Source organism: Macaca fascicularis, chromosome 9 (assembly GCF_037993035.2).
Source record: "Macaca fascicularis isolate 582-1 chromosome 9, T2T-MFA8v1.1".
Classification (NCBI taxonomy): Eukaryota; Metazoa; Chordata; class Mammalia; order Primates; family Cercopithecidae; genus Macaca; species Macaca fascicularis.
The window spans coordinates 59,705,419-59,992,860 of record NC_088383.1 but is presented as its reverse complement, the minus strand read 5'-3'; the positions used below and the strand labels follow the sequence as shown (position 1 = coordinate 59,992,860).

Below are 287,442 nucleotides of genomic sequence, written 5' to 3'. Positions count from 1 at the left end.
AGTGCAGCATATGGAGTCCTTTTCAGAGGTGCTCTTATTTTACTGTATTTTAACATCTTTTTATTGAGACAAGATCTTGTTCCGTCACCCAGGCTGAGTGCAGTGGCATGATCACAATTCACTGTAGCCTCAACCTCTCGGCTACACCCAGACAATTTTCTGTAGAGATGGGGTCTCACTATGTTGCCCAGGTTGGTCTCAAACTCCTGCCCTCAAGTGATCTTCTCACCTCAGCCTCTGAAAGTGCTGGAATTGCAGGCGTGAGCCGCTGTACCCAACCCCAGGAGTGCTTTTTTTTTTTTTTTTAACTAGAGTCTTGCTCTGTTGCCCAGGCTGGGGTGCAATGGCACAATCTCAGCTCACTGCAACCTCTGCCTCCCAGGTTCCAGCGATTCTCCTGCCTCAGCCTCCCCGGTAGCTGGGATTATAGGTATGCGCTACCATGCCTGGCTAATTTTTGTATTTTTAGTAGAGACAGGGTTTTGCCATGTTGGCTAGGCTGGTTTTGCACTCCTGACCTTAGGTGATCTGCCCACCTTGTCCTCCCAAGTTGCTGAGATTACAAGACTGAGCCACTGGGCTGGGCCTAGGAGTGCTTTTAATGTGTAAGACAAAATACATAGGATTGCAAAGTAAGCCAGTGACGTTAAACTGTTGTTACCAAAATATTAAACAATAAACTTGTAATCAGGTAAACTATGTGCTTCTTCATTTAATGAACCAACCACAGAATCTGGTGGCAGGTCTATGCAGGACTGTGATTTTGAGGTAGTGATGAACAAAACCAATATGGCAAGTTATCTGCAACAACTCTGCTGTCATATAGAAGAAGTGATGATTCCCATTGGTCACAAAGTCCCAGGAAGACTACTGCAGAGGTTTTGCCCTTGTTCGTAATGGAGGGAAAACCTACATTTCAGCTAGAGGTTACTGCCCTGAATTCTACCCACAGACACCAGGCCTCCTGGCCCCTCCTACCTCATAGCTTCAGCTCCTGTGCCTGTCTGCCCTGGGCACCAGGTGCCTGGATCCTTCATCACCACTGCTTCTCCACACTCTTCAGAGGTTTAGGTCCTGGCAGAGGCCTGAATCCAGCTTGGGCCCCCAGGCTGCAGGTCATAGAAGAGGGGAGAGTTTGCTCCCTGGCCCAGTCAGAAAATAACAGCAACATCCAGAGCAGAGATGAAGCTGGGAGCCAGGGGAGCTGGAGCAAATGAGGTAGGGGAGAGGGAAACACATTAGATCCATGTAGGTATGTGGCTGAAGGCTGGCTGTGACTTTGTGTTACACAGCATTTAAAAAAATCCCAGTGTTTAGGCTATACCACAGGCCAACTAAATCGGAGTCTCTGGGGGTAGGCTATCATTAATAATCCAGGTGGCATAACATTTTAAATTCCCAGGTAATCATCTTGGGGATGTGCTGTACAAACATGGAAGCCCCACGGGCACCAAGATGTTGCCTCTCCTGCTTCAGCAGCCCCTGTAAGATTGGAGCCTGGATTCTGGGTGAGGCATAAGCTGAGTACTCTGCATGCCTTCTTATGAGGCCACTCGGAAGCCCTGAGAGGCAGGTGTTAGTATCTCCATTCTATGGGTGAGGAAACTGAATCTCAGAGCTGTGTGGTTCCTTGTCACTTCCCAGTTCCCTGTAGCAAATATTGGCAAGGCTGGGATGCCCGCCAAGGTTGACCTGATCGTGTTGGGCCTGATGGGAGATGGAATTTACACTGTTTTTACAGCTTGGGGAGTTTGCCTGCAATGCTGACATGTCTACAGTCACAAATTCGAATGCAGGATTTTCTTTATTTTCTTTCTTTCTTTCTTTCTTTCTTTCTTTCTTTCTTTCTTTCTTTCTTCTTCCTTTCTTTCTTCCTTTCTTTCTTCCTTTCTTTCCTTTCCTTTCTTTCCTTTCTTCCTTTCTTTCTTTTTCTTTCTCACTCTGTCACCCAGGCTGGAGTGCAGTGACTTGATCTTGGCTCACTGCAACCTCTGCCCAAGTTCAAGTGATTATCTGGCCTCGGCCTCCCAAGTAGCTGGGACTAGAGGTGCCCACTACCACACCCGGCTGATTTTTATATTTTTAGTAGAGACAGGGTTTTTCCATGTTGGTCAGGCTGGTCTCGAATTCCTGACCTCAGGCAATCCACTCGCCTCAGCCTCCCAAAGTGCTGGGATTACAGGTGTGAACCACCGCATCTGGCCCGAAGGCAGGGTTTTCATTCAGACTCTTGCAGTGCCACTCATGCACTGCTGAAATCAGCGAGGGGTTGCAGGGCAGTCACAGAACAGACCCAGAGACACATCTCTATGCCAGAATAGGTCTTCACTAAGAACATCTCTGATGTTTCCTGTAGATTTCCATCCTGCTTCATTTGTCTTTTACACCTCTCCTCTCTGCAAGGTCAGAAACTGCCCTGGGCTGTCATAAATCAAAGTGGGTGACTCTCTCCCTCAGACAAATGCCCCACTTTGTAGGGAATGACTCAGACACTTGATTGTGATCAGCTATAATATTTTGAGGAAGAAAAGTGCTGTTCCAACAAGTTACCAAAAGGACAGAAAGGTATATAATCCATGGGTCTCTGTTCCTCTCTCTGTGTACCCCAATTAGAGTGCTCCGTGTGCAAACAAGGAAATGTCAAAGGTGCTAAGGAATTTCTTTGGCGCGATCTCAGCTCACTGCAAGCTCTGCCTCCCAGGTTCATGCCATTCTCCTGCCTCAGCCTCCCGAGTAGCTGGGACTACAGGTGCCCGCCACCATACCCGGCTAATTTTTTGTATTTTTAGTAGAGACGGGGTTTCACCATGTGAGCCAGGATGGTCTTGATCTCCTGATCTCGTGATCTGCCCACCTCGGCCTCCCAAAGTGCTGGGATTACAGGCATGAGCCACCACGCCCAGCCGAGTTTCTGTGTTTCTAACTCCTCCCCTCAAGCCATAGGGAAGAAGGTCCCATCCTGAAAGGGTTTGCCAGCTTCCAGAGGAGGGAGGGAGGCCCCAGGTGAGCTGCTGGCCAGATGCCTACAGGACTGTGCTTGCTAAGACATTTAATATTCCCCTGGCAACAGCTCCTGCGTGTTTCCTAGTAGTCTCTGAATAACCAGATAGCCTCTTCCAGTCCCGGGATAAGGAAACCGATCCCCAGAAGTGGACAGGATGGGCATGGCATGGGAGGGGCATAGCAGTATTGCTTGCTGGGCTGGGCTGGGCTGGAGGGCAGGGAGCCCCGTCTCCTCTCTGGACAGCCGGTACTGTGGCCAGAAATACAGAAACGCAGGGGCCAGGAGCCTCCAGGGCTCCTAGCTTTTCTTTCAGCTCTTCTTGCAAGGGCTTTCAGAAAATATGTACGGGAGACAGGAATAATGGGGCCCATAAGCCCATAAGTAAAGTCAGTATCCATCAGGGGTTGTGGGCAGTGGCCAGGACGGCTGGTTCATTCCAGTCCCCCAGAGCGTGGTTATGCGTCTGCCGAGGGCCTGCTGCTGAGTCGTTTCTAAATAGCACACTTCCTGTTCCTGCTGCCCCGGCCTGGCCCTCGACCCTCTGTGCAGCCCCAGGGCAGCTCTCGGGCCTCCTGCTCTTGTGGCCCTGCTACTCCCCTGAGGATGAGGGGCTAGAAAGCTTTTCCCACCTCCAACCATGCCAGCGAGGTGTGAAGAGCAGGCAGCAGTCAGTGCGGAGCTGTGGGCCGGGGCTAAGTGTACTACTGCGCACGCTCTCAGTCCTCTGCATCTCCCTGGAGCGATGAGGGGCAGAGCAGAGGTGATGGGCCATAGACTCCTAGGCCAGGCTGAGCAGAAGGGTGGCTTAGGCTGATCCAGAGGCTGGCCAGGGAGCGAGCCACCAAATGCTGCCCACCCAAGAGCTCCTGTGGGTTACATGGGAGGGCTAACCTGCAGGCCATGGGTTGGGGACACACCATCTACTGGCTACGGCGGCGGGTGGGGGTGGGTGGAAGGAAGGACATCACGTCTGTAGTGACAGCTGTTGTGTGCTCCATCACCCTTGCCCTGCTCTGCTCTCTGTTGCAGGAACCACATCTCCCCAGTTTCCTTCCCAGGTTTGTGGGTAGGCCTGACCATGGCGGGGCTCCTGCGGAAGATGGGAGGCCAGAGTTGGCGGTGAGGGCCCCACACCCCTGCTCTGCTCACCACGCACCTCTCTAACAGCCAGCCGTGCCTCCTTGTGAGCGCCCTGCCTTGGTGGCACCCAGCTGGAGAGCCCCAGCCCCTGGAATCACAGCAGCCCCTTCCTCCTGTGGTCCTTCCAGCCTCGGCCACAGCAGTGCGCTCCACTGGCGCTCATCTCTGGGGTGCCTCAGTGTCCCTTCAGATCGGCTCTTCCACCACCTGTTACCAACCCCTGAAGTCCTCCCAAGCGTCTATACCAGCACCTCTCCCATTTAATGTGAGGCCATCCTCGTGCATCCACACCTGATCACAGGTCTGGGAAGTCTGCGCTTCTTTTTTTTTTTTTTTGAGACGGAGTCTCGCTCTGCCGCCCAGGCTGGAGTGCAATGGCCGGATCTCAGCTCACTGCAAGCTCCGCCTCCCGGGTTCACGCCATTCTCCTGCCTCAGCCTCCCAAGTAGCTGGGACTACAGGCACCCGCCACCATACCCGGCTAGTTTTTTGTATTTTTTAGTAGAGACGGGGTTTCACCGTGTTAGCCAGGATGGTCTCGATCTCCTGACCTCGTGATCCGCCCGTCTCGGCCTCCCAAAGTGCTGGGATTACAGGCTTGAGCCACCGCGCCCGGCCAAGTCTGCGCTTCTAACAAGCTGCAGGAGGGGTGCACATCAGCAGCCAGTCCTCCAGCCACACTTTGAGAAGCAAGGACCAGGGAGATTCTGGGTTTCCTGATACTATGTGTCAGGTGCTCTGCTAGGCAGTGGGTCTCAAAGATGAACAAAACCAACCTGTCTGCATTCCAAGGAGGGAGACAGACACGGTCAGACCACGATCACTGCAAATGACACTATCACCATCCGTGGATGCTCTGAGGGATGGACAGGAGGAGGTGAACAGCTGGGCCCTTGGCAGTCTTGGGGAGGTGGTATTTGAGCTGAGACCCAGAGTAGGGGACAGGGGAAGGTTTCAGGAGCAGTGTGTGAGCAGAGGCTGGGTGACCAGAGGAGCTGTGTGCCTTCAGTGATCTGAGAGGAGGCCAACCTGGTCTCCAGCCACGGAGCTAGGCAGGTTCAGTGGCTCCTCCTCTCTCAGCAAGAGAAGATTCACCTGAACTCAGCTTCCCAAGGGATCAGGCCTCCTCCTCCTGCAAGGCCTAATCCAGCTTTCAGCAAGGTCTCCAGGTGCTGGCAGTTGGAGCTCTCAGACACCTCCCCAATCAGCTGGCAGTCACACCCAGACTGCCCGGCACCTGAGCTCGGCTGCTCGTCCCGCAAACAAGGCTACTCTGGAGCATGCATGGAAAAGGGGCAAGAGCAAGGGCAGGTCCCTGGGGACACTGAGCCCCATGCAGTGACAGCAGCCTGGCCTATGCACGCACAGAGGAAATGACGTGCCTCTTGCTGCTGAGCCTTGGTGTTATGTGCTTCCCCCTAAAGCCCACTTCTTATCCCCACATACCAGGTGATGTAGTACCTCCCTCCACCCGCCTTGCCACATTTGGGCTCTGTCTCTGTCTTAAGAGCTATGGAAGCCACCAAAGGGTTAAGTGTAGGATTATCTGGAATTTGTGTTTCCACCTGCCTTTAAGGCTGCATCAGGAAGCAAGGGCTGGAAGGGAGGAACCAGAACAAAGGGGGCCACAGAAGGGGAAATGTCACTATCAGTGCAGGGGTCCCTGGGACCATCGGCAACCTTGGCACCAAGCACTGAGGTCAGCCTGCCCCTGGGAATGGCACCAGGGGAGGAGGAGATGCCCAGGATGGTCTCCAAGGGAGTGGGAGACCAGCCAGAGTGGGGACTGGGAAGACTCTGAGGACCCCTTCCACACCTGTTCCTGCGTTGAGATTCTTGGATGGCACAGGCCCCTGAGACCATCAATGATCCCAGGTCTCAAGAGGCTGGGCCCCACCCTGAGCCAAGCCTGCAGAGGAGGAGAAGTGCTGAGGGAAGGTGAGCACAGCCAGGCACCCAGGAAGACAGGAGCCACCTGGTCGGAGGGGGGTGATGGAAGGCCAGGGTTTCCACAGGTCAGACCACAGCTTCCAGCCAGGACAGCTTGGGCAGCAGTAGTCGTAGGAGACACCTGGAGGCTGAGGCTGCCCACACGGCCCTCCTGGCTCCATTGGATGGCAGGCTCCAGGCAGACGAGCTGCCAGGTTGGTGTGGGGTGCCAAGGTTGGGAGCATGAGAGCGATGGGGGGCCTCCCCAGTGGGACAGAAGCACAGGAGTGAGGGGATTGGGCCCTGAGGAGATCTCAGTGTCACCCGCAAGGGCTGCAGTGTGCAGGCCATGGAGAAAGGACATTGTCAGGTGAGATGTTGGCTTCCAAAGGCCCCAGGCGGGGGGCTCCGATTCCTCCGACCTTTCCCTGAGGTGCTCCTTTGAGGTCTGTGGCACCCTGGGTATGGCATGTGGATTCCCGCCTCTTGTGTCCACCTGACAAGCACTTCTCCCCTGGACTCCCGTGCCTGCTCCATCACTTGCACCTTGTCTTAATTAGCAGGTTAGAGAGTGGGGTCCATATTGAATGGGACGTTGTGTTGACTCAGAATTGCTCCCAGCTGCGAGGAATTGTTAAACCCCTACATTAAAATGCAAACAGCTGGCATTGAGCCTAGGGACAGAAAGCAAAGCCAGCCCTTCAGCCTCACAGGGTGGCCTCTGTGAGCCAAAGCCCTGAAGTGGAAGAGCCTCAGGAGGAGGGCAGTGTGAGCCATGGGCTGGCAGCTGCAGGAAGTGCAGCTCCGCTCCCAGTGAGGATGCTCCCACTTCTGCTTAAACCTGGGGCTCTGGGAGAACTATAAAGACTGGGGGAACTTCTGGAAGAGGAGTGGTATCTCTGTCCACTCCAGGGCTCCACCACTCCCAGCACTGTGCCAGGACATGGCCTCCGCATAGGATGACCGCTGCCTGGTCGGGCTCCCCTAAACACAGCCTCTGTGGCAGGCCTAGCCTGAGCGGCCCTCCCTGGCAGCCGTGTATTCAGCTTCCCTTCTCTCCAGCTCCTGCTGCCTCCTCTAAGACAGGGCAAGGGGCAGGCCCGGGGTCCCCTCCACTTCTGACATCCAGTCAACTTGAATCAGGCCTGCAGGCCTGGGTGAGTTCCTGGGACTCTTCCAAAAATTAAAAAATCTTTATACTTTAAAAATTTCTGCCGGGCCCGGTGGCTCACGCCTGTAATCCCAGCACTTTGGGAAGCCAAGGTGGGCAGATCACCTGAGGTCAGGAATTCGACCTGGCCAACATGGTGAAACCCTGTCTCTACTAAAAATACAAATATTAGCTGGGTGTGGTGGCAGGTGCCTGTAATCCCAGCTACTCGGGAAGCTGAAGCAGGATAATCGCTTGAACCTGGGAGGCGGAGGTTGCAGTGAGCCGAGATGGCACCATTGCCCTCCAGGCTGGGTGAGAGAGCAACACTCTGTCTCAATAAATAAATAAATCAAATTTAAAAATAAAACTTTCTTATCCAAAACAAGCAAAAGCCACCTCATGATCTGATCTCACCGTAATGCTACATCCTCTTACTGTCTCCATCTGTGAAGGGGTGACCAGCCTTGGTTCTGTGCAGGGTGGCTGTGAAAACGCCATGGCTCATGGGGGCCAAACATAGCGGTAGGGCCCACTGTGGAAAGGGTGAGGCTGAGCTGCACAGCCTCAGCTGCCCACAAACAGCTCTGGGGGCTCTTGGGGTAGCTGAGGCTGTTCTTGATGAGCTCAGGGAAGAAACACAACAGAGACTGGTGAAAGGAGAGGACAGAGCCTTCTGCCCAATGTCCAGGAGCCTGAGCCCAGGAATCTCCCTTGAAACACACTCTCACACACAGTCACACACCCTTACACACACACACACACATTCACGACACCATCCCAGAAATCTCCCTTGAAAAACACACACACACTCACATACACATTCACCGCATGATCCCAGAAGTCTCCTTTGAAACACACTCTTTCACACGCATACACACACACACAGTCATACCACCATCATCCAGAAATCTCCCTTGAAACACACTCACACTCACATTCACGCCACCATCATCCCAGAAGTCTCCCTTGAAACACGCGCACACACACACACACACATTCACACCACCATCATCAGACCTTCGTAGATAGACACCCAGGGACCTTGGTCGGAGTGAGCTGGAGGCATGGAGCGACTGAGCATGTGCAGCTCCCGCACCACTATATAAAGATGAGGATGAACTCTGTGGCTTTGAGTCACCATAACTGTGACACTCACTCCTTTGCGCTTCACCAGACACAGAGCAACCGCCAGCCCCAAGAGCAGCTCCAGGCTGGATCTGCGCCAGACACAGGAGAAAGCAGCGGGCAGGCTGAGCAGGGGTGCTGAGGATGGAGGAAAGCTGGGAGGCTGAGCACAGCTGAAGTCCTGAGCTCCCTGTGCCGTTGACTTCTCTGTGGGCTCGAGCAAGGACCATCCCAACTCAGGATGAACCCTCCTTCAGGACCAAGAGTCCCGCCGAGCCCAACCCAGGAGCCCAGCTGCATGGCCACCGCAGCCCCACCCAGCAGGTGGGACAGCTCCCAGAGCAGCATCTCCAGCCTGGGCCAGCTTCCGTCCGTCAGTCCCACGGTAAGCCTGGGCCAGCATGTGCATGCACAGAGACTTCCCTATCCCCTTCCTGGTCCCCTCCTGGCCACACGCAGGGGCTTTGAGCGGGAGATAGAAAAGGTCTGAACTCTGCTGTGGGGCCTTGAGCCATTACTGGACCTCCCTGAGCCCGCCCCCGATAAACAGGCTGATAGAGGAAGTGCAGGCAATGTCCTTCCTAATGGAGAGCATTCAAGGAATAGAAAGGCCAGCCCTGAGGACAAGGGGCTGGAATGGGCAGACCTGTCCTTGGCTGCACTCATTCCTTTTAGAGGTTGCTTGGATGCCCCATGGAGCCCTTCAGAGAGGAGGGCACACCCTGGGCCTCTGGATCTGCCCAGCCCACAGTGAAGCCTTGGGTACCTTCTGCCACCTCCATCATCCTAGCCCAGGCCCAGGGCCATATTCCATCAACACCACTGCTAGCTGGGGAGGGCTGAGGGCACCCTCAGGACCTGGGGATGCTGGCCCAGGTGCTGGACAGGATGGGAAGGTTCCGGTAGCTATAGGGGCCACTGGGGTAGGACAGAGACCAAGCTACCCTCTCTACCCCAGAAAGGGGTTAGGGTGGGAGGAGTGTTTAAATCCCTTTGTCCTGACTTGATATGGTCATGACCTCCCTTCAGTGACCCTGCAGGCCTAAGCTTTCTTTCTAAAGGGAATTCCCTTCATTCTCATGCCAGGCATCAAGGTCAGCTGTACCCAGTTACGCTAAGGGGCAATGCAACTTCTCCTCTAAGGCTCAGTAGGGGGACAGGACTCCTGAGAGGGGCTCCACCCAACTCACAACCCCAGCGTCTAGAGGCCTCAAACACTGTCTTGGGCCCTTGGGCTGAAGTCCATACTGCAGGCAGGGATGCACCCAGGAGTTGGCTCTGCCTTCTCCCTAAGGAAAGATAAGGTGACCCAGGCCATGTCCCTGCTTGCCAGGTACGTATCTGTCTGTCCTACCAGCCTCTAGCAGGTGATCTGAGCTCACTCCTAGAAGGCCCCTGTGCCATGGTCTAGGAGCTTGGGCTCGACTCTGGAAAGGACCTGCACTTCCATTCTTCTTGGCCACTTGCGAGCTATGTGTGCAAGTGGCTTTGCCACTCTGAGCCTATTTTCCTGCCCTGTTGAGAATCCTAACTCTTCCTTCTCAGGACTATTTGAAGGTGACAAGGGATAATGTGATTCTCTCGTTTCTCTGTCTCTCCGCAGGCAGCTGGGACTTGGGCTGCTGCCTGGGTCCCCTTCCCCACGGTTGATGTTCCAGACCATGCCCACTATACTCTGGGCACAGTGATCTTGCTGGTGGGACTCACGGGGATGCTGGGCAACCTGACGGTCATCTATACTTTCTGCAGGTGCCTGGTTGGTGGTGCTGGGCCCAGGGCACTGAGGGTGGCAGCCATGCAGACAGGAAGAACATGCGGGCAGGAATGTTGGCTCTAACTCTGGCCAGGGCAGTGTTGAGCCTAGGCAGGGAGGGCAAGGCCATGCCTTCGATGATCTCAGGACCAGACCTTCCTCAAGGTCACGGAAAGAGCCAAAAATGGTCCAGGGAGGCCTGACTGACTGGCACTAATTGAGACCCAGGTGCATCCTCTGTGGAGGGTGTGTGTGCCCAGAATATGTGGGTCTCTGACCATTCTGCCCTGCTCTCAGCACACCTCTGCCATCACCTGACCCAGAGAGCATCCTCCCCCTGCCTTGAAGAGCCACTCTAGGCCGGGTGTGGTGGCTCCCACCTATAATCCCAGCACTTTGGGAGGCCAAGGTGAGCAGATCACCTGAGGTCAGGAGTTCGAGACTAGCCTGGCCAATGTGGTAAAACCCCATCTCTACTAAAAATACAAAAATTAGCCAGGCATGGTGGTGTGGGCCTGTAATCCCAGCTGCTCAGGAGGTTGAGGCAGGAGAATCACTTAAACCCAGAAGGCAGAGGTTGCAGTGAACCGAGATCATGCCACTGCACTCCAGCCTGGGCAACAGAACAAGACTCCACCCCTACCCCCCAAAAAAGAGCATTCCTGGGGACCAGGATCCTCAAGTCCCTCAAACACCCCTGACACCCACCCCCAGGGTCCCTCTCCATCTGCCCCCTTGCTTGGCTCAGTGACTGAGACAGGCAGATGGAGAAGGAGACCCAGGCTCCAGGGCCACACAGCCCTCTGGCTCTCCCACCTGCTAGCTAAGGGACTGGGCACCTAATTTCTCCTCCTTGAGCCCACTTTTCTTACCTGCAAAACGGAGCTGTGCTTCATGGAGTCACTGTGATGATGCAGTAAGTTCCTGGATGTGCATTGCCCCACAAATGAGCCACTTACTAAGTGCTGTGCACCAGAGCAAGTCACTTCATGAGTGGGGGCATCTTGTCTGGAAAATGGGGACAATGAGGCCTCCCTCAGGGTGGATGCAAAGATGGATGATGACAGGAGCTGAGGCTGGTGAAAGTGCCTGGCCCGGCCGTGGTGCACAGCCATCAGCTCCTCTGCCCTTTGCCATCCCCAAGGGTGAGGACTACAGAGACAGTGTGCAGGGCAGGGCCCAGGCAGGATGTGACACTGGAGGGAGGGTGGAAGGGGGACCTGAGGAGGAGGGAGGCGTGAGAAGCCATGGGAAAGCACAGTCAGGGTACGCAGGAGGAGGAGCCTGGGGAGAAACCTCTAGGGAGATCTTGGCCTGGAGGGACTCAAGGAAACCAGTGAATTGGCCAAGGAGATGGTGTGAGTAGTGCAGAGGAATTTAGAGGGCGAGAAGAGGAAAGGGACATGACCCAAGAACCGGCCTGCACTGGGCCACGCTTCAGATTTTGGAGAGAAACTGCCCCCTGCTTCACTCTGAGGGAGCTGTCTTGGGGTCCTCACTCAGCCCACACTGCTGGGTTCAACAGCTGCTCGGCTGGTCCCTGCTAGACAGTGGGATAGCTCTGTGGCCTGGCAGCTCATGCCTGTCTGCATGCCCATGTGTGTGTGCATGTGTGAGTGTGTGGCACATGTGTGCACATGCGTACTTGAGGGGTACGGGAAGCTCCCCGTAGCTCTGGAGGTGTCAGGAAGTGCCTCCTAACAGCTTCTGATCCTTCCAGGAGCAGAGGCCTCCGGACACCTGCCAACATGTTCATTATCAACCTCGCCATCAGCGACTTCCTCATGTCCTTCACCCAGGCCCCTGTCTTCTTCGCCAGCAGCCTCTATAAGCACTGGCTCTTTGGGGAGACAGGTAGATACTGGGGCTCCCTTTTGCTCGAGGGAGGAGGAGGGTTTTGACCTGGGGATGCCCACAATGGTGGGTGGCCCAAAGGAGGTGATTTGCTGCGCCTGGGCAGAGAGTGGGTAGCTGCCCTCAGTCCTGTGAGTAAGCAAGAATGGAAGATGCAGTGTTGGTCCTGAGGCCTCTGCCAGCCTTAGCCAGATGTGGCAGGTGGAGGGGGTGGAGTGTGCTCAGGCCTGCTCTTCCTGTGAGGCGAGGGCCAGAGCAGAGTCCACCCCATCCCCAGACCCTCCTCCCCAGGACTCAGAGCAGGGGCTGTACCCACAGGCTGCGAGTTCTATGCCTTCTGTGGGGCTCTCTTTGGCATCTCCTCCATGATCACCCTGACGGCCATCGCCCTGGACCGCTACCTGGTAATCACACGCCCGCTGGCCACCATTGGTGTGGCGTCCAAGAGGCGCGCGGCATTTGTCCTGCTGGGCGTTTGGCTCTATGCCCTGGCCTGGAGTCTGCCACCCTTCTTTGGCTGGAGTAAGTGGGATGCTGGAACTGGAAGTGGGGCAGATGGGCTGGGAGGGGCACATTCAAGGGGAAGTAGGTGGACTTGGGTCAGCCAGCTGATGGGGGCAGGGGTGCCCAGGAACTACCTGAGCCTCAGGTCAGATGGACATTCAGGGGATGTGACCGGCAGCAAGGGAAACTGACACTGCCCCATCAGGGGCCAAAGGACCTCCTGGGCAGCTGATCCCAAAATACAGAGGCTTTCTGGGTGGGGCAAAGTGACAGGTACTTCTCATGCTGAGTCAGACTAGGCAGGGGGCTGGGGTGTGAGGCCTCTGCAGGTGGAAGGGTGGAGAGCAAGGTAGTAGCCCTCCTGGGGCAAGACTAGGCCTCTGGCTGAAGCCCTGGCAAGCACCATCTTGTAGTTATGGTGAGCTTTCTGCTCAAATCTAGCAGGAATGGAAGGCAGTGGGCTTTTCAGGCCATCCCAATTCCCTCCAGCTTCCTCACTGCACTGGACAGGGCCAGGTCAGGGGCCAGGGCTGTGTATGGGGACCCGAATGCCACATACAAAGCTCCTGCCAGATAAGGAGCCCTGGTCAGTGCCACCACAAAGCCTGAGCACCTGCCCTGGCTCCCAGGTGCCTATGTGCCCGAGGGGTTGCTGACATCCTGCTCCTGGGACTACATGAGCTTCACACCGGCTGTGCGTGCCTACACCATGCTTCTCTGCTGCTTCGTGTTCTTCCTCCCTCTGCTTATCATCATCTACTGCTACATCTTCATCTTCAGGGCCATCCGGGAGACAGGACAGTAAGAGCCGAGCATGGAGGGGGGCTACAGGAGGGGGGCCGGCCCCTCTGCCAGGTGGCCTCTGCCCCACCACTCACACCTGCACCAGCCTACCAGAGCATGCCCGGCGGCTGAAGGCAGGCTGAGCACGTGCTTACGGGGCAGCGATGTCTAGGGTGAGCCTCAGGAGACAAGGGCTTCCAGGGAGGGCTTTTAGGCATGGCCATGGGAGCAGAGAAGGCACACCGAATCAAGGGGGAGTGGGGGGCAGCTAAGACCCTCGTGTCACAGAAAACTTTCTGGAAGTCACAGCTGCCTGCACTGCTGGAAGGAATGACACTCTCCCAAGTGCCCTCCAAAGATAGTCCAGGGAGGCTCCCCCAGCAGCCGTGACCCTGGTGCTCGCTGCCACCCGACTAGGGTCAGACCTGGACTATGCGTCCTTCCTAGGGCTCTCCAGACCTTCGGGGCCTGCAAGGGCAGTGGCGAGTCCCTGTGGCAGCGGCAGCGGCTGCAGAGCGAGTGCAAGATGGCCAAGATCATGCTGCTGGTCATCCTCCTCTTCGTGCTCTCCTGGGCTCCCTATTCTGCTGTGGCCCTGGTGGCCTTTGCTGGGTAAGCAGTGGTAAAGAGTTGGGGAAGAGGCTGAAGGGGTAGGGGTGGGAGCAAGAAGCCTGGGCAGCTTCTTCCTCCCAGCCCAACCCCGGCCAGCCATCCTTGCACCCTAAGACCAGCCTCACAGCTTATTCTCTCCCTGGGTAAGGTGCCCAGCCCCGGGGTGGGTGGGAGGCCACCTAGTTCCTGGAAGCACCAGGGCACATGCAGAGGAGCTCTGCGCCCCACAAAGCTTTGGGCGGACGGCCTGCTAGCCCCCTTTGGAACACACAGTTCCTCTTGAGGTCTCCTCTCTCTCCGCTTGGGCTGTGGTCACATGACCAGAGGTGCTGCCCATCTCCAGGAATGGGTCCCTGAGAGCTGCCCTTCTAGCCCTTTGTGGCTAGAGTCTGGGGATTGTGACATCTGCAGCGGCACGGATGCAGGCTCACCTTCAGAAGTGTTTTTGAGAAGTGAGGGCTATTTAACCTTGGAAGTACTTAGATAGAAGACCTTCTTGTGGAGGAATGGCCTGGTCCCCCCAGGCCCTTACTGTGGGGTTTCTCTACAATAGCCAGGGCAAGAATGGGCATCACGGTTGGGGTTGGGTATGAGAAGAGCTAGGCAGAGGGTCCGAGGGCCAGAGTCAATGGGGGGAAGTGGGGCATCGCCAGCAGCACAGGCTCCAAGGGACAGTGGACCTGGGAACCTCCACCCCAAATTCGGCACATCTTCCTTCCAGAGCCACACACTCAACCACCCACTGCTCCCTCCTTCTCACTCAGATCAGAATTCTCCTGGCATAGGCTGAGCATTGTGGCTCATGCCTGTAATCCTAGCACTTTGGGAGGCCAAGGCAAGGGATTACCTGAGGTCAGGAGTTCGAGATTAGCCTGGCCAACATGGTGAAACCCCATCTCTACTAAAAATACAAAAATTATCCAGGTGTGATGATGGGAGCCTGTAGGCTCAGCTACTCAGGAGGCTGAGGCAAAAGAATTGCTTGAACTCAGGAAGCAGAGGTTGTAGTGAGCTGAGATCACGCCACTGCAACTCCAGCCTGGGCGATAGAGCAAAAAGAAAAAAAAGAAAAAATTATCCCGGCACTGCCAATTCCTCCCTGTGGGGCTGACTTAGTGGTGCTGGTTTGGGCCGGATTAGGATTTGGGCTTTGGCAGGGCCTGGCCCAGAAGAGAAGGTGCGTCAGGAGGGCCAGCTAGCTTGGGGACCACACCTTCTCTGTCCTAGGTACGCACATGTCCTGACACCCTACATGAGCTCGGTGCCAGCCGTCATCGCCAAGGCCTCTGCAATCCACAACCCCATCATTTACGCCATCACCCACCCCAAGTACAGGTGTGGCTCTTTTCCAGAACCCCAACCTTGGCCTCCGAGGGCCTGGCCGGCAGATGGGGGCAGAGGCCACCACCTTTCCTGTCTCTTGTATGTGTGTTGGATGGGGGCCACCAGCAGCTGGGAGCGGCTACTGACACTGAGTGGGGTCTGGAGTTGGTGTGCCTCCCTCCCCGACCCCAGCTTCCCAGGGGGCACGGTGTGGAGGGAGGTCAGGGCTCCCTGGGCAGTATCCGATCCTAACTATGGGACCTTTCAGACCTGGGGTGTAGGGCAGCCAGGACAGCCCTGTGAATTTAAGCCCCTCCCCCACTGCCCTCCCTGATAGTGTCATCCTGAAGAGACCACAGCAGGGAGAGCTCAGCTCTGCTCCCAGGGCCTGGCAGGGGCCTGGAGTGGCTCTGGGCCAGTATGCGTGCTGATAGCAACCCGGCAAGGCCGCTTCTCCCTCAGTGCTTCCTTTTGCCTGGTGGTGTCCGTCACTCACCGCCTTCCCAAGGCCAGTGGCAGGCCTGAACCCGTCCAGCACAGAGGCTGCTCAGGAGTGTCCCTGGTCTCCATTACCAAAGATGTGGCTTGAGCCAACCACTTGGGGGCTGGAATTGATATCCCCAGGCTCTCCCTGCATGCCTACCACCCAAAATCTCTCTGTTCCTCCCACCAGCCCTGTGAGCCTGTCAATCTCCCCATCCAGCATCTGTCTTTCTGTCCTCATCACCTGCCATAGTTTCCAGGGTTGGCCTCCCCATTTCCCCAGAGGCTCTCGGTCACCACACATTAGGCCTGTACCACCCTGTGCATCCATCCCCTCCCCTGCCTCTGTCTGCCCATCCCCTGGCCCTAATCAGATGTGCGGTCCCTGCAGGGTGGCAATTGCCCAGCACCTGCCCTGCCTGGGGGTGCTGCTGGGTGTATCACGCCGGCACAGTCACCCCTACCCCAGCTACCGCTCCACCCACCGCTCCACGCTGATCAGCCATACCTCCAACCTCAGCTGGATCTCTGGACGGAGGCGCCAGGAGTCCCTGGGCTCAGAGAGTGAGGTGGTAAGGACGCTGGGCCTTCGCCAGCTTGCACCTGGCCATCCCTTCCTTAGGCAGCCCTGGGGTTCTGGGGGAAACATGGGCCCTGGTGGGGCTACCTCTGAGACACAGGGACTCTCAGGACGCTGGCACCCTGATAGGAAGAGACCATCGCAACACCCCCATGGAGTTCATAATCCTCCCTGATAGGCGGGGGCACTAGGGCCAGAGAGGGGATGGTTTGGGGGTTCCCAAGAGCAGGGCCAGGATTGAACACAGGTCTTCCAACTCCAGGCCATCTCCTTTTCCACACTGACACTCTCCCTAGAGCCGCAGCCTGAAGAGATCAGCACATCTGGCCCTAGATAGGGCTCCGGAGAGTCAAGGCCGGAGTTAGCTTGGAGCTCCTTGCTCCTCAGCATTAAGCCCCCTCCTCCTGGGAGCCTTGAAGAGCTCACAGGATTGTCATGGGCCCTGGAGATGGGAGATGTGACTTTGAGCCTCAGCTTACCACGTGCTCACTGTGGGAGCCTGGGCAGGTCACTTACCCCCTCTGAGGCTCCACATCCTCCTCTGAAAGGGAAAACAGGCATCTCACATCAGCGCTGGCCAGGTGTGCCCAGGGTGGGTGTCAACCCTCCTCAGGGCCAGGTGTGCCCAGGGATGGGTGTCAGCCCTCCTTGGTGCCTGCAGTTCTGCTGCCCCTAGATGCCCCCAGGAAAGCTCTGTGCACCACCGGCTCCTATTCCAGCCACACTTGGGCTCCTCCTTAATTCTACCTACAGCGCCCTCTATGGGCCTCAGCAAGAGCTGCCGCCGACTGACCAGCCAGCGATCTCCTCCCACTGCCTGCATCTTCAGGTGTCTTGGTTAAGGGACTGAGAGAGGAGCTCTCAGGGGTCCCTCCTGTAAACCACTGTAGTCACCAAGGAGAAATCTAATCTGTTAATGGAGGCCTAGACCCTCGTGAAGACCACCCATGTATTCAAAAATATAAATAGCCACTTTCTTAGGGAGGTCTGCAGGTGTGCAGATGGGGAGCAAACCTGCACACACACACACACACACACACACACACACACACACACACACACACACCCTAGCATAGGCACGCACAATTTACGAGGTTTATTTAGTGACCAGCAACCATGCAAATGGTGTCAGGGGCCTCCTGCAATGAATACCTGTTGGGAGGATGGAGGAGGACCTGGTGGGGTAAGGGCAGGAGCAAAGCTACGGACTGTCCCTCTCACCTCACAGTCACTTTCTCACCTCCCCCAGGGCTGGACACACATGGAGGCAGCAGCTGTGTGGGGAGCCGCCCAGCAAGCGAATGGGCGGTCCCTCTACGGTCAGGGTCTGGAGGACTTGGAAGCCAAGGCGCCCCCCAGACCCCAGGGACAGGAAGCAGAGACTCCAGGGAAGGTGACTGGGCCCGGTACCTGCCAATCCGTAAAGGGGTGGGGATTAGGGGTCAATAGCCCAGGGAGAGGCCAAGAAAGGGAGACTTGTTCTCTTGGGCAGGGGCAATGCCCTCCAGGAATCACCTGCTCCCAGCACCTCTCAGCTTTTCCTTGTCTGCCTGGGGGTCTCTATGACTCTGAGATGCTCTGAGCAAGGCTTGCATGTGGTCTGCGTGTGTGTATGTGTGTGTGATCATGCAACTCTGACTCTGCACGGTGCTGTTGGTTGTGCTGTGCCATGATAAGTGTACATGTGTGTGTTGATAAGACTAGGAGGTCTGCAGCCGGCAGAACATAGCTCGAGCATGTGTGTGGCCATGTGCCCAGCACATGCTCTGTCACTGTAACACCCAGTGACACGTGACAGAGCATGCCCCAATGTGTCTGCTTTAAGCTGTGCATATGAGTGAGTGTGGGTGGTGTGTGCCTCTCTGTGTGACTGCAAGGTTGGACATACCTGCGGAGGAAGGGGCTGCAAGCTGTGGATGTGCTCACCATGAATGCCCTGAGATCAGGATGTCACCCAGAATACTTGTGGCTATTAAAAGAAGGCCAGCTGTCGGCCCCAAGTGCCTATGGAACGGAATGTCGATGGCGATTAGAGAAGGCCATATTCTAGAACACTGGAAATGTCGTGTGCACAGGCTCCCAAGCAGCCCTTCACCCCAGCTGACAGCTCCCCATCTGCCCCTCCTGTCACACCCACACAACACCCCCAGCTCGGCTCCTGGGCTCTCTGGCTTCCCTAGCTAGTCCAAGGCCAAAGGCACATTCCTGCCTTCCTTCCTTCCTGAGTGCTGTGTCCCTGTGCATCCAAGAACGAAAGTCCTGGGCTGTACCTGCAGTTGGGTAGCCTCAGCCTCTCTCAGCATTCCCCCTGGGGGCACCGCCCCCTGTCCTGGAGCCCAGGCACTGTGCATGCCATAAATGCCAGGACAAAGTCCTGGCAGTGACCCCCAGGCTGGCCAGGCACTGATGAAAGACACAGTGCCTGTCTTGGAGGGATAGGCTGGGGTGGGGTGCTGGGGAGCCATCAACAATCACCACACACATGTGATAAGCGCTGCCAACGAGGTGTGAGCACGCAGGGTACTGAAAGCAGAGGCAAGTCCCTGAGGCTCCCCAGGAAGGTAGAGGTGAAGCAGGGATCTGCAGGCAGCAGGGATGGGGAGTGGGGGTAGCACTGATCTGTCCAGGATGAGGATACAGCCTGTGTGACTGTGCAAACACAGGGGCACAGGGGAGGGAGCTCAGTATGTCCTGGAACAGGATGTCTCTCTGTGACCCTGAGAGCAGCCAGAGGGACCCTGGGGATTGGCAGTGGGGGACATAGGACAAGGGAAGACGGGCCGGAGGTGGTAGGAGCAGTGGGAAGGCAAGGCCCCATCAGGGACTGGCTTAGGTGTCTCCAGACCTGACCTAGGGACAGGAAGCCCTGGGAGGGGGTTGGTCAGCTTTGCAGGGTGAAGACTAGAGGAAGGAAGCACTGCAGGGCAGGCAACGAGTGACCCATTTAAGGGCAGCAGGAGCCGGGGTGATGCCAGAGTCTCCACATGTGGAGGAGAGGAGAGGAGAGGAGAGGATTGGGTAGTGGGGGTGAGGATGAGTTCAGTTGTGACCCCGGGAGTCAAGAGCCCAGGGAGCATCCCAGGAGATGCTCTGCAGGCAGTGTTAGGCGTTACTGGCTCCTACTCTGGGATGTGGACTCTGGGAAGGCCCATCCCTGACCCAGCACACAACCTGGCCCTTCCTTGCAACCTCCCCGCTGCTCGGTGACCCAGCATGTGGCGGGTCATCGGGAGACTGCTCCCAGTGAACTGCTCCTCAGCTAAACAGATGCGTGCTGTTTGTTTGCAGACCAAGGGGCTGCTCCCCTGCAAGGACTCCAGGATGTAGGACACCCACTGGCTCTCCCTTTCTTCTGGGACACATCCAGCACCCCTATGTCTCCCTCATGTACACAGACCCAGGATTACGCTGTGAGCCTGCAGGCTTTGGAAGTGGCCCTGTCACCCGTGCTGCACAGGATTCGCAGCCCTAGCCGCATGTCCCCTCTCCACACCTCAAAACTCCTGCCCCACAACGTCCTCCACACCCACTTTCCAGCTCAGCAGCCGCATCCCAGGCCCAGCCTGAGGGGTGTGTGCCCAGGCTCTCCCGCTTCCCGAGTTGTCTGCCTCTCCTCAAATGCTGTGTGCTGCAATTGTCCAGGCGATGACAATGGTGATGGCTCCAGAGAACACACCAGCTATTTATGAGCCTCTGTCCGCAGGCTGGGCCTGTCACTGGCATAGGAAGGCCAGCTCCGCATCTCCCACTGCCAACAGCTGAAGCTGAGCACAGACCTCCCTTTGCACACTGGAACGGTTACTCACCTCTGGCTTCTTCCCCCAGCGCACCGTTCCACTGTGGCCCACATTCTTGTGCACACGGGCATTTGCAGGCACGCTCTCGCATAGTTACCTATTTGAATGCACACCAAGCACATGCGTGCACACTCTGCATCTGTAATTCATTTCATGTAATGGAATGAATAATTTCATGTAAGCTCCTCCCAGGGCTGTGTGGATCTGACAGGGTACAGGAAAATAAAAAGTGGAGAAGGTGTCATCAGACAAAATATGGTCTCTACCTATTGGTGCTATTATGGGAGAGAACCAGGGCCTGGCCTCTGATGCCTCCAGCAACTTCACTTCCTCTCCTCCTTCTGTCCCCACTCTTGGGACTCTCACTCTGAGGCCCACCTCAAACTGCAGGGAGCACAGCAGAGAAGGGACAAAGGCCAGGCTGGCCTCCGTCCCCACTCACTCCCCAGTGAGCCACTGAGCTCCGCCCAGCCCATGGGTACCAGCTGCTCTCTGACTGGCTTCACATCTCCCGAGGGAGGCAGATGGAGGGAGGCCGGCCTTCGCCTTTAAGAGCACTCTCCTGCCACCCCTCCCTTTCCCCAGAGGCGAGCTTCATCAGGCAGGAGCCAGAGGCCAGAGAAAGAGCGTGCAGCTCCAGGTACAGCCTCCCCCAGCTCCCTGGCCCTGGGGGTGGGCGCCTTCCTTCTCCCACACTGGTTATGCCCTGCTGCTGGGTCCTCTCCAGCCTGGCAGGATGGACAGACACCCCTACGAAAGGGAATAAGGCTGGAGTTAGGGATGGATGACATGGGGCTTTGCAGAGAGGGACAGGGAATGGTACGGGGGAGGGACGCTGGCCATGGACTGCTGGCCTCCTGGGCTGGGCTGCGTGATATAGGATGAAGGAGGTGATTAAGCGGGGGAAAGGACAGTCTTCCCGGCTTCTTCCGCTTGATAGTTTTGTGACTTTGGGCAAGAACAAAACAACCCCGTAATATGGGTGATCGTACCTTGCACCTTGCATGTGCCAGGCCCCAGGAGTGAGGCTGGAAGCTGAGAAATGACTCATACCTAGGCCTCTACTGACTCCTCAGGGTCCAAGCCAGAGCTCTCCAAGAGGGCCAGCAAGCAGCCAACCCAGTTGCCTCCCCTGAGCCTCAGTTTCTCCAACCAAGGAGCCAGAGTGGGCCTTGATCTATCTCCAGACCACATAGGGGCCTGAGGTCTTTCTTGGGGAAGGGGTTGGCCCAAAGACCACACTGGCAGAAGTCCCAAGATGCTTGGGCCCCCCACCCAGAACACACTGTCTCTGGGGTACAGGCTGAACATGCCACACGTGCTTCCCCCTCCGTGCCCCTCCTGGCCCTGTGTCTAGCAGCTGAGCAAATGGCGTCTCCTCCCTTCTCCCTGCCCCCTGCCATTCCTGCGCAAAGGGCACGGGGCCTGGCGTGTGGCACTGGCAGCTGGAGCTTTCCATGCTGCCGTCAAGTTTTCCAGAGCACAAATAAGACAGGAGAGCCAGGAATAACTGGCTGGGCCCCCAGAGGGTCTGGAGGGGATGGGCCTACCTCAGACCTGCTTTCAGACCCTGTGCCAAGGGGTGCAGGCAGAGGGCCAGCTGCCCAGGACCAGGGCTTTGGGAGGCTTCTGTGGCCATTGGGAGCCCATTATCTGGCATGCATCCTGTAAGAATCAGCCCGGGCTCCAGTGTGGCCCGGGTCCACTCCTTGTGTGACCTTGGAGAAGTCATTTAACCTCCCTGAGCTTTGTCTCCTGTGGGTCCAGGTGGCAACTTCTCAGGATCCCAGGGAGTGAAGGGCGCATGCTGAGGCTGGCTATGCCCGGAGCTGCTGCTATTATGATCATTTTTATGGCTGGACAACCCTGGGCCAGTCACAGACCAGCTGCAGGCTCAGTTCAGGCCAAGCCACCTCCAGGACCCCACACTGGATAAAGCACAACCCCAGAATCCTGGGCAGGGACCACATGGCTGCAAAGCCCCTGCCCAAGGGAGCTCAACCCCTGGTCTTCTGAGCAAGAGGATGGGTACCACGGAGCAGGAAGAGCGAGTGTCTCCGCTCTCCAGAGGACACAGGAGCAAGGAGACCACAGCATTCTCACCAACCTGGCTAGTCCCCCTTCCTCCCCCTGGGGGGTGCTGGGTGCCGGACACCCCTCCCCAGGGGCTATATTAGCCGTGTGAGTCACGGTGGACCGGCTGGGAGGCCGCAGGCGGGCGGGACAGTGTAGGGTTACAGTCCATTTATGGGCGCAGCCGAGGGCAGATATCAGTGTCGATGGCATTCGCTCCCAGCTATTCTTAGGAGCCTCTCAAGAGCTCCACGCAGCCCAGCTGGGCAGCAAGGGACAGAGCAGGCAAGGCCGGGGGGCAGGGGCAGGGGCAGGGGCAGGGGCAGAGGTGTGGACCGGGCAGGCGGAGTGCCTGAGTGCCCTCTCACTCAACCCTCTCTACCCTTTGTCTGCAGAGGCGGCCGCTGACAGCACCAGCATGTCTTACAGTGTGACCCTGACTGGGCCTGGGCCCTGGGGCTTCCGTCTGCAGGGGGGCAAGGACTTCAACATGCCCCTCACTATTTCCCGGGTGAGTGCACCCTGCCACAGCCTGGCACCCGACGGGGCGGGCACGCTGTGTGTCTGTCTGTCTGTCCTTTCTGAGCCTCTCAGAAAGCAGAGCATGCCCCATCCCCTGGGACTGGCCTGGTCCTCTGGTCTCAGCCACAGCTATTTGCTCACAGGAGCCCGCCGGCCCGTTATGCATGTGAGACACCATGAGCAGGTGGTAGGTGTTTTTAGCAGAGAAGAAAATGCTGAGTTTTCAGGCAGGCAGGCAGGTAGCTGGACCGAGTACAGCGCCTTCCTGATCCCTTCACTGTTAGAGTGGGCTTAGGGTGCCCCCAAGCCTTTAGCATTTCCCTAGATGTGGGCAGCTGCTTTGGGAAGGGAGCATTCCCAGCATGGAGAGGGCAGGTGATGGGCAGTTGGATAGATGGACAAACAGGCTGCTGACCTTGGCTGTCCTGCTGTCAGAGCGTGGGGCTGGGCTGGACTGAGTACTGGGCACCCGCTCCATCCCAAACTTGAGACACCAGCACCCTGGCTCATGGGGCTGGGCGGTCCTCCCCATTCACCGTGGCTGCTTTGTCTGTCTCACGACTTGTTCCCCGCAAGCGCTGGGGCCTGGTGAGATGGCCCCCTGTCCTGCAGTGTCTGTGATGGGGAGCAGCATGGCCTAATGCAGATGACACAGAACATCGGGTTGTCTGAGTAACTCTACTGCCTGGCTGGAGACAGCAACACCAGAGAGGCAGAAAGCTAGCCATGCTCCCAAGGAAGCACTCCAGGAACAGGGACTGACGGGGGAACAGCATCTAGACCGTAGTAGGCGCTCCGTCAGTATTTGTCAAACAAAGAGACTCCCCGGCAAGGCACTGGTAGACCCAGGGCTGAAGACCCCAAGGCTCAGGATGAACTGTGAGGCATACAGGGCAAGGACAACCCTGCCTGGTGGCTGAGCCCCTGGCCGTGCTGTTCTGGTCACAAGGCAGGAGCGGGAGGCTCCCAGGCTGTCACCAGAGGGTAGTGGGTGGGCAGGGGTATCTGGGCTACTGCCCCACTAGGGGAACAAGGGGACAGTTTCTTCTCTGGGGCCTTTGAGACTTGCCTTGGGCCTGGGGGCTGGAGGAAGGGGTTGGAGGGGAAGCACTGAAGTGGGCAAGGCCTGAAGGTGCTTGGCAGAGGGACCAGGGAGCCTGGGCAGAGGGTCAGGAGCCAACGCCACCACTGGAGAAGTAGTCTCTGTTTTTGGTTCCATGGGTACTTGGGGGAACCCCAGAAGTAGAAGCCCCACCCAGGGATGCTGTGAGAGCCTTATAATAGCCATAGAGGCCACATGCTTCCAGGGTGGGTGCTGGCCTGGCTCTGGCACAGGGAACAGGCCCTGCCCTCCATCCTTCAGTTGGAGATGTGGCTTGTTCTAACCTGGAGACTCCACCCCTCCAGATCTACTGCCCTGGAGACCACAGGGTCCTGGAAACCCACAGCTTTGCACACTTTGCATGAGGTGGCGACCTGCGGGCATGTGAGCCCCAGTGGATTTCCCACTGCCCTGTACAGCTCCCCACCCCCATGCTTGCAGGACTCCTTCCTGTACAAGGTGGAGCCTCTGTGTGCTCTCTCATGGGCCCTGTGGCCTCCCCTGCCTGAGACTGAGCCCACATCTCCCCCAGCTCCACCATCTCCAGGCCTCCTGCTGGTGCTCCCTGCCCTATCCCTATGGGTGCAAATTGGCCACTGGGCTCACTGGCACTCAGGATAGCCAATGACTTCACCCAGGGTCTATGTGCCACCTGGCCCCAGCCAGCCAGGGGCTTAAATGGCAGCCCAGAGGCCTTAAGCTAGATAACAGGAGGAATGTCCTTACTCCGGGGAGGGGGTATGCAGGGATGTGCTGGATCCAATGACTGGGGGGACTTTTAAAAATAGAACCCGAAGCCCAGGCAGGGCACTGGGGGATGGGCACGATGGCCTCTCGGCTTCCTTTAGGGGCATACCCCAAATCACCTGAGCTATGGAGCAGGCTGGACTGGGAACTGGAGCCCTTCCCGGGGCTTGGAACCTCTTGAGAAATTTTGGTGGTGGGCTGCTGATAGCCTGGGCTTGTGTCCTGGTTCCGTGCCGCTGGCAGGGCAGGCCTTGTGGACACAGCCCTGCCATCCCACCAGGGCTGTAGGATTTACTGCTGGGGCTCGCAGGGCCCTTCTGCACCAGGGACATCCCCCTACGGGGGAGGCATGGCCAGAGCTCTCTGGAGGAACTCCACTCCCACCCCAGCCAGGACCTGAGCCTGTGCCATAGGGCACCATAGGCAAGAGTGTGTGACCCTGTGGGGTGGGCAGGCAAGCGAGGCTCGGATTGTTACCTCACTTCAGAGCCTGGCAAACTGAGGCTGGCGTTTGCTCACAGGACAGGGATGGCCATGGGTGGATCTCCTGTGTCCTCTCACCCCAACTCCCATGCTGGCCTGCTCACCCCTCTGACTGGGACTACTAGAGAGGCACTGGGGAGACCTGTCCCCTCTCAGCTGCAGGTATGTGCTGCAGCTCCTCCTGGAAGGACACAGGCCACCTACAGGCTGGGTGGTGGCTCCCGGGGGTCCATGGCAGCAACCTTGGGGCAGCAGCAGCCCCTCAAGGCCTCCCTTCAGAGGGTCTCCTCTTGCGGACTCACAGAGAAGGGGATTCAAGAGGGAGACTGGGAGCGGAGCGTGGCGGGGAAATGCCTTTATTTATCCTGGACAGGTGTGGCTGGGCCTGCAACATGAGCTGCCCTTTCACCCCACCCCAGCCAGTTCTCCAGGAAGTGGGGAGGGGGCAGAAGCGCAGAGAGGGAGCAGCTCCAGAGGCCCAGCCCGGACTCTGCCCTGGCAGCTGGCCAGAGGCTGGGACCATGGTCTGGGCTCTCGCCTCTTCACACCTCTCATGCCCCCGCCTTGGGGAAGACGAGTATGCTTTGCTAGGCTCTGCTGTTCTCAGCTGTGTTGCCTCAGAAGTCTACCTGCTCAGCCTCAGTTTTTCTCACCCTTAAAATGGGGATAGCAGGCCGAGTGTGGTGGCTCGTGTCTGTAGTCCTAGCACTTTGGGAGGCCAAGGGGCGGACCACTTGAGGTCAAGAGTTGGAGACCAGCCTGGCCAACATGGTGAAACCCTGTCTCTACTAAAAATACAAAAATTAGCCAGGTGTGGTGGCGCATGCCTGTAATCCCAGCTACTCAGGAGGCTGAGGCAGGAGGATAGCTTAAACCCAGGAGGCAGAGGTTGCAGTGAGCCGAGATCGTGTCACTGCACTCCAGTCTGAGGAGTCAGGAAAACTCCCAATCCGGGGAGGCACAGCCAGCTGGAGCCACCCAGGCAGGTAGGGAGAGGCTTTTTGAATGAGGAGACGCCCGTTTATTTATCGGCCAGGGTGGAGTTGGGGAGTGGGACCATGGGAAGACAGAAGGTTCCAGTGAGAGAGTGAGCATGAGCAGAACCACAGGGGAGGCCAGTCTCACAGAGTGAGACTCCATCTCAAAAATACATCAATCAATAAATAATGCCTTCCACACCTGTGGGAGCTCTTTCTAACAGGCACTTATGAAAACTTTCCACCTGGTGTCTACCAGGACAAGTTGTGAGACTGGTGGAGTTGGGGGGCTGAGCCTGGGCCCAGGAGGGGCCTGCCTCTCTACTGGAAGCCCTCTGTCCCTAGGGTCTCAGGCACCCCGCCTGCAGGCTCACCTGGAGCACCAGCCCAGAGGCCTCTCCTCCTCTGTGGGTTTCGGTTCCAGTTATTTATCAGACTCTCCCAGCTGTGGTGGGAACATGCTGAGGACAGAGGGTCTCTGGGGAGAGGAAGGGGGACAGGCTGAGACTATTCTGGAGTAGCTGTGCCAGCAATGCCTGGAATTTTGGGGCCGCTGGAGCACGCAGTGCTGTTTCTTGGGCAGCTCTTAGCAGTGCTGACAGGCCATGCTGTTTATAGCTGCACTGAAGGTCAGGCAAGCCTCCAAGGGCTTCTGTGGGGCTGGCAAGGGCCTCCCCGGCAACATCCATCTATCAGCAGGGGAAGATAAGCAGCCAGAGGCTCGGAGGCTCCCAGCTGGGGAATGTATTCTTAGAGGTCCCCCAGGCCAGGTCCTCCCTGCCGCTCGGAACTGTATCTAACTCTGTGAGGGATCCAAAAGGAGAGGACATGAGACTAGCTGGGTTCTGGGGAATGAATTGGACCCTTGGAGGCCTCCAGGCCAGGACACCGTGCAAGAGCAGCTGCATGAGCAGCCCCAGGGCTCCGGGGCTACAGGCATTGTGGGGTTGCCAGTGTCAGGACTTCAGGGCTATCTGAGAAAGACCAGGCCAGGCCCTGCTGGGGGATAGCTCCCCAATTCCCTGAGTCTCCTTCCCTTTCTACATCATCCCCTCTCATCCAGAGGCTGCCCCTGACTGCAAAGACCCTCCCCCACGCAGAGCTCTCCCGCCCTCAAATGCAGCTTTGTCACCCCTTTGGGACCAGGCTCCACCTCTGCCCAGGAACCATCCTTGGATGCAAGAACGGGCCTTGCTGGGGGCCCCTGAGAGCCAGCGCCCCTGAGGGCATTTTACTGGCCACACCCAAGCCACAAATGGAACTGTGGACCTGGACAGGAGGAAGAGAGGCAGGAGACACTCAAGAGACACTTGAGGAAAGCCAGGGGAGGTGTGGTCAGTTAGAGGGGGGCAGTGACCCCTGGCTTTGGACACAGAAGGTCATTGATCTGCGTGGAATAGTGGGGCCAAAGGCAGATGGCTGTGTGTGAGCAGGTGGGAGGCAGTGGCATTGGGGGCAGGATGTGTGGGTCACCTCCTGGAGGAGTCTGGAGGTGCAGAAAAGGGACATGACAGGAGCCAGTTGGAGTCACCCAGGCAGGCAGGGAGAGGTTTTTTGAGCATTGAGGAGACTCCTGCTTATTTATCAGCCAGGGTGGAGTTGGGGAGTGGGACCATGGGGAGACAGAAGGTTCCAGTGAGAGGGTGAGCATGAGCAAAACCCCAGGGAGGCCAGATGGGAAGGCAGCAGAGCAGGGCAAGACAGTAATTTAATCATACAATGAAAATGCACTTTGCCCCACCCACCCCAACCCAAGCAGGCAGCCTGGGAGTGTGGGGAGGGGGAGCTGCTGAACCCTTCCTGCTTATCTGCCGCCTGCCCCAGCCTCCACCCACCACATCTACGCTGGCAGATCTAGAAGGGGAGGAAGGCAGGGGCCTGCCTGGTTTGAACACTGGGAGTGAATGATGGCCAGAAACGTCTGCAGAGCCCAGCGCTCTCTCTGCTGCCAGAGAACTGGGGAAATAGGAGCCGATGGCATGGGTGCGTCTGAAGCCTCACTGGCGCCTTCTTTCCCCTGGACCCTGTACAGAACTTTCCTCCCCTCCCCCCGACACCCAGGCCCCTCTAGGGCCAGCAGGCTGGCTCAGAACTGGTCAGCCAGGGCTGGCCCCTCAAGCCCCACCCTCTGCCAGCTGTGGATCTTGTTTCCTGTGGAGCCCGGGGATACAGCCAGCCAGCCTCGCACCTTCTGGGGGTAGCGGATGGGGTCAGCATTGTGCCTCCCTGGATTGGGAGTTTTCCTGAAACTCTCTTAGCTCTGCACCCTCCTTACATAATCCCCTGTTTGACGACATAATCCTCACAAGAATCCCGAGAAAGGCATTGTCTCTCTTGACACTGGAGGGCTTGGAGGCTGGCACCGAAGCCAGGGGCTCGGCCCATACTGGCATCTGTGCTCCTCCTTTGTTGCCTCCCTGCCCCCAGCCCCCAGCACTCACAGGTGGCTCTGGCACCAGCCCTCCCTGGGCTGCCCTTGGGGGTGCCCTAAGACCTTGGCCCAGCAAGGCGGAAGGGCTCCTAGGGACAGGGGGCTGATCTTGGCCTCCAAACACCTGCAGCCTTTCTTGGGGGCTTTGGAGACAGGAGCTTGGTGCTCCACCCTGAGGCCACTCTAGGCTGTGCCCAGGGTTGGGTTTCCAGGGTTTAGAGGCGTCCATTGGCTGGAGAAGACTGAAATGTGAAGTGGGAATGAAACGCTCATTCAAGGGAGGCGTTTAAATGCTCAAAGGCGGATAGAAAGATCCAAAAGAAAAAACCCGCAGCTCCAAGGATTTGGGTGCTTTGGGCCCTTTCTGAAACACACAAAGGAAAGAGGAGGATGGAGTCAGACAAGAGTGATGCGGAAGCATCGTGAATGGAGTGCACTCTCCATGAGCCCTGGGCTCTGGGCAAGGGTCTGAGGGTGCCCCCCTCCAACCCACCCAGGCAGGCTGCTCCTGTGGTGGGGTGAAGGCATCTGATGGCTCTTGGTCATCCATAAAGTGCCTGCCTCCATCCTGCCTGGAGCACCTCCCTAGAGGAGGATATCAGCACCCCCAGCCCCCACCCTGAGGGATGTTGGACCCTACTCAGGGCAGCCAAAGGCCAGGCCAGCTGAGCCCTGACAAGCAGACACAGCTGCACGGGAGAGGCGCCAGGCAGGGGATCCAGCTCAGCCACTCCCCTCTGGTCAGAGGCTTGGCTACTGACCAGACCCCAGGAGGCTGAGCTCTCCCTTGCTAGCAAGCATCCCCCGAGCCCATACCTGACGATGAGGGAGAGCCAGGCAGGTCCAGGTGAGGGGAAGCGAGGAGACCTGGCGGGGAAGGCTGGTGCCAGCTGGCTCGCGCCTGTGGGAGTGGAGAAAGCTGTCTCTGAGGCACCTCCAGAGGGAGGACAGTCAGATGGCCCTGCAGAGGGCCCTGCTGATCTGGCCCCCGCCTCTCTTGGACGTCATTCTGGTGCCCTTGCTCATGCCGTCATCATGATCTTCTGGACACAACTCCCATCTTTCCTGTCAGTGTCTCCTCTGTGACCAAGGTCGTGGCCCTCCTGCGTGGGGTCTGCAGTGACCCAGCCCTGCAGGGGTACAACCCCTTCTCTGTAGGTGAGCATTTGGGGGAGCCCTGCCGTGAGACAGCCTTGCTGTGGGAGTGTCCTGCTGTGGGGGAGTCCCATGGGCGGTTCACTAGGACAGAACAGGCATTGCAAAATTCGCCCTGGACAGAAGTATGCTGGTGCCTGCAGCTTTCTTTGAAATGCCTGGCAAATGAGATGGACTGGTGGATGTGGAGGGATGGAGTGTGATAAAGCAAAGAGAGAGAGATGTTATGGTACAGCCATGGTGGCGGGTGTTCAGGTGTGCACTTTAGAACGTTTTCTACTTTTTCTGCCTAGAAATCTGTAAAAATGTCTATAATAAAATGTTGGGGATCATATAGAGGAGTAGGGAAAGTCGATTTTCTGCAGGACAGGCCTGGCTGGGCAGCTCAACTTGCCCCCAGGAGTCCCCTCTCAGTCTAGAAAACTGTTTTGCTTTCCCATGCTGATGTTGGTTTTTACCCTTTGTTCACCTCTACACTCAAGGCAGCAACACACTCCTATCATTAATAGAAGCTATGGCAATGAGTTTGGGGGTAAGGGCTAAGTGTATTTTAAGAAATCTCAAGTAGCTCTAAGATGCTCCCGTGGAGCCTGGAGGGCAGGCTGGACTTTGCAAAGCAGATGCTGTGGCTTCCTGGCAGTCCAGGCGTCTGTTTCTGTATTGTCCTTTCCTGTCTCTGCAGATTCCAGGGCTGGGGAAGGGGCGCTGTGAACACAAGGTGGCCAGTATTTTAAGAGGGCACCACAGGCTGGGTATGGTAGCTCATGTCTGTAATCCCAGCACTTTGGGAGGCTGAGGTGGGTGAATCACTTGAGGTCAGGAGTTGAAGACCAGCCTGGCAAACATGATAAAACCCCCTTTCTACTAAAAATACAAAAATTAGCCGGGTGTGGTGGCGTATGCTTGTGGTCCCAGCTACTCGGGAGACTGAGGCAGGAGAATTGCTTGAACCCGGGAGGCGGAAGTTGCAGTGAGCCGAGATCACGCCATTGCACTCCAGCCTGGGCAACAGAGAGAGACCCTGTCTCAAAAAAAAAAAGAAAAGAAAAGAAAAAGAAAAAAAAAAAAAGGGCACCATAGCCCCTAGGGCTGAAATGGCAGGTTCACAGCCATTGGAGAGGGCTGTCCTGGTCTTGCTGTTATCACCCATGTGGTGTAGGGCAGTGTTTCTGTGGCCCGTAATGTGGTCATGCAGAAACAACTCAGTTCCTGGGCTGCATCTGCAGAGCCCATCTGGGAATGGGCTGGACACTGGTGACTGGTGACTGCAGAGCATCCTGGTTTGGAAGGGGCTTCCCTGTGAGGGGACTGGCAGGAGCTTCCCTCCATGTCTGTAAGCCTAGGGCCTGGCGAGAGGCCCACCCAGGCTTGGCACCTGGGGCAAGGGACTGTCCCCAGAGCCTCTCTGGGCTCCTTCTAGGATGGTTCTCAGGCCTTGGCCTGAATCTAGCTTCTGCCAACACTAGGAGCTGGCTTGGTCCTTGGGTTATAGCCAGGAAGGTGACTGGGATGTGCCCAGAGAGGCCCAGAGGACTGGCTGGTGGGCATGTTTGGGAGGCAAAGCCAAGGAACACCTCCAGCCATAGCTTGTGGGGGGTGGGGTCCAGAGCCTCCTCTTTCCTGTGATGTCACTGAAGGCCAGGCCTGCATGGCACTCCTCGTGATGTCATGGGGGTTGGGGACTTCCAACATGGTGTGGTGGGAGTCAGGTCATAAAGTCATTCTATGTGATATTAGCAGGGGCCAGCACATTCCATATGATGTCACAGGGGGACAGCCAGAGTCTCTGGCATTCCATGAGGTATCTTTAGGGTTGGGGCTGCTAAGGTCACTAGGGGCCAGCCATCAAGCCATTTTAGGTGACATCATTAGACCCTCTGGAATTTTGCATCTCATGTGACATCACTGTGGGCAGGGCTGCCACAGCATTCAGTGTGCTATTACTGGAGGCCGGGCGTGCAGAATTTGGCATCGTGCATGATGTCACCACGAGTGCAGCCTGAGCCATCATGACATCCCAAGTAATGTCCCAGGAGGTGTGGCCTTCCTGAGATCCCATGGGGAATTCCCAGGGTGGAGTTGCAGTGGCATTCTGTGTGGTTACACTGAAGATGGGGCCTCCAGAATGTAACATTCTGTGATGTTATTGGGGCTCAGGGTTTGGGAACTGGCTCCCAAACCTGTACCCTGCCTTCTGGAGGTATGACGCCAACTACAGAACCCTAAGCGCTGCCCCATTTCCCAGCCAATTTTGCTCACCCAGGCAGGGTTGTCGGCTACCTCACCATCTCCACATCTGCCAGGTAGCACAAAGCACCGTGCACTAAGATGCTTTTGAGTGGGTGCATTTATCCTGCCTTTCAGCCTGGCAGTGTCTCTGGGATGCTGCTGTATCTTAGCTCCTGCATCTCTCTTTTCTCCTGGATTCTGAAAAGTGCTCCATAGCTTTGCAGGGTACAGGGGTTATAAGAGGCTAACCAAGGTTACAAATAGCCTGCATTTTTTTTTTTTTTTTTTTTAAGACAGAGTCTCACTCTGTCACCCAGGCTGGAGTACAGTGACATGATCTTAGCTCACTGCAACCTCTACCTCCTGGGTTCAATCAAGGGTTCAAGTGATTCTCCTGCCTCAGCCTCCTGAGTAGCTGGGACTACGGGCACACGCCAGCATGTCCAGCTAATTCTTTTGTATTTTTGGTACAGACAGGGTATCACCATGTTAGCCAGGCTGATCTTGAACTCCTGATCTCAGGTGATCTGCCTGCCTCCGCCTCCCAAAGTGCTGGGGTTATAGGCATAAGCCACCACACCTGGCTGCCTGCAAATTTTTTTTTTCTTTTTTTTTTTGAGACGAAGTCTTGCTTAGTCGCCCAGGCCGGAGTGTGGTGGCACGATCTCGGCTCACTGCAAGCTCCGCCTCCCGGGTTCAAGCGATTCTCCTGCCCCAGCCTCCCAAGTAGCTGGGACTACAGGCGCCTACCACCGTGCCTGGCTAATTTTTGTATTTTTAATAGGACGGGGTTTCACCATATTGGCCAGGCTGGTCTCGAACTCCTGACCTTGTGATCCGCCCACTTTGGCCTCCCAAAGTGCTGGGATTACAGGCGTGAGCCACCATGCCTGGCGGCCACCTGCAAATTTTTAAGAGACAGGGTCTCCCTCTGTCACCCACGCTGGAGTTCAGTGGTGAGTGACCATAGCTCGTTGTAACCTCAAACTCCTAGGCTGGAGTGACCCTCTCACCTGCCTCCTGAGTAGCTAGAACTACAGCCATGCACCACCACACGCTGCCAAATATTTTTATTTTTGTAGAAACAGGGTCTGGGCTGTTACCTGGGCTGGCCTCAAACTCCTGGCCTCAAGCAATTCTCCTACCTCAGCCTCCCAAAATGTTGGGATTACAGGCATGAGCCACCATGTCAGGCAGCCTCCAAACCTTAATGGCTCAGCACAACAAAAGTTTCTCATTCATGCAATGTCCAATACAGTGTTCCCTAATCATCTCTCCTCCTCGCCATGCCCTGCATTCAGTCAGTCAACAAGCAGAGAGTGTGCAGGATCACGAGGATGGTTGCTAGGGGCAGACCTGGAAGGGGCATACATTGCTTCCACCCTCATTCCAGTGGCCAGAGATAGTCCCAAGGCCGCAGTCAGACACAAAGCTCTAAGCAATGTGGTAGTCATGTGCCGGAAAGAGGAACTAGGCTTGGTGAGCAGCTGGTACTGGCCATAGCGAATGAAAAACAAAATGACGACTTCTGCTGAATATTCCCGGGTGACTCTTCCCCAAGGACTGGCCCTTCCTCAGGACCACCTTCCTTATGCTCACCCCCCACCTCTGCTATCCAATCAGATCACACCAGGCAGCAAGGCAGCCCAGTCCCAGCTCAGCCAGGGTGACCTTGTGGTGGCCATTGACGGCGTCAACACAGACACCATGACCCACCTGGAAGCCCAGAACAAGATCAAGTCTGCCAGCTACAACTTGAGCCTCACCCTGCAGAAGTAGGTGGGAGCTCTCCAGAGCAGGGGGCGGAGGCTTGGGTGTGGGCATGGGGCAGGGGCCAAAAGAGGTATAGTCCCATAGCAATTGAGTGGGCCTAGCCCTGGGCTACAGAACTGTGCCGGAAGATAAGGACAGCCTTGGGCCAGAGGAACAACCAGGCCCAAGTTGCTGTCAAGCACCTAGAGGCAGACATTACTGCCTCACTTTACAGATAAGGCTGAGAGGGTGGTCCTGGTGCTGCCCGTATGTGGGCCATTGGTCCTGGAAGGCAGGTCTTCCCTGCTTCCACTTTGCCCCGGCAGCCCCCAGTGACATAGCAGGGGCCCATGGATGCTGGCCAAAGTGCCCAGGGGCCATGACTTCTCCATCCTTGTCGGGCCCAGGGCCTTCTTGGGGAGATCCAGCCCGTGGGGTGGACAGTGGATCTGGAGCCCTCTGACTCAGCTGTCTCTCTGTCTCCTCACCAGCCCTGCCCAGGCAGGAGCTTCTGGCCCCAGGGGCAACTTCCTCACTTCGTCTCATTTCTGGTTTCTACAGATCGAAGCGTCCCATTCCCATCTCCACGACAGCACCCCCAGTCCAGACCCCTCTGCCAGTGATCCCCCACCAGAAGGTAGGTGCTGACTGCGGCGGCAGGGTCCACTCAGCCCTGGTTCCTGGAGTGCTGGCCCTGGCCAGCCTGCCTGGTCTTTGGCTGTCCCAACTGGGAAGAGGCCGTGGGATCAGCCCTGCCCCATCCCTGTCACTGCTGCAGCTGACCCTGGGGAAGTGAGGCAGCCCCTCGGGAGAGACTTTCAAGCCCCTCTTGAACACTGGATGTGGGAATGAATGCCTGCCTGGGTGCAAGTCACCTCCGCTATGCCTCCCGGCTGGGCCGATAGAAGCTAGCTTGGGCAGCAGTGCTCCCAGGAGAGGGGTCACCCTCCCGGCCAGGCAGGGGACGAGCGTCCAGGCTCTGATCCTCATTTGCCAAGGGGGCCGGGGCTGGGTGACTGCAGCTGAGGCTCAGCTTGAGGAGGACCTCCAGGTGTGGAGGGGCGTGCTGGCTACAGGCTTTCCCCTACCCAGATCTCTCCCTCTGGTTTCCACTTCCCCACCTGCCCCTCCCAAGTGCATGCCCCTGTAGCCCTTAGCATGTGCTGGTGATGGCAGGCACCTCGATGTGCCTCGAGGCAGGCACAGGGGAGAAGGGAGGCCAAGCCCTGGCTCCAGACCTCACCACTGCCTGGGCCCTTCCCAAGGCCCCACTAAGCAGCTCAATCCCCGAGGGCTCCCTGCTCAACTTCTCCCTCTGTGTGAGCTGATAGTGACCCCACCTGTCCAGTGGGGCAGATTGGGCAGGGGAGTAGGGAGAGGGGAGAAAAAGAGGCTGACAGGGGTGCGGTAGGTCACAGACTGGGAAAGTGGGTGGAGGGCTGCTTGGGAGATGCTTACAGAGGTGGACTGAGGGGCCCAAATGTCAGCTACCCACTTCCTCAGCTTCCCTCCTCACCTCCCCACCACCTGCCCACAGCCAGCCCAGGGACCCCATCTCACTGGCAGTGTGGGGTCAGTGGAGCAGGAGTCTGGGCTGTGCTCACTGAGTAGCCACTCTCAGGGGCAGGGGGAACAGACACAGAATGGGCCATCCCCTGACCCCTATACCCACTTCCTCGGGCCCTGAGGGTAGGAAGCTTGACTTGGCTTCCGTGCGGGGCTTGGCACTCTGCCCAGTTGGATGCCAGCTTCAGGCCAGGCCAGGAGCCATGTGCCTGCCTGCTCCTCCGCCAGCGTCCTCCCCTCCAGGTGCTGCACCCAGGTGCTCTGGGCTTCAGGCTGTGGGGCTCGCACTAATGTATCTGTTTCAGGTCCACGCAGGAGCGCTGGGACGCGTGTGGCCTCTAACTGCTCTCTTCTCTCTCCCCTGCATGGCCTGCCCTGTGCCAGGACCCCGCTCTGGATACGAACGGCAGCCTGGTGGCACCCAGCCCCAGCCCTGAGGCGAGGGCCAGCCCAGGCACCCCGGGCACCCCGGAGCTCAGGCCTACCTTTAGCCCTGCCTTCTCCCCGCCCTCTGCCTTCTCCTCACTCGCCGAGGCCTCTGCCCCTGGCCCTCCGCGGGTCAGACTGAGGGCCAAGACCAGCCCGGACGGGGCCCGGGACCTACTCGGCCCGAAAGCCCTGCCGGGCTCGAGCCAGCCGAGGCAATATAACAACCCCATTGGCCTGTACTCGGCAGAGACCCTGAGGGAGATGGCTCAGATGTACCAGATGAGCCTCCGAGGGAAGGCCTCGGGTGTCGGACTCCCAGGAGGGTAGGTAACGGGCGTGCAGCTCTCCACGGGTGGCCTGGGCCACCTGGGTCCTCGGTGCTCGGCAGAGACCTGGTCAGGTGGTCAGAGCGAGGCACTGGCCCCAATCCAGCCAACCCCGAGTCCATGAGGCCAGCAATGATCCTGTGGCGTTTGCCATGAGCCGGGCATGCCAGCGATTTATACGACCAACCACGCTGGGGTGACATGTCGGATTTTGCAGAGGAGGAAACTGAGGCTCAGAGAAGGTTAAGTCACAGTCCGTTTGTCCAGCTACCATGTGGCCGAGCGAGTCCTGAATGCAGGAGACTCTGACTTCCAAAACTTTTTCACTAAGCCGCCCCCCAGAACAGCACAGCATAGCCTGCTTCCTTCAAGAGCTATGCGCTGGTCCCCACCCCTCTGGGGGGAAGGAGGCAGGAGCAGCGGGGAGCTGAGAGGTGGAAAAGCGAGTTCTCTGGGACTAGGAATGGTCTGGGAAGCTGCCTGGAGGAGGGAGCCCCTGAGTTGTATATGGAGAGACTCTTTGGCAGTGGCATGCAGGGAACGGGTTTGCAGGAGTGACCTTGGCCAGGGTGGGGTGGCGAGGAAGCAGCACCCCAGGGAGAAAGGGGCTGTGTGGGAGAACAGCAGTCTCACCTCCAAGGTCTAGCTGGTGGGACTCTGGGAGCACAGCAGTTAAAAGCACATGGGACTGGGACACTGTGGAAGGGACCAAGGGATCAGAGTCCTCATACTGGGCCTGTGTTAGCTCCAAGCCCTTCACGCTTGTTCTCTCACCCTAACTTCTACTCCCGCCCTGTGCAATTAGCGTAGCCCTCTCCAGGCAGGGCAGGCTGAGTCAAGGCAGTAGAGCCTAGTGGTTCAGAGTTCCTCCTCCGAATCGTGGAGGAATCACACTGTCCATGTCTCAGGGTTATTGGGAGGATAAAGGACCTAACACTTGTAAAGCTCTGAGCTTTGTCTGTCACCCACTCACTGCATGACACCTGGTATCATCACTGCCTGGAGCCACCCAGAAGAGTCACAGTAGGAATCCGGTCAGTCTGGCCCAAGCCCACGCCCTTGCCTTTGCCCTTGCAGCAGAAGGTACCTGTGCCCCATCAGATCACTGCTCCCCGTGGCCCTCAGCTTCCCTAGCTCCCCAGCTGTTTCTGGAATCCTCAGTGAGGCTGACCTCTGGTACCGCATGGCTTGCTTCCCTTAGCCAAGGTGACAGAGTCATATATGCCCCCAAGGTTCCCCAGCGAAGGACTTTTGCCAGAAAACTCAGGGAATAGTAGAACAGATATGGCCTCCTTGTCCCGCCTTTGTTGGGCTGGTAGGTCTTCCTGGTCCTTTCCAGGGGCTGGCCTCAGGCAGGGAGGTCAGCCTCTGGTGGCCTGGGACTCCCAGGAGACCCACCTGCAATGATGATATTGTCTCCCCATAGTGACCCTGCACTCTGGCTATGGACCAGCTAACAGTCCACATGCCTTATCTCTCAGCAACTCTCTCTAACACAACTCTCTCTCTAACTCCAGAGGTGGGCATGATTTTCGTCATCTTATAGCTGGAAAATAGATGCTCAGAGAGAGCAAGTAATTTGGTCAAGGTCACACAGCTAGTAAGTGGCAGACAGAACTGGCACCCAGGTCTGCCTGACTCCACTTTGCATTGAGACAGGGACTTGTCTACCTGCTCAGGGAAGTGAGGGGCCAGGCCCACCTCTGCTTCCCATAGTGCCTAAGGTACTCTGCTGTTGGTGCAGGGGCTGCCCAGACCCTGATGAATGTGTAAATTATTACTTGGTGCTCAGAGCAGCAGAGTCTGACGTTTCCTCCAAGGGATGGTGGGCTAGGGGAGGGTGTGCAGTGGGTGCTTTATGCAAAGTAAAAGCTGATGCTGCTGTCCCGGGCAATGCCGGCAGGAAGGGCTGGAGCCTCTGACCTGCGCTGGCCTCTGACCTAGGGCAACCTCTGCTGGGCTGAGGCCACCACCTATGCTAAGTGGGTCAGCAACAGGGTCAGCAAAGGCTAATCCCTGTGCTTGTCCATGGCACACTTCTCCCATGCTAAGCACCTTAGACTCAGGACCTGCTCAGTCTGCACAACCCACTGGTGTGGTAGGCATTACCATCTCAAGAATTAGAATTAGGAAACAGGCTGGGACAGGTGGGTAATTTGCCTGGAGTCACAGTGCTAGGAAGAGGCAGGGTCACGACTTGAACTCTGTCCTGTCTGGCTCCAAAAGGAAGTCCCTTCTGCTGCTCTCTCCTCTGGGCGGCTTGGAGTGCAATTCCTTGGCAGCTCGTATCCTCTTGGAAGGAGGAGAGAGAAACAGATGTGGTGCAAGGGCAGATAGGCATGGGCATCCCAGCAGCCCCCTTCTTCTCCTCCCTTCTGGGGCTGGCACTGAAGAGCAGTGTCCCTGAGGCCATTCAGTGCAAGGGCCCCTGGGTAGGTCTTGCATCTTTGGCTCATCTTCCCCAAGACCCGGGCACTGTCTCCTCTCAGATGTGTCTGCTGCAGCCATCCCAGCCCCAGGTCCTGGGTGGGAGAAACTGAGCAGGAGGCAGAAATCACTGCCAAAGAAGGAGCAGGCTGCCGAGGCAGGGCAGAGGCAGCCCCCACCTTGCCAGGCAAACACTGCCCTCTGCAGGGGGCCCTGGGCTGGTCAGGGCAAGAAATGACCCTGCAGCTGTCAGCACTGGCCAAAAATGGAGAAGGAATGGGGTTCCTTGCTGGCCCTTTCCTAATATAGCTGCACTTGCAGCTATTTTAAGCCTGGGAGGACAGAGGGAATTTTATCAGTTCTGAGGCAGTGGCAGGCTTGGGGCAGAGCAGGGCCACTGTGCCACTCCCTGGGATGGGGGACTACTGACTTGAGCCTGGATCCCCAGGGTTTGGCTGCAAATGACCAGGGTCAGGCCGGCTGGGGCCCAGGCTCCCCCAGCTAGAGCCCACACTGGGCAGATTCAAGAAGATGGCAGAGTTTGAGGACAGAGCCCCCCACCTTCCACACTGTCTCCCTCACAGGCCCCAGACAGGGACACTGGCCACAGGGTCTGCCCCTGCAGGGAATCTCCATTTAAAGAAACAGGGGACAGACACTGCTTTCCCTACAGAGACCATGCTCTGGGAGGCTCACTCTCAGGTCAGAGTGAGAGGAAGGGCCTCTCACTATGCTGTCCGAGCTGGGCTGCCTCGGCTGGGCACTTTCCTTCAGAAAGCCTTGAGCTCGGCCAGGCGTGGTGGCTCACGCCTGTCATCCCAGCACTTTGGGGGGCCAAGGCAGGTGGATCATGAGGTCAGGAGATCGAGACCATCCTGGCTAACACAGTGAAATCCCGTCTCTACTAAAAATACAAAAAAAAAAAAAAAAAAAAAATTAGCCGGGCATGGTGGTGGGCACCTGTAGTCCCAGCTACTTGGGAGGCTGAGGCAGGAGAATGGTGTGAACCTGGGAGGCAGAGCTTGCAGTGAGCCGAGATGGAGCCACTGCACTCCAGCCTGGGTGAAAGAGCGAGACTCCTCTAAAAAAAAAAGTCTTGAGCTCACACTTCTCCCTGCGCTTCCTCGCTCCTCCATCCTGCCTCATTGCTGGCCCAAAGGGCCTTTAGGAGTGGCCCCTGGGGATTGTGCACCCCACTCCCCTATACCCCAAGAGGAGCAGCCAGAGCTGCCTGTGTCTCTTCTGGGAGGGAGAGGAGGTCCGGGTTTGGGGGGCATAGGTAACCCCGCGCACACCCTGCCCCCTCACCACCGCATTGCCTGCTCAGGACAGAATTCCAGAGCTGCCCCCACAAAACAGACTCTTAGTCCAGAGATGCGGACAGGCAAGGAGGCCCCTGGGCCTCAGCCTTTTCCATAGCAGCCACAGCTGGTCCTGTCTCCACCTGCAGCTTCCTCTCTGGGATCTATAGCCAGGTTTGTATGTGGGGGATTCACGTATGTGGTACGAGTGTCCCTGAAGATGGACAAGAAAACACTTCTTCTGGCAAAGCAGAGGGCACTGGGGAACGCCCAAGAGGGAAACACTGCTGTGTCAGTCTCTGAACCAAACCGAGGGTCCCAGTCACTGCGACTCCCAGCTCTCAGCTCTCCCTCCTCGCTCCTTGCTCTCCTCACCCAGTGTGGTTTGGGCTGCTTCTGCCTCCACAATGACCAGGCTGATGATGGCCCCGGCGCTCAAACTCCCCCTGGTGGAGCCTCCCTCTGACCACCCTGTCTTTTTTGCCCTTTTCCTCCCCAGGTGGTAGCCAACTCTCCAGCCAAGTTAGTATCAAAGGACAGCATGTGTGTGCGCTTGCGTGCCAGCCCCAGCATGTGTCTGTGTGTATCTGACGTGGATAGGGTGTGCCTGCTGGCATGTGTACATGTGTGTGCATATGTATGAGTGGGGTGCACCTGTGCCCCTGGGTGAGCCTGCATGTGTGTGAAGCTGGAGTAGAAGCATTTGGGGGTGGGAGTGGGGGCTCCATTCGATGGTTCTAATTTCATTCCCAATTTCCTGCTGCAGCAGCTGCTTAAGATGCGCCTGGGGTTGGTGACGGTGGTTGGGGGAAGGGGGCACGGGCTGTGCTGCTGCTGGGCCTGTGTGAGCCTGAAGACCTTTCTGTCCTGGCGACCCCTCGGAAGGGCTGCACTGGATCTTTTCTGCCCGGGGAGCACACCTATCCATTGGAGGGAAGAGCCTCCTGTGGGTAGAGGATGGCCAGCCACTCAGCAAACTGGACTTGAGGGGGCCTGGGCAGCCGGAGCCCTGCTCTGAGGAAGAAGCACATTCCCTGAAGCGCCTGGAAGAGCAGAGCCCTGGGCCACCAAGAGGGTGGCCTGCAGGAAGAGCCCCTTCATGGAGAAACCTTGCTCAGAATCCCTGTGGGTGCCACTGGAGCCGCTTTTCGCCTTTGGGGCGTTCTGGACTCAGCTTGGGCTGCTGCTCCCATCCCCTACCCCCAGCCCCACGCCCCGCTTCCCCTGCTGTGTGTGGTGGGAGATCTCTCTGTGCCTGGCAGCCCCTGCAGACCCTGGGAGTGAGCTCAGGCTTAGCCAGGCCCTGCAGGGGATCTGGGAACGCCAAGATGGGCAAGGAAACCCTTCTATGGCCAGGAGTGGTGGCTCATGCCTGTAATCCCAACACTGTGAGAGGCCAAGGCAGAAGGATCCACTTGAGGCCAGGAGTTCAAGACCAACCTGGGCAACATCGTGAGACTCTGTCTTTACAAAAAAAAACAAAAATAGTGGCATATGCTTGCGATCCTAGCTACCTCAGGAGGCTGAGATGAGAGGATCACTTGAGCCCACTTGAGAGGTTGAGACTGCAGTGAGTGGAGATCACACCACTGCACTCCACCCTGAACAACAAAGCAAGACCCTGTATCCAAAAAAAAAAAAAAGAAAGAAAGAAAGAAAGAAAAAAGAAAAAAGAAAACCTTCTGCACTGGGCTTTGGGGGAGGGTACCAAGGATTTTCCTGAATAGACCCAGACCACCCACCAATGGGAGACTTATGCAGCCTACAGGGGTTCAGGGCCTCGGCTCTGGGAGATCTCTCTCGACACCCACTGCACCCAGCCCTTGCCTTGGCCACCCATGTAACCACCACCTGTTGCCCTTTTCTCCTCCCCGTCCCTGCCTGTACTCCCCCACCCCTCCCCCAGCGCCGACTACCAGGAACGCTTCAACCCCAGTGCCCTGAAGGACTCGGCCCTGTCCACCCACAAGCCCATCGAGGTGAAGGGGCTGGGAGGCAAGGCCACCATCATCCATGCACAGTACAACACGCCCATCAGCATGTACTCCCAGGATGCCATCATGGACGCCATCGCTGGGCAGGCCCAGGCCCAGGGCAGTGACTTCAGTGGGTAAGCGCCTCCCTCCTCCTCCACCACTCAGCGCCTCCAGAGCCCGAGGGGTCTGGGCCACTGGGCGCCATCGGGACCAGCTTTCTTCCTTCACATTGGACCTCCTGGGGGCATGGCCCTTGGAGGGGAGCCAGCCTTCAGCGGGGTCTTCTGGAACGTGGGTATCCTCTCTTCAGACCCTCTCCATGGTCAGCTTTAGGAGAAGGGTGGAGAAGTGCAGAAAATGGTGGCTTCTCAAAGTGCTTTTCACAGCCTCTGCATTTTCGCAGGCTCCTTGAGGAGGCTGGCTTAAGAAGAGACTTCTACAGTCCTCTTAACAAGGGGACCATCCTGGAGGCCCCCAGGCCTCTCACAGCGAAGCTGTCCTTTAAGGAGGGGGACGTTGCCAGGTTCTTCCAGCGCTGAGAATTGATTCAAACACACTGGCTGGGTTTCTGGTTTTGGAAGGGGTCTGCGACCAGCTATCCACAGTACTGCTGGCGATCAGTCCCACTAATGGGAGCAATCCCCTCCTCTTTGCCCCAGGAAGCCCGGCCTCAGGGCAGTGGCATTTAAGACATCCTTGGTTCCTGGAGTTCGCCCATTAGCTATGGTTGGGGAATTCGAGGTTTGGTAAAGAAAGAGTTGGCTGAAAATCATTTGTGGATGAAAAATGCTAGCAGTGCAAACATTCATGCAGACAGACCTCTCTCTGTGTGTCTCCATGTCTCCCTCTCTGTGTCTCTGTGTCTCCCTTTCTCTGCGTGTCTCTGTATCTCCCTCTAGCTGTATGTCTCTTTCTGTCTTCCTCCTTGTTGCTCTCTTTTTCTCTCTCTCTCTCCCTTTCCCTCTCTTTCTTTCTCTCTCTCTCTCTCGTGTGTGTGTGTGTGTGTGTCTGTCTGTCTGTCTATCTGTTGTTTCTTTCTTACACACATACACACAGTTCCTCACTGTTTTCTACTTGGGAATACCACTGTATTGGCTGATTCTCAATCTGGGCAACATCTTATCCCTGGGTCAGGATAAGAATTGCAGGATCCCCAAGCAATTCAAGGCAAAAAGTCTTGAAATGACAGCGATGTTTTTTTTCCAAAGCCAGGAAAACAGATGTAATAAGAGGGATGGAGGGATTAAAAAGTCCCAGAGAACCCAGTTTCACTTGGCCATTCCAGACCCCAGCCCTTGTGGCCGTGATATGCATGCAGGTTATAAAGGGCAGGCTCCCCAGCCCCAAGGGTGGAACAGTGTAGGCTCCCTAGGCTCTGCTGGAACTGAGGAGCCTGGGACCCTCTTGGAGATGCAGTACTTCCTCTAGGCCACCAGGGGGCAGAGGTCACCTGTCCTAGAGCTTCAAGTCAAACTCCCAAGGCTCAGAGCTGCTGCTCTTGGCGTAATTCTGGGCAAGGTTGATTGAATTCCATCATTCAAAGCAGAAAATATGACCATGCAAGTTTAAAAACACAAGCATTAGCTCATGCGTACCCAGAAAAACAAGGTTGCCTAAGCCCAAGAGCTAACAGGGATTTCCTGTTAGCATTTCTTTGTCATGTGTGTCTTTGGTGTGCTCTTAAAAGTAGTAGCAATGACCAAAGGGAAGTTCAATGGAAAATAATGGAAGAACTGCTCTTCACTAACTTTCTGTTTCCTGCACGTTGGGAAAACTGCTATCATTTGATCTCACCACTAGGGCATCCATCAGTTTTGGAACTGATGCACTGTTGATTAATCGAGGCTTCTTGAAGGACCTTTCCCATCTCCCTCCTGTCCCCTCCCGTCCCCTCCCTGTTCTTCCCCTGGTATGCCTGGAGAGGGTCCTCTTCTCCTCTTCCTTTTAATGCAGCCACGCTGAGCTGACCATGCCGTGGTGCCAGTGAGTAACCCTCTTGGCCATAACGTGCTCCCGTTTCTGCTGTTAATTTCCATGGTTCCTTCCTCACTGACCGTGTTTTTTCTCTTTTTCTTCCTCCTTCACCCACCCCATTCCAATAACTCATTTCTGACCCTAACCCGGCTCTCTTGTGTGCGCTGCCCCTCTGCTATCCCATGATGGACGCGCACTCACGGCTGGGTTTTCCTCTGCTTGGCAGGGCGTCACCGCTGGCGTAAGTAGACTCCGCAGTGTCTGTCCCGTCATCCGTCTGTCTGATTGCGGGATGGTGTGTGGGTTTGGTGGGATGTGTCTGAGGACCAGTGGTCAGCCCACGTGCTCTGTCCACGCTCCTCCTCACACCCACCTGTCAGCCAAACGACATCCCTTGCAGCCTTTCCAGGCAAGTAGTTGTCTCTTGGGGTTTATCCAAATAATGTCACTGTGGTCACAGAAATCACAGAGTAATGACACTCACGCTGCAGGCCCAGGCTGGGGTACATACCTGTGTTCTTCTTGCCATGCTTTGGGGTGGCTCCCCCTGCCTTTCCTATCTGCACTGGGACAGTGTAGACCCGGACGTTAGAATCCACACTGGGCCATTATTCAGGGCTAGAAGGTGACAAGGTGACAAGGTAATCTCTTGGAGGCCACTCCCCAGAATCTGCATGGGAAGTGTATCTGCAGGAGCCAGTGCCTGCCATGACCACCCATGGGAGGGGAAGGATGAATCAGATTGGGGGATGCACACAGTGAAGTAAATGCAGCGGTGACCTGATGCTGCGGTGACTGTGGAGCGTTTTCTGTGGCAAGAAGAACAAGCTGAAAGTGGGTCCAGAGAGTGGACTCAGGCCAAGGGCCCAGGACTGCAGGACCTGTTCCATCTTCTCTGCGTATATTCTCCCTGAGCCTTGGTGTCATGAAAGGCACAGCAGTTTCCTCATCTGACTGCCAGTCTTGGTCACAGCAGCAACAAGAGTCCCTGGTCTTTGCATGGGGCGGTGGGAAATGAAGCCAGAAATGCTGAGTCCCAAGGGACTCACTCCCGGCAGCTTTCTTGAACCCTTGGAGCCAAGAAAGGCACAGGGGAGCTCATCCTGGGCACATTCCAGGAAAACAGCAGCAAACACCTTCCATCCACTTTCTGGATTGCAGAGCTCCGTAGAGAGGCTCAAGGGCCTTGCATCCACGCCTTCCCTCACCCACTGCACAGTTCACACTCCCTCCTTCCCTCCCCTCCCAGTGGGTGAGGAGCCAGTACCGGGGAGACCCGGTTGTGCCTTCCTGTTGCCCATCTCACCCAGACCTCAGGAACCCTTGGGACTCCTCCCTATACTAGAAATGGCCTGTCCCAGCAACAGGAAGATCCCACCCTCTCCTTTGCTCCCTGGGCAGCTGCAGGCTCCTCCCTGGCTGGACCCCAGAAGCCTCTGCTGGTCTTTCCCAGCTGATTCCAACCACAGGCTGCCAGTACCTATAGCTCTCTGGGCCAGGGCGGAGCCTTCAGGGAAGCCAGGGCAGCTCCACCCAAGCTCGATCACCTTTCCCCACCTCTGCTCTTGTAGCCCACCCTGAGCCAAACACAGGGACCACTCCTGGGAGACTAGATCAGTTCCCTGTCGCACTCCTTGCAGGGAGGGTATAAGACATGGACAATGGGGAGGTTCCTCTTCCAGCCAGCCAGCCCTCTGGGGGAAAGGGAGAGGCAGGCAGGAGAGTGCTGGACAGAGCATCTCTCCAGGCATAGGTCCAGGGCCTCCTACTGGGCAGAAGTAGCCTTCCTGAGCCCTATGACTACAGGGAGCCTAATGCAAAGGACACAGGGCTAGCAGCCAGGAAACCTAGGTTCTTGCCCCATGGGACCCCTATCTGCTGTAACCTGGAGCTAATTGGCTGGCCTTTCTGGACCTCAGCTTTAGCATCTGTAAGAGGAGAGGGCTGGGCCAGCAGTCTGTTACTGTTGTGGGCTTCACCTGAGCCCTCCCACGCCTCTGAGAAGGTGGGCTGGGTGGCTTGGTCCTCTGGCCCCCTGGCCAGGGCAAGTGGGCTGTAAGGCTTTTGAACATGGCCTGCACTGCAGTCTGATTCAGGCTGGGAGGCACTGGACCTGAGGGGCTCTAGGGTTCCTTCTGGCTCTGATCTAGGATTTGTTTCTTCAGCCAAGAGTTTTGTGCACCTATCATGTGCCAGACCCTGGGAGCCTAAGGGAAGGTCACGTGGTCCCCCACAGAGGGCTGCGCTTCTCTGGGACAGAGGACCAGTGGCTTCCGTGCAGCCCCACTTCCAACTTCCCCAGGCCAGAAATCCCCTGTCCCTGCAGGCCATGCCAGGGCCGTGCCTCGCTGCCTTGTTTCTTACCAGCTCCCAGCACAGTCAGCCTACTGGCACTGAGCCCAGGGCCCCAGTCCTTTTCCAGGGCAGTGACAGCATTGGCAGCTCCTTGTTTGGATCCAAAAGTGTGAGGAGGGCAGCAGATGGACCCTGAGGAAGCCTCTGGGTCCCCGAATGGCCTCTCCCCAGCCAGCCCCAAACTCATGGCCTGCTCAAGGAGGTCAAAGAAGACCTGTTCTGTTTCCTCCCTCTGTAAAGGGGATCTGGGGGTGGGGATGTCTCTGCTGATGTCTCTGATGGAAACTGTGGCTCCCCAGTTTCCATCGGCGGTAGCTGAAATAGTGCCTCCCTCCCACAAGCTGAGCCTCTCATCTCAGAGTCCTTCTGACTTTGGAAAGGCGTTCCAGGGCCCTGATCACCCAAAAGGTCAGATCCACACTGGGCAGCCACATTAGGGATAGGGGTGGGGGCAAGGCCTAGGCTTGGAGTTAGCACTGGGGAAGGGCAGACCTGAGGGATCTGAGCCTCCTGTCTCTCATGAGGGAGGGGAGTCACTGCTTCACTGTGACCAACCTGAGCACCGAGGACCCAGGTCATGCCCATATCTCAAGTTCTCAGACAGCAACGGGTAAAGGCAAAGTGGGGACAGAACAATAGGGGCCACCAATGGGCATGGAGCAGGGACCCAGCAGGGTGGGAACTGGGCTCCAGCCTAGCCCTCGCCCACGGCCTCTCTCTGCATTGCAGGAGCCTCCCTATTAAGGACCTTGCCGTAGACAGCGCCTCTCCTGTCTACCAGGCTGTGATTAAGAACCAGAACAAGCCGGAAGATGAGGCTGACGAGTGGGCACGCCGCTCCTCCAACCTGCAGTCTCGCTCCTTCCGCATCCTGGCCCAGATGACAGGGACAGAATTCAGTGAGTGCAGGCTCTCGGGGTGGGTGCAGAGGAGGGAGATGCTGAGGGGCCACCGGGGGCCTGGGCTCAGCACTGCAGAAGCCAGGGAGTCCCGCTACCTGCCCTTGAAGGTGGGCCAGCCTTGATGGTTTGTCCGCGGCTGGCAGGGCTCCTTCTGGGCCCCTCGGGCAGGCTGTCTGGTGACAGCAGCCTTCTGCTCCAATGTCAACTCCAACAGTGAGCAGCAGGCTTGGTGTGCAACTTCCGGGTGAGATGACTGCCCAGGGCTGGGATGAGGCCCTCTCAGGCCACCCCCTGACCCTTTCCCAATGTCCTCTGGGGCCTCTGCCCAGCATACAGTGGACAGGCAAAGGGGTAGTCACCATGTTGGGCCTGGCTGAATCCTGGGGACTCAGTGCCCACAGAGCCCCAGCAACTTTCCTTGCTGTGTCTCCTGTGAGTGCCCTGACCAGCTCCTTTCTACCCACAGTGCAAGACCCTGATGAAGAAGCTCTACGAAGGTCAAGGTAAGTGCCTGGACTCGGGCTCTGTGGCCTTGCCCTCTAGCCCCGTCCCTTCCCGGGCAGCCCCCAGGTCACATCACTTATGGAAGGAACCTCTCAAGTTCATGGATTTGGAAAGCCTGGCCTGCAAAGGGCTCCAGCTGACACTAGCTTGAGGCGGCATCCTGGGTCAGTGAGGCGGGCACCTGGACCCGAGTCTCTGTCCTCCAGGCCCAGGCTACAAGAGCGAAGGCTCTGGGCTCTCCCAACTTCATCCCTGGGCAGGGGCAGGGCTGCTTTGGCCTTTGCTGGGCTGTTGAGAATGAGGGCATCTTTCCCTGTGAGGACACCCGGCTGGCCACCTTGCCCACCCACTCATCTCAGGGCCTGTTCCCCTGTGATTCCAAAGGCTGGGCACTGGGAAACAGGCACTCAGGGGTCTGTGCTGGACACAAACGCCTGACCCCTGGACTCACCTGTCCAGACCCACGTTGAGGTACCAGTTCTGTAAATTGCTTAAAGCAAAATAGCTGCTGAAAAAAAGAACAAGCCCTGGACATGAGGACGGGTTTGTGCCAAGCTGGGGGTCTTAAAGCATGGTTTCCCCATCAGTTGCAGGTCTGAGGCCATAGCCACCAACCTACCATTGTGGCCCGTCAGGTGCTCATAGCATGAGGGGGCATGCCATCCTGGAACTCACTGGAACCCGCTAGGGCCTTCCACAGTGAGGAGCAGGGCTCATTGTGACTGTGTGGACACTTCCGGTAGCAAATATGTCATCCGCATGTTCTTCCTGGCACTGTCTGCCTTGGGCCAGTGCATCCTGTGGCAGCCTCTGTGCAAGGGGCTGGGGCTCAGGGCACCCTCCCACCCTGGGCCAAGCTTTCTGTACTTGCTAACCAGCAGGCCCAACACTCAGTGGCCATGTGACCCGCGCAGAGTAAGACTCGAGCCAGCTTAGACTTGTGGATTTTATTTTTGAACCAACACTTTTGCCAACTCAAGTTGCTCTCACTTTTTGGCCAGGCATCCAAGTCTAAGGTGGGGTCGTGCCAGTCCTGCTAAGGATGGCATGCAGTCCCAATAACAGTTCTTAACCCTTCAGTGCCTGCAGGGCATCTAAAGAGTCCGCGATGAAGGGATGCTTGATTTAGCACAGAAGTTAAGCTCCAGCTACTTTAAGTCCTAGAACTCTCAGCTCTCCCCTCGTGCTGTGCTCCGCTGCCCCTGCATGCTGCTCCCATGCTTGTCTTGCCCTCCTCTTAGAAGCCACCCATGTAGCTGCTTCAGTGAGCAATGCAGATGTTCCCAAACATTTGATAAAGGAGTCTTTAAATCACACACCCCAGAGCAAGCGGCTTCAAAATCCCCCCGGGTTCCTTCCAGCAAGAGGCCAGCAGGGGGCCTCTTTTCTCCCTCCCCTGGGACCCAGAGCCCCGCCCTCTCGGCTCCCTTCTGGTTCCTTAATGTTCTGCTTCCCTCTGGTATGCAAGGCAGTCACGCTCAGCTTGTGCCTCATTAGCCAGATGTCTTTAGAACGGGAAAGAGTACTGTGGAAGTGCATTGCAGCAAACTTTTGTCTTTTCTTTCCCCTGGAATGTTTGCAGGCTCTGCAAAATTATTGAGTGAGGAGAGCACAAAGGCAGTGTTGAAGGGGGTCCCCAGGCCTCATCCTTGGTCTTCCCCTTCCCTCCTTCAAGGAACATCTCTTGAAGTTTGTTCTGCCTGGTCTTGAGGGTAATTGAAGGGTGGGAGAGTAGTCCTTCTGCCAGCGGCCTAACCCCATGAAAGCTTGGTTCAGCCTCAGCAAAAGGCAGCCTTCGGAGCCTCTCCCCCAGCTACGGCAGGGTTTCATCCTAGGGAAATCTGGGAAGAGGGCCTGGGAAGTGGCTCCAGTTGACTTCCTCCCACCGTCCCAGGAAGCTTCCCTCACCCCATTAGCACCTGTCTCTGGGGTCTCAGGCCCTGCAGTGGAGGCTCTGAGGCATCCAGCCAGCCTCTGCCTAGGTCTGGAGGGGGCTCCTCTCCCTTCTTCTGACTTTAATTTCTGGAGAGTTGTCCTCATGGGCAGAGCCACCCATGTCACTGAATCCCAAACAACTATCCCATGGACCCAGAGGCGGGTGCAGTGGGTGTAGCAGTTTTAATCTGTCTGTGATTGAAGCCTAAAGCAGTGTCTGTGATCACTGGTCATGGCTGGGGCCCCAGGCTCACCCACGTCACCGTCTGAGCAGAAGGGAAATGCTTTGTCCCACCCTGGTCCAGGCCGGTCAGGAGTCTTGCTCCTCAGGGGCCTGAGCCGCACTTCTATCTGTCCCCACTCCCAAGTTCGAAGCTGCACCCCTAGACTCTCCTGACCCATCTTATTGGCTGAGAGCAGCCACATTCTCTTTCTCCTCCCAAATCCCAGTGGGGATTCTCAGGGTCTGTCTTGAAGGCTGAGTTTCCCCAGGGAGGCTTCACTGTAAACTGCTTCCAAGTGTCTCACTCCAGCAGAGCCTGAGTTTGCCAAGCCTTTGCATGGTGACACCGACACAGTCTTATATCCGTGCAAACGTGCTTTCTCCTTCCTGGCGCTGTGTGGTGAGAAAGTTAGCGGGAATGTTGAGTGAGTAGGCAGGGGCTCTGGGACCTCAAGGTCAGGTGTGAATCCACATGTGAAGAAGACCTTGCAAACTTTCCCTTCACCTCCGTCACTGCTCTGCCTCCAAGGTCCACCCCCAGAGTCCCATGACAGCTCACAGCCCTCTTCTCCTCTCAGGTCCTGGCTCCGAATGGTATCTCTGTCTGGTAGCATGTAGCTTCCATCTGAGGCTCCAGTGCCAACCTGCTGGCCAGCCCAAGATAGAGTATAATTTCCAGGGACTCTATCTTTACGGGTGAGGTGGGAGAGGCCTGAACAGCCCAGGCATCAGCTATGAATTTAGCTTCCCACTCTAGAAGGACCCAGGCACCTTAAGAAATTGTCCAGGCTGACTTGAACATCAGCCTCCTGCCTACTTCCACATGGGAGCTACTCTAGTAGTTATAGGTGATGCTGTGACTCCCCAGTTTCCATCGGAGGTAGCTGAAATAGTGCCTCCTTCCCACAAGCTGAGCCTCTAATCTCAGAGTCCTTCTGACTTTGGAAAGGCATTCCAGGGCCCTGATCACCCAAAAGGTCAGATCCACATTGGGCAGCCACATTAGGGATAGGGGTGGGGGCAAGGCAGGGCTTGGATCTGCAAGGCATCTGGATCCCACTGCTTGGGGGAACCATCCTGGATGTAGCCCAGCATGAAACCCAGACATCCCCCTGATCCCTTATAAGTGCAGCCTCTGCGTTTCCCTGATGCCCGCCTGGGTAAAGAGCTCTGCACCTCCCCATCCTTCCAAGCATTAGGAACAAAGCTGATCTTAGTGAAGAGTCCCTAGAGGAGCTGAAGGTGAGGGTTGCATCACACAGCCCTTTCCATCCCAGATCATGTAAAAATCCTTCCATGCCCCTTTTCCATCATGCAAACATTAAGCTTCTTCCAACAAAATGCCAGGGCTCACTGGCTCCGCTTCTTCCCTCCTGCAGCCTCAGACGCCCCCTTCCCTCCCTCCTCTGGGCAGTCTCTCAGTTTTGCCCCCACTGCAGCCACCTCGCTTACTTGCCGCACAGCACAGGGCCCTCCTGCCAATGGGTGCCCCCGCCAATGGGCCCCTTGTAAGAAAGCAATGAAAAAATTACCTCTCTTCTTTGGATTTTGAGTCCCTGGTGTTCTGCCACCCTAGCGAGTTTGAAAACCACAACTGGAGCACCAGGGATGTTGCCCCAGGTGCCACTGCCTAAGCAGCCCCTGGGGAGCTTTCTTTCTTGCTCTTGCTCTCCTGTCTCTTTTCCTCTTTCCTGTGCCTTCCTCTCCTGGCTCCTTTCCTTGGCTAGCTGAGGATTTTCAAACAGCTTCAAGTAGAGCATGCTCACTAGATCGGACTCTCCAGGGCTGTCCCTGTCCCTGTCCCTGTCACCAAGCACTGATGACAAACTATTACCCAGCCTCCACAGGCCTTGCTAGGACTTGACGATTTACAGGTTAACTGCCTGTGTCTGATCTTGTGCCCCTGTGTTCTGGGTAGTGTCTGTGGGATGGTCAGGACTGTTTGTAGTGCTGTCAGCAGGACTCAAGGAGCCCCGCCACACCACCTTTGCTCGTGCCATCTCCACCCCTTCACCCCAACCTCAGATAGGCAGGTATGTGGCAAGGGAAGAAGACGCCGGCACTTAGATTGTGATTCTGCCCCTGAGTTTCTGTGTGGCTTTAGGTCATTCATGTGACCTCTCTGGGCTTCAGCTTCCTCTTAGTATAAGGAAAGTTCAGACTAGACTGGTGGTTTTCAAATATGTTATATGTTAGCAGTGGGTCCCTTTTGTCAAACAGTCTTAGACAGAGACCCAGTATGCAGGATTCAAGGGGTAGAGAGAGAGAGACTGCTAGGTAAAGCACGTGCAGAACCGAGGACCTCTGTGAGTGTGCGGACGTGGGGGCCAGACCCGATGACTGTTACTGTGCAGAAATAGAAGGCCAGCACTGCCACATCTTCTTTTCAAAGACTTAAAGTTGCTCTTCCTGATTTTTATATGCTAGCAATTCACTTTTTTTTTTTTTTTTTTTTTTTTTTTTTTTTTTTGTTTTGAGATGGATTCTCACTCTGTCTCCAAGGCTGGAGGGCACTGGCGAAATCTCGGCTTACTACAACCTCCACCACCCAGGCTCAAGCGATTCTCCTGCCTCAGCCTCCTGAATAGCTGGGATTACAGGCGTGTGACACCATGCCTGGCTAATTCTGTATTGTTAGTAGAGACAGGGTTTCACCATATTGGCCAGGCTGGTCTTGAACTCCTGACCTCAAGTGATCCACCAGCCTCGGCCTCCCAAAGTCCTGGGATTATAGGCGTAAACCACCGTGCCTGGCCAACTTCTTTTTTTTCTTTTTCTTTTTCTTTTCTTTCTTTCTTTCTTTCCTTCTTTCTTTTTTTTTTTTTTTTTTTTTTTTTTTTTTGAGACAGAGTCTCACTCTGTCACCCACGCTGGAGTGCAGTGGTGCAATCTCAGCTCACTGCAACCTCCACCTCCCAGGTTCAAGTGATTCTCCTGCCTCAGCCTCCTGAGTAGCTGAGACTACAGGTGCATGCCATCACACCCGGCTAATTTTTGTATTTTTAGTAGAGACGGGGTTTTACCATATTGGCCAGGCTAGTCTCAAACTCCTGACCTTGTGATCTGCCTGCCTCGGCCTCCCAAAGTTCTGGTATTACAGGCATGAGCCACCACACCCGACTAACTTCTTAATTAAACTTTTTACTTTGAGATAATTGCAAATTCAGTGCAGTTATAAGAAATAATAGAGATCCCATGTTCCCTTTACCCAGCATCTCCCAATGGTAGCATCTTGCAAAATGAAAGCACAATAACACAACGAGGATGCTGACACTGATACAGGCAAAACACAGAACTTCCCATCACCCAGGATGCCCCACGCTGCCTTTTTATAGCCATACCCACTCCCCTCCAGCACCCACCCACCTCCTTAACCTCTGGCAACCACTCATCTGTGATCTGTCCTGCATCTCTATAATTTTGTCCTTTTCAAGAATGTTATATAAATGGAATCATACAGCATGGGACCATTTAAGATTGGCCGTTTTTAAATCAGCATAATTCCCAGGGGTCACCCAAGTGGTTGAGTGCTCCAATTGTTCATCTATTCCCTTTTATTGCTAAGAAGCATCTCATGGTATGGACTCAGAAATTAATTTTTACATTGAGTTGGAAGCACTGTACAGGTTAAACATACTGTGTTTGTGGCTGGATGTGGCCCTTTGGCCACCAGTGGACACCTCTGGTCTGGAGGATGTGACTGGACCTTCCAGCCTGGAAGGCCTGCATTCTGATGCCTGTGGCACTGGCCTTTCTCAGGTGTTCTCTTCCTCCATTCATTCCCACGTTTCTGGCTGCTGCTTGCCTGCTCTGTACTGTGCCCTCAGCTGAGCAGGTGTGGGTTGAGCCCCAAGAGGCCCCACTGGTGGGAAGTGGCCGGAAGTCCTGGCCCTCTGTCTGTGACAGTGACCTTGTGAGTATGTGTGGGTGTGCACGCATGTGCCCAGGCTGTGCTCAGGCCTGATGGGCAGGCGTGGGCAGGAGCTGTGTGCAAAGGCTTCTCTCTGGGGACAGTGAAGGCTTTTCGAGGCCAGGGCAGCACAGGGAGGGGGCAGGTCTGCCCACCAAGCCTGATCGCGAGGGATAGGCGCTCCTCCTTCTTGATGCCCAGCTAGGGGACAGAGATCATGCGAGGTGCACCTGTCTGTTTGGTTCAATCCTGAGAGCTCACAGCCAAAGCAGCCCTGCCTAGCCCTCACTACATTGACCAGGGAGGCCCCCTTTAGTCAGTCTGCCCTCAGGGCCATTAGCCAGGTTCCTTCTCCATGGCTCCCAACTCACTCAAGGCAGGAACTTCAGTCCCTCCATCCTGGTCCCCAAGACTCTGGGTCTTGCCCTAACCCAGGCCTGACCACTTACAATGTACCCCATGGATTGCATAGCTTCTCCAAGCCCATTCCCTCCCTCCCATGCCCTCTGCCCCACCTGTTAGACAGGGGAATGGTGAACACATCCCCTAACCCCTTTCATTCTTCCTCTCTTCTCTCTCTCCTTCTGTCTCTGTCTCTCTCTCTCTCTCTCTCTCTCTGTGCCACAGGGAAAGGTTTGAAACGGAACGTAACAGCCCACGTTTTGCCAAATTGCGCAACTGGCACCATGGCCTTTCAGCCCAAATCCTTAATGTTAAAAGCTAAAAGGCTGCCTGGAATCCCCCTACCCCGACAGGCTGGATCCCCTCCCTCCTTACCCCCACACAGATCTGGCATGTGAGCCCCACGGTGATGCTTGACAATGTGTAACTGTGCTGGGGGCACCTCTGATGGCCAACCGCAGCATTTCTGTCCTCTGCCCTCCCCAGAGCTGATGCTGGGGCCCAGCCCCCTGCAGCTCTGTACCCACCAAACCTCCCAATTCCTCTGTACCCACCAACCTGCCCCATTCGGGGCAACCCTCGCCACCCCCCAAATAGCCTGTAGCCCAAGCCCCTGCCCTCTGCACAGGGCCTTAGCTGTAGACCAGAGAGGGCATGAGGGGTTTGCTGGCATAACACCCCAGAACCAAGGGAAATGGATGGGCCACTACTCAGTATCCCACCATCCTCAGTTCCTGGCCTCATCCCCTCCTAGAATGAGTCACCCATAGATCAGGGTCTGGGGAAGAGGCTGATCCCTGGCCCTGCCCGGCTCCCTCGCTGTCCTCTGGAGCTCAGGGCAGCCCAGAATAGGGCTCTTTGAAGAGGAAGTGGAAGCCCCAGGGTAGATGAGACAGAGACCCCTCCTGGCAGTGGTGAGGTGGGGGCATGCACCCTCCTTTTTGTACCGTGTGTGCTGGCTCCATAGTTCTCTCTTCTGTACATATAAGCATGCTTGTTCTGAAATAAAGAAGATTTGAAGTGAACCACACCAAGCCCCAGTCATGCTGTGCCTGTGTGTGTCCCACCTGAGAGGGGCTGTGAGGCCACGATCTGGGACAGAGAGAGGAGAGGCACCACCAGAAGAGGGGCAGGGGCAGTGCCCACCAGTCCCAGGACCCAGCGCAGCTCTGGTCCTGCTGCTCTCCTACCCCACAGGTCCCGAGCCCAGCTGCAACCCAGGGTGGGAGGATGGCTGGTAGGAATCTGTGCTGAGGCCCGTTGGGCACCCTTAGTCACCCACAGGGCAGTGCGTATGGGAATACTTGAATGCCCCCTGCCTCTCCTCCCACACCCTGCTGCAACCAGCAGACTGAGCCATTGTCCTGCCCCGCCCCATCAGAAGGCACCCCGCAAGCTGTTTTCGCAAGAAGGAGCTACTTATGCTCGATCCTGGTCCAGAGGCAAGAGAAGGGTTCCAGTGGGCACACCTGGGCTGAGAAGCAGTTCACAAGGGAACTCAGGGGGCCAGGGCTGGGGCTCAGGGGAGAAGAGATGGAAGGCAGCCCTGGCAGATTATTGCTCAAGTGTCAGGAGGCAAGAGGGCTGGGAAGGCTTCCACCTGGGTCTTGCTCCCGGCTCCCACCCACCTGTGGCCTTGTCCTAGTCCTGAGCGTTTAGGAAGGGGTAGGAAGGGCAGCAGCAGTCAAAAAGATCCCAGCCAGGCCTCAGGCTCATGTCCTGCTGAGCTGTGACCCACTAGCTGGCACCCTACTCACCTGACCCTGGCCCGACCGCTTAGAAAGTACCCCATGATGGCAAGGCTTCTCCAGGCCAATTCCATGTCCCTGATTGTGTGAAATCACAGGCTGAGGACATGAGAGTGGTGGCACTTACATTAGAAGCAGATGCTGAGGCTCAGCCCTCAAGGCTGTCCTGCCTCCTCTGTGGCTGGGCTGGCCAGAGCCCTGCGCCCATTCCTGCTGCCTCGGCAGAGGCTTTCCCTCTGCCTCCAGGAACCTTAGCAATCCCACCAGGAGGGGGTGGTGTTTGAGGCCACTCTCTCCTGCCTATCCACTCTGAGATGCTCCCTAAAGCCCCCTGCCAACCTATTTTGGCTTCCCACCTCATCCTGCCTCCAGCAGTCTGATGCCTGGGCCAGGCAGGCTTCATCCTGCTGCCTTCATCTAGGCCTCGTGAAGCACACCCATATTTGGCTGATGTTTTATAGAGAACTTGCAAGGCCCAAGGATGGGTTGGTGGCAGGGGTCTGCCAGATACAGAGAGGTCCTGGGCAGTGGGTATCCTGAGGCTGGCAAAGGACCTCAGCCAACCACTAAGAGTTGGTGGGCTCTTGGACCCCTGCTCCCAGACCCCAGCCTGTAGGAGCCCTCTTGGAGCCACCTAGTTGAAGCCCTGCCTTCCCACCTACCCCAGACCCCTTCACATAGTGCCCTGGGGGGCCCCAGGCTGGGTTCCATGTAAACCCCTCGGTATAAGCAGGAAAGATGTCTTCATTCAGCATCCAGTGTCTGTGGGCATTTGTGGAGATGCTTGACTACTGTGAGTGCTGAAGGAATCAGAAAGGGCCAATATAACTGTGTTCCCAATGCAAGGATGATCATGTATGGTCCAGAGACAGGGAGCATCCCTCCAAGTGATGGATCAAAGAAGGCTTCCTGGAAGAAGAGGTCAGTGTATTTTATCTTCAGGAATGGTTAGAATTAGGGTGGAAGTAGATACAAAAGCCTAGACAGATACTCTAAGCAGAGCAAGCAGAGATGCTGATGGGAAGTGGTGTCCCAAAACCCCAAGTTAATCATTTTGGTTGGAATGGAGAGAATGCAGAGGATGTCATGGTTAGCAGTGGTCTGCATCTAGACTCCCAGGCCATGGGATTTTGAATGCATTCTGAAGGCAAAGTGGAACTAGCAAAGGCTGCAGGGCACCTTTCACACTATAGCTGATAAGGTGTTCTTCACCTAGACCACAATGGCAGCATGGGCCCTGGAGTTGCAGTGGAGCATTCCTGGGGCAAAGTGATGCAGCTCAGGGTTCCCCTGAGCCATAGTCACCAGGCAGCAAGGTAGAATGTAGACTAGGTGGGTGGCAGCATGAATAATTTCAAGATCAACCACCTGACTGGTATTCTATCATCAACCCAATCAACAGAGATTTTCATGCTTCACCATCTTATCCAACACAAGTAGCATCATCACCCCCATAGTGGCAACCACCCCTTTAGCACTGTCAATATCAATCACAAGGCCCCCACCATCACCAACAGTTCTGACCCAAGCCCAGTGACAACAACCCCAAGACCCAGCATCACCACCACCACCATCCCCATCCTTTCCAGACATAGTATCATAGTTATCAATAACAGCATCAACCAAACCCCACCATTCCCACCACCAAGAGCCACCATGGAAGAGCAGGGGCACACAGTCAACATGCTCCACCTTGATGCTCACCAGACTGAGGGAAGAGATAAGCTGAAAAGGGGACGATAGCCAGGCTGTGTTTCTCCTGGCCTCGCCATCCCCCCAAGGAGCCATGAGCATTTGGGTCTAGTTTGGTTTTTGCTTAGATGTTTAAACTGAATTATGACCAAGGCAGGAGGCAACTGTAGATCTTAGATCAGGCTGGGGTGATCTCACCAGCACTGTCTTTAGGAATGAAGCCAGGGCCAAGTAAGTTCTCCACAGTGCTTGCTCTATGATGCGCCCTTCAGGATGCTTCTGGGGGCTTGTGGAACTTCAGGCAGGAACTGACATGGAATAAGAGCCCAAGATCCTTCAAGATACCCTCTAATGCCTCCTCTGCCTTCCCTAGGCCCTGGCTTCTTGGTGTCTTTAGACAGTGGTGCCAGAGAGGATGCCACTCGGCAAGAACCCCAAGCAGCAGGCTCCCTTACGTGCATACCTAGGTATACCTGGTGGTGATCACTGTCCTGGTGCTGCGGTCAATGATGAATTTTCCTAGGGCCCACATCCAGCTCCAACTTCATGCCCTGGAATCCAGGGTTTATTTGGAGCTCTGGCTGGGGAGATTGGCAGGTAAGCTGGCCTAACAGTGAATTGGAGCCAAGGAGACAGGCAAAGCCAACTTCCTATTCATTCTGCAGAATACTGTCCCCAGCCTGGACACTGTCATTGCCCTGGTCCTGTGCAGTGTCCTCATTTCCCAGCAGCCTACTGGAAGTGTGGTGTAGGGCCATGGAGAGCAGATCAAGGAGATCAGTGTTCTGTGTCAGCCTGAGCCATCCCAGGCCATACCTGCCCACACTGACAGGAGGGTCTGAGCAGCCAGCTCAATGGTGTGGCTTCAGAGACTGCATCTACTTCTCTGAGGCAGTCACATCACCGGCATGGCTTCCAGAAGCAAGGTTCTTTCACAAGCGGGCTCATGGAAGGGCCAGAGCCAGGCACGACTGCAGGCCTGCAAGCTGGGCTGTCCGAGACTGCCTCCCTGAGCATTAAGTCAGGGAAGACCTGGGCAAGATGTAGCCACTGCTCTTGCCCATCCCAAAAGCTTCCCACGCAGTTATGGAGAAGGATGGCACTCTCTCTCCCATGGGGGCAGTTAACCTCAACCTTGCCACTTCTCCATCTCTATTCTTCCATGACCCTCTCACAATATTTCATGCTCTTTTTACCATACACCTCACCAGATGGAGGAAAGCAATTCAGTGATGCTTTTGCAAATAGCTCAGGGCCCGCTTGCATTCCTATCTAGGGCAGACCCCTTTAGTGCCAGCTACTCCAAGTGTGGCCCACAGGCCAGCAGCATCAGCATCACCTGGAAGCCTGTTAGAAAAGTGAACTCTCGGCTGGGTGCGGTGGCTCACGCCTATAATCCCAGCACTTTGGGAGGCCGAAGCAGGTGGATTACCTGAGGTCAGGAGTTCAAGACCAGTCTGGCCAACATGGTGAAACCCCATCTCTACCAAAAATACAAAAATTAGCCGGGCGTGGTGGTGCATGCCTGTAATCACAGCTACTTGGGAGACTGAGACAGGAGAATTATATGAAACTGGGAGGTGGAGGTTTCAGGGAGCCAAGATCGCGACATTGCACTCCAGCCTGGGCGAAAGAGTGGGACTCCGTCTCAGTTTAAAAAAAAAAGAAACAAAAAAGAAATGTGGACTGTCAGCTCTGCCCCAGACCTACTCAACTAGGAATTCGTTTTAAGAGGATCCCCAGGGGCTTCAAGCACACATGTAAGTTTGCAAAGTGTTATAGTGGTGAGGCCCCAAGCCCTTTTCTGCCACTTTGCAGCTTTGTGATGTTTTACTAGAGACACAATCTCTCTGGACCTCAGATTTCTCATCTACAAAATGAGGGTCACATTCCCAATGGCTCAGGGAGGTTGAAATGATAACATGGAGTAATAGGGTAAACTCTCTTTTTTTTTTTTTTTTTGAGTTGGAGTTTCACTCTTGTTGCCCAGGCTGGAGTGCAATGGCACAATCTCAGCTCACCGCAACCTCTGCCTCCTGGGTTCAAGGGTTCAGCCTTCCCAGTAGCTGGGATTACAGGCATGCGCCACCACACCTGGCTAATTTTTTTTTTTTTTTTTTTTTTTTTTTTTGAGACGGAGTCTCGCTCTGTTGCCCAGGCTGGATGCAGTGGTGTGATTTCGGCTCACTGCAAGCTCCGCCTCCCAGGTTCACGCTGTTCTCCCGCCTCAGCTTCCCGAGTAGCTGGGACTACAGGCACCACTTAGTAATGGAAAGTATTGTTATTCTAATTATTTCAAATAAGAATAGTGCCTTTTATTGGGGAAAGATTCTACTTGGCTGATCACAACACAACAAGAGGTTTATTTCTTCCTCCACGAGGTACCGGTTAAGGATTCAAATCACAACATCCCTCAATCAGATCCTGCTATTCTGACTGATAAGTTGTAGGACTCTGAGCAACTGAATTATCTTTGTTACCATTTGCTCATCTATTAAATAGAGTCCATGATAGCCACATCAGAGGGCTGCTGTGAGGAAGGAAAGACATCATCATGCCTGGCACATAGCATGAGGTCAATAAACAAGCGGCATAAAATGGGGGGAGTCATTCCCACTCGCAGGAGCTGCATTTATCCAGTTGCTGTTGTTGCAAATACAAATCAAAGAGTAAAGAATGTGCATTTCTTTGCTTTCCTATAATTTAATTTTTATTCTCTGCCCACCCCATTTTACAGTTAGCCACCCAGCTCTGACTGCTCTTGTCTTTCTAGAGTGGTTCTAGGGAAGAGATGCTTACAGAATGCCAAGGCACTCAGGGTGGGGGCGTGTGGGCATACCTGGTCCTCTGTCAGGTTCTGCCTGCACTGGCATCTGCTGAGACATCCCCAACCCATCTGGTCCATACTTGCAGAGTGATCGCCTTTCTCTTTCCCAGTTACAAGGTCTTTCAGATCTGCAGGTGCTCAGGCCCATGTTCTTGTCACTCTTGGGTGCATGGTAAATTCTCTATGGCACCCAGGCCACACAGAGGCATGGGAATCTTTGGGCTATTTCAGGTCTGTCTGGCCCCTCACCATGGGCATGGGGAACCCTGGGGTCCTGCCACTTCCCCAGGTTTGACCTTGAAAAGGAGCACAGGGGCTTCTATTCTTGAATCCCCTTGCCACAGTGCCCACTTTTGTCCAGGTAACCTTGCTCTGTCTGCCATGGTAGCTTTCAGCCATCTGTATTGTTGGTGCCGAGTCCTTCAGAGCCCAAAGCCTAGGTTCTCACAACTCCAGAGCCTAAGTCCTTGACACTCAAATATCTTCACTCTGCTTTTTTTGCTGTAACATTCCTTCCCAAGGTAGCACATGCCCTCGACTGAATGAGGAAGGGTGAAAACAGGATCAGGGAGGAACCTGGGTGGGTAATTCCATCGGCTTTTCTACCACACTGTTTTGCTGAAAAAGAAAAATTAGGAAGGACAGAAAAATTTGAGAGGTGGGGGTGGGAAATGCCTCCAGGATTGAAAAAGTTTTTGATGTTATTGGGACCCTTCTGTGGTCTGAGCCTCTGCTCCTGGGATCCTGGAGGAGCTCCTTCCCTGAGCTGGAAGACATACCCTCTGAGGATCCTACTCTGTTTGCAAGGCAGGTGGCGCTTTCTGCCCAGCCTGCCTCTGTTGCACCCACCTGCCCCCATGCAGAGGGGCCTCATGGGGTCTCCAGGCTCCCTTGACCTGTTGTCTTTTTGGTCCCACCTCATCAGCACCCCTATTGAGCATGCGCCAGTGTGCACCAGCCAGGCCACCACCCCGCTGCTGCCCGCTTCTGCCCAGCCGCCTGCTGCTGCCTCTCCCAGTGCAGCTTCGCCACCCCTGGCCACAGCTGCTGCCCACACTGCCATCACCTCTGCCGCCGCCACAGCCCCTGCTTCAAGTCCTGCCGACAGCCCAAGGTAACTGGCCCACAGGTGCCGGGCCTGACCCTGGGGAAGGGAGACAGGAAACGCCCCACTCTGGGTCCACCTATGGCCAGCTGTGTCCAAGGTAGTTAGGGCCCACAGGCCTGGAAGAAGCCAAGGCCACTGCTGCTTGGTGCAGAGTGTGAAGGGGAAACTGAGGGTGAATTTCAGGGGTGTGCACCACTGTAGCAGGGACTGTCACTCTGCCCCCCAGGGACACATACACCAGTGAGGGAGGTAACAGTCTCTCTCACAGACATATACACACACTCATACACACAGTGTTAGATAACAAAAGGGGACTGTGTGAAAAGTCTTTGTTCCTGGAACTCAGATTAGGTAGAATGAAAGTCATCCCTGTGGGCTGGAGAAATCAAGGAAGGCTCCATGGAGGAGGGAGCACTGGAGCTGGGCAGGGAAGGCAGGTCAGATTTCGTCAGAGAGAGTTTAGCCATGAACTTCCCACTTCCCCTCCCCTCTCTTCGGAGAAGCATGTTAACGCCAGAGGCACCCAGTATAGTGGGATTTATATCTGCTCCACAGTTTACTGTGTGTAACCTTGAAAAATTGACTGAAGCTCTCTGAACTGCAGTTTCCTCGTCTGTTAAGATGTTTACCAAACACCTATTATATAAGATTATGATAGAAAAAATGTCTGTAAAACACCTAATACATACAAAGGACACAAGTATTGTGAGTTCCTGCATCTGCCTTCCTAGACACCCAACAAGGCAGAGACCAAAGGCCAGGGGAGAAGAGGGGAGGCAGAGGGGCCAGGCTGACAGGTCACTCTGCAGTGGCCATGTGGCGCATCAGGCTGGATGGGGCCCGCTCTGTCTGGGCTTCCAAGAGTCGGCCAGTTAGTGTTTGCGGTCGGAGCCCAGGTGTCCCAGTCTCCCACCCTGGCCCCCAGGGTTTGCTGGGGAGGACATGCCTCTTGGATCAGAATGGGTAGGTCCATGGTGCAGCCTGAGGTGGGATTGATATGAGCAAACTGGCTCACAGGCCTGTCTGCTGCCCCCATCCCAGGCTTCACATTAACTGCATGGTGCCCAAGACCAGCCTTTCCCCAGCCCAACTGAAGCCTGAAGGAGGAGCCTGGCCCTCCAGGGATGGTTTCATCCCAGTTTTCTGGGGGATTTAGGACACTGCTTCCCCTCTTTATACCAGAATCTCTTCATATAAAGGCCTTGCTACCTGCACAAAGAAGAGATTTTGAGGAGGGCAAGAAATGTCTCTTGTAGAGTGGGAAGAAGCCTCCCAATTTGAATGGTGAGGGGCTATAGATGCTGGAGCCCTGCAGGCAGTCCAGCCTCATCCCTGGGGCCCCAACCCTGCTCCAAGGCAGGCACCAGCACCAGGCTCAGGTCTCAGTGTCCTGGGCGTGCCGACGGCTGAGCTCCTGGAGCCCTCGGGACGCCCCCAACAGGGGGAGTCCTCCCTTCCTTCCCTTTGCCTTGCCAGGAGAGCTGGGGCCTGGGTGGAGCTTGGAGAGCGGCACAGAGGGCTGCCCAGCGGGGAGTGGGGCTGGAGTAGAAGGGGTCACGGGGTTGTACTCTGAGCAAATCTACCTCCCCTCCTCACACATGGGCTGGGATGGAGCTGGAGCTGGGGGAGCCCATGGGAGGCAAATGGACCCCCCAGCCTTTCATGGGAGCATGGCTTCAGAATTTTCAATGGATGCCATAAGCCTCTGCTCCCTTTCCCAGAGCCAGTCCCTGACTCAGGACCTGTAGCTCCTGGGCTGCGGGCAAAGTGTCCTCCACTGATGGAGTCCGGCTAAGACCACTGCCCCTTGGCCCACCCCCATCCCTATGGAAGCCCGGCAACCCTTGGACACTGTCTCTTCCTCTTCCATGGAGACCCCTACTCTGCTGATCTCAGCACAGAAATCTATCCAGAGAAGGGCACATGGGCCTGGGGAGGGGAGACAATGGCTTCACTCAGCCAGAAACTAGGCAGCTTGACAGGGCAAGTGTGCACAGCCTCCAGGTCTGGGATGCTGGCTACCTGAGGCTCATTTTATCTCCACCTTGTCTGGACAGCCCCTCAGGCCTCTCTGGATCCACTCAGAAGCTTGGTGGTGGGTTCTCATCCCAGGGCGACCCCCTTCTCAGAGCCCCGGAGAGGAAGGCACTCCTCATCCTACAGCTCTGCCCAGCAGGGCCCGGGCCCTTGAGGAACAGACAGAAGGCAGGCAGGAAGCCATGGGGCGGTGGGTGGGGGTGGCAGGCAGGACTCACTTCTCCAGCACCTCCAGCAATAACCCATTTGCCCTGGGTGTGGGCATGTGGTCCCCTTTGAGATCTGAAAGACCAGGGATGTGTTTTGCAAGGTGTTCATTAGTTTTAAATGAAGAAAAGCGTTTTACAAACAAATACAACTGGGGAACGCTGATCAGAGAAGGCTCAACAGGCGGCTGGATTCCAGGAGTTCTCGGAGCCTTCAGCTCTCTGGGAGGAGAGGCCAAGCACATACTCTGCTGAGGGTAATGAACTAGGACACTTTTTAAAAAAATCTCTTTGACCCCATTGTCCCAGGGCCACACATGGGGAAAGGTGATTCTAGGCCCCTTGACAACTAACCCAGTTAGAGGAGGACAACAGGAACTCTATGCAGAAAAGGTGTGTGTTGCTGGGGGGGAGGGGGTCCTTGAGTGGCAGAGACGGGGTTGGGGGAGCGGCACGGGTGTCTCCTGACTTCCCCTGAGCTCTCCCTGGAGTATCTGTGCCCAGAAACCTGAGACTTTGCTGCTTCTTCCAGCAACAGTAGAAAAGAGTAGGCAGAAGAGGCCAGGTGGTCAGGGGCTGAGGTGCCCCACGAGGTCATGGGGGTAGGTAGTTCTGACCAGCGCCATCTCTCTCCTCTCCCCTACCTCTGCGCTCTTCCACAGTCCCACCTGGGCAGTCTCTCCCCACGACAGTGAAGGGTCTTCCCGGTGTCCTCCTGTCTGGCTGGTGGCTTTTCTCCCTCTCTCCAAAGGCAGTGGCACTAGCCACCCAAGGAACACCCTCCTCCCCTCTGAGACCCTTATGGTCCTTCCTTCACAGTTTCTGGCAGCTCCCAAGAAATGTCTCTGTCAGGTGTCCTCACAGAGGCTTCTGAAGACCTGGGAGTCAGCCTGCCTTGGCTGTATCCTTCTGGGTGTAACCCTTCCCCCCTTGGTTCCAGGCCCCAGGCCTCTTCCTACAGCCCAGCAACGGCCGCCTCTTCAGCACCTGCCACTCACACCAGCTACAGTGAGGGCCCCGCCGCCCCTGCACCCAAGCCCCGGGTTGTCACCACTGCCAGCATCCGGCCTTCTGTCTACCAGCCAGGTAAGAGGCAGAGCAGGAGGGGAGGCTGTCTAAAGCCATGGGTGGGTTCCAGGAGTTGCAAGAGCCAAGAGATGGCTCTGGGGTCACATCCCCAGAAGAATGGGAAGCGAGGTCTTGCTATTGAGGCTCCACCCTCCATCCTCCAGTTGTGGGTCAGAATCCTGTGGAGCCTGCATCTGGCCTGGGGGAGACAGGTGAGCAAGAAAGTAGTGGATGATTCTAAGGGAGAGCAAAGGAGAACAGAGAAGTCTTCTCTGGACCAGGCCTGGTGGCTTACACTTGGAATCCCAGCACTTTGGGAGGTCAGGGCAGACGGATCACCTGAGGTCGGGAGTTCAAGACCAGCCTGGCCAACATGGCAAAACCCCAACTCTACTAAAGATACAAAAATTAGCCGGGCGTGGTGGCACACACCTGCAATCCCACCTACACGGGAGGCCGAGGTTGCAGTGAGCCCCGACCGCACCATTGCACTCCAGCCTGGGCGACAGAATGAGACTCCCTCTTCTCCGTTTCATGCCAGTGTCTGAGAGTTGGCCGAAGCGATGGGGATACAGAACAGCACAGGTGGAGCCTGGACTCGGGAGCAGGTCCTATCCAGGCGCAGGGAGAGACCCCAGGGAAGTTATCTCTGCTGCTGGAGCCCAGGGAAATGAGACAGGCACTGAGTCAGGGTGGGCCTTGCTCCGGGGGTTTGGTTCATGAAGCTCGCTGACAGCAGGGTTGAGTGTGGGTGGTCGAAGCGGCTTTTGCCCCAGACAGAGGCCGGTGCCAGGGCCTGCTCTGCTGTCGAAGGCAAAGCGCCTCATCCCTCCAGGCTGTGATGTTCATGGACACCTCGTGTTCTGAAAATGGAATGAAGCACCCAGCACAGCGTCTGTCACACGGGAGGTGCCCTTCTCTGTCCCTAGAGAAGGAGCAAGGAGAGACGGTTCTGAGGTGAAAACCCCGCAGGGCGAGGTGGCGTTTTGAAAACTCCGCAGGGCGAGCGACAAGCCTTAGATAGAGCGGTGGGAAGCGGCTGCCCCTGCGGAGACTGAGGACACAGGGAGGGGAGGCTGGAGAGGAGTTTGGAGGAGAAGCGGCGGGTGGAGGCGAGGCCTTGCAGGGGCGCAAGGAGGACATTTCCGTCTCTTCCCGGGGAGGCGCTTCTGGCACCTTCCGGGGCGGCCGCCGGCTGTCTTCGCCCAGCCCGCCAGGCGGCGTCAGGGCTCCGGGGGCGCGCGGCCGGCCCGCCCTGCGTCTCCTTCCTCCTCCTCCCTGGGCTGAGGCCCAGGAGAGCGAGACGAGCCGGAGCCGCGGGCCCCCGCGCGGTTCCCAGGCCGCGCAGACATTAACTCATTCCTGCCTGCGGGGGGAAGGAGGCGGCCGGGCGGGCGCGCGCTGGAGCCGGCCTGGCCTCCACCTCCCTCTCCGGGAGGCCCCGCTGCCAAGTGGAGTCCGGGGGCGGCTGGCAGGCGCCCCGGACGAAGTGGGGCCTGTGGGCCCAAGCCGCTCTCCGCTCCACTGCCCTCCAGGCTCTTCGGACCCGGGCGTCGGAGAGGGCGGGGAGCCCGCGCGGGACCCGGAGCGCCCCGGACCGCCGCCGCAGCTCCCCCCGGGGCCTCCTCCGGGCCGAGGGCGGTGTTCGCAGGCCGGATCTTATCGCTGGCGCCCGAGGTGGGCGGCCGCTCCCCAGAACACCTGGGGCCCGGGAGGGGGCGGGCGGCGGCGTCGTCACGGGGACCCTGCGCGCGGGCCGGGGACGGCCACGTTGGCCCGCGGGCCGGGCGGCGGCCAGGCGCTCGCGGAGAGCCAGGCCCGGCCCGGAGTGAGTCAGAAATCACCTTGTTTAATTACACATCCCCGAGCCCGCCGAGTGCGATAGGGGCCTTTTGAACTTGCCAATTAGAGATGAAATATCACCTTCTAATTTAGACTGGCTTAATTCCGTCACGCAGAAATAGCAACAGCCCCGGGGCTGCGAGATGGGATATCAGGTCTTTCCTGGCATGACGGCGAGCCAGGCTGAAGGGTGCAGAAGCTGAGGGCGGCGAAGCGCCGCTGCCTGCTCGCCACCGGCCGGGAGTGGGGGTTGCGACTGGGGAACGGAGCTGCCGGGCCACCCAGGCCGGGGAGGTTCCTTCTCTGGGTGGGTGTAGCCCCCGGCGAGGAAGCCGTCAAATCGGGGTCCAGATTCTAGCCTGCCTCTGTGAGACCTCTGTGTTACCTCTGTGTTGTGGGGGCTTAGAAAAGGAGGTGGATCCGGGAGTCTGGAAGGCCTTCCAATAGAGGGAAGCGACTGCCAGGCAGGGGGAATAGGGTTAGTATTGCTGGAGGGAGGCAGGAAATGTGGGCCAGGGCCCGATTTACTTGAAAGGGGGCGTACTAAAGCCTGTTTTGCTGCCTGGGGAGCTTCTAAACGGGCATCTGCTGTTCAGTCTGGCAGCCTGAGCTCGTTTCAGCTAAGTAGTTCACCAGCTGGATGACTTGGAAGCAGCCATTTAAGCCCTCCAAGTCTCAATTCCTCATCTGTAAAATGGACTTGCAAATATTATCTGCCTCCTTGAATTGCAGCGAGTAATTACTTGAAATAATGCACGTAAAGGGCCTGGCACGTGGAAACAGTCATTTTGATGAGGACAGCACCACCCAATAGAAAGAAATTTCCTAGTAGCCACATTTTTAAAAAGTAAAAGAAAGCAAGTGAAATTCATTTTAATATATTTTCTTTGACTATATATATTTAAAACATCAGGCCGGACGTGGTGGCTCACGCCAGTAATCCCAGCACTTTGGGAGGCCGAGGCGGGCGGATCACGAGGTCAGGAGATCGAGACCATCCTGGCTAACACGGAGAAACCTCGTCTCTACTAAAAAAAATACAAAAAATTAGCCGGGCATGGTGGCGGGCGCCTGTAGTCCCAGCTACTCGGGAGGCTGAGGCAGGAGGATGGCGTGAACCCGGGAGGCGGAGCTTGCAGTGAGCCGAGATCACACCACTGTACTCCACCTGGGCGACAGAGCGAGACTCCATCTCAAAAAAAAAAAAAAAATTAGCCGAGTGTGGTGGCGGGTGCCTGTAATCCCAGCTACTTGGGAGGCAATGGCAGGAGAATCGCTTGAACCCAGGAGGCAGAGGCGGCTGTGAAGCCAAGATTGTGCCACTTCACTCCAACTTGGGCGACAGAGCAAGGCTCCATCTCAAAAAAAACAAAACAAAACAAAAAAACCCCATATATATATATAATTTCAACATATCAACATAAAATAATTATTAATGTGTCTTCAAAATCTGGTGTGTGTTACACTAACAGTACTTCTCGGTCGGACTAGCCACGTTTCAGCTGCTCATTGGCCATTTAGCACTATGTATTGGACAGCGCAGGATTAGGGCTTATGGTCTTAATCTTTTTTTTTTTTTTTGAGATGGAGTTTCGCTTTTGTAGCCCAGGCTGGAGTAAAATGGCGCAACCTCAGCTCACTGCAACCTCTGCCTCCTGGGTTCAAGAGATTCTCCTGCCTTAGCCTCCCAAGTAGCTGGATTTACAAAGCGCTCACCACCATGCCCGGCTAATTTTTTTGAATTTTTAGTAGAGATGGGGGGTTTCACCATGTTGGCCAGGCTGGTCTCGAACTCCTAACCTCAGGTGATACACCGGCCTCAGCCTTCCAAAGTGCTGGGATTACAGGAGTGAGCCACCGTGCCCAGCCAATCTTAATCTTTTTTAGCAGAGAATTGCACTTTAGAAAGAAAGGAAATGTTGCACAGAACCCCCTTACGTATAACAGAGGGATGAAGCTGCTCTGAAGTTGTGCTAGATCACCTCTCCCTGCTCTCTGTTCCTGGTGGCGTTCCTGGAATCACTTCTTCCCCCAGCATTTTGAGATTCTCTGCAAAGTTGTTAGGGAGGGTGACAATACCTCAAATTTGGGCTGTACACATTTATAAAATCCATGCACTATGTCACTCCAGCAGGTCCCCAGCATGCCCTGTGGGGCAGGCAGGGCGTCAGGCATTCCACCACCACTGAATAGACCTCAGTCTCGGGTTATCTGACTTCAAGATGTTCCATTTTCCTTCCCTCCTCTCCCACAACCCCCGGCCCTACCAGTCTAACGGGGCTAGGCTTCCCTAGGTGAGCAGCAGGTCATGAGACAGACTGACAGTACATGTGACCCTGACACCCATGTTGTCCCCATCCTTGCCATTCTCACTCACATTTGGTGACACACTATGCCAGGTACCAGGCTAAGCTCTTTTATATTTCTTACCTTCCCTTAATCCTCATAATAACCTTGTAAGATGGTAAGAATTAGTATTGCCAGTTTTAGATGAAGAAATTGAGGCCCAGAGAGGTTAAGGAACTTGCCCAAGGACACACAACCAGGAAGTAGTAGAGCTGGGTCCTGCAGCCAGGGCTCTTGGCTATGCTATCAAGACTCCACAGCATGAGGTCTCCTCCATGTTGAAAATGACTCCTCCCTGACATGTGGCACCAAGATTTTCTAGAAATTGGACTCATGATCTTTACAGAGGCAGCTTGGGATGGTATAATGAATGGTTTTGGAGATGTATTCCCACTTACTAGCTCTGTCTGAGCCTCAGTGACCTTGAGGGTAAAGGGGGAATAATGTGAAGAACGATTCAGATGACAGATGCTATGTGCCTCATTACCCCTAAAGGAGAGGAAGATTCCTTATGGAGAAGGTATTATCTCTCTCTTTTTTTTTTTTTTTTTTGGAGACAGAGTCTCGCTCTGTCGCCCAGGCTGGAGTGCAGTGGTACAATCTCGGCTCACTGCAAGCTCCGCCTCCTGGGTTCACACCATTCTCCTGCCTCAGCCTCCTGAGTAGCTGGGACTACAGGCGCTCGCCACAATGCCTGGCTAATTTTGTGTATTTTTAGTAGAGACGGAGTTTCATGGTGTTAGCCTGAACGGTCTTGATTTCCTGACCTTGTGATCCTCCTGCCTCAGCCTCCCAAAGTGCTGGGATTACAGGCGTGAGCCACCATGCCCGGCCGGTATTATCTTTTGAAGGCCTCACTGGCAGGATGGCTCCGGGGCAGGGCTGTGGAGGGTTTTATCTCTTCTTCCTTCAACAACATGGATGGATCCTATCTACCTGGTCCCTACTCACCCCCAGCACAGGGATTTTCAGGTCATCCAGCTCTGAAGGGTGGGTCACCTGGGAGTGGAAGGTGCAGAGTGGGAGCCACAGGCTGCCCCAGGTGGCCCAGGGGAACCAGGTGGGAAAGAGAGACTGGAGGTGGGGCCAGGGTCTTGGGCCCTGAGAAAAACCTTCCTCTCCAGGTTGAGGCTGGAGTGTGGGGTGGGAGGCAGAGGCAGGGTGTGGGTGTGGGGACTGCCTCAGTGCAGTCCATCCTGCCCAGGCTGAGCTCAGGAATGGGGAGGGAGGCTGTGCCAACATGCTTCCTAGGGTTGGGGGAATGAGGCCTCTTTCCCGAGGAGCAGACTGAAATGAGGTGAGGCTTCTGGAACCTCACTCACTGGAAGAGGAGGCCAGCTGGATCTTGCGTGCAGGGTACATTTGGGTCTGCCCTGGCTGGGTGTTGAGAGCCCAGGCTGAAGAGGGCTGTGGGTAAGCAGTTGCAATGCTTTTTCTGTGCTGTGAGCCCAAAACGGTTTTCTGCTCTCAGGGAGCTGGAGGAGGGTGTGGTAGAAGTGAGGCAGTGCATTCTCTTCCCTGTGCTCTGACTGCCTGGACAATCTTTAGACAGTCACTCAGACACACTCTCAGCTTCCACTAAAGCGATGTGGAGGTACAGGGGTCCCCAGGGCAGCCACAGGCCAAATGAGCAGCTACTTCTGGGCTGTGTCACCCTAGAGTCTCTGCCCAGCACCCTCTGAATGACTCCTTCAAGATCCCCCACCCTAATCAAACCAAGATGGAATTTCCCCCAGTACAAATCAAGCTGAGCTGTTTTTCAAGAAAGTAATTGTAGCTAAACCTGAAACGTGAACCTGAAAACCCAGGTCACCTGCTTTGTCCTGAGGGCTGACCTAGGTCCAGGTTCAGCAAACTCATGCTAAGGATGGTATTTCAGATGTCAAATCACTGGTCAGAGTGCAACTGAAAGCATCGTGCAGTCAAGGGCGAGCTGACCCACTCCCACCCCTTCCCGCCCAGGTACCCCCACCCCCACTCCCCGTCTTCTGCAGGCCTTGGGCAGTCAAGGCCTGGTGGAGCCCCACCCTGCACAGCTGCAGATATTTATAGCCATGTCCCTTTTCCAGCCCATGTCGAGGGCTCTGCTGTGCTTGCTCTCTAGCTCTCTGGAAGCCCTGCTGAGAATTCAAATCTGGGCCATCAAGAAGTTCAGGAACAAGTCTCCCCAAAAAACTGAAATTGTATGCTCTAATGTTAAAGCCGCCTTTTCCTTTTCTCTGGCTGGGAGTGAGGGGAACTGGGAAGAATGAATTCCTGACACACCTTTCTTGGGGTTTTTGTTTTGTTTTGTTTTGTTTTGTTTTTGGCTTTTGCAGTGCCTGCATCTACCTACAGCCCGTCCCCAGGGGCCAATTACAGTCCCACTCCCTACACTCCCTCGCCTACCCCTGCCTACACCCCCTCACCTGCCCCTGCCTATACCCCCTCGCCTGCCCCCACCTACACTCCATCCCCAGCACTAGCCTATACCCCTTCGCCTGCTCCCAACTATAACCCCACACCCTCGGCGGCCTATAGCGGGGGCCCTGCAGAGCCTGCTAGCCGTCCCCCCTGGGTGACAGATGACAGCTTCTCCCAGAAGTTTGCCCCGGGCAAGAGCACCACTTCCATCAGCAAGCAGACCCTGCCCCGGGGGGGCCCAGCCTACACCCCGGCGGGTCCCCAGGTGCCACCACTTGCCAGGGGGACCGTCCAGAGGGCTGAGCGCTTCCCAGCCAGCAGCCGGACTCCACTCTGCGGCCACTGCAACAACGTCATCCGGTATGGTCCAGCTGTGCCCCTGCATTGGGGCACTGGAAGGGTGTGTGTGCGGGGTTCTTGTCCACAGTCTGAGCCCTGGTAGGGAGAGATGGGGGTAGGAGGCAGGTGTAGGGAGAAAGGCTCGGGTCCTTCTGGCTTGCCCTCTGGTCTGACCTCTCTGAGCCTTAGCTGCCATACTTGTGTGACACCCACTCCCCCAGGGAGCTGGGAGGTTGGCATGAGGTATGTGGGTGAAGCTCCAGCAGGGTGCCTGGTGCCAGGAACTCCCCCTTGGGCTAAGGTTGAGTTCTGGGAATCACCAGACTTGTCAGTAGGTTTACGGGGCATGTTGTAAGACAGTGTGGGTTTTGACCCAGTTTTCCTTTAGGGTTGCTTCTGGGTCTTTCCACAGATAGGCCTGGGCTGCTCAGGGAGTTGGTGGGCATCTGCCAGACTAAAATGAAAACAAGTGATTTCACATTTAGAAGCCATGGACCATGGGTGCTGTTGTTTGAATACAGTATGTTTGTATGCATGTGTGGTGTGAGCTTATATGCATGAAAAATACACTTTTATTTAAAACTAAGGTAATACATATTCATTAGTGAAGAATTAGAAAACACAGAAAAATAAAAATTAGAATATAAAGAAATGTCCTTGTAGTCCCACTGTTCTGACTGCTAACCTGGAGCTAGACAATACAGGTTTGTATCCTGGGTCTACCACTTACTAGCCCTATGGCCTTAAACAAGTTGTTCAAACTCTGTGTGCCTCAGTTTCCCTATCTAAAAATGGGTATTATAATAGTACCTACTTCGTAGGATTGTTGTGAGAATTAAGCAAGTTAATAAATGCAAAAGTCTTCTTGAATAGAACCTGACACACAGTAATCACTTAATAAATGTTAGCCATCAGCATCATCATTATTGGATATCTTACTATCATTATCAGTGGTCAACTGAATTCTATGATATGTTTACCCAGTCCCCTATTGGTAGATGTTTGAGTTGCTTCCTGGTTTTCTTTATTGTAAGTGATGCAACAATGATCACCTTTCTGCATGGAGCTTTCTCTGAATTTCACATTACTTCATCAGAACAGTCACAAAAGTCAGAGTTATTGGGTAAAAGTATAAACAGTGTTGGGGTTCTTGAAATACCTAGTTCCAAGTTCTGGGGGCTGCCTTACTGGGTGCCATTCTCTGCTTCCCCAGGGGCCCATTTCTGGTAGCCATGGGCCGTTCTTGGCACCCTGAGGAGTTCAACTGTGCCTACTGCAAGAGTTCCCTGGCAGATGTGTGCTTTGTGGAAGAGCAGAACAACGTTTACTGTGAGCGATGTTATGAGCAATTCTTTGCCCCACTCTGTGCCAAGTGCAACACCAAAATTATGGGGGTAAGTGGACAGCCTCCCTTTCCTCTGACCCATGTCTCTTCCCCAGCCCTTCCCCAAGATCATGGGGTCCCATTAGGAAGCCAAGAAGTTGCTGGTAACAGAGAGAAAGCAACTCCATTTTTATCCTGAAAGGGAATTGGTTTGCCACCAATAAACTTGGGGATAAATGAACTTGATGCAAGAGATGATTGTGCGCCTGTACCACACAGCTTGAAGTGGTGGTGGAACTTCTGCAAAGCAAGTGGTTGCTTCATAACCTGACTTTACCATTCACCAGAATGTGGCCTTAACCCTCAATGCCTCTTTGGTAAATGACAGTAATAAGCAGTACCTCCTCCCAGGTTTAATGGGAGGATTAAGCATCACAGTTTATGTAAGAATGCACAAGACCTGGCACCCAGCTGGAGAGTGACAACCCCTTCTCTGCCGCCCCTGGGTCTTTCTTCAGAGTGACCAAGGCCTGCATCCTGAGCTCTCCTGCCCTATTCCCCAGTAGGATGCTCGGGCCGTGGCAGGAGCCTGTTGGGGTAGTCAAGCCCGCTCCCTTTCTGCTTTCTGTCCTGAGCTCAGGCTCTTTCCCCCAGGAAGTGATGCATGCCTTGAGACAGACATGGCACACCACCTGCTTCGTCTGTGCGGCCTGCAAGAAGCCTTTCGGAAACAGCCTCTTCCACATGGAAGATGGGGAGCCCTACTGCGAGAAAGGTAGGAACACTTTGATGGCATGCGGGGAGGCCCTGCAGACTGGGAGAAAGGGGCAGGCACAGGGAACTAACTCCTGCCTAATCCATTCACATCCAGCCACCCAGAGGCCTTTATTTCTGGAAGAAACCTTTGTTTTTGTTTTTAATGGCAGAATCATGCTAATATCACACAAAGGAAGTTAACTATCTCCCCTGCCCATATGGTTGTAGCTTTGGGGAGAGTGAGGTGCAGAGTCTATAGCTTATTTTATGCATCAAATATGTGGATCTGGTTGGGTAGGTGGCTCACACCTTAATCCCAGCACTTTGGGAGGCCGAGGCAGAAGAATTGCTTGAGCCCAGGAGTTTGAAACCAGCAACATAGCAAGACCCAGTCTCTGCAAAAAATATAAACATTAGCCAGGTGTAGTGGTGCGTGCTTGTAGTCCCAGCTACTCAGGAGGCTGAAGTGGGAGGATCATTTGAGTCCAGGAGTTCAAGTCTGCAGTAACCTGTGATAGCACCATTGTATTCAGCCTAGGCAACAGAGTAGGATCCTGTATCTCAAAAAAAAAAAAAAAAAAAAAAAAAAAATGTAGCTCACAAGTTGCCATCTTATGACCACTTGGGAAACCTTTCAGGTTATTTTGATTTGGAGACCACAAGGTCTATTCTGAAAAGGCCTTGGCTATGGACTTTGTCCTTCATTCTATTCCTGGTTCCACTTCGGGCTGCTTTGTAATCCTGAGCAAGTTAGTAACCTTCTCTGAGCCTTACTTTCCTAATCTGTAAACACCCGCCTTAGAGAACCGCGGTGAGGATTACACCAGAGAAGGCATGTAGAGCATCAAATATGCGAGACCCCTTCTTCTGCCCCTATGATATTTATCAGACTTTGATGTTCCTTCAGATTCCTGTAATCTCACTGAGTGAATTCAGAGTTTCTCTGTACCCCCAAAATGCTATATGTTATGTTAAAATGCCGAGTAAATTATTGTAAATTCAGGAGACAAAGCACGTCATTAGATAGGTGGGAGTCAGTCACTCATTTATTCAGAGACTTTCCCCTTCAGACCTTTCTGAAGCAGATTCCAGAAAAGGTAACACAGACATGAAGGCTAAGACAGGAGAACCAGAAAATCAGAGGTGGTAAAAGCAGGCATGCCGATTATGAAGAATAACAGAGCTGCAGGGACTAACCAGGTAACAAATTTGAGGGCAAAAAGAGAAACACAGTAAGTTAGTTTACTTTAAAACCAGAAAAGAGAAAACATTCAGTTCCTCAAGGGAAAAAGCAAAACAAAATGAAAACTTCTTTCCCCGACTGTGAATTAGAAAATAAAAGTCTTGGCCTGGCGCGGTGGCTCACGCCTGTAATCCCAGCACTTTGAGAGGCCAAGGCGGGCAAATCACCTGAGGTCAGGAGTTCAAGACCAGCCTGACCAACACGGTGAAACCCCATCTCTACAAAAATAGCCGGGCATGATGGCGGGTGTCTGTAATCCCAGCTACCTGGGAGGCCGAGATGGGAGAATCGTTTGAACCCGGGAGGCAGAGGTTGCAATGAGCTGAGATACTGCCATTTCACTCCAGCCTGGGCGACACAGTGAGACTCCATCTGAAAAAAAAAAAAGAAAGAAAGAAAGAAAAGAAACGTCTTGGGTTCTTGTACTAGTGAATGCCCTTCCCAGCTCTGAAGTTAACTGAATGACCTGAAACATGTCACTTAGTTACTCGGTGCCTCAGTTTCTATATCTGTAAAAGGGAGAAGATAACACCAGTCCTTTCGTTTCTTATGAGCATATGATATTGATTGGTAGTTAAAGAAAGTGCTGTTATGCTTATACAGATTGCTGGTATTCTTCTACTAAAAGCATTATAACAGCCGGGCGCGGTGGCTCAAGCCTGTAATCCCAGCACTTTGGGAGGCCGAGACGGTTGGATCACGAGGTCAGGAGATTGAGACCATCCTGGCTAACACGGTGAAACCCCATCTCTACTAAAAAAAATACAAAAAACTAGCCGGGCGAGGTGGCGGGCACCTGTAGTCCCAGCTACTCGGGAGGCTGAGGCAGGAGAATGGTGTAAACCCGGGAGGGGGAGCTTGCAGTGAGCTGAGATCCGGGCACTGCACTCCAGCCTGGGCGACAGAGCGAGACTCTGTCTCAAAAAAAAAAAAAAAAAAAAAAGCATTATAACTTCTATTATTTGAGATAAGCCTCAATTTGTGTCTGAGGCTTTTGAAAGAATGATAGATTTCCATTATCACTGCTGCCCCTTGTCATAGCAACTCCCCCAAAAAGATTGTCAAAAATGATGTTTTGAGTAAGAAGATCCAGGAAGAAGATGGTCTAGTGTTAAGAGAAGACAGTGAGGAAGTAGATTTACCTTCAGACCTAGGTACCTGGAGAGACCCAGACTCGAATCCCGCATGGGCCACTTCCAGGCTGAATGGCGATGGGCAAATTATTTACCCCTTCTGAGTCTCCATTTCCTCCTCGTTGTCCAGGCTGGAGTGCAGTGGCACAATCATGGCTTACTGCAACCTTGTCCTCCTGGGCTCAGTTGATCCTCCCACCTAATCCTGTAGCTGGGACTTCAGACATCCGCCACCATGCCTAGCCAATTTTCATAATTTTTTGTAGAGATGAGGTCTTGTTATGTTGCCCAGGCTGGTCTTGAAATCCAGGGCTCAAGCAATCCTCCTGCCTTGGCCTCCCAAAGTGCTGGGATTACAGGCATGAGCCACCGTGCCTATTTTTGATTTTGTTCTATTTTTGATTTTGTAAGGAACCTCTTACTGTTTTCCATAACGGCTGCACTGTGTTACAAACTCATTAACAGAGTACAAAGGTTCCAATTTCTCTGGTAGCCTTGCAAACACTTGTTATTTTCTGTTTTTTAAAAAATAGTAGTTATCCTAATGGGTATGAAGTGAAACTTCATTTTTATGTCTCGTCATTTTAATCAACAATTTGGAAGAAGACACAGAAGGGAGTCCTGTCAAATCTGCATATTGAGCCAGAATGATAGGGTCTAGGCTGAAAAATGCTTCAGCTGGCTGCAAAGATAAGCTGACAACTGCATATAAGGAAGAGAGGTAGGAGGGTCAGCCCTTCACAGATGAACCTGCACCTGAGCAGTTCCCAAACCTGGCATCACAGTCACCTAGGGAACTTAACAAACTAGAGAGAAAATAGATTTTTCAGACCTACCTCAGACCCACAGAAGCAGCATTTCATAGGGTGCCCCACCCTACCCAGGTGTTTCAGTTAGGTGTGGGAATCAGAAGTGTTTCTCGAAGTGTGGTCCCAGCACCAGCAGCAACATCACCTGAGAACTTGTTAGAAATGCAGATCTTCGGCCGGGCGCGGTGGCTCAAGCCTGTAATCCCAGCACTTTGGGAGGCCGAGACGGGCGGATCACCAGGTCAGGAGATCGAGACCATCCTGGCTAATATGGTGAAACCCCGTCTCTACTAAAAATACAAAAAAAAAAACTAGCCGGGCGAGGTGGTGGGCGCCTGTAGTCCCAGCTACTCGGGAGGCTGAGGCAGGAGAATGGCGTAAACCCGGGAGGCGGAGCTTGCAGTGAGCTGAGATCCGGCCACTGCACTCCAGCCTGGGCGACAAAGCGAGACTCTGTCTCAAAAAAAAAAAAAAAAAAAAAAAAAAAGAAATGCAGATCTTCAGGCCCCACCCCAGATCTGGTGAATTAGAAACTCTAGAGGGGAGCCTGGCACCCTGTGTTTCAACAAACCCTCCATGTGCTTCTGACGTTTGGGAATCATTGCTCTAGAAGAGTACTAAGCCCCTTTTCAACACAGAGCACCCGCAATTTGATGGATGCAAATCCTTTTACAATAGCAATAAAATCCATTAAATGCGAGGGTAGTAATTCAGCTTGGGACAAGAGAGAGTCAAAGAAAATTAGAAAGACTTAAAGAGAGAAATAAAGGAAGGAATAAATAAATGAGGAGCTAGATTATGCTCCTTGTGGAAAATGCCCATGCACAGACTTTGTTCGGTACCAGCAACGTTCTCCTTTTGTAGAAACAAGTGAAGAAAAATGCCAACTTAAAAATATATATATATTAGGATCAGACCCGTGCTACCAAATTTTAAAACAAAGTGACAATTCTCCAAATAATATGGAATAGAATTTAAAACAGAAAAATTAATCAGTGGGCAAGACAAGGCATTCCAGAAGTAAATTCGAGCCTTTTTTTTTTTTTTTTTTTGGAGACAGAGTCTCGCTGTGTTGCTCAGGTTGGAGTATAGTGGCGCGATCTTGACTCACTGCCACCTCCGCCTTCCGGGTTCAAGCAGTTCTCTGCCTCAGCCTCCCAAATAGCTGGCATTAGAGGTTCCTGCCACCAAGCCTGGCCAATTTTTGTATTATTAGTAGAGACAGGGTTTCACCATCTTGGCCAGGCTGGTCTTGACCGTGATCTACCCACCTCGGCCTCCCATAGTGCTGGGATTGCAGGCATGAGCCACCGCACCTGGCCAATTCAAGTCACTTTAATAGCTTAATCTGTGAAAAGCCAGTAAGAGAAGGAATCACTATTCCTTGTTGTTTGAACCATTTAATTTAATTTTTATATTTATTTAAATATGGAACACAGCCCGGCTTGGTGGCTCACGCCTGTAATCATAGTACTTTAGGAGGCCAAGGCAGGAGGACCCCTTGAGCCCAGGGGTTTAAGACCAGCTTGGACAATATAGGGAAACCCCGTTTCTGGAAGAAAAAAAAATTAAAGTAGCTGACCGTGGTGGTGCACACCTGTGGTCCCAGCTGCTCAGGAACCTGAGGTGGGAGCATAGTTTGAGCCCAGGAAGTTGAGGTTGCAGTGAACTGTGACCACATCATTGCATTCCATCCTGGGTGACGGAGCAAGACTTTATCTAAAAAAAAAAAAAAAAAAGGAGATGATGAATGAATGGATAGGATACATGGATAAATGGAGGAGGGAAGCCCAGAGAAAGCCTTCAGCAAGGCCATCTCATCACTCTTGGTTGGGGTAGGCAGGGGATGAAGACTTCCCTGAAGTACAGTCTAGCACAAAAGATTGCAGAGATTCTCTCAGGTACAGAAAGTGGGGATGGTTTTCTAAGCCCAGGGCCTGGTTTACACAGAGACATGGAGGTGTAAGAGAAAGTCCAGGGCACCATGAGACCACCTGGGAGTGATAAGAAAGAAGTCGTAAGTGGGGTGAAGGACTAGTTCTCAGGTGGAGATGAGTCAGCCCATACCACATAGTAGTAAGTTCCTGCAGAGCACAGAGTGAACTGCAACCTGTGCTGTTAACTTTCTAAAGGAAGCAGAACGATGTTTTCTTTTTTTTTTTTTTTGAGACGGAATCTTGCTCTGTCGCCCAGACTGGAGTGCAGTGGCTGGATCCCGGCTCACTGCAAGCTCCGCCTCCTGGGTTCACGCCATTCTCCTGCCTCAGCCTCCCAAGTAGCTGGGACTACAGGCGCCCACCACCACGCCCGGCTAATTTTTTGTATTTTTAGTAGAGACGGGGTTTCACCATGTTAGCCAGGATGGTCTCGATCTCCTGACCTCGTGATCCGCCCGCCTCAGCCTCCCAAAGTGCTGGGATTACAGGCGTGAGCCACCGTGCCCGGCCGTACGATGTTTTCTTAGCTCTGGCAAGGCAATGCATTTCTGCCTCCTAAAGAAATTAAGTGTTCCATCAGAGAGGATTGATGGACTGGGATACATAAGAGCATTTGCATGACAAGCTACAATTAGGCACAAAAGGGGAAGCTGTATATTGGAAAACATATGCAAGAGATAAGTGTAACTGATCAAAGCTCAATGGCAGGCCGATAAGTAGCTGGAGACAGCGTAAAACCATGGAAGTAGGATGAACATTGGAGTCCATCAGGACTGGGGCTGCTCCTTATGACTTATGTGATGGAACCTCTTCAGTCAGTTTCCTCCCCTTTAAAATGGGAATACTAGGCCAGGCGCAGTGGCTCATGCCTGTAATCCCAGCACTTTGGGAGGCCAAGGTGGGTGGATCACTTGAGGTCAGGAGTTCAAGACCAGCCTGGCCAATATGGTGAAACCCCGTCTCTATTGAAAATACAAAAATTAGCTAGGCGTGGTAGCACCTGCCTGTAATCCCAGCTACTTGGGAGGCTGAGGCAGGAGAATTGCTTGAACCTGGGAGGCAGAGGTTGCAGCAAGCTGAGATTGTGCCACCGTACTCCAGCCTAGGTGACAGAGTGAGAGTCTGCTTTCAAAAAATAAAGAAATAGGCTGGGCACAGTGGCTCACACCTGTAATCCCAGCACTTTGGTAGGCCAAGGCGGGCGGATCACAAGGTCAAGAGATCGAGACCATCCTGGCCATAATGGTGAAGCCCCGTTTCTACTAAAAATACAGAAAAAAATTAGCTGGGTGTGGTGGCACATGCCTGTCCTCCCAGCTACTCGGGAGGCTGAGGCAGGAGAATTGCTTGAACCCGGGTGGTGGAGGTTGCAATGAGCCAAGATCATGCCACTGCACTCCAACCTGGTGACAGAGCAAGACTCCATCACAAAAATAAATAAATAAATAAATAGAGAATATTATCTCTTCACAGAGATGTCATGAGGATTAAACAAGAGGCACAATGGCACTCAAATCATGGTTCCCTTCCCTCCTTGCTTCAGTTACGAAGACTTTCAAAATAAGAGCCAACATTTTTGAGTGCTTGTGCCAAATACTTCACTTACATTATCTTATTTAATCCACTCAAAACCCCAAGAGTTCAGTACAATAATTATTCCCATTATATAGATAAGTAAGTTGAGACCTTGAGAAGTTAGGTGACTTACCCCAGGTTTGAATGTTTCTTAGTAGAGTTGGGATTTGAACTTAGCTCTTCCTTTATTCAGAGTCCAATTTTGTAACCCCCATGGCACACTGGCACTCAGTAAGACGTGGTCTAAGACAATGAATGGACATACTGTCCACAAGAAGAACAGGAAATCACTTAAGAAGAAGCCAACTGTAGAAGAGTTGTGGAGGAATGCGTACACCTCTCAGGAGGGATGAAGGCTTTGTAAATGGGATGGAGCTTTTCTAGAATAATCTAGAGATGTTCTACAGCCAGTGTGGTAGAACTGTAGCCCCTTTGGGCCAGAGAGGACAGCTGCCCTGGTGAAGGAGCACAGAACCTGACCCACTGTGCCTCAGCTGTGGGATGCTGGCTGGGCCCTTCACCTCTTTGAGTCTCAATTTTCTCATACACAAAACAAAACAAAAAGATAATAATAGTTCAATCTCTGAGGGATTTTGTGATCAGACTCATTCACTGATTAACTGATTAATTGGTTAATGCGTTCATTCCCTATGTATGTTTTGGATATTGACTGTGTGTCAGTCATTGTGCTGGGAGTGCAAAGAAAGCTAAGATGTAGTCCCTGACATTGAGATACTTGTAAATAACATCATCCATGTGAAAATGCTTGGTAAATTGCAAAGCATCATATAAATAATACTTAATAGCATTATCTCCTTGGTTGGGGGTAGGGAAGGAGGAGGAGGACATGCCCCAATAAAATAGTTAAAATATTCTTTATAGTAGTAAAAACTTGTTGTCAACACAAATGCCCCATGACAGAAGAATGGCCAAGCAAAGAACATTCCATAACTCTTAAATACGTTGGACCCTCATTCTTCCAAAGTAAGCATAGCCGTTTGGAAACGTGGATTGTTTTCTCTTTGGGGCTTGATCTGTTTGGTCTATTAGAGGTGACAGAAGCAGAGGAGACAATCACCCTGCAGAATGTTAATGACAGTTCCAGAAAGTGTTTGCAAATCAAACTAGCATGAGATGGTGTCTAAGCCTGGGTCTGAACATCAGTGCAATGATTGGAAAATGGAAAACTATCAGTCATGTAACTGAGTATTTCATCTGTGAGATTACAAACAACCAATTAGATTTCACCCCCTGCCCCTGCCCACTGATTTGGGGGTTGTCTTGGCTTTGGGTCCCCACTGCCCTACTGGGTGCGTGGTCTTCACTCTGCTTTTCATTTCAGACTACATCAATCTGTTCAGCACCAAGTGTCACGGCTGCGATTTCCCCGTGGAGGCCGGCGACAAGTTCATTGAAGCCCTGGGCCACACCTGGCATGACACCTGCTTCATTTGCGCGGTATGTCTCTAGCTTGGGGCTCTGGCTTTCTGAGAAGAGGCAGGAGGGAGGAAGTGGGAACCAGATGACCACCCTCTACATCCCTTGCCATGCTAGCTTTCTGACATCCTGATCATTTTTAAAAGCTGGCAAACACCATGATGCCTCGATACATCACAGTCGAACAAAGTTTCATTCCTAATAATTATTTATAAGCCAGTGTGGCTTTGTTACTTTCCATTTCGTTAAAGACAACAGAGTGTCCCAGGGTTTGGCAAACCAGCGGCTTGTCTCACCAGCAGTGTTGTCAGTGGGCAAGAGCAGCAGATGATGCTTGGCTTTGAGAGGGGCAGTTGACTTCCCATGGTTATATGTCACTTCAGATATGATGGAGTGACTTGAGGGTTTTCCCCTCCAAATTGTTACCCCAAACACTAGATTGGAGCTGACTAATCCTATGAAAAGCTGAGACAGGGTTTCTCTTGGTAGAACCTTTGGAAAGCAAGACTGAGTATCATTTTATTTTCCTAAGTGGTCCTTTCTTGATATATAGCTGCCAGGAGATAAGCCCTGGATTAACTATTAATTGTGTGCTACTTATTTCTGCTGAACAGCTGCGTCACTTTTAGTATGAGACTGGCATTTTCCTTCTGAAGGTTTTGGGTTGGGGTGGGCACGTGATGGTGTGCCTACAGGCATTTAGACTCTGAGGGAGAGGTAGGAAACAGTCATCCCTGAGAAAGCCCCCTAATGTCAATCTGTCATTGACTAATCTTGATTTGATATATATATATTTTTTTTTTGCAATGGAGTTTCTGCTCCTGTTGCCCAGGCTGGAGTGCAGTAGAGCGATCTCGGCTCACTGCAACCTCTGCCTCCAGGTTCAAGCAATTCTTCTGCCTCAGCCTCCCGAGTAGCTGGGACTACAGGCACACACCACCATGCCTGGCTAATTTTGTGTATTTTTAGTAGAGAGGGGATTTCACCATGTTGGCCAGGCTGGTCTCAAACTCCTGACCTCAGGTGATCCACCCGCCTCAGCCTCCCAAAGTTGTGGGAATACAGGTGTGAGCCACCGCGCCTGGCTGATTTGGGAAAATTAAGACACCCCTACTATTTTTTTTAACCAGAGTTTCTCAAGGTAAATTTTGGAAATGTATGAAATACCTGTACAGTTTTTACTTGAATAATTTTTATAGACTTATGACATAGGATGACCCTAGTCATCAAGTTTATGGACATATGCTTTCGGTTCTACACTTTGCTTCCATACCCTGCCATCTGTGGGATGCACTGTATTCACTCTGTGTGTTGGTTTGCTAGGGCTGCCTTGACAAATTACTGCAAACTGATGGCTCAAACAACAGAAATGAACACTTTCACAGTTCAGGAGGCCAGAAGTCCTAAATCAAGGTGCTGACAGGAGGCCATACTCTCTCTCCGAGCTTCTAGTGGTTGCCAGCAATCCTTGGCATTTCTTGGCTTGCAGCTGTGTAACTCCAATCCCTGCCTCCATTATCACAAGGCTGTCTCCCCTCTGTGTGTGTGTCTTCACATGACATGACATTCTCCTCTGAGTGTGTCTGTCTCTGTGTGGTTCTGCTCTTTTTTTTTTATTTTTATTTTTTTGAGACGGAGTCTTGCTCTGTCGCCCAGGCTGGAGTGCAGTGGCGTGATCTCCACTCACTGCAAGCTCCGCTTTTTTTTTTTTTTGAGACGGAGTTTCACTGTTGTTGCCCAGGCTGGGGTACAATGGCACTATCTTGGCTCACTCCTAACTCTGCCTTCTGGCATGTGAATTTTGTGGAATACAGTTCAACCCCTTAACACTCTGATTTTCCAGCTCTTTGAACAGATTCTCTAGTTATCTTTTAGGGTGTTTTAAATACATCCCCTCCAAAAAGAGACAATGGTGTAAATATACTGGCTTTGGGGTTGTCCCCTGCAGAGTTATAGCTCCCCTGTGTCAGGCACAGCACAGGGCTCTCTGAACCTTACATTCAAGCCATGACTTGTCTAGTCCTGAGGCACTGCCTGCACATCTGGTTACCCAACTTCTGGAAGGATCCAATAGACCTGGGGAAGGTCCAGGAAGACAGTGGCACAGAAGGCCTGTTTTCCACGGGCGGGCTGATGAGAGGTCTGTGTCACATGCAGAGGGAATTGTGGCAAAGGTGAGTGTGGGTCTGCTCCTGCAAGCCTCGCAATTTCAGCTGAGTCACAACAGCAAAAGTCCAAGAGAGAGACCAGAAGAAGCCGTAAAGCTTGGGGTGGCTCAGGCTGATATTACAAATAAGTTCCAGAGAGTGAAGTCCAGCCTGTGAGAGACCCATAGCACTGCCCTTTGGAGGATCAGCATGGAGATCGTTAGGTCTCCCTCCAAACCAGCCTGCATGGTACTCACTGCCCTGTCAACATATAGTGAAGTGGAACATGGTTGTTTTTTGTGGTTTTTTTTTTTTTTGTGAGACAGAGTCTTGCTCTGTCGCTCAGGCTGGAGTGCAGTGGCACGATCTCAGCTCACTACTACCTCCACCTCCCAGGTTCAAGCAATTCTCTGCCTCAGCCTCCTGAGTAGCTGGGATTACAGGCGCCCGCCACCAGGCCTGACTAATTTTTGTATTTTTAGTAGAGATGGGGTTTCACCATCTTGGCCAGGCTGGTCTTATGAGCCACCCATCTCAGCCTCCCAAAGTGCTGGGATTACAGGTGTGAGCCACTGCACCCAGCTGGAACGTAGTTTTAACATTGGGAAGAAATCTTTTGATTGGAAAACTTTGAGGGACATGAGGGATTTTTTTTTTTTTTTTTTGGTCCTCTTTCTGTCACTTCATATTTCCAAATCACTTTTGATGAGCATGTATTTTCCTGTAACTTCCAAAAACTTAGTAAGAGAAAGATCTGGAGTAGCTCTCCCAGCTGATGTGCTGTTTTCTCACCAGTGAGATCTCAGATAGCACATTTTTAGACTAACTCAGTTTACCAAATATTCCTGGCATTTGGGGAATACAAGAGTGTCCCAGAACAAGTCTCTACCTTGACGGAATCTAGAATCTTGAAAGGCGAACAAAGCAACAGATGTGAGCAATTCAAAAGTAGAACAGGACAGTACCCCTCAAGTCCAAAGCATATAAAGTGAAGGCTGGGAGCCTGAGAAGTGCAGTGTGAGTCAGGGTGAAAGTTAAGCTTCTGTCTGGCACTGACACTTGAGTTCCAATGGAAAGGGTCTGACTTTTTTTTTTTTTTTTGAGATGGAGTCTCGCTCTGTTGCCCAGGCTGGAGTGCAGTGGCGCGATCTCAGCTCACTGCAAGCTCCGCCTCCCAGGTTCACGCCATTCTCCTGCCTCAGCCTCCCGAGTAGCTGGGACTACAGGTGCCCGCCACCTCGCCCGGCTAGTTTTTTGTACTTTTTTTTAGTAGAGGCAGGGTTTCACCGTGTTAGCCAGGATGGTCTTGATCTCCTGACCTCGTGATCCACCCGTCTCGGCCTCCCAAAGTGCTGGGATTACAGGCTTGAGCCACTGCGCCCGGCCGGGTCTGACCTTAGTGGAGGAAAAATGTCTTACCAATCCCTCTTTTGCTCTAAGTCTTGCCCTTCCCTACTGGTGTGGGTATCAGGAGCGGATGGGCAGTGGTATAACTTTTGTAGGCAGTCCTAGGGGCTGCTGCAGCTGGCCTAGTTTATTACCCTAACTCTGCTGGGACCTGCGGTCAGCACTGTTCATGGTCACCACCCCTTTATAGCTAGGCCCTGATGTCACCCAGCCACAGAGCCTGGGGGTTAGACCATCCCTGTTGTCCCCTATGCTGGGTGGGCAGAAGGCCTCCTCCACCATGAAGCACCTTGCATCAAGAAGACACTGGGCACAACTCCCTATGAGGGTTCCCACCCTCAGCCCCATCTCACCTATGAGCCATATTTGAGGTTCTGTCCCTTTCTCATTTATTGGTCTTCAGTCCCTGGACACCTTCTCTCCAGCCTGACTCATCCCGAAGTTCTCACAAGCAACCAGCATTGTCCCAGACCAGGTAGGGTCTCCCAGCCACAGCTGCAGTCATTGACAGGCTGACTCACTCCAGAGCTGCCTTTCTGTCTTCCTTAAAGCCCATTCTCACCAGTTAGATCTTGGGTGTCCATCTTTTTGCATTAGTCTTTAAATTGTCACCAGCAGCTTGAGGCCTCCACACGAGCCTGGTTATACTCAGCATCACTGCATCCACCTGGGATGTTTTCAAACACTTTTGCAGCTCATTAGCTCCCAGGACCCACTGGAAGCCCTGTGTGATCCTGGGTATAATGTCCCCAACTGGACCATCAGAGCCTTGCACATGGGGCCAGCGTGGTGCCCTTTTCCTTTCCAACTCTCTTGGACTGGATACATGCACATTGCCCCAAGCTCAACTCTGGAGGGTGATTTCTGTTTCCTGGGGGGATACCTGTATGTGTGGACTCCACCTGCACTCCTCCTGATGTCAGTGTCCTGGAGATGGCTCCCAATTCTGCCCCCCAGCAGGGATCTTCACTGCCCTCTCCTAGGCTGGGACCCATGCCAGCCAATGTGACTTCCTGGCAGACTCTGACATACTGGCATATTGCCAACCCAGGGCCTAGCTTACATACTAGTAGTCTGACAAACTCAGAGGGCTACCTCCATACAAACCCATGAACCCAGAACAATTTCAAGTAAACACAGCCCCTTTCTGTTATGGGGTAGGGGAAAAATTAGCATAGAACTGGAGTCTTATAGACCTGGATAGAGATTCCCAGCCCTACAACTTACTAGGTCTGCGACTTAAGCAAGACACAGGCGCCCTCTGAGCTCCAGTTTTTTCATTTGTGAAGTGGGAGAAAGGCATACCTACCTTGTAAGGTTTTCATGAGAATTAAATGAGCTGCTGTATATAGTGTTTGGCATCCTGCTTGATCCATGGTAGCCCCCACAAATATTAGTTCTTTTCCTCAGACTATACTCTATGTTGTCATCATGGGGATATAGAATTTCTTCTCTTGGGCTGGGCACGGTGGCTTACGCCTGTAATCCCAGCACTTCGGGAGGCCGAGGCAGGTGGATTGCTTGAGGTCAGGAGCTCGAGACCAGCCTGGCCAACATGGTGAAACCCTGTCTCTACTAAATTACAAAAAAAAAAAAAAATAGCTGGATGTGGTGGTGGGTGCCTGTAATCCCAGCTACTAGGGAGGCTGAGGCAGGAGAATTGCTTGAACCTGGGAGGTGGAGGTTGCAGTGAGCCGAGATCACACCATTGCACTCCAGCCTGGGTGACAGAGTAAGACTCCATCTCAAAAAAAAAAAAAAAAGAAAACAAAAAAGAATTTCATCTCTTTTGTTTTTTGTATATTTCTCTGCATACTTTTCCATATCTTTTTTTTTTTTTTTTTTTTTGAGACAGCGTCTCACTCTGTCATCCAGACTGGGGTACAGTGGTACAATCTTGGCTCACTGCAACCTCGGACTCCCAGGTTCAAGCGATTCTCCTGCCTCAGCCTCCTGAGTAGCTGGGATTACCGGCGCACACCACCACACCCGGCTAATTTTGTATTTTTAGTAGAGATGAGGTTTCACCATGTTGGTCATGCTGATCTCAAACTCCTGATCTTGTGGTCCTCCTGCCTTGGCCTCCCAAAGTGCCGGGATTACAGGCATGAGCCACCGTGCCTGGCCCATATCTATCTTTTTAAATGGTGGCATTCCATTAAAAAAATATACCTTGAAAATTTACTGAATCATCTCCCTATTGAGAGAAATATTTAGTAGTTTTCAGTTTCTAGTTGAGCACAGGTTGCTTTCTTGTTCTGCAGAGTTGGTTCTGCAGGATAAATTCTCTAGCGTGGCATTACTGGGTTATAGGGTAGGCACATCTCAGTGGTTCTTGTTCAACATGGCCAGATTCCCTATGGAACACTGAGCTCACTCATGTGTCTCCAGCAGTCCACCAGTAGGCCTTGTTCCTTTTTGGCATTGCTGATTTTTGATTGAATACTTTGTGGGGTTTTTTTTAAGCTTTTTGGCTAGAGGCATGTTAGGTTAAAGGTGACAAGCCATTGAGGTTTTCTTGTTTTATTTGTCTTGCTAGATTAATAGGTGTCTAGTGCTATCTCAGGGCAGTTTTTCTTATAATTTTTTTTTTAACTAATCTTTTTTTTTTTTTTGGTAGAGACAGAGGCTCACTATGTTGCCCAGGCTGGTCCCAAACACCTGGCCTCAAAAAATCCTCCTGCCTCAGCCTCCCAAAGCATAGGGATTATAGGCATGAGCTACTGCGCCTGGCATCAGGGCAGTTTTAATTTGCTTTTTCTTTAATTATTAGTGAGTACAATCTTCTCTGATGTGTTTGTTAGTTTACTATTTTCTTTAGATGTGAATCCTCTCTGTGGTATATTGACTTGTGAACTTGCATTGACTCTATACATTTTGGATAGCATGAACTGGTCAGCTTCATAGTGTGTATTTTCTCTATTCCATTAAATTTAATTAATTTCATTTGATTTTATTCTGTGTTCTTCAGGAATCTTAGTTTTTACATAGTCCAACCCATGTACTCTGCTTCTGTCGTTAAGAATTCATAATGGGAGAAATAGGCTGTTGCCTTTTCTCTGCAATGCATGGGGCAAGGCTTTTTCTTTCTTTCTTTCTTTCTTTGTTTTAGACAGAGTCTTACTCTGTTGCCCAGGCTGGAGTGCAGTGGCACAATCACAGCTCACTGCAACCTCTCTCTCCCAGGTTCAAGAGATTCTTCTGCCTCAACCTTCCCGAGTAGCTGGGATTACAGGCACATGCCAACGTGCCCCTGGCTAATTTTTATATTTTGTATTTAGTAGAGATGGAGTTTCGCCATGTTGGCCAGGCTGGTCTCGGACTCCTGACCTCAAGTGATCTGCCCGCCTTGGCCTCCCAAAGTGCTGGGATTACAGGACTGAGCCACCGCACCTGGCCAGGGCTTTTTCTTAAGAGAGCGATTGAAATCTGCTCATGTCCCCCGCCACATGGGTCTCACGCAGGTCTGTTCTCTGTTCCAGGTCTGCCATGTGAATCTGGAGGGGCAGCCGTTCTACTCCAAGAAGGACAGACCCCTGTGCAAGAAGCACGCACACACCATCAACTTGTAGGCGGCTGAGGCCGCCTGTGCTGATGAGGCCCAGAGCTGCTCCTGCTGCTGGCAACAAAGGATTCGGGAGGCTGATGTTTCTTCTGAGGGGAACAGGGAGAGAGAGGAAGCAACTGAGCCCTTTGGAAGTATAATTTTAGGTTTTTTCTTCTGTACACAAATCGTATATTTGCATAGTTCAGACTAGGAGCCAAATGAAGACTCAAAACCAAGCTAGTTATTAATCTAAGACTGGAATTGTGCTTCAGACATTTAGAGCAGAATTCCAAGAACTCAAAAGTGAAAAGCAACAAGCAGCTTTCCCAAAGCGATACACTTCCTGCGGTCACCAGAGGAGGACAGAGCTCAGAGCAGCTGTGGAGAATCTGAAGCATTCTGTGGAGTTCTTAAGCGCTCCCCTGGCAAACAAATTGAAGTGCCAAACAGCACTCGCTGCAGGGTATTTTTAGAGTCATAGCTGAGAGCTTGTTAGCTAAGACCCATTGGGCTTTCCTCACCAAAAAAGGAAGTGTTATTCCATTACTAGCGTCATGGAGCTACCTCTGCGCATCAGACTTCAGACCTTGAACAAACTTGAAACATTCTAATGGGAGCCCGGACGTCCAAAGAGATGTCTTCTGGGAGCCACTGGGCAATTGCCAGGGCTCCAGGAAGGGCTCTGGCTCAGGTTGCAGACAGCTGAGAAAAGATGGCCCTGTCAGCCACCCTCTCGCAGTCTGAAACATCCAATGTCCCCAGAAGGCTTAGCTCCTTTTTGAATTGTGATGGGAAAGTAGAATTGGGTTTTTCCAGTTTTGCTCTGTGGTGTGTGAGAGATTTTTTAAAGGCTCTGGGTTGTCTTTGGCCTTTGTTTAGCTTTAAGGGTTCGTTAGTATGAGTGTCCAGTCGTGTGCATGAATTTCACCCCAACCTGTGACTGCTCACTTACGATGTCTCCCCCAGTACCCTCCATCTCAAATAGGCTTGGTGGCCTGTGGAAAAGAAGAGAGACAGAGAGACAGTGTCTGAAACAGGATGGCAGAATAGGCTCACATGCCCAAACTCTGGGTGGGGAAGAGAAAACTTACTTTCTGCCACCCTCAGTAAGAACACACGAGGAGGCAGGACCTCCCACCTTCAGGTCTGCACCATCCATTTCAAATGTTCCTTAAAATGCAGCACACTGAGTTTGTACAACTGTGTTAGCTGCTGGAAGGAACAGATGCACTGATATATATGCATTTGCTGTTTTGGCCAATATTTTGAAAATGTATGAGCTGAGTTGATCTAGCTATTATTTAAGTATTTATTGAAGTAGAGGGGCCTTCAAACTACTTTATGATACTAGTGATAGTTTGAGTTAGGTAAGCATCTTAAAGCTGTTTGGTGATAAATAAGGCAGTTTAGATTCTGTGGTTGGAAATAGTGTAGTCACTTTCGTCTTTAGGAAGCCCTGATAATATGCTCATCGAAAACATGGCATTGATGCAGGCAGTTTGCATGAGTGTTTCTCACTTGAGCACGCTATTTAGGCTGTCTTCCAACTCACTCTATTCTGCTTTTACTCCTGTTTTGGATTTTTCTCTTTGCACGTTTGAAATATTTTATGGGAATGTATTAGAACTCTTTTCTTCTAAGGACTGAGACTTCCAGGGGACTGCCATCTTACCTGAGTGTCTCCTCTCCATTAGGGAGAAGGAAGCAGCTAGCTGTGTCCCTAGCTGCAGGAAGCCCCTATTTTTTTCCAAGTAGGAAGCCACCAATCTCCCCCAGGGAGCACCAGGGAGGGACATGGATGTGCTCCTGCCACAGGGCCCTTCCTACCTTTGGATCTGCGAGAAGGTGAATACACAGCAGCAGGCAGAGTAAAATCTGCTGGGACTGCCTGGAGATTTGTCAGGAGTTGCAGACAAATACCTTGGAGCATTCTATTATTTTTGGAAAGTTCAAATAGGCCAGGACAAGGAGGTTGCTGACTGTACTGACAGGCCCTAAGTCGTTTTCTCCGAAAACTATCTATTCAATTGTCAGGGACTGGTCTTGAGGAAAGAAAGAAAGAAAAAAAACGTTCCCTAGAATTCAGTTTCCAAAATCTCTTTTTAAAGGTTTTACACACACACGCACACACACACATACGATCATTAAAAAGCATATGATCATTAAGAAGAAAAGTGAAATATCTTAAAGGATAGTTTTACCACAGTCCTTTATTGAATCAATTTTTCTACATTTCAGAGCAAGTATAGATTCTGAGGGACTCTTATTTGCCAAAAAAAAAAAAAAAAAAAAACAAAACTAGCAAAAAATTTAAAAAAAAAAGAAAAAAAAAACCCAACACTTAAAATGTAGCAGGAAAAGAAGGTAGTTTTGAGTGTGGTTCACTCAGTGTCTGTGAGTCTGGTGTAGTGTCAGGAATAAGGCTGTGTCTAGCTCAAGTTTACATTGTGGATGTCCTACAACACCAAACAAAATTTTTCATAATCCATGGTGGGGAGCACACTTTGGAGCTACAGTTCTTGTCTCCTCATTGTTGACATTAATTTAACATTTATAGGCCAGGTGCCGTGGCTCACGCCTGTTATCCCAGCACTTTGGGAGGCTGAGGCAGGTGGATCACCTGAGGTCAGGTGTTTGAAACCAGCCTGGCCAATATGGTGAAACCCTATCTCTACTAAAGATACACAAAATTAGCCGGGTGTGGTGGCGGGTGCCTGTAGTCCCAGCTACTTGGGAGGCTGAGGCAGGAGAATCTCCTGAATCCTGGAGGTGGAGGTTGCAGTGAGCCGAGATCATGCCATTGCACTCCAGCCTGGGCAACAAGAGTGAAACTCCGTCTCAAAAAAAAAAAAAAAAAAAAGATAAACACAACTTTTTGCAATGGAGTGACATATCTGCAGCTTATATCTGCAGTGTTTGTGTTAGGAACCTAGCTTTTATAATGTTAACTTTTTAACTCAGTATTCTGGCTTTGGGACTTTTTGTTTTGTTTTGGGTAAGATTTCAGAAGTGGAATGTAGCCTGTTAAAAGTGTGCACAAAAATATTTTGCATGTTTTTTTTTCTCCTGTGTGAATTCTACTTTTTAGCAAAAATAAAAGCCCCCCAAAGGATGTGCAAATACAGATTTTTCTGTGTAAAGTTTTTCACGTCACATCAGAAGTAGCTTACTTCTATATGGGCACAAATAGAAGTTGGAGACAAAACAAAACATTCTGTGGGAAGAAACACAACTTACTTGCCCTGATGCTCAATAGCAGTGTAATCACCGTGTTTAAGCCGACAAGGATATGTGAATAACATGAATGTTCTGCATACAAAGGGAATTACCAGGCAAATAATAAACTGAAGACCTCGTCTCACATTATATTTTCATAAAGGTTTGTTTGCTTAGCTACTTGGTGGTCAAATATTTCCAATTAATTTATTTCTATTCTACTCTAAATGGCTTCATTTCTAGAAAAGTTGCCATATTTCCTCTTACATCATTTGTTTTCAAATAAGTTCAGAGTAAAATCCTCTCATAGAATTTTTTTTTCTTTTTAATAATGAAGACCCTTCTGAGGGTACTATGTTTAACAAAATCAAACTCATTCTTTTTCAAGGTATTCTGTTTCTAGGAATTACTGAAAAGTAAAGGGAAGTTGTACATACCGTATTTGATTTTTAGCACCTGAATCAGACTTTGAAAGAGCTGTGCAATTACAAACAGAAATCACATCTCATCATTTTAGTACTTCTTAAAGCTATAACAATTTTAAAAATAGATGATGGAGAAGAAAAGGCTGCTAGACTCATAGAATTTAAAGGAATCTAGGAGATCACCTAGGCATTTTTCCAGATGCAGGAACTGAGGCCCAGAAAGGGGAAGTGGCTTTCTCAGCCTACACAACCAGCGAGGGAGTCAGCCAGGTGCCATGGAATAAACATGGACTTTGGCATGATAAGACTAGGGTTTAGATGGAGGCTAACTTAATACTACTTGAGTGGTATTGGGAGAGTCTCTCTAAGCTTGTTTATCTATCTAAAAATGAAGGTAATGGCATCTGCTTCACAGGGATATTTTGAGAAGCAAATGTAGTAACTTTTGGAAGAAAATTGTAATACAAATGTCAGTTGTTATTATCACCAAGAGTGGGGACCCAAAGCCCTCATTCCTGCTCCCTTTTCTTAACTCTTTCCCCTTACCCATACAGGAAAAATCCACTGGAAAAACCAGCAGCAAGAATAAATAATATACAAATAGTGGCTAGGCACAGTGGCTCATGCCTGTAATCTCAGCACTTTAGGAGACCAAGGTGGGTGGATCACCTGTGGTCAGGAGTTCGAGACCAGCCTGGCCAACATGGTGAAACCCAGTCTTTACTAAAAATACAAAAAGAATAGCTGGGCATGGTGGCAGGCACCTGTAATCCCAGCTACTTGGGAGGCTGAGGCAGAATTGCTTGAACACAGGAGGCAGAGGCTGCTGTGAGCTGAGATCACACCACTACACTCCAGCCTGAGTGACAGAGCAAGCCTTTGTCTCAAAAAAAAAAAAAAAAAAAAAAAAAAAAAAAAAAAATTACTAACAGCCCAGAAATATGAAGCAAAAATCAGAATTTGGTATAATTAACTTGTATGTAATTTCTGCCCTCCTAAGGATTTGTGGACAGAATAAATATTGTTTGTTTATTTGCTCATTCATTCATTCTTTCAACAAATATTTATTGAGCATCTACTAGTGACACGAACAGGCACTGCTTTGGACACTGACAACATGACAGTGAGTACAGCAGACAAAAACTTCGGCTGTCATGGAGTTTACTTTTTTCTTTTGACTTTTTTTTTTTTTTTTTTTTTTTTGTGAGACAAAGTCTCACTGTCTTCCAGGCTGGAGTGCAGTGGTGCAATCTTGGCTCACTGCAACCTCCACCTCCCACATTCAAGCAATTTTTCTGCCTCAACTTCCTGAGTAGCTGGGACTACAGGTGCCTGCCACCACACCAGCTAATTTTTTTATTTTTAGCAGAGACAGGTTTCACCATGTTGGCCACGCTGGTCTCGACTCCTGACCAGAGTGCTGGGATTACAGGAGTGAGCCACTGCACCCGGCCGATATTCTTTTTTTTAGAAAAAAGTTATTTATTTTTAATTATTTTATTAAATTTTTTTTTTTTTTTTTTTTTTTTTTGAGACGGAGTCTTGCTCTGTCGCCCAGGCTGGAGTGCAGTGGCGCGATCTCGGCTCACTGCAAGCTCCGCCTCCCGGGTTCACGCCATTCTCCTGCCTCAGCCTCCCGAGTAGCTGGGACTACAGGCGCCCACAACCGCGCCCGGCTAATTTTCTGTATTTTTAGTAGAGACGGGGTTTCACCGTGGTCTCGATCTCCTGACCTTGTGATCCGCCCGCCTCGGCCTCCCAAAGTGCTGGGATTACAGGCGTGAGCCACCGCGCCCGGCCAAAAATTTTTTTTTGAAACAGAGTCTTACTCTGTCACCCAGGCTAGAGTGCAGTGGTGCAATCTCAGCTCACTGCAACTTCCGCCTTCCGGGTTCAAGTGATTCTCGTGCCTCAGCCTCCTGAGTATTTGGAATTACAGGTGTGCATCACCATGCCTGGCTAATTTTTGTATTTTTAGTAAAGACAGGATTTCGCCATGTTGGCCAGGCTGGTCTCAAACTCCTGACCTCAAATGATCTGCCCACCTCGGCCTCCCAAAGTGCCGGGATTATAGGCATGAGCCACTGTGCCTGGCCTACTTTCTTGTAAAAACAATTTATTTTATAACTATGAACTTCACTATCTGATTCTAGTTAAGCCTCTATTAACACACATATGAAGGGTTATCTGAGAATAAAGATCATGGGTTAATCTATCTACTGAGCTTGTGGAATAAATCCTGCCATTAACTTTGTCAAGGCAATCAGCAACTTTCTGAGCCATCAGACAGAATGTCTTCAGTTCAGTGCTGTCCTCTGAGCCTCAGGCTCATGTGTCCAGATTTTGCCTCACTGCCTCACGTGGATGTCCCACAGCCACCCAAGCCCACCTGCTTCACAGGTTGGATGAACGGCCATCTGTGTGTGCTTCTATCTTTTCTTCTGATACAGACCCTGCCCCTTTAGGTGCAGTGACTGGTTCAACAAGTGGGTTTGTGAACCAAGCCAGAGCAATCAGAATTCTTCTTCCCTGAGACTGTTAAAACCAGATCTTGGAGAGAGACTCTCTTCTCTTACTTGTGGTTGAGCTGGAAGAATGAGTCCAACAGGCCCTCTGTTCCCTCTCGTGTGAAGAAAGTCTGTTTACTCTAGGACAGAATGAAGCCAACTGGCACTGGGAAGCAAAGAATTGAAATGAGAGAGATGGCGTGTTCTGCCAGTGTGATGGCTCCTGGATCTTGTCATTCCCAAGGCTCCACACTTACCTTTTCCTTGGTTTGCTCGATTTCCCCTTTATTCTTTTTTTTTTTTTTCATTTTTGAGACAGAGTCTCACTCTGTCGCCCAGGCTGGAGTACAGTGGCGCCATCTCGGCTCAGTGCAACCTCCTCCACCTCCTGGGTTCAAGCAATACTCCTGCCTCAGCCTCCCAAGTAGCTGGGATTACAGCCATGCACCACCACACCTAGCTTATTTTTGTATTTTTAGTAGGGACGGGGTTTCACCATGTTGGCCAGGCTAATCTCGAACTCCTGACCTCAAGTGATCCACCCACCTCAGCTTCCCAAAGTGCTGGGATTACAGGCATGAGCCACTGCACCTGGCCTTCCCTTTATTCTTGACCTTGTTTAAATTGGGTTTCTGTCACTTGCAACCAAAAGAATCTCAACTAATATAACGTCCAGTGCCGAATTCATGATGTGACATTCTGTTATCCATGCTATAGCTTCAAGAAGTATCAAAACAATAAGATGTGGCTTCTATTTGTAATTGCACAGCTCTTTCAAGGTCTGATTCAGGTGCTAAAAATCAAACATGTTATGGAAAACTTCCTTTTACTTTTCAGTAATTCCTAGAAGCAGATTACCTCGAAAAAGAATGAGTTTGATTTTGTTAAACATAGTACCCTCAGAAGGGTCTTCATTATTAAAAAGAAAAAAAAATGCTATGAGAGGATTTTACCCTGAACTTATTTGAAAACAAATGATATAAAAGGAAATATAGCAACTTTCTAGAAATGAAGCCATTGAGAGTAGAACAGAAATAAACTGAAATATTTGACCACTAAGTAGCTAAGCAAACAAACCTTTATGAAAATGTAATGCGAGATGAGGTCTTCAGTTTATTATTTGCCTGGTAAATTCCCTTTGAATGCAAAACATTTATGTTATTCATATATCCTTGTCTGGTTAAACAAGGTGATTAAACTTCTATTGAGAAGGTCTTCAAATAATCTGCCATCCATGCCATCCTATCTGAGCATGCATGCTAAATAAATGCAGAATGCTTATAATTGGAACTATACTTTCAAGACAAATCCCGCATACTTTCTGACTGAATGCCTTCCATAGAGGAATTCCAGGGCTGCCACTGACTTAGTTCTCCATCCTCCTAGCCAACCTGCTTCTCCTCTTGTATTCTTTCTTTCAGTGAATTGTAGGCACCACCCAATCATTGAAACTAAATATCTGGGAGCATCCTAATGTCTTCTCCCATATTGCTCTGACAACCAATAATTACCACAGGCTGCCCATGTACTTCCTGAACCTGTCTTGACTCTGTTTTCTCCTCTCATCCTCAGGACTCCCGCCTTTAAAAAAACATCTCTCTTCTGCATCATCTCAGCAGCTTCCTAACTGATCTCCCAACTGATCTCCTTGTCTCCATGTTGCTCCCTATCCACCCCGATTCCGTTCCCATTCAGGATCTTTCCAAAAATAAATCTCTCCAAAAAATAAGTAAATGGTCCTGCACAACTTATAAATGTCTTCTCATTATCCCTCAACAGGGCCCAAACTAACCTGCATTTACAAGTCCTGTATGCCAGGCCGCTGTGTCTCTCCAACCTCACTTCTCAACCACAAGTGCTACCTTCTCGTGATGCACCATCGTCCTGGCCACAGCGGGCCAGTGTTCCCTCCTCGGTATTTCTAAAACACTCCTGTATTTTCACATTATTTAAAAATTGTCTGTTTACAAAGAAATAATCATTCAGGCTGGGTGCGGTGGCTCACGCCTGTAACCCCAGCACTTTGTGAGGCTGAGGAGGGCAGATCACCTGAGGTCGGGAGTTCAAGATTAGCCTGGCCAACATGGTGAAACCCCGTCTCTACTAAAAATACTAAATTAGCCAGGCGTGGTGGTGCATGCCTGTAATCCCAGCTACTTGGGAGGTTGAGGCAGGAGAATCGCTTGAACCCGGGAGCCAAGATCATGCCACTGCACTCCAGCCTGGGCAACACAAGCAAAACTCCATCTCAAAAAAAAAAAAAGAAACAGAATTGAAATAACCAAAGAATGCCATAATTGTTATTGCTTAGCTGAGAACAGGGTGCTATTTTTCACAAACAAATTCTATTCAAAACCCAAAATATTTTATTAAGTAAATTCTTACAGACTACCTTTCCATTTGCAAATCAGTTATTCCCTTTATCTAACTTTGGTTCAAAGTCTAGTTCTTGCCTTTTTCCTTCTGCTTGTTTAAATTGGGTTTTCACTTGCAAACAAAAGAATCTCAACTAATACAATGTCCAATGCTGAATTCAGGATGGGTATTATCCTGAATTCAGGATATCCTGAAAACAATTTCAAATAGAAGCACTAGGAATGTTGGAGGATCCCAGCATTTGTGGAAGAAGAATCACTGCAAGGCATCCTAGGCCAATGTGTGCCTAGGGTAGAAGGAACGTAAGTGGCGCTGGCAACTCTGTCTTGCATGTGGTCACCTCCACATCCCTGCGGAGCCCCTCTCGTCCTACTTGTGACTTTCTGGCGAGCTGCAGGAGAGGGAGGCATTGTAGAAAAGTAGATACAGATTGGAGAAGGGCCTGACTCAGCCTGGAATCCAGTGTTTTGTGGGGGCCATATTTGAGAAAAAGAATATATTTGGCAGGCTGAGGTGGGCGGATCACCTGAGGTCAGGGGCCCAAGACCAGCCTGACCAATATGGTGAAACCACGTCTTTATGAAAAATATAAAAATTAGTTAAGTATAGTGGTGTGCGCCTGTAATCCCAGCTACTCGGGAGGCTGAGATGGGAGAATTGCTTGAACCCGGGAGGTGGAGGTTGCAGTGAGCCAAAAAAAAAAAAAAAAAAAAAAAAGAAAAGAAAAAAGAAAAGAAAAAAAGAATATAAAATTAGCTGGGCATGGCGGCATGCACCTGTAGTCCCAGCTATTCTGCAGGCTAAGGTGGGAGGATCGCTTGAGCCTGGGAGATGGAAGCTGCAGTGAGCTGTGATCACACCACTGCACTCTAGCCTGGGTGACACAGCGAGACCTTGTTAAAAAAAAAAAAAGCTGGCAGGCCACGGTGGCTCACGCCTGTAATCCCAGCACTTTGGGAGGCCAAGGTGGGTGGATCACGAGGTCAGGAGTTTGAGACCAGCCTGATCAACATGGTGAAACCCCGTCTCTACTAAAAATACAAAAATTAGCCAGGCGTGGTAGCAAGTGTCTGTAATCACAGCTACAAGGGAGGCTGAGGCAGGAGAATCACTTGAACCCGGGAGGCGGAGGTAGCAGTGAGCCGAGGTCACACCACTGCACTTCAGCCTAAGCGACAGAGTGAGACTCTGTCTCAAAAAAAAGAAAAAGAAAAAAAGAAAAAAAGGGGTTACAGTAACTGCAAACACCAAATTGAGTATTCATTTAGAGTGATGACAAAATCACAACAAATGAGTGGAGTCCCAGAACTCTAGGTCACTTTCTTGTAAGACCTACTTAGGCAAGTTATCAGAAAAGCTTACATAACAATGTTCCCAGGGCCGGGCATGGTGGCTCACATCTGTAATCCCAGCACTTTGGGAGGCTAAGGCAGGTGGATCATCTGAGGTGCAGAGTTCAAGACCATCCTTGCCAACACGGTGAAACTCCGTCTCTACTAAGAATACAAAAATTAGCCGGGATGGCGGTGCATGCCTGTAATCCCAGCTACCTGGGAGGCTGAGGCAGGAGAATCGCTTGCACCCGGGAGGCAGAGGTTGCAGTAAGGCGAGATTGCACCATTGCACTTCAGCATGGGCAACAAGAGTGAAACTCCGTCTCAAAAAAAAAAAAAAAAAAAGTTCCCTGATTGCAAACTAGCTTTCCCTCTCAACCTAGAATATTGCAGCAACTCTTAGCACTCATGGGGGTCTTTGGAAGTGAGGGAGGGGCCTTGAGGTTTAAGCTGCATTAGTTTCCTGGTAAAGCTACTCTAGACTCAGGCAAATAGAATAAAGGACACAGCCATTTTGGGATCCTGATTCCCTGGTTCATGCTCTATGTTAGGAATTGGCAACATTTGTCCAGGACTGTTCCTGGAACCAGGGCCAAGACATGTCCTGGAATTGGGAGGGGAAATCAGATTACTGAGTGAGGTAAGGCTGGAAATGGCTCTGCTCCCTCCTCCTAAGAAGCGGTTACCTCTCTCCAGCTTCTAGTTGAATTATCCCTATCTTGTAAGCCCAGGTTTAATGGGAAGGTAACCCAAACAGTAAACAAGCTGTTGAATGGTACGGTAATATTAGGTTGGGAGTTTAAGAGGACAGATAGGGTGTTGCAGAAGCCCGAGGCAGTGGCTCAGACCTGAGCCATAGATACGAGGTCCTTTTTTAGTTGCTTGGAATGATTAAAATGACCAAGGTAATGTCATAGTTTGTAGGTTAATAACGAGAATGTGACTTTAGAGAAAAGGAAACAAGTTTTGTTATTGTGTGTGTGTGTGTGTGTGTGTGTGTGTGTACCTTCTATGCTTATGCACAGTGCTTGGCACTTTATGTATCTTTTCTCATTGAATCGTCACAACTCTACCAGGTAGGGAAGCCAAGGTTTAGACAGATAAAAATACAACTCCCCAAAATACCTCTCTCCACTAGGCACTTGATGTGAAGTCCTTTCCTTGATGGAAATACTATATTCATCAGAAGCAGGGAGGAAGACAGAGTTGAGTTTAGTTCCACATTCATTGAGCCTTTACTTTGAGCCAGGCCTCATGCTAAATAACTAAGCACTTTCTTGTGAATTCAGAGGCAAATGAGACACAATCCTTGCCTCACAGAACTCATAGTCTGGTTGAGGAGGTAATTAAGTTATGTATAATTTCACTCTCATAAGGCAATAAACGTTTCTTCAACTTTATATAAAGCAGACCTACAAGCAAAGGACAGTAAACACATGTCCCCTAGGAAGTTTCTGCAATTGTAAAATTTCTCTTACAATCTAATATTTTAGCTTTAAAAAATAATGCTCTGTTTTAAGTTATTATTATCCAAAAAAAAAAAAAAAAAGATGCCCTGGAGAAGATGCTCTATAACCTTTGTACTCCATATTCAGTGTTAGGTGCCTCAGTTTGCGAAGCAGGCGGCCAGGTAAGTGCTAAAGGACTGCTCAGCAGGCCACTAACCCAGCCTGGGAATGGGCAGCCAAGGTTTTCTAGAGAAGGAAATTCCAGAGCTAAGGCTGGAATGAAGAACTGGAGCCCAGCCCAAGCTGAAGCAGAACTCATATACTAATTACTGAACTGCACTGGGCTGTATTTGAAGTAAGGCTCACTTAGAGTTTTACAGTTTGTTTTCTCTCCCCTTCAACACAAACACTAATGGACCAATCACTTTCTAGAAGGAAAAGGAAAGTAACTAAAATTCACTGAGTGCTGACTCTATGCCAACCACTTTGCATATATCTCAGTTAATTCTGACATCTGTCCCATGAGATTGGTATTATTTATTCCCATTTTATAGATGAAGAAACTGGGATTCTGAGAGGCTGACAAACTTTGCCCAAGGTCAAAAACCGGCAAGTACAGCCAGGATTCTGATTGCAAAGTTTGTGTTCTTCTCACCACATCATGTGGCTAAGCCTGTTTCTCAAGAGTCTTTTTAGTGGATATGCAGAGGCAGTCAAGAAAATAGTGGGATTGGCTTCAAGTTTCAAGGAAGAAAAAACTCTTTGGCCATTTCTTTTGGTCAAAGAAAGTTCTGGAAAGGGGTTTCTGGGCTACTCCTCTGGCTGGCATTGCAGCGCCCTACCTCACCAACCCAGCTCTGCTGAATCTGGACTTGGGGAAGTGAGAGTTCACAGGACATCCTCTGGGAGTGTCCGCTGAGGTCTGCTTTATACAGTTTATACTTTGCTGTAAACAGCTCGCTGTTGCTAATTAAACCTGTACGATCATGTCTGAACTTTTAGGAAATGAGGACTTCTTTTTATGGTTCTCTTCTCAGTGGTAAAACCAGAGCCCTTGTCAGTCCACGAGCCTCCTTAACCTGTTGGGCCTTGACTCTGAGATTCCGGACTGTAGTCTAGAAATGCGTGGATCCTGGCACAATGCCCAGGGAATGCCTAAGTGAGAGGATTGCTCCAGGTCTGGAGCCATGTCTTCCAGAAGGATGTTCCCTGATTCTTCTTAGTAGGGTTCTAGGGTACCCCAAACACAGGTCTCTGATGCTATTCACGCTAGTTTAGGGAATACAGATCTCTCAACTAAAAAGTGCTGCCTGAAGTAATTTTTGAAGAAACAGTATTTCAAAATGACTACTCTCTCTCTTAGAGAAAGAGTTGGTTGAAACCACTTCAATTTGAAATTGGGGTAATAAAGAAATGAATGGGTTTAGCTCTCTTTAATGTTGTCTAATCAAGAAAGGAATATGTGCTTATTAAATAAAATCTGAAAAACACACATAGGCAGAAAGAAAAAAAAAAAGTGACCATAGTCCTACTACCGGGAGACAACCGCTACTTAGCATTTTGGCTAGTTTCTATCACTAAAAAATTGTGCTTTTTTTTTTCTTTTCGAGAGGGAGTCTCACTCTGTCACCCAGGCTGGAGTGCAGTGGTGCTGTCTTGGCTCACTGCAACCTCCGCCTCCTGGGTTCAAGCAATTCTCCTGCCTCAGTCTCCCGAGTAGCTGGATCACAGGTGCATGCCACCACACCCAGCTAATTTTTGCCTTTTTAGTAGGGAGGGGATTGCGCCATGTTGGCCAGAATGGTCTTGATCTCCTGACCTTGTGATCCACCTGCCTCGGCCTCCCAAAGTGCTGGGATTACAGGCGTGAGCCGCCGCGCCCAGACAAAAAATTTGTTTTTTTTTTTTTAAAGAATCGGCCGGATGCGGTGGCTCACGTCTGTAATCTCAGCACTTTGGGAGGTTGAGACAGGCGGATCACCTGCGATCAGGAGTTTGAGACCAGCCTGGCCAACATGGCGAAACTCCATCTCTACTAAAAATACAAAATTAGGCCGGGCGCGGTAGCTCAAGCCTGTAATCCCAGCACTTTGGGAGGCTGAGACGGGCGGATCACGAGGTCAGGAGATGGAGACCATCCTGGCTAACACAGTGAAACCCCGTCTCTACTAAAAAAACTAGCCGGGCGAGGTGGCAGGCGCCTGTAGTCCCAGCTACTAGGGAGGCTGAGGCAGGAGAATGGCATAAACCCGGGAGGCGGAGCTTGCAGTGAGCTGAGATCCGGCCACTGCACTCCAGCCTGGGTGACAGAGCGAGACTCTGCCTCAAAAAAAAAAATAAATAAATAAATAAATAAATAAAATAAAAATACAAAATTAGCTGGGTGTGGTGGTGTGTGCCTGTAATCCTTGCTACTTGGGAGGCTGAGGCAGGAGAATCGCTGAACCCGGGAGACGGAGGTTGCAGTGAGCCAAGATCGTGACATTGCACTCCAGCCTGGGTGACGGAGTGAGTCTCCATCTCAAAAAAACAAACAAAAAAATCGGTAGTAAGAACACTTAATATAAACGGAAACTTTATATCCATTGAATAGCAACCCCCATTTCTGGTACTCTGCATGTTTAGAGAAACTTCTCTAGTAGCAAACTACAGAAAAGATCCCTGAATGTGTGGTCTTTCTACCAGAGCCCTCAATTCAGCCAATGGTTTCAGAACCTGTTCTTTCTTTTTTTTTTTTTTCTCACTCCGTCATCCAGACTGGAGTGCAGTGGTGCCAACGTGGCTCACTGCAGCCTCGACCTCTCTGGCTCCAGCAATTCTCCCACCTCAGCCTCCTAAGTAGCTGGGATACAGGTGTGTGCCACCATGCCCAGCTAATTTTTGGTATTTTTTGTAGAGAAGGGGTCTCCCTATGTAGCCTGGGCTGGTCTCAAACTCCTGGGCTCAAGCAATCCGCCTGCCTTAGCTTCCCAAAATGCTGGGATTACAGGTGTGAGCTACCATGCCCAGCCCATTTTCTTTCTTTTTTAAGGTGGCATTTATTTGTTTTAATTTTTGTGGGTACATATATATATTATATATATCACAAAAAAACACAAAAAAAGTATAATATATATAAAATAATCACATCATGGAAGCTGGGATATCCATCCCCGCAGGCATTTATCCTTTGTGTTACAAACAATCCAATTCTACTCTTTTGGTTGTTTAGATGTTTCATTTTCTTTGTTCCTTTTTTTTGAGATAGTCTCGTTCTGTTGCCCAGGCTGGAGTGCAGTGGCGCAATCTCGGCTCACTGCAACCTCCGCCTCCTGGGTTCAAGAGATTCTCCTGCCTCAGCCTGTCAAGTAGCTGGGATTACAGGAATGCGTTGCCATGCCCAGCCAATTTTTATATTTTTAGTAGAGACAGGGTTTCACCATGTAGGCCAGGTTGGTCTCGAACTCCTGACCTCAAGTGATCTGTCCACCTTGGCCTCCCAAAGTGTTGGGATTACAGGCGTGAGCCACTGCACCCAGCTGAGATGCTGCATTTTCAATGCCAACCCTCAATCCCTGCCCATTGTATGCACTGAGACCATCAAGTGATTCTTTTATATATCCTTCATGTAGACCAGCACTGGCCAGTACATACAATAGCTGCTTGGTATGTGTGACTGTATAAATTCTAAATTAGTTAAATAAAACTAAAAATTCAGTTTCTCTGTCTAGCCATATCAAATGCTCAATAACCACATGAGATTAGGGGCTACCATGTTCGAACAGGGAAGATACAGGACATTTTCATTTTCACTGAAAGTTCTATTAGACAGTGCTGGTGTCGATTCTGACCTGCTCAGCTCAGGCCTTAAGAACAGTCTTGAGGCCAGGCATAGTGGCTCACGCTTGTAATCCCAGCATTTTGGGAGGCGGAGGTGGGAGGATCACTTAAACCCAGGAGTTCGAGATCAGACTGGGCAATACAGGGAGGCCCCGCTTCTACAAAAATACAAAAAATCAGCTGAATGTGGCAGTATGCACCTGTAGTTCCAGCTACCTGGCAGACTGAGGTGAGAGGATTGCTTGAGCCCAGGAGGTTGAGGCTGCAGTGAGCTGTGATCACACCACTGCACTGCAGCCTGGGTGAGAGCAAGACTGTCTTAAAAAAAAAAAAAAAAAAAAAAAAAGATAGCATTTTTTACCTCAAATAATGACAGAACCCAGAATATTTCTCAGCAATAAGAAAAGCCACCCCAAGAAGCAGCACAGAGATGGGTTCACAGTGTCTGAAAAGGAAGTCAGTCATTAGCCACCTTCTGACATCCTAGCAATTAGCTGGTCTCGGGAGAAGAGCAGGTATCTCCAGAGAGGTGCCAAATAAATAGGAGATAAGAGACTATAAAAATGAAAAGTCTTTTGCCCTTTCATCACAGGATAATCCAATGCATGTGAATTAATGGTGAAAGGCTCACTAATAGCCTTTGTGAGGAAATAGGAGCAGTGTAGCAGGATATCCTTTTTCCGCACTAAAGCACCCAATTCTTTCAATTTTATATACAGCGGAAGCAATTAATTGTACTAGAAAGAAATCCACAGCTGGCTTTTCCTGATGGCCTCATAAGCAACAACCACTATTGTTCAGTTTCCGGGACAGATGTAAAGTCATTCTACCACACTGCTGAGATTTTTCTGAATGTTTAGTTTGACTTCTCCAAAGATAATAACTTACGTGTTAACTTCTAAAATTTGGTTTGTCTTGTCATCACACATTTTCAGTATACACAACTGTCAAAAAGTTAATTTTTATTGTGCTATTGCACTCCAGCCTGGGCAACAAGAGTGAAACTCCCATCTGAAAAAAAAAAAAAAAAGAGTAAATTTTTGATTTGTAATATAATCCAGCACATGACTTGATGTTAGTGTTTTTTCCAAACGTTATGTGACTGAATCATAAGTTATTCACTTTTGTTTGCTTTACATGTTTACATGCAGTTGAACTGCACTGCCTCTGCTTTTGTGGTATCATCCACAGTGTGGCTATTCAGGAATCAGGCATAACAAGATTATACATCAAAAACTCAGAAATTTAACATTTCAAACGCTGGCCTGTATGGCATTGCTTCGCCTTCTAGATGCATTAAAATACGCCGTATTTCATTAATTCTCAGATGCACACTTTTTTTGACATTTGAAATTCTCTGGAATTGCGACATCTTAATGTGTCCGAGTTTAACTGGCAAGGTTTTTCTTCCTTAGTTGTACATAAAATAATGATGGATCTTTTTTTTTTTTTTTTTGAGACGGAGTCTTGGTCTGTGGCCCAGGCTGGCGTGCAGTGGCACAATCTCGGCTCACTGCAACCTCCACCTCCTGGGTTCACGCCATTCTCCTGCCTCAGCCTCCCGAGCAGCTGAGACTATAGGCGCTCGCCACTACGCCCGGCTAATTTTTTGTATTCTTTAGTAGAGACGGGGTTTCACTGTGTTAGCCAGGATGGTCTCGATGTCCTGACCTCGTGATCCACCCGCCTCGGCCTCCCAAAGTGCTGGGATTACAGGCGTGAGCCACCGCGCCCGGCCAATGATGGATCTTATAGTCAACAGTATCCATGCTGTTCTTTGGGTGGGAAAAAACCCAAAATGAAACAGTATCCTAGTTTTGATGACATATGGTATACATAGTTAAAATCTGTTGAGTATGATGTGTTATTGCAAGTATAACAATAGAACAACTCTTTATTTTTTCTGAGACATGGTCTCCCTCTGTTGCCCAGGCTTGAGTACAGTTGCGTGATCACAGCTCACTGCAACCTCTGCCTTCTGGGCTCAAGGGATCCTCCTGCCTCAGCCTCCTGAGTAGCTGGGATAACAGGCAAGTGCTACCATGTCTGGCTAATTTTTGTAATTTTTATAGAGATGGTGTTTTGCCATGTTGCCCTGGCTGGTCTGGAACTCCTGGACTCAAGTGATCTGCCTGCCTCAGCCTCCCAAAGTGCTAGGATTACAGGTGTGAGCCACTGCGCCTGGCCTAGAATAACTCTTTTCAGTAAAAAAATATTCACATCAATCAAATAAATAAAAACTTTACTTATTTATCTTATATGGGATTCTGACTTCATTCTGACAAATATACAACTTGTCACTTTCATTTTTCTCTATATTTTGTCAATCAACTAGTTCTTTTAAATAATACCTAATCTTTTTTTTTGGTGCTGAAACCCAGGGTCGAAAATATCTACTTTTCTGATTATAAAAGTAACATTGGGCCAGGTACGGTGGTTCACGCCTGTAATCGCAGCACTTTGAGAGGCCGAGGTGGGTGGATCACAAGTCAGGAGTTTGAGATCAGCCTGGCCAACATGGTGAAACCCCAACTCTACTAAAAAACAAAAATTAGCTGGGCGTACTGGCACATACCTGTAGTCCCAGCTATTCGGCAGGCTGAGGCAGAAGAATCACTTGAACCTGGGAGGCAAAGGTTTCAGTGAGCCAAGATTGCACCACTGCACTCCAGCCTGGGCGACAGAGCAAGATTCCGTCTCAAACAAAAAAAACAAACAAAAAAACAGTAACATTGCCATTGTGGGGGAGATAAAGCTTATGGAAGAAAATAATAACCATCCATTAGGCCACCACAGAATACTGCCAACATTTTCTCTTTATTTTGGGATAATCTTTTTTTTATAAACACACATATTTTATAATACAAAGTTAACAAATGCTTAAACATATCTTGTCAAATGTCCTGAAAAGTATATAATGTTACACAATAAAAAAGTGGGTTCTTTAAGCAAGCCAGGGATTAGCCCCCCCCCCACCATTGGAGTAGAACTTTCTGGTGTTTGGTAGGATCATGTGCAGATGTTGCAATGCATAATTCCATGGAGCACCATTCATATCAGGCAGGTTGTGAATGGCACCCCCTTAAAGTTGCGCAACCTAGCAACCCTGGTGCTCAGTACCGTGACCATAGCGACAGTGGTACCTATGTAGGGGAGATAGACAGCAGGGAGGATGCAACAGCACAGCAGATGCATCAAGGAGTTTGCAACTACCCGCCAACTTTGAAAACAATGGATTCGCAGAAGCAAGGATTCAACAACTGGTAAGCTCCAGTGGCCTGGGACTGCTTCTTTGATATCACATGTATTTTGGTATTCGCTAACCTGTCTCCCTCAGGCTGATAGGCCCCTATTTATGTTGAAGAACAAAGGTATGAAAACTTATTTGGGAGAAAGACATAGGAACAGCTAAGCTATGTGGAAAGTCAGTGATGTAGACTATTGAGAGAAAATCCTAAGGCATTGAGGATGGAGTAGTCGAAGATGACTTCTTGGAAGAGGTACTTCTCAGGCAGTATAGGGAGGAGAAGGGCATTAAATGGAGAATGAATATGGTCCATTCTTCAGAAAGTAGTGAGACCAGTCTAACAACAGAAATGTTGCCCTATAGCAGTGTTTTCAGATTTAATGGGACCGGTGTTTCACAATAGAAATCTAAACAACTGGGCAACATTAATTGAAAGAGGGAATGACCAATTAGGAGAGCTAGCAGCATTCAGGATCGGAGGAAGAGGGGCTTTAAGGTAGGTAGCAAACTAAATGGAAAATAATCTACATTTTAAAAAAACACTGACAAGTATTGGTTACTGGTTACATATATGACTATGTATCCTTTTGAAAAAATAAAGGAAGTTGTTTTAAAGTTTACTTATTGAGAAAAAGTTGTTAGACGATAGTCCTGTTATGATGTACAGGATTTGTTAGTAGACTCTCATTCCAACAAGGTAAAACAAGGTAAGTGCTTTATCATTAATCCTCAAAAATATGGAAAACCAAACCAAAACAAAACACCTAACCCTGCCTTGGTTAATAGAAATAAAAAGAAATGTGCCAGGGCAAACTACCAACAGAGAACAAAATTAAGTATCTCATTTATTTAATAAATACTTACTGACTACCTACTGGTGTGCCAAGCAGCACACTGGATACAATGGAGTGAGAATGAGACAGTTCCTGTTCTCTGAATTTCTGAGTCAAGCACAGGGTCAGGTACCTGCAACATATCCGATGGGTAAACTAGTATGCCCGGTCACACTGGTGATACACCACATCTAGGAATACATCCCAATAACCATGTAAGCCATGGACAGTAGGCACAGTATGGTGTTAATGAATCTGCACTCCTGATCTAGGTTTTGTCTCCCCATTTATCTCAGCTTTAATCTTTTATCATTGCACCTTCCCTTCCTTTTACTAGTCATTCCCAAGGTAATCATATACAGTTCCACATGCTGCGATTTCTGGACTACTGGCTCCAGAGGAATTCTTGAGTAGAATCAGTGTTTAGGGATAGGAAGAAGAATCAGACACGGGTCTTTTCATTTTTGAGTGTATGTATGGGGTGTCTGTATACATATATACACACACATATGTATGTACATATATAATACATATATATGTACACACAAACACCTACACACACACAATTTCAGAATACTAGAAATCTATTTGAATTATATTCAATAGATTATATATACACACACACCCCATTACACTTGGATTTTTAGCCAGAAAAAAAAACATATATAGATTTTTTTTTTTTGGAGACATAGAGTCTTGCTCTATCGCCCAGGATGGAGTGCAATGGTGAGATCTGGGCTCACTGCAACAAGTGATTCTCCCGCCTCAGCCTCAGAAGTAGCTGGGACTACAGGTGCCTGCTGCCACACCCAGCTAATTTTTGTATTTTTAGTAGACAGGGGGTTTCACCATGTTGGCCAGGCTGGTCTCGAACTCGTGACCTCAAATGATCTACCCACCTTGGCCTCCCAAAGTGCTGGGATTATCAGCATAAGCCACTGCGCCCAGCCAAAATTACATATAATACAGCTTTAATACGTACTTAGGGTATGTCCAGAGCATATATAATATATATAGTTTTTATCTGGTTAAAAAATAATCCAAGTGCAATAAACCAGGTGCTGTGAGGATAGGGAAAGGCAGGGCGGTGAGCTGCAGCAGGACAGGGAAGGCCAAGATCTACTGTGGGCTGCGTGGGAGTTGGGGTAGGGAGGCCTCAGCTCCCGGTGCTTGGTGGGAGGACCCTTAGTCCTCTAGGCAGTGCCTGATAGCCAGAGAGTAGTGAGCAAACAACAGGTGGTAGTTCAGGAGCGCAGTGGGGATCGAGACATCCAGCCTGAGGTAATGGGGGAAGGGAGGCCCAACAGATAGGTAGAATACAGACACAGGGAGTCTAGAAACAAAGAGCTGGAGGCAATTAAGTGATGCCACCAAGAATACCTACAACTGCCCAGCAGTCTGGGCGCAGGGATGCAGCTGAGTCCAAACAACAAGCAGATAAATTTGAGGTCCTGGCAAGCTAACAGGTCAGGGTTTCAGACACAAGAGAAGGGCTGTCAGTTCTTAGAAAGGGGTCAGGCAGTGGGAGGCTGAGTCTTGAGCTTGGGACCGAAGCTCTGATAATTCTTCCTGCCTCAAAGCCTAGGAAAGATCAGGTTGTATGGTAAAGGGTGTACGGATAGTACGTGAAGGAGAAATACAGAGGCCACGGACTAGGTAGGACCAAGTGAGGGCAGCAATATCCTCCATCATCTGTCTTTCAATCATAGTAGCCAGTGCTTTGAGGCAAAGATAAATTAAAATGGAGCTAAGGGAGAAGGAGCTAGTTGTTTGGAAGTAAACAAAAGAATAAGTAAAACACTGTACCACCACAATGAAAATGAATTCAGGTTTTTAAACTTCCTCTATTTTGTGCACTGAATTATGTACATCCATCTTATTCTTAACCACAGTTTCTGTTTCAGTTTAGTCCTTCTAAGCCATGATGGGGTGCTATTAACCAAAAAAAAAAAAATGATGTAGCAGTGTCAATGCTGAAAAATGAAGCTGCTGAAAAATGAAGCTGTTTATTCTCCCTAACCCCCACCCATTTAATATCGGGTTTGAAGTCAACCTAAAGGGTCACCCTACCAATGGCATTCCTTCACTTGTCCCTCCTTACTGGGCTCTAACTTATCATCAGACCCAGAGACTTCGTGCTGCCTTTTGCCTTATAAAATCTTTACAATATGAAAATGACTTTGAATGGTTAGCTTGGATTAATCTATTCAACTTGGATCCCTGAAAGGCAGAAGTCCCATTTCACTGAAGAGGATGTGATCCACAGCTTTCCCAGCCAACCTTCACTCTTTCCAAGATAGCCATGCCACCCTCTAACACTAAAAGGGTCTTGGGGACAAGGTTCAGAAATGCTTAGAGGACATGTGTGCTTATTTCTCTTCTTTCGTTTAACAAATACTCACTTGCCAGGCACTAGGCTCTAAAGAGAGAGTTGAGAACAGATTGACAAAGTCAAGCTGGCCTGTAGTCCCAGCTACTTGGGAGGCTGAGGTGGGAAGATCACGTAAGCCCAGGAGTTCCAGGTTACAGTGAACAATGACTACGCGACTGCACTCCAGCCTGGGTGACAAAGTAAGAACCTGTCTCTAAAAAAAAAGACTGACAAAGTCTTTTGCTCATGGAGTTTATATTCTAGTGGGGCAGAGGGGCTCAGACCACAAACAAATAACTAAATGCACAATGTAATTAATGAATGCTGCTTTGGGCATGTAACAACTACCTCTCTCGGGACCTACCTGGGCAGAGGAAAAGGCCATTTCCAGCCTATTCTGGTAACCCACTTAAAGGAATACCAACACATTACAGAATGTTAACTGTGGATCCCGAGGTGTTGTTTTTGAGTTTAGGGGCCAGACCACACGTGTCCAGATGTCTCCCTAGGCAGGCAGACTGGAGAAACGGGCTGGCATGCATAAACATGCCAGTAGCCAGGGAGAACAGCATGCCCCACTAGCTGCTGGTAGCTAGGGCATTGAAGCTGAGGATTGAAGCCTGGCTACTAGCTGGGCCTTATCAAAGGAGAGTGAAAAATTCCAGAAGATTTGAAAAGGAGAGCCTTTTGCAGAGAAGCAAAGATATCATGACTTAAAATTTGATGCTTCAATTTTGCTCTCATTTCTACAGTGGCAGATAACACAAGCCAGGCAACACTCATTTGTACATTTCAGAAACTTGATGTACTAAGGCTCCCACCTGAGATTGTTGTCTATTTTATAGACCAATTCATATGTCTAAAAATCCAACTAGGCTATAAAGAACATAATAACACGCTTGCCATGGTTTTCTCTGCCGACACATTGCTCAGCATACATCAATGAGAGCTTTGACCAACCAATCTGAATCTCCTTAAGCAAAAGGCCCATCTTTTCCTTTAAACTAAAGCCGGAGCTGGGCGCGGTGGCTCACGCCTGTAATCCCAGCACTTTGGGAGGCCGAGGTGGGAGGATCACGAGGTCAGGAGATCGAGACCATCCTGGCTAACACGGTGAAACCCCGTCTCTACATTTTTAGTAGAGTATTTTTATCAAAAAAATTAGTCGAGCATGGCGGCGGGCGCCTGTGGACCCAGCTACTTGGGAGGCTGAGGCAGGAGAATGGCGTGAACCTGGAAGGTGGAGCTTGCAGTGAGCCCAGACCGCACCACTGCACTCCAGCCTGGGCGACGGAGCGAGACTCTGTCCAAAAAAATAAAACAAACAAACAAAAAACTAAAGCTGGGTATTATGAAGGAAACTTGAGAAAGAAAAGTGACCAATTTTAGTTGATGCAGGTAATCTCACTTATCCTATTATTCCTGCATAGCAAGATACTATAACCCATGACTGTCAAACCTGAGACAGCTGAAGAGCCCAGAAACAAAAGGTAAGAGAAGAAAATAGAATTGAAAAATAATTCAGAATGACGGAGGCTATCTGCAGCATTAAGGGCAAAGGCAGGTGTAAGAAGAAAAGGGAGACAGAATAAAAGATAAACCAAAAAATTGAAACAAAAATACAAGGGAATTCAAACATTTACACCAGAATATAAGGGAATCTAAACATCTCTTCAGGTGAGAATGTGTGTCAATACAAGTGCTTGGCACATTGTTTTCTTTCCTCCTTTCTTTTTACTCAGTTTACCCAGTTTTAAAACTGATTTTTAAAAATACATCTTCAAAAGAACATCTTTTGTTAAGTGACTTAAACTCGAAACATTCCTTGGATTACTAAGGAGGTTAAGGACACATTTGGTGAAAAAGGGGCCTATCTCCTCTTTCTTCATATACAGGTCATCGAATACTTTTAAAAGCATTTTCCACCGTGAATGAGGGGAAATGGAAGAAAACAGGTGGCGACAATTAGTTGCATTTTCCAAATGGACAGAATGAGCCTCCGGAGGGTACACGAGGTCAACAGAGTGAGCCCGCGGTGGAACTGGAGGCGTATTTATAGCTGGCTGACCTCAGTCCTGTTGGGCCCTCGCCGCTCCTTATCTTATGCCGCTGGAATTCGCGGGCTCGCAGATCACAGGGGCCCGGGCGCGCCAGGCCTGGCGCTCCCGAATCGATGAGGAAAGCCGCTCTCCCCGGCAGATCTTCCCGGCCGGGGCGCCTCCATCACCCTGCCTGCGCCTCGGCACGCTGGCAAGGAGCCCGGGAAGAGACGCCGGGAGCGGTGGGTGGGCGAGGAACAAATGCAATGTGACTACATTTTTCTTTGTCGCAACTACCACGACCTGGCCATCCCCCACCTTGGTGACTTGGTGCCTTCCCAGCGACCTGCTTATTTCACGCCAGCTGACTGACGTTCACTGCAGTGTGAGTGTCGGCCGGAGGAGGGGTCCACGCGAAGGAGCCCACAAGAGCCGGGCTCTCGGGCCCCGAAGGCCGGAGCGGGCATCCCGGGCGCCGATGGCCGCAGGGCGCCGCAGCCGCGTCCGCACTCCCCTCCGCCCCGTTCCATCGCGTGCGCCCTACCGCGTCTGCGGGCGTGTGGTGAGGGGCCGGCGGGCCCTCTCGGAGGAGAAGACTCCACCCGCCCGCACCACCAGCAGCTCGGCGCCCCCTTGCCGGCGGCAGGCCCTACTCTCCGGCAGCGGGGCGCCGGGCTCCGCGACCCCTTCGGGCGCTTCCGCCGTGCGCTCGGCTCCTTTCGTGTCCAGGGCGGGGCGGGGCGGGGTGGGGCGGGGCCGGCGCCCGGGGTCGGGTGCGCGCGGCGCGGGCGGGCGCCCTCCCAGTGCGCGCGCGCCGTGCAAGGCCCGCGACGCCCGCCCCTCCCCCAGGCCCCCGCACCCGCGCCGCCCCCTCCCCTCCTGGCGAGAGTCGGCGGTGGCGGCTGCAGAGATTGGAATCCGCCTGCCGGGCTTGGCGAAGGAGGAGGGAGGAGGCAGGAGGCAGGAGCGAGGAGGGAGGAGGGCCAAGGGCGGGCAGGAAGGCTAGGGTTCGGCGCGTCCGTCCGCGCGCGGCGAAGATCGCACGGCCCAATCGAGGGGCGACCGGGTCGGGGCCGCTGCACGCCGAGGGCGGAGGCCGAGCCGGGCCCCGCTTCGCCCCGGCGGCTCGCCGCGCCCACCCGCTCCGCGCCGAGGGCTGGAGGATGAGTTCCTTGGAGTCCGGGTGAGTTGGGAGTGCGCGTGCGGGCCGGTAGGGGTTGGCCGCCGCGGGGAGGCCGGCGGGGCTCCGGCGAAGCTGCGGAGGCAGCAGGGCGCGCAGAGGCCGGAGCCAGGGGCTGCCCGGCCCGGCCCCGCCAGCTCCGCAGGCCTCGGCGCGCGCTGGGCCGTGACCGCCCTGCCAGAGACCCACAGCACCCCGCGCCGCGTACCCCCGCCGGCCCCTCTTTTGTCTCCCACCCGCGGGTTGCAGGCCGAGTTTGGGGAAGCGAAGTGGGCGAAAGCCGCTCCTGGGACGCTTCTGGAATCCTTAAATGGGAAAGGCGCTCCTCTCCCCGCCCCGGAGCTGCGAGGCTGATATTCGTGATTTGGCTCCCGACGCTATGGGGAGGAACAGGGGAGAACAAAGTGAGTTTCGGGCGAGGGTCGAGCGAGAGGAGCAGCCAGCCCGCCCCCAAGTCGCCGCGGGAAGGGGCCCGGGCCCCCGAGCTCTCGGAGCTGCTTCACCTGTTGTCCTGCGCGGCCTCCGCTCCGTGGCCTGGTGATTCCGCACTTCAGTTTTGGAAAACTTTCTGCTGGATTGCCTGGACCCTTTTTTCTCTTTCCAGACTCCTAGTGGAAAGATTTGGCAAGGAAAAAAAAAAAAATGAGCTTGCGTCAAGGAAGAAAAATAATGTGCTGTGTGTTAGGGTCCGGCGTCTGAGCGTGGTACACTTTCATGCTCTCATATGTTTTAATTTGGTCGAACTGCTGTAGGTTTTCTCTTTTAAGCGGTTAACAAACTGTTCAGAGTACATACTATGAACTTGGCACCTGTGTTGCGTCATTTAATCCTTATTAACGATTCTGGTTTATTGTATTCCTCATTATTTTAGAGGAAGAAACCGAGACGCAAAGAGGTTAACTTGTCTAGGGGACCTGGGATTTGAACCCAGGAACATCGCATTCTGGCAAACGAATTAGGAAAAAAAAAACTGTTTGCAAACACTTCTACGTTTAGGAACATTTTTCAGTTACTCTTACTTGAAATTATCGTTATTTTGTTGCTTGAGTTGAAACTATTGTATTTACTTGTGAGAGGAGTTAAGCTTTGAATTAGAGTGTAACTTAATGCGTCTCATTGTTTTCAGTTGTTGAAATAAAGAATGTGAATCAGACTTATTTAGATTTTTAAATTTGAAGCTAAAATATGGGCAATTCTCTGATCCAGGAATGGGGGGAGTGTATGAAAGGCCGATTGAAATGTAGAATGCGTTTTTAGTAGAACCAGTCTCGGTTCTTGTTTAATTTTTCCTCCATTTTCCATGGAGCCCAGTTTAAACTTCTACTTTCTTCACTTCTCCCCACCGTTTACAGAAGAGTTTGAGGCACCTAGCGGGAGCTCCTTCACTAAATTCCTTCTGTTACTGGCTTCTTAACCTTCCGTCAAAGAGGGATATATATATATATTTTTTGTCTTTCTTATTAACACCTTGGGTTTTTTTTTTTTTCCTTCTAACTTTCCTACTTAGTGGAGTGTGAGTTATTTTCTCTGTCGTATTTGGGTTCTTTAAAGTACAAATGTTCTTAAGATTTCTTCAATTTACAAAAACCTTAAGTCTGCTACTCCTTCAAGCTGTCTTGTTGCTACTTTTCCTTTTCAAATCTTACTAACATTTTAAAAAGCTTATTCGTAATAAAAGTAACACATGGTTGTTAAAGAACTGAGAACTAGCGCAACATTGAAATTAAAATTTAATCGTTCACAATCCATCTCTAGAGATTGCCAAGAGTAGTCTACTTTTCCTGACTTTGCCTGGTTGGTGGCTAGCCACTCATTTCTTAACCCCTTGTTATCTGGATTTCACCTTCACAAGGAACCTAATCAACACATTAACCAGCTTTTTCTAAGTCCTCTGCTTGAGCTTTCTGTAACATTTAACATCGACTTCACATTTTTCAGATGCCTTTCCTTGGCTTTCATTCATCTATACATTTCATTTAACAAATACGCGCTGTATTCTAACACAGGGTGCAAGGCAGTAAGATAAACAGATCCTTCCCTCATGGAGCTTAAAGTCTAGTGGGGAAATACATATTGAAAAATAAAGTCTCTAGTTAAATATAATTGTGATTTTAATTAAGGTGCAGAATATTATAAGAACTTCAAATGGAGACCTGACCTGGTGCTTGTGGTGGTGGGAGAATCTGGGAAAGATTCCTTAAAAATGCTTTGTTGGAACCCAGGCAGATTGTGAAGGATGAGCAAGAGTTAACTATTAACTAGATGAAGGGGGGCCTTCTGTGACATTATACTGACTTTGTTCCTCTCCGCCACTTTTCTGCCTAATCTGTTCCTCCTTTCCTCTTTAATATGCGTTCTCCAAGTTTCACTTTTTAGATCACTTTTCTCTATGTCTCTAGTCCCTTAGAATGATTGTTCAGACCTTTCTGTTGGAATAATTCTGAATTCTTTGTTCTTTATTTGTCTTCTGAATCTGGTTTTTTTTTTTTTTTTTTTTTTTTTTTTTTTGCAGTTGCTTTATGCATATCTGTACCTGATTGTTCTGAGCTTCTTTTCCTTAACTTGCTTCTTTGGTGTTCTTTATTTCTGTTGATGTCATACCAAACCCAAACCTTTTCCCATTTCATTATATCTTGTCTGTAGCCAACATCTGTTGATTCTGCTTTATGATATTATAACTCTTCTGCTCTCTATTCTTGCTAACTGTGGGACAGTTCTGAATTCATATTGGTGTCAAGGTAGTAGTCAAATCATAAAATGAGTTGGGCAACTTTCTTTCGTTTTCTCTTTTTCAGGATAATTTTAGACTGGGATTATCTGTTCCTTGAATGTTTAGAAGACCTCACCTATATGACCATTTAGGCCTAGATCTTTTTTTCTGGAGAGGACTTTGAATAACACTTCAATTTCTTTAATAGCTGTTGGTTTGTGTTGATTTTCTGTTTCTCCTATGAATTTTAATGTTTCACTTTTTTTCAGGAATTTATTTATTTTCAAATCTAGTGTTATTTGGCTTTCACATAGTTCTCCTCCCACCACCCTGCGACTCCACCCCCACCCCCACCCCCTAACTCTGAATCAAGTTCTCATCCCACCTGGACTAATGTTACGATTTTCTTGCCTTCACTTTTCTCCTTTGTCTAATCTTATGCATTTCTGCCTAAATTAATCTGTAAGCCCAGTTCTTACCACTTTGCCACTCAGAAGTTTCCAAGGTCTTCCATTAAACGAAATATTTTTTATGGTATTTGCTTGGTTTACCTGTTTTTTTTTTTTTTTTTTTTAAAAACAATCCTCCCTCCCTCAAGACGGAGTCTTGCACTGTCGCCTGGGCTGGAGTGCAATGGCGCGATCTCAGCTCACTGCAACCTCTGCCTCCTGAGATCAAGGGATTCTCCTGCCTCAGCCTTCCAGGTAGCTGGGACCACGCCTGGCTAATTTTTGTATTTTTGGTAGAGGTGGGGTTTTGCCATGTTGTTCAGGCTGGTCTTAAACTCCTGACCTCAGTTGATCCGCTTGCCTCAGCCTCCCAAAGTGCTAGGATTACACAGGTGAGGCACCATGCCTGAGCTTTATAACAATTTTTATACAAATATTTTTTTTGTCTAGCCTAGCAGTAGCTGTTGAACTGTCCTGATCTGACTGTTGGATCTTAGGAACAGCGAACCGTGGAGAGAAAGGAGAATGGGTTTCCTGTCACACTAAATTTTGAAATAGGAACCATTTCTTTCCCTTTTCTACTTTCCCACCTTTTACTAGTTTTTAGGCTTTAGGATGTCTTTTTAACATCACAAGGTTCATATTGACCAGGTTGGACCAACTTTTTAACACAGGATTAAATGTTGAGTTGCATTGAGTTATGTCCATTGTAAGATACACTGTAATTTTACAGACCACTTAAAATATGCTTCTAGTTGTAAGAAGCCATTGATTGTAAGGTGCACTCCAATTCCAGAGATGCTAAAATATGAAAAATGGATGCATCTTAGAATTGATGAATAGGGTTTCTCTCCCTAATCAAAGCTCTTGGATGTGCCTGGAAATGCCCAGTAGTGTTTTTTGAGAAGAACACTAGTTAGGCGCATAGGGAGATCAGATGATCAGTAGACTCTGTCTCAGAGTAGGCCCTGTGGTCCCTAAGCCAGTTCATATGGGCAGTTTAATATGTAACTAATGAGTAGACATTGAATAGATGAGTAAATTATCTTCGAGTATCTTTTATTTACGCTGTTGTTGTAGACTTTGTTGTTCTTTTATAGTTTTATATTTCTGATGAGCCTTCCTTATGGCACAGATTTGTTATACCGCTAAAATCTGGAACAGTGGAGCTTGGCTCTTGATCCAGCTGTTTATAGTTGGTTGTTGACTTATGAAGGAGGACAGGAGTATGCTAAGATATAGGGATAATATATTATAATCACTTTTGCAGTTAGGGAGATTAGTTACATGTTGGAAAATCATTTTGAAGAGAGGAAGACTGAAGATGTTCAAACTTGTGGGAAGGTCTTTCTGGCCTGGCCCAGATTAAACCTATTTATGCCTAGTGTTCCATTGTTGGAACGCTAAGCATGTGGGAGTTCTATTTATATCCTGCTCAAGGTCATCACCAAGGTCCGATTGCAAAAATTCAAAAAATTGCAACCTCAGGCATAAATGGGTTAAGATGGTGGCAGATAATTAGGGCCTGGAATGGACAGGAGGTGGTAACTAGCTATGGATGAGAGAAGGAATGGGATTGGCAAGAACAACTCCTGGATTTCTAGCTTGGAAAGCAGGGTAGATGTGGGTGACTGATATGAAAAATGGAGGGAGAGCTGGTTTGTGGAAGAAAATAGTATTGGTTGGATCACATGGAGTTTGAGGTATCTGAAACAGCCAAGTAGGGATTTCCACTTGGCAGTTGTCTATATGGGTCTGGGGTTTGACAGAGGTTTGCGCTGGAGGTAGGCATTTGGGAGTCATTGCTGTATAGATTTTAGATTTTATATTCCGACAGTGGGAATTGGGTGGCTCTCTCAAGTGACTCTTGCTTACAAGTGACAACCCTAACTCAGGTTAGCTTAAAGGAGGGAAAAGCTTCTCCCGACTAACCCCCATGATTTTGAAAGGTCGAGAAATAGACATGGCTAGACCTAAGTGCTCAAATGATATAATTAATTGAGGTTGTCTTCTCTGTTCTTCACTTTTGTGGTCTCATTTCAGGCAGGTGCATTTATCGGGCAGAGGAAGACATAGGTTATAGATTATAGAATTATAGATTGTAGGTTATAGACCTCGTATCAGGAGCTCCTTGTATGGTCTAGCGAAGAACCTAAAACAGCCTTGAGAATTTTTTTTTTTTTTTCTTTTTGAGACGGAGTCTTGCTCTGTTGCCCAGTGGAGTGCAGTGGTGTGATCTGGGCTCACTGCAACCTCTGCCTCTTGGGTTCAAGTTATTCTCCTGGCTCAGCCTCCTGAGTAGCTGGGATTACAGGTGCCTGCCACCACGCCTGGCTCCTTTTTGTATTTTTAGTAGAGACGGGGTTTTGCCACGTGGGCCAGGCTGGTCTCAACTCCTGACCTTAGGCGATCCACCTGCCTCGACCTCCCAAAGTGCTGAGATTACAGGCGTGAGCCACTGCACCTGGCCAGCCTTGAAAAATTTCAACTTAAGGCCTGGGTAGAGAAGATAGACATTAAATAATTATCTAGTTGTAGTTATGTTAAGATCTACAAAAAGGAAGTCCAGGGAATGTTAAAAGACTGATAAGGGAAGCTGGGCTGTCTGGGATGCGGGTACTTTGGAAGGCTTTCCTGAGAAGGTAGCCTGCAGAGTGAGACCTTAGGCAAGGAAGGACAAGGAGATTGTTTTTGGAAGTATTCAGTAGTATTTATTTATTTATTTGAGATGGAGTCTTGCTCTGTCGCCCAGGCCGGAGTGCAGTGGCACAATCTTGGCTTACTGCAACCTCCGCCTCCCGGGTTAAGCGATTCTCATGCCTCAGCCTCCCAAGTAGTTGGGATCACAAGCGTGTGCCACCAAGCCTGGCTAATTTTTGTATTTTTAGTAGAGACGGGGTTTCACCCTGTTGGTCAGGCTGATTTCGAACTCCTGACCTTGTGATCCGCCCACCTCGGCCTCTCAAAGTGCTGAGATTACAGGTGTGAGCCACTGCACCTGGCCAGAAGTATTCAGTAAAGCGAGCAGTTTTTGTAGCTTTTAAAAAATTATAAAGGCAATACATTTATTGTGGTTAATTTGGGAAATATAAAAAGCTATAAAGAAGCAGCAGAATGATTAAGTTTCAACTTCTAATTTTTTATAAATAATGTCTGATACTGGTTTTACTACTGAGTACCTGTGCAATCATGGATGCCACACTAACCCAATCTGGATATTCGTTCTTTATCTTAAAAAGTAAAAGGAACAATGTGAACTTTAAGATAACCTTTCTGCTTAAAAAAAAAAAAAGAAAGAAAATCTCATGACTTGCAGCACAGTTAGCTGCTGAAATTGAAGGTCGTATAATGCTTTTGGTCCTAATGACATCACTGGACTTCTGACGTTTGGCTGAAAAATCATGCCAGCCTTGGCAGTCCTTGCAAGTACCAAAGGGAATATGGCTTATGGCTTATGCCTGCGGTGCCCTTCCTGTATCCTGCTTTCTTACCTACTTTTTTGAGCATTAATTTTTTTTTTTCTTTAGCCTTTGGGTAAAGTATCAAAATGTTGAGAAGATAGACTCTCAATTTCGAAGGTGAGAAATCTGTAGGAGACTTGGATAGTTTCGATACTGTTTTATGTATATTAAGATTTGTAGGTAGTTTTTGTGTTAGTAATTAAAACGCCTTGTAGTGTATTTCAAGAGTATAGGGTCTTGAGTGTTTTAAATTTCTATGTAAGAATATTTTAGATTCCTGGCTAAAAGAAGCGCTTGTTAGAAAATGTTAAAGTAAAGGCTGTTAAATTTTGGTGAGGCTCTTAATGTCTGCATTTTTCAAGAAGTCATTTAAAAATGTCATGAACTAAAAATATTTCAGTGGTAACTGTTCAGAAGTATCTTAAATGTACACCAAATCAATGAAATACAATCACTGGGTGACAGATTATTCTTTCTTCATTTTATAATCTTTCACATAATAAAAATGTGGGGGAAAATTGCATGTTGAATTTGTAGGTGTGTAGCTTAGCAAAAACTATTAATCTTTCTGAAATACTACTCTGGTCATCATCCCTATTTGTTAAATATTTTTCCCTGTTTTCTTATTTGCTTACAATAGAAAATCCAAAATATCTCAGACTGGTCTCCTGCTCTGGCCAAGTCAGCCTTTTCTGCTTTGTTTACTTTCCTACTATTTTATCAGCCTAAGTCACCTAAATGTCAGATTCAGGTTTGGGTTCAGAATCCTTAGACCTATACTGTCTACTGCAATAGATAGCCACTACCACATGTGGCTGTTGAAGACTTGAATTGTGGCTAGCTTAAGTGTGAATTACGTACTAGATTTTGAAGATAGTACCAAAAAATGTAAAATATCTCATTTTGCTTTTTAAATATTGGTTATATAGTGAGATGATACTGTTAGGGATACACTGGATTAAAGAAATATATTAAAACTGATTTTGGCTGGGCATAGTGGCTCACGCCTGTAATCTCGGCACTGTGGGAGGATCGCTTGAGCCCAGCAGCTTGAGACCAGCTCGGGCAACGTGGTGAGACTTTGTCTCGATTAAAAAAACAAAACTGATTTCACCTGATTCTTTTTACTTTTTTAATGTGGCAACTAGAAAGTTTAAAATGACATTTCATATCGGACAGTACTGCCTTTGACTTTCCTTTCCCTGGTTCTTTGCCCATCAGAATGCTTTAAAATCTAGTATAAATCCTTGGCCAGATGGGGTGGCTCATGCCTGTAATCCTAACACTTTGGGAGGCTGAGGCAGGAGGATCATGAGGTCAGGAGCTCTAGACCAGCCTGACCAACATGGTGAAACCCTGTCTCTACTAAAAATACAAAAATTAGCCGGGTGTGGTGGTGCTCACCTGTAATCCCAGCTTCTCAGGAGGCTGAGGCAGGAGAATCGCTTGAACCTAACTGTTTGTTGTGCAAACAGCTCACTGCAGCCTCCAACTCCTGGGCTCAAGCAATCCTCCCATCTCAGCCTCCTGAATAGCTGGGACCACAGGTGCATGCCACCATGCCCAGCTAATTAAAAAAAATTTTTGTGTGTGTGGAGGTAGGGTCTCACCATGATGCCTAGGCTGGTCTTGAACTCCTGGGCTAAAGTGATCCTCCCAAAGTGCTGACATTACAGGTGTGAGCCATTGTGCCCAGCCTCTATCTTCTCATTCTTTATAGTAGTTAAGCAGTTATTCCATTTTCTGGTTATACCTTAATTTTATTTACCAGTTTCCTATTGAATAATTAGATTATTTCCATTTTTTTCTTTTGCATTACAAATACTGCTGTGGTGTTTGTACATATCCTTTGAGACTGTTTTTATTTCATGAAATGAAGTCTTAGAAATGAATTTACTGGCCGGGCGCGGTGGCTCAAGCCTGTAATCCCAACACTTTGGGAGGCCGAGATGGGCGGATCATGAGGTCAGGAGATTGAGACCATCTTGGCTAACATGGTGAAACCCCATCTCTACTAAAAAAAAAATACAAAAAACTAGCCGAGCGAGGTGGCGGGCGCCTGTAGTCCCACCTACTCCGGAGGCTGAGGCAGGAGAATGGCATAAACCCGGGAGGCAGAGCTTGCAGTGAGCTGAGATCTGGCCACTGCAGTCCAGCCTGGGCGGCAGAGTGAGACTCCGTCTAAAAAAAAAAAAAAAAGAAGAATGCATTTACTATTAGAGAAGCCATGCAGATTTGATGGAAAGTGCCAGGCCACCCCACAAAATCTTCATAACCATTCATATTCCAGCCAACAGTATTTGAGTATGTTCTCTCCTCCCAACGTAATTATATCAGTCTGTGTGTGTATATATATATATATATATATATATACACACACACACACACACACATTTTTTTTGTTGTTGTTTTTGGGAGACCGCGTCTTGCTCTGCTGCCAGACTGGAGTGCAGTGGTGCCATCTTGGTTCACTGCAGCCTCTGCCTCCCGGGTTCAAGTGATTCTCCTGCCTCAGCCTCCCGAGTAGCTTGGACAACAGGTGCATGCCACCATGCCCAGCTAATTTTTATATTTTTAGTAGAGACAGGGTTTCACCATGTTGACCAGGATGGTCTCGATCTCCTGACCTCGTGATCCACCTGCCTCGGCCTCCCAAAGTGCTGGGATTACAGGCGTGAGCCACTGCCCCCAGCCATATCAGTCTATTTTTATCTTTGCCAGTTTGCCAGCTGAAAAAACATTCATGATGTAAGGTTTCTTTGCTGTTGTATGAATAATAAAAAACAGCAAATTTAAATTTCATTTGTCTTATACTCTCAACTTGTTATAAGCTCCTTGGTCTCATTTTTGTGGTAAAATATTTTCTATTGCCAACAGTACACATGCATGCTTTGTACAAAATAAATGTTCAGATATTTGTATCTGTCCATGGCAGAGGCATCCAGAATATGCTACTACAACGTAAAAATTATTTGGGAATGTGGTGGCTCATGCTTGTAATCCCAGCACTTTGGGTGGCGGAGGCAGGAGGATCACTTGAGCCCAGAAGCTCGAGACCAGCCTGGGCAACATGTTGAGACCCTGTCTCTACAAACATTTAAAAATTAGTGAGATGTGGTATGCACCTGTAATCCCAGCAACTCAGGAAGCTGAAGTGGGGGGATCTCTTGAGCCCAGGAGTTGGAGACTGTAATGAGCCGTGATCTTACACTGCGCTCCAGCCTGAGTGACAGAGCAAGACCCTGTCTCAGACAAATAAAACATGTATTTTAATATGAAGACATTTGAGAATAGCTCTTTTTCCCCCTGAACTCCCTTGTCTGCCTAAAACTAGATCCTCCCCAAAGAACTCAATTGTCATAACCTCCAGTTGTCATAAATCCCTTCCTTGGGAGTTTTGCAAGCAGTGAAGATTGAATCTTGTCACTGGAGAGAATTTGGCACCTCACCTAAACATTGTTACAAACTATCCTATCTCCAGCTGTTCTCCTAAGGGTCTGTTTGTCTGTCCTACACGTTACTTGTTTTCCTGCAAGAGCCCATTGTTCTTTTCCAGTTTCCCTAGTGATACACATGCCCCAAATTCAGACAGCCCCTTTGGGTCACATTTTTCTGTGAATTCTTCTACATAGGTGAATCAAATCTGTCATTTCTCTTGTAGATGTGTTTTTTGTCTGTTTAATTTATCAGACCGCAATTACTAAACTTAACAGGGTGTAGGAAGTTTTCCCTAACAATGGTCAAATTGATGTTTTTCTGGCTGTAAGGGCAAGGGATAATAATAAGGTAAGGTTTTTCTAAAAATAAATGTAAGTATCTTAAATATATGCAAAGTTTCTTTACATTAAAAAAAATCTTATCCAAAATGAGACATTTGTTAAATGAAGTAGATTATACCATTAAAGATGTGCACCTCACCCTCCTGTGTTTGTTCCTATGGTAGTAACATTGATTGTTAATGGATGGCATAGTAACTTCAATTGTGTTCACAAGCCTTTTTTCTTAAAGTTAGGCACTCTTCCCTGTTTTTTCTTAGCATTTTATCAGTTTGCATAAAAGAGTAAATGGTTTGTAACAGGTTTCTCTGGTCACATCACTGAGGAGAGACAACAAAAGAAGTCATTCAACTGAGGTTAAATCTTTACACAAAGAAGGCATTAATGTCTTAAAAGAATAAAGAAATCCTGATATGGTTATTGTGACTTTCCATTTTTCTGGTTATGAAATAACTAAAAAGGTTAACTAAATGTTGGCTTATTTCTAGGTTTAGTTATGCATCAGTGTGTTTATTGCTTTCTGTGCCTTACTGCACTCTGCTTATTGGGTTTGTGACCTTGAGCCAAAGTTGTTAATTGCTCCTTTTCTCATATGTAAAATGAGGATGGTAATGGTCCTCTCTCTCAGGGTTACTGTGAGGACTAAATGAATGATAATTGCAGTTCAGTGCTTAATACTGTGCTTGCCACATAGTAGCTTAATGAATGTTAGTGAAGAATATTTCTGAGAGAGAAATAAGCTGGACATTTCATCTTAAAATGGCTTCACATATAGGGTGCTTGAAAATTAAATCTGATCTTGATACTTTCTAAAAGTATGTGTTATTTTAGCTTCCGTATTAATATTCACATTTGAATTTGCAAAATACTTCTGTGTATTATCAGTACTGGCAAATTGATACAGGAAATTTTGTTGCTTTTCCTGCTTTGTACATCAAGAATTGGAGGCTAATGAAGGTTAATTTTCCCACCAAACAAGTTGGTGTAAAAGAGTAAATAGAACTAGAGCTGAACTCTGTAATTCTACCTACTAGGGAGCCTGAGGTGGGAGGATCTCTTGAGGCCAGGAGTTTGAGGCTGAAATGCATTATGAGAATAGTGTGCTATGTGAATAGCAACCACACTTCAGCCTGGACTACATGGCGAGACCCTGTCTCTAAAAAGAGGTAAATAGAATCAGACTTTTCCTCATTCACTCAGAGTGGATGACTAGGACCTCAAAGTTACATATAAAGTAAAGTCAAAGACTCCACATACTAAAGAAAGCCCTAGGCTTTAGTGACCAGAATCCTTTCCAGGGCTTATTAAGAGGTGGCAGAATTAGGTCACAAGTTGGGGGGAGAAGGAATTGTGCCAGAGTAGTCACTGCAGCGATTAGTGCCTAGCGGGGAGCACTGTAGTTTTTGTTTCCTTCCCTTGGGGTGTCCTTCCCTTAGAAGCTTAATGTGGAGAGGTCTAGTAGAACCATTCCTGGAGGTTAAGAATACTAGCAGAAGATGGAATGGAACATCTGAGTACCTAGGCAATATTGTGCAGCAGGCTGGTTTTTCTGTACCTATTTGAGCAAAGGATAAGGAAAATTAGAAATCTCAGTTTGGATCGAGGGGTGGCAGTGACCTTCTTTTAGTTCAGGTGGGTAATGCAAATGTAACCAGGCACCAGCCTTCTTGCCAGGCAGGCTGTGCTAGACAGGAAAGCAAAAGCAGTTGGAAGAGGGTGAACTGAGGCTGGGTGAGGTGACGCAGACCTATAATCTCAGTACTTTGGGAGGCCGAGGTGGTAGGATCACTTGAGCTCAGGAGTTCGAGAACAGCCTGGGCAACATAGTGACACCATGTCTGCGCAAATAAATGAGCCAGGCCAGGTGTGGTGGCACATGCCTTTAATCCTACCACTTTGGGAGGCTGAGGTGGGTGGATCACTTGAGCTCAGGAGTTTGAGACCAGACTGGGCAATGTGGTGAAACCCCGTCTCTACAAAAAATATAAAAATTAGCCAGGCGTGGTGGTGGGCGCCTGTGGTCCCAGCTGCTCGGGAGGCTGAGGTGGCAGATTGGCTTGAGCCCAGGAGGTTGAGGCTATAGTGAGCTGAGATCATGCCACGGCACTTCAGCCTGGGTGACAGAGTGAGGCCTTGTCTCATATTTCCAGCTTCTTGGGTGACTGAGGCAGGAGGACTGCCTGAGCCCAGAAGGTTGAGGCTGCAGTGAGCTGTGATCATATCACTGCACTTCAGTCTGCCAGAGAGAGTAAGACCCTATCTCAAAACCGAACAAAACAATACAACAAATGGAGGGTGAGCTGGAGCAGATCTTTACGTGGGCTGACAGCCTCTAGTCTCCTTTGTCATGAAAGAACTCCACTTGTCCCCAGAAGAAAAGCTATCTGTTGTCTGCTTGTGATACAGACAGTGTAGTCAGTATTAGTCAGGGAAGTGGCAACTGAGATAGCTACTCTAGTCTCCCTCCTTCCTCCCCTAATCGATCAGACCACATCCCTTCCTTCAGGCTAGCTCTCTTGGACTGTGCACCCAATCTGAATTTGAAGAGAAAGGAGGTGATTTTAAGACCGAAGGTTAAAGTTTTAAACTGCAGTAAATTGGACTGCACTTTTTAATAACCGAAAGCTATGGGAGCTTTTCAAGATCTCTATAATAAATGGAAAAGGGAGATTTGACCAAGCACAATTAGGAATAGGGATAGAGAAACAATTGTTTCTTGTGTTTGTACCAATTTCAGACTCTTTGTTAAGAGTCTTAAGTTCCCATTATCTTAAGTTCCCATTAAGTTCCCATTAAGGCCTTTGGACACATTAAGTTCCCACCTTAAGTTCCCATTAAGGCCTTTGGACACCAAATCCCATTCTCTTTTTCTCTGTATGAGGCTGTCACAGTACTATAGATGACCATTTGATCTTCTCAGTGGCCTGTTTCCAAATGCATTCTGATTCTCAGTACTATTTTAGCATTAAGTGTATCATTTAATTTTATCTCAGATTTTTAAGCTGTTTATGATAACCCTTTTAATTGGAACATTAACTCAAATATCTAATTCCCTTTTATGGAATTGTTCGAGTTTATCAAACCTTGGAAGCATTAAATAACATAAAAAGCACTCAAAAGGAAACTCTAGTTCAATATTTTATTTTTACTTAGTGTATGAGATTTTGAGTTTTAGGAAGTTTTAAATTAATGTTCAGCCATTATTCACATATAAAAGGTAAATGGGTTTTAGTTTAAGGAATATTGAGCAATAAAATACAAGATTCAGATGGATTAAATGGCATCTGACATATTTCCTTACTCTGAATCCATTTAACCTTTACAAGTATTCTGTGATATAGTTACTGTTATCAGTTCCCTTTTACATGAGGAAACTAAGGCTGCAAAGGTTAAGTAACTTGTCAAGGGTTGCATAGTTCATAAGTGGCAGAGCTGGGATTCAAACCCAGGCAGTCTGATTTTAGAGTCCATGCTCTTAACTGGATTAAATATATATCCATTTTATTTGGTGCTTTGTACAGATGGCATCATGCATTGTGCACTGCAGCTTGCCTTTTTCACCTAACATTTTCTGTATTTTCTCCCACTGCTCTCCAACTCCTGAAACCTTCCATCATCTCTCTTTTTCTATTTACCTTCTTGTTCTTAAGGAATCTTAACTGCATAATTATATTGTCAAATGGAGGAGGAGAATTTTTTTTTTTTTTGAGACGGAGTCTCGCTCTGTCACCCAGGCTGGAGTGCAGTGGCCGGATCTCAGCTCACTGCAAGCTCCGCCTCCCGGGTTCACGCCATTCTCCTGCCTCAGCCTCCCGAGTAGCTGGGACTACAGGCGCCTGCCACCTCGCCTGGCTAAGTTTTTGTATTTTTAGTAGAGACGGGGTTTCACTGTGTTACCCAGGATGGTCTCGATCTCCTGACCTCATGATCCGCCCGTCTCGGCCTCCCAAAGTGCTGGGATTACAGGCTTGAGCCACTGCGCCCGGCCAGGAGGAGAATTTTAAGATGAGGATGTGTACTAGGCACAGAGTTGACTTTTAACAATTAACCTCTCTTTTAATATTTAAAATGTGGTAGAGATTTTCCACATTTAAATTTTCCACAGTTAATCTTTTGAGATTGGTTGATTGATTGATTGATTGAGGCAGGGTCTCGCTCATTCTGTTCCCCAGGCTGAAGTGCAGAGGTGTGAACATTGCTCATTGTAGCCTCGGCTACCTGGACTCAAGCTTAGATCATCCCGCCTTAACCTCCCAAAGTACTGGGATTACAGCTGTGAGCTACTGTGCCTGGCTCCCATGTATACTTTTTTTTTTTTTTTTTTTTTTTTTTGAGACGGAGTCTGGCTCTGTCGCCCAGGCTGGAGTGCAGTGGCTGGATCTCAGCTCACTGCAAGCTCCGCCTCCCGGGTTTACGCCATTCTCCTGCCTCAGCCTCCGGAGTAGGTGGGACTACAGGCGCCCGCCGCCTCGCCCGGCTAGCTTTTGTATTTTTTTAGTAGAGACGGGGTTTCATCGTGTTAGCCAGGATGGTCTCGATCTCCTGACCTCGTGATCCGCCTGTGTCGGCCTCCCAAAGTGCTGGGATTACAGACTTGAGCCACCGCGCCCGGCCTTATACTTTTTTACTTTACTGATTTTTTTTTCTTTGCATCTTAAACAGTATTAAAAGGCCAGTGGCATATAGTTGTTTAAAAAATACTTGTCCAAAATTCTTCCCACATACCTTTTTTAAAAATGAGGTTTTTTTTTCCTCTTCTCATTTCTGAGATGTATACATGTTTAATTGGTGATGGTCAGAGATCTTTTTTTTTTTTTTTTGAGACGGAGACTCGCTCTGTCGCCCAGGCTGGAGTGCAGTGGCGCGATCTCGGCTCACTGTAAGCTCCGCCTTCCGGGTTCACGCCATTCTCCTGCCTCAGCCTCCGTAGTAACTGGGACTACAGGCGCCCGCCACCACGCCCGGCTAAGTTTTTGTAGTTTTAGTAGAGACGGAGTTTCACTGTGTTAGCCAGGTTGGTCTTGATCTCCTGACCTCATGATCTGCCTGCTTTGGCCTCCCAAAGTGCTGGGATTACAGGTGTGAGCCACTGTGCCCAGCCAGAGATAGATCTTTTTTCACAGCTTTACCATGAGTATTACTCTTAAAATAATTGAACTTGGGTAGATGCTTGTATAACATAATTATTTGTGTCATTTCATAGAATAAATTTAAAACCTACCCTGTGAGAGAACAAGAAGAAAAGGAGATGCCAAATACTGCAACGTCAGTTGAAAATGAAAGTGAATAAGTCCATCTGTGGGGCAGTTTTTGGAGTTCAATAGATTGAGAAATGAAATCTGATTTTTACCTGTTAATGCTACTGAATAATAATATGGAATATTATTAAATTGCTTTTGTTCTCTTAACAGTCATTTAAATGTAATTGGTTATGGCATCATTACTGTATGTATCTTTCTAAGATTTTCTTTCCATTTACAAAAATATATATCCATTTTATTTGGTGCTTTGTACAGATGGCATCATGCATTGTGCACTGCAGCTTGCCTTTTTCACCTAACATTTTCTATATTTTCTCCCACTGCTCTCCAACTCCTGAAACCTTCCATCATCTCTCTTTTTCTATTTACCTTCTTGTTCTTAAGGAATCTTAAATATTTTGAGCAGCCTCTGTTCCCCTTCTTAGACTAGTGTTTTTTAATGGGTAAAATATGTACGACTTACGAAGGAGAACAATTATTTTGAAATATAGCTGTTAACATTTTTAGATACAGTAGACATCTAAAAATCATCCCCCCTTTTTTTTTTTGAGATGGAGTCTCGATCTGTCGCCCAGGCTGGAGTGCAATGGCTGGATCTCAGCTCACTGCAAGCTCCACCTCCCGGGTTTGCGCCATTCTCCTGCCTCAGCCTCCCGAGTAGCTGGGACTACAGGCGCCCGCCACCTTGCCCGGCTAGTTTTTTGTATTTTTTTTTTTAGTAGAGACGGGGTTTCACCGTGTTAGCCAGGATGGTCTGGATCTCCTGACCTCGTGATCCGCCCGTCTCGGCCTCCCAAAGTGCTGGGATTACAGGCTTGAGCCACAGCGCCCGGCCAATCATCCCATTTTTTAAAAGTTTCTTTTCAAAACAAGTCTTTTTTCCCCTCCTGATTGCAAAAATAATGCTAACAGAACAAATTGAAACACAGAGAAGTCCTGAGAAAAAAGTAAAAACCCCCATATTTATACTACTCAAAGATAACATATATAAACATTTTGGTATATATACTGTTAAGTTCAAAGAAATCCTACTACTTAATGTTTCTACTGTAGCTTAAGAATTTGTACAAATAAGGTGGGTAAAGCTAAGTTCATCCTGAGTGTCTGAACCTGGAATATAAGGAATTTGAAATTTGTAGGGGTGGGGATATCTAAATAGAAATAGAAAATTCTGAAAATTTGGCTGTCTTATTCTAGTTACCTGTTTTTTTGTTTTTGTTTGTTTTTCTGAATGTTCTTTTCCTTCTCAGCTTTTGCCACTTTTAAGGTTTTTTTTTTAAATCAGGATGTTTCACATTTGATATGTTCTTCTGTAATAATAGACTAAAATATAATAAGATGTAGAGAAACAGAACCTAAACTGAGGGAGGTTAAAAACCAGATGAAGGCCAGGTGCGGTGGCTCACGCCTGTAATCCCAGCACTTTGGGAGGCTGAGGCAGGTGGATAACCTGAGGTCAGGAGTTTGAGACCAGCCTGGCTAACATATAGTGCAACCCTGTCTCTACTAAAAAAATACAAAAATTAGCTGGACATGGTGGCGGGCACCTGTAATCCCAGCTACTTGGGAAGCTGAGGCAGGAGAATCACTTGAACCTGGGAGGTGGAGGTTGCCGTGAGTCGAGATTGCGCCACTGCACTCCAGCCTGGGCAACAGAGCAAGACTCTGTCTAAAAAAACAAAAAGCAAAAAACCAGATGGAAGTAGAAAATCTAAAACCTCTAGCAGAATGAAGCTAGAAAGAATGGAATCTAAACACTGAAATTATACATCTGTTAGGCAGCTGTGCGTTCTTTATAGGTTCTGTTGTGGAAATAGCTAAAGAAACTTTGATAGACAAATATATCTTAAATAGACTAAGCATATATTCTTATCACTAAGTATGATGCGCACTTTTTTTTTTTTTTTTTTTTTGAGATGGAGTCTTACTCTGTCGCCAGGCTGGAGTGCATTGGTGCGATCTCGGCTCACTGCAACCTCCACCTCTTGGGTTCAAGCAATTCTCCTGCTTCAGCCTCCCGAGTAGCTGGAATTACAGGTGCCTGCCACTATACCCGGCTAATTTTTGTATTTTTAGTAGAGACGGAGTTTCACCATAATGGCCAGACTGGTCTCAAACTCCAGACCTCAGGTGATCCACCCGCTTTGGCCTCCTAAAGTACTGGGATTACAAGTGTGAGCCGCGCCCAGCCTTTAATTAATCTTTAAATGAATTCTCCCCATTTTCTAGGAGTTATTAAAATTCTTTTCTAAAAATAACATAACTTTTTTGGATTAAATTTAGATATCCTATTTGTATCTTCAGCATTGAATCAATGTTTTATTAAATACACATTAAGGGAGCTTCAGTGATACTAAAAGAATGTGGTGCTGTTGTAAATTTGTCATTGCTTTCCTTTTTGCCAGTATTTGAGGATTGTCTTGGACCATGGGCAAGCCTGAATTGTAAGAAGGAATGGAAAAGCGTGGTAACCCATTAACGGGTAAAAAAATTAAAAAAAAAAAAGAAAAATTGTCAGAGACGTACTCTTTAAAGGGCCAGATTTTTTTATAAGACTGTAAAAATAATTGATGATTCTTATTTTACACAAAGATTTTTAGAGGAAAGAAAAAATACGCAAAAGAGAAGATGCTCTTTGGGGCTAGCCATAACCCTGCTAGCAAAGTCAGACAAGGATGGAACAGAAAAAGAGAACAATGTCTATTCTCACTTATCATGTATTTGTAAAATCCCAAGTAAAACACTAGCAAATTGAATCAAACAATATATTGATACTATAGGATAAAGCTAGCCCAAGATTCAAGGGTGATTTGACCTTAGGAAATATATTAGTGTCATTTACACTAAATAAATCTGAGGAGGAAAACAATAGGACCATCTCAGTTAATGGTAAAAAGTATATTAAATGAAATTAAGTAACTCTTTCTGAAAGACTAGTTTTAAGAGAAGAAAGAAACTTCCTCAACCTGATAACGGGTAGTTTTCCACCTGAAGCATGTAGCAAAGCCAACTGGTAAAATATTTCCCATGAAAGGAAGAACAATACTAAGCTTATTTTTAGTGTTCTTGTTAGTGCTGGAGACCCCAGCCAATGGAATAAGAGAAGCTGAAGCGATAAAGTTGTAAATATTTGAAGGGAAGGTCAGAATGCGTACCGTTTATGTTCTTTGCTAAGCATGTAATCTACCTAGAAAAGTCAAGAAAATCGATTGACAAACTGAGAAAACTAATAAATGAGTTCAGTAAGTTGGCTCTACATGTGGTAAACGAAGAAATCCACAGGTTCCTGTACACCAGCAATAGCCGTGTGAGAAGTACTGTCACTGTCTGTTACATCTGATAAGACCTGCCTATTAATCTTTGGTCTGCTTGTCAGTTTCTTTTCCCAGACACGCTTTGAGTCATGAGGAGAGCACTCCAGGAGATGAGACTTTCAGTTTCCTGCTTATCTCAACACGAAAGTCAAATGTTGTGAAGGGCGGACACAAGGCTGATGGTTTCATGACAGCCCCAGAGAGCAAAATGCATTCCCCCTGATGCCCATCTCACCCTGCTATAGAAAGTTTCATTTTCTCAGCATTTCCTGAGAGAATGTATCTCTGAGTTTTCTGGAGACCTGAGGTCTAATCGTTAGTATTCTGCAGAAATACCAAAGAATACACCAAGGAAAACAGAAAGGGCATTCCTCTAAAAAGAGCTAGTTTTTTTTTTTTTTTTTTTTTTAATGTAATAGCTTGCAGTAAACAATGGCAACAATACAGAAAAGTGCTTTCCTGCCTGCTTTCCTTGCTCTCCCTTCTGTGCTGTTTCATTTTCCTTGGTAACCACTGTTGTTACTATATGTAACTTCCTAAGATTTTCTTTCCATTTACAAAAATATATATCCATTTTTTTGGTGCTTTGTACAGATGGCATCATGCATTGTGTATTGCAGCTTGCCTTTTTCACCTAACATTTTCTCTATCACCCGCCTTTTCCTGGGGTTCATTTCCCCACAGCTCTGTCTGGGGTTCATTTCCCCACAGCTCTGTCTGTTCCCTTGGCAGAGTCTTTTCTCCCACTGCTCTCCAACTCCTGAAACCTTCCATCGTCTTTTTCTATTTACCTTCTTGTTCTTAAGGAATCTTAAATATTTTGAGCAGCCTCTGTTCCCCTTCTTAGACTAATGTTTTTAAATGGGTAAAATATGTACGACTTACGAAGGAGAACAATTATTTTGAAATATAGCTGTTAACATTTTTAGATATAGTAATATGTTTGTTCTTTTATTCACTCATTAAATAATCCAGGAGTGAGTTTAACAGCTGCCCTTTTAGATACTGATGAGCATAAATAATGCTTTGAGTTGCCTGCAACAAGTAGTTTGATGAGAATATCTGATTTGTTTTGGTTACAAAGTCGCAGGTATTGCTGATACTACTATGTGTCCTGCCTACGTCTCGTAAGTAAAGAAAAATTCAGAGCTCAGAGGTTAGTGAAAATAAAAATGTAATTTTTTTCACATCTAAGGTTATGAACCTCCTGAATTTTGTGAGGCCATGAGCTCCTGAGTAAGAACCTCTGCAACTGAAACTTCGTTTACACTGGAGGACACCGATTCTTTTTTGCAGTCTGCTCAAGCAGTGGAATTTTCTCTTGCAGACACCCGGGGTTTCCTTGGGCCTGGAGGGGTTATCCTTTACCTGCTTTGCTACTTCCAGATCACTCTCCCTCCCACCTTCCTTAACATCAAATAGAAAACAGGATATTCAATCTCATGATACATCCTTGCAGTTTTCCATGGAACCTTGACTGACTTCCTTCTCATTTAATGAAGATTTTGTCTTATATGGCTCATTTTCCCTAATACTTCTTTATTCTAATTCTTGATGATCTCAACATCCAGGTAGGTGACTCTTCCTCTACCTTCCTGGCCTCTTAATATCTTGACTTCCTGCAAAGTTTCCACCCCACCTCAGCTATCCTGGTCATACCCCCGGTCTGTTATACAATAATAACAAAAAATTATAACCCCCTCCATAATTTCAATTCTACCCTGATCATCAGTTCACACGTGACTGGCTCATGCATTCTAGTGCCAGCAATTCTTTTATCACACTGGGACTTAGAACCCATTTACTCTATTATCTTTGTACCATTCCTCACCATACTCTCTCCTTGTGTCCTTACCCTTCTCTTTATTCAGTTTAATTTCTGTTGTTGGTCATGATTGTTCAGTTGTAAATATTCTCAGTACACTTGCCCTCACTTGCCTCATTGCTTAATTGAGAAACCCTAGTGCTGGTTAAATCCAACTGTGCCTACTCTACACTTTTTAAAAATGTGGTTAAAAAAATGGATATCAACTGGGCATGGTGGCTCATTCCTGTAATCCCAGCACTTTGGGAAGGCCCAGACAGGAGGATTACTTGAACCCAGGAGTTTGAGATCAGAATGGACAACATAGTGAAACCCTGTCTCTGCAAAAAATTAAAAAATTATTTGGGCATGGTGCCATGTGCCTGTAGTTCCAGCTACTTGGGAGGCTAAAGTGGGAGGATCACTTGAGCCTGGTGAGCTTTAGGTTGCAGTGAGCTGTCATTGTACCACTGTACTCCAGTGGGTGACAGAGCCTGATCCGGTCACAAAAGAAAAAAAAAAAGAACATGTGTTTACCCTCTTAACAATTATTAAGTATACGTCACAGTATTACAGTATTGTTAATTATTTTGTGCAACAGATCTCTAGAACTTTTTTTTTGTTCTCTGCAATTACAAGCTTTAAAAATTTTTATTTTTAGGCCAGGTGCAATGGCTCACGCCTGTAATCCCAGCACTTTGGGAGGCTGAGACAGATGGATCACCTGAGGTCGGGAGTTCGAGACCAGCTTGACCAACATGGAGAAACCCCATCTCTACTAAAAATACAAAATTAGCCAGGCGCATGCCTGTAATCTCAGCTACTGGGGATGCCGAGGCAGGAGAATCACTTGAACCCGGGAGGCGGAGGTTGCAGTGAGTGGAGATGGCGCCATTGCACTCCAGTCTGGGCAACGAGCAAAACTCAAAAAAAAAAAAAAAAATTAAAAAAAAATTGACAAATGTACATATTTAGGGGGTACATAACGTTGACATAAATGTATATATGGGGTATGTAGTGATGTTTTGATACATACAATGCACTACAAGCTTGTCTAACTCATGGCCCGTGGGCTACAATGTAGCCCAGGATAGCTTTGAATACAGACCAACACAAATTCCTAAACTTTCTGAAAACATGAGATTTTTTTCCAGTTTTTTTTTGGTAGCTCATCAGCTATCATTAGTGGATTTTTTTTGTTGTTGTTTTATTTAATGTTTTTATTTAAAAAATACATAATTTTTAATAGAAATGGGGTCTCATGTTGTCTGGGCCATTCTCAAACTGCTGAGCTCAAGCAATCTGCTTGGCTTGGCCTCCCTAAGTGCTGGATTACAGGTGTGAGCTGCTGTGCCTGCCCTGTTGTTAGTGTATTTTATGTGTGGTCCAAGACAATTTTTCTTCTTCCAATGTGGCCCAGGGAAGCCAAAAGATGGGACACCCTCACTGATGTACAGTGATCAGATCAGGATAATTAGCATATCCATCATCTCAAACATTTATAATTTCTTTTTGTTCAGAACATTTGATATTCTCCTTCTAGCTATTTGAAACTGTATATTATTGTTCACTATAGCCCCCCAACGGTAGGATGAAGAGTAAAGTACTAGAATTTATTCCTCCTGTCTTGCTGTAATTTTATATCCTTGAACAAATTTCTCCCCGCCCCTCCCTTTCTCTACCCTTCCTATCCTCTGTTTTATGTTTTACTTCTAACTTTTAGTTTCCACATGAGTGAGAACATGTGGTGATTAACTTTCTGTTCCTGGCTCATTTCACTTAATATAATGTCTTCTGGTTCCATCCATATTGCTGCGAATGAGTGGATTTTATTTATGTATTTTCTTTTTTTTTAAAATAGAGATGGGGTTTCATCATGTTGGCCAGGCTAATCTCGAACTCCTGACCTCAAGTGATCCATCCATCTCAGCCTCCCAAAGTGCTTGGATTACAGGCATGAGTCACCATGCACGGCCTGGATTTTATTTTTTATGACTGAGTGGTATTTCACTGTGTATGTATACCATATTTGCTTTATCCATTCATCTGTTCTTAGATGTCTGGTTTGTCTAACTGATACCTAGGCTGTTTGAATAGCAGTAAACATGGGGATGCAGATGTGCCTTCAATAGAATGATTTCCTTTCCTTTGGATAAATTCCTAGTAGCGGAATGCTGGATCATATGGTAATTCTGTTTGTAGTTATTTGAGGAAACTCTATGCTGTCTCTGTTGTGGCTGTACTAGTTTATATTCCCACCAACAAAGTATAAGTGTTCCCTTTTCTCGTGTCCTTGTCAGCACTTGTTACTTTTTAAATTGAATTGTTTATCTTTTTGCCAGTTTGCCCATTTGCCCATTTTTAATTGGATTGTTTATCTTTTTCCTGTTGAGATCTTTGAGTTACTTGTATATTCTGGATATTAACCGTTCTTTTTGATAATAGCCATTCTAACTGGGGTTAGAATTGTGGTTTTGATTTGCATTTCCCTGATGATTAGTGCTGTTGAGCTTTATTTATTTATTTAGACAGAATCTTGCTCTGTTGCCCAGACTGGAATGCTGTGGCTTGATCACTGCCCACTCTAAGCTCAACCTCCTGGGCTTGAGTGATCGTCCTACCTCAGCTTCCTGAGTAACTGGGACTACAGGTGTGTGCCAATGGGCCTAGCTAATTTTTAAGAGTTTTTTGGATAGATTGGGTCTCACTGTGTTGCCCAGGCTTGTCTCAGATTCCTGGCCTTCAGCGATCTTTTGGCCTCAGCCTCCCGAAGTACTGGGATTACAGGTGTGAGCCACCATGCTCTGCCCTCCTTTTTTTTGGTTTTGTGAAACAGACAGGATCTCCTTGTCACCCAGGCTGGAGTGCAGTAGTGCAATCATAACTCATTATAACTTGGAACTCCTGGCCTCAAGGGATCCTCCCACCTTGGCCTCCCAAACGCTGGGATTACAGGCATGAGCCCCTGGTAATAGCACCTGGCCTATTTCATATGTTTTTTGGCCATTTTTCATCTTTTGAAAAATGTCTATTCAGATCATTTGCCCATTTTTTAATTGGATTTGTTTTGCTGTTGAGATGTTTGAGTTACTTGTATATTCTGGATATTAATGCCCTGTTGGATGAGTAGTTTGCAAATATTTTCTCATATTCTGTAGTTCATCTCTTCATGATGTTAATGGGTTCCTTTGCTGTGCAGTAGCTTTTTAGTTTAATTCCATTTGTTTATTTTTGCTTTTGATGCCTGTGTTTTTGAGGTTTTACCCATAAAATATTTTCCCAGACCAGTGTCCTGAAGTGTTTCCCCTATGTGTTCTTATGGTGGTTTTTATCATTTCAAATCTTGCTTTTTTTTTTTTTTTTTTTTTTGAGACGGAGTCTTGCTCTGTCACTCAGGCTGGAGTGCAGTGGCACAATCTCTGCTCACTGCAACCTCCGCTTCCTGGATTCAAGCAATTCTCCTGCCTCAGCCTCCTGGGTAGCTGGTATTACAGGCACGCGCCACTATGCCTGGCTAATTTTTGTATTCTTAGTAGAGACAGGGTTTCACCATGTTGGCCAAGCTGGTCTCGAACTCTTGACCTTGTGATCCGCGCGCCCTGGCCTCCCCAAGTACTGGGATTACAGGCGTGAGCCACTGTGCCCGGCCCTTGCTTCAAATCTTAAACTTAGGTATTTGATTTCTTTTGAGTTGATTTTTGTATAGGGTGAGAGTTGGGAGTCTACTTTTATTCTTCTGCATATGAATATCCATTTTTCCCAGCACCATTTGTTGAAGAGACTGTCCTATTCCCAGTGAGTATTCTTGGCACTTTTGTGAGAAATCTGCTAGCTGTAGATAGGTAGATTAATTTCTGGGTTCTCTGTTCTGTTCCATTAGTGTATGTATCTGTTTTTATGCTGCACCATGCTGTTTTGGTTACTACAGCCTTGTAGTGTATTTTGAGGTGTTGTATTGTGATACCTCCAGCTTTATTCTTTTTGCTCAGGGTCGCTTTGTTTATTCAGGGGCTTTTGTGGTTCTGTACAAATTTTAGGATTTGTTTTTCCATGAAGAATGTCATTGGTATTTTGATAGGGATTGCATTGAATCTGTAGATTGCTTTGTGTTAGTACTTCTGGCACTTTCTTATCTTGCCTGACTGAAACTCTGTACTTCTGAACAACTCCCTATTTCCCTCTCCCCTCAGCTCCTGACAGCTACCATTCTACCATTTTACTTTTTGTCTCTATGAGTTTGATTATTTAAGATACCTCATATAAGTGTAATTATGCAGTACTTGTCGTTTTGTGATTGGCATATTTCATTTAGCATAAAGTCCCCATGGTTCATCCATTTTGTAGCATATGACAGGATTTCTTTTTTTTTTTGAGACGGAGTCTCACTCTGTCACCCAGGCAGGCTGGAGTGCGGTCGTGTGAGCTGGGCTCACTGCAACCTCCGCCTCCCAGGTTCAAGCAGTTCTCCTGCCTCAGCCTCCCAAGTTGCTGGGATTACAGGCATGCGTCACCACACCCGGCTAATTTTTGTATTTTTAGTAGAGATGGGGTTCACTATGGTGGTCAGGCTGGTCTCGAACTCCTGACCTCAGGTGATCCTCCTGTCTCAGCCTCCCAAAGTGCTGGGATTACAGGTGTGAGCCACTGTGCCAGGCCCAGGATTTTTTTAGAACTGAGTAATCTCCCGTTGTGTATATATACCACATTTGTTTATCCTTTTATCTGTTGATAGACACAGGTTAATTATACGTTTTGGCTATTGTAGTGAATAGTGCTGCAGTGGACAAGAGTATGTAAATATCTCTTCGAGATCCTGTTTTCTTTTTTTTTGAGACAGAGTCTCGCTTAGTCGCCCAGGCTGGAGTGCAATGGTGCAATCTCGGCTCACTGCAAGCTCCGCCTCCCGGGTTCACGCCATTCTCCTGCCTCAGCCTCCCGAGTAGCTGGGACTACAGGCACCCGCTGCCTCGCCCGGCTAATTTTTTGCATTTTTAGTAGAGACGGGGTTTCACCGTGTTAGCCAGGATGGTCTCGATCTCCTGACCTCGTGATCCGCCTGCCTCGGCCTCCCAAAGTGCAGGGATTACAGGCGTGAGCCACCGCGCCCGGCCGAGATCCTGTTTTCAATTGTTTTAGATATATACCCAGAAGTGGGATTTCTGGATCATATGGTCCATTTTAAATTTTTTGAGGAACCTCCATGCTGTTTTTCATAGTGATTGTACTGTTTTATAGTCCCACCAACAATGCACAGGAGTTCTAATTTCTCCATATCCTTGCCAACACTTGGTTTTCTTTCTTTTTTTTTTTTTTGATGTAATTTTAACTGGTGTGAGGTGATACCTCAGTGTGATTTGATGTGAATTTTCCTGATGATTAGTGATGTTGAGTAGCTTTTCATATTTTTCTTGGCCATTTGTATATCTTCTTTGGAAAAATGTCTATTCACGTCCTTAGCTCATTTTAAAATTGTGTTATTTGTGGTTTTTGTTTTGTTACTGAGTTGCAGGAGTTTTTTTATTCTGGATATTAAACCCCTATCCGATATATGATTTGCAAATATTTTCTCTCATTCTATAGGTTGCCTTTTCACTCTTCCTTGGTTTCATTCTAGTCTTGGTTGATTGCTTGCCTTGCTGCACAGAAGTTTGTAAGTTACATATAATTCTGTGTCTATTTTTGCCTTTGTTGCCTGTGCCAAGAAATCATCACCAAATTCAGTGTCATGAAGCTTTTCCTCTATGTTTCCTTCTAGTTTTGTAGTTTCAGGTCTTATGTTTAGGTCTTTAATCAATTTTGAGTTATTTTTTATTTATGGTTTAAGATAAGGATTCATCTTCATTCTGTTGCATGTGGACATCCAGTTTTTCCAGCACTATTTGTTGAAGAGATTATTCTTTCCATGTTGCGTAGTCTTGGCTCATCATTTGAGCACATACACAAGGGTTTATATCTGGGATGTCTATTCTGTTGTTTTGGCTATTTGGGGTCCTTTGAGATTACTTACAGATTTTAGGATGGCTTTTTCTCATTTTGCAAAAAATGACACTGGAATTTGATAGAGATTGCATTGAATTAATGTAGATTGCTTTGGATAGTATGTTCATTTTAACAATATAAGGTCTTCCAGTCCTTGAACGTGAGATGTTTTTCCCATTTGTGTGTTTAATTTTTCCCTTAGTCTTTTGTCATTTTTAGGTACAAGTCTTTTGCCTCCTTGACGTTAATTTTTAAGTATTTTATTTTATTTTTACTTCATTTTTTTAGAAACGGGATCTTGCTCTGTCACCCAGGTTGGAGTGCAGTGGCGCGATCATGGCTCACTGCCACCTCCCACTCCAGGGCTCGGGAGATCCTCCTGCCTCAGCCTTTCGCGTAGCTGGGACTACAGGCATGCATCACCATGACCAGCTAACTTTAAAATTTTTGTAGAGATGGGGTCTTGCCATCTCGCCCAAGCTGGTCTCAAAGTGCTGGAGTTAACAAGTGTGAGCCACTGTTCTGGCCTTATTCTTAAGTATTATTCATTTTGATGCTATTATAAATGGAGTTATTTTCTTAATTTCCTTTTTGTGTTGTTTATTGTTAGTGTATAGAAATGCAACTTATTTTTGTGTGTTGACTTGGTATCTTCCTGCTTTGCTTAGTTTATTATAATAGTTCTAACAGTTTTTTTGTGAAACCCTTAGGGTTTTTCATGTATGAAATCATGTCATCTGTGAATGGAGATAATTTTACTTCTTCCTTTCCAATTTGAATGCCTTTTCTTTCTTGCCTGCTTTTTCTGATTGTACTGTGTTGAAAGAAGTGGTGAGAGTGGGCTTCCTAGTCTTGTTCCTGATCTTAGAGGGAAAGCTTTCAGTTTTTCACCATTGTGATGTTTGCTGTGGACTTTTTATGTATGGTCTTTATTATGTTGAGGTAATTTTCTTCTATTCCTTCCTAGTTTGTTGAGTGTTTTTATCATGAAAGGTGTTGAATTTTGTCAGATGCTTTTTCTGCACCAATTCAGATTGTTATGTGGTTTTTGTCCTTCATTCTATTAATGTGATGTATTGCATTTACTGATTTTCGTATGTTGAGCCATCCTTGCATCCTAGGAATGTCTCCCTTAGTCATCATGTATGATTTTAATATGCCTTTGAATTTGGTTTGGTAGTATTTTTTGAGAATACGTGCATCAAAGTTTAGAAGTGTTTCTTCAATTTTTTTTGGTGAGACTGAGGAGGATTGGTATTAATTTTTCTCTAAATGTTTGGTAGAATTCCCCAGTGAAGCTGTCTAGTCCTAGGTTTTTTTTATTGTTGGGAAGTTTTTAAAATTACTGATTCAATTTCCTTACTAGTTACAGGTTTGTTAAGATTTTCTGTTTCTTCATGATTCAGTCCTGGCAGGTCGTGTGTTTCTAATAATTTATCCATTTCTTCTAGGTTGTCTAAATTGTTGGCATGTAATTGTTCATAGTAGTCTCTTATCCTTTTCAGTTCTGTGGCATTTGTTGTAATGTCCCCTTTTTCATTTCTGATTTTAATTATTGGAGTCTTGGTTTTTTTCCTTAAATCTGGCTAAGGATTTGTCAATTTTATTGATCTTATTTAAGATCTCTTTTAATGTAGATATTTACTGCTATAAACTTCCTTCTTAGCACTGCTTTTGCTATATCCCTTAAGTTTTGGAATGTTTTGTTTTCTTTTTCATTTGTTTCAAGATGTTTTCCAAACTGCCTTGTGATTTCTTCTTTGAGTCATTAGTTTTTCAAAAGTGTGTTAATTTCTAAATATTTGTGAGTTTTCTAGTTTTCCTACTGCTTTTGATTTCCCATTGTGGTCAGAAAAGACAATTGGTATGATTTCAGTCTTCTTAAATTTGCTAAGACTTGTTCTGTGGCCTAACATGTGATCTATCTTGGAGAATGTTGCCTGTGTACTTGAGAAAATGTGTATTCAGCTAGTGTTGGGTGTAGTGTATTGTTTTTGAGACGGAGTTTCCGCTCTTGTTGCCCAGGCTGCAGTGCAGTGGTGCGAACTCAGCCCACCGCAATCTACACCTCCTGGGTTCAAGTGATTCTCCTGCCTCACCTTCCTGAGTAGCTGGGATTATAGGCATGCGCCACCATGTCTGGCTAATTTTGTATTTTTAGTAGAGACAGGGTTTCTCCAGTTTGGTCAGGCTGGGCCCGAACTCCTGACCTCAGGTGATCTGTCCACTTGGCCACCCAGAGTGTTGGGATTACAGGCGTGAGCCACTACGCCCGGCTGGGTGTAGTGTTCTTTATGTGTCTGTTAGTTCCAGTTACTCTCCAGTGTTCAAATTCTGTGTCTCCTTATTGATCCTCTCTCTGGTGGTTCTGTCCATTATTGAAAGTGGGGATATTGAAATCTCCTGCTATTACTGGGTTACTGTCTATTTTTTCTTTCAATTCTGTCAATGTTTGCCTTGTTTTATTTGGGTGCTCTGGTTCTGCACTTGTACCTTTATAGCTACGTTTGGCTGGGGAATTAACTTGGCTGATTGGCCTTACCACTGATTACCACTAACTTCAGGAGAGTCCTTAAAACTGCACAGCAATAGTTCCTAGGTCATTTATTCTCCCAGTTCCTCCTCAATCTTTCAACATCACTTTTACCATCTTTAGCACACAACTTTGCTTTTCATTTTGTTGAGAAAACAGATACCATAAGAAAAATATCTGCAAAGCTCCTGCCACTCCTGCCTGTGTCTGTGCTTCTTGTATTCTCACGTCCTTCAATTATGGAATGAACTGACCATGCTTCTAGCCAGGGCCAAAATCTGCACTGTGCTCACTCTGCCCTTGCCTCTACACTCTGCAGGATCATTCTCCACAGCAACATACTATTGTTTCTCTCATCTTAAGACACAACAAAACTTTTCCTTCTAACCATTGTTCCATTTCCCACCCCTACGCCTTTTTTCCCAAAAGAAGTATTTCCAATTTTTCTCCTCCAGGTATTTCAGGAGGCTTTCCCTCCCAGCACCCTGCTTCTTGCACTGCTCTTGTGAGGTCAGCTCTGTCTCTGCCTTTCTCATCCTTGAATTGTTTGACCTAGTAACAGTATTTGACACTGGTAATTACTTATTTCCTCCTCATTGAAATACTTCGTGCACTTGTCTTTCAGGACAGCATACAAAGAATTTCCCCATTTCAGTCTTTTGTCATGGAGTCCCTCCAGGGCTCAGTCCTTAGACCTCTGTTTTAACTATGCTCATTTCCTTGTTGATCTTATTTGACCCACTGGCTTTGAAACCATCTTTGTCTTAACGTTTGACGGCAGTCCAAATTTTAAATCTCCAGCCTGAGCCCCTCCTTTGAAATGCAGACTTATGTTCCACCTGGATGTCTACTAGGCAAATGAAATGCAGCTTTCTCTAAAGGGAACTTACTCTTCTTCCAGTAACTTAATGGGCCATGCTTAGAATGGCTCTGCTTGTCCAAGAAAATTCAAAACCAAAACCAAATCTACTTTAACATCAATCTACAGATTATTTTTGGTCTAAAGCATGAGATAGGGCTTTTTATTTATTTTTTATCAGGCGGCTAGCTAGTTTCTCTTAACACTATTGAATAATACATCTTTAATTGTTTGAATTGTCATCTTTATTGTTCTGAGAATAATATCAAGGATTTAAGTGAAATTGCCATTTAATGTTTGCATTATAGATTTCATGCCCCTTTAAAATGTGTTATCTCAATTCAGAGCACACTCTTATAAAGTAGAATCAATGATAATGGAGTTTTTAAAAAAGAACTAAATAAGTTGAATAAGAGCACAGAAACAGTCAAACTTTAAATTTAGCATTTAATAGACCATGAACAACACACCAGTAAAGACTGTTTGGATACTTGGATTTTAGTTTGAAAAATAAGTAAATTTTACATAGTAAAAAGCAATAAAGTAAATTTAACATAATATGAAATACATGACCAAACTAATGGGAGTTTCTGTCTAAAATAAAAGATCGATTTGTAGGGTAAGTAATTAGATTAGGAGTAAAAGAAATAGTAAAATCATTACATGCACAAATGCTGTCTGTATTTAATCCCAGTTAAAGACATGGGAAATAAGATAACCCTAAGGCTGTACTACTCACCTATTAAACAGAAGTATGTAATAGGAGGAAATAGCATGTCTTTGTTTGGTCAGTGTATTAGTCCATTCTCACATTGATATAAAGAAATACCAAAGGCTGGGTAGTTTATAGAGAAAAGAGAATTAATTGACCCACAGTAATGCAGGCTATACAGGAGGCATGGCTGGAGTCATGGCAGAAGGGGAAGGGGAAGCAGGCCTGTCTTCACGTGACAGCAGGAGAGACAGCAAAAGGGGGAGTGCTACACACTTCCAGATCTCATGAGAACTCACTGTCATGAGAACAGCAAGGGGAACATTTACCCCCATGATCCAATCACCTCCCAGCAGGCCCCACCCTTAATACTCAGAATCACAGTTCAACATGAGATTTGGGTGGGAACACAGAGCCAAGCCATGTCAGTCATTATCATAAATTGGTGCAACCACAGAGGAAGAGAATTTAACTAAATACATATTTTAGGGAAAAGGAAAGTGAAGTACTATGGGACGCAGCGGTTTGATCTTAAAATTTCTACGCAGTGATGGCATACTATATCCCTAATCTAACTAGGGTTTGTTTCAAGGGAATTAGGGATAAGGTGAGTAAACTAGTAAACCCAAGGCAGAATTTCTTAATGCTTTTTAAAATTTAAAAAAGAGGTCCATTCCGTTAGAGCATACATTGAATTAAATGTTTCACGTAAAACAGGATGGAAATGAATTTTCTATTTGGCTAAGTGGTATAGGCTGAAAAACCTGTAGGCTTTCTCTTTTCATCAACTTCATGCTGAATCCTGTCTCATTTTATTATTTACACAATTGAAATATAAAAAATTGTTCCCAAATAATGCCCCCCCATACCCTGAGTTTAGGAGGCAGTAGTGTAAAGTAGTGTCCAGACATTGGTCTCAGGGCTGGAGTGGAAACAGACTCCTGGAGGTGCCACAAGCATGTGGATAATTTTACCTGAATCAATTTCCAAATCCTAAACTTTAACATATCTGTTTTCTAAAGCATTTCTTCCTTTGAACTAGTGTTCAAGTGGTTCTTCCCTCTTCATTTTTTGATATGGAGTTTGACTCTTGTCACCCAGGTTGGAGTGCAATAGCGCGGTCTCGGCTCACTGCAACCTCCGCCTCCTGGGTTCAAGTGATTCTCCTGCCTCAGCCTCCCGAGTAGTTGGGATTACAGGTGTGTGCCACCATGCCTGGCTTATTTTTGTATATTTAGTAGAGACAGGGTTTCACCATATTGGCCAGGCTGGTCTTGAACTCCTGGCCTCAAGTGATCTGTCCACCTCAGCATCCCAAAGTGCTGGGATTACAGGCGTGAGCCATGGTGCCCAGCCAGTTATATGTTCTTTATGTATTCTAGACACAATATGCTTGTCAAATACATTTTACAATATTTTCTCCCATTCTGTGGGTTGTCTTCTCACTCAACAGTGTCCTTTGATGCACACAGGTTTTTAATTTTGATAAAGTTTAATTTACCTACTTTTTTCTGATTGCTTGTGCTTTGTTGTCATATTGGAGAAATCACTGCCTAATCCAAGGTCACAAAGATTTGTACCTATATTTTCTTCTAAGATTTTTATGGTTTTAGCTCTTACATTTAGGTCTCTGATTCATTTTGAGTTGATTTTTGCTTATGGTATGAGGTAAACGTCCAATTGCATTCTTTTGCAATTGAATATCTAATTGTTCCAGCACTATTCCATTGGTGTCTTAGAATTATCCTGACACCCTTTTCATCCCTGAGGTTTTCCCGCTACAAGGCAAGTGCATCATGGTAAGAGAAGGGTCGAGGGAAGAGTTATGCCATTTTTTTTTTATGTAATCCCAGCTGCTTGGGAGGCTGAAGCAGGAGAATCGCTTGAACCTGGAAGGCAGAGGTTGCAGTGAGCCGAGATCGTGCCACTGCACTCCAGCCTGGGTGACAGAGTGAAAACTCTGTCTCAAAAAAAAAAAAACAAAAAAAAAAAACCATGTAACTAACTTAAAAAACCAAAAATCTTATTTAAAAACAGGCAAAGGATTCAGATAGACATTTCTCCAAAGAAGATGTATAAATGGCTTCATAAGCTCATGAAAAGAATGTTGTTAGTCATTAGAAATGTAAATCAAAACCACAATGAGATTCTGCTTCTTACCCACTAGGATGTCTGTAATCGAAAAGATATCTAATAACAAATGCTGGTAAGGATATGGAAAAATGGGAACCTCCGTACACTATTTGTGGGAATGTGAAATTGTGCAGCTGGTTTGGAAACAGTAGTTCCTCAAATAGCTAAATGTTGAGTTTCCATATGATCCAGCGGTTCCACTCCTAGATATATATCCAAAAGAATTAAAAACATGTTCACACAAAAATTTGTGCATGAAAGCTTACAGCAGCAGTATTCATAATGGGAGGAAACAACCCAAATGTCCAACCAATAAATAGATAAACAAAATGTGGTCTGTCTAGGCAATGGAATATTATTCACCCATGAAGAGAAATGAAGTACTCATTTTACAACATAGATGAATTTTGAAAACATTATGTAGATTGAAAGAAGTCAGTCACAAAATATCACATACTGTATTATTCTATCTTTACGAAATGTCCAGAAAAGGCAAGTCCACAGAGAAAGTAGATTAGTGATAAAAATGTACTGGAATTAGTGTTGATGGTTGCACAACTTTGTGAATATGCTGATAGCTACTGAATTGCAGACTTTAAAAGAGGGAATTTTATGGTACGTCAGTTGTATCTCCAAAAAATGAAATAAAGCCTCAGGGGCCCCCAAAGTGGTGATTCCAAATATTGGTTTTAGTGTTAAGAAAATAAATGGCCATAGCCTTTGGAGAACAAATCCTTTCATGGTTTTCAGTTTTCCACTTCTAACAAAATTGAAGGATCAATTCCAATATTTACAAATAATAAATGTGTTAGCTACTAAATCATTTAAAATATTTCTGGTGGAAAACCGCTACATAATTTTCAACAGATAACTCAGAAGGAATTTTAAAAGTCTTGTGACTCAACTGACAAAATTCCTTTTATTCCCATCACCTGTTTATATGAATAAGACTTCTTAGTGCTTTCTTAAAACACACGCACAGAAAAGTAGAAATTCACTGAGTTGATGTTTCATTTTAGCAATAATTATTCAAAGAGATACATGAACTAATGAGGAAAAAAATAAGGCCCTGGCCATCTCTTTAAGAGAGGTACATTTCCAGTAATTTCTCCCTGCCTCCCTTCCTCCCTTCCTCCCTTTCTCCCTGCCTCCCTTCCTCCCTTCCTTTTTTTTGAGACACTTTAGCTCTGTTGCCCAGGCTGGAGTGCAGTGGTGCAGTATTTTGGCTCACTGCAACCACCACCCCTGAGTTCAAGCATTTCTCCTACCTCAGCCTTCCCGAGTAGCTGGGACTACAGGTGTGCACCACCGTGCCTGGCTTTTTAATTTAATTTTATTTTTTTGCTAGAGATGGGGTTTCACCGCGTTGGCCAGGCTGGTCTCGAACTCCTGACTTCAAGTGATCCACCCGCCTTGGCCTCCCAGAAGTGCTGGGATTATAGGTGTGAGCCTCTGTGCCCAGCCTCCAGTAAAATTTTTACCTTTAATGTTGTTAATTACTGTCAGATCTTTTTTTTTTTTTTTTTGAGATGGGGTCTCGCTCTGTCGCCAGGATGGAGTGCTGAGGTGTCATCTCGGCTCACAGCAACCTCCAACTCCCAACTCCCTGGTTCAAGCGATTCTCCCGCCTCAGCCTCCCAAGTAGCTGGGATTACAGGCACACGCCACCACGCCTGGCTAATTTTTGTATTTTTAGTAGAGACAGGTTTCACCATGTTGGCCAGGCTGTTCTCAATCTCCTGACATCGTGGTCTGCCTGCCTCAGCTTCCCAGAGTGCTGGGATTACAGGTGTGAACCACTGTGCCTGGCATACTGTCAGATCTTTAATGTTTGCCATATAAATCAATTGTATACTGCTAAAAATTGTAATTGAATTTAAAATTTTTTAAACACTTAGAAGCTTCTTTATGATCAGGAAATTTAAAATTTTTTTCATTTAAACATCAGACAGGCTGGGTGCAGTGGCTCAAGGCTGTAATCCCATCACTTTGGGAGGCCAAGACAGGAGGATTGCTTGAGGCCAAGACAGGAGGATTGCTTGAGCCCAGGAGTTTGAAACCAGCTGGGGCAACATAGGGAGACTCCGTCTCTATAATATGAACAAACAAACAGAACTTCAGACATGTATGACTGAGCGACTAATAAGACTTTCAAGCATTAGCAATTACTATATGCAGGGCAAATATATGGAAATACGAGTTCGAGGAGGAAAATATGCAGTGAAAATTTCATTTTAAAATGGATCATGGTGGGTATCAGATCACAATTGTATTTGGATTCTGTTGAAGAGATTTAAGGTTGATATTACAGTGACCTTGCTATAAATTATATTGCTGTTTTGTGCTCTGTTTCCCTATATATAAATGGGATAATAATAGCATATCAAGGAATAATTTATTATTATGTCTAGTGCAGTTTCTTGGCAAATACTCTTTGAACCCTGTTCAGTGTTTCACATTCTGTTTAATAGCCCACTGCTTTGTTTCTTTCTGGTAAGTCTTCTGCCTTAATGCAGTCTTCTTTAGCTACTGTGTGTCCTTTTTTCATCCACCTGATCTATACCCCGCCCCCCCCCACCCCCCCCCCCCACATGGTGGTGTGGACAAGGCAAAAGAAAGTTAGCTGGGTTTATATTTGGGAATTTCAAGGCTTTGTATTTACAGTTGATTTGTTAGGAGAAGAGGAAGAAGAGTTAAAAAGTATAGCATTGGGCCAGAGTATTATTAAGCAGTAAGATCACATTGAGTTGTATAGGGAAGGTTACCTGTATTTTTATTTCATCTGTATTGGAGACAGGATTTCTGATGACATGCTTGCTCACTGACAAGTTTGTTTTTTTTTTTTTTTTTTGAGAGAGAGTTTCACTGTTGTTGCCCAGACTGGCGTGCAATGGCGTGATCTCTGCAACCTCTGCCTCCTGGGTTCAAGCGATTCTCCTGTCACAGCCTCCTGAGTAGCTGGGATTATAGGCACATGCTACCATGCCCAGCTAATTTTTGTATTCTTAGTAGAGACAGGGTTTCATCATATTGAACAGGCTGGTCTCAGGTGATCTGCCTGCCTCGGCCTCCCAAAGTGCTGGGATTACAGGTGAGCCATCACATCTGACCTGACAGTTTTTTTTAGATAGTGTAAGACAGTGTCAATTATGTGGTGTAGTTGGTATATTTTCTGTTGTTACTGTAACAAATTACCATACCTTCAGTGGTTTATAGAGCACAAATTTGCTATCTTACGGTTCTGCAGGTCAGAAGTCCAACACAGGTCTCACCAGGCTAAGATACAGGTGTCTACAGGGGTGTGTTCCTTTCGGGAAGCTCTAAGGAAGTATGGATTCTGTGCCTTTTACAGCCTCTAGAGGCTGACTGCATTCCTGGATCAGGCTCCCCTTCCTGTTCACCTTCACAGTCAGCAAGGTCACATGGCTCTGACCTCCTGTCATCTCTTTCCCACTGTACTTGGGAGAAGTTCTCTGCTTTCAAGGACCATGTGAGTAGATTGGTCCCAACAAGCTCATCCAGGATAATAGCCCCATCTCAGGTTTTATACCCTTAGTCACACATCTGCAAAGTCCCTTGTCCATCTAAATAACATATTCATAGGTTACAGGGATTAGGATGTGAATGTCTGCAGGGGCCATTATCCTGCTACCACAGTTGGTTTTTAGTCAGCTACATAACTTTAAACTGTTACTTTTATCTGTTTTTTTTTGATGATGCTTGTGGTTAGAGGTGAGGCTTGGATTGGTCCTGGCCTGAATCTTGTTCTACTGTGTAGCAGCACTGTGATGTTAGGCAAGTTTCTTCTCTGGATTTATTTCTTCTTTGGTGAAATCAAGATAGTAATGCTTGTCTGTATGTACTGAAATAAAGTAATAGTTTAGAGTTCTAGACCGGAGGCAAGAGATTTCTACCAGTCTCTTTGTGTCTGTCTCAAATAAGCAAATATGTGATCACCTACTTCACAAGGTTGTTGTGAAGATCAAATTAAGTCATCAAGTTAGAGTGCCTTTTGAAATGTATAAAAAGTATATAAAATTTTATTGGTATTAATTTTAGAATGACTTTTCAGATTTTTGTCAAAGGTGAGAAAGTTCACTACATTCTTTGATGCCTGCCTAGCAAATATTTTTCGGTTTCTATTCCTTTCCAGATGTTCAGATTCACATATTTCCTTTATTAAATTAAGGTAAATGAAAAGATAATATGAGAATTAAAAGTAATGACTTCCATGATTCGTATAGTCACTAGGATTTAAAATTCAATTTTTAAAATATATATATATATATTTTATCTATTGATTGATTGAGACGGAGTTTCGCTCTTGTTGCCTGGGCTGGAGTGCAATGGCGCCATCTCGACTCACCACACACTCTGCCTCCTTGGTTCAAGCAATTCTCCTGCCTCAGCCTCCCAAGTAGCTGGGATTACAGGCATGCGCCACCACGCCTAACTAATTTTGTATTTTTAGTAGAGATGGGGTTTCACTGTGTTGGTCAGGCTGGTCTCGAACTCCTGACCTCAGGTGATCTGCCTGCTTCTGCCTCCCTAAGTGCTGGGATTATAGGGGTGAGCCACTGATCCTGGTCTATCTAGACAATTTTTAATCTTCATTTTTATTTTCTGTAGACTTCTTTGGAGCTATACTATATTTGTTGTAGAAGCAAAATAAATACTAAGTCCACCTTGCATTAGTAATTACGACTGATTTTTCTTAAATCCTGAACTACATTTAAAATCTTGGTTAGTAGACATTTTACTCAGATGGTAATTCATTTAATTGGCTTGTCTAAGTACTCAGTGTTTGACAAAAATATCACTATGTTAAGCAAACACCATATTTAAAAAGTGATTTGATTTTTATTTTCTTATGCTGTGATAGTGAATAGATCTTTTTCCCCTAAGCAGCACAAAGATGCCATTTTGGGAGGTTAAATTACTTTCTAAAAGTTGCTGTGAAGGAGAGAAGGAAAAGAGATCAGGTTACACATTCTTTGTTCCTGAGCCTACCACTGCACAGTTCAGAGAAGCAATAGTGAGGCTAGAGTATGCATTTGCAACTATGTCTTCAACCCTTCCTCAGAGTAGGGAGGGAGGGAATTAGGAAGTTTTCTTAACAGGCCCCCAAAGAGTACCATTTTAACTTAAATACTCTTAAAAGTTGCTACTTATTTTTTTTGTAAGGCTTTCTTTACTTTTTTATAATTTAGCATTTCAAGTAATCCAAATAATTATTTCTTTGTATATTCAGAGGTATTTAAAAATATTTTCTTTGAGAGCTTAAAGGTTATAGTTTAATAATGCAATTAAACATCAATTTATCTCAAATTGATACTGAGTTAAATTTAAAGAGTATTTTACATTATATTTTGAGGGAAAAAAATAACTTTCTTGGCACAAAATGGCCGTGAATTAGATTGTGTGTTTCAGAAAGGTAGTGGTAAAAAGTCCCCAAAGCAGTTACAATATTTCTTTTGTTCTGTTTCCTTGCTTCTCTTAGATAAATGAAGAGTTTAAAAAGAATTTTCACATAAAAACGGTCATAAAATCCCATTGCCATATTCTGGATGTTAATTTGACTGTTTTATGTTGTACTTTTTTTCCAGTTGGTTTTAGTTAGAATATAAGCTTTTTTTTTTTTTTTTTTTTTAGCCTTTAAGGAATCATTTAAACAATTATGGTTATTAAAGTTTAAATGTATTTCATAAATATGTGTTCATAAATATGTGACTGGTCCCTTTTCTGAGGGGTTAGGAAGTTTAAGCATTATTTATAAGCTATTTGTAAATCCCTGTCAAACATTATTCATCCGTTAAGAAATACTATTTTTGTCCTCACTTTTAGGTCATTTTAAGTATTAATAATGTTCATCAATTTGCTTACTACCCTTCTTAAGAATGTCACTATAATTAGTAATCAGAATTATATCACATAAATTTAGGCACATTTATATCTTTTTTCTTTTTTTTTTTTTTTTTAGAATTTTGAGAGTAGGTGCTGTATTTTCTTTTCTTTCCTTGTTTTTTCTATTTTGTTTTTTGAGACAGAATCTCTCTCTGTTGCCCAGGCTGGAGTACAGTGGTGTGAGCTCAGCTCACTGCAACCTCCACCTCTTAGGCTCTAGCAGTGCTCCCACCTCAGCCTCCGAAGTAGCTGGGACCAGCTCACGCCACCACTCCTGGCTAATTTTTGTATTTTTTTGTAGAGACAGGGTTTTGCCATGTCACCGAGACTGAGTTACTCTGTTTTCTTAGCAGAATATTGTCCCAGTGCGCTTTTTCCAAAAGAGAAAAGGTACAGCCAATCATAGTTTGTGGTTGGGTATTGGGAGTTGGTGTTCTGTTTTGTCCTGTTCATAAAGGTTTTATTCTCTGTAGCTCTCATACTTTAGTTCTAATTTATTTACAGATTTTTGCTCAGTAACTTGATTTTATAGTTGGCTTTCTATATTGTGGCTCCAGTTTTTCTTCCCAGTTTATATTCTTACTTTAACTTTTTTTTGAGACAGTCTCACTCTGTCACCCAGGCTGGAGTGCAGTGGCACGATCTCTGCTCACTGCAACCTCTGCCTCCCAAGTTCAAGTTCAAGCGATTCTCCTGCCTCAGCCTCCAGAGTAGCTGGGATTACAGGAACCCACCACCATGCCTGGCTAATTTTTTCTTTCTTTCTTTTTTTTTTTTTTTGGAGACAGTGTCTCGCTCTGTCGTCCGGGCTGGAGTGCAGTGGCACAATCTCGGCTCACTGCAACCTCCACCTCCTGGGTTCAAGTGATTCTCCTGCCTCAGCCTCCTGAGTAGCTGGGATGACAGGCGCCCATCACTACGTCCAGCTAATTTTTTGTATTTTTAGTAAAGAGGGGGTTTTGCCATGTTGGTCGGGCTGGTCTTGAACTCCTCATCTCAAGTGATCCTCCCGCCTCAGCCTCCCAAAGTGCTGGGATTACAGGCGTGAGCCACTGCGCCCAGCCAATTTTTGTATTTTTAGTAGAGATGAGGTTTCACCATGTTGGCCAGGCTGGTCTTGAACTCCTCATCTCAAGTGATCCGCCCGCCTCAGCCTCCCAAAGTGCTGGGATTACAGGCGTGAGCCACTGCACCCGGTCAGAATTTGAACTTTAATTCTTCAAATTGTAAGGCATTTTCAGGTACCATCGAGGGCTTTTCTTCTGTACTTCTATGTGTTCAAATATGGACCTTGTTCCAAAAAGATAGTGTTGTGGTTCCCTGTAATGTCAAGAAATCTGTTAATGCACGAGACACGGAAGATGTTTGAAAGTGACTAGTGAGAATTGAGTTGGTTGCTGTAGGATATTGTCATTTAAATTATTAAGTGAATATATTTATATATTTAAAAATTAGATGTAGGTAAACCTCAGAAATGGGAAAATGGAGATAAATCTTAGGAGAGATTTTTGAATCTTTTACTTAAGACTGTGTTCAAAACTATCTATTTGCTATTCATTATTATTTTGATATATTAATTGCTAGTGAGATTAAGATTTTTTGACACATCCTCTTCATTTAAGGTCATGGATGTTTTATATCATTCTTATATAAGCATATTTGTAAGATACTATATGTATTCCTTTTTTAGTCCAGTTTTTTTTACTAGGGGATTATGACTCATTTTGGCACTTTGCTTTTGTAGCTTACTACCATATGACATTTTATATCTTTGCAAAACCCAAGTAATTAGACCATCACAATTTCCATACTTAAAAAATTAATATTAAGTTTTTACATGTTAACAGTAAAAGTAGCGTTTTAACAATTATCCTTTCCACATTATTTGATACATGCTATTGGTTTTGTCTGTTATTTTTATAAATATATAATTTGCTTTAATTATTTAAATGCTCCTTGAGCCTTAGAAACTTAAATCCTGATAAGGGTTTTACTTTTTAAAATACTTAAGTTTGTTATTTGTGTGTGTCTTACAGAAAAATAAGTGGCCTTTAAAAGATAAAAATTAAAGACATGGAATCTCTACGACATATAAAATATGAGTAGAACTGTGTATTTATAAGATACTAATGTAAGCCTTCAGGCCTTGTAAGATCTTAAAGGAACTACTTCACTGTAAGGGAGCAGTTTGTCTTTCTACCTTTCCAATTATATTGAGATTTTGCCCAGTATGTCTTTTTACTTAAACACCTTGGTGAAAGCTATCCAACATCCTGTTTTAAATCTGCTTTGTGGCACTTCACCATGATTACTTTCAGATCTGCTTCCATTCTCAGAAACTGAAACTGAAAGCTCAAGTGAGTGGGGAATCTGAATTGTTTTATTGCACGTGAGCCGAGCACTGTGCCTTGCCACTGTACCTTGCCTACCACATCGTGTCAGTAGTCAGTGGTGTTCCTTTAGTCCTTGTTATGTTAATAAAAAAGCTTTGGTTTTTGCAAGGCTTTGTTTTTAGAGGTTCTGGAAAGGAACATATTAACCAAAAAGAAGAGCTGACTTCAGTTTTACTTGTTTTGAAAATAACTGACTACTAAAGGGAGATCAGGGAACATTAGTGAAATTGGAGAACTTAAGGAGTTAAAGTTTTAGCTATTTTTTTCAAAGGATCTTGTCCTTCAAAATCTTTACCTTGCATTTTTGTTACTGTGATTTAAGATGGTTGTAATTATCGTTGATTGATGATACCTATCAAAAGGCAACTCTAACCAACCATTTCTGCTGGATTCTGAATGCCGAGAAAGAAAAACTGAGAACTTTGTGAACTATTAGAAGTTGTCTGTAAAATGAGATAATAATACCAACTTTACAAGGTAATGTAGGCTTTTGTGAAAACCAGAGTGTGAAAATGCTTAGTAATGTGCTGGGCATATTGCAGGTGCTCTACAAATGTCAATTATTGTACTTCTCTGGATATAAGATAACAACTTTTTTTCACGAGTAATTGTAAATTTTCTTTTCTTTTTTTTTATTTTGAGACAAGATCTTGCTCTGTTGCGCAGGCTGGAGTAAAGTGGTGTGATCTTGGATCACTGCAACCGCTGCCTCTTGGGCTCAGGTGATCCTCCCACCTCATCCTCCTGAGTAGCTGGGACTACAGGTGCACATCGTCACACCCAGATAATTTTTGTGTTTTTGTAGAGATGGGGCTTTACCTGATTGCCCAGGCTGCCTTGAATTCTTGGCCTCAAGCAATCCACCCACTTCGGCCTCCCAAAGTGCTAGGATTACAAGAGTAGTTGTAAATTTAAAATGACTTTCTTTCCCATCCCAAACCAGTATCAAAATGCAAATATAGTAAATTACTTTTAAAAAGAGAGATGTTTAATGATAGTTGTTGTTGGTAGTCTTTTAACTTTACTTTGAGTCTTTAAGTGGGTATATTATAGAAAAACAACGTATCTGCTTGGAGGGAAGATTTAACTAAAAACAAGAAAAAGAATAGTAGATGAACCATGATTCTTTACCATACAGGTTGCAAACTAGTGATCTGTCAGTTGGATTTGGCCTGTAGGTGTATATTTGGCTTATAATGTAATTTTTAAAAAATTAGTGGCCAACAATTAAGAATTGGGAGAGTTTTCAAAAGAAAATGCAGATTTCTGACTCATCTTGAAAAATGGTAAGATGAGCAGCACAGGGCCTGTATTCCCAATTGCAGCCCTCAGTGGAGCTAAGTAGGCTGTCCTCCCTGCCATCTCCTCAGCTCTCAGTTGCCATCACTCACTGCATTTGGACTCTTTTTCATATAGTGAGCCAGTGGGGCAGTAACAGTTCTCATGTCCCTATCAAAAGAGGGAAACCTAGAATAAGGCCATTTGTATGGTTTTTTTTGTTGTTTTTTGTTTTTTGTGAGACGGAGTTTCACTCTTGTTGCCCAGGCTGTGCAAATGTGATCTCGGGTCACCTGCAACCTCCACCTCCCAGGTTCAAGCAATTCTCCTGCCTCAGTCTCGCAAGTAGCTGGGATTACAGGCGCCACCCATCACGCCTAGCTAATTTTTGTATTTTTTAGTAGAGACAGGGTTTCACCATGTTGGCCATGTTGGTTTTGAACTCCTGACATCGAGTTATCCGCCCGCCTTGGCCTCCCAAAGTGCTGGCATTACAGGCATGAGCCACTACACCTGGCCAGGCCATTTGTGTTTTAAGAGAAACAGGAAAGCATGTAATTCTTTGTGAAAATAATGAACATTTCTATTTATATCTGTCAAAAGTCCTGTTTCTTAGAAGTTAAGCCATAATTCATAGCAATTAATATATGTGGAGAAGATACATAATGAAAAACTAGAAGAGGAATTCAGACATTGAAAGGGATTATTTTAAAATGAGAATAAAATTAGTAATGCTGCTGTGAGGAAAAGAACCTTCATGTACGTGTGTATGATGAGAAACTTCCTAAGTGTCTAGAGATGGCAAGAAAATTTGTATGTTTTGCATGGCAGTAATTGCAAATATGAGCTTATCTGGAAGTATTGTTTGCATGAATGTTAAAAATCTGGGCAGAACAATGTATACCAAAATGCTAAATAATTTCTAGTGAGGCTGACATAAGCTTATTTTAAAAATTCTTTAATTTTTGTTTTTGTATATTTTTTGAGACAGGGTCTCATTCTATCACCCAGGCTGGAGTGCAGTGGTGCTGTCATGGCTCACTGGAGCCTTGACCTCTCCATGCTTAGGTGATCTCCCACCTCAGCCTTCTGAGTAGTTGGTGGCGTGCACCACCATGCCTGACTGATAGTTTGTATTTTTTGTAAAGATGAGGTTTTGCCATGTTGCTCGGGCTGGTCTTGAACTCCTGGGCTCAAGCCATCCACCCACCTTGGCCTCCCAAAGTTCTGGGATTAGGGGTGTGAGCCACTGTGCCCAGCCCGATAGAAGCTTAGAGATTAATATCACCTAGTTAGCTCTGTTTGTATATGGTATCCATGTGAATTTTGACTGTTTCTCCCCTCTCTTCAGTCATCACCCCCTTTTTTGGTTCATTCTATCAGCAAACAATCTCTGGTAGAGACTCGGTAAGAAAACCCAACCATTACCTTAAGAAAAGTCAGCCTCCGCCGGGCGCGGTGGCTCAAGCCTGTAATCCCAGCACTTTGGGAGGCCAAGACAGGCGGATCACGAGGTCAGGAGATTGAGACCATCCTGGCTAACACAGTGAAACCTCGTCTCTACTAAAAAATAAAAAACTAGCTGGGCGAGGTGGCGGGCGCCTGTAGTCCCAGCTACTCGGGAGGCTGAGGCAGGAGAATGGCCTAAACCCAGGAGGTGGAGCTTGCAGTGAGCTGAGATCTGGCCACTGCACTCCAGCCTGGGCGACAGAGCGAGACTCCGTCTCAAAAAAAAAAAAAAAAAAAAAAGCCTCCACCCGCTTCCTTAGCCAGATGCTTCAGGGATGGTCTGCTTGCAACACCTCCTCTCCTTCACCTTTTTTCAACTGTTTAACCTGCCTGATTCTGTTTTTTTTTGTGAGACGGAGTCTCTCTCTGTCGCCCAGGCTGGAGTGCAGTGGCGCATCTCGGCTCACTGCAAGCTCCGCCTCCCGGGTTCACACCATCCTCCTGCCTCAGACTCCCGAGTAGCTGGGACTACAGGTGCCTGCCAACACACCCGGCTAATTTTTTGTATGTTTTTAGTAAAGATAGGGTTTAACCGTGTTAGCCAGGATGGTCTCGCTCTCCTGACCTTGTGATCCGCCGGCCTCGGCCTCCCAAAGTGTGGGGATTACAGGCGTGAGCCACCGTGCCCAGCCCTTGCCTGATTCTTATTCTCCTGTCCACCACAGTTTGCATTCCTCAGGCCATTTTTGTCTGCGTCGTTGAGGGCCTCCATGGTCCAGCCCCATCTCTCAGTAGCATTTGACACAGCTGGCTCTTCTGTGCCAAACTCCTAGCCGCTGTGACACAACTCTGCATATAGCCTTCCACATCTTTCAGCACAGTCCGGATGGTGGTGAGGGATGCTCCAGATCAGGGCTGAGGGTGGTGTCTTGTTGGCTTATGCCCTTACCCTGAATCCCTTACGCCCTGTGTTCCGTGAGTATCATAATTCCAGCCTTATATACTATGCCCTACATTTTGGGCTAATTTATGAAAGGATAAAAAATAGGACTTGGAAAGTAAAAATAACCCATGTTAAAGAATCTGAATTACATTAGGTGTACTTTTTGCCTCTATATTGCAGATACAAATGCTTGAATGACTGTGAGATAAAGGAAAGGGAAAGGAAAGTAAGAATTTGACGGGGGATGTCACATTCAAATAGGCAGTTTTTTTCCCCTTTAGACATTTGCTTATAACGTAGGTCATTTAACCAGTTGAGGTTCAAGTAGCTCTGAGATCAGCTGGTACAAGCTTGAGGGAGAGAAAAAAAAAACATCCTTACAGATACTTCTCATTCATCAACCCAGAATATTAGCTTTAATCAGTTTAGGAATTTGTATGCATTTTAATAACTCAATACCAACTTGTCAGAAGTCAGCTGAATTTTAGATAATTTCTTTCATTCCAGCCAAAGATGATAATCACAGACATGTTAAAAAAAAAAAGGGAGGGGGGCGTTAATTGGGAGGCTGAGGCAGGAGGCTTGCTTGAGCCCAGGAGTTGGAGACCTGTGTGGACAACATAGTGAGACTCCATGTCTCCAAAAAAGGATAATATTAGCCAGGCATTGTGGTACATGGCTGAGGCCCTATCTAGGGATCTGCACTTTAGCCTGGGCGACAGAGCAAGACCTGGTCTCAAAAAAAAAGGACTTACTGCATAACTTCCTAACCATTCTAGGAAAAGTCAGTTGTCAAATCAAAGTGAAAAATTGTTTTCTTTAAAGTAAAGTCGGATGGGTAGAATAAAATATACTGATGTTACTGCCATAGTCACAATTCTAAAGCACAACATAATTGTAATAATGTCACAAGCTTACTAAAGTTGCCACATGAAACAGAAGAAAATTAAATTTGGTGTTACTTATTTTTTTAAAGAGCATCTTGCTTGATTGCCCAGGGTGATCTCAAACTCCTGGCTTCAAGCAGTCCTTGGCTTCCACAGTGTTGGGATTCCAGGCATGAGCCACCCTGAGTGGCCATTATTATCTTTAATAACAATTTTACATCAGCCACATTTTTCTTTATGGTTTTTACTTTTGATGTTAAACTTAGACATTTCTTTCCCCATTACAGTAGTGTTTCCCAGTTCTTTTTTAGTTTTATGTTTTATAGTTGAACGTTTTATTTATCTGAAATTAGTTTTGTGGCATGAGGTAAGGATCCGACTTAATTTTTTCCCAAATGGTTAGCAAATTCTTTTATCACCTTTTATTGATTTGAGATGTTACTTTTACTGTATTCTCATATATATTTGGATCTACTTTTGGTCTCTTCTGACCTGTCTCTTGACAGTGGAATCACACTGTTTATATCAGTATAGCTTTGGGTACATTTTAATACTTGGTAAAACAAATTTTTGTGACTTTTTCAAAAGTTGAGGATATTTGTTTATTTTTCCAATTGTCTTTAGAAGGTTTTGGTCTGATTTTACTTAAAAGCCTGCTAATATTGACTGATGGATTGATTTGATTTGGACAGGATTACCATCTTTGCAGTATATAGTTTACTAATTCATAAAATCGCGGGTCATCTTTCCCAAGTCTTTTTTGACTTTCAGTAAAGTTTTGTAGCTTTTCTCATGTGTTATATTTTTGGGTGCTATTGTGAATGATACTATTTTTCCACTACATTTTCTAACCAGTTTTGTTAATACATAGACAGCTTACTAATTTTTATTAAATCATTCACCATGTTTAACTTTCTTTTTCTAGTAACTTTCCAGTTTATTCTCATAGGGGATTTAAAATATTTTTAAATAATAATAACTTTACTAAATCAGTTTTAATATATTCACAATTGGGACTTAGTAATGTATGGGTTTGGTTAGTGGTTTTATATCACATAGTTTCCTTTTTTTTTTTGAGACAATCTTGCTCTGTCACCCAGGCTGGAGTGCAGTGGCATGATCCTGGCTCATTGCAACCCCACCTCATGGGTTCAAGTGATTCTCCTGCCTCAGTCTCCCCAGTAGCTGGGACTACAGGCACCCACCACCACACCTGGCTGATTTTTATATTTTTAGCAGAGATGGGGTTTCACCATTGTTTGCCAGGCTGGTCTCGAACTCCTGACCTCAGGTGATCCACCTGCATAGTCCTCCCAGAGTGCTGGGATTACAGGTATGAGTGACTGTGCCCAGCCACACGATTTTCTGTATAGACCCTATTTACAAACTTATGATCTGAGGTACTGGGGATTAGAACTTTAATATATGAATTTAATTCGTGTATTAAATGCAAGGTTGGTGCAAGGTTGGTGTTTGATGATTTCCTCAGTCTTTATTTTGTGACCACCAGTGAATAACCCATGTATTTGTGTTTTTAAACACCTTTATTTGATCAAGTGTGTCTCATATCTATGAAAAGTTTTGAATTTATTTTAACTTAATGTTTGTAGGGTTTTTTTTTGTTTTTTTTTTTCTATTCTAGTTATTTTATTTGTTTGTTTGGGTTTAGAATAGCAGAAATGTATTGGCTCCCAATTCTAGAGGCTAAACTTCCAAAATCAAGGGGTCCAAAATAGGAGTGTCTGCAGAGCCATGCTTCCTCTAAAGGTACCAGGGAATGATCTGCTTCTGGCCTCCTTCCTAACTCCTGGTAACCTCAGGCGTTCTTGGGTTTCAGATAGCAGTTTTATCCCTGTCTCTCCACACATGTCTGTGGTGTCATATCCAGATGTCTCCTTTTTATAAGGATGCTATAGTTGTAATGGATTAGGCCCCACCCTGATAACCTCATTTTAATTCGATTACCTCTGTAAAGACCCTATTTACAAATTTATGGTCTGAAGTACTGGGGGTTAGAATTTTAATATATGAATTTAATTCATTTTTATTTTTATTATTTTGAAATCATTTCATACTTAGAAAAGATGCAGGAATACCTTTGTGAATGCCCATACTCTTCATACCCACATTCACCAGTTTTTAACATTTTCCCCATATTTGCATTATAATTCTCTGCTTCTGTCTCTTCCCTCCTACCTGTACACACACACACACACACACACACACACTCACTTAAGAGTGAAATTATATATATTATGCCCCTTTACCGTTACTATTTCAGTTTCTATTTTCTTTTTGAGACAGAGTCTCGCTTGCTTGCCCATGCTGGAACGCAGTGGCAGGATCTTGGGTCACTGCAACCTCTGCCTCCCAGGTTCAAGTGATTCTCCTGCCTCAGCCTCCCGAGTAGCTAGGACTACAGGCGTGTGCCACCATGCCTGGCTAGTTTTTTTGTAGTTTTAGTAGAGATGGGGCTTTGCCATGTTAGCCAGAAGGGTCTTGGTCTCCTGACCTCGTGATCCACCCGCCTTTGCCTCCCAAAGTGCTGGGATTACAGGCTTGAGCCACCGTGCTCGGCCCTCAGTTTCCATTTTCTAAGGACATGGATATTCTGTGTAATCATTCTTCAGTTATCAAATTCAGGGAGTTTAACATTGAGGCGGCACTTTGATCTGCAGTCTATATTCCAGTTTTGTCAGTTGGCCCAACTGAGGTTTTTTTTTTTTTTTTCTTGTTTGTTTGTTTTTGTTTTTGCTTTTAGCATTTTTCCCCTCCAGTGGAGGATTCAGTCTGGAGTCACATATTGCATTTAGTTGTCCTCCCTCTTTAATCTCCTTCTCTCTGAAGCAGTTCCTTAGCCATCTGTTGTGTTTCATGATGTCAACATTTTTGACGAACACCAGGCCAGTTATTTTATAGAATATTCTTCGCTTTGGGCTTGGTGTTTTCTCATTATTAGATTCAGGTGATGCATCTCTGGCCAGAAGTCTACATAAATGACGGATGTGTCTTTCTCAGGATATCAGACTCAGAAGCATACTATGTCTGTCCTACCTGTCATTGGTCATGTTAATTTTGATCACCTGGTCAAGGTATTTTCCAGTTTTTCCTCTCTATAATTACTGTTTTCCCCCTTGTAACTAGTAAGCAGTCTGTGGGGAGAAACTTCAACACCACACAGATTTCTTATTCCTCGTAAAAGTCACTACTCCCCTGCAGATTTAATTGGCCTTTACTATTTATAGTTGTAGAATGGTGATTTTTCCACTTTCATCACTAGTTCTACATTTATCATTCTGAATTGTATAAGAACCCTTCTGACTCCCTTATGTATTTAATTGATTTATCTATTTAGTTGTCATCGCTGTGGACTGATAGAGTCCATTTCGTTCAATGAGTTATAGCCCTTATGGATTTTTTTCATCAGGGGTCTCACTCCTGTTGCCCAGGCTGGAGCGCAGTGGTGCGATCACGGCTGTCTACAGCCTTGACCTCCCAGACTCAGTTGATCCTCCCATCTCAGCCTCCCAAGTAGCTGGGACTACAGGTGCACATCACCAAACCTGACGGATTTTTTTTTTTTTAAGTATAAATGGGGGTTTCACCGTGTTGCCCAGGCTTGATACTCCTGGGCTCAAAGGATCTTCCTGCCTCGGCCTCCCAAAGTGCTGGGATTACAGGCATGAGCCACTGTACCTGACCAGCCCTTATGTTTTCTGAGGTTAATGTTGTCCCAGATTTTGATAGTGAGAGTCTCTTCATTCTGGCTCTCTTGTCCTTTGGATATGGCCCTGTCATTTTTTCTTCTTTTTTTAAAAAAATAAAGAGCACTTCTTTATGCCATAGTGATGTTCCAGACTTCTTTAGAACTGTCTTTGCCCCATCCCCAGAATCAGTCATGTCTCTAAGGAACCCTGGGTTCTCTTAGTGGGATTCAATATCTAGAAACCAAGATCTGGGTCTTAGGTGTTCTCATTGATACTGGGGTGTCATTGGTTCTAGCCTCTTTCAACAAATGTATCTAGGAATATAGACTATTATTTTTTAACATATTATCTTTAAAATCATTTTTAGTTTATAGTAATACTTCTAAACCAATGCCTCAGGATTTTTTTGGCCTTTCCCCAGTCCATTTCATTCTAATTTCATTTCCAATTTATTTTTAATTTAAAAAATCGAAGTATAATTTATAGATCTGTGTATTTAGTGAAATGCATAGTTCTTTTTTGACTTACTTGTTTATCTGACACAGGCTCTGTTTCTGTCATCCAGGCTAGAGTGCAGTGACATGATCATAGCTCAATGTAACCTTGAACTTCTAGACTCAAGGGGTCCTCCTGCCTCAGCCTCCTGAGTAGTTGGGGTTACAGATGTATGCCACCATGCCTGGCAGATTTTTAAATTGTGTAGAGACAGAGTCTTGCTATGTTGGCTAGGCTGGTCTTGAATTTCTGGCCTCAAGCAGTCCTCTCACCTCAGTCTCCTAAAGTGCTGGGATTACAGGCGTGTACCACCATGCCCAGTCCCTATCGTTCTCATGTATTCCATTTAATCGGTTTTGACAGTGCATACACTTCTGTAAACTCTATCAAGGTACTGTTCTAGAGTTGTTGTTCTTTTCCTTTTGAGATGGAGTCACACTCTGTTGCCCAGGCTGGAGTGCAGTGGCACAATCTTGGCTCACTGCAACCTCTGCCTCCGGGTTCAAGCAGTTTTCCTGCCTTAGCCTCCCTAGAAGCTGGGTTTACAGGCGCACACCACCACGCCTGGCTAATTTTTGTATTTTTAGTAGAGATGGGGTTTTCACTATGTTGGTCAGGCTGGTCTTGAATTCTTAACCTCAGGCAATCCATCCACCTTGGCAGAACTCATTTGGGCCTGTTGCTTTCTGTTTTGGAAGGTTACTGCTTACTGATCCAATATCTTTAATAGATATAGGCCTATTTGGATTATCTGTATCTTCTTGTGTAAGTTTTGGCATATTGTGTCTTTTAATGAATTGGTCCATGTCATCTAAATTATCAAATTTGTGATCATAGGTTTGTTCATAGTATTCCTTTATTATCCTTTTAATGTACCTTTAAAGGGGCTTTGTAGTGATCTTTTTTTTTCATTTCCGATGTTAGCTATTTGTGTCTTTTTTTTTTTTTTTTTTTTTGAGACGGGATCTCACTGTCTCCCAGGCTGGAGTGCAGTGGCATGATCTTGGCTTACCGCAAGCTCCGCCTCCCGGGTTCATGCCATTCTCCTGCCTCAGCTTCCTGAGTAGCTGGGACTACAGGCGCCCACCACCATGCCCGGCTAATTTTTTTGTATTTTTAGTAGAGACTGGGTTTCACCATATTAGCCAGGATGGTCTCGATCTCCTGACCTCGTGATCCGCCCGCCTCAGCCTCCCAAAGTGCTGGGATTACAGGCGTGAGCCACCGGCCTGTGTCATCTTTTTTTAATTAGTTAGCTTAGCTAAAGGCTTATCAATTTTATGATCTTTTGAAAGAACCAGCTTTTAGTTTTTTCTTATTGATTTCCTATTTTCAGTATCAGTCAGTATCATTGATACTATTATATTTTGTTTCTTTTATTCCACTTACTTTGGATTTAATTTGCTCTTCGTTTTCTAGTTTCCAAAGGTGGAACTGTGAGCTTTGGTCCATTCAACTTATTTCATGTAACATCAATTCACTGAAGGAGTTTAGAGATTTGAAGCAGTGGCCTGAGTTTGAATCCTAGTTCTCCACTCAATTGACAAACCCTTGTCCTGTCTGAACCCTATCTCCCACAAAATGGAAGAAGAATATTACTTATGAGGTTGCTGTGAAATTCAGTTAGAATGTGGGTGAAAATTGATTTAAAACTGTAAAGTGCTACAGTTTTGATATTATCACTTCCCTTAAATGTACAAAAATTATTCCTTTACAATCACCATTGAAATTTTGCCTCAGTTTATGGTCAACTTTGTCTGGTTTTCAGTTTCCAGAATTCCCATCTTGCCCTCTCTATCCAAATCAGAACATTATATGCCCATCTTCTATAGTCTTTCGTTTCTCTGATACAGGTTTCCTTAGGGATCTGGTTATCTTCCCTGAATGTTTCTCAATATTTGAATTGTAAATTATAATCCTGTCTTGGAACAACAGAAATTGAACTCATATTGAGTCCTGTGCTCACCTGTCTGTTTTGATCTTCTCTTATTATGAGTCGTTCATTCATTGTGAAAAATCTCATTTCAGTGACAGGGAAGGCAAAAAAAATAGTCTCCTGACTTTTTCCCCCTGCTGTTTTATTACAATTGTAAAATATGCATAACATAAAATTTACCATTTTAAAGTATATAATTCCAGTTGCATTAAGTATATTTACAGTGTCATGCAATTATCACTACTATGTATTTTCAGAACTTTTTCATCATCCCAAACAGGACCCTCCCCCCACCTTTTTTTTTTTGAGACAGCGTCTCACTCTGTCACCCAGGCTGGAGTGCAGTGGCATGATAATAGCTCACTGCAACTTCCACTTCCCAGGCTCAAGTGATTCTCAAGTAGCTGGGACTACAGGTGTGTGCCGTCACACCTGGCTAATTTTTGTATTTTTATTTTGCAGAGATGGGGTTTTGCCATTTTGCCCAGTCTGGTCTTGAATTCCTGGGCTCAAGTGATCCTCCTGCCTCAGCCTCCCAAAGTCCTGGGATTACAGGATTGAGCCACCACACCTGGCTGCTTTTTTTTTTTTTAAGAGACAGGGTCTTGTTTTGTCATCTAGGTCTCAACTCCTGGCCTCAAATGAGCCTCTCCCCTCAGCCTCCCTAAGTATTGGAATTACAGGTGTGAGCCAGGACACCCACCCCCAAACGGAAACTCTTTATCCATTAAACAATAACTCTGTGGTATTCCTTCCTTCCTGCCCCTGGTAACCAGTGTAGTACTTTCTGTCTAATATGAATTTGCCTGTTCTAGGTACCTCATGTAGGTGGAATTTCATATTTGTGCCTGGCATATTTCATTTAGCACATTTTTTCAAGGCTTATCCATGTAGCATGTATCAGTACTTCATTTCTTTTAGTTGCTGAATATTACTATTATTATTATTTTTGAGACAGAGTCTCACTGTCCCTCTGGCTGGAGTGCAGTGGCATGATCTCAGCTCACTGCGGCCTCCTGCAACCTCCGCCTCCCGGGTTCAAATGATTCTTGTGCCTCAGCCTCCCAAGTAGGTGGGATTACAGGCGCCCACCCCCACGTCCGATTTATTTATTTATTTATTTATTTATTTTTAGTAGGGACAGGGTTTCACCATGTTGGCCAGGCTGGTCTTGAACTACTGACTTAAGGTGATCCACCCGCCTCAGCCTCCCAAAGTGCTGGGATTACAGGAGTGAACCAACACGCCCAGCTGCTGAATATTATTTTATTGTATAGAGTAATTTATTCATTCATTGGTTGATAGACATTTGGGTTATTTTCACCTTTTGGCTATTGTTCCAGATAATGCTGCTATGAACATATTTGTACAAGTTTTTGTGTGGAAATATGTTTTTGTTTCTCTTAGGTATATAGGAGAAGAATTACAGAATCAACTCTGTGCTTAACCATTTGAAGAACTGGTTTTCTTTTCCAAAATGGCTGCACCATTTACAGCTGTGCCAGCAGGTTTTAAAAGTTCCAGTTTCTCTGCATCCTTGGCAACATTTGTTATTTTTTTTTATTGCCACTCAAGTGAGTCTAAAGTATTTTGTTGTGTTTTTTATTTGTGTTTCCTTGATTACTGATATCGTTCAGCATATTTCCATTTGCTTATTGCTCATTTGCATACGTTTTTTGGATAAGTGAGACTCTGCTCATTTGTTTTTTTTTTGAGACGGAGTCTCACTGTGTCGCCCAGGCTAGAGTGCAGTGGCGTGATCTCCGCTCACTGCAAGCTCCGCCTCCCGGGTTCATGCCATCCTCCTGCCTCAGACTGCCAAGTAGCTGAGACTACAGGTGCATGCTGCCACGCCTGGGTAAATTTTTGTATTTTTAGTAGAGACGGGGTTTCACTGTGTTAGCCAGGGTGGTCTTAATCTTCTTACCTTGTGATCCGCCTGCCTTGGCCTCCCAGAGTGCTGGGATTATAGGCGTGAGCCACCACGCCCGGCAATTGTTTGCTCATTTTTAATTGGGTTGTCTTTTTACTGTTGAATTTTAATGGTTCTTTATATATTCCAGATACAAGTCCTTATCAGTTACATGATTTACAAAAATTTTCTACCATTCCCATTCCATGAGTTGTCTTTTCACTTTCTTGATGGTGCCCTTTGAAGCACAACATTTGTGTGTGTGTGTGTGTGTGTGTGTGTGTGTGTGTGTGTGTGTATTTTTAGTAGAGATGGGGTTTCAACATGTTGGCCAGGCTGGTCTTGAACTCCTGATCTCAGGTGATCCACGCGCCTTGCCGGTGAGCCACCACCGCATCCGGCCCGTTTATTTATTTATTTAGCCAGAGTCTTGCTCTGTCGCATAGGCTGGAGTGCCGTGGTGCCATCTTGGCTCACGGCAACCTCTGGCTCCCGGGTTCAAGTGATTCTTCTGCCTCCGCCTCCCAAGTAACTGGGATTACAAGTGCACGCCACCACACCCTGCTAATTTTTGTATTTTTAGTAGAAGCAGGGTTTTGCTATGTTCCTGAGGCTGGTCTGGAACTCCTGACCTCAAGTGATCCACCCGCCTCGGCCTCCCAAAGTGCTGGGATTACAGGCGTGAGCCACCACTCGCGGCCAGAAGCACAACAATTTTTAATTTTTATGATGTTCAGTTTATATTTGTTTTTTCCTTTGTTGCTTGTATTTTTTTTTTGGTCTTAATATGTCTTTTAAGTCTATTATAATTGATGGATTCTCCCCTTCCTCCCTCTCGTTTATCTGTTGAAGAATTTTCCCATTTGACCTGTAGAGTTTCCTGTGATAGTCTGGATTTTTGGATGCTCTGGATTTTTCTAATTATGTTCCCATGGTACAGTTCAGCTTCTGTCTATTTCCTACAAATTGGCAGGTGCATCAAGAGATGTAATCAGATTCTGTTCAAGGGCTTTTGTCTATCTTGTAGGCAGTCAGTATGTTGTTATATTAGGAGACACACAATGTGTGGTTGTGTCTCTGTTGTATTATTGTAGTAGCTTTGATGCTGAATGCTGATTAGGTCTTCATTGGGGTTTGCAAATGTATGATAGTCTAATTCTGTTATCATTTGTTAGCTCACATACTTTGTTTAAATTTTATTTTAAAAATTAATATAAGCAGGGACAGGAGGATCGCTTGAGCCCAGGAGTTGAAGACCACCCTGGTCAACATAGTAAGACATCATCTCTACAAAAAATTAGAAAAATTAGCCAGGCATGGTGGTGTCAACCTGTAGTCCTCACTGTTCGGGAGGCTGAGATGAGAGGATTGTTTGAGCCCAGGAATTTGAGGTTATGGTAAGCTCTGAGCATGCCACTGCTCTCCAGTGCAAAAAAGAAATAAAAAAACCCTAAAAATAGAGCTTTTGGGGATATACAATTCTATGAATTTTAACACATCTATAGATACAACAAACTACAATAGTCATTATACAGAGCAGTTCAGCCACCGGAAAATCTCCCTCCTGCTGTCCCTTTGCAGTCACACCTTACTTCACCCCTAACTCTGGAAACCACCAACCTGTTTTCTGTCACTCTAGTTTTGTCTTTTTGAAGTACCCTCTTGAGACTGTATTGTTTAGCATTATGCCTTTTGAGGGTCATCCAGGTTGTTGCATGTATCAAGAGTGTTGTCCCTCTCTGTGGTTGATTATCATTCCATTGGTGGATGTGCCAGTTTTTTATTTGTTCACTTTTAGAAGGACTTTTGTGTTATGTCCAGTTTTTAGCGATGATGAATAGAGCTGCTCTATACATTCATGTATATATTTCTTGCTTGCACATAGGTTATATTTCACCAGCTAAGTACCTAGAAATGGGATTACCAGCATATTCCTACAGAGCTGTATTCCTTTTTAGTTTTCCAGGGAATAGGAAAGACAAGATACATGCTTATTCTGTCCTTTTACTTAGCAGTAAAACTTTTAGCAGTTTTTAAAAGTAGACTGTTTCTTAGAACAGTTTCAGGTTCACAGCAAAATTGAAGAAGTACGAAGAGTTCCTATATCTCCCCGATCCACACGTACATAGCCTGCTCCACTGTCAACATCCCCCACTAGAGTGGCAGATTTTTTCCTATTGATGAACCTATGTTGACATGTCCTTATTACCCAAAGTCTGTAGGTTTCATTAGGGTTCACTCCTGGTGGTGTACATTATATGGGTTATATATTAAATGCAGAGTGATGTCTATTCACCATTATGGTATCATACAGAATAGTTTCACTGCCCTGTAAATCCTCTGTGCTTTCTGCCTATTTATCTCTCCTTCCTCTCAACCCCTGGCATTGATCTTTTTACTGTCTTCATAGTTTTGCTGTTTCCAGAAACGTCATATAGTTGGAATTGTAACGATTTTAAAAATAATGAATTGGTTCCCTATCTTCTCTGAAGGTGATTTTCTTTCCTTTTTGTTTTTTGAATTGTTACAAACTCATTTGTTGGGGTTCAGTCCATTGTAATTCTTATACCTGTTAAAGCTCAAATTGTTCGTTTTTGACCAAAGGGAGCCTCTTCTGGTAGGTTCCTGAGTCCTTCTAAAGTGACTCATGGTCTGTGATTAGTCTCCTCACTACCTTATAAAATGAAACATTCCAGGAATATCTTTTGCAATTTCTGCCTCACACCTGGAATATCTCCAAGAAGCCTTGAGTTTTTTTCAGTGGGAAATGGTATTTCAAAACCACCACCAGGACTTTTGGGGTGTTCTAATGCTCATTGCTACAAGTTAGTCTTCGTTTCTAATTCTTTTCAGTGGATAGTGCTGGGAGGTACTACCCTCGGAATCCTGGTTTTCAAGGACATAGGTGTGGTAGAATATTTGATAATTACTCATTTATTTTGTCACATATGTCTCTGACAGTTACAAAACAACAATACTAATATATTCACCACGGGTTGAAACCAGTTAAAACCATTCTTTGCATGTGCTCTCCATTTCCCCCCATTCCCTGTGCAGTTGTCGTCCATGTATCACCAGGTCGTGTCGCCATTAGAGCGCACACCCATTATGTGCCCTTGTAGTCTGTTCGTCTTTGTCTCTGTGTAGTCGACAGGTAACTATTTAGTGCTCACCTCTATTCCTATGTCAGTATCCCTTTACCTACATTGGTTCTCTTAAACTCATTTTCTAGTGGATATCTCTAGAAAGGCTTATGGGAACAATATTCCCTGAGTTTTTGTATTTTGATAATATGTGAATGTTTGTACTTGAAAGTTAGTTCTACTGGCCATAAAATTCTTGGCTTTCGTTTTCCTTCCTTGAGTATTTTATTTTTTGGTATAATATGTTACTTTTGGAAAGTTTGTTGTTAATGTAGTTTTTTTCCCTTATAAGTTACTTGATGTTTTTGCCTAGATGCTCAAATTTATTTTTTCCTTAAAAATCCTGCAATTTTACTATATCTTGGTATCGGTTATTTTGGCCCAGTATTCTCCAGTATGCAATGTGTGCCTTAAATATGTAGTTTCTAATTTTTTTCTGGTGTCCTGGCGTGTTGTCCAGGCTGGCCTGTAATTCCTGGACTCAAGTGATCCTCTCGCCTCAGCTTCCCCAACGCTGAGAGTACAGGCCCCATTCGCTCTTTTGTCTTAATTTTGGCAAAAATTTCTTGGATTACAGTTTTTAATATTGCTTGTTCCCCTGCTTTTGCTTTTTCCAGGGATTCCTAATATGTAAAACATGGCACAATTTTTGTTACTTTCTTTAGAATCCTAGTATTTCATCATTTCTTTTTTGGTTTTTAGAATTATCTTCCTTCTCACTTTCAAATTCTTGAAGGCATTATCTGTAATATTCATTCTTGTGTTCCTTGGGTTTTATTCTTCATTTCTCAAATACATTTTTAAATTTATAGTTATTTACTGAGTCGTGTTCTCACATTTCTGAGTTTCTTCTGTTCTAATGTTGTTTCTCATACTTTATATAATTTTCTTAATGTTTTTAGCTCATTTTGAAATACTAATAGTGGTTTTAATTTTAATCTCTTATGTTTCTGGCCTTCTAGCATGATGTATTTGTCTGTAAGGAGGATGTTGTTTTGCTCCCTATTCCTTCCCTGTTTTTGTTTTGTTTTGTTTTTTCTTTCGAGACGGAGTCTTACTTTGTCACCCAGGCTGGAGCGCAGTGGCACAATCTTGGCTCTGTACAACCTCTGCCTCCTGGGTTCAGGCAATTCTTCTGCCTCAGCCTCCCGAGTAGCTGGTACTGTAGGCACGCACCACCATGCCCGGCTAATTTTTTTGTATTTTTAGTAGAGACAGGGTTTCTCCATGTTGGCCAGGCTGGTCTCGAGCTCCTGACCTCATGATCCACCCTCCTTGGCTCCCAAAGTGCTGGGATTACAGGCGGGAGCCACCGTGTCTGGCCAGCTAATAATTTTAGGGAGCAGATGAAGAGGTCTTCAGATTGCTTTTAGCTCAGGTTTTTTTGTTTTAAAATTTATTAAGTGGATGGAAAGAAACATGTTAACTGAAGATTGAAGTTTGCTGAAGTATGAATAGTTTTTTGGTTAATAATTTTAGGGAGCAGATGAAGAGGCTTTCAGATTGCTTTTGTCCCAGGATTTTTTGCTTTAAAATTTATAAAGTAGATGGAAAGAAACATGTTAACTGAGGATTGGTGCTAGTTTTTATTGACAGGTCATTTCCTATAGGGAGAGCAGTAGTAAAAGCAAAACAACAAAATATTCAAAATTCTCAAATAAGTACTGTTTATTATTGAAAAACTCAGATAAATGTAGAAGTTATTTTTTCCCTCTATTGAGCAGCAGTTAACGTATGCTAGAATCATAGTTTGAATGATTCAGACTGTGTACCTGTGATCTGACATACCTGAATTGGAGTTCCATCTCTGCCACCCACTTTATTTGACTCCATAGAGAAATTACTCAAGCCCCTTAAGACAGACACTGAAATAGGATACAGTTTCCAAGAAGGCAAGTTTTTGGATTTTTTTTTGTTGTTGTTCATTACTTTATACTGAGGTTTAGATTAGTTTCTGGGACACAGAACTAGCACTCAGTAAATATGTTGAATGAAAACGAAGAATTCCTGCCTCCGAATTGTTTTGTGGATGGAATGCGGTAATGCATGTAAAGCATTGGGCCTGCAAGTGAAGCCAACCACATATTAAATAGTACTCAGCTCTTACCTCCATATCTTATGTTCTTATTTCCCTGACTGTATCCTCACACATGAAGAAATGGCTACTTATTATTATTGCTACTTATTTTTTAAAGCCACTTACATCTCTGGAGATCTCTGTATGTGTATTAAAAATACCATGTTTTGTAACAATTGGCCTGAGAAAACTTTTCAATTATACAGAATTTGAGATCTTTACAACTTGAATTTTCTTTTTTTTTTCATTTTGAGTCTCACTCTGTCTCCCAGGCTGGAGTGCAGTGGCGCGATCTCAGGTCCCTGCAGTCTGCCTCCTGGGCTCACGTGATTCTCCTGCCTCAGCCTCTGAAGTAGCTGGGATTACGGGCATGCACTGCCACGTCCAGCTAATTTTTGTATTTTTAGTAGAGACGGGGTTTCATCATTTTGGCCAGGATGGTCTCGATCTCCTGATCTCGTGATCCACCCACCTCGGCCTCCCCAAGTGCTGGGATTACAGGTGTGAGCCTCTGCGCCCAGCCACAACTTGAATTTTCATAGCAAACTTTTTTTTTTTTTTTGTCAAATTAGAAATTTATGCTTGAAACCTAGTGCTTCTTTTGCCTATGCATCTCATCTCCTAAAAGTAATGGCACTTATCATGTCAGCCTCACGGATTATGGTAGTGGTTGTTATCCTCGAAATTACCAATAGGGTAACAGTCTCCAGGCATGCTATGGGTTCTTCAGTTACGAGTGGCATAGCTTATGTACATGTTAACTGAAGAATAAATGGTTTTTCCAACTTCCTGCAATACTCTCATTTATGCCTGTAATGTGAATTGTCCAGAGGAGAATTTATGGTCAATTGATGATTAGACTGATGGTTTCTGCTAGCTCTGGCAAAAGGTGAACCTAGTTGCTTTCTAGCACTTTTCCTACTAACCCTGCTTCTCACCTTGTACCTAATACCACATTTTTAGTTTAGTTTCTGTTTTGTTTTGTTTTGTTTTGTTTGAGACAGAGTCTAACTTTCTGACACCCAGACTGGAGTGCAGTGGTGTGATCATAGCTTGTCTGCAGCCTCGACCTCCCAGGCTCAAGTGGTCCTCTCACCTCAGCCTCCTGAGTAGCTGGGACTACAGGATTATGCCCCCATGCCCGGCTAACTTTTTAAAAATTTTTGGGTAGAGATGGGGTTTTGCCACGTTGCCATGGCTGGTCTCAAACTACTGGGTTTAAGCAATCCTCTTGCCTTGGCCTCCCAAAGTGTTGGGATTATAGGCATGAGCCACTGCACCCAAAATCACCTTTTTAGTTTGGAAGATGACTTTTTTTTTTTTTTTTTTTCCTCTTAGAGAAGCTTGAGGGTACCAAATTAAGTTCTGTCAGTTTCTTCTGTCTCTACCTCAAAGATCACTGTATGACTTCTTTTCTTCCTTCTTAGCTGTTTCAGACGAAGTTTTCCCTTTTTCTAAGGCTCAGTCCTTATCATCTGAGTCCTCCCTCTCATTATCCATCTCTCCATCCTTGGCTGTTTCTAGTTCGATTGTAATGCTGACCAAATCTCCTTCAAGTTCAAAACTAAACCAGTAAAACCTTCCCTTGATACTGCCATTATCTCAGAGCTATGTACCGTACTCCTTGCCCTCCCCGCTGGACTTCTCGGGATGCTAGTTGATGCCTTTGTAGCACTGTTTCATATACTTCTTCCTGGCCACTGCCTGGTTGGCATCTACCATTTCTCTGGAATCAGCAACCCCAATAGCAGATTTAACTGCTGATTCCATGGTTTTTGTTACTTGTCCTTTTTTGCAGTGTTTTAAATTATAATCATCTTTTCACTTATTTTTTTAAAGAAGGTAATTTTAAAAAAGCATCCAGCAGTAGAAAATTTGGAAAATACGGAAAGTATAAAGACGACAATTATCAACTGTAATACCAGCAGTACCTATTGTTAAGCTCTAGGGCATGTCGTTTCCATCGCTCTCTTTTTAAATGCATTAAACAGAGAAGGATCACAAGGTTATTTTGTGATCTGATTTTTTCTGTCTTAATATGTTGTGAGTATATTTCCAAGTACTTATTTTCGTGTGGCATAACGTTTGTAGTTACACAAAGTGGCGGTGTTGAGACTGCCCTGGTTCAAATCCTGGCTTCAGTTACTGCTGCAGTGTGACCTGAAGAAAGTTACTGCTTTGAGTTTTAGTTTCCTCATCTTGAAAATAGTGATAACATTCTTAACTAACTTCTGGGGTTGCTGTAAGTATTAAGTGAGCTAACACATAGAAATAATTCTTGGCACTTAATAAACATCAGCTGTTGTTACAATATTGTCTGACTGTACTATAGTTTACATTATTTTTGTTTTTGCTTGTTCTGCCATCATTAAGCGTGTTGTAAGACCATATGTGTCACTAAATCTGGGTGTACAACATGATTTTTTTTTTTTTTTGAGACAGAGTCTCGCTTTGTCGCCCAGGCTGGAGTGCAGTGGCGCGATCTCGGCTCACTGCCAGCTCCACCTCCCGGGTTCACGCCATTCTCCTGCCTCAGCCTCCAAATGGCTAGGACTACAGGCGCGTACCACCACGCCTGGCTAATTTTTTGTATTTTTAGTAGAGACGGGGTTTCACCGTGTTAGCCAGGATGGTCTTGATCTCCTGACCTTGTGATCCTCTCGCTTCGGCCTCCCAAAGTGCTGGGATTACAGGCGTGAGCCACCACGCCCGGCAAGATGATTTTTTTTAAATGTGCATTTTTATTAGTAGGATTGCTGGGCTAGTGGATACATCATGCACATTGCTAAGTTGCTGTCTAGAGAGGCTGCATTTATACCTCCCAAGGCTGTACAGGAGACCATTAACTTCATTACATTTTTCCAAGAAACTTTATGCTATTGCCCACATTTTATGCTGCTCCCTTGCTAAAAGTGAATAACAATATGATCATGTTGTTACCTCTCTCTTGCCAAAATACTGGACTTGATGGTAAGGGGATCATAGTGACATCATCATTGCCCACAGATGTTTCTTTTTTCTCCCCCCTCCTCCCCTCCTCCTTCCTCCCTCCTTTTGTTTCTTGAGAGGGGTTCTTGGCTCTGTCCAGGCTGGAGTGCAGTGACACAATCATGACTCACTGCAGTCTGGACCTCCCACACTCAAGTGGTCCTCCCACTTCAGCCTCCTGAGTAGCTGGGACAGCAGGCACGGACCACCACATCCAGCTAATTTTTGTATTTTTTGTAGGGAGGGGTTTTTACCATGTTCCTAGGCTGGTCTCAAACTGCATGTTCCCAGGCTGGTCTCAAACTCGTGGGCTCAAGCGATCCACCCACCTCGGCTTCCCAAAGTGCTGGGATTACAGACCTGAGCCAGCATAGCATGCCTGCTCTCACATTTATTTCTTGATCTACATTTTATTCATTATTTAGGTTCAACTTCAGCATGTGTCATGTATTTATATACAGGTTCTAAATCTTTCCATTTGAAAAATACTCATTTTTCTATCCAAAATGAATTCAATTTTTCTTTTTATTCTAGTCCCAGTCTGTGTATGAGTAAAACCCCAAGGACCCTATATCCTGATTTTAGTATTTTTTGTTCATGGTTTGAAACAGCTTTATTAAGATATAATTCACATACCATACAATTATTTAAAGGGCACACTTCAGTGGTTTTTAGTATACTCACGGATCTGTACAACCAGTATCACAGTCATGCAATTGGTTCAGGATTTGGGAAGAAAATGTATGGCATTAGGATTAAAAGTACAGTGTTTAGAGTCTGGGTTTGAATCCCAAATCTACCATATATTAATTGTGTGACTTTGAGAAGGTTACTTAATCACTATGAGCTTCAGTTTTCTTTTTTCCCCCCTCCTTTTTTTTTTTTTTTTTTTTAAGGCAGAGTCTCACTGTGTCACCCAGGCTGAAGTGCAGTGGTGCAATCTCAGCTCACTGCAACCTCTACCTCCTGGGTTCAAGCGATTCTTTGTCTCAGCCTCCCAAGTAACTGGGATTACAGGCCAGCATGCCTGGCTAATTTTTGTATTTTTAGTAGAGATGGAGTTTCACCGTATTGGCCAGGCTGGTCTCAAACTCCTGACCTCAGGTGATCTGCCCGCCTCAGCCTCCCAGAGTGCTGGGATTATAGGTGTGAGCCACCGTGCCCAGCCTGGGCTTCAGTTTTCTTATCTGTAATATGGGATTACTAGTGGTATCTGCCCCATAGTCTTATTTTAAGGATTAAGCCAGATAATAAATGTATAGAATTTAGCACAGTAACTGGCACATAGTAAATATTTGATAAATGGAACTCAGTAAATATTGTTGCCATAATTTTGTTCTTAACCAGCAAGTGTTTGATGCTATTAGGCATTGTTACTAAATACTGGAAGGTGTTTCTACCAGTGATTCAGAGGGTTTTCTGTATCCAGCAAGCTTTTAATACAGCTTCTTGTATTATTCTCCCATATAAACTTGTAATTACTCTCTGAAAATACAGTTGATTTCTTATTGATGGAGAACAATAATAGTAGCTTACACTTAGTGCTTACTGTCTGCCTGGCACTGTTCTAAGTGCCATACCTATATTAACTCCTTTGATCCTCATTTTACAGATTGGGTACGGAGGAGGTTAAACAACTTGGTCAAAGGATTACAACAGGTAAGTGGTGGAGCCAGGATTCTAACCTTGGTACTCAGTCTGGCTACAGAGCCCATGCTCTTTCTTAATCTTTGTGTTCTTCTCTTTACTTCCTAAAGAATGGTAGATGCATTTCAAACATCCTGACATCTTGGCTGCTGAGGATTCTGTATGGAAAAGCACCATGAGGTCTTTAATGCTTGGTTGGAAGGAGAACTAAAATAAACAGTTGTGTGTGCTATAGGCATGGGCCTTACGGCAGCTGTATATTTATCATCTGGGTCAGACTGTACATTGATGATCCTGCTTCACCACCATAGAATCCAGACCCCCCGTAGGGCCATGACTAGCCACAAAGTACCCTCCCTGTGGAATGCCTGTTTGAACTTGAACTACTCCCTCCTTGCATGGTATCAAATCCTGCGGATCCTTGGAAGGCCACCTTAAATTACTTCCCACCTGTGAAGCAGTAAACTTTAGTGCTTTTCGATTAATCATCATGTGTGGTGATATGACATTTGCAGTATCATCTGTTACCATTATTTAAATTTGAATATCTTTATGTCTTGACTCCTCATGTTGATTACATGTTTCTTGCAGGCAGGGAACTATATCTTAAATTTTTTTTTTTTTTTTGAGACGAAGTCTCACTTTGTAGCCCAGGCTGAAGTGCAGTGGCGCGATCTCAGCTCACTGCAAGCTCCACCTCCCGGGTTCATGCCATTCTCGTGCCTCAGCCTCTGAGTAGCTGGGACTACAGGCACACACCACCATGCCAGGCTAATTTTTTGTATTTTTAGTAGAGATGGGGTGTTACCATGTTAGCCAGGATGGTCTCGATCTCCTGACCTTGTGATCCGCCCGCCTCGGGCTCCCAAAATGCTGGGATTACAGGCGTGAGCCACTGCGCCTGGCCTTAAATGTTTTAAAATTTGCTTTAATGGCTCCTGGAAATATTACCAAGTTTTGTGTGTGTGTGTGTGTGTGTGTGTGTGTGTGTGTGTATTTGTATGTATGTATGTTTCTTTCAGTCTCACATGTCTGTCGATAATAGAATATCTCTGAAATTCAAACATACCTAGCCTCACAAACTTAGTCCCAAAGGTACATGCTGTGTTTTTGCAAGAAGGTGGGCAGTCCCTAGTCGGCTGTTGGATTATGTGCATTGTGTTGGGGTAGTAGTTGCTGCTAATTGCCTGTCTGCAGCTCCTCAGAACCTGTTGTTGCTTCCTTTTGAAACCTTCCTTGATTGCCCGAGTTGCTGTTCATCCTGCATCCAGGCCCCTCCCTTAGGCATGTGACTCACGGATTTAAAAGACAGTGCTGTGTGGTAATTAACTACCTACTTCTCATCACATAGAGATGAGAACTTAAATGTAGGCTTCCCAGCTAAAACTTTCTTCCCTGTGTGTTTATCCACCCACAGACATGTAGCAACGCTGTCTCACACCTGGCCTTTTGGAGAAAATACTGCTAGACTTATTTCTCTTGTTTGAAATCGCTAGTTGACATATTCCTGTACAAGTGATGGATTTTACATGGGTGCTCTTAATTGAAAATAATTTTATTTTCTGTAACTTCTAGAGTTTTGTTAGTTTATTGATGCACACATCTTGGGTGGGTGACAACTGGGTTTTTTGTGAAGATAATTTTAAGTTTTTAGTAAATAACAATTAAGTATTACTTGACAGTTTAATTGGACTCAATTCTGACATGACCCGTACATCCTTAAGGGGACAGATGTTTATCATTTTCTATGAAATGTAATTAGTTTTTCAGGAAACTTTGTCCATATAAAGGAATTGATTCCATCCTTACTACCTGCTTAGCAATCCTGAAAAATATTGTAAATACAATCTTAGAGTATGCATCATTAGGAAATAAATCCATTTTGAGAAATAAATTTTAACATACACTATTAATAATAGGACATTTAGAAATGTTATTTTCTAAATATATTAGAAATAATAGGACATTTAGAAATGACATTTTTTTCTTGCTTTTTGTTTGTTTGTTTGTTTTGAGACAGGGACTCATTCTGTTTCCTAGGCTGGAGTGCAATGGCACAATCATAGTTCACTGTAGCCTCAACCTCCTGGGCTCAAGCGATCCTCCCACCTCAGCCTCTGAAAGTGCTAGGATTACAGGGTTAGCCACCAGCATCCAGCCAAGAAATCCCATTCTAATGTATTAGTGTGGTTTTATCTATTTTAGTGGTGTAAAAATCTTTGTGAATTATATATAGTATAATTGAATTGCCAAAATAAACGTCCTTGCCCTCAAATTGCTTATGATATTGTTTCTGAAGCACAGATATAATCTTTTGACCTTTTAAGCAAAAATTAATTTTTCATTCAACTTTTTTTTTTTTTTTTGAGACAGGGTCTTGCCCTTTTGCCCAGGCTAGAGTGTAGTGATACAATCATGGCTTACTGCAGCCTCAACTTCCCAGGCTCAAGTGATCCTCCCACCTCAGCCTCCCGAGTAATTGGGACTACAGGCACGTGCCACCATACTTAGCTAAATTTAACATTTTTTTGTGGAGATGTGGTCTCGCTATGTTACCCAGACTGGTCTTGAACTCATGGGCTCAAGTGATCCTCCTGCTTCAGTTGCCCAAAGTACTGGGATTACAGGTGTGAGCCATCATGCCCGGCCTTTCATTCAACTTGTAATTCACAATTTCCAGAAAAAAGCTTTGAAATTACTGATGGAGGAAAGATCTTTGGGACTTGCTTATAAATGTGTTAATATTTGATTTTAATAAGCTCTGTCATACTAACACTGTTTATTAAGCTTTGTGGTAAAATTACTACCCATAACTAAAGAATGAAATACGTATTTTCTGCAAATTGTTAAAAATTATAAATTGATAGAAAAATTGAATGAATAGTGAACACCGTTGTGTCTTTCACTAACTCAGCGGCTCACTTGCTAACGTTTGCCTCATTTGCTTTCTCTTTCTCTCTGTTTATGAAGACATACTTTTTTAATTCCCCGAGCCATTTGAAAGTAACCTGCAAACATCCTGACATTTAACTCCTAAACATTTTAGCACGTGTATCTTAAGAACAGGGTTGTCTTCCTGAAGAGTTACATTATCATGCTTAAGAGATACGGTATTAATGCAGTATTATCTAACATATGATCCCTATTTAAATTTCATTTATTTTCTTCCCCAGAACAGTTCTTTATAGATGTTTTAATTTTTGATCCAGAACTGAGGGAAAAAATGTATCTATATCTATAGAGAGCTAAATATATCTATATTTGATCCAGAAACCAATCAAGGAAATACACACACACACCCTTTTGGCTGTCATAGTTCTTTAGTTTACTTTAGGATAAGCCACCACCCGGCAGTGGTCTTTTATGAAATCTCATCATGTTTTTTCTTTTCTTATATAAGCTATCCCACAATTTGCTGATTATATTTCATGCCTAGATTAAAATAAAATATTTTGGAATGAATATACTATATAGATGGCATTAATTTTCCATTATATTACATTAGGAGGAGAAGTAACTTTTTTTTACATGTTGTTTTTTCTGCTGTATAATAGTTCAGTATTTGTTTTAATATACTGCTGTTAAAGATTTGTGATACTGTGTCCTTAAATTTCAAAATAGAATTTTGTAGTTTACTCTTAATTTTTTTAGTATGTTATATTCCAAAATTATAGAAAGTGCTGTAATAGACATTTATGTAATGTGGGCATACATTTAAATTTTAAAAAATCTTTTAAATTGTTAAAATATTAACATTTAACCATATCTGCTCTAGATAGGTTTAATTTTACAAGGATCTATCTACCTCTCTTTCTATCTATCTATAATGTATATATCCATTTTAAATAATAATAATAATACATGAATAAATCTGGCCCAACCTTTTATCTTAAGAAATGTAACAGCAACTTTGAACTCCTTCATCCCTCAAGACAGTTACTCCTCCCTTCCCAGAGGTAACCATCCTCCTAAATTTGATGCCATTCCCTTAGTTTTTTCTTAAGTTCTACCACATTTGTGTTGTCTCTTTCACATACCTTTTTTTTTTTTTTTTTAAGTTTTCTTGTTTTTGAGCTTTATACAAATGGAATTATTCTGTATCTATTCTTCTTGGACTTGATTTTTTTATTTAACATTACAATTTTGAGATGTCATTTATGTTGACATTCTTAGCTGAGGTTCATTAATTTTCATTATTAGGTGATATAATCCAAATTATTGGAATATGGAATATGTCATGAATATACCACAATCCATTTTACTGTTGCTTTATACTTGGGTTTCACCTAGTTTTTGGTATGGAAAAAACAGCTTTAAATATTCTTTTGCGTGGTTCGTGGTAGCTAAGTACAAAAGGTTCTCTAGGTTATATACATAGACCTGGAATGGTTGAGTCTTGGGTATGTACACCATCAGCTTTACTAGGTATGGCAGAATGTCTTCTTTTACACAGTTGTGGAATAAACCAAATGAGTTCAAGAGGAGCAAGTTTGTGAGAGGATGGACAAGTGAAATAGTGAGTTACATTTCGTGTGTTTTGAGTTTTAGCCTATTTAGTTAGAAATGTTAAGTAGGCATTTGAGATGTGTTTACTTTTTTAGCTCCACCCATCTTTGTTTTTTCGTGGGTTTACTCATTCAGGTGTGTCATCTTTCCCTTCTCCTTAAAGTAGTCTTTAAAGAAAAAAATTGTAATATCATGGTACAACAATTACTTGATCGTAATAGAAGATGTGTTCAGTTTTTATATCTTCAGTCTCAGGCCATCCATCATATGCAACCTTTTTATTCTTCTGGACCTTGAACCACAGAACTACATTAAGCTAGTTTGCTGTTTTCCAGGGATGACATAAAGAAGTGGGTAGAGGGTGATGCTGTTAGCAAGTATGCATTCCAGGTAGTGGTTCGCAAAGGGGAGAAAACCTAACAGAAAGATGGGTGCAAGCTAAAACAAATAAACCAGTAAGTAAGTAAAAAACCACAACACTCTTTCGTGATTATTTAGATCTGAAACAAATAGCAGCATGTATTAATAGTCCCTGATGATTTCACTGTATTGTAGCATAACTCTGGTATTCATAATGTCAATTCTGAATTTCTTTATATGTTGAGAGAGTGTAATCATGCACATTTTAGCAGATCTGGTGAACTGCTAAATCTAGAATCACTCCCTGATAATTCCTGACTTAATAGTAGAAATTTAACTGTTTTATGTGGTGAAATTATTCTGGGAAGCTTGTTCCATGGGACTTTTACCTATTAGCTAATAAAACAAATGGTCTGTTGATACTTTCTCAAAAGCTCTGTAGAAAAAAACAACAACAAAAACAGGTGATATACAATATATTTCTCTACTGGCTGAATTGGATTTACTTGGAAAAGGAAAGAGGGTGTTATCAAAAAATTTAAATGTCTTATTAGCTTCATAAATTGTAGAGCAAGAATGAGAATGTGGAAGTGTTTTTATGCTTCATTGTTGGGAAGGATAAATTACAAAAGAACATAGAGCTGGGTGATTATCTGGGGTTCATTCTGTTGCAGGTGCCACCCCTAGAACAGATTGGCACTCCCCTCGGAATAGTCACCCCTTCACGGAGCCAGAGCAGGAGGGATACGGAGGGAAAGGGCCCTTTCCCAACTTCAGACTGAGCACCCAGAAGTCGACCCGGGACTGCTGTTTTGTTTCTAGGAAACTGGAAACCTTGGCAGAATTGAAATTTCCTAGGTGATTTTTTTCTTCTTTGCTTTCCAAAAAATGAACTTGTATGTACACACATATATATATATACTCACACCTACATAAAAGAAAGATAATTTCAAAGAAATACTGTATCTCGTATAGTCCTTGAACAGTTATTTTACTATTCAAAGTAGGTTCTTTAAAATTTTAAATTTGAAATAAGTATGGATTTACAGAAAATTGCAAAAAAACAGTAAGGAGAGGTCCCTTGTGCCCTTCGCCTTTCCCTTAGTGGTTACTTCTTAATACCCACAGCACAACATTAAACTAGAAATTGACATTGGTACATTTTGTGTGTTTAGTGCTGTGCTGTTTAAACATATATGTAGTTGATTTGTGAACCACCGTGGCATCAAGACACAAATGCTACCACCACCAAGATCTCCCTTATGCTGCACACACCTGCCCCATGGCAGCCAGTAATCTGCTTTTCATCTCTATGACGTTGACATTTCGAGGATGTTAATAAATGGAATCACATAGTATGTGACCTTTTTAAATTAGCTTATTTTCACTTGGCCCAATTCCTTGAGATCTATCCAAGTTTTGTGAATCAACAGTTCTTTCTTTTTTATTGCTTAGTAGTATTCTATGGTTTGTTTAACCGTTCACCTTTTGAAGGATAATCTTTTCCCCTAGTTTTTGGCTTTTAACAGTAAAGCAGCTATGAACATTCATATTCAGTTTTTTGTGTGGACATAAATTTTTATTTCTTTGGGAGAGGTGCTGTTGAAGAAAAGAAATTATTCAGTGACACTTGTTAAAGCATGGTAAGGAAGACATTATTCAGGATCATTGCTGTAAGTGTAGGGACCACTACAAGAGTGTCTTACAGTGGGTGGGTAGAGAGCGTGGCCTCAGTGCTGGATGTAGCATGGGCAAGTGGGAATTTGCAGCCAAGGAGCTGGGTGAGGGCCAGTGGATGGAAAAATTCTCAAGAGGAAACGTCAGGTGTAAGGGGTTTCTGCCTAAACTGACCTTAACAGGATTCTTTCTTGCTAAAGACAGGCCAAGGTGATCAGATATCTGCTGGAGGGTGGCAGAAGATGAAGAGGGTAATCAGATAAAATGATGGGAGGTTTGCTAATCTAGCTTAGGAGGGTTCTTTGCTAAAACAGGAATTTACAAGGAAGTACACAGATAGGCCTGGGAGAAAGTTCAGGAGCCTGGCTGATTTGACCAAGCAAAGAATCTTTGCCAGAGCCCAGGGGTGTGCAGTTGGTGGCTTACCTGTAAGTAGCTGTGCCATTTTACTTGCTCGCTGGCAATATATGAGAGATCCAGTTTCTTCACATTCGTGTCCACATTTGGTATTGTCACTATTTTTTTATTTTAGCTGTGCCAATAGGTGTGCAGGGATGGTTGCAGCATAGTTTGGTTTGCATTTCCCTGATGTCTAGTAATGTTGACCATATCTTTTCATGTGCATATTTGCCGTCTGTGTATCCTCTTCAATAAAATGTCTCTTTATATTTTTTGCCCATTTTCTAGTTGAAATTTTTTTCAGTTGTTGAGCTTTGAGATTTCTTTATATATCCTAGATGAGGCTTTTGTCACATATATTGTACAAACATTTTTAATTTTGTTGAAGTTCAGTTTATCGTGTTTTTTTTTCTTTCATGGATCATGTTTTTGGTGTCATTCCCCATTCCCCATTCCCCACTCTCCACTCTCCAGCCCCAGATGGCCATGAATTTACTCTCGGTCTCTGTGGAATTGCCTATTCTGAATATTTCCCATAAATGGAATCATATGTCTGGCTTCTTTCACTTAGCATATATTCAGGCCTTATCGGTGTTGTATCATGAACCAGTTTTTTTTAATGGCTTCATTTATTTTTATAGTTGAATAATGTTCCACTGCATGGATAAGACCACATTTTGTTTAGCCATTTGTCAGTTGATCGGCAATTAAGGTTGTTTTCGCTTATTCGTCTACACCAGTACAGCTGCGTGTGTACCCTTCAGCCCTGCACCTTCCTTATACAGGATGCACAGATGTACGCATGCGAGCACCTGTGTGTACAGTTTTGTTTTCTTTTTTAAATAGTGGAGGATTAACTTATTTTGTAGTTGTTTTTTTTCCTTCGATATTTAGGATGCCTTTTTATGTCTATACAAATAGATATTTATCTCATTCTTTTAAAACACTGTATAGTGTTTAGTGTGGCTGCTTAATTGATCCTATTCTAATAAACATTTATTTGACATTGGGCAACTTCCTGTTTTTCTTTCTTATATAACAGTGGCACCAGGCACAGTGGCTTACGCCTGTAATCCCAGCACTCTGGGAAGCCAAGGCAGAAGGATCACTTGAGCCCAGGAGTTTGAGACCCGCCTGCGCAACATACAGAGACCTCATTTCTACAAACAAACAAACAAAAAATTATCCAGGGTTGGTGGCACTTGCCTGTAGTCCCAGCTACTTTGGAGGCTGAGGTGGGAGGATCACTTGAGCCCAGTAGGTCGAGTCTGCAAGGAATTAGGATCACACCACTGCACTCCAGCTTGGGTGACAGAGCAAGACCCTGACTCAAACAAAAAAATAGTGACACTAATCATCCTTGTACAAGTGTCTTTTTGGTACATAGCTAATTTTATCTACTTTTGGATTTTTCTCTTCAATGCCATTCATCATTAACTTACTTAGAAGTATATTGATTATCTCCTATAGACCAGGCACTGTACTGTGTATCAGACACTAGGGATACAAACACTAATAAAATGCTATACTCGAGTTTTTTGTAAAGACGATATACCTATAAATAGGTAATCATGGTTCACTGTGATTAGCACACAATGTGTTATTACTAAAATCCTGTGGAACAAGTAACAAAGGAGTGTGGAGGATTAAAACAAGGGAAGTGATGCTTGAGGTGGGTCTTCGTGAGGACAAATGGAAGTTCATTTGGGAAAATGTAAGAACACTGAGTTTTGAAATAGAATTGCAAGTGTGAAGAAAGGGACCAGCACTGCATAGGGTGGCATATTTAGGAAATAGCAAATCCATAGTTCAATACAGTCATCAGGAGGCTGTTGGGCAGAGATTGTAGCAGAAGGTAAGGCATGTTAGGTTAAACAGATTGAAAGCAGATTAAGCAGTCTGAATGTCCTAAAGAATTTGGACTTAATTTTGTACATAATTAGAAATAATTGAAAAAAATGTAGGCACACTTAAATTTTTTAAGTTTAGTAAATTTTTGTGCTGTGACACTTTATCACTTCCCACAATCACCCTCTTCTACCTCCTCATCTAGGCAACCACTGCTTGTTTTCTGTCTCTAAATTTGCTTTTCCTCAACATTTCATATGCATTGGAAACATGTAGTATGCAGTACTTTTTCATTGGCTTCTTTCACCTAGTGTGTCTTTGAGGCTCATGTATGCTGTAATGTGTATCAGTATTTTGTGCCTTTTTATTGCCTGATGGTATTCCATTCTGTGGTGATGCCACACTTTATATGCTCAGCAGTTGATGGATGTTTGGATTGTTTCCAGTGTTTGGTTATTATTAACAAAGCCGCTATGAACATTTGTAGATAAATCTTTGTGTGGGCACATATTTCTCTTGGGAAGAGGAAATTTTGGATCTTGTGATGAGTTTATGTTTATATATAACTTTAAGAAATTGGGGCATGGTAGCTCACGCTTATAATCCCAGTGACTCGGGAGGCTGAGGCAGGAGGATTGCTTGAGCTCAAGAGTCAAGAGGTCAAGGCTGAAGTGAGCCATGATTGCGCTACTGCACTCTAGCCTGGATAACAGAGTGAGACCTCACCTCTAAAACAACAAAGAAAAAAAAGTTTACAGACTATTCTCCAAAGTGACTGCATCATTTTACAGTCCCGTCAGCAATGTATGAGGGTTCCAGCTTCTCCAGATGCTCATCACCACTTGGTATTGTCTTTTTGATTATGCCCATTCTAATGGCTATATAGTGTGTCTCATTGTAGTTTTAACTTGCACCTTCCTAATGACAGGATGTTTATAATCGAGCCTACGCCAGACAGCATGTATAGAGATGGGGAGACATTTTAAAGGTATGTGTATCAGCGTTAGAATGAGCAGCATTTAGTAACTCCCGAGTATAATAGATGAAGCAGAGGGAGGTGGGGCTTGTGATCCCAGGATTTTAAACTTTGACAATTGGGTTCTTCTTGGCTAATGGTGCTGCCATTAGCCAAAAAGTGACTACAGGTACATAAACAGATTTTGTGTTGGTGAATGATGGCTTTTATATTGATCTTGTTCTCTTGGTGTGCCACTGGAATAAACATTTAATAGAGTGTTTGGAAACATGTATCTAGTTTAAAAGAAGGATCTGGCCTGAGGTATGAATTTAGGGGAGTTTACATTGTGTAGGGAACAACTAAATTCATGAAAGTAAATGATGTATCTGTTCCTAAGTCACCCTATCTGCTGAGTTACTTGTGGCAAGTTGTTTAAACAGTAAAAGAATTTAATATGAAAAGATCCACGTTAAGATGATTCTAGGATTAATTCATTCAGGCATGACAGCATCACCAAGGACCTCAGGTTCTTTCTATCTTTTAATGCTGCCGCTGTTCTTGATCTGTTGGGTTGTCCTCATGGTCCAGTTCTTGTTTACACATTCAAACCCAGAATTGCATGCAAAAAGGCTGGGAGCATGTGTTTTTGCCTGGGTCTTTTTTCGTTAACCAAGAAAACCTTTCCTAAAAGCTCCCTAGCAAATTTACTTTCTTGTCTTCTTGGCCAGAATTGCATTAGGTATGTGTTACCAGACTACCCGCTGGCAAGGGGAATGGAAATTGTCACAGCTGGTTCAGACTGCAGCTTTCTAGCCCAAGTATCTTTTACTGTTATCTCTTCTGGAAGAATCCTTTTCCCCTTGCCTTTTGATTCTCTTCTGTAGTTGAGATAGGTTAGATTTTCCATGCAACCCAGTTTTTTATCACTTAGTTGTTACTATTCAAATACTTCACAACAGCAAATACTTGCTAAAATCCTATACTCTGTCATTCACTGTGCCGGATTCTAGGATACAGAAATGAATAAGAAACTTGTAGTTTGACATAGATATAAGCTTAAATAGAAGAGTGCTATGATAGATTTGTACACTAAAGTTCTTTTGGACTATGAATTTAGTACAACTGTTTATATGTTTGCTTTTTATGAGTAAAGGCATCGCGAGTTTCAAAGTCAGACTTATATTCAACTTATAAATGAACTTTTGGAAATTTAGAACACAACCCATTCATGAGTTGATGTTCCCTTTCTAGTTAGATGGTTACATGTTTATTATAGGAGTGCATGGTATACTAGCCTAAATTAACTGTTCATTTGAATTATTTAAAGCTGAAACCACATTATATTTTTCTGGAGCATAATGTTTGCGTTTTCTAGTTAACATACCAAAGTAACAGTAATATCTTTAGTTTAAGAACCCAACTGAAATGTTTGTAAAATGTAGATTGTTTTGTAATTTGTCTTTTTGTTTTTAATGGTCATATGAATGCAGCTATCGTGTTTGCAGTATTTGTACAGTACATGGGGTACTTTTTCTGGGTGCTGAGAAGGGAGGAGAAATGATAGGGAAGAGGGGATTTGGAGTAGCCAAAGGAAAAAATGTGCAATCAGTGTTGTTGATTCCACCAAATTCTAAGAATTCCATCACATCTTGATATCTGGTACAAGCTCAAAGTTAATCTTAAATTTTGGCTTAGGGCATGGCCGTACGTGCTGGCTACTTGGGAGGCTGAAGCAGGAGGATCCTTAGAGCCTGGAAGGTCCAGGCTGCTGTGAGCCATGATCGTGCCACTGCACTCCAGCCTGAGTGACAGAGTGAGACCCTGTCTTTAAAAAGAAAACAAAACAAAACAAAAAAGTGTCCAGGTGTGGTGGCTCACGCCTGTAATCCCAGCACTTTGGGAGGCTGAGATGAGCGGATCATGAGGTCAGGAGTTCAAGACCAGCCTGTCCAACATGGTGAAACCCCATCTCTACTAAAATACAAAAATTAGCTGGGCATGGTGGCGCACGCTTGTAATCCCAGCTACTGGGGAGGCTGAGGCAGGAGAATGGCCTGAACCCAGGAGGCAGAGGTTACAGTGAGCCGAGATTGTGCCACTGTACTCTAGTCTGGGTGACAAGCAAGACTCTGTATCAAAAAACAAAACAAAAAAGTGTTTTGGCCTAGATTGACTAAAAGAATATTTAAACTATTATTTTCTATAAAGCAAATCATAATAATAGAAATTGGTGACATTCTGAAACCTTATATGTAACTGGTATGATATCCATAATCAGTGCTTGTCCTTGGATTCTGCATGGGTAGTGAGCTTTAAATAAAGTATCTTGTTGGTTTAAGATTGAACCATTTTAATAATTTTGAAAACCAAGATGGATATGTACATTTTGATGACAAGAAAAGATGTTTTGTAAGGGAAATGTGGGGTTAAAATGAACTTTTTGTGTGTGTTTACAAATAATTATTAATGTTGAGGAAATTTTTGATGTTAGCTCTGAATTATGAATGTTAGAATATATTTAGAAACGTTTGATTTTCATTTTTTCCATGTCATTGAGAAGCTTGGATATGTTTTTTTAAAGAATTGCCTGCTTCTTAATGTGTTTTCTACAACTAATAGAAATTTCAGACACAAAATCTTTGAAAAAATGACTTATACTTACTTAGCGTTTTGTTTTGACTAACACCCCTGGTGGTTGTTGAACCACAAGTTCATAGTGTTAAAAGCCTGTAGTAAATTACCCAGTAAGCTAAGTGATTAAAGTCGTTTGGAACATTTTGCCCATGTATGTCCTATTTTTATGTGTATACATATTTATAGATTTGTGCTCATAGGACTATAGCACTATATTGCAAAGGTCCTAACCTTTATTCACACAACTTCTATTGTGTGCAAAGTGACTTGCAGATCTGTACTGTGGAGCATATCGTTTCCTGTGTCTTTTGTTTACCTCTGAGTAATGAAGTCAAATCTTACTTGATTTTCCTTAGCTAATCTATGTTATGTTATGTTATGTTATGTTATGTTACGTTACGTTATGTCACGTTACGTTACGTTATAGTTCTAGGATACATGTGTGGGACTTAAATTCAGTCTTTTTTTTTTTTTTTTTTTTTTTTTTTTTGAGACGGAGTCTCGCTCTGTTGCCCAGGCTGGAGTGCAGTGGCGCGATCTCGGCTCACTGCAAGCTCCGCCTCCCGGGTTCACGCCATTCTCCTGCCTCAGCCTCCTGAGTAGCTGGGACTACAGGCGCCCACAACCGCGCCCGGCTAATTTTTTGTATTTTTTTAGTAGAGACGGGGTTTCACCGTGGTCTCGATCTCCTGACCTTGTGATCCGCCCGCCTCGGCCTCCCAAAGCGCTGGGATTACAGGCGTGAGCCACCGCGCCCGGCCAAATTCAGTCTTTAGGAAAGGTTTTCTAGGCCGGGCACAGTGGTTCATGCCTGTAATCTAAGCACTTTGGGAGGCTGAGACAGGTGGATCACTTGAGGTCAGGAGTTCGAAACCAGGCTGGCTGACATAACAAGACCCTGTCTCTACAAAAAATATAAAAATTAGCCGGGCGTGGTAGTGTTTGCCTGTAGCCCCAGCTGCTTGGGGGACTGAGGTGGGAGGATTCCTTAAGCCCAGGAGTTTGACACCAGCCTGGACAACATGGCGAAACCCCATCTCTACAAAAAATATAAAAATTAGTTGGGCATAGTAGTGCGTACCTGTAGTCCCAGCTACTCGGAAGGCTGAGGTGGGAGGATTCTTTGAGCCCAGGTGGTGGAGGCTGCAGTGAGCTGTGATTGTGCCACCACACTCCAGCCTGGGCAACGGAGCCAGACTCTGTCTCAAAAAAGAAAAAGAAGAAAAGATTTTCTGAAGTTTATGTTGAGTGTTTGTACATGTGGGAAAACAGGGAAGAACAGATCATCTGGGGTTTTGGACTTTGAAGATGGGGTGTTTGAAAACTCTTTTGGTTATGTTATTCTCTATTTTTTAAACTTTAAATTTAGCCTGAAGCCTAAAACTTTTTAGCCAAGAAAACAATGTTTTAGTAAATAGTGCTGTAATAAACAATAGTTGGTAAGTTTACATGTTAATTTTATAATTTGATACATTGGAAATATCTGGTAGAATTAGAATCAGGCTATATATATATGAATATATGTATGTATATATATGTTTTGTGTGTGTGTGTGTGTGGTCAGGCTGGTCTTGAACTCCTGACCTCAAGTGTTCCACTCACCTTGGCCTCCCGAAGTGCTGGGATTACAGGCATGAGCCACCGTACCCGGCCAGGCCATATATTTTTAAAACAGACACTTTGATGGACTGTTTTTACTTTTTGGGGATAAATTAATTTGAACTTTGTTTAATACAGTGATTGCCTCCTCTCTCTTCCATACTCTTAGGGAGGAATGGAGTAGTTGGCAAAGAATGGCTTTGGGGGAAAATCTCCCTATGCCATTTCTAAAATGGAAACAGTGCATTTCTTCTTTTTTTTTTTTTTTTGGAGACGGAGTTTTTCGCTCTTGTTGCCCAGGCTGGAGTGCAATGGCGCTATCTCAGCTCACTGCAACCTCTGCCTCCCCGGTTCAAGTGATTCTTCTCCCTCAGCCTCCAGAGTAGCTGGGATTACAGGCATGTGCCACCACATGCGGCTAATTTTTGTATTTTTAGTAGAGACAGGGTTTCTCCACGTTGGTCAGGCAGGTCTCGAACTCCTGACCTCAGGTGATCTGCCCGTCTCAGCCTCCCAAAGTGCTGGGATTACAGGCATGAGCTGCTGTGCCTGGCCCGCATTTCTTTTCTTGATTAGTAAAAGGGAAATTAAAGATTATGAGCATTTCAGAAGAACACGAAACACCAACTCTTTATTTTTACCTTCCCTCATTTCTCTGAGGGACAGCCTGAGAGTTTTATAGTCATATGAGGACTCTGAAAAATGTTAGAGACCTGGCTAAGTTGTGGGTAACTAGTGCATTGAAAAGACTGAAAGGCTCCTGAAAGCAGACAAAGCATTGCTAATTGCATTCAGGGTCAGGCTGTCTTTACCCAGACCATGAAAGACACAGCAGCCTGTCTGCTGAGTGGAGACTCTTGTCTTTAAGAAAGACTGCTACCTGATATGCTAGACCGTGTCAGGTTGCCGTCGTTTACATGAATTTAGTCATTATTGCCAAGACTGCTAAACCTCAGTGTGACACAAGTGATACTTCTAAATGGACTTGAAGACAAGGTATTTGACCTTGCAATGGGGCATAGGCAATGTTCATACAGCTTTTAAAATACGAAACAGAATACTTTGCTATTTGAAGTTTCCGTTAAAAGATTGAGATTATTTTTAAGATCGCTAAGTAAACAGCAGACATATCTTTAAAAATTTTTTTTATCACTTGACCTAGGAGGCGGAAGTCGCAGTGAGCTAAGATTGTGCCACTGCACTCCAGCAGGGGTGACAGAACGAGACCCTGTCTCAAAAAAAAAAAAAAAAAATTAACCTTTAATAGTTTCTATCTTTTAGATTTATGAATGCTTGCCCCTTAAAGGGTAAGGTGTTAATGGCAGTACTAATATACGGTAGTTTAGACCTATTCCACGGACTTAGCTCAACCAGTGCAATTAATTCTTCACCCTCACAAGTCCTAATGTTCTAGGTAGAATTGTGGCTGAAATGAAAACTGGTTATGAGACTTTATAATAAAAAAGTAGAAAAAAGTGATATTAGCTAGATAATCCAATATATTATTGTCTAAGTAGGAATCTGAATATTGTAGAAATGTATGTTTTGGTGCTGCTTCTAGCTGTTCCTGTTCTTTTTCTTTTCAAATTGAGATGAGATTTTTTTTTTTCTGTAAAGCTTAAGCTAAGATAGGAATTTTATGTGGAAGTACTGTTCCCACAGAACTAGCTTTACAAATGTAAAGCTTGGGCAGAGGTTGAGGAACATGGTAAAGTGATAGATTTCTTAAAAACTCTAGAAATTTTCGTTGACTTTACTTTGGAAAGGTATAGTTGTACATGTGAAACACTTCTAGTATTGCTTCTACATGTATTATTCTGACAGTGTTCCTTAAGTCTTAAATAAGTTCTTTTTTTCCTAAACAGACTTATGAAAATATGCATCAGTTTAATACTGTCTTGGAATTCATGAGATGGAAGCATAGGTCAAAGCTGTTTGGAGAAAATCGGAAGTACAGTTTTATCTAGCCACATCTTGGAGGTAAGGAAAAGAACATAATTAGAATAATACGAAATTTCTCATTTTTTAATAGTTGAAAATAATCCTACATTGCCACTTTATTTGAGCGTTCTTCAGTTTCTTTGTAACACCACTTTATAGTAGCTTTTTTAGTTTCCTTAATCATCTTCCTGATGAGTTCATAAATAATTCTAATATATTTTCCTCATAAATGTTGAACCTCTTCAGGAGTGAAAGGTATTTATTTCTTACTAATCACTTTCATAAATCTCCTTTTGGAAGATAAGCATTAAATGGTTTATATGTTTATTTTTTCACCCTAAGTTTGCAAGGCAGAGTTCAGAATGCAAGATTAGGCCAGATGCACCTGTAATCCCAGCACTTTGGGAGGCTGAGGCAGGTGGATCACTTAAGGCCAGGAGTTCGAGACCAGCCTGGCCAACATGGCAAAACCTCGTCTCTACTAAAAATGCAGAAATTAGCTGGGCATGATGGCGTAAGCCTGTGATCCCAGCCACCTGGGAGGCTGAGGTGTGAGTTGCTTGAACCCAGGGTGCAGAGGTTGCAGTGAGCTGAGATCGTGCCACTGTACTCCATTCTGGGCAACAGAGCAAGACTCTGTCTCAAAAAAAAAAAAAGAAAAGAAAAGATTATATTGAAAAATGAATGTTTATGTTATTCTGAAGTTTTTATGCTTTTTAGAATTCAGGATTTTTTTTTTTTTTTTTAATTTTTTTTTTTGGAGACAGGATCTTGCTTTTGTCACCCAGGCTGGACTGCAGTGGTGTGAGCATAGTTTCAACCCCCTGGGCTCAAGCGATCCTCCTGCCTCAGTCTCCCACATAGCTGGGACTACAGGCACACATCACCATGCCCAGCTAATTTATTTTTTTTATAGAAACAGGGTCTCATTATCCCTCTGTGTTGCTCAGGCTGGTCTTGAACACCTGGACTCAAGTGACCCTCCCTCCTCAGCCTCCCAAAGTGCTGCGATTACAGGCATAAGCTACCACGCCCAGCCCAGGATAATATTTTTAGCATGTTAGAATAATAGATCATTGGAAATAGAATTTAAAGAGGTAGGAGCTGCCAGAAATAGGAGGAAAGAAGCCATCCTAAGACAGTATGTACAGGGAAATCAGGCTTACTGTTTTAAAATCCATTTAGAGGCTAATGATCAGGTAAAAGGTTTGAATTCATTAGGGATCTACATTTTAAGAAATAGATAGGATGTATAGTTTTGTGAAGCAGTCTACGCTTACACTTCTGGAGGTGGCAGCCTTTGCTCACTGCTTCTGTTAATACTTGCAGCATTCACTTGCCCTTCTCCTGCCCGTGCCAAACCGCTGGATTAGCTCTTCTGAAAAATACTGTGACTCTCAAATTCTTTTATGAGGTTTCATATTGTTTGATTGGTAGAGCTGTGGTCATTTTTTTCTTTCTCAGTTCTTTTGGTTTCCATGACTGTATGCTCTTCTGATTCTACTTATTTAATTACTCCTTTACCTTTTTTCCTTTCCCTCCTACTTTTAAATAATAATGACCTTCCCCAAGGTTTTATCTTTGAAATTCTTCTATTTTTTTTCTTATGTCTTTCCTAGTCTCATGATTTCCACAGTTGTCTCTAAAATGATCTCTCTCAACTTCCTATCTCATTTGCGGCATTTTCTCTAAGCTTCAAGCCCATATTTTCAGCTGTTTACAGAGGGCTCAGCTTAGTGCCTCAGACTTCCTATTATCTAGCACATCATTCATCGTGAGCTCTGCACCCGCTATTTCTCCTTCTGTTAACGGACCTCTTTGTCACCCAGGCTCAGAGTCTTAGTGCTGTATCGGATTCCTCATCATTTGCTTCCTACCCTTAGGCACAAGTGAAGTCCTATCAGTTTTATTTCTCTAACATATCACAAATATTTGAATCTTCTCCTTCCGAGTCCCCCTTCACCATCCAAGTTTAGGTCCTTACATTACATTTCACTGAAAATATTGCAGAGATCTCCCAGCTTGTGCTTCTTCTCACTCGTACTTCACTTTACATGTTGCTGCCAGCTTAAATTATCTTAAGAGATAATTTTGCTTGTATTGTCGGTGACAGTTTGCGTGTCTGCCAGAGTAAGGACAAATTCCTCTAATTTTAAAGATAGCATAGCTTTGCCTTCATCTGTCCATTTCTTTCACCCTTTAAGCATTTATTAAACACCTACTGTATGCCAGGCATTGTGTTAGATCAGAATGCAAAACATTAAATAAAAACAGGTTCCTGGCTATACTCAAAAAACAGTCTGTCTAGAGATGGATGAGCATGAAAACAGTTATTTAAGTGCAATCCGAGAAGTGCTATATTATGATTGAAATGATTTATTTGATTATTCCACACTGTATACATAGATTATAATTATAACATCATGGTACACCCATAATTGCATACAGCTATAATTTTTTAAAAAAATTTAAAAATACGAGTGACCATGTCAAAAAAAAAAAGTATATTGGCATCACCTAGAAAGACTACACCAATGTTGTGAGAGGAGAGAATTGTCAGGCAGGCTTCAGAGAAGAGATAATATTTGAGCAGAGTCTTGATGGACGAATAGAAGATTGCCGAATGGAAATTGGAAAGTGTAATACTGTAAAATACTTATTTGGTTTTTGATGCCATTTCCTGGCATTCAAGTCTTAAAATCCTTGAAACCTCTGAAGTGATGTCTTTTTGTATGCTAATGAGTTAACTAGTAGATGGCAGCCCTCTGGTTAGCTTTAGGTTGGGGGCTGGTCAGCAGAAAGACTAAGGCAGGATTAGAATCAGAACTTTCAGTTCCCACCCCCCCAACCCCCAACATTTAGGGAGGGGAGAAGGGCAGAGGGTTAAGTTGATCACCAGTGACCCGTGGTTTAGTTAGTCATGCCTACAGAATGAACGTTCCATAAAAATCCAAAAGAACTGGGTTCAGAGAGCTTCTGGATTCTGAACATGTGCAGGCTCTGGTGCCCTGTACATCTCTTTATCTATTCTTTGTAACATCCTCAATAATAAACCTGTAAACATAAATGTTTCCTTGAATTCTGTCAGCCGCTCTAGCAAACTAATAGAACCTGAGAAAAAGGGGTTGTGGATACCTGGATTTATGGCTGGTTGGTCAGAAGCACAGGTAAAATAACCTGGGCTTGCCATTGGCATTGGAAGTGGGGACCACCTTGAGGATTGATCCCTCAACCTGTGGGATCTGGTGCTGTCTCCAGGTGGATAGTGTCGGAATTGAATTGGAGGTTCCAGCTGGTGTCTGATGCAGAATTGTCTGCTTGCTTGTTGGTGGGGAGAAACCCTCACACATTTGGTAAGAAAAGTCTTCCCTGTTGATTGTTTTGGTGAGAGGGCAGAGGAAAAATAGTTTGAGTGTTTTCCATACTCACAGAAGGCAAGGGAATTAATTTCATGCACAGAACCCAGAGCAGGGTGGAGGCAGAGCTTGAAAGTGTATAGAATGTGGCCGGGCGCGGTGGCTCAAGCCTGTAATCCCAGCACTTTGGGAGGCCGAGACGGGCGGATCACGAGGTCAGGAGATCGAGACCATCCTGGTTAACACAGTGAAACCCCGTCTCTACTAAAAACTACAAAAAACTAGCCGGGCGAGGTGGCGGGCGCCTGTAGTCCCAGCTACTCGGGAGGCTGAGGCAGGAGAATGGTGTGAACCCGGGAGGCGGAGCTTGCAGTGAGCTGAGATCCGGCCACTGCACTCCAGCCTGGGTGACAGAGCGAGACTCCGTCTCAAAAAAAAAAAAAAAAAAAAAAAAGTGTATAGAATGTACAGAAGATAGAATAATTTTTGTATGGCTTGAATTTAGAATAGGAGAGAGAGTTTGAAGGACAAGGCTGGAAAGGACCTTATGAAGAATTTTGAATGCCATGGCAAGGAGTCTAGACTTTTATTTTGTGAAAAATGGGCAGTCATTGAAAAATATTAACATTTAAAGATATTTTGGATCATAATTTTTTGTTAAAATTAATATGATGTTTGTATTAGTCAGTTTTCATGCTGCTGACAAAGACATACCCAAGACTGGGTAATTTATAAAGTAAAGAGGTTTAATGGACTCTCAGTTCCACGTGGCTAGAGAGGCCTCACAATCATGGCAGAAGGTGAAAGGCACGTCTTGCATGGCAGCAGGCAGAGAGAATGAGAGCCAAGCGAAAGGGGAAACCTCTTACAAAATCATCAGATCTTGTGAGACGTATTCACTACCAAGAGAAGAGTATAGGGGAAACCGCCCCCATGATTCAATTATTTCCCACTGGGTCCCTCCCACAACATGTGGGAATAATGGGAGCTACAGTTCAAGATGAGATTTGGGTGGGAACACAGTCAAACCATATCATTGGTGATATGAATGGTAGTTTGGAAAAAGGAAAAACCAAAACTGGAGAGACAAGTTAGGATATTCTTAACTGTTTCAAGCAAGAAATAATGAAGCTGTCAACTTAAGATGGGGGTCAACTTACCCGTTTAAGCATTGGTTGTTTAGAAAATGTTTAATTTTCTTCTGTTCCCCTATGTACTGTACTCTTCAGCTAGTGATTTGAAATTGTCCTGCATTTTCTTTTCTCTCGGCATATTTTTGGCCCTTCCTCTCTCTTGTGGAGTGCCTGTGAACCTTAAAAACCACATCTCAAATGCCAATTCATCCCTAAAATTCTTTCTAATCTGTATTGCTTTGACTCTAAATATATGTCTTTTCTTAGTCTAAAGCCCCCAAAGCACTTATTTTTATTCTACAGGATATTACTTTTTTGGTACCTATTAAACTATGTGGCAGCAAGTCACAAAGGAGGAATCAGAAAGTAACCTGCGCCCTACCCTTGGTGGTATATAGTCCAGTTAGCGAGGTATGTATATAAGTAATATAAGTAATGATAACCAACATTGCCACGCAAAAGTGAGGAATGCCACAGGAGTAAATTGTTGCTTCTAGTCAGGGTCCTGTAACTGAGAAGCACCAGTAGAACATAGGAGGTTATGTGAGCTGAGCTTTGAAAGATGAGTTAAATTTAGATGGGTAAAGGATATTTCTGGAAAAGTGGATGGATAGAAAGTGAATGTTTTTGTAGGAATGTGGTAAAGGTCTTAGAAAGGGTAGAAAGTATGATGTGAAGAAAGCTCTTTTAGGGAAATTACTGTAGCAGTGATATATAAACTATACATCATTAGAGAAATGAAGTGAGGAGGTAGGGAGCTGAGTGAGGAGATTGTGGCAGTAGTTAGGCTTGAGTTGATCAGAATTCAATCAGGGTGGTGATTGTGGAAAGAGAAAAGAAAGACTCAATGGTAAAGGTATTGTGGCAGAAGAAGGGACACTGATTGTGTGACTAGATGTTGGAAAGAGATGATGCTACCCAAATTTTGAGCCTAGATGGTGGGGATAATGTTGGCCTCATTAATAGCTAACGTAAGTTGGATCCTACTTTTCTAAATGTAGAGAAATGTTAAAATATATGTTTTACTGTACTGTTGGTCTCTTAATTTGCTTATATGCAACAAGTTTTTTTTCACATTCTTTTTCCAGCTTAACATATTCAAAGGGAGATTTTATGAAAAAAGCAAAGTATTACCTCTTTTACAAAAGCAGTTTTTAAGGAAATAAACAGTATTCTGTTCATAGTTCTATCTTTTTTGCTATCATGTTAAATGCTATGTAAGATTCAGTAAAATTTAAGAATGTTTAAAGTATTTCTACAGGTATAATTCTGATACCATTACCAAAGGATGGTATCTCGTTTTAATAGAAGTACTGCTTGAGGAATGGGGACCTGTGAAAAATTCATTAAGTAGAATTCGATGGTTCCATATTAACAGATAAGCATTATTATGGTACTGTCCATTAGAGAAATATTGTGTAATAAGGCAGTAAGTTACTTAATTATAGAAAACTGGCTTTTAAAATGCATTTATTAAAATTTTTACCAACTCTTAATTTATGACTGATTTAGAACTTAGCCATATTTAGAAACAGTCTCTATTGAAAATAGTCACTAATTGTTTTATAATTATGCATGTGTAAAACTGGAAGCCATTACATTATTGAGGAAGGAAGGCATTTGTGTTTTGTTTTTTTGTTTTGTTTTTTAAGTCAGGCTTTGTGTTGAACTATTATCTTTTTTTTTTTTTTTTTTTTGATACGGAGTTTCGCTCTTGTTGCCCAGGCTGGGGTGCAATGGCACGATCTTGGCTCACTGCAACTGCTGTCTCCCGGGTTCAAGTGATTCTCCTGCCTCAACCTCCCAAGTAGCTGGGATTACAGGCACCCGCCACCACGCTCGACCAATTTTGTATTTTTACTAGAGACGGGGTTTCGCCATGTTAGCCAGGCTGGTCTTGAACACCTGACCTCAGGTGATCTGCCTACCTTGGCCTCACAAAGTGAGCCACCACGCCCGACGCAGCATACTCTGTTTAAAAGCACAGCAGTGTAGCCAGAGGACTTCAGTTTGAATGTTGACTTTACCACTTAGTTTGTGTTCCCTTGAAAGAAGAGCCCGAGAAAAAGACTTACCGGCTGATAGGTTATTTGGGAGATGAACCAAAAAGCAGAGGTGAGAGAACGGGAAAAGTGAGACAGAGAAGGGAGTGAAGTTTCATTAAGTGGGTGATCCAGTTCCCACTGTGGGCAACTGGGCTTCAGCCCTGTGGGTATCTTCTGAATGTTCCTCACTGTTGTCCCACCAAAGGGACATGCATGTACCAACTTTCACCTGTTGTTATTTGAAGGTTGCTCTGTGAGCTTTAACTCGGGCAGGTCTGTGCTTGCACCTCCATGCTGTTGAGCAGTCTCCCTTAGGTTTGCAAAGTCTCCAAGGAACAAAACAGCAGTGCCTCCACTCCCACTTGAGTCAGACGCTGTGCGTGTCACATAGAACTGCCCACCAGAGCCACAGTGTGGAGAGGGGTGAGCTGCAGAGCACCATGAGGGTCTCTGTGGTCTGCCCCTTTTACCAGTGAGATTCCCTCATGCCCCATTAGATCTGCTCTGTCACTGACCCTGCAGAGTGGTGACTGATTATAATCACTAAAAGAAATACCTAAAACAAGAGGGTTAAAATCTCCACCACTGCAGCTGGTCCTGAGCTCTTATTTCCATCCTTGACATTCACATGAGAATGCTCTAAGAGCCCTCAGTTGTGCTGGCAGTAGGGTGTTCTCTGGGCAGGGAAGGCAAGCCCGCATCTGGAGTGTTGCTTCTGCACCCTCCTTGTTAGTTGGCATTTGGCAGTGGCAGTAGTTAGGTCACCTGTCATAAGAAGGAGCCCATGCTGTTGGGCCTATGTAGAGCCTTCCTCTCTGTCACTCCACAGGCTCCATTGACAGGCCTGGTACTCCTGCCTTGGGAAGAAGCTGGCTGACAGCACTGACGAGCCATCCTGTCTGTCCTTGGGGTGTAGTTGAATGCCTCTTCCGTGGGAGGTGCCTTGTGTTGGGCATTCATATAAGATAAAGATTGGCACTCTGTATTCCCTTCCTTCGGGCTGTCAGCGTGCCTCTTCTCCAGGCTTCTGGTCTCTTATTTCCTTTTTGGCCCCTTTTAATACAAAAATCAGCCGGGCATGGTAGTGCACACCTGTAATCCCAGCTACTCGGGAGGCTGAGGTAGGAGAATGTCATGAACCTGGGAGGTGGAGGTTGCAGTGAGCCGAGATTGTGCCACTGCACTTCAGCCTGGGTGACAAAGCAAAAAAAAAAATTAGCCACACATCCACTTGCTTCTGTAGAGAAACCTAGAACTCCTGGTCTCAGAAATGTCATCCAGGCCTCGCTTTCAGGCTTTTGGGTTATTCTGCAACTCCAGAAAAAGAGGCTGTTTAGTCCCACTCTCTTCCATTCAGACTTCCTTCTCTTAAGTTTAATTTTTTCTTAATTTAAGTTTAGTGAATTTACTTCTGGTTTACTTATTTGATTCTTCTCCAGTTTGGGTGCTTTAATTTTACTTATTTATTTATTTATTTAGAGGTGGAGTCTCACTCTGTCTCTCTGCTGATTTTTGTATTTTTAGTAGAGATGGGGTTTCACGATGTTGTCCAGGCTGGTCTCGAACTCCTGACCTCAAGTGATCTGCCTGCCTTGGCCTCCAAAGTGCTGGGATTATAGACATGAGCCGCTGCGCCTGGCCCATTTTGGGTGCTTTTAGATGCAGACGGTGGTTTGTGAATTTGCAGCTCCATATGATATAGTGGGGAGAGCATGCCACAACGTTTTCAGTAGCATCTCCTCATACTCTGTTACTACATTTCAGTTCCTAACTTTATCTTCCAGCCTAATAATTTCTCTCTTGCACTACTGTCTGATAGTTTAAACTGTGAAAGGTAATTTCCAGTCTTGGTGTCACAGATACTCCAGTTTAACCTCTGATTATATCTTATGTATTCTTCCTTCCTTCCTTTTCTTTCTCCTTTCCCTGCTCTGTCTTTTATAGGGCAGGGGATAGAGAACATCTCATTGCCCCTTTTGTTTTTCTTTTTCCTCATTGCTGCTTTTTAAAATGATTATTTTATTTTTATAAGATTATATATTGGCCAAGCACGGCGGTTCATGCCTGTGATGCCAACACTCTGGGAGGCTAAGGTGGGAGAATTGCTTGAGGCCAGGAGTTCGAGACCCCATCTCTATTTAAAAATAGTCACATACACACGTGTATATGTATGTGTGTAAAAAGATTATGTAAGCAGCCTATTAATAAGTTCCTGTATAAAATTTTAAACGCTATGCACCAAAGTCTTTCAGTCCCTCTTCCCCACCCTTCACCCCATTGCCCTCCTCACCACCCTCCTTCACCTCGATCCCACTGCCATCTTGGGGCCCTCTGTTTCTTAGGTTATTGGTCTGTGTATTACATTCTCTGTTGAGTTAATTTTGGTATTAATATCTTTCTAGAAAGTCATACTTTTTTTTTTTTTTTTGAGATAGAGTCTCCATCTGTTGCCCAAGTTGGAGTACAGTGGTGCCATCTTGGCTCACTGCAACCTCTACCTCCTGGGTTCAAGCAATTCTGCCTTAGCCTGCCGAGTAGCTGGGACTACAGGTGCCTGCCACCACGCCTGGCTAAATTTTTGTAGTTATAGTAGAGACGGGGTTTCATCATGTTGGTCAGGCTGGTCTCAAACTCCCGACCTCAATGATCCACCTGCCTTGACCTCCCAAAGTGCTGGGATTACAGGTGTGAGCCACCACGCCCAATCCATACATTCTTAATTTTCAGATTTATTCTTATAAAATTATGCCTAATGAGAATATCCGTCTCATAAAGTTAGTGTGAAGATTAAAGAATTTAACATATGAAGTATGTAGAACAGTGCCTGGCCTATAGAGCTCTAAGTGCTAACTATTATTTAATACTATTATACTTGAATATTTATAATTATTTTTGGTAGGCCTCTTTGTACTTCATATTATTCGTTTCTTCTTTATTTTTGTGCTTAGACTTCCTAGGGATATTGACCTTTCTAGATATATTTCGTGGGTCTTTTCAAAGAGGCAGCATTTTAGTTTTATAAATTAACTCCACTTTTTTGTTATATATTTAATAATTTTTGCTTTTAACATACTACCTTTTCTTCCTGCCTTTGGTACCCATTCTAGTCTTCCATCTCGGTTACACATAATATTCTTCTATTTTTAAACATTTTTCTGTTGTTTCTGAGGGTTTAGGAACAGTAGGAACACATTTGTTTATTTTCTCAGCCTTAGTTACAGCTGCTTGTATGTTTTCAAAAGCTTCTTGCACCTCTGTCTCCTGATGGTCTGTAATCTTTCCAGCAACCCAGGATTTAAATTTGGGAACCACCTGTGATAACTGCATCTCTACTTTCTATCAGATCTAGAAGTTGCTAAATTCCGTCAGCTCCACCTCTATAATAGTTTTCTTCCACTTCTCTATTCTCATTGCCTCTTGTTGGGATGGTTACTTCTCGTGTGAACTACTGAAATTACCCTTTGGCTTATCTACCTCACCCTGTCCCTTTCATCCCATGTAATGCTTCAAGAATGATTTTTCTAAACCATGGTGCACTCACTTCTTTGCTCTGAAACCTCCAGCGATGCTTGTCTGTTGAGTTAAGTTCAGGCTACTTTACACTAGCATTTGAAAATCTTATGAATTAATTCCTGCCTACACTTAATCATTCTTTATTCCTTTGTTCTTTAGGAAAAAATCGTAATTGGTAAGATAAACCAAATATAAAACTAGATAGTGATGCTGTTTTTCAGTCTTACTGATCTCACTCTATTCCTTATCTTTACCATGCTTTTCTGACTTTGTGCTTTTGCCTCTGGATTTCCCAGTCTGGAATGCCTCTCTCACATCCTAGTATGTTGAAATCTTTCCATTATTCAAGTGTGAGCTTAGATGCCAACACTTTGATGAAGGCTTATCTGATCCCATTGCCTGGAATTAATCTTCTTTTCCCATGTCTTTGGATTTGAACTGTGGCTTCTGTGCTCTGTTACTAGTCATACCATTTTTGATAGTCTACCAGTAACTTCTGTGCCTTAGATCCACATTTACACTGGCTTGTCAGGATTGGTCAGTGAATCAGATAGGTAGTAAGTATAAGCTTCTAGAACTGCACTATCCAATATGGTTGTCATTAGCCACATGTATTTTGGCTACCAAGTAGCCACATATGGTTAGTGTCCACTTTATTGAATAACATAGAGACTTTCATGATTGCAGAAAGTTATTTTGAGCAGCATCTAGAACAATGCCTGGCAAATAATAGACACCAGGGAATGTTGCTCCTATGTATCACATCCTCATAGTAATATTAGTTTATATCAGTAAATATTAGTTTAACTTTCCTTTCCTCATCTGAATTTTATTAGTTTACCTGTGCCATTTAAAAAGTAATAGTTTATCTTTATGGCAGCTAATGCAGTGCATGAACAATAAATATATGTTGGGTGAGTAAGTAAATACTACGAAGCACCCAGAAAGCATCTTGCTCTCTTTTGGGGTGGGGAGAGTAGGGGAGAGGAAGTTAAAAAAAATTCATTACTCAGGCCGGGTGCAGTGGCTCATGCCTGTAATCCCAGAACTTTGGGAGGCCGAGACGGGTGGATCACTTGAGGTCAGGAGTTTGAGACCAGCCTGGCTAACATGGTGAAACCCTGTCTCTACTAAAAATACAAAAATTAGCCAGGCATAGTAGTGCACACCAGTAATTCCAGCTCCTTGGGAGGCTGAGGCAGGAGAATGGCTTGAACCTGGGAAGCAGAGGTTGCAGTGAGCTCTGCACCCAGTGCTCAGCGCCACTGCACTCCAGCCTGGGTGACAGAGCAAGACTCCATTTCAGAAAAAAAAAAGTTAATTACTCAATTAGTGAATATTTCCAGAAAGCTTAAATTAAACAGGATAGACTAAGCAGCTAAATAAAGGTGGTCTTATCTAGTGCTTTTCAAATTTATTGTACGTGCATGTCACCTGGGGGTCTTGTTAAAAGATTCTGATTCAGCACGTCTGGGATTCTGCATTTCTAGCCAGCTTGCAAGCTAGCCATCTCCACCCAGTGAGGGTGTAATTCATTAGGTTGTCTACTTACACCCATTTTAACATTTCCTAGTCTTTAGAACTAGTCCTTTAATTTAGCTCACAGTTTTGTTGTTGTTGTTGTTGTTGTTGTTTTGAGACAGGGTCTTGCTCTGTTGCCCAGGCTGGAGTGCAGTGGCAGATCATGGCTCACCACAGCCTTGAACTCCTGGGCTCAAATGATCCTCCTACCTCAGCCTGCCAAAGTGCTGAGATGGATTGCAGGCATGAGCCACCACACCTGGCCCAAAGTTCTCCTTTTTGAGGTCATAATTTTTAAAGACAGCCCTTATATGTTCAGGAAAAGTTTTTGCATAAAAAGTTCTTTTTCATGTTTTTTGCATAAAGTAGGTGCATTGTTTAGTACCAATATGAGAAAGACTTAATTGTGAATACAGCTTTATATTATTAGATTTCTTATGTGATAATATAAAAAAACAGTAAACTTTAGTGCTTGACTATTCATGATAGTTGAAAGTTTTAAGCTAATTCAAAGTATGAAACAAACCAGAAATATTTTGGAAAGAGAGGTTTTAAGTATATTAAGGTCCTCCATTTTATGATGTGAATCTAAATTTCTGTTCTCTGATGTCTAGAAATCACAAAAGGATGGTGATTTTGGGAACAAAGTTCTTGAGCTAGCACTGTCAGTAGTAACTGGCTGTTACTGTAAGATCTAGAGATACATTTTTAGATGCCAGTATACTTATAAAGAACTGTTAAGAGTGCATTATGTAGTTTTATGGTTGGTTTAATTCCCCAAGTATATTGCCCTTAGCAAGATATTACTATTTTTTTATTGCTTAAATTTATTTATTGAACATTTTTATTCCTTTGCTTAGAAACGTGCTAGACAGTGGCAATTACATTGCAGCAAGATAAGTGAAAAAATCAGCTGACTAAGCTTTATAAGAGGAGGAATCATGTCTGTTTTATTTACCGTTGGATAGTCAGTACATGGCACATAACCAAGTCATCATTAAGTCATTTTTGAGTGAACATTGCTCAAGATCTGCGAAGCAGCTGTGGTGTGTGCTGGGTGTACTAGAAGTTGAACGGGACTCCTCACGCAGCCTTATGAGTTGGGATCGAGGATTGCATACACAAGGGAACTCACAGATCAAGTCCTAAAGAGAACACTGTAGTTACTCTGGCAAAGAACAACGAGGACACAAAGGCTGCGCAGAGGAATGGAAGCCCGGAAGGAATGCCTGTGAAGGGAGAGCGGCTGCACTGACTTTGGTAGAGTTGGAGCATCGTAAGGGTATAGAGGAGAGGGGAGGACAGTAGTAGAGACCTCAGCAGATGTCATATCACAAAAAGTCTTGTGTTACTAATTTTAGCCTATGAAATGAGGATATTTTTTAGGTTTTTAAGCAGAGAGAATGGCAAGGTCATTTGGTTTTAGAAGTTAGTCTGGGCTAGGCATGATGACAGATGCCTGTACTGGGCAAGCTGAGGAGGGAGGATGGCTTGAGCCCAGGAGTTGGAAGCTGCAATAAGCAGTGATCACATCACTGCAGTCCAGCCTGGGCAACAGAGCAAGACCTTGTCTTTAAAAAAGAAAAGTCTGAAATACCTCTTACAACTCTTTAAAAAAAAAAAAAAAAAAGTTCTTTCAAGCACATATGGAGTGTTTTATGAAAGTGACCGTTTACTGGGCTATACAGCAAGTTCTTATACATTTCAAATAAAATCAACCATATTTTCTGGCAAGAAAGCGTGGATGTTGGAAATGAATAACAAACTATACACGTTTGGAAATTTAAAAACACACCGGTAAATCTCACAGATTAAATATAAAATAATCAATTTAGTGAACACCTTGAACAAAATAATAGAGAAAATAACAGCCTGAGCAACATAGTGAGATCCCGCCTCTACCAAAAAAAATAAAAATTAGCCCGGCACTGTGGTGTCCCCCTGTAGCCCCTACTCAGAAAGCTGAGGTGGGAGGATTGCTTGAGCTTGGAAAGTTGAGGCTGCAGTGAGCCATGATCACACCATTACTCTCCAACCTGGGCTACAGAGCACAAGACCTTATTTAAAAAAAAAAAAGAAACTTAGGACATACTAAAGCTTGTGTGAAACCCTGAAGCCTTAAATATTCATATTTTAAAAGAAGATTTGAATACTAATAAGCTAATCTAAGTTAGGGAAAGAACAAGGCAGTAAATTCAAGTGAAGTCAAATAGATGATACAGATAAAAGCTAACACTTCTAGAGTTCTTACTCTATTCCAAGCACTGTTCCATGTTCTTCACAAAGATTATCTCATTTAATCTTCCCAAAGCCATATGAGGGGGGTATTGTTATTATGTGCACTTTACAGATGAGGAAACTTAGGCACAAAGAGAAACTTATCCAAGCTTCTATATAATAAGTGTGATAGAATTGGGGTTTGAAATGATGAATTTTTTTTTGAAGATACATTGAAGAGGATTAACAAAGCTGAAAGTTGTTTTTTATGAAAAGGCTAATAAACTATTTGAAAGATTGATCAAGAAAAAATATAAAGTACAAATAATACTGAGGATGTAAAAGGAAGATACAGAAGAAAGTCTTAAAAATAAAATCTTGAATCACTTTATACCAATAAATTTTACAATTTAAATGTCAATTTTCTAGAAAATTATAACAACAAAAATTGACTTAGAGTAAATAGAAAACTTGGATATTTCTATAACTGTTAGAGAAACTGGATTTGTAATTAAAAGAGCCACCCACTTTCATACACTTAGAGATAAACCTTGGGCCCAGATGATCTTTTTTTCTTTTTCTCTTTTTTTTTTTTTTTTAAGGAAAAAAAGCCATTCAGAGACTTCATTTATTATATGAAGAATTAGGGAAAACTTGGTCCCACCATTTTAGGCTATTTTTACAGTAGAAAAAATATTGCACTTTTATGAAAGTTTACTAGGGGCAAATTTCAACTTACCTGTAAAATAGTAATGCCAGCCATGGAGATGGCACTGTAAACCAAAAGGCAGAATGACTAAAGAAACTACTTGAAAATTTAACAATTATCTCTTCAGTATCCTTCCTGCTCCAAGATTTGCTGTGGTCAGTTTTCCAAATGTTAACGACCTGGAAAAAAAGCTCATTGTGTTTAAGACGTATCCCTTCTGAGTCTTGTGATTTGGTGGTTTCTTTATCCAAAACATATCATCCTCTATAAAACTCCCTGATCTTCAGATTTAACTTTTCAGTTTCTTTTTCCAAGTTCTCGTCAGTGGTTTAATGGCTGTATCTGAGCCCCTAAAAGGTAAAGACTCATCCAAACTGTTGAGACTCCTTCTAGGCAGGGGGAATGAGACTATCTGGGTCTGAGATTATGTCATTAAGTTCTTTTTTTTTTTTTTTTTTTTGAAGACAGAGTCTCGCTCTGTCACCCAGGCTGGAGTGCAGTGGTGTGACCTCCACTCATTGCAACCTCCGCCTCTTGGATTCAAGCAATTCTTCTGCCTCAGCCTCCCAAGTAGCTGGGATTATAGGGACCTGCCACCACACCCAGCTAATTATTATATTTTTAGTACAGACAGGGTTTCACCATGTTGGCCAGGCTGGTCTGGAACTCCTGACATCAGGTGATCCGCCTGTCTTGGCCTCCCAGAGTGCTGGCATTACAGGCATGAGCCACTACACCCGGCGTCACTAAGTTCTTTAACCAGAGAGGCTTCGGGTTTCAGACACACAGAAGCATAATTCTGACCATACAAAAACCTCAAAGTTTCTTGTGTCTTCCACCCAAAGTCTCCTTCAAAACTTTAAGTTTCTCTGCCACTTCAGGACACACCTGCACTAGAGACTGACCTAGAAACTTGGTTTGATTTGGCAAATTTTCTGTTAAAGTGCCCGCACTTTTCTTATTAATAACTTAATAACTCCTTAAGTTATTAATAACGTATTAACTCCGCACTTAATAACTCCTACTAGAGTTATTTCTGACCTACTGTATTTACTTTCAGAATTTTCTGAAGCTTTAATCTTTCAGGCAAAGTACTATTTGAAGAACTCTTGAGTATTTACTTTCTGTAAAGGAAGTTCACATGTAGCAGCTTTCTCCTGAGTATCTAATTTGCAATAGCCTAACTGCTCAGTGACATCCACTACTGTCTGTTCTTTGTGTTTGGCATTAGCTTTGAGATCAGCTTTCTTTTTCATTATGCTTTTTTGGTGCAGCTGTGGTCTAATACTTGTTGAATTTGGTCCATTTCCTGGTAGAATGGAGGAAACAAAGTCTGCTCATTATCACTGCTGCTGTCATTATGAGTGCTAGAAGAACTAGATTCATATTGCTTTTCAAAGTGGCTAGGATTGTCTATATCTGATGTTTTAATGGCTTTACTGCATAACTGTACTTCTTTTCCAGAATGGCCACTTTGCCCTTCCTTTAATAGTTGAAAATCAGGATGCCTCTCCCCATACTGGAGTTTTGGGAATTTGTGCTTCAAAAAACTCAGATGCTTAATAACAAAAATTGCTGCAAAAAGACTTTCTTTCAGTAATATCATAGACTTTATTGGTTTTGAAATTTTATATTTAATTCCCAGCTTCTTGTGACATAAAGGATAACCACAGAGTTTGACAAATAGAACGTTCATTCACTACATCGTTGTAGTGAGCAAGTGTAATGAACTTCCTCTTTTAGAAACATCTTCTTGTTTCAAAGTACTTGTCTGTTTAGTACCTGTGGCATTTCGAGAATGGTGGGAGCCCTGGCCTTGCGTAGCCCAGCACAGTCAGCCATAGGGGAGAGTAGTCTGCGGGTCGGGACCAGCTCCAGAGTCTCTCCCCGAGGCCTCATCTCCCTACCTGGCCCAGATTATCTTAAGGGTGAATTGTTTTCAGCTATCCAGGTCGTAGGTATGTCCACATTTACACACGCTGTTCCAGAGAATAGCAAATTAAGGAAAGTTCCTCAGTTTATTGTGACTAGCATAACCTTGATACCAAAACCAAGCGTGGCTAATATGAAATAAATTATTGGCCAATCTTGCTTATGTAAAATCTAACAAGATAGAAGCAAAACAAGTCCAGTAGTATGTTTAAATATTTTATATGTATATATCTCATGTCTACAATGCTGACTGTAATACAGTTCTGACTGAGACTCCACAGTCTGCCTGAGACTCCACAGGTTTAAGGGCGCAGTTCCCAACGAGACTGCCCTTGCTGCAAGTACCAGTTAAAAGTTTGGTGGTCCCCAGACCACCTGTGCTTCCAGTGAACTGGCTGAAAATCTGGGGGTTCCCATGAATCCCCTCAAGTTTGATAATTTATAAAGTGACTGACTGAACTTGGGAAAGCGGTATACTTAAGTTACACTTTAATTATGAAGAATACAGATCAGGACCAGCCAAATGAGATACAGGGAACTGGGAGGGTTCCTAACAAGGAGCTTCTGTGCTCTCTTCTCCTGGAATCATGGTGTGTCACCCTCTTGACACATCAGTATGCTCACCAATCAGGAATCCTACCTGAGCCATGGTGTATGGAGATTTTATATGTAGGTGTAATGGAATAATTTGCCATGTGATTGAACTCAAACCTTCAGTGTTCTCTCCTTTCTTCCTTAGAGGCTTAGCTGGCTCAAACGCCATCCTTCTACACATGGTGGCCTTTCTGGTGAGCAGACCCCTTTCTGAGTCATCTTGTTAGCATAATCTCAGGAATGATCCATGAGGCTCATGGATAACAAAGGCACTCCTCCTACCAAGGAAATTCCATGAATTAAGAGGTTCTCTCCCAAGAACTAGGGTCAAAGACTGAATACATTATTTATTATACAATAATGACAAATTGAAATTATCTCAGGAATCCAAGAATAGCATGTTAATTATCATTGCTTCATAACAGTTTATCCAAAAACTTAATGACGTGAAACCTTAACTTACAAGAATTCAGGAGTAGCCTAGCTGGATGTGGTTCTAATCTTTATGTCTCACAAGGTTGCAGTCAGGAAGTCAGCCGGGGCTACAGTCATCTGAAAGCCTGACTCAGGGAGAATACACTTCCAAGATGGCACACTCACATGGCGTTTGGCAGGAGGCCTCAGTTCTTCACCCCATGGGCCTTCACATAGGCTCCTTGAGTGTCCTCACATTGTGACAGCTGGCTTTCTCCAGAACTAGTGATCCAGAAAAAGCAAGGAGAAAGCTGCAGTGCCTTTTAAGGACCTAGTCATTACTTTTTCTTTTCTTTTCTTTTTTTAATTAAATTGAGATGAGTTAAATTGAGATGGGGTCTTGCTATGCTGACCAGGCTGGTCTCAAACTCTTGGTCTCAAGCAGTCCTCCTGCCTATTCCTCCCAAAGTGCTGTTACTACAGGCAGGAGCCTGTAGTATTTCTTTATCCTGTTTGTTAGAAGGAAGTCACTCAGTTTAACCCATACTCAAAGGAATTAGTTTCCACCTCTTAAAAAGAAGAGTATGAAAGAATTTGTGGACATGTTTATAAACTACCACAGGCTGGGCGCGGTGGCTCAAGCCTGTAATCCCAGCGCTTTGGGAGGCCGAGACAGGTGAATCACGAGGTCAGGAGATCGAGACCATCCTGGCTAACACGGTGAAACCCCGTCTCTACTAAAAAGACAAAAAACTAGCCGGGCGAGGTTGCGTGCGCCTGTAGTCCCAGCTACTTGGGAGGCTGAGGCAGGAGAATGGCGTAAACCTGGGAGGCGGAGCTTGCAGTGAGCTGAGATCCGGCCACTGCACTCCAGCCTGGGCGACAGAGCGAGACTCTGTCTCAGAAAAAAAGAAAAAAAAAAAGAAAAACCACCACCGATGGTTTATTCAAGAAAGTTCTTAATATGAATTAGTATTAATTTATTAATTCATTTGTACATTGAAGGAGAAAAACTCTGTGATCATATCACTAGATGAAGCAAAAGCACTTGATGAAATTTAACTCCATGATGAAACCTCTCAGCAAACTAAGAAGGGAACTTCCTTAATGTGATAAAGACTTTCATTAAATTTATAATTTAGGAACAGTTGACATACCTAATATTTAGGCTTTCTGTACCTAATATGATTTATCTTTCTATTTGTTAAACGTATTCTTTTGTTCTTCAGTATTTTAAAATTGTGCTTATATCAGTGTTTTACATTTGGAATTGCAAAATGATATAATGAAACATGAAGACTGGAAGTCCTCGCTAGAGCAATTAGGCAAGAGAAAGAAATAAAGGGCATCTAAATTGGAAAGGAGGAAGTCGAATCGCCACGCTCATATATGTAGAAGACCCTAAAAGCTTCACCATAAAACTCTTAGAACTGATAAATGAATTTAGTAAGGTTGCAGAATACAAAATCAATATACAAAAATTAGTAGTGTTTCTATACATCAATAATGAACTAGCAGAAAAAGAGAGTAATCCATATACAAAAGCTACCAAAAAATGAAATACATTTGACCAAGGAGTTGAAAAATCTCTACAAGGAAAACCATAAAACACTGATGAAGGAAATTGAAGCAGGCACAAAAAATGGAAAGACATCCATTTTCAAGGATTTGAAGAATTAATACTGTGAAAATGACCATACTACGAAGAACAAGCTATAGATTCAATGCAGTCCCTATCAAAATACCAGTGACAGTCTTCACAGAAATAGAAAAAACAATCCTAAAATTAATATGGGACCACAAAGGACTGCAAATGCCAAAGCAGTTCTGAGCCAAAAGGACAAAGCTAGAGGCATCACACTACCAGACTTCAAGATATACTGCAAAGCTCTAGTAATCAAACAGCATGGTACTGGCATAAAACCAGACAATAGACCAATTGAACAGAATAGAGAACCTAGAAATAAATCCATATATTTATAGCCAGCTGGCAAAGGTGCCAAGAACATGCTTTGGGAAAAAGACAGTCTTCAATAAATGGTGCTGGGAAAACTGGATATACATATGCAGAGTGAAACTGCACCCCTGTCTTCCACCATATACAAAAATAAGCTCTAAATGGATTAAAGACTTAAATATAAGACAAAGGCACCAAAGACAAAGTGAATCATCTATTTTCTTTTATTATTTTTTTTTTAAATATAGAGATGGGGTCTTGCTACGTTGCTCAGGCTGGTCTCAAACTCCTGGGCTCAAGTGATCCTCCTGCCTTGGCCTCTCAGAGTGCTGGGGTTACAGGTGTGAGCCACCAGTGCCCAGCTAAATACTGTATTTTCAGCCCATGTTTGCTTGCATTATGAAGACATTGTTATACTTATTGAAAAGAAGAGGCCGGGAGCGGTGGCTCATGCCTGTAATCCCAGCACTTTGGGAGGCCGAGGCAGGTGGATCACCTGAGGTCAGGAGTTCGAGACCAGCCTGGCCAGCCCCGTCTCTACTAAAAATATAAAAATTAACCAGACTTGCTGGCATGCGCCTGTAGTCCTAGCTACTTGGGAGGCTGAGGCAGGAAAATATCTTGAACCCAGGAGGCGGAGGTTGAGATGAGCCAAGATTGCACCACTGCACTCCAGCCTGGACGACAGAGTGAGACTCATCTCAAAAAAACAAACAAACAAAAGAATTTGCTTATAAGTTGACCCATGTGGTTCCAACCTGTATTGTTCAAAAAAACCAAAACCGCTGTTAGACCTAGAATCCCACTTCTGCAAATCTAACCTACGGTTTTATCTGCCCAAACAACAACAAAAGCATCTCTTCAAGTTTATTTATTGCTGCATTGCTTATACTAAATTGGAAATAATCTAAAATATCCCTCAACATGGTTGTGCACCGTGGTGTGCACCTGTAGTTGGGACTACTTGGGAGACTGAGGCAGTGCAATCTGATTGCACCTGTGAATAGCTGCTGCACTCCAGCCTAGACCAGCATGGCAAGACCTCATCTCTAAGAAGAAAATGTTCATCAACAAGAGAATGGGCAAATATGGCCATAAGGTATTCACAGGATAAAACACTAGATAACAATGAAAATGAATTAAGAAGAACTACAAGTATCCATCATGGAAATACTTCACAGTGTTATGTGAACAAAATTAAAGCATTATACATATAAAAACAGTGAAGTTTTTATATATCTATTGAAAGTTGAACAATATGTAAGGCAATGCTGTTATGTCACTTACAATCCTTTCTTTGAAATGAAAGGCAAGTTGATGTGTGTTTAAACTAGAAATTCCAATAAATCAGAAAGGTACCTGGGCTTAAAGAAAGATGCTAAATGGGGCCGGGCGCCATGGCTCACGCCTGTAATTCCAACACTTTGGGAGGCTGAGGCTGGTGGATCACCTGAGATCAAGAGTTTGAAACCAGCCTGGCCAACATGGTGAAACCCTGTCTCTACTAAAAATACAAAAATAAGCCAAATGTGGTGGCATGCACCTGTAGTCCCAGCTACTTAGGAGGCTGAGGCAGGAGAATTGCTTGAATCTGGGAGGCAGAGATTGCAGTGAGCCGAGATTGTGCCATTGCACTACAGCCTAGGCAACAGAGTGAGACTCCATATCCAAAAAAAAAAAAAGATGCTAAAAGGAAAGCAAGGGCAAGTAAATGTCAAATCCATCTCATGCCATAGAACTACTTTTTTTTTTTTTTTTTTTTTTTTTTTTTGAGGCGGAGTCTTGCTCTGTCGCCCAGGCTGGAGTGCAATGGCACCATCTCAGCTCACTGCAAGCTCCGCCTCCTGGGTTCATGCCATTCTCCTGCCTCAGCCTCCCGAGTAGCTGGGACTACAGGTGCCTGCCACCTCGCCCAGCTAATTTTTTGTATTTTTAGTAGAGACGGGGTTTCACTATGTTAGCCAGGATTCTCGATCTCCTGACCTCATGATCTGCCTGCCTCGGCCTCCCAGCATGCTGGGATTACAGGCATGAGCCACTACACCCAGCCTAGAACTTCTTACAACATCCTAAACCAGTATGTTTCAACCTGAAAAGATGTTCTAATGCAGAATAAAGAAAATGAAGTACAGATATTTCGTTCCCAAGGAGGGAAACTCTTCCTAGGTTCCCAAGTTCATGAACTTCACGTGCATATAGCAGGAATCTGTCATCTTGAGGGAGTTCTTTCTTAAACCTACGGGTTTGTAAGATTTTAGTTTTCTATGCTATCCTTTTTTGGTCATGCTTGTCAAGGAAGAATTGTTAAAATCTATTTTAATACCTTCTGCCCTTATTCAGGGCAGTTAGAGACTTAAATTTTACATACACATACTACCTTTGAACCTTCAGTGTGGTGTTTACATACTGAAAGTTTGCAGTTGAATTTAGATCATGCTTTGAAGTTCCCTTTGTCAGACCACATTGTACCAAAGAAAGACTGCATTTTCTGTCTGTAATTATTTCCATAATTATTTAACTTGGTATAACATGTGGTACTGTAAAAGCATAACCCAAGCCATTGTTTGCCTTAAGCAACATTTTAGATTTGGGGACGTGGTGTTTACTTTTACAAGCCTTTCTTAAGCCCTTTTAATTTATATCTCAAACTTGAGGATATCCATGAAAACAGTGGAAACTTTCTCTTCTCCGGATCTTGACACAAGTCAGGGATGGAAGTGAGCAAAAGGAAGTGGTGTGGTTTTTATATTATTTCAATTGTGTTGAGATAAGGAAATGGGATAGTTTATCCACTGTACTGCTCTTTTGGGAAAGTCTAGTTTGTATATAAAAGTAAAAGGAATTGGCATAACATTTTAATTCCTTCTGCTCTATTCAGTCATTCTCTCAACAAATACTTATTTAGTATCGACTATGTGCTAAGCACTGTTCTGGGTGCTAAAAATATAAAGTGAGTGAAACAGACTAACCCTCCTGGCCTCATGGAGCATATATTCTGGAGCAGGTGGCAGGCAATAAAATACAGAGTAAATTATATCAAATTATATAGGATGACAAATGCTAAAGAGAAGGAAACAGCCAGAAAGAAGAGGAGTGCTAGGTGTTGGGGGGGATGGGTTCTGGATAGATTCTGCAGGTAGAACCAGTGGATTTGATGACGGATAGGAAATGGAATGCGAGAAGGAAAGAGGAATTTGTCAAGAATGACTTGAGATTTTAGGCCTGGTTATATCTATGTAGTGATATTCTAAAAATAAAAATAAAAAAAGATTTTAGACCTGGGACTTTTAAGATTTTACACCAAGTAAAGAGGCTGTTAACGGAGGTGGGAAAGACGGAGGATCTAGCAAATTTGGGAGGGAAGAGGCAAGGAAAGATAAGTGACAAATTGTATAGTTGCTGGTAACATTGTTAAGTCAATTTTTATACTATTTGAGCTGAATTTTTTTTTTTTCCTTTGAGACAGAGTCTCGCTTTGTTGCCCAGGCTGGAATGCAGTGGCACAATCTCAGCTTACTGCAACCTCCACCTCCCAGGTTCAAGCAATTCTCCTGCCTTGGCCTCAGGTAGCTGGGATTACAGGCACCCACCACCATGCCCAGCTAATTTCTGTATTTTTAGCGGAGATGGGGTTTCACCGTGTTGGCCAGGCTGGTCTCAAACTCCATGCTTCAAGTGATCTGCCTGCCTCAGCTTCCCAAAGTGCTGGGATTACAGGCGAGAGCCACTGTGCAGGCCCGAGTTGTCTTAAAAATAGCCCTTATAGCAGCCTATGTCTTCTTTTAAGATGTTAGCAAGTATCTTTTCTGATAAGACATTTATTTGCCTTTATTCAGAATTGCTAATTTTATGCTAATCTGACCCAGAATACTCAAGTGTGCCTTTCCCTTTAATCCTCATATTAGCTATATTAGCTGGAATATTTTTGGTTGTAACAGAAAAATTAACTGTCTCTGACCTTAAAAATGGAATTTATTGGCTCTTAACTGAAGAGTCCCAAAGTAATTCAGGCTTCAGACAAGATTGCTTGAGCAGCTCATTGATGTCTCCCGGGATCTGGCTTCTTTCAGTCTCCTGGCTCTGCCTTCTGGTTCTCCTTCTGGGCCCAACATAGCTGCCAGCAGTTTCTGGGACTGCCTTATTCATATTGAGTCTGAGAAGAGTGACTTTGTCACTGCAGGGCCCGTGAAAGTCCTGAGACTGTTAGACCAGTTCACCCCTGAACTTTTTGTGGTGTGGAAGATAGAATATGCCTAGCGTAGGAGCCTCTACTCCTGAGATCTTAGGGGAAATCTTTGCATCCTGAATTTAAAAAAAAAAATTTAAATAGATACATAAGTGGAAATAAATGATTGATTTTTTAAAATTGCTTTTGCATTTTACAAGCACCATGGTTAACACAGCAAAAACAATTCCTCTTTAAAGCGGTCAGGTGGGAAGGGAAAAAAAGTAAGGTTGTATTCGGACATTAGTTTGATCAAGATAATTTTTCTTCTTAGAGATTTAATATTGTTGCCACTTGACCAGCTGGAACTACAAAGAAACCATTAGATAATAATGGTTATATGATTATATAATAATAAGTATGATAGTTATATATACTAGGCCAGAATTAGTGTTTCTCTACAAATTGACCAAGCAGTGACGAAGAAAAATTACCTTCTCCTGCCCCCACAAAACAAGAACCAGTGTTTCTCAACAAGGAGAGTACTGTTAGCATTTGGTTAAGACAGTTCTTTATTTTGAAGGATTGTCCCTGCACATTGTGTTTTCTATCCTGCTCCCTGGTCAAACCGTATGTCCTGTCATATCCTAGACATTATTCCAACCAAAAAGTCACCTGCATTTTTTAGATCCTCTTAGGAGGGGGTGGTAACCCAGCCACTGCTGATGCCTGAGGGGAGTGCAAAGTGGGGTTTTTGAGGAGCTGGGACTGAGACCCTGAGGAGTAGGCACCACTGGGCCTAAAAGGATTCCATGGGGTTGATTCTGGGAGTGTGGAAGGAAGGAGAGTGTACATTGCTGCTGCCAGTTGAATGCCAGTGGCATTCAGGCAACTGACAGGAACAGCGAACCAAATCGGGGAAAAGAAAGTCCCTTCTCCCCTCTTCCAGCTTTCTCTAGTTCCCCAGTTGGCAGAGCCTCTCAGGAGCCAGCTGGTGAAGGACATATTGTCAGCAGCATCCCAGCTCCAGCGTCAGAAAGCAGAGTCTATAGATAGAAGAGGGGCCTTTTTTTTTTTTTTTTTTTTTTTTTGGCTGAAAAGCAATAGTGTAAAAAGGGACACAGTACTTTCTGTTTTTTAATCTCATTACTTTCCTGCCAGCACCTTAACATGCAGTAACAAGTGGAATTTGGGCTTTGTCAGCAGCAAACCTGCCACTTACTAGTTGTGTTAATTTGGGCAAGTTTCTTTCTTTTTCTTTCTTTCTTTTTTTTCTTTTTTTGAGACAGAGTCTCGCACTGTCACCTGAGCTGGAGTGCAGTGGTGCGATCTCGACTCACCGCAATTTCTACCTCTCGGGTTCAAGCGATTCTCCTGCCTCAGCCTCCCGAGTAACTGGGTTTACAGGCACCTGCCACCACGCCTGGCTAATTCTTTGTATTTTTAGTAGAGACAGGGTTTTCACTATGTTGGCCAGGCTGCTCTCCAGTGCCTGACCTCAAGAGCCACTATGCCTGGCCAACTTGGGCAAGTTTCTTAACTTTGCGCTTCCCTTTTTTTTTTTTTTAGCAGAGTTATGAAGATGAAAAAAGATCTTACAGAGTTCAATAAAAAATAACTTCGACTTTCTCATTTAACATATGTGCTCATGGTATACCCGACAAAACGCTGCACTTTGGATTAGAAAACCTGGGTGTTAGTTTGTCATATATACTAGCTACATGGAATTCAGCAAGTTATTTATCTCCCTGAACCAATCCTTTCTCTGTAAGTAGGAATGATTTTATTTACTGTAAGGATCAAAGAGATGGGATAATGCATGTAAAACTAATTTGTAAGTTATAAAAATCACAGTGATGATAGGATGCTAAACAGGTACCATTAAATACCACCACATACCTGAGTTTCTCTGATTTAATCTGCACAAAAGACCTTGATCATCTGTTTTATGCTAGACTCTGAACTCTTTACCACCACATTAAACTCTTTTCTCCCTATTCAATTTACCAGTACAGGTTGAGCATCCCTAATCCAAAAATCTGAAATCTGAAATAAAACGTGAAGCTTTTTGAGTGTCGACGTGACGCTCAAAGGAAATGCTCATTGGGGTGTTCTGGATTTCACAGTTTTGGATTTGAGTTGCTGAACCAGTAAGTATAGATAGTGCAAATATTACAGATTTAAAAAATCAAAAATCCAAAACGCTTCTGGTCCCAAGCATTTCTGATAAGGAGTACTCAACTTGTACCCATAGTATGCCTATGGGGTGACCAAACCCTCTCCCCTTCCAGACAGTTCTGTAATAACTGATTCACTTCACCTGTTTTTAGTCATGTGTGCGTGTTCTAGAGGAGAAACAGAAGAGTAACACCTAGGCCTCTTAAATAAACAGCTGACAAACATTACGAATCTCTTCAAAGTACAGATATGTCAAAGATTGCTGTATAGTTCAGTCTAGTTGTAATTGTAAGATTTTTGTTGTTGTTTAATACAGTTATACAAACAAAAAACTTTGGAGAAACTAGATTAGGGAATTTGTAGTACAAGGTTGAATGATGTTTTGAAAACAGATTATCTATTTGAAGAATGTTTCAGAAACCTGGAAACATTTCTTTTGCATCTAATATTGAGGTCCTGGTGAAGGATATAAAACACACAAATGCATCAACTAACATCAACTATATATAATGCTATACTAGATTGTCTTGATTCTCTGGTCCTGGAAGAGTTTATACTTGTGTTGGAGAAACTATCTTGGCACAGAAGAAAAGTGAAGGATTTGATTGGGCAGGGACAGTTGAACAGAAATACGAAGGTTAAATATGGGCTTGTTTTGATTATTAATTAATAATTGAGCATGGGGGAAAGGTGGAGTTGGAAAGTCATATCAGGGGTAGCAATGAAATTGGTAACTTCAAAGTGATGGAGACGTGACGGTGGAAGTGTTACACAGTGGAACTTCCCTATCCCTGTTTTAGGTCATCACTTAAGTTGCGTGGTTGGCTTTCTTTGGTCCTGGCCCACGGGCATTATTGTAAAACTTTCTAAAAGACCCTGTTAGGAATATCTTACCCATAGCAAGATCTGACAGCATGGACGCCAAGGCAGGCATTTCAGTAAGATTTCTGTGTATTACCTCAGATGCACTCAGACAACTCTTTAAGCAAGTTATTTTCTTCAGGGTTTATGTTTAGATTTGGGGGATATTGTTTTCTACACTGATGTAAATAACTGCGAGTGATGTTGCTTCGGTTGTACAAGTGTGTATTCTTCTAAGGATTGATGGGGAGGAGTGTAGAGATCGGGAAGGAATGGATGAGTTGCTTGTTAAGGGAAAAGATGATATTCTTATGCTAATCCAGGCCCTGGATCAGGAGCAGAGCAGCCATGCGAACAATGGCCTTGGAGCCAGGAAGTCTGCAGTGAGTCTATTCCTTCTCAGAAAGCTTGTCAGACCCGGCGCCTGGAGCTGCCTGGGGGGAGGGACCCCTGGAAAGGGGAGTTTTCTCCTTGCTATTTTATGGAATTGGCTGCTGGCCAGCTTGTTGGAAATTCCCAAACTTCTCTACTAGAAAGTGAAAATCAAGGGTGGGGGGCTTAACGGGAAGAGGAAAGAATGACTTTAGTCTGTTTTTTCAGCTGACTTCAGCCTTTTCCTGGGTTTTTTTTTTTTTTTTAAAGTTCCAATTGCACTGTTGGTTCAGTTGTCTTGCTGTTTGAGAAGCCTTAAAATCTTTTACTTAAAAAAGAAATTATTTATATTTGAGTAATTCTGCCTTAATGTTATTTTCCTGTAAAGAAATGGTACCAGTCTGTGTATATAGCAAGGGGAAGTAAATTTATTTAGATGCCTATTTTGTCTGACTATTCAATAGCTTTTAAATGGCAGCATGATTTTAAAATTTTGATTATGCTGCATGTCAAATATGTGCATCTCCTCATTTTCTTCACGTTGCAAGATATTTTTAATTTAATGTAAAAATTCTGATGAATCATTTAGGAATTAAAAAATATGTTTTATCGTTAGACGTTATATAATTTTAAGAATGATTGCAGCCGGGCACGGTGGCTCACACCTGTAATCCCAGCACTTTGGGAGGCCGAGGTGGACGGATAGCCTGAGGTCAGGAGTTCAAGACCAACCTGGCCAACATGGCGAAACCCTGTCTCTACTGAAAATAGAAAAATTAGTTGGGCATGGTGGTGTGTACCTGTAGTCCCAGCTACTCCGAGGCTGAAGCAGGAGAATCGTTTGAACCCATGAGGTGAAGGTTGCAGTGAGCAGAGGTTGCACCACTGCAGTCCAGCCTGGGCAAGAGAGCAAGACTTTGTCTCAAAAAAAAAAAAAAAGGCTGGGCGTGGTGGCTCATGCCTATAATCCCAGCACTTTGGGAGGCAGAGGCGGGAGGATCACCTGAGGTTGGGAGTTTGAGACCAGCCTGACCAACATGGAGAAACTTCGTCTCTACTAGTAATACAAAAATTAGCCGGGCATGATGGTGCATGCCTGTAATTCCAGCTACTCGGGATGCTGAGGCAGGAGAATTGCTTGAACCCAGGAGGTGGAGGTTGCGGTGAGCCGAGATCACGCCATTGCACTCCAGCCTGGGCAACAAGAGCGAAACTCTGTCTCAAAAAAAAAAAATTGTTGAAAAATAAGATTAATATTTTGCTATGTGATTATAGAAACAGTTAATATGAGACAAAGGAGAAGTGCTCAGTTATTAATAATTACATCTATTTGTTGAAATGTTTACTGAGATGTAATATTACTAACTCCTTTGAGTTGGAGTTAGTAATATCTCTATTTTGTGGCAAAGGAAACGGAGACCTGGATATCTTAAGTAATTCCCCAAAATCACACAGCAAATAAATACTGGAGCTGATTTTTAAAAATTATTTATATTTTATTATTTTTCCTCACTTTCCCTTGCCCTACATTTAATCCATTGCTAAGTACCGCTGAGTTTTTTTTGAGACAAGCCTCGTTCTGTTGCCCAGGCTGGAGTGCAGTGGCATAATCAAAGCTCACTGCAGCCTTGAACCCCTGGGTTAAAGAGATCCTCCCACCTCAGCCTCCCTAGTATCTGGGACTACAGGTATGCACCACCATGCCCAGCTAATTTTTTAAAGTTTTTTGTACAGATGAGGTCTTGTAGTGTTTCCCAGGCTGGTGTTGAACTCCAGACCTCAAGTGATTCTCCCACCTCAGTCTTCCAAAGTGCTGAGATTACAGGTGTGAGCCACATAGCCAGCCAAAAATTATTTTTGAAGTATAGCATGAGTCCATCCACTAGACCACTGCCACCTATCCTTTTTTTTTTTTTAATTCACCCATCTGCACATGGATTCTGCCCTAATCTTAACCACCATTGTCATTCTCCTAAATTTTCACAATATTCTGCTTACTGATCTGTTTGCTTTTGCCGTTATCCCCTCCAGTCCATTACATAGAATTCAGATGATGCCCACTTAGGCTTAAATCCCAAGTCCTTCATATGCCCTTGCCTGATCTGGTCTTTGTCTTCTCTGCCTCTTCACCCTCATCTCCCACTACACTATCTCTTATTCTCAACATTTCAGACATCGTTCTCGCTTTGCTTTTCTCTCCCTCAAGATCTTTGCCCAGGGTGTTCCCTGTGCTTAGAACATCCCTTCTTTCTTTGCCTGGCTGACTCTTTATTTTTCAGATCTCAACTTAAAGGTCACTTCTCAGCATTGATTCCCTTTCCCCTCCATCTGGATTAGAGGGGGGTCACTGCCCCTATTCCTTCAGGACCTGGCCCTTTTCTTCCTTTGCACTTACCACGAGTTATGATTGTGTATCATTTGTGTTTTCTTGTTTTGTGTCTTGAGTATCTTAATTGTTTTGTTTAATGACTCTGAACTCCATGAAGGCTGGGACTGTTTGGCTCTAAACAGTGTATTCTTGGTATCTAATACAGAATCATGCATAGTACAGACAATAAACATTTAGTGAGTACATTAATAATTCAATGGTAAGAACACTGTTTCCACAGGACTCCAACGTTTGAAGGGATAACATAGATTATTTAGTCTAGGGCCGGGCTTAATGGCTCACGCCTGTAATCCCAGCACTTTGGGAGGTTTAGGTGGGTGGATTGCTTGAGTCCAGGAGTTCAAGACCAGCCTGGGCAACATGGCAAAACCCCATCTCTGCAGAAAACACAAAATTAGCCAGGCTTGGTGAGATGTGCTTGTGGTCCCAGCTACTCAGGAGGCTAAGGTGGGAGGATTGCCTGGAGCCCAGGAGGCAGTGAGCTGAGATTGTACCTCTGCACTTCAGCCTTGGCAACAGAGTAAGACCCTGCCTCCAAAAAAAAAAAAAAAAAAATTTAGTCCAGTCTCCCTTTCTATCACGTTGGTCATGTCTTTGACAAAGGTGCACTCAAACTTTATTCCTTATGTACTCTGTGAGCAAAACCCCTGGGTTCCTTTGGTTGTATCTCAAGTGGAGTGGTTGCTATGTCCTTTGCATTCCTGTCATTCTTCTCTCAAGTGCTTAGGAGGCCTGGCCAGGTGGAATAAAGTAAGATGGTTGTCCTCTTTGATTACTGCAGCATTTCCCTTCATTCTCAGACTGCATGCATGTCTTAGCAGTCGTCATCAATGCCAATGCGTGTTGAGCTCGTAGTCAGGGAAGATTTGATGGCTGTTCTCCATACAAGTGATCACAGCTTTTTTTGTCTATAAAAATTTCTTGCAGATTGGATTGTCATGGATAGCACCTGTCAGTGGCTTCCTTTGCCAGGTTGGCAAGTGTGTTATAAACATGGATTAGAGGAGGGAACTTCTATTTAGCACCTACTGTGTACCGGGCTCTCCTAAATAGTCTAAAATGTGTATTTACATTGTATAATATATATAAAATCAGGCAGGGAAGTATAGGATAGTTGTTAACATGTAGAATCTGGAATCAGACCTCCTTGATATTAATTATGACTCTACTTACCTGTTGTGTGAGCTTTGATAAGTTCCTTAAAGTCGACCTGCCTGTTTCTTCATCTGTAAAATTAAAATAATAATTTAACCTTTAAATAAGTTGGTTGATGGTTTGATAACTTAATATATGCAAAGCATTTATGACAGTACTGGCACATAGAGGTTAATATGTGTTAGCTATTATTTTATATGAGTTCCTTAATTTAAAAAATGTTTACATTTATTTAATTTATTTTAAAAATTGTTTTAAATATGTGCTTGCTATTATCTCATTTGGTTCTCAAAATAACTGTCAGCTAATAAGTATCACTCCAGATTTGTTTGTTTGTTAAAATGGGGTCTTGCTCTATTGCTGAGGCTGGAGTGCAGTGGCTCTTAACTGTTGTGATCACAGTGCATTGTAGCCTGGAATTTCTGGGCTCAAGTGATCCTGTTTGAGCCCAGGATTACAGCTGAGATTACAGGCGGTCGCCACCACAGTTGGCCTCATTCCAGTTTTAAAGATGAGGAAACTTATTCAGAGAGGTTAAGTTAAAGGCAGATCCAGAATTTGAGCTTGTGCCAGGGTAGCAGGGTCATGGATGTTTTTGTGGAAGGAATCACACACAGCCCTTTCCTCTGACAGGGAAAGCACTTAGAGTCTTGTGGCCAGCCAGCTCTGCAGGATGCCTTGGTTGTAGCTCTAATGAGGCAAGGCCACATATTAGCTTTAAATAAACTGATGAGGAAACAGTGACAATGAAAGATGTAACATGGCATAGTGGTCAGTCTCCTGCCCAAGACTGAGCTCCTTGCAGCAGGAGCAACCATACTCATATTCGTATTTCTGGTACCTAACACTGGGTCGGTAATATGTACTCTAGATGCAGGCCAGTTGGAGTGGTTCATACCTGTAATCTCAGCACTCTGGGAGGAGGCCAAGGCCACAGGATTGCTTGAGGCCAGGAGTTTGAGACCAGCCTGGGCAACATAGTGAGTCCCCCTGCCCCCACCCCTATTAAATTAAAAAAAAAATGTTGGTGAATAAGTGAGTAAATTAATAAGTGAAAATTTGGAGAGGGGTGGAGACCTAGCAAGGGAGGCAGGACCAAAGCCAGGGTTTCTGGCATGGTCACTGGAGAGTGGTAGCCAGTGGAGGAGGAGGAGCAAGCAAGAAAGATGTGGGTTTGATTTAGACAGGTGATTTAGAGTGTGATTCTAGTAGGAATATTTAATGGGAAAATTGAAATGAGGAAGAGAGATTAGGATTGGAAATACACTGGAAACTTCTCTTGAATTTGAAACCTGAAACATGTATCCTTAGAATGACAGTTGAATTATTTCAAGAAGTTTTCAAAGAAATGCTGTTAAATCATGTGACAAACATTATTCTATAGTTACTTTAGACTTTACATCTTTTTCTCTCAGCATTATGTGATGGGAAACAATTTCATATTAGAGAGATAAGAGATTGCAGGGATTTTTAGAACTAAGCCACATATAAAATACACGTATAAATGATACCTTACTGTAAACGTTCTTTGCCTCAGTACTGTAAATAACTTTGGAGAGCTAATTAAAGTGAAAATTCTTAGGTAGATATTATAAAATAAAAAGCTCGGGTTATTAATGTAGACATCACACCAGGGTCATTGTGTCATAGATAAGCAAAATCTTTGTCATTCAGGAATAGTTCAAGCTGAAAGTCAGTAAAGTCAAACCACCTGAAACAATGGGATGGGGGTAAAGTAGAATGATATTTATCTTGATACTAACTAGCCTTTTTCCCCATTATTTATTTAACAATTTTACTTTGAGGCCTTTAAAAGTTCACTGTCTGTATCACCAAACCTTAATTGGAGAGGTTATGTTTCGTGTCATCCATATTAGAAGTTCAATTTTATCTTAATAAAGTCAAATTTGCAATATTTTAGTAAATAATTTTTTTAAGATACCGCTTTTTTCCTTTTTTTCTTTTCCCCTTCCCTTCCCTTCCCTTCCCTTTTTTCTTCCCTTTTTTCTTCCCTTTTCCCTCCCCTCCCCTCCCCTCCCCTTTGATGGAGTCTCACTCTGTTGCCCAGGCTAGAGTACAGTGGCACGATCTTGGCTCACTGCAAGCTCTGCCTCCTGGGTTCATGCCATTCTCCTGCCTCAGCCTCTTGAGTAGCTGGGACTACAGGTGCCCGCCACCACGCCTGGCTAATTTTTTTGTATTTTTAGTAGAGACTTTTTCACTGTGTTAGCCAGGATGGTCTCGATCTCCTGACCTCATGATCGGCCCGCCTCAGCCTCCCAAAGTGTTGGGTGTTGGGATTACAGGCGTGAGCCACCGCGCCTGGCCTTCTTTTTTTTTTGAGATGGAGTCTCGCTCTGTCGCCCGGGCTGGAGTGCAGTGGCACAATCTGCAGTCTCGGCTCACTGCAACCTCCATCTCCTGGGTTCAAGCGATTCTCCTGCCGCAGCCTCCTGAGTAGCTGGGATTACAGGTGCCCGTCACCATGCCTGGCTGATTTCTTGTATTTTTAGTAGAGATGGGGTTTCACCATGCTGGCCAGGCTGGTCTTGAACTCCTGACTTCAGGTGAGCGCCCACCTTGACCTCCTAAAGTGCTGGGATTACAGGTGTGAGCCACCGCACCTGGCTCCCTTTTTTTTTTTTTTTCCTTTAATGATGAAGCATACTCTACAAATATGTGTAATATTCGCCTGGCACGGTGGCTGACACCTATAATCCCAGCATTTTGGGAGGCTGAGGTGGGCGGATCACCTGAGGTCAGGAGTTTGAGACTAGCCTGGCCAACATGGTGAAATCCTGTCTCTACTAAAAATACAAAAATTAGCCGAGTGTAGTGGCGCACATCTGTAATCCCAGCTACTCAGCAGACTGAGGCAGGAGAATCACTTGAACCTGGGAGGTGGAGGTTGCAGTGAGTCAAGATGGCGCTGTTGCACTCCAGCCTGGGTGACAAGAGCAAAACTCCATCTCAGATAAAATAAAATAAAATGAATAAATATGTGTAATTTTCTAGGTCAGCTTCTTTTTCTATCTATAGAATAAATTATTTATTACAAAGACGGTATTTTCATTATATCTACTAGCATTTACAAGAATGTTGATGGTTACCTTTATGTTTTAAATTTGACTTTTCCTGTTTAAGTCTTAATATATTTGGGAATTTTCATGTTATTAATAAAATAATTACTTTAGAACAGCCAGAAAAGACTATTGAGATTGTTTAATATACTTCCCTTGTTGTACATATGGCTTATCTGAGATCAGGAGAGGTTGCAGCCTTTTACTAAATTATTTGAAGTTTGAAATTATAGTGCCTAAAAAAAAAAAAAAAAGGGCAAAGATAGCTTTAATCTTTTAAAATGTATTTCGTTGTTTAAAGGTGTGTTTGGGCATTTGTTTCCCTTTTAGTTTTTGAAAATTTTCCAGAATTCAGTTGTATTCCTTACCTTTTAAATGTTTTTGTCTTTCAGGAGTCATAGGAAAGCAGTGGGAGTTGAAGTCATTGTCAAGTGCTTGCAATCTTTTACAAGAAAATCTCACTGAATGATAGTCATTTTAAATTGGTGAAGTAGCAAGACCAATTATTAAAGGTGACAATACACAGGAAACATTACAGTTGAACAATGACTCAGCTATATATTTACATCAGATTATTGGGAGCCTATCTCTTCATCATTTCTCATGTTCAAGGTAAATCAGTGTTCATTTTAGTAATGTATTTCTGTATATAAAAAGCACCATTTCTTGCTTCTGTTCTTTCTACTCATCCCTGTTTGAATAGTTCCTAAAGCACAGCTTTTAGGAAAGAAGCAAAGATGAAACACATGCCAAATAATTTTTTAACTTGGCTGTGATGGAAACATTTTCAAGTGTTTTTGAAATCTCATTCTCTCTGAGTCTATCTTCTCCTTCACAACATAGGCATGATGATACACAGCATTAGGTCTTGTGAGGATTAAATGAGATAAAGTATGTAAAGCCACCTCAGTTCGTGGCTGAAAGATATTCCAGACTGAGCTTCAAAATTCCTCTCTCCTTTAAAATACAATCAGGAGCAAATGTAAATAATAATTTAAAAATCATTTTATTGGCTAGGCACGGTGGCTCACACCTGTAATCCCAGCACTTTGGGAGGCCGAGGTGGGCAGATCATGAGGTCAGGAGTTCAAGACCAGCCTGGGCAAAATGGCAAACCCTCGTCTTTACCAAAAAATACAAAAACTAGCTAGGTGTGATGACGGGTGCCTGTAATCCCAGCTACTAGGGAGGTTGAGTCAGGAGAATCACTTGAATCCCAGGAGGCGGAGGCTGCAGTGAGCCGAGATCGTACCACTGCACTCTAGCCTGGGCGACAGAGCAAGACTCTGTCCCCATGCACCCCCCCCCCCAGAAAAATTTCATTTTATTGTTGTCAAAAGACGTTAGAAAGATAACTGGCACTTGTCTATGCTGAATACTAAAATTTCTTCATAGAGCACTGACAGTTTGTTTATGACCAATAATGTAATTTTGCTACTATGTGTTCACAACTCAGAACTCCCAAACAGGAAGTTATTGTGATGACTTTTAGGACCAGATGGCCTGTGTTTGCACATAAGCTTTTTCCTGTATGGTTTAAGTAGGATTATATTTTAAGCTGAAAAGACAGTACTGTTTTGCAAGAGGATTTTAGATAAAACTTACTGGATGTCTTCATACTCAAGTTTTTTACTTCACAGGTTGCTTTTTCCTAACGTTTTATTCGCAGTGATCTGGATTAATATCTGCTGTTAAAAAGAAACATGATTAACATCATAAAGCTTTTGATATTTTCTTTTTCTGTTTTTGTTTTTTGAGACGGAGTCTTTCTTGCCCAGGCTGGAGTACAGTGGCGCCATCTCGGCTCACTGCAAGCTCTGCCTCCTGAGTTCACACCATTCTCCTGCCTCAGCCTCCCGAGTAGCTGGGATTACAGGTGCCCACCACCACGCCCGGCTAATTTTTTGTATTTTTAGTAGAGACAGGGTTTCACCATGTTAGCCAGGATGGTCTCAATCTCCTGATCTCGTGATCCACCCTCTTTGGCCTCCCAAAGTGCTGGGATTACAGGTGTGAGCCACTGCGCCCGGCCGGTATTTTCATCTTAAAGCACAAACAGAATGAAATCTATAGCTTCTTTTTTATTTTGCCTTGGTATTATAATCATATCCTTAGTATTAACATGCTTGGAATACAGAGCCTTCAGCAAAAGCCACTTTTACTTGTGAAACACCGAATTATTTAGTACAATACCTTTACTTCAATATCCGTGACATGCCTTGTTGATCAGCATCAACCAAAGCTGCTATAGTTTTAAAGATGAGTTAAATTCATAGTAATATTATATTTGCTACCTCACTCCCAGGTAATCTCCATTTTGGCATAAGTTTTTTAAAATTCTGTTTAGATCACACATAGGCAATATGATACAAAATTCTCAGTCCTTGCCCCAATTCACGTTGTTCTATAATAAACTTTTGTTAGATGGAATAAGTTGGTAATTAGTTACTATGTAAAAGCAAAAGATCTTATTAAGAATTACATTTCTGCCGGGCGCGGTGGCTCACACCTGTAATCCCAGCACTTTGGGAGGCCGAGGCGGGCGGATCACAAGGTCAGGAGATCGAGACCACGGTGAAACCCCGTCTCTACTAAAAATACAAAAAATTAGCCGGGCGCGGTGGCGGGCGCCTGTAGTCCCAGCTACTTGGGAGGCTGAGGCAGGAGAATGGCGTGAACCCGGGAGGCGGAGCTTGCAGTGAGCCGAGATCGTGCCACTGCACTCTAGGCTGGGCGACAGAGCAAGACTCTGTCTCAAAAAAAAAAAAAAAAGAATTACATTTCTCTGATAAAGAGTGGAATTTGTTACATTTCCTTTCAAAAAAATTATTTTGATAGTTGCTTCAAATAACATAAAAATGTTTGCTCTTAAAGCTAAAACCAATGTAGAAAAGTTATTTCTTAGAGATCATTAGGAAGGATTGTAGAAGGGTATTAATGGAAATAACTTTTGACTTTAGCTCTAGCTTTATCTTGTTTTGAATTGTGTCTCAGGAAAATAAACTTACCTGTACCTTGGTTTCCTTGATGTAAAATAGAAATAATAATGCTTATCCTAGATACAAACAAGAATGTTTTGACCATCAACTGTTAGGGTATAAATTTAAGTGCTTTACATTGAGATAAAGTTTGAATAGAAAAATGAGTCATCTGATATTAACAGCTGATAGATACTTTTTTTTTTTTTTTAAGACGTGGTCACAATTTTTACAGCAGGATATATTAATATTGGGTAGATATTTAGTCCCTTTTTTGAATTTTGTCACAAATTTCAGAAATGGATTTTAGCTTTAAGTAACTAATAATGACTTCAATAGAGATTTATTTTTAACATGGGTGGTAGATGTTTGCTGTTCATTCAATTATTGAGTAGTGTCAAGGCTGACATGTCTGTAATTTTCTTGATGTTTCCCTTGTGGTTCCCAAGTGGCTACTATTATCTGCATTTGAGGCAGGTAAAACGGGGAAAGGGTCAGCATTGGCCTCAACTAGACCTGATACCAGGAAAGCAAAAGTATCACAGGTTTTATCATAAGTCCTAATCATTCTCATAGCAAGAGCTACTGGAAAACAGAGAAACGGTATTGTCACAGTTGGCTTAATCTGTATCCATTGCCTAGGGCTGGATGTGTTGTTCTCCCAAACAAAATCAGAGTTTGGTTAGCTGGGAAAAGGGGAAAAATAGGTATCAATTGGGCAACTAAAAGGGTCTGGGAGAGATTTAATTTCTTCCATCAATTAGAATGTTTTCCTCTACAAACAATTTTTAAAAAATTTAAAAGAGCTTAAGCATGACATTTTGGGTTAGGTGATTTTTGTTTTTTTAAAAAGACGTGAACAATAAGGAGAATGTAGTAACACACAAGAAGTCTGGATATAAGGGGACTGTAGTTGATTATGTGGCTCATCAAGACCCACCTTCTTTGTCTTTTCAACTGTGCCATCTCTAAATGTCAGGTTAGCCACAGTGTCACAGTGTGGCTGCCGAGAGACCAGACATCACAAGCAGATGAGGTAAGCTTGAATTGACAATGCTCAGTTAAAGAAGAGGGACATCTATTTGTATCTCTTTTTAATTGATAAATCTTTCCCCAATCACTCATCCTCTCCCCAACAGACTTCCTTCTCATCTTAGTGGCCAAAATTCATTGTATGCTCTTATGTTAAATCACTGGCAAGGGGAATGGAACTAAAATTGTTGGATTAGACCAACAATTATCTCTGCTGAGAGTAGAGGGCTGCGCTTCCCTGAATCACATGGGGGAGGGGCAGACCCTTAATGTGTGTGTACATGTGCACATGCCTGTTGCCAGCAAGGGAAGGAGGGGAAGAATAAGAGTATCTGTTGCCGGGTACCACATTTGTCAACCTGACGTCATACATATGCTAAAATGCTCATGTTGCTATGAAATTTTCAGTTCCTTTTCAAAGGGTTCTATACCCCAGAGTTGCATCCATGTAGTACACGCAGCTACTAATCCAGGACTTGTGGCTGGTGCGAAGCCCTCTCCTTCAGGTCCAGGTGCCTCTTCAGGGTCCAGCAGTGTGTGGCTAAAAGCAGTTATCAGTGCACAGTATACCCAGTATCCAGTGACAAAAATGAAGTGGGATTAAGTACTATATAAAACTCCCATTCAGAGGAAGAAAAATTGGAAACAACCTCAGTATTCACTGCTCCATAGCATGTAGATTAATGATGCTTAGCCTGTTTGTCAGCCTCTAGTTTTATTTTCTGGGAGGATTTGCCTTCTCTCTGGTGTTTCTTGGCTAGTGTTTCTGCCTTCATGGTCACATATGAGATGGAATTAGTGGATGATGATCTTTGTGGAGACTGAACAGCTTTAGCAGCCTGCTTTCTGTTAGTATGGAGGTCTGATTACTGGAAATTGTCCTATGGATTGAAAACTCACAGTCTGACTGAGTCAGCCTGGGATATCTTTGGCAGTGCAGTTCCCATAAAGTTGTAGTAGTCCTACATTCTATTTTCTTTGGTCTCTTTGTTTTCGTTCCATTAAACAGTTAAATATCTTGTCTAGATTTGTGTTCTGAGAATTTCTGACCTAGCCACTGGCCTCTGCTTTGCCCGTTCTCCTGGCCTTTGGTTTAATGACCTCCGCTCTGAGGCCCTCTGCTCCTTTCCCATGCTAGAAAATGACCTGCTTTATTTGGTATCATAGCACTTATCTATGAATAAATATTAAAATAGTACCAAATGTCAGTATTTATTCGTCTTTATTGTCTTTCTCTGTCCAAGACTGTAAGCTTTAATATATATGGGACTTTGTTTTGTTTACTCTTCTAGTCACCCAGGGCTTAAAACCGTGGCTAGCACTGTGTACTCAGTACATTTTTGTTTAATGGATGAATACAGTTAAAGTGAAAAGAGCAAGTTGCAAAACTACTTTTTTCGCCATATATTTTTACACTGACCAACCCATTAGCAACAAGCACCTGTAACAACCCATTTGTAGTATCTGATTATCTTTTTTCACTAAGGATCTAGAACTCCTTGGAGAAATCACTAAGTTTAAGTTTGTCAGGGAAAGAGCAAGGTGATCTTGGTATCTTGGCCAGAAAGCAAGGAGAAAAGTTCAAAGGATTCAGTGACCGGGTTGAATTGGACACGAATTGCAGTGGATTCAAACAAATCAAATATGTTTAAATCCATGTGTTTGTAATGACACTTTAGAAAAAAACTAGTTAGGGCTGGAGGCTGTGACTTAAACCTGTACATGCCAGCACTTTGGGAGGCCAAGGCAGGAGGATAACTTGAGCCTCAAGAGTTTGAGACCATCCATGGCTAAACTGGGAGCCCCTTTAAAAAAAAAAAAAAAAGAGTTTGAGACCAGCCTGGGCAACATAGAGCTGGTCTTTACAAAAAAAAATTTTTTTAATTAGCTGGGTGTGGTGGTGTGTGCCTGTATTCCTGGATGAGGGGGGAGGATCACTTGAGTCCAGGAGCTTGAGGCTACAGTGAGCCATGATCATGCCACTGCACTCTAGTCTGGGCAGCAGAGCAAGACTCTGTCTCTAAAAAAGAAAACAACTAGTTCAAGTCATTAATTTTGAAAATTGGTAAATAGAGGGGGAAATCAAGCATTAATCTTGCCTTTCTAATATGAACTGTGCCACCTGTATCCAATTAGTAGGTGAGGGAAAGCATCTCATAGATGTATTCCAAGTCATAAAAAAGAAGAGAAATGATAGGATTAGATACATTATTTTATACTATGCTAATTGAACTAGTGAATCTAGACCTTAAAAACAGAGATAAGCAGACATTTGGTTCTCTCCTCCCCACAACATGCAGAGCAGCTGCATTTCAGCGCTCAATAGACACATGTGGCTTGTGGCTATCATATTGGACAGCACAGTTCTCGAGCTAACTACCATTTACAAAATCCATAGAGAACAAGAGGACATGTTAAATGATGCCAGGAGGATGTGATCAGAAATTCCAGACTGTGGTAAATGCTATACTGGTAAATACTGGACAAGTTACCCAGTGTCTTCAAGTAAATCTCAAGGTCAGGAAGAGGAAGAAGAAACTGGTAGATTAAGAGACTTGGAGACAACCAGGTGTGATGTGTGAACCTTATTTGGATCCTGACTCAAGGAAACTACTAAAGCAATTTGTAACATTTATGATACAATTAGAAATTAGAAAGCAATTTATAACATAATTGGACATTTGAACATTGCCTTGATGTTTGATAATATTGGTAAGGATAAGGAATTACTATTAATTTTTTAGATGTGATAATTGTGTTTGTTTTTTTTTAAGTCCTTATCTTTTAGAGATACACATTGAAATATTACAGATAAAAGGACATATCTGGTATTAGCTTCATAATTATATGAAAGGGGGAAGGAGTGAAACAAGAAGGGCCATAAATTGATCATCATAAAAGCTGGGCTATATGGGTGCGTGTGGGTTCATTGTACAGTTTTCTCTACTTTTATAAAAGGTTTCTGGCTGGGTGCGGTGGCTCATGAGTTCGAGACCAGCCTGGCCAACATGGTGAAACCCTGTCTCTACTAAAAATACAAAAATTGGTGGGACATGGTGGCATGTGCCTGTAGTTGCAGCTACTCAGGAGGCTGAGATGGGAGGATCACTTGAACCGGGGAGGCGGAGGTTGCAGTGAGTCGAGTCTGGGCCACTGAACTCCACCCTGGGAAACAGAGAGAGACCCTGTCTCAAAAAAATAAAAAGTTTTCTGGAAGAATATATGTAAATGAATAGAAAAAGGACAAGAAGCGTATACACCAAACAGATAACAGTGGTTATGTTTAAGGAGTGGGAGGGGGATTAGATGGGCCCAAAGAGGCCTTTTTGGTTTACTTGTAGGGTTCAATATATATATATATATATATATTTGGATCCTATGAGAATACATTCTTATTTTAAACTACTTACAGAAAAAAAAAAAAAAACAACAACAACAAGCACGGTGACTCATGTCTGTAATCCCAGCATTCTGGGAGGCCAAGGCGGGCGGATCACCTGAGGTTGGAGGTTCGAGACCAGCCTGGCCAACATGGAAAAACCCCATCGCTACTAAAAATACGAAAATTAGTCAGGCGTGGTGGCACGTGCCTGTAATCCCAGCTACTCGGGAGGCTGAGGCAGGAGAATCGCTTGAACCTGGGAGGCGGAGGTTGTGGTGAGCCGAGATCATGCCACTGCACTCCAGCCTGGGCAACAAGAGCAAAAACACCATTTCAAAAAAACAAAAAACACCAAACTACTTTTAGGAAAAACACTTATTTGAGCATATGCCTAAGTAGAGAGAATAATATAGTGAAACTCCATGAACTTGTCACTCAGTTTTGACAGTATCAACTCATGACCAAGCCTATTTCCTCTCTACCCCCATGCACTTCTCCCACACCACCCTTGGATTATCATGGGTACTTTTGAAATAATATTTCAGTTAAGTATAAGATACCTTGGCCGGGTGCGGTGGCTCACGCCTGTAATCACAGCACTTTGGGAGGCTGAGGCGTGCGGATCACTTGAGGTCAGAAGTTCAAAACCAGCCTGGCCAACATGGTGAAACCCCATCTCTACTAAAAATACAAAAATTAGCCAGGCATGGTGGCAGGCGCCTGTATCCCAGCTACTCTGGAGGCTGAGACGGGATAATTGCTTCAACCCAGGAGGCAGAGGTTGTGGTGAGTGGAGATCATGCCACTGTACTTCAGCCTGGTCGACAGAGTGAGACTCCATCTCAAAAAAAAAAAAACAAAAACAAAAAGAATAAGATACCTCAAAGACCACATACTCTGATCATAATGCAATAAAAGGAATTCAACAGTGTAAACTTCGTTTGAGCATATGATTTTTTTTTCTTTCTGTTTGAGACAAGAGTCTTGCTCTGTTGCCCAGGCTGGAGTGCAGTGGCAAGATCTCAGCTCACGGCAACCTCTGTCTCCTGGGGTCAAGCGATTCTCCAACTCAGCCTGCTGAGTAGCTGAGGTTACAGGTGCCCGCCACCACACCTGGCTAATTTTTTTATTTTTAGTAGGATTTCGCCATGTTGGCCAGGCTGGTTTGAACTCCTGAGCGCAGGTGATCCACCCACCTCGGCCTCCCAAAGTGCTAGGATTACAGGCCTGTATCACCATTCCCTGCCAACCTGCTGGGTTCTTAAGCGATCCTCCCACCTCACCCACCCAAGTACCTGGGACTACAGGTGTGCTCCACTACACCCAGCCAATTTTTCAAATTTTTTTGTAGAGACCAGGTCTCAGCATGTTTCCCAGGCTGGTCTTGAACTCCTGAGCTCAAGCAACCCACCTGCCTGGGCCTCCCGAAGTGCTAGGATTACAGGTGTGAGCCACCATGCCTGGCAAGCATATGATTTTCTTTTTTTTTTTTTTTTGGAGATGGAGTCCCACTCTGTTGACCAGGCTGTAGTGTAGCAGCGTGATCTTGGCTCACTGCAACCTCTACCTCCCTGGTTCAAGTGATTCCTCTGCCTCAGCCTCCCGCATAGCTGGGATTACGGGCTCACAGCACCATGCCCAGCTAATTTGTTGTATTTTTAGTAGAGACAGGGTTTCACCATGTTGGCCAGACTGGTCTCAAACTTCTGACCTCGGGTAATCCACCCACCTCGGCCTCCCAAAGTGCTGGGATTACAGGCGTGAGCCACCATGCCTGGCCAAGCATATGATTTTTAATGCAATAGCTATATTCATGTTTCTAGAAGCTTTTTTTGCCCCTCAGTGACATTATGAATGACACTGCATGTCAGTATGTGTCGGAAGCACCTCATTCTTGATAACGGGTTCAGAACCAACTTTGATTAATGTTAACTGATTAACTGCAATTTTTAATGTTCAACTGAAATACATCCAACTATAATTTTTTATTGGCCTTCCAAAAGTGTCATAAAAAAAGCCTAATCATTCACATATTATCCTATCAGATGTGAAAAGCCCATTTCTATGCTTTCTGGCCCTGCCACAAAGTCTTTTCTTTTTGCTTTAATTTTCCCCCTAGACCAACATAGTACGATAGAACTAACTTTGGTGAGGGAAATTTCTGTATCAGCAATTTGCAAACTATAGCCCACAAACTAAATCCAGCACATTGCTTCATTTTGTGCTGCTCATGAGTGAAGAATGATGTTTTTGCATTTTTAAGTGATTGAAGAAAAATCAAGAGAATATTTCATGACACATGAAAATTATATGAAACTCAAATTTTATTATTCATAAGTAATTTTACTGGAACACACCCATGCTCATTTTTGTACATGTAGTATGGCTGATTTTGCATTGTATCAGCAGAATTGAATATTGTGACAGAGACCTTGGGGCCCACAAAACCAATACCTGTTTTCTATATCTTTGCTGTCTTGTGTGATAGCTACTAGCCAAATGTGGCTTTTGAGCACTTGAGTTGTGACTAGTGTGAGAAACTGATTTTTAATTTTACTTCATTTTAATTCACCTACATTTTAAGTGTGGCTAGGGGCTACCATACGGGACAGCACAGTTGTAGACATGCCACCTTTTCCCTAGTTCTTGCCTCCTTGTACTTGACTTTCCTCCTGCTGATGTCTTCCTGGTTTCTATTTAATTAATGATGCAGACTATTGTTACAGAATTCATTAGGCTACCATTGCTGATTAGCTCACATGTATAGTGCATCAGTAGTCCATTGGTCTCACCAACCGTTTGCCATCTGACTTCTGTTGTAGACATTCTATCTTAAGCTTGGGGCAGAGGGCATTTATTTGCTGTAAAAAAAGGAAGCCAATAAATTATTGGGAAAGTATGAAAAAGTACTTAGCCAGGAATAAAAATCTAGTAAAATCATTGATGCCAGAAATTGCCATTTATGACAAGGACCTGTAAATGTGCCTGTGTATAGTCATGTGTCTCTTGTAACTATATCTTTGTATGTATATGTTTTCATCTTTTTCTGAGATGTTATACTTAAGCATATAAGCTATTAAATATTTTGTGTGTGTTTTGAAGTATAACCTATACATACCCCCAGTCCACCCCAGGACTCGTAATTTATTCTTTGTAAATATATGGGACTTATGGGTGGGGAGAGATTGACATGTTCAGAACTGACAGAAGGCCGTGTGGCAAGTGAAGTGACGATGGTGAGGCCTGCAGGATCCAGATCCTCCTGGGCCCCGGGAGCACACAGTGGAGGTTGGATTTTATTCTGAGTGCATTGTGGAGCCATTGGTTGGTTTTAAATAGGAGTGACAGATTTGTGTTTATAAAATGTCTCTGGCTGCTCTGTGGGAAATGGATAGCAGGGACCAAGAGCAGAAGCAGAGAGACGAGTTGGAGACTTCTTACCTTGGTAGAGGCATGATGTGATGGGCCTTGGTGACAGCAGCAGAGGTGGAGAAAAATGAAAACAATTGATGTACATTTTGGAGGTTGAGCCAAAAGACTTTGGTAAGACCAGGTCTGAGGCAAATCAAAAGTTAGGACAAGTCAGTCAGGAGATGCCTAAGCAGGTCATGGCTAGAGGGGTACATCCAGGAGCCATCAACAGAATGGGTGCTATCATCTAGGGACAGTGTAGAGAGGCTCTTGGCCTGCTACTTTTCTCTATGTTCAATATCCACTTGGTGAAATCTTGCAAGTTTTTTTTTTTTTTTTTTTTTTTTTGAGACGGAGTCTCGCTCTGCCGCCCAGGCTGGAGTGCAGTGGCCGGATCTCAGCTCACTGCAAGCTCCGCCTCCCGGATTCACGCCATTCTCCTGCCTCAGCCTCCCGAGTAGCTGGGACTACAGGCGCCCGCCACCTCGCCCGGCTAGTTTTTTGTATTTTTTAAAGTAGAGACGGGGTTTCACCGTGTCAGCCAGGATGGTCTCGATCTCCTGACCTCGTGATCCGCCCGTCTCGGCCTCCCAAAGTGCTGGGATTACAGGCTTGAGCCACCGCGCCCGGCCAATCTTGCAAGTTTTTAAGATGTGGCTTAGATTTCATTACTTTTGACACCTAAGATCGATTTGAATTTGACACCTAGGATGAGCCTTTTCCTTTGTTTACATAACACCTCCATATTTTGTCACTTTTTTTTTTTTGAGTTGGAGTTTTGCTCTTGTCACCCAGGCTGAAGTGCAATGGCTTGATCTCTGCTCACTGCAGCCTCCACGGTGGCTCCCAGGTTCAAGTCATTCTCCTGCCACAGCCACCCGAATAGTGGGATTACAGGCGCCCGCCACCATGCCCAGCTAATTTTTAAATATTTTTAGTAGAGAAAGGGTTTCACTATGTTGACCAGGCTGGTGAGCCACCGTACCTGGCCTTGTATTTTGTCACTTTTCACTTTGTATTTATTTGCTTTTGTGCTTATTCCCCCTCTGCTTTCCCACCAAGTTTCTCAAGGCCACATACATGGTTTTGATGCCACATCTTTGCGTTTCTAGCATTTAATACCTTGCCTGCACATAATAGACCCCTAATAAGTATTCTGTTGAATATTTGGCAATAATATAAGCTCCAGATACAACTATTGTAATTGAGTTTTTTGTCTCGTAAATTCAAATTGTATTCTAGGAAGTTTCATATAACTTTGAGTTTTTCATGTATCCGTGATCTTTTAGTGTTACGATCTTTGTTATTAGTAACATCTTATTTGTATACTGTTTTACATGTAGTTAAGCACTTTAGTAGATATTCATTTTATCTACCTATAACCTCTTGATTTGAATTAGGCAGGAATTATCACCATTTTCTATAGCTAGAGAGCTGAGGTTCAGAGAGTAACTTATCTGTGCCCATAACTGGAACTTGAACCCTTCACTTCTTGCTGTTAAGTGACATTTCTGCCACACTAAACTGCTTTTTTTGTGTAACTAGATTTTTGAAAAATTAATTGCTGATATATATTATATCGTTTGTTCTCCAGAGCTGAATTGATAAGTGTCTTTTGTTAACGTAATAGGATTTTAAAGCTGGTTAGGTGACCTCACCTGTCCTCTACTCCTATAGCCTTATAGAGTAAATGAAGCCTGGACAAGTGTCATGGCTTGCCCAAGACCATCCAGCTAGGTAAAGCGGGGTAGGCCCACAGTAAAACAGAATCCCAGTCTCCTCATTCCCTGCTCAGTGGATTTCTTCCCTTCCTGTACCTCCTGCTTCCCCCCACCCCATCTTTTACAGTTGATGTTTCTAACATAAATGAGATCTTTCTGCTTTGTAGCTATCAGGTGCAATGGAAGCCTTGACATTATATTACGGAATTTATTTCTGAAAGGAGAGTGTGGGGAGGGGGAGGAGGCACAGGGATGAGTAATATATGTATGTATGCAAACTTCATCTTTTTTTTTTTAAGTGTTTTCTCTCCTGGCTGGACACAGTGGCTCACGCCTATAATCCCAGCACTTTGGGAGGCTGAGGCAGGTGGATCACTTGAGGTCAGGAGTTTGAGACCAGCCTGGCCAACATGGTGAAACCCCGTCTCTACCAACAAAATACAAAAAAATTAGCCAGGCATGGTGGGGGGTGCCTGTAATCCCAGCTACTCGGGAGGCTGAGGCAGGAGAATCGCTTGAACCTGGGAGGCAGAGGTTGCAGTGAGCCAAGATTGCGCCACTGCACTCCAGCCTGGGTGACAGAGGAGACTCTATCTCAAAAAAAAAAAAAAGTTTTCTCTCCTGTTGTTTGTTAATATATAGTCATTCAGTAGCAAATTCCTTTACTAAATATTCAGCGTAAGAAAGTGAAGGTTATTGTCCAGGTATGGTAGCTCGCGCCTGTATTCCCAGCACTTTGGAAGGTTGAGGCGGGAGGATCACTTGAGCCCAGGAGTTTAAGACCAACCTCAGCAATATAGGGAGACCTTGTCCCTATAAAGAATTTAAAAATTAGCCAGGCCTGGTGGCATGTGCCCTTGGTCCCAGCTACTCTAGAGGCTGAGGTGGGAGGATCACTTGAGCCTGGGAGGTTGAGGCTGCAGTGAGCTATGATCACATCACTGAACTCCAGCCTGGGCAATAGAGTGAGACCATGTCTCCAAAAAAAAGAAAGTGAAGATTATTAAAACTGAAGGCGTGGAATCACCAAAATACTATTTAGCAGTGCTTTTTCTGTTATCAGTGTGTGCATATGTGATATTTTTTGTCTTTTCAGTAGTTTATCTTATCAGTATGTTAAATGTAATGTCAAGTCTGTGTTGTGTCTTGAACCACTTATTTAACATTTATAATGAAATACATATACACTTGTCTGCTTGGTTCTACCTTTTATTCCCTTGAGAGTAACCCACAAAGAATGGCCTAGCTGAGTCAGAGAGAAGAAGTAATTACTAGAACAGTCTTTTTAGTACTGTTCTGTTTCCAACCTGAAAGATTTAGTACCAGATATGACAGTATCTGTCACTGCAGGCTACTAGGCTCTCGTGTAAGAACATAGTTCCATTTCTGTGAGCTAACTGCTGCCCTTCTATAACCTTCACTTTCTGCCACCCTGGTCTGCATTCAAACCAATGACCTTGAGGTAAAAGTCTCCAGATAACATTATTGGTCCCTGTGCTCTCATGATTTCCTTACTTAAGCAATTAAAGGCCAAAGCAAGATGCTTAGTAACTCCTTTTCCACATAGAGGCGCAAATAAAGGAAAGCTAGTCACAAGTTTTGAACCAAAGAGTTAAAAGAAGAATCATAACTTGTCTCTATTTAATGGTTGGAAACTCTCACAGACGTCTCTGAAGTCTCTCCCCATTTTGTACCTTTCTTACAAGTGATGACTGTATACTTTAACCTGACAAGGGAGATACCAGGGTCACGAAGGTGGTTTTCCCAGGGCGAGGCTTATTCATTGCACTCCAGATGTGCTGACCCCTGTGATTTCCCCAAACATGGGAAACTCAACTGCATAATTGTGATAGTGAGGGACTGTGTTCATGCTTTCCCCTGGTTAAATTAAAAATTTTTAAAGTTATTTTAAAAATATAAAAAACAAGATTTGACTGTATTCTGCCTTGTACCACTCTTGTTTGTCTTTCACTAGTGCAAAAATTGTGATATAGCTGTCTTCATATACCCCACAATACCTGGTGCAGTAATTCTGTGCATAGTAACTTATTAAGAAATGTCTGTTTGTTGTATGAATGAAATTTACATTTCTAAAGAAACATGTTAGCTACAATTATTGTGATAAGAAAGCTTAGCAACTTTTTCTCATTGAAAATTGTAATCAAACAATGAGCTTTTCAGAAATGATTTACTTACAAATTCCATATTTGAATGCAGGACAGAATCTAGACAGTATGCTCCATGGCACTGGGATGAAATCAGACTCCGACCAGAAAAAGTCAGAAAATGGAGTAACCTTAGCACCAGAGGATACCTTGCCTTTTTTAAAGTGCTATTGCTCAGGGCACTGCCCGGATGATGCTATTAATAACACATGCATGTAAGTATTTTATGCAGCCCTTCTTAAGAATTAGGAGAATAGAGTTGCATTTAGTGCTATTTTAAGAATTATTAAGCTTGTCTAAGGTTTTTTTTTTTCCTTCATATATGGTATCTTTCCAGAAAGCCAAAAAGCCTTGTGTTTTGTGTATTAGAACATTACTCCATTAAATGATTGATAGGTGAGTTACTATATTAGAATTATGTTATAATGCAGCTTTTAAAATAATTTCAAAGGGATCTAGTATTTTTTTTAACATCTGAGTTTTTTAATGATCTTTTAATCTTGAAGTCATTTTAGAAAACTTAGAGATTACCAAAAAAAAAAATCAAAAAACTCACCGACAACCTCCTACTTCTTCTGTAGACAGGGTCTTGCTATTTTGCCCAGGCTGGTCTCAAACTCCTGGGCTCAAGCAATCCTTCCACCTCAGCTTCCCAAAGTGCTGGGATTACTAGTGTGAACTGCCACACCTGGCCTCCTACTTTTTAATTGGTTGAAATATTCTGCGGCTATATATTAATCATATTGTGTTAATTAATTTTGAACTTTTTTCTTACCTGTGAATTTACCAATCCAAATCTGATTTATAATTTTTCTACTGTATTTCATGTTAACTCCACAACATGTTTATATATGATTATGTAATTCTAGTCCATATTTGTTGGAAACACTTGACATATTGACTTAATAAGACCAAAAAAAAATTGCCTGAACAACTCAACCTGAATTAATTGTCTCCTTGTTATAGAGGCAGTAACGAATGTCATGTTTTGTACTTTTAATAATTGTATGCTCCTTGAATGGACCAGATAGAAAGCATGAAACTTTACACGTAAACTCTTGAACCTATGTGATGGTCATCGTGTCTTAGGTGTGCTGCTTGTCCCCTGGTGGTGGTGGACTCTGCATGGCTGACTGTGACTAGTTTTCCATTTACACCTTCCTGGGAGTTTGCCAGCAGGGAACTGCTCTCCACTGTGTCATCAAATAATCTTTTGCTAAACTTCTTGTCTGTAGTACCTGCCTGATATAATGGGCTGTCTGTTAGTAACCCAGAGTAACCCAGAGTAAAACTGAGTCATCCATTTTAGCAGAATTCTGCCCCACACGTAACATTTTCTCCTGACAGAAAACAAAGAATTCTGCAAAATTTTTCTAAGTAGAAGCAGCACAATTCCTCTAAGTAGAAGCAGCACAATTCCTGATATTAACAATAAATAGGAGCGCAGAAAAAGCTTTTAGAAATTTCTCCCAGACCTGTTGAAGTCTATATGAATATATTAAGGGGAAATTCCAGGATGCTAACACTAAGATAAGAATTTCATTAAATATATGTATGTAAATTTATTGAAAATTTATTCAAAAGTCCTCTCCCTGTTTTCCCATCATATTCAGTAAAAGGTGGCTTTCAGTCCCCCTTTTTTGGGTCATTAAGCCTATCTGTATATTTCAGAGAAAAGTTTTTATCTATTAGCATATACAATATGGGAGTACTGAAAAAATGGGTAAAAAGAGACAAAGTTATTTTAAAGTATATTTTCAAAACATGACTTACCTTATAAAATTGTATAAATCAGCTTTCTGTGATTACATGACTGTGATTAGCAAAGAAAAGTCACATAACTCCTATGTAGAGGACTTGTTTAATCGAAATCCTTTTCTGCTTGACAAGGGGTTGTCACTGGCCTTTTAGATCTTAGCTCAGACATAACTTTCATTTGTCTTAAAACCGCTTTGGCTTTGCCAGTAAATCACATGTGAATGCAATTCTGAATCACAAAACAAAGTATTAAAGGCTGTCTGTACCTGTTCACATTCAGACTCAAATTTCATTAGTACTTTCTATGTGAATTTATGTCTTTTTTTTTTTTTTCTGTTTTAGAACTAATGGACATTGCTTTGCCATCATAGAAGAAGATGACCAGGGAGAAACCACATTAGCTTCAGGGTGTATGAAATATGAAGGATCTGATTTTCAGTGCAAAGTAAGATATAATTTGGGACCCATGAGACAAAGAAGGGAGGGGCCACACAAAAGCATCAATTTCCCCCTAGGAGAAACATGCCTGACGTACACATGGCTGTATGTTCATGTCAGTAAATATGTTGGAGGAATACGTTCTGTCTAGATTCTGTCCTGTATTCATATGTGGAGTTTATAACTAAATCATTTCTGAAAAACTAATTGTTTGATTACAATTTCCTTTTTTTCCTTTTTTATTTCCATAGACAGCACCTGGCTCTGTTGCCCAGGCTGGAGTGCAGTGCTGTGATCTCTGCTCACTGCATCCTCAAGCCAGCCTCCCGGATAGCTGAGACTACAGGTGCATGCCACTATACCTGGCTAATTTTTGTATTTTTTGTAGAGACCAGGTTTCGCCATGTTGCCCAGGCTGGTCTCAAACTCCTGGGCTCAAGCAGTCTGCCCACATTGGCCCCCCAAAGTGCTGGGATTACAGGTGTGAGCCACTGTGCCCAGCCTGATTACAATTTTCTTTGTTCTCTACTTGGGAGGCTGAGGCAGAAGAATTGCTTAAGCCTGGGAGGCCGAGGTTACAGTGAGCTGAGATCGTTCCACGGCACTCCAGCCTGGGCCACAGAGCAAGACCCTGTCTCAAAAACAAAACAAAAAAAAATTCTTTTTTCTTTTTTTTAAATTTCAACTGTCTCTGGCTACTGATTACAATTTTCAATGAAGACAAGTTTCTAAACTTTCTTATCACAATAATTGCAGCTAACGTTTCTTTAAAAATAAAAATTTTATTCAAGTAATATGATTATGGTAATTTAAGTTCCAGATTATTTTACTTTAAAAAAGTAAAATGTTTTAAATCATCCTAGGTTGTCATGACTGCAAAAAAATTATATTGTCACACTTATTTGTAGATTATAAAATTTATTGAAAAGACTTTTAAGATAGTGGCAATAACCTTTGTATCACTCTGAGGCAACTTAGAAATGTTAAAGATATACTGCAAACTCTAGGGCAACCTCTAAAGTTGAAAAAAAATGTTAAGGCCTTGTAAGGAGGTGTCAGTGGAGCTGCTTTAACAAAGCAGCAACGAAGGAATCAGGGTGGTAATAGTTCATGAGCATCCTGATGGCTCTGGGTTGTAAACCTGATCTCTTCAAATTCTGTATAGTAATTTTGTCCCAGGAGATCCTTCCAGTGTTTCTGAAAACCAGCTACAGATAGAATTGTTTGTGCATAATTTAAGTCTCAGCTATGTTAGGAAATTGTTCCTATTGTTTGGAAATTCTCAGGATGGGGGCTGGGCGCTGTGGCTCGCGCCTGTAATCCCAGCACTTTGGGAGGCCGAGGCGGGCGGATCATGAGGTCAGGAGATGGAGACCATCCTGGCTAACACGGTGAAACCCCGTCTCTACTAAAAATACAAAAAATTAGCTGGGTATGGTGGTGGGCGCCTATAGTCCCCGCTACTCGGGAGGCTGAGGCAGGAGGACAATGGCGTAAACCCGGGAGGCGGAGCTTGCAGTGAGCCGAGATCACGCCACTGCACTCCAGCCTGGGTGACAGAGTGAGACTCCGTCTCAAAAAAAAAAAAAAAAAAAAAAGGAAAAATTCTCAGGATGGATAGAAACCTTAAAGGTTATATGTTTCAACCTTTCAGCTAATGTTTGGAATCACCCTCTTTGTAAATGACTGCAAATCTGTCTTCCTGTCTGACTCTTCGGACCATAGAGAACAAACCTAATCTCTTTTTAAGATGATAGCCTTTTACTAACTAAAAAAAAAGTGCTTCATCCTGCTAGTCTTTACCCAGTGAAAGTAATAGTTCATAGTGACCTCAACTGCTCCTTATATGATCAGCTTTACAGTTATTCACTCTCCACTTCCTCAGTGTAATACGCAGAATTGAGTGTGGTATGACCAAGGAAAAAAGTAGAGAGTAAATAGTCCTGTTCCCTTTTTCTAAACACAGTCTCGTGTTAGATGTTTGGCAGTCACGCCATATTCTTGAACCACTGAGCCTTCTGTAAGCTGAAATCCCCATGTCACTCACTCATGCTGCTGCTGAGCCACATCTCCTCCACTCTTCTTTGGTGCTGTTGGTTTCTTCACACAAATAACTAGATGGGAATGGAATGAGATTTTCCTATACAGTTGTTACATACTTGTCTATATGAATTTTATCTTACAAGCATTAATCCTTTGCTCTAATTGGTCAGGATTTAAAGGATGCTAATTTAGTTGTTTCTTCCAGTTTTAGGCTGTTTGCATATTTGTCAACCACACATACTATACATTTTTTAATCACTTAAAAAATTGAAGAAAGAGCTATGGTTAGGGTACTGAGCCCAGCAGTAATAACTAGTGTTCAACAGGCCCCTAGAGTAGGCCTGTCCTAAACTGAATTCACCATTATAAGTTAGTTGTTAAACTTGACAAGCTGTTCAAATCTATATACTGCTGTGAACCTTTGGACAAGGTGCTCTGCTTTCTTGTTTTCTCCCAAAGAAATGAAGGAATTACTATAAGGATCAAATTATATGTATATGAATAGTTTAGCACAATTGGCACATAGTAAGGGCTTAATAGATGTTAGCTTTGACCATATTGATTCTTTATTTAACAGAGCAGTCTTCATGCTCTGTTAAACACAGTGTAACTCAGACTGTGTTATACAAGGGTAACGGGCACGTTGATGGTTTTAAGGGAATCAGTTTTTGGATCCTAAACTTCCATAGGTCCTGTTGCTGAATATTTCTCTGCCTGAGAACAGAACTTCTCAAGCAGTTCTCTTTCCCTTAGTCATTTTTCATAGTCAACCCCTCCTAGTTTACAAATAGAAGGCCTGAGGTATAAAACTTGAGGTTTCCAGACGGTGTTATAATTCGAAGTAAAGGCATCAGTGTAGGCTATGTGGGAATATCAAGTAAGTATTTACATGACAGATGGTTTTCAATTGTTTGCTTTCAACCAAGTTGCTGGATCATTGAAAATAATTTTTGTTGATAGGATCTTTATGGCACTTTTAGCATATGCTTTGGAAGGACTTTAAACAATTATGGGCTGATTGAGGTGGTGCGGTGGCCTAAGCCTGTAATCCCAGCACTTCGGGAGGCCGAGGCAGGTGGATCAACTGAGGTCAGGATTTAGAGACCAGCCTCATCAACATGGCGACACCTGTCTCTACTGAAAATACAAAACGTAGCTGGACGTGGTGGCGCGTGCCTTTAATCCCAGCTACTTGGGAGACTGAGACAGGAGACTTGCTTAAACACGGGAGGTGGAGGTGCAGTGAGCTGAAGTTGTGCCGTTACACTCCAACCTGGGCAACAAGAGTGAAACTCCATCTCAAAAGAAAATTATGGGACAATGGTATAATAATTTCCTTCCATTATTATCATCTTGCTTATGTGAATAAATTGTCTTGATGATGACAAAAGGAAAAATAAGAATAAAATTAATGATGAATCTTCTCACTCTAGCAGTAAGTAATATTTATCCATGAATTCGTGAACTGATTTTTTTTTTTAAAGACCCATCCATATGATTAAGAAATGCCGGCCAGGCGTGGTGGCTCAAGCCTGTAATCCCAGCACTTTGGGAGGCCGAGGCGGGTGGATCACGAGGTCAGGAGATCGAGACTGTCCTGGCTAACACGGTGAAACCCCGTCTCTACTAAAAATACAAAAAAAAAAAACTAGCCGGGCGTGGTGGCGGGCGCCTGTAGTCTCAGCTACTCGAGAGGCTGAGGCGGGAGAATGGCATGAACCCGGGAGGCAGAGCTTGCAGTGAGCCGAGATCACGCCACTGCACTCCAGCCTGGGAGACACAGCGAGACTCCGTCTCAAAAAAAAAAAAAAAAAAAAAAAGAAATGCCTGGCCAGGCGCAGTGGTTCTTGCCTGTAATCCCAGCACTTTGGGAGGCCGAGGCGGGCAGATCGCTTGAGCTCACAAGTTTGAGACCAGCCTGGGCAACATGGCAGAACCACATCTCTATAAAAATTAGCTGGGCCTGGTGGCTTAGGCCTGTAATTCTAGCACTTTGGGAGGCTGAGGCAGGCGGATCACCTGAGGTCAGGAGTTTCAGAATAGCCTGGCCAATGTGGAAACCCTGTCTCTACTAAAAATACAAAAATTAGCCGGGCGTGGTGGCACACTCCTGTAATCCCAGCTACTTGGGAGGCTGAGGCAGGAGAATCGTTTGAACCTGGAGGTGGAGGTTGCAGTGAGCCGAGATAGCACCACTGCACTCTAGCCTGGGTGACAGAGTGAGACTCCGTCTCAAAAAAAAAAAAAAAAAAAAAAAGGCTGAGGTGGGAGGAATGACTTGAGCTCGGGAGGCAGAGGTCGTCGTAAGCTGAGATCATGCAACTCCACTCTAGTGTGCAGAGTGATAGCCAGCCAGATCTTGTATCATAAAAAAAAAAAGAAAAAGAAAAAATGCCTTTTCCAATAACATTTTCTTAAGTTTGTATTTAATAAAGATTGTAACATATATATTTTTGATCAATTTTATGCTAATGATTATGATAAACTAGAATAATTTTCTAAGACTTAAAGACATACAGTTATAGGAAATAAAAGAATTTTTATGTACTTATCTTTGATGTGGACAGTTATATATTACTTTAGGACATAATTATTGTGGGAGATATTGAAAGGAAATAAGAGTTCAAAGAGAAGTAAGAGTTGTAGTGTAAAATTTCTCATTGCTAAATGAAGCATTTGTTCATTTATTCTTTAAAATGATGATAATGGGTATCAAATTACATGCTATTTAGATTCTACTGAATGCATTAAAAATGATGTAACACTTCTATTTCAAAATGAGGTAACAATTCTATTTCAAAGTATCATTATGTACAGTAAGCCAGAAATTGTTAATATATTGCAGCCATTTAAATTTTTGGTGAAAATTTTTAAGTGTCACCTGAAAAATATGTGAAGGATACGTTGCTTTTAAGAATTGGGTTATGCCAGCAAAAATTTTGACCAGCACTTATCTAACTTTCTGTATTTCTTGGTAAATGTCACCCAAGCACAGCACCTCACCCAAGCACAGCTCTCTCATGCTCATCCTAACCCTTTCCCCAGTGCCTTCACGCACTGCCAGGTGTGGCACAGAACAGATGTGAGTGTCTCTCACCAGGCCTCACGTTCTTCCACTCCCCAGGTCGCACTGGTAAATTGTGCTTATTCTGTTTCCTCCTGTAGGACAAATTATTTTTCAGAAACCTCGCTGCCATTCCTTGTAACTTGGCTTCAGTTCCTTCCTCATACACTGTCTCCAGTTTGAGCACACTGAATAAGTTTATTTAAGTCAGAATCTCTTACTTCATAAGTGCCGAGTAAATTTGTTTCCCACAAAAATTCATATTCTCCACATAAATCTAGAAATACAAATTGACTGGCAGAGGGTAGGGGTGGAGAGTGCAGGGAAAGGAAAGGCTGTGTCACCCAAATTCGTAACCTCGAGAAACCCAGTTTTTGCCGACCGAGATACATCGTTAACCTGAGTAAGACAGACGTGAGATGAGTCAGGTGTTGCTTATTCTTAGTGAAGCCATGTTGGGTCTTTAGGGGCTTATAAGTTTTTTGGCTTAGTCTAGAATCTCATCTGGGATTCATATCAAGCACAGAGGAAGGGAAATTAATTTATTGAATATTTGCTATATGTGTATAGTATCCTGGGGAGTCAGTATATTCTACCTTGATTCCCTCCAACTACTCAATAGAGCAGATTTTTTTTGTTTTAAAGACAGGGTATTGCTCCATCGCCCAGGCTGGAGTGCAGTGGCGCAATCACAACTCGCTGCAGCCTCAACCTCCTGGGCTCAAGTGACCCTCCCACCTCAGTCTTCTGAGTAGCTGGGACCACAGGCACGCACCACCACACCTGGTTGATTTAAAAGTTTTTTTTAGAGATGGGGTCTCACTATGTTGCCCAGCCTGGTCTCAAACTCCTCTGCTCAAGCCATTCTGCTGCTTCAGCTTCCCAAAGTGCTAGGATTACAGGTGTGAGCCACTGTGCCCAGCTGATATTTTTTTTAACCTGTATTTTTTAGCACACTAAAGCCCAGAGATAAATTACTTGCTCAAGGTCACAAAGTGAACAACTGGGAAAGCTAGGATTCAAACTGTTTGATTCCAAAACCCTTGTATTTTCTGTAATACTATGCTGCCTTAATCTGTTGGCAGAGTCTATTTTTGGCTTCTTTTTAAAAATTATTATTTTTAAAGATAGAGTCTCACTACATTGCCCAGGCTGGACTTGAAGTCCTAGCTTCAAGTGATCCTCATGCCTCAGCCTCCCAAGTAGCTGGGATTGTAGGCACACACCACCACACACAGCTTAAAGTCTACTTTCTTTCCCTTTTAAAGAAAAGGGACATATATAACATATACATGTAAACATATATATATTTATATAAAAATATAACGTTCAGTTATCTATCATAGTTTCCAACGCTCCATCTTTCTGAAGTCTTTAAATTTCATCTCTCTTTCAGCCATCTCTCTTACAAGGGTTCTCATCTTCCTGGGATATAATTCACCTAGCTTAGAAGATAGGAACTCATGTAGAATACAAAAGCATCGTAAGATCTCTTCATACATTTGGGATGTCATTTCCCACTTAGTAGTGTTTGAGCTACCTTCGTCAACCCTGTCAGCATCCTTCATAGAGAAGAAGAAACAAGACAGGACTTGAAGAATTGTTCATTTTTGTCCTCATCATCCACTGTCATGTCAGCAGTACATCTGTTGCTTGGAGAAACCCCATGCTGCCAGAGAAACTCTTTCTTGGTTTTTCTTTGCACTTTTCTCTTCTGCAAGGCCAAGCTCTTTTTAGCTTTCCTGGAACCCTCTTGGATGCTTGGCACTTCTTTCATTAATAGTTAGTTATATGATTTTCATTTCCTCCTTCATGTAAGTTTTCTCTGAATCTGGGATTATTTCAGACTCTCCAGTTTAAGCCTAACTTTTTTCTCTCTCTCCTTATGGTCATTTAAAAGTAAAAATTGTGTAAAAGTTATTAATGAAACTTCATTTAAAATATAAAATATGTATTTGGAGATTTCCAAATGCTCTTGACCATCTTCCCAACAGAATCTGAAGTCATGGGCTCATGTTTACCTTTTTAAAGTCATAGCTGATTATACTGAGGCTTTTCCTTAATTTCTGCTTACATTTTTGTGACTTCCGTAGTGACAAACAGTTCTTTGCTATTCACATGTTGGTCCAGAATGGCAGTTCTCCCCAGGCTGTGCTGAAATGGCAGCATTCAACTTGTCAGATATTATATTGTGAATATAATAAAACATCATATGTAAGTGCTGCTGCCCTTCTCTGTGCTAGCTTTCTGCTCTCTTAGGGACAGTCTCCTCTCTGGCTGGTGATCTGTGATCATCTCTCAGGAATGCTTTCTGTAGTTTGGCCTTCCCTCACCACAGATGCTCAACTTGCCTCCGCATCAGTCTCATGACTTTCGACATGGCTGGGGTAGGCAGGGTCTGCAGTGGCCTCTGCACGCTCAGCTGCCTTGCTAACCAGCCTTTTCTTTGGACTAAGACACCCCCCACTTTTTAGTCTGATCTTAAATCTCATCCACATCTCAGTACCACAGTGAGATTATATGTACCAGACCAGTTTATAATTTTAATTACCTAAGTTCGGGTTTGGTATTCTAATCTAGTGTCTAACACACCATCCACATAGATATGTTCTTAAGAAAAGCCATTTTGCAGTCTTCACTATTTCAGCACAAATTTTAGTCTTTCAGTAATCTGTTTTTATATATAAAATTTGCAGGCCCCTTTCACTCACTGAATTAGAAATTGTATTTTATGAATACTAAAATGACGTATCATCAGTTTAAAATACCAAACAATTTCTAATTTTAATCATTACTCTTCTTTTAGGATTCTCCAAAAGCCCAGCTACGCCGGACAATAGAATGTTGTCGGACCAATTTATGTAACCAGTATTTGCAACCCACACTGCCCCCTGTTGTCATAGGTAGGTTAGCCGAGAAAAGTCGGAGCATGCTTCTCAAATATCTTCTCTGGTTTTACCAAGCTACCTAGAATTGAACACTTCAGATTATTTTTTCATTTCATTGTTTATTTCATTGTTTACTTTTATTGTCAGGTCCATTTTTTGATGGCAGCATTCGATGGCTGGTTTTGCTCATTTCTATGGCTGTCTGCATAATTGCTATGATCATCTTCTCCAGCTGCTTTTGTTACAAGTAAGAAGATATTTATTTTGAAGCAAAATATTTTGTCAAATATTAGATGTCAACCGCTGTTTGTAAAGCCATTGCAGAAACCATTAACTTGTGTTCTCTGGTTGTGTATCTCCTTTATGTAACTAGACTATAGTTCTCTTAAGGGAAAAGGACCTTACTACCAATTAATTAATTGGGCACAATTTCATACTTCTTATATGTTCATGAATACTTATGATTTTCTTATTAATGGAATAGTGAGCTTTCTGGTATCTGAATATTTTCAGTCTCTCCCAAGAAACCCACTGTGTTATAATTCTTTAGAAATTTGGAGCTTCAGAATTGTTTGCATGTAGCCACGATTTCAGAATACAGTTGCCAAAAAAGAAGAGTGATAAGAGATAGTCCCTAATGGATATAAACTTTAATAATAAAACATCATACCGACCTAGATAGATTAATGAAACAAGTTAGTAAACTCATAAATAAACCCAAGTACATAAAGCAGTTTAGCATATGATAAAGGAAACACTTCAGATTACTGAGGAAAAGACGTTTGTGTACCTCCTTGTTTTTATTATAATTCCTCACCCTTAACAATGGGGTACCACAGTTGAGAAACTGTGTTTTGGGTCTTTCCAGATAATAGACTTGGAATCTTCTGTTAGGAAGGTGATGGGAAAGTCACATGATTATTCAGAGTAGGAGATGGGGTGGAGAGGAGAGCTCCACATCTGAGGTAGCCATCATCCCAAATGGCCCCCAGTGATTCTCACTGCCTGGGGTTCCTCACCTTGGGGCCAATCCCCTCCCGCACCACATCAGGGCTGATCTGTGTGACAAATAGGATATGGCAAAAGTGATTTCCAAGTCTACATTATAAACAGCTTTGCAGCTTTCACCATGGTCTCTGGGATCACTCACTCTGGGGGAAGCCAGGCATCATTCTGTGTGGACACTCAGCTCTGAGAGAGGCCTACACAGGGAGGAACTGAGGCCTCCTGCCAATACCCAGCCTGCAACCTGTAAGCCTTGGGAGTGAGCCGCCTTCGAAGTGACTGCAAGCTCCTGTCAAGCTTTCAGATGAGTGCAGTCTCAGCTGATGTCTGACCCTGAGCTACCCAATCAAGTCACTTCTGAATTCATGATCCACAGAAACAGTGAGATAACAATTGCTGTTTTAAGCCACTCAGTTTGGGAGTGATTTGTTAACACAGTATTGGATAATCCAGTGTCTGACTTTCTGAAAATTGACTTTCAAGCAGTCATCTTGGTCAACTTTACTTCCAGGGATAACCACAATGGCCGGTTCCGAAGTTCTTGGGGGAGCTCCATAGTGTAAACTGGTTGCTTCTTGGTCTTCTCAATTTCTAGCCTAAGAATCAGACTTTTTGGGTCTGCAAAGTCACTACTCATTCATCTGCTTCATGAATTCCAATAGTGTTTACTGTTATTTTATCTCCTTTTCTCCTTGGCTGTTAGACAAAGAAGTTTAAAACTCTTCATTACTGTTTTAGTGGACTAGTAAAAGCAAGCAAGTATGCTCAATCAGTTATTTTAAGCTTTGTCAGGGTATGTTTTTATTTTATTTTATTTTTCTTTTAAGAAAAGAGCCATCTATATTTTTATTTAAATCATGTGTTAATTTTGGGGGCCTGTTTTTCCATTGAATTGCATAGATTTTTTTCTCTTTGATTTATAAAAGCTGTTTATGTTTCAGAAATCAGCTTTTGTCAAATAACTGAATCTTTGCCAGTAAGACAGGTGATAATATATCAAGGTGATTTGAATTTATATTTTTCATATTAAAATACTTTTTTTATACATTGGTTTCTTTATTACACAAGGGCACCGTAATATATAAATTATTTTATTTATTTATTTATTTATTTATTTAGAGACAGAGTCTCACTCTGTCTCCAAGGCTGGATTGCAGTAATCTCGGCTCACTGCAATCTCTGCCTCCCAGGTTCAAGCGATACTCATGCCTCAGCCTGGCAAGTAACTGGGATTATAGGTATGCACGACCACACCTGGCTAATTTTTGTATTTTTAGTAAAGGCGGGGGTTTCACCACGTTGACCAGGCTGGTCTTGAACTCCTGACCTCAAGTGATCCACCCGCCTCACCCTGCCAAATTGCTGGGATTACAGTCTGAGCCACCGCCCCTGGCCTATAATGTATATAGTAAAATATTGTTGAGTATGCTTTTAATTTTCTTTTAAGAAAAGAGCCATCTATATTTTTATTTAAATCATGTGTTCATTTTGGGAGGCCTGTTTTTCTCTTGAATTGCATAGATTTTTTTTCTCTTTGATTTATAGAAGGTCTTTATATTTCAGAAATCAGCCCTTTGTAATATGAGCTACCTGTACTTTTCTTTTTTTTTTTTTCCATGCTGCGTTACCGCAGAGCTACCTACACTTTTCATTGTAGTGTGTCTTCAGACTGCCTGCAGTGCCTTCAGCCACAGAGTAAAGAAGCCTATCAGCCAGGTGTGTGCTCTCTAAGCAATAGATAGGATGTTTCTTCTTAGGGAAATCTGTTCAGCCCAAGAGATGAAACCTAAAAATACTACTGTTAGGGCCCAGTGAAATGGTCCAGGCAGATTATATTACAGTGAAGCTTATAATCAGTAAACCCTACCTGTATACTAACAGCTGCCAATCAGGGTATCAGGCTGTGAAGGATACTGATCTATGAGAAACAGGAACCAAGTGAGTTGAGCCTTGTGATTGCCCACCTTCTCCCTGAACAGAGTTTCGGGTTGGGCATCACAAGGGGAGCCCAGGTGTAGCCAGCAGGCTGTCTCAGTTCGAGGAGTTGTGAGGAAGCTACCAAGCCTGGGGAAGGAACACCTGAAATGATTGAGGAAACAGTGTTTAGTGCTCTCACAAGGCTGGGAGTAGGCTCTGTTCACACCAGCTGTGAGAATTGAAAACCCCATAATTCATAGGCTTTGGTTGAAGGACTCAGGAGGATTTTGCCTGTGGTGGGGAATAATTAGCCCTAGACTTAACATGGCTCTGGTCTCACCCTAAAAGCAAGTCCCAAATGGATCACACCATTTCTAAGTCACTGTATCCTAGAACAAAACTCAACAGTATTTATAGGAATATAAAAATATCTGGCATCCAACAAGGTAAAATTCACAATATCTGCCATTCAATAAATGAATACTGTGAATAAATGAATACATATAAATATGGCCCATAATGAGGAAAGAAATGAAGCCATCAAAACCACTGACTCAGAACTGATACAGACCTTAGAATTAGCAATGACATTAAAATAGTTGTTAGAACTGTATTTTATATGTACAAAAGTTAAATCAAGACATGGAAGATTTTGTAAAAGATCATTACAAAATGAAACTTTAGGAAATGAAATCTATAATATCTCAGATGAAATATACTAGATGAAATTGGTGACAGACACTGTAGAAGAAAAGATGAGTGAACGTGAAGACATAGGAATGAATAGAGAATCAGTGAGCTGCGGGACAACTTCAGATAGCCTAATATCGATATAATTGGAGTTCCCAGAAGAGAGGAGGGACGAAAAACATACAGAAATCATGATCAAATGTTTTCAAATTTATCTATTATTATTATTTTTGAGACAGGGTCTTGCTGTGTCACCCAGGCTGGAGTGCAGTGGTGTAATCTCAGCTCACTGCATACTCCACCTCCTGGGTTCAAGCGATTCTCGTGCCTCAGCCTCCTGAGTAGCTGGGATTACGGGCGTGTACCACCAAGCCTGGCTAATTTTTGTATTTTTAGTAGAGATGGGCTTTCACCATGTTGGCCAGGCTGGTCTTGAACTCCTGGCCTCAAGTGATCCACCTGCCTCGGCTTCCCGAAGTGTTGGGATTACAGGCGTGAGCCACCGCACTCAGCTTTTTCAAATTTAATGAAAACCATGAACCCATATATCTGAAAGCTCAGCAAACCCTGAGTAGAAGAAACATGAAGAAAACTACATTAAGGCACATGATAATCGTATTGCTCAAAACCGATAATAAAGAGAAAATACTAAATGAAGCAAGAAGGAAAAAAGGCAGATTATCTACAGAGGCACAAAGTTGAGGATGACAGCAGACCTTTTGTTGGAAACAGTGCGCTCAAGAAGATAGTCAACCAGCATCTTTAAAGTGCCCAAAGAAAAACATCACAGACCTTGAATTCTATAGCCAGAGAAAATATCCTTCAAAAATGAAGGTAATGGGAAGACTTCCAGTCATACAGAAAACCTGAAAGAACTCCGCCCCCTTAGACCTACCCAACAAGAAATGTGAAGGGAAGACAGGCCAGGTGGAGATAAGAATCCACATAAGAGAATGAAGAGCTGGAAGTGGATCCAAGTGACCCTGACACAAACTAACAATATCTTTTAAGATGAACAAAAAATACCACTCATCTGAGACTCAGGCTGTGGACACTCAAGTGGGTGACCTATAACACTTCACAGAACATACGCTCAGACATCAGGAACTGGTCGTGTAGGCTTTTTTATAGTTCTAAACTAAATACTACATAGAACTTTGTGACTGCTCTGTTTATTTAGCTTTTGAACTTCATGTGCTAGTTGAGTCTATGTGAAGATTCATTATTGATCAGATATACACAGTCTGTAATTTGGAATATTCATTCATATTTAGTTGAACTTGAACAAGTCACAAGTTGTTCTCCATAGCAAACCGTAAAAGGATAAGATTAAAGAGAGGTCTGTCCGTCAGCATATTAAGGTTTGTCTGTTTTGTTTGCCTCATTGATATTTTGTTTCCCTTTTTTTGATGTGATTGTTTTCCTCCAATTTAGATACATCTGCAATTTATTCTCCATTCACATTTACATTCATGACCCATGACCCTCAAAACTGATACCTTCTCTAAAACCTTCTCTGGAACCATGGCCTCCCTTTACTGTGGACGAGGCATCATTCCGTACCATACGCCAGTTCCTGGTTGTTTCCTCTGGCATCCTCTTTTGTAGCTCCTTTAATCCTTCAAACTGCTTAGATCCTGTGATCTGCCCCCATAACACTTACTAATTTTATCTTGCATTTTTCTTTACATTGGCAAGTATTCATTTACTTGTTCATGCTTACTTGCCAAAAGTCTGCATTTCCATTCAACAAGAATCTCAGTGGTAGCAGAGATTACTTAACCATTAATATTGATGATCAACTGGCTGGCTGTTTAAATTGCCACTTTCCTCTTGAATCTTGAAGGGTGCCCATGGTTAATCTTGTGTGTCCCTCATGCTTGGCACACAGTGGATACTTACTCACTCTTGTTGATGTTTGCCAGCCACCCTTGGCCCAGAATTTCTACTTGGGAAATAGTATCACAGATGCATTTGTCAGATGAAAAGCCTGCTTCTGGCTTTATAATGGACCCTTTATCCTCATTGTCTTTAGGGGACTCCTGGTCCTACAGGAGTTAAATATTAAGAATTGAATGACTTTTTAAATTGCAGTGATTACAGGAAAAAGAAAAATTGCCAAGTAATGTTTTCATAAGAAAGAACATAAACATTTTCTAACTACCTAAAAAAGGAGCTGCCAATCAGCTTTCGAAGTGATTAAAAATAAGAAAAAAATGCCCTATATGTACATGTATTTTTATTACTTTCAGCACTCTCCATGTATTTAATTCTAAATACATGTTTAGAAGTTTTCATCTGATACTATATTCCTTCTGCCTGAAGAATTTCTTTCACCTCTTGTAGTGCAGGTCTGCTGGCTCTAAGTCCTCTCAGCTTTTGTCTGCAGTCTTTTGCCTTCATTTACCCAAGGTATTTTCACTGGCTGTAGAAATCTGGGTGGGCTCGAGTTCGTTTCCCTTAAAGCTGTCACTCATTATCTTCCACTTGCATACCTTCTGACATACATTTTGTCTTTGATGTGTACTGTATGTAATTTTTTTCATGGCGTACTTTAATGTTTTCCCTTTATCTTTCATTTTAAACAACTCAGCTATAATACCTTTAGAAGTATATGTGTGTTTCTTTTTTGGTATTTTTTCTGCTTTGGGTTTCACTGAGCTTAGTGAATCTATGGTTTGCTATCTTTCATTATTATTGCAAAATTATCTACTTTTTTTAAAAAACACTTTGTGCTTTTATCTGTCTCTTCTGTTTTTGAGACTCCAATTATACATATTCGAGATTATTTGGTGTTGTGCCACAGCTCTTTAATTCTTCAGTTTTTCTCACTCATTTTTTCTTTGTATTTTAGTTCAGGTAACTTCTATTTACCTATTTTCAAATGCATAGATTTTTTTTTTCTTCACGTGTGTCCATCTGAGCTGGGTACTGTTGAGCTCATCAAACTAATTCTTCATCTTTGATAGCATGTTTTCCCTTTTTCACATTCCTGTCTGACTTCATTTCTCTGCTGCGACTCTCCATCTGTGTATTCCTGTTACCACCTTCACCAGGTGCCTTCCCCTTTTAATCACAGTTCTGTGAAAGGCCCTCCTGGCAGCTCCAGCACAAGTGCTGTCTGCCACCGGTCCTCTTGATTGCCTGCCCCCTTGGCAGTGAGTGATTTTTCCTTGCTTTTTAGTGGGTCTCATAAGTTTATTTGGATGTTGTACATCATGTTAAGAATAGCAGAGATTGTCACAATGAGATATCAACCTCACCCCAATTAAAATGGCTGTTATCAAAAAGAAAACAAATGCTGGAGAGGCTGTGAAGAAAGGGGAACCACAGCACACTGCTGGTGGAAATGTAAATTGGCACAGCTACTATGGAGAACAGTGCGGAGGTCCCTCAAAAAACTAAAATTAGAACTGCCCTATGATCTCGCAATCCACTATTTGGTATATATCCAAAAAGAAATCAGTATATTGAAGGCCTGTTCACACCCCTATGTTTAAGCACTATTCATAATGGCCAAGATGTGGAATCAGCCCATGTCTTTTAGCAGGTGAATGGATAAAGAAAATGTGATCTCTACAGTGGAATATTACTCAACCAGAAAAAGAATGAAATCCTGTTATTTTCAGTAACATGAATGGAACTGGAGTTCATTATGTTAAGTGAAATAAGCCAGTCATAGACAAATACTACATGTTCTCAATCATACGTGGGAGCTCAAAAGGTTGATCTCATAGAGGTAGTAAGTGGAATAACATACCAGAGGCTAGGAAAGATGGAGGGAGGGAGGTTGGATGAAGTTGGATGGATGAAGAGAGGTTGATTAAGAGGCACAAAACTACAATTACTAATATAAGAAATAAGTTCTAGTATTTGATAGTACAGTAGGAAAATTATAGTTAGTAATTTATTGTGTATTTCAAAGTAGCTAGTCTTTAAGAGAAGAATTGTAATATTCCCAACACAAAGATATAGCCTGGACAACATGGCGAAACCACATCTCTACAAAAAAATACAAAAATTAGCCGGGCATGGTTGTACACATCTGTGGTCCCAGCTGCTGGGGAGGCTGAGGTGGGAGGATTGCTTGAGCCCAGGAGGCGGAGGTTGCAGTGAGCCAAGATCACGCCACTGCACTCCAGCCCAAGCAGCGGGAGCCCTGCCTCCTCTTCCCCACCCAAAGAAAAACAAAAGATAAATATTTGAGATGATGGCTATCCCAGTTACTCTGATTTGTTCATTTTACATTGTATACATGCGTAAGATATCACATGTACCCTCCAAAATATGTACAGCTGTTATACATCAGTTTTACAAAGAAGAACAGACATTGAGATAGAGACATACTCCTGAAAATGGGCACATCTCCTCTTAGACTGTTGATAAGCAGGAGGTGTTCAGTCTAGTAGGAGTCAATTTGGGTTAAGGTTTTGTTTAGTGTTTGAGTCTGTGCTAGACCCAAAGTTTCAAATTCCTTCAGCGATGGGCTGCTGTTCGTTTGCTTCGAGTCGGGGTTTGGGTGCAGAAGGAAGTGTTTTTCTCTGAGTTCCTACTTCCCCCATAGCTTTCAGCTCTTACTGCATCGTTGCACCTCTGTGGGAGTCACTGTCCATGTTCTTGTTCCTCCTGCAGAAGTCATCTGCTGTTGCGTGTTATTCACATTAGAGGACAGGTGGAAAGTGAGGGGGGCGTGCCTGTTGTCCTTAGGTAGGTTCTGTGTTGCTAGACCTGAAGGGTGCAGCTTCCTCAGGGCTCTTGCACCTCCTCCCACAGAGGTAGCTGACCTCCCTGTGGTCCTCCTGTAGGATCCTGTGCCCACAAGGAGAGAGGAAGGTGTCATCTTCTCCTATTCCTCAGCATCAGAGGATCTTAACCTGGTCAGGGCACAGGGAACGTTTCCTCTACATCCCCAAGAGGCTCGGAAGTAATGGATCTTTGCCTGTGCTCTGGGGCAGGGGGAAGAGGGTGTGCAAGAAAGAAAACAATAGTCATGGCCGGGCGCGGTGGCTCAAGCCTGTAATCCCAGCACTTTGGGAGGCCGAGACGGGCGGATCACGAGGTCGGGAGATCGAGACCATCCTGGCTAACATGGTGAAACCCCGTCTCTACTAAAAAATACAAAAAACTAGCCGGGCGAGGTGGCGGGCGCCTGTAGTCCCAGCTACTGGGGAGGCTGAGGCAGGAGAATGGCGTAAACCCGGGAGGCGGAGCTTGCAGTGAGCTGAGATCCGGCCACTGCACTCTAGCCTGGGCGGCAGAGCGAGACTCCGTCTCCAAAAAAAAAAAAAAAAAAAAAAAAAAAAAAAAAAAAAAGTCATGTTATACAGTGAGGGCCGCGTGTAGATAGAGTTTATGTAGCCATAATAATACAAGCACTGAATGTTGAGCTAAGCAAATAATATAACTGTAAGGAGGAGGTGAGGATAGAAGTATTTTCTGTTTTGGGAAGCCGCAGGGTATTAAATGATCAGTTAAATTTTCATATTCCCCAGTGTAAGTCAATAGTTAAAGCCTAATACTGAAAAACTTAAAATGTCAGTGTAAGGATGCGATTTAGAAATAATGAGGGCCAGGTGTGGTGGCTTACGCCTGTAATCCCAGCAGTTTGGGAGGGTGAGGTGGGTGGATCACTTGAGGCCAGAAGTTCAAGACCAGCTTGACCAACCTAGTAGAACCTCAACTCTACTAAAAATACAAAAATTAGCCTGGTGTGGTGGTGTGTGTCTGTAGTCCCAGCTACTTGGGGTTCCCAAGAATTGATCAAACCAGGAAGGCGGGGGTTGCAGTGAGCTGAGATCGCACCATTGCACTTTAGCCTGGGTGACAGAGTGAGACCCTGTCTCAAAAAAAAAAAAAAAAAAAAAGAGAAAAGAAAGAAAAAAGAATGAGGTAAATGTTAAATAACCTTCAAAAAGTCACAATTCTTTATTCTAAGAAGTGGAAACTGGATAGGAGAAGGAGAGGAGACAAGGGATGGCTTTTTCATTGCCAAGCCATGGAGAACTGTATGACATTCAAAGGTAGGCAAATAAAGATGCTTGATAAAATTAAATATTAAGTTCTATAAATATAAAATTTGATAAAGTTTAAAACTGAGTTCTAAAAGTTTATAACACAAGGGTAGGGATAAAGGTGTAGGGAAAATAGGCATTCTTATATGTTGGTGGAGGGATTCCAACTGGTGCAGCCGTTCAGGAGGTCAGTAGGGCACTCCATCAAAGTTCCAAATTCAGTAATTCCTACTACAGATATGGTAGAAAATTGTATTTCACACTTGCATGCAATAAGACTAGAAACCATCTAAATATTACCAGTAGGTGGCCAGGCGCAGTGGTGCACGCCTGTAATCCCAGCACTTTGGGAGGCTGAATCAGGTGGATCATTTGAGGTTAGGAGTTCAAGACCAGCCTGGCCAACATGGTGAAACTCCATCTCTAATAAAAAAAAAAAATACAAAAATTAGCCGGATGTGGTGGCAGGTGCCTGTAATCCCAGCTACTCGGGAGGCTGAGGCAGGGAGGATTGCTTAAACCCAGGAGGCAAAGGTTGCAGTGAGCCGAGATTGTACCATTATACTCCAGCCTGGGGGACTGAGTAAGACTCCGTCTCAAAGAAAGAAAGAAAAAGAAAAATAAATATTACCAGTAGGTGAATGGTTAGCAGCCATACAGTGGAACACTATCTAGCCATTAAAGAAAAAGGTGACACTTGTGTACTTCTGTGGAATGATACCCCAGGTAAGAAGCAAGATGCAGAACGGCATCAGTGTCTCTCCAGAAGATAACCAGAGAAACCAGAAGTAGTTTTGTTTCTAAAGAAATAGGGAATATTTCCTTAGAGAATTACCTGAGCTCAGGAGTTCAAGACCGTCCTGGGCAACATAGCAAAACCCCATCTCTACTAAAAATACAAAAAAAAAAAAAAAAAAAAAATTAGCTGGGCATGGTGGCACGTGCTTGTAGTCCCAGCTACTCAGGAGGCTGAGGTGGGAGGATCACTTGAGCCTGGAAGGCAGAGATTGCAGTGAGCTGAGATCATACCACTGCATTCCAGCCTGACAATAGAGCTAGATCCTATCTTAAAAAATATGTATTTGTTAAAAGTATGAATAGGCAATTCCTTAGACGTGAACTTGACAGCTTAGGGATAGAACTGGGAGGAAGATTTTTTTTTCCCATATACCCTTTTGTGCCTTTTGAATTTTAAACCATTTGAGTCAATTACTCATATAAAGTTTTAAAAATAAAATTATAAAAATCATTAAGTACATTGGGCTATTTATATGGAAAATACTTTAATTTGTTTCTTAGTTTCCATTTTATATTATAAATTCTGAGTGGACCATACGACTAAATGAGGGAATCAATATGTTAAAACCAGGCCAGGCACAGTGGGTTGCACCTGTAATCTCAGCACTTAGGGAGGCCAAAGCAGGAAGACTCCTTTGAGCCCACGCTGGTCTCATCTCAAACTCCTATGCTCAAATCAACTCCCTATCCCAGGAGTTTGAGACCAGCCTGGACAATGTGGTGAAACCTCATCTGTATGAAAAATATAAAAATTAGCCAGGCATAGTGGAACACACCGGTAGTACCAGCCACTTGGGAGGATGACGTGGGAGGATCACTTGAGCCCAGAAAGTTGAAGCTGCAGTGAGCCGAGATCGCGCCACTACACTCCAGCCTGGGCAACAAGAGTGTGAGACCCTGTCTCAAAAAAAAAAAAAAAGAAAAAAATTTAAACCTTGAGAATGTATTTCTTGACGTTAGGGTTGAGTGGTTGTCTTAAGAGACAAAAGCATATGTCAAAAAGAGTAAAGATTAACTAATTTGTCTACACTGAAATTTAAAAACCAACATAAAAATGCCATAAAGAGAATGCTGTGATAATCACGGACTGAGAAGATGCTTGAAACACAATTGTCAACATTTGGTGTACAGATTATATAATGAACGCCTACAAATCAATAAGGAGAAGAGTTCAGGGAACACTTCAATTGAATAATGTGCAATAAACACAAATAGGTTGGTCAGGCACAGTGTCTCACACCTGTAATCCCAGCACTTTGGGAGGCCAACATGGCAGATCACTTGAGCTCAGGAGTTCAAGACCATCCTGGGCAACATAGCAAAACCCCATCTCTACTAAAAATACAAAAAAAAAAAAAAATTAGCTGGGCGTGGTTGCACGTGCTTGTAGTCCCAGCTACTCAGGAGGCTGAGTTGGGAGGATCACTTGAGCCTGGGAGGCAGAAGTTGCAGTGAGCTGAGATCATACCACTGCATTCCAGCCTGGACAACAGAGCTAGATCCTATCTCAAAAAATATGTATTTGTTAAAAATGTGAATAGGCAGTTCACAGGAAAAAAAAAAAACTGAGCTGTGGAAAAAAATTCAATTTCGCTAGTAACCAGAGGAAAGCATATTAAAAGAAGGCATTGTTTCATATCTATCAAGTTGGCAAAAGTCTGAAAATATGACTTCAAGGTTTGGGTTGGAATGTAAGGAAATGTATATTGTGATTATTTGAAGTCGTATTTTTTTTATAGCTAGGATGACACTTCACATCTGATTTTGATAGTTTCTTTTTACATGCCGATATACCATAGACATCTTTCCATTTTAACATGATACATGGAACTCTGAACTCCATTTCTAGATGTATTTAACAGGATATATTATCCAATGATAAGGCTAATTTGGATAGGATTTTGTCTGAGGGAAGGATAACGGTATAGAGAATCTCAAGGTTTTCTTAACCTTAGGGTTTTATAGTTTTTCATTTTTAATGTAGATTGTTTTCTGCTTTTTTAAAAGACATTATTGCAAGAGCATCTCAAGCAGACGTCGTTACAATCGTGATTTGGAACAGGATGAAGCATTTATTCCAGTTGGAGAATCACTAAAAGACCTTATTGACCAGTCACAAAGTTCTGGTAGTGGGTCTGGACTACCTTTATTGGTAAGTTAAAAGTTCCTATAAACATGAATGGTGTGTTGATTTAGAATGTGTCCTCATGATGGTGGACAGTATAATTATTGCAGATCAGGGAACAATAATGGACACATTTTTTTCTCCTTATTTAGAAAGAGGTGTGCGTTATTGCAAGGTGAAATTAGCTAAAAATAAGAAATATGAACCAAGAAAAATAGAATAGGCAAGTAAGATAGAGCTGTAAACAAGGTTAGGAACCGAGTCCTACAGAGAAGGGCGGCGGAAGTTAGATCACGGAGTCCTATATGAAAGGCAAGAGTTAGCTCACAAGTTTTGCTCTAAGCATTTTACCAGCCGACTTAAAGAGGAATCAGGTATAAGATTCCTTGCATCTGTAAGGTTAAACGGATTGATTGAGGGAACTGTAACTATTTCAGATTCTGAAATAAAAAAGAAGTTTCAACAGATATTCTTAGAGAGGATGCTTCTCTCAATATACTACCACCAAAACATAGTTCAATAAAAAATAATTTTAAAGGGGATTACAAATAAATTCCAACAAATTTGGACTGATTCTTGGTATGAGAGAAAAAAAGATAATCCCAGCAGGTTCATTTATATATGGAAATACTCAAATTTATGGGTTGAAGGAACTCTTATTTGAGAGGACCTGTGTTATGAACGCTAGATATCCAGATAGGTTTTAGTTTTTAATTGTATTCGATGAAAGAAACTGATCTCTTCTTAGTTTATTTATTTCATTTTACTTTATTTTATTTTAATTGTATTGAGACAGTCTTGCTCTGTCACCCAGGCTGGAATGCAGTGGCCTAGTCTCGGCTCACTGCAACCCCTGCTTCCCAAGTTCAAGCAATTCCTGTCTCAACCTCCAAAGTAGCTGGAATTACCAGATGCACCACCACGCCTGGCTATTTTTTTGTTTTTTGTTTTTTTGGAGGGATGGGGTTTTGCCATGTTGACCAGGCTGGTCTCGAACTCCTGGCCTCAAGTGATCCTCCCACCTTGGCTCCTAAAGTGCTGGGATTACAGGCGTGAACCACCGCACCCACTCTGATCTCTAATTTTAAAATTCATCTTATTAAATAACTCTAATTGAATTGGAAAGGTAAAAGTAAAACTGCCTTCATATTCAGACAACATGATTGTTTATGTAGAAAATCCCAAGAATGATACAACTACTGCAGCCAGTATATGACTTTATCAGGTTGCAGAATACAGAGTCATTGTACAAATATCATTGAATTTATATGCACTAGCAACAAACAATTAAGAAATTATAAAAACAGTATTTAAAATAGCATCAAAAACCATGAAATATTTAGAATAAGCCTAACAATTTATGCAAGACCTGCACACTGAAAATTATAAAACATTGCTGAAAGAAATTAATAAAGCCCTAAATAAGTGGAGATGTTTATAAATCTGAGGACTCAGTATTAAGATTTCAGTTTTCCTCAAATTGGTGTGTAATTTCATTTGAATCCAAATGAAAATCAGAGCAAATTTTTATAGAAATTGATGTATATTCTAACACTTATATGGAAATGCAAAGGACTAGAAGAGCCAAAACAATTTTGAAGTAGAAGAACAAAGAGGAATTACTACCTGATTTCTGGATTTACTGTAAAGCTCGATAATGATCACAATTTGGTACTGGTGTAAGGATAGATGTATCGATGAATGGAACAGATTATGGAGTTTAGAAAGGAACATGCACTTAATATGGTTAATTGATTTAAAAAAAAAAAAAGGTGCCCAAGTAATTCAGTTGGAAAAAGGCAATCCATTTAACAGATGGTGCAGGAAAAATCGGGAATCCATTTACCAAAAAGTTAATCTCAGCCCTTACCTCCTCACTCTGTATACAAAATTAACTTGAAATGTAGCATAGTCCTAAATGTAAAAGTTGAAGTATAAAACCTCTAAAAGAAAATGTCCAAAGGAATTATTGTGACCTTGGGCAGACTTCTCAGTACATAAAAAGCACAAATCATTTTTTTTAATGATAAATCAGGCTTTATCAAAATTTAAACCTTCTGCTATTTAGAAGACAATGTTAAGAAAATGAGAAGACAAGTCACAGATTGGCAAAACAGGTCTGATACAGGGTGTTTGTGCAAAATATATAAGAACTTTTGCAACTCAATAAGACAACCTAATTTTTTTTAAAAATGGCCAGAAGATTTGAACAGACACTTCCCCAAAGAAGATAAAAGAATGGCACACAAGCACATGAAAAGATGTCAGCATCAACAGGGATATACAAATTAAACGCAGTAAGATACTACTACACATCCACTAGTATAGCTAAGACTGACAATATTAAGTGGTGACAAAGATGTAGATCAACTAGAAATCTCATACATTGCTGATTGGAATGCAAAATGGTATAGCTATTTTGAAAAACAGTTTGACAATTGTCTGGAAAGTTAAGGGTATACTTTCTGTACAATGAAGCAATCCTTCTGCTAATTATTTACCCAAGAGGTATGAAAATTTGTCCACACCAGAGGCCTGAATGTGAATGTTGATAGCAGTTTTATTTATAATAGACATAAACTGGAAACAACCCCAAAGCTCATTAATTGGTAAATGAATAAACAAATGGTGGTACATTCATACAGTGGAATACTACTCATCAGTAAAAAGGAACAACTTCTAACACCTGTAGCAGTAACAGTGGGTGAATTTCAGAAGTATTTTATGCTACATGAAGGAAGTCAGACACAAAAGGCTACACTCCTGCCTCAGCCTCCCAAGTAGTTGGGATTAAGGCATGCGCCACCACACCCAGCTAATTTTTGTATTTTTTTTTTAGTAGAGGCGGGGTTTCACCATGTTGGCCAGGCTGGTCTTGAACTCCTGACTTCAGGTGATCCCCCCGCCTCGGCCTCCCAAAGTGCTGGGATTACAGGCATGAGCCACCACGCCCAGCCAAAAAGTGAAAATTTTTTTACGTGATTAAAATGTTCTGAATTTTTTTTTTTTTTTTTTTTTTGAGACGGAGTCTCGCTTTCTAACCCAGGCTGGAGTGCAGTGGCCGGATCTCAGCTCACTGCAAGCTTCGCCTCCCGGGTTCACGCCATTCTCCTGCCTCAGCCTCCCGAGTAGCTGGGACTACAGGCACCCGCCACCTCGCCCGGCTAGTTTTTTTGTATTTTTTAGTAGAAACGGGGTTTCACCGTGTTAGCCAGGATGGTCTCGATCTCCTGACCTCGTGATCCGCCCGTCTCGGCTTCCCAAAGTGCTGGGATTACAGGCTTGAGCCACCGCGCCCGGCCAAACGTTCTGTATTTTAATTGTGGTATTGGTGATTACATGATATAGATTTGTCAAAGGCTTGTTGTACTTTTCTCAAAAAGGGTACATTTTATGTAAATTATAAAATCTTGACTTAAAAACTTACAGGCTGAGGCAGGCAGATCACTTGAGGTCAGGAGTTCGAAACCAGTCTGGCTAACATGTTGAAACCCCATCTCTACTAAAAATACAAAAATTAGCTGGACGTGGTGGCAGATGCCTGTAATCCCAGCTACTCGGGAGGCTGAGGCAGGAAATCGCTTGAACTGGGGAGGCAGAGGTTGCAGTGAGCTGAGATTGGCTGCTGCACTCCAGCCTGGGCAACAGAGTGAGACTCTGTCTCAAAAAAAACAACAAAATTTACAAAAGGATTCTGTAATAAATGATACATAAAGTCACTTTAACTTTGCACTAAATCTAGTTCATTTTAGAAGCATTTCCAACTTGGAACACAATGTTCTTTTTAATGTAGAATGATCACTAACGCTTCTGAAAATGAAAGATAACAATCCATATACATCTTTTATTTAACAAATATGAAAGTTCTTCTGATATTGTCCCAAATAGATACCTGTATTCTGTGAGCAGGGGATGGATTTCAAGCAAATATATACGTAAATAAGAATAAAGTTATGATTGTGTGAAGTGCAGCAACTGAGAGGTTTTGTGTGCTATGAAGGTGTTTAAGTGAGAAAATAGCACTCTAAGTAAAGGGAACTGGACATTCAAAAAGACCCAGAGACAGGAATAAGCTTGAGTGAATTCTAAAAGTTGACATAAATCAAACAGGAGGTTTGTGGCTGGGTGGTCACAGCGAATAATGGGGTCAAGCCAGATCTTGCAGGGTCTTATAGATGGGATTTTTAAGATCTTTAACTGTCATTTGGACTTTGCTGCATAATAAACCATCCCAAAAACTTAGTGCCGTGAAGCACAAAGATTATTTCTCATTCTGTGAGTCTGCGGGGCAGTTCATTTGTTGGACTTGCTCAGCTAGAGCTAGGTAGTATAGTTCACACGCATGGCCAACCGTTCATGCTGCCATTATTTGTTGTTCACAGGGTTACCAAAGCAGCAGGAAAGGGCAAGCCCCAGTCCACAAACATTTGTCAGGTCTTTGCTTGCATCACGTTCGCTGTTGTTCTTTTATCCAAAGCAGGTCATATGGCCTAAGCCCTGAGTCTGCGGGCCAGGAGTACCCATGGCTGTGTGCACTGGGAGGGGAATTATTATGACCATTTTTGCCATTAGCCACACTGAATAATCTGTTTATAATTTCAGAATACATTGTAAATTGTTTCATACTTTAAAGTACATTATGGCTGAGCATGGTGGCTCACACCTGTAATCCCAGCATTTTGGGAGGCCAAGGTGGGCGGATCACCTGAGGTCAGGAGTTCAAGACCAGCCTGGTTAACATGGCTAAACCCCATCTTTACTAAAAATACAAAAAAATTAGCTGGATGTGGTGGTGGGTGCCTGTCATTCCAGCTACTTGGGAGGCTGAGGCAGGAGAATCACTTGAAACTAGAAGGTGAAGGTTGCAGTGAGCCGAGATCAGGCCACTGCACTCCAGCCTGGGTGATAGAGCGAGATTCCATCCAAAAAAAAAAAAAAGTACATTATAAGTTTTTAACTCGAACTGGTTGGGTATACCATGCTTTTTGATGAGATGGACTATCCCTTTGCCAGTCTTAATGGGTTTCTTTCATCAAGAGCTCAAACCTTTTACTTTTTTCTATAAAGGTTCAGCGAACTATTGCCAAACAGATTCAGATGGTCCGGCAAGTTGGTAAAGGCCGATATGGAGAAGTATGGATGGGTAAATGGCGTGGCGAAAAAGTGGCGGTGAAAGTATTCTTTACCACTGAAGAAGCCAGCTGGTTTCGAGAAACAGAAATCTACCAAACTGTGCTAATGCGCCATGAAAACATACTTGGTGGGTACACACTGATTCAGTCAATTTCATGTTTGACAAGGCTAGTGGGGGGTGCAGGTGGAAGCCTCTATATATGCTTTGAAAACATGTGTAAGTTCAACTATATACACTTGTCTAAAGGAAACCCAGTAGAATACGTGGTTTAAATATAACATAGTCTGGAATGCCAACCAAGCTGTTTCTTTACTAACCAGCTGAAGAAACAGCAGTGAGCTTCAAATGGAAAATAATACTAGTTTATTGGACTTACTCCCATAGTAATGAAAACCCAGTCTTTCATAGATAATTTAAGCAGTGATTTAGGGTAACATATGCCTTTTCCCTTTCATAAGCCCAACAGCCCAACATGCAGTTTCATTGTATGTTCTGTGTTTAATGTGTGTTTCCCCCCATCTCCACATTTACACAATAATAGCAAAGTAATTTAGGTATGAGCTGGTCAGTCAGGTGCATAAGGCGATCTGGCTATCCTGAGTTTTCTTTTCCCTTCACCTCCTGTTTTCCTCCCTTTAATTTGTAGAGTGCATAGCACATTGCCAAGCAGGCAATTATATTAGTTTCCTAGGGCTGCTGTATCAATTACCACAAACTGGGTGGCTTCAACCTCCAAAATGTATTCACTCACAGTTTTCGGGGCTAGAAGTTTAAAACCAAGGTGTTGGCAGAGCTGTTGTGTCTCTGAAGACTCTAGGGGAGGAGCCTTCCTTGCCTCTTCTGGCTACCGGTGGTTGCCAGGAATTTTTGGTGTTCCTTGGCTTATTATAGACAACACTCTGGTCTCCGTTTCTGTCATCAAGTGGCCTTCTCCCTGGGTGTCTGGGTCCACATTTCCACCTTATAACATCACCAGCCATTGAATTCGGGCCCACCCTAATCCTGTATGAGTTATCTTAACTTGATTACATCTGCAAAGACCCTCTTTCCAAATAAGGTCACATTTATAGGTGACATGGATTTTAGACATGAATTTTGTGGGGGACCACTATTCAGCTTAGTACATAGCACTCACTGACCTTTTTCTGGAGGGAAGATGGTAGGAGAGAAAGGAAAAGAGCAGGACTGTGGACCTGGCAGTCAACGAACCAGACTGAAAAGGCAGCTGTGATGAGTCACTGATGGGCAAATGGGAGTTGGCTTAATTAGGAGCTAACTCTTAGTTGGACATTCTTAATTTTATTAAAGTGTCCACTTTTTGCTTTGAAATTGAGAGCCTTTTCCACTAGAGAATCATGTAGGTTGATAATATTCTCCAGGTTATTTGTATAATACGTGATCTTTTTCTTTTTTTTTTTTTGTTTGTTTGTTTGTTTTTTTGAGACAGAGTCTCGTTCTGTCGCCCAGGCTGGAGTGCAGTGGTGCCATCTCAAGTCACTGCAACCTCTGCCTCCAGGTTCAAGTGATTCTCCTGCCTCAACGTCCAGAGTAGCTGGGACTACAGGCACGTGCCACCATGCCCGGCTAATTTTTGTATTTTTAGTAGAGACGGGTTTTCGCCTTGTTGGCCAGGCTGGTCTTGAGCTCCTGACCTCAAGTGATCCGCCTGCCTCGGCCTCCCAAAGTGCTAGGATTACAGGTGTGAGCCACCACACCTGGCATATGTGATCTTTTTCTTAATCATATTATCACTTTCATGATTATTAAGGTTATAATAAATTTATTGTAGAAGTACAGTTATATGTGTAAATGTAGAAATAAAATTTTTAGTAACACATTCATGATTTGGTGTCAGGCAAATTAAAGTTTCACTATCTGCACATGATACCTAAGTTTTTCTCAATATCCAGAATGAGCATTACTTCTCCCTAGCCATCTCTGATAATGACTAACCTTTTAAACTCATCAACTGGACAGGTTTCATAGCAGCAGACATTAAAGGTACAGGTTCCTGGACTCAGCTCTATTTGATTACTGATTACCATGAAAATGGATCTCTCTATGACTTCCTGAAATGTGCTACACTGGACACCAGAGCCCTGCTCAAATTGGCTTATTCGGCTGCCTGTGGTCTGTGCCACCTGCACACAGAAATTTATGGCACCCAAGGAAAGCCCGCAATTGCTCATCGAGACCTAAAGAGCAAAAATATCCTCATCAAGAAAAATGGGAGTTGCTGTATTGCTGACCTGGGCCTTGCTGTTAAATTCAACAGGTTAGTGGTTCTTTGCCCCACTGTTTTGAAATTTTTTTAATCTCCAAAAGATATTTCCCTATTTGTCTTCAAGATAATGGAATTCTAAAACTGTACACATGCTCGTTTTTAGTTACATAAATATATAGTTGGGGGGATTTTGTTCTTTTTACAAAAATTGTGTGCTACTCCTCCTATACATAATTCTTGATATATTTTTGGGGTTTTTTTTTTTTTTTCTTTTGAGACAGTGTCTCACTCAGTTGCCCAGGCTGGAATATAGTAGTGTGATCATAGCTTACTGCAGCGTCGACCTCATGGGCTCAAGCAATCCTCCCACCTCAGCTTCCTGAGTAGCTAGGACTACAAGCGTGCCCTGCCACACCCAGCTAATGTTTTTATTTTTGTAGAGATGGGGTCTCACTGTGTTGCCTAGGCTGATCTCAAACTCCTAAGCTCAAGTGAGCCTCCCAAAGTGCTGGGATAACAGGTGTGAGCCACCACGCCCAGCCGGATTTCCTTTGTTATAGTCTTAGCCATCTTTCCATTTCAGCTGATGTAAATCTACCTCATTCTTTTTTATAGATGCAGAGTTTTCTTTATCTGGAGGTACTGTAGTTTATTCTTAAGACCCAACTGATGAACATTAAAGGTGTCTTCAGTTGATTGTTAAAAAGGTTTTAATGAACATTGTTGTATTTTATCCATATGTTATATATTGGATCCTTGTGCACTTGTACAAGCATTTCTTCATGATGGATTCCTAGAGAAGGGCTTGCTGAGGTAGTGAGTTTATACATATTAAACTATGGTATATTGCATATTATTTCTTTTAGGAGTGTGCCTTAGTTTACACACCCATAAGCAGTAGAGATAAGGATGTCATTTTTCTATCACCACTTGATAGTGTCAGTATTTTAAAACAAATGCAAGTGTTAGAAATTACAAATTTTTAGAAAACCTTTGAAACCATTTTAATCTCGTAATTCTAGAATGGAGTGGCTGTGTTACATTTCAGAATTCATTTTAGGCTGTAACATAAAAGTTCCAGTCTTTAAAACAACTGTAAGGGACATTTAAATCTGTTGCAGTGTTGTGAGTCAGTGTAGTATTTGTTGGCTCAGATATTTATCAGATGCTATAAGAAAATACAGTGCATATATTGATCACTACTTTAGAGTAATTATTACTAATTGTCAGTATGATCATGTAAACATTGCTAACAACAGAACTATGTTGATTGGACCCATAAAGAAGAAAATGTAATCCTATGTCACAAAGCCTTAGTGTATCATATGAGAGTGGTAAAAGCAAACGATTCCTCTTCTATTTTCATATTCACCACTTCTCAGACATAATTATCTACTATCTTTTTTTTTTTTTTTTTAAAGACCGAGTCTCACTCTGTTGCCTAGGCTGGAGTGCAGTGGCATGGTCTCGGCTCACTGCAGTCTCCACCTCCCAGGTTCAAGTAATTTTCATGCTTCAGCCTCCCAAGTAGCTGGAATTATAGTCAAGTGCACACCACTCCTGGTTAACTTTTGTATTTTTAGTAGAGGCGGTGTTTCACCATGTCGGCCAGGCTGATCTCAAACACCTGACCTCAGGTGATCAGCCCTCCTTGGCCTCCCAAAGTGCTGAGATTACAGGCATGAGCAACCGTGCCTGGCCTTACTTTATCTTATATTCAGTGTTGTCCTCTTTCTTAGACACCAAACTTATTTAGTGACAAAACCTGACGTGAATGGATGTGAGGTATGTATTGCCCTTATCCAGTTGAGTAGGACTGTCGGACTTAGTGTTTTGCTGCAGACACAGTACTGAGTACTGAGTTTGATTAAGAGTGCTGCCCCAACTCTACCGAGGATGTCATGTAGTATGTAGCATATATTTAAAGAAAAATCTGAAAAATGCTAAATTCCACAATACATCTGGCCCCAAGGAGAAAAAGAAGCTTTTATAAAATAGGACAAAAATGCAAGATAAACTATTTTATTCTTAGCCCTCAACTTGGACATTGGCTTTCTTTTGTTTCAGTGACACAAATGAAGTTGACGTGCCCTTGAATACCAGGGTGGGCACCAAACGCTACATGGCTCCAGAAGTGCTGGACGAAAGCCTGAATAAAAACCACTTCCAGCCCTACATCATGGCTGACATCTACAGCTTCGGCCTGATCATTTGGGAGATGGCTCGTCGTTGTATCACAGGAGGTAGGAGTTTGAGTAGTTTCTGATTATGTTTATTTACCCATCATTTTAAAAATAAAGGCTCCAGTTATATAACTTTTTATTTTTTAATTTTTGTGGGCATATAGTAGGTGTATATATTATTGGATAAGGAGCTATTTTGGTACAGACATGCTGTGTGTAATAATCACATCTTGGAGAATTGGATATCTGTCCCTTCAGACATTTATCCTTTGTTTCACCAACCAATTATAGTCCTTGAGTTATTTTTAAGTGTACAATTAAATTATTATTAACTGTAGTCCCCCCGTTGTGCTATCAAATACCAGGTCTTACTCATTTTTCTATTTTGTTTCTACTCATTAAACATCCCCCTGGCCCCCTGCTACCCTTCCCAACCTCTGGTAACCATCCTTCTGTTCTCTGTCTCCATGAGTTCAGTTGTTTTGATTTTTAGATCTCACAAGTAAGTGAGAACATGTGAAGTTTGTCTTTCTGTGCCTGGCTTATTTTACTTAATGACCTCCAGTTCCTCCATGTTATTTCAGAAGACAGAATCTCATTCTTTTTTCTGGCTGAATAATACTCCGTTGTGTATAGGTGCCACATTTTCTTGATCTGTTCATCTGTTGATGGTCACTTAGGTTGCTTCCACATCTTGGCTATTGTGAACGGTGCTGCAGCAAACATGCGGGTGCAGATATCTCTTTGGTTAGCTGATTTCCTTTCTTTTGGGTATACACCTAGGAGTGTAATTGCTGGCAGTTACGTAATTTAGATGTCACATACGTCAGAGTCCCCAAGACTGCCCCCAGGTTGTGCGATTTCACTTGAAGGACCACAGGACTCGGCATGTGGTTGTCCCAATGGCTAACATTTATCCCAGTGAAAGGATACAAATCAAAATCAGCCAAGTTTTAGCAAACCAGGCGAGGCTTCCCAGAGTCCTGTCCCAGTGGAGTCAGGGTGTGCTTCATTCCTCCTACGAGTTGTGACAACACATACAAAGTGTTCTCGTGCGGGGAAGCTCCTTAGAGACTTGGCGCCCAGAGATTTTACTGGAGGCTGGTCACATAGGCATCCTCTGCCTGGCATGTAGCAGAATTCCAGCAGGAAAGCAGATGTGCAGTATGCACCACATTGTTTGCACAAGCAGCCCAGGAGTGGTGAGTCACCCTCACCGTTTCCGGGAGGTTTGATATCCATGTAGGGAACTGTTTACCATTCATGTATCCAGGCACTGGCCAAGGCCAAACCTTGCAAGCCGCCATTCCTAAGGGAAGGTCTCAGGCCTGCTGTGTGAACCCTTATCTGCACCTCATAAGTCTTTCTACTGCAGAGCAAACTGAAAAAATAATAAATCTATTCATTAGTAGAAACAACCGTGTGAGTAAATAATTATACTTGAGGGTAAATGGCTGGTTTCGCCTTGCTTTTTTTTTTTTTTTTTTTTTTTGAGACGGAGTCTCGCTCTGTCGCCCAGGCTGGAGTGCAGTGGCCGGATCTCAGCTCACTGCAAGCTCCGCCTCTTGCTTATTTTTTGTAAGGAAGATTGGTATGCCCTTTGTTGATGGACTCTGTCACAGTTGTGATGACATCCCTGGTGGAGGTAGAGGACGTAGTTGGACATAAATAAGAGAAAAACATACATCTGCTATTAAGAGTGAATCATCATGTCTGTATTTTTTCTTGTGTAAGAATCCGTTTTAGTTCCATAGTTTAGCAAAAGATGCTTAATAGATTGGTATATTTTGTCCAGCAACTGTTTTTGTGCTCATGTTTTCTCCCTTACAGGGATCGTGGAAGAGTACCAATTGCCATATTACAACATGGTACCGAGTGATCCGTCATACGAAGATATGCGTGAGGTTGTGTGTGTCAAACGTTTGCGGCCAATTGTGTCTAATCGGTGGAACAGTGATGAAGTGAGTGGAACTCAGTCCCCTGAAGAAGTGATTGGTAAATGCCACGAAAGATATTCTCTGCTCACTAAACATCTCTTTACTTTTCAGTGTCTACGAGCAGTTTTGAAGCTAATGTCAGAATGCTGGGCCCACAATCCAGCCTCCAGACTCACAGCGTTGAGAATTAAGAAGACGCTTGCCAAGATGGTTGAATCCCAAGATGTAAAAATCTGACGGTGTAACCATCGGAGGAGAAACTCTAGACTGCAAGACTGTTTTTACCCATGGCATGGGTGGAATTAGAGTGGAATAAGGATGTTAACTTGGTTCTCAGACTCTTTCTTCACTACGTGTTCACAGGCTGCTAATATTAAACGTTTCAGTACTCTTATTAGAATACAAGCTGGGAACTTCTAAACACTTAATTCTTTATATATGGACAGCTTTATTTTAAATGTGGTTTTTGATGCCTTTTTTTAAATGGGTTTTTATGAACTGCATCAAGACTTCAATCCTGGTTAGTGTCTCCAGTCAAGCTCTGGGTACTGAATTGCCTGTTCATAAAACGGTGCTTTCTGTGAAAGCCTTAAGAAGATAAATGAGTGCAGCAGAGATGGAGAAATAGACTTTGCCTTCTACCTGAGACATTCAGTTTGTTTGTATTCTACCTTTGTAAAACAGCCTATAAATGATGATGTGTTTGGGATACTGCTTAGTTTATGATAGTTTGTCCTGCCTTCCTTAATAATGTGTGTGTGTGTCCATGCACATGCACGCCAGGATTCCTCTGCTGCCATTTGAATTAGAAGAAAGTAATTTATATGCATGCACAGGAAGATATTGGTGGCCGGTGGTTTTGTGCTTTAAAAATGCAATATCTGACCAAGATTCGCCAATCTCATATAAGCCATTTACCTTGCAAGTGAGATAGCTTCCCCACCAGCTTTATTTTTTAACATGAAAGCTGATACCAAGGCCAAAAGAAGTTTAAAGCATCTGTAAATTTGGACTGTTTTCCTTCTACCACCATTTTTTTTGTGGTTATTATTTTTGTCATGGAAAGCATCCTCTCCAAAGTTGGAGCTTCTAATGCCATGAACCATGCTTACAAAGAAAGCACTTCTTATTAAAGTGAATTCCTGCATTTGATAGCAATGTAAGTGCCTATAACCGTGTTCTGTATTCTTTATTCTCAGTAACTTTTAAAAGGGAAGTTATTTATATTTTGTGTATAATGTGCTTTATTTGCAAATCATCCACTCCTTTACAACCATACTTTATATATGTACATACATTCATACTGTAGAAACCAGCTCATGTGTACCTCACATCCTATCCTTAAGGGAAGAAATGTTATAAAGTAGAACTAAATATGAATTTTCAGAATTAATGCATTCAAAGTAATATATCAAATCCAGGACTTTGTTAACTTCAGGCAAAAACTTCATTAGGGTAATATCATCTCAATTTTTTCAAATGAAAGGATTCTTTAATTAGAAATTTATATGTCAGAGCTGTTATAAATTTATCAACTGTTAAATACGTTTTGGACATCTACATCATTTGAGATTTTTGGTTTTTTGATTTCTGTTCCCTAACTTGTGAAGACAATGAAAAATCAGGCAGAAATATTTAGTATCTAGTCAGTATCTGTAGCTACACTGTATAACTGTTCTTCAATAAAATGGTACATATTTTATAGATGCCTTGTTATCTCAAGAAATCTGATTTACATAAACTTATACTTCTTTAATGCCTTTTAAATATTAATCTCCTATTCTGAGCAAACAACTCATGAGTACATCAAGTGAGATAGTTTTATTTGATTATAACAAAATAAATGTGATTATGTCACAACATTGTCAAAAAGGTTTAAATTAAACAGGAAGAAATCAGCATATGTCCACCCATTACCAAAATGTGACTATCATTTAAGGTTAAAACTTACAAATTTGTCTACACATCAAATTTCACAAATTTGAAACTTGCCTTAACCATTTTGATTAATAAGTTTCATCTACCATAATTAAAGTCTGAAGTTTTCATCAAGATAAGTAAATTTGCATATGGATAATACCCAATAACTTGCTTTTTCAGAATTTTTCCCCATATGTATACTGAGAAATACAAATATTTTAATCTGAGTTGCCATATGATATGATCGCACTTAGAACACCCAATTTACTTAACCTTGGTTTACTTTTGACTTGATACCATAAATCTTTAAAATCATTTGTCATGTTAATAAAATATGTAAAGACAGGCAAAGTTTATTCTTGGAAATGTTCAAATGGTATGTGGAAGCAAAAAATTACAGCCAGTATATGAGACCACTATTACGGTTTTTTAAAATTAACGTGGTCTAGTAAAAGTGGTATCAAGAGTTAATCTTAGAAACTTGTTCAGTAAAAACATTTTCTAGTATAACATATTCTTTAAAAAGCAAATGCTGCCATCTTTGGAATCTTAATCTAAAAATGTGGCCAGGCGCGGTGGCTCACGCCTGTAATCCCAGCACTTTGGGAGGCTGAGGTGGGCGGATCACAAGGTCAGGAGTTCAAGACCAGCCTGGCCAACTTGGTGAAACCCCATCTCTGCTAAAAATACAAAACTCAGCTGGGCATGGTGGCGGGTGCCTGTAATCCTAGCTGCGTGGGAGGCTGAAGCAGGAGAATCGCTTAAAACCAGAAGGCAGAGGTTGCAGTGAGCCGAGATGGTGCCACTGCACTCCAGCCTGGGCAAAAGAGTATAAACTCCATCTCAAACAAACAAGCAAGTAAATAACAAAAAACAAAAATTTTGCATTCAACTTAGTTTTCGTCTCTCCTTTCCACTCTTATTCTTAAATCTGAAGCTCATCGAGTAAGTGAAATATTTAAAGAATATGATAGACCAGCAAGAAGAAGTATTATGTAATACCATAGTTAGTAAATTTGTAAAACCTTGGAAGCTATTATTTGGTCCCACTTGCAATTTAATGTTTTTAAATGTGTAGCTTCATTTAGATATCTATAAGTAATTAAAATATAAAAGCAAACAAAAAACCTAAACTACCTGACTATGAACAGGAAAAGTTAACTCTCAGAGAGAGTTATCCTTGTGAATTCTCTTTATGCTGGCAAATAGCTCTAGGATTAAAGGCACATTAGGGTTTCCTTCAGTTTGTTTATTCTAAGCTTTTACTGTGTTTCATAATGAACAAGTTTCTGATGTACAAAACTTGAATCCGATTTCTTTGGAAATATTTTCACAAAGTTATTTTAATCAGTATTTTACATTGCCTTTCCAGTGTCCAGAAGTGTTTCTAAACTTTGAAAGTGACCTATAGTTTTTTAAAAGTATGTTTTCCTAGAATGTGCCAAATTTTGATTTACTCACTCTAACACTCAATGCTTTTCTTGAGATGCTTTGTTCTGTTTAGAACAAAAATGCACTATAGTTTTTAAAGGATCATGCATCTTTGAGTTGGCCCAAGATCAAATTTGATATTGAATAATTTATTCCAGGGCAGCTTTTATAAACACACTTCATAGATGTTGTTTTGAAATGTTTCTAAGTATCTAAAATCATTTCAACGGCAGAAATGATTTTTATTTTAACAAAAAGATTATGATGGCCCTCGCAGTGTTTAAAAGTGGTCATATTTATTACTAACTTGAGTCAGGTGTTAAAATAGCAGTGCCACAGCTCGTCTCTTGCCTAAGTGCTATTGTGAGAGTCACAGTGGAAACTGCAGGGAGGAGACGTGTTGCTAAGAACCACAATCCAGGGCAGCAGCCTGTGAAGCCACGTGTAATGATGGTCCCAGAAGGAACGTGTGGGAATATGGCTTTTGCAAAGGATTAACTATTGTAATTTTAGCTTATGCTCTGTATTCTGTTTTCTATGGAATTATTTAAGCCCTTTTAGTGACCTTTGTCCTGGCCCATTTAAAAACTAAAATGTAGTATATATTGTATAAAATGAAAATATCATTATTGCTTCATTAGGGAAAACTGTACATAGGCATTGAAAAAAGGGTAAAAGCAAGCAGTTTTATCAGGCAATTGTAAAACACCAAAAATATAGATTTGTCTTTGATATGTAACACACTAAATGTATTTTGTACAGCATCTGGTTTAAAAGGTGCCTTATTAAGTTTACCGTTACTTGCTTTGTTCTATATACAGATTATGTCCAATGTATCATTTTGAAGTAAATAACCTTATTTTAGTACACTTTAGTAATGTTTTTTGTGATGCTACACTCAGACGGTATTATGCATCAGAAGTCATCTGTTGAGATTTTGTAACACATAAGTTAGTGTACATACATATGTTCCTGAGATGTGCACTTCAGCTACCAGAAACCCAGTATGGAGCACAGGTAGGTACACGCTTGCCTTGTGGAGATAGAGAACTTCTAAACCTATCACAATGCAGGGGTTTTACTTTAAAAAACAAGACAAAACCTTGTTTTCTTTTTTTGAGACGGAATTTTGCTCTTGTTGCCCAGGCTAGAGTGCAATGGCATGATCTCAGCTCACTGCAATGTTTGCCTCCTGGGTTCAAGCAATTCTCCTGCCTCAGCCTCCCAAGTAGCTGGAACTACAGATATTTGCCACCACGCCTGGCTAATTTTTTTGTATTTTTAGTAGAGACAGGGTTTCACCATGTTGGCGAGGCTGGTCTCAAACTCCTGACCTCAGGTGGCCCACTTGCCTTGGCCTCCCAAGGTGCTGAGATTACAGGCATGAGTCACTGTGCCTGGCCAAAACATTATGTTCTGATTATGGAAATGTACTCATGGCAGAAAATTTGGGAAACAACAGGCAAGAATAAAGCAAATTCACACAAAATTCTATTGCCAGACATTACCACTATGTACATTTGAGTGTTTCTTTTCAATCTTTTTTTCTTTTTTTGAGAGAGAGTCTTGCTCTGTCACCTAGGCTGGAGTGCAGTAGTGCGATCTCGGCGCAATGCAACTTCTGCCTCCTGGGTTCAAGCGATTCTCCTGCCTCAGCCTCCCAAGTAGCCGGGATTACAGGTGCACACCACCAAGCCTGGCTAATTTTTGTATTTTAGTAGAGATGCGGTTTCACTATGTTGGCCAGGCTGGTCTCGAACTCCTGACCTCAAGTGATCTGCCTACCTCAGCCTCCCAAAGTGCCAGGATTACAGAAGTGAGCACCGCACCTGGCCTTACTCTTTTTTTTATGTGGCATTGTTTTTGTAATATTAGGATCCTAGTATGCCATTAAATAGCCATTGAGAACTTTTTTAAATGACTGCACAATATTCGACCAGGTAGATGGAGAAATTTCTGTGCTCAATCCCCTATTGAATATTTGGATTATTCTCGTTTTGAAAAATAGATACTGAACATCTTTATACATAAATCTTTATTTTGTTATATTGCATTTCTGAAAATGGGACTAGTGAATATGAACTTTTAAAAGATCCTTTGTTTAAGGTGGAAAAAGTCTAAGGTTCTTGGAAAACATTGCCATATTGCTGCTCACAAAGCTTTTCATTTTCATTCCTGCTAGCAGTTCATGAGCTTAGAGTGATGGGATGCATTTACCTGACCTTCAGCTGCTCCTGCTGCAATGGGAATTGAATCCTTGGATGGCTTTCCTCCTGCTGTGCAATACTGTCTTGTCGTCTTCCCCCCTGCCCTGAGTCCCACTGCCAGTCAGGGCTGTTTTCAGGTGTATGTGAACTCATCCCAGCAGTATACCTTCTGCTGCCTTTTCCTAGGGAACTGAACATGTTAAATCACAGACAAGATGTGGCACTGGTTAATGTTCCTCAAAAGAAATGCGTGTTTGGAGATAGCGTGTTACAGATTGCTCACGGGAGTCTCTGTTCAGTGTCGTTGTAAGACAGTTTCTCAGAATAATCGCGGGCGCTCTGATGCAGCCTGGTAAAGAAGACTCGGTAGGCCGGGCGCGGTGGCTCAAGCCTGTAATCCCAGCACTTTGGGAGGCCGAGACGGGCGGATCAGGAGGTCAGGAGATCGAGACCATCCTGGCTAACACGGTGAAACCCCGTCTCTACTAAAAAATACAAAAAACTAGCCGGGCGAGGTGGCGGGCCCCTGTAGTCCCAGCTACTCGGGAGGCTGAGGCAGGAGAATGGCGGGAACCCGGGAGGCGGAGCTTGCAGTGAGCTGAGATCCGGCCACAGCACTCCAGCCTGGGCGACAGAGCGAGACTCTGTCTCAAAAAAAAAAAAAAAAAAAAAAAGACTCGGTGATTTCTGGGGCCTGCAAATGCTTGCTAGCTTTCCTTCTGTCTGTGGAAACACCGTATAAATGTATTCATTTCTCCTTTCCAGCAATCTGTTAGTCTCACTGCTCCACTCCAAGTTTCTTTAATATTATTAATAGAACAGACATTAAGAAACAGAATTGTCTAATCCTTGTTCTTCCAAAATAGGTTTAATCCTTGTAGAGAGTTTCAAGCAGACACTAAGTCAGTTACTAAGTCTTCACTTGGAGAAACATTTGTCTGCTGATAGCAACATATTGACCATTCTGAATGTCATCCTTATATTAAGTTAGGCGCATGCTCCTACACAGCCTTGGCTCAGCCCTTGGAGCATACAATCTTGACTGGGTGGACATGATCCGCTGAAAGTGGCCAGCAGTGAGCAGAGGCCACCTACTGTCAGCAGCACTGCTGCAGGCATGGAGACTTAAATGTGTGAGTGCTGGTATAAGCAGAAGAGGAGAGTCACCTCGATGCTGGGATCCAGATGGCAGCTTAGTTCAAGTGCAGTGGCACATACAAAAATTAATTTTTGGATGGGAGCAAGGACTAGGGCTGAAAGGTTCATTCACAATTTTTTTTTTTTTTTTTTAGATGGAGTTTCGCTCTGTCACCCAGGCTGGAGCGCAATGGGGTGATCCCAGCTCGCTGCAACCTCTGCCTCCCGGATTCAAGCAATTCTCCAGCCTCAGCCACCTGAGAAGCTGGGATTACAGGCCTGCACCACCACACTCAGCTAATTTTATATTTTTAGTAGAGACGGGGTTTACCATGTTGGCCAGGCTGGTCTTGAACTCCCAACCTCAGGAGATCTGCCCACCTCGGCCTTCCAGAGTGCTGGGATTATAGGCATGAGCCACTGCGCCCAGCCCATAATCTCCTTTTGATATAGGAATTGTTAATTCACATTCTTTGATGGAATATGTGTGGCCTGCCTGTTGCTCCTCTGAATCTTAGCAGCTTCTTGGTCTTTGTTCAAATGAAATCTAAGTCAATTCCCTATCTCTCAGTGTCCCTACATCCATCTCAGTGCTCATTTCCTAATTTTTTCTTCTTTAGAGACAGTCTCACACTGTCACCCAGGCTAGTGTGCAGCGGCTGTTCACAGGCACAATCATAATGCACTGTAGCCTCAAACTCCTGATCTCAAGCTGTCCTCCCACCTCAGCCTCTTAGCTGGGACCATGCCACCATGCCAGGCTCACATTCTAAACACTATGCAGGAAGCTTGAAGTGTTAACATCTAAAAATCAATATGGAATGTTTATATTGAAAATATCTTCGGCCGGGTGCAGTGGCTCACTCCTCTAATCCCAGCACTTTGGGAGGCCGAGGCGGGCAGACCACCTGAGGTCAGGAGCAGCCTGGCCAACATATAGTGAAACCCTGTCTCTACTAAAAGGTACAAAAATTAGCTGGGTGTGGTGGTATACGCCTGTAATCCCAGCTCCTCGGGAAGCTGAGGCAGGAGAATTGCGTGAACCCAGGAAGCAGAGGTTACAGTGAGCTGAGATTGCGCCACTGCATTCCAGCCTGGGCAACAGAGCAAGACTCCGTCTCTAAACAACAACAAAAAAATTATATATATATAATTTATAATATATAATAAATATATAATTATGATATAATGAATATATATGTAATTATATATATATATTCAAGCAACATGAAGAAAAAATTGGGCCCCCTTGTTTTCCTTTAAGGGAGAAGCCACTTTTAAAAGCCAATTTAGAATCCGGATGATGACATCTGTTGCTCTACTGTATCACTGAAATGCAGGTCAGTGTTGAAAAACATAAAAAATTGGAAGTTTCCACCGAAAGACCTACACTGCTGTGGAAGAGATTTTAATCAGACATTTTAAAAGCAATTTTTATTACTTGATCCTGGGCAATACTTGGCTAGGAGTTCGGCTGGAGACAGAATCTAACTCTGAAGATGATACTCCATTATCTTCTAGCATCCCTTGTCGCCAGTGAGAAGTCTGATGTGGATCTAATAAGTGACATGTTATACAGGTTAACTTATTTTCAAGAAATAGAATTTTCTTTTTATTCTTGATGTTGGAAGTTGAAACTGGCCATATCTAAATATATTCATTCTGTTGCTTAGTACTAATGGGGTATTTTCTTAGACCTGGGAAATTTTCTCCCATTATTTCTTTTGTTTCTTCCGTTTTTTTTTTTTTTTTCTTTTTCTAGAACTTTCTAGGACAAATCTTAGGTCCCCTGGATGTTTCTTCCATAATTGTTACCATGCTTCTCATATGTTTCATCCTACCTTCTACTTTTGTCAGCCCATCTGTGTTTATTTCAACAGCCAAATGTTTTATTTTGAAATGATTCCAGGCTTCCATTGAAGTTTCATGAATAGTATAAGGACTGCCATTTACCCTTCACCCAGATTCATAAACTGCTAACATTGCACAATTGCTTTGTCATTCTGTATGTGTGTATAGGAATCACAGAGACTCATCTTGTAATGTTTGTAATGTCCGTGTATTGTGTATGCACACATTTTTTTTTCTGACCTATTTGAAGTAAATTACAGCGCTAACAACCCTTTATCCCTAAATACTTCAGGGATGTTCTATTACTTAACCAATTATGTACAATTATGAGAACCAGGAAAGTTCACATTGATACAATAGCAATAACTAACAATACCATAATCTATAGACCTTACTGAAGTTTTGCTAATTGTTATTTGGGTGTGGTTGGGTTGTTTGTTTGAGATAGGGTCTCACTCTGTCACCCAGGCTGGGGTACAGTGGCACAGTCATAGCTCACTTCAACCTCAAACTTTGGGCCTCAAGCAATCCTCCTGCCTCAGCCTTCCAAAGGGCTATGATTACAGGCATGAGCCACCATGCTGGCCTCATTTCCCTTTTCCTTCTCAAAAGGATTCTGGCTTTCCCTGCTCCATTCATCTACCTCCACTACCCCCTCCAAGAGAGCTGAGTCATTGTCAAGCCAGGTTTGGGGAGCTTTCTTGATGGAGGGGATGGAAGGAGGGTGCTCAGGCTACAGCGGGGAGAGCTTTTCTGTTTTTGAGCTAAAGAGATAACAGAGGGTGCAGAGGCTGAGAAAAAGAGTTCTAAGAAACATGTCACGAGCTGTGTAGCCTCTTCACGCTGCTTCTGAAATAAAATCTAACAGTAGTGAGTGACTTTGACATTGTGGTTTCTGGAGACATCTTGGGATTGGCCCCTGCAGGTTTGTTAAGGGTGTGTTTGTCAGGGTGTGGGGGCTCCCTGCTTCCAGAGGCCCAGCAGCTGCTCTGTACCTGGGGTTCAGGGCTGATGGCAGGGCTGGAGTTCTGGCACTCAGTGACCCCAAGTGTGTGTTTTATTTTTTTCCTTGTGGTGATGGTGGAACTGTTTTAGGGTTGGTTTTCGTTTTTGTTTTTTTCAACTTTTATTTTAGATTCAGGGGCTACATGTGCAGGTCTGTTACCTAGGTATGTTGTGTGATGCTAAAGTTTGTGGTATGAACGATGCCATCACCCAGATACTGAACATAGTACTCAACAGTTACTTTTTCAACCCTTGCGTCCTCAACATGTCTCAAGGGGTGGGTTTGAGTTTGGGGCTCCCCGCAAAGCACTCCCATCTCCCCAGCAGTCTCACATGTTTGGGGTCATGACTTCCTGTTGCTGTTTCATTTCAGACCTGATCCCTTCTATTTTTCAGGAATTACTGAAATGTCCTGATGTACCTATGGTACCATCTCTTGTTTTTCGATTGGGGATTTTTTTTTTTTTTTTTTTTTGTGATGGAGTTTCGCTGTCATCGCTCAAGCTGGAGTGCAATGGCTCGATCTCGGCTCATTGCAACCTTTGCGTCCTGGGTTCAAGTGATTCTCCTGCCTCAGCCTCCCAAGTAGTGGGGATTACAAGCGCCCACCACCACGCCTGGCTAATTTTTGTATTTTTAGTAGAGACAGGGTTTCATCACGTTGGCCAGGCTGGTCTTGAACTCCTGACCTCAGGTGTTCCGCCTGCCTCGGCCTCCCAAGTGCTGGGATTACAGGCATGAGCCACCGATTTGGGGATTTTGAAATATTTTTTCCACATCAGGTTTGCAGGTACCACCGTGTGCTCCGTCCATTGTGTTGTTTTGGGTGCCACAGTGAGGGTGCTGACCAGTGGTCTGGGTAACGGGGGGGTCTGCTTGCAGGACAGTCAGGAGGAACCTCCTCCCAGGCGGAGACAGGAAGTCTATCAGATGAACTTCAGAATTATTGCTAATCTGGGGTCCGTTTAAACAGAAAATTTGCCCTTAAACTTGATGTTAAAGTTTTGTGAAATACAGTCATATATGTTTTTTTGCATGGAAAATTCCCTGTCTAAAAGAACGATTATTTCTCTAGTTCTTATCCCAGAAACTTCTGGAGTGACACATCCATGCTGTTGGCAGAGCTTGCCCATTAGCACTTTCATGTATAACCTTCCTGTCAAAGAGGACCAAATGCATGCGGATTGGATGGCATGTACCCCTTCCGGAAGGGGTCAGTTCACTTCATTCACTATGGGCAGTAACTTCCAGAGGATAACACTGCATTACCTAATGTCTCAACTGTTATCAGCAGAGTCTGACCAGTCACTGCACAACTGAGCAGAAAGAAGACAGCAGCACAGTCTGCAGCACCAAGGCTCACCTGCTACTGGGCTTCCAGTCTTTGTTCTGGCGTGGCCAACTGCGCTGGGGGTGGGTGATATTTAAACCTGTGTTTAAGATAATAAAATGCCAGAGGCCAGGCGTGGTGGCTCATGCCTGTAATCCCACCACTTTGGGAGGCTGAGGCGGGTGGATCATTTGAGGTCAGGAATTCAAGACCAGCCTGGCCAACATGGTGAAACCCTGTCTCTACTAAAAATACAAAAATTAGCCGGGCATAGTGGCAGGTGCCTCTAATCTCAGTTACTCGAGAAGCTGAGGCAGGAGAATTGCTTGAGCCCGGGAGGCGGAGGTTGCAGTGAGCCGAGATCACGCCATGGCACTCCAGCCTGAGTGATAGAGCAAGACTCCGTCTCAAAAAAAAAAAAAAAAGCCAGAATAACTAACGAGAGCTGTAAGATCAACCACCTCATACCTCATACAGACAGATAAAGTTCAAGAGAGGTTGTGATTTACCCCAGGTCAAACTTTAGTCAGCAGTGTGGCCTGGCATACTGTTCCTTCTAACACCGATGCACATTGAGTGCGTAAAACTTAGTGATAAATAAATTCTGAGGAACAAGTGAAGTAATGACTCCTAGCAAACAATTAGAAGTGCTGGTAACCTTGTTAACGCCAACAAGCAACTCACTACCAAGTTCAATCTGAATTTTTTTTTGTTTGTTTGTTTTGTTTTGTTTGAGATGGAGTCTCGCTCTGTCTCCCAGGCTGGAGCGCAGTGGCACGATCTCAGCTCACTGCAACCTTCGCCTCCCAGGTTCAACCAATTCTCCTGCCTCAGCAATCTGAGAAGACTATATTCAACAAATTTTGAGTACCTAATATCAAAAAAACCCTTGTTTCTGATAGCCAGACGACTGCTTTCTCAGGCCAG

At 44.8% G+C, this 287,442-nt stretch overlaps 3 protein-coding genes, 1 non-coding gene and 1 pseudogene across 23 annotated transcripts; 4 read left to right on the top strand and 1 right to left on the bottom strand.

Annotated features, from left to right (window-relative positions):
• Window positions 1–8,357: 8,357 nt before the first annotated feature.
• OPN4 (opsin 4) lies at window positions 8,358–20,294 on the top strand. The gene is made up of 10 exons (XM_005565254.4): window positions 8,358–8,736; window positions 9,955–10,100; window positions 11,825–11,958; window positions 12,277–12,480; window positions 13,092–13,263; window positions 13,693–13,857; window positions 15,085–15,192; window positions 16,055–16,235; window positions 17,493–17,636; window positions 19,532–20,294. Exons 1-10 carry the CDS (start codon window positions 8,593–8,595, stop codon window positions 19,568–19,570), a joined length of 1,437 nt encoding a protein of 478 aa, XP_005565311.3. The 5' UTR covers window positions 8,358–8,592; the 3' UTR covers window positions 19,571–20,294.
• Window positions 20,295–22,338: 2,044 nt separating this feature from the next.
• Window positions 22,339–91,796, top strand: LDB3 (LIM domain binding 3). 13 transcript variants are annotated; one of them, XM_045399950.3, is made up of 16 exons: window positions 22,339–22,398; window positions 22,509–22,624; window positions 33,383–33,534; window positions 34,073–34,148; window positions 40,060–40,082; window positions 41,467–41,670; window positions 43,737–43,751; window positions 46,595–46,764; window positions 47,234–47,270; window positions 60,934–61,122; window positions 64,300–64,445; window positions 70,934–71,378; window positions 72,571–72,751; window positions 73,336–73,456; window positions 81,477–81,592; window positions 88,608–91,796. In XM_045399950.3, the coding sequence occupies exons 2-16, from the start codon at window positions 22,532–22,534 to the stop codon at window positions 88,695–88,697; spliced, it is 2,058 nt and encodes a 685-aa protein (XP_045255885.2). In that variant the 5' UTR covers window positions 22,339–22,398; window positions 22,509–22,531; the 3' UTR covers window positions 88,698–91,796. The 13 variants fall into 13 exon arrangements, 10 of the variants coding, with proteins under 10 accessions (XP_045255885.2, XP_065376826.1, XP_045255886.2 ...); XR_012417740.1 differs by lacking the exons at window positions 43,737–43,751; window positions 60,934–61,122 and adding an exon at window positions 71,770–71,877 and having other exon boundaries at window positions 88,608–90,846; XR_012417738.1 differs by lacking the exons at window positions 40,060–40,082; window positions 41,467–41,670; window positions 43,737–43,751 and adding exons at window positions 35,462–35,829; window positions 71,770–71,877 and having other exon boundaries at window positions 88,608–90,846.
• Window positions 91,797–112,374: 20,578 nt separating this feature from the next.
• BMPR1A (bone morphogenetic protein receptor type 1A) lies at window positions 112,375–279,854 on the top strand. 8 transcript variants are annotated; one of them, XM_065520756.2, is made up of 14 exons: window positions 113,273–113,470; window positions 193,064–193,178; window positions 197,932–198,039; window positions 227,123–227,342; window positions 241,472–241,634; window positions 243,520–243,622; window positions 251,529–251,625; window positions 251,758–251,857; window positions 264,039–264,183; window positions 269,224–269,416; window positions 271,268–271,565; window positions 273,582–273,757; window positions 275,528–275,658; window positions 275,746–279,854. In XM_065520756.2, exons 4-14 carry the CDS (start codon window positions 227,276–227,278, stop codon window positions 275,869–275,871), a joined length of 1,599 nt encoding a protein of 532 aa, XP_065376828.1. In that variant the 5' UTR covers window positions 113,273–113,470; window positions 193,064–193,178; window positions 197,932–198,039; window positions 227,123–227,275; the 3' UTR covers window positions 275,872–279,854. The 8 variants fall into 8 exon arrangements, with proteins under 8 accessions (XP_065376836.1, XP_065376828.1, XP_065376835.1 ...); XM_065520763.2 differs by lacking the exon at window positions 197,932–198,039 and adding an exon at window positions 186,936–186,995; XM_065520760.2 differs by lacking the exon at window positions 197,932–198,039 and adding an exon at window positions 177,183–177,229 and having other exon boundaries at window positions 113,299–113,470.
• On the bottom strand, window positions 208,542–209,475 carry LOC102118175 (putative RNA polymerase II subunit B1 CTD phosphatase RPAP2 pseudogene; annotated as a pseudogene).
• On the top strand, window positions 240,971–241,135 carry LOC123567032 (U1 spliceosomal RNA). The gene has a single exon (XR_006689738.1). It is a non-coding gene; the product is annotated as a U1 spliceosomal RNA (small nuclear RNA).
• Window positions 279,855–287,442: the final 7,588 nt, after the last annotated feature.

What these genes read in the sequence shown, in the direction of transcription:
- OPN4 (XM_005565254.4), top strand. Translation starts at nt 8,593, where the DNA reads ATGAACCCTCCTTCAGGACCAAGAGTCCCGCCGAGCCCAACCCAGGAG. An exon ending in GCCCTGGTGGCCTTTGCTGG is followed by an intron (nt 13,858 to 15,084) that starts GTAAGCAGTGGT and finishes TCTCTGTCCTAG; the next exon opens with GTACGCACATGTCCTGACAC. An exon ending in TGGGCTCAGAGAGTGAGGTG is followed by an intron (nt 16,236 to 17,492) that starts GTAAGGACGCTG and finishes CACCTCCCCCAG; the next exon opens with GGCTGGACACACATGGAGGC.
- BMPR1A (XM_065520764.2), top strand. Translation starts at nt 227,276, where the DNA reads ATGACTCAGCTATATATTTACATCAGATTATTGGGAGCCTATCTCTTC. An exon ending in GCTATTAATAACACATGCAT is followed by an intron (nt 241,635 to 243,519) that starts GTAAGTATTTTA and finishes TTTCTGTTTTAG; the next exon opens with AACTAATGGACATTGCTTTG. An exon ending in TCCAGCTGCTTTTGTTACAA is followed by an intron (nt 251,858 to 264,038) that starts GTAAGAAGATAT and finishes CTTTTTTAAAAG; the next exon opens with ACATTATTGCAAGAGCATCT.
- LDB3 (XM_045399949.3), top strand. Translation starts at nt 22,532, where the DNA reads ATGTCTTACAGTGTGACCCTGACTGGGCCTGGGCCCTGGGGCTTCCGT. An exon ending in CAGTGATCCCCCACCAGAAG is followed by an intron (nt 34,149 to 35,461) that starts GTAGGTGCTGAC and finishes GCCCTGTGCCAG; the next exon opens with GACCCCGCTCTGGATACGAA. An exon ending in GCCTTCTGTCTACCAGCCAG is followed by an intron (nt 64,446 to 70,933) that starts GTAAGAGGCAGA and finishes TGGCTTTTGCAG; the next exon opens with TGCCTGCATCTACCTACAGC.